Source organism: Eulemur rufifrons, chromosome 29, assembly GCF_041146395.1.
Source record: "Eulemur rufifrons isolate Redbay chromosome 29, OSU_ERuf_1, whole genome shotgun sequence".
In the NCBI taxonomy this organism is placed as follows: domain Eukaryota; kingdom Metazoa; phylum Chordata; class Mammalia; order Primates; family Lemuridae; genus Eulemur; species Eulemur rufifrons.
The window spans coordinates 87964788-88253145 of record NC_091011.1 but is presented as its reverse complement, the minus strand read 5'-3'; the positions used below and the strand labels follow the sequence as shown (position 1 = coordinate 88253145).

Genomic DNA, 288358 nt, shown 5'->3' with positions numbered 1-288358 from the left:
GTTCTTCATGACTAAGTCTGTTGGTGTTGTAATATAAACTTACTAGCTGAACATGTATCTTTCCATAAGAAAACAAAAAACTTTTTCTTGAACTTCTTCAATTTTTTTGATGCAATGGCATATCATAGAATATGAGTATTTGTGTGTTTTACTTATAAAAGTTTTATACATTGATACTCAGTTTTGGCTATTGAACAAAATATGTTGTGATATAGGAGGCTTATCTCAGGCTGCTTGGAGTTGTGGGGCATAGTTTTCTCATCAAGCTTTTTTTAAACCATGAGTTTGGGGCAGATTTCTACTCTCATATCCTTTATTTTTAGGTATGAAATTGAGTTTTCTGATCATCCAAGGGGAGGAATGCTTTTATTTTTGAAGACTTGAAGTGGAAGCTCATGAGTAATAATAAAACAGGCATAGAAGCATTTTATTATAAAGCAAGCCTTGGTTGATTTGAACAACTTAAATTCCAAGATAATTTGCACAGTTTTTGAACAGCTGGCCGGTGCTGATCTTACAGCTGCTACTAAGTTTTTGGTTCTTTTGGAAGTTACATTTTATTACCGTAGTGATAATTTCCCATTCATAAAAATACTACATTTTCCTGTTAATTATAATGTGAATTAAGGGAAACTTGTATGATTTTCATGTATATTTGTGTGAGTCCTGGTTCCTTTTTATTGGTTTAGAAACCAAGATCTGCAGCCAGGCGCAGTGTGTCACCGATCATAGTACTTTGGGAGGCCTAGGTGGGAGGATTGCTTGAGGCCACGAGTTTGAGACCAGCCTGAGCAAGAGCGATACCCCATCTTTACAAAAAATAGAAAAATTAGCTGGATGCAGTGGTGTGCGCCTGTAGTCATAGCCACTCTGGAGCCTAAGGCAGGAGGATTGCTTGAGCCCAGGAGTTTAAGGTTGCAGTGAGCATGATGGAGTGAGACCCTGTCTCAAAAAACAAAAACAAGAAAACCCCAAGGTCTGGCATTAGGTGGGCTCATTGTTTCTAGGCCTTCTTGGTAGACAGAGACACACACTAATGGCACACAAGCATGCACATCTGTATTTGTTTTTGTATCTATCTATGTTAAAAGCAGTGTGTTTTCATAATGATACCTTTGATTCTAATCCAACACCTCAGGGTTCATTTTAGCCTTCTTCTTTACTTACTTGTAACTTTTTTTCCCCCCCAACAGTGAGAAACCTAGCTTTCATTATCTACAACGTACTTATTTATTTGTTCAATTCTAGCTTATACATAAAGTAGTCCTAGAATTGCTAATCTATACCCTTATGAGAAACAAATTTGCTAGGTAGCTTACAGTATTTGTGTATACAGTAGTCCTCTTTTGTCCTTAGCCTTATAATATCTAGTCATTAACTTTGCTTTCCACAGTTACTTAGGTCAATTCTTTTCTCCCCTGCTTCAGTGTAAGTCATTTATTAGTAATATAGTCAGGTTCATTTGTTACTATTTGTATTGCATTTTGGATTCTTCCCCTATTCTGGTTGGTTTTAACTGTTAGTTTATTTTTTGGATGTGTAAAACATTACTATGTTTCTAAGAAGTCAGAGTTAGATGAAAAGATAATACTTAGAAATGTCACTCCTTCTATCCCTCCCATGATGTTCCCATTTCTACCTTCTTTCCACCTCTTTCCCACCCACCTTCTGTAAGTAATCAGTCTTAGTTTCTGGTTTATCTTTTCTGTGTGTGGGGGAGGGGAGCTGGTTTGAGCAGCTGCATGTGTATTTTCTTTTACCTACTTTCTTTATGTAAAAGGTAGTGTATTATAAATACTCTTTTGCACTTTGCTTTTTTCACTTAACAGTATATACTGGAAATCACTCCATGTCAGTTCATAGAGATCTTTCTTACTCTTTTTTTAACTGCTGTATAGTATTCTTTTGTGTGGATGTAGTTTTATTTCGCTACTCTCTTGTATATGGGCACTTGGGTTGTTTACAGTATTTTGCAAGTACAAACAATGCTGCAATGAATAACCTTGTTCATGTTTATTCTCATATTGATGGAGGTATATCTTCAGGTTCGATTGCTAAAAGTGGTATTACTTGTTTAAAAGGTAAATGCATAAGTTGCTGTATTAGGATTACTAGATTTCCCTCTAGAATGGTTGGGCGAATTGGCATTCCCACCAGCAGTCTATGAGCGTGCCTCTTTTTCCACATTCTTGCCATCAGGGTTTGTAGTCATGTTTTTAATCTTTGTCAGTTGTACAAATGAAAATGGTATCTATGTTTTAATCTGCATTGCTCTAATTACAAATGAGTTTGAACAACTTTTTGTTTTAGGACCATTTTCTTTCTTTCTTTTGAGATTACTTTTTTTTTCTGATTCTATCAAGCTTTTGGTCCTTTGTCCCACAATTTTTAAGAGCTCTTTACATTTTAGGGATATCAGCACTTTGTAGCATATGTATAAATAGTCTCTCTCACAGTTTTTAGTTGTCTTTTGGTTTTGTTTATGGTGATTTTTTTTGCTGTGCAAAAAAATTTTAGACAAATATTTATGCAGTCACCCTTTTCTTTTTTTGGCTCTGGATTTTGAGTCATAGTTGGAAATTTTTTCTCTGCCCCAAGATAAAAAGGATTTTACCTGTGTTTTTATTTTTAAAATTTAGATCCGTAATCCATTTGGATTTTATTCTTGTATACAGTATGAAGTAGGAATATACTTTTTAAAAAAATTGCTAACAATTCCCAGCACTATTTATTAAAATGTGCATATTTTCCCAGAGACTTGAGATGCCAAAACACACACACACCTGCGTGTGTGTGTGTGTGTGTGTGTGTATACATGCTGAAAATTCCATATATACTTGGGTCTGTTTCTATACTTTCTATTCTGTTCTACTGATTTGTTTGTCCATTCACGTACCAGCACCACATTGTTGTAATTATAGAGGATTTTATAGTATGTTTTTAAGTCTAGTAAGGCTAATCTTGTTCTTGTAGTTAAGTGAATTAAGTGTTTTCAGTGTTTTTCTGGCTATTCTTGCAGATTGACTTTTCAATATGAACTTTAGTATCAACTTGACTAATATTAAAAAGCTTGTTAACATTTTTATTGGGATTATATTAAATTTTTGAGAACTGACATTTCTATAATGTTGAGTCATTCTCCCCAAGAACAGTGATACCTCATTATTTACATCTACTTTTTTGTCTTTCATGTATTTCTTCTTGTATAGTTTTTTGTTTTTTATTTTATTAAAAAAATATTTTTAAACTTGGAAGAAGTAAGGTAGATGTTTGTGTTTTAGAGACATGGTCTCTCTATGCTGCCCAGGCTGGTCTCAAACTCCTGGGCTCAAGGGATCCTCCCACCTCAGCCTCCCTAGTAGCTGGGACTGCAGGTGTGCACCACCATGCCCAGCTTTGGGTATTATTGTAAATGGGATTTTCTCTACCATTTGTTTGCTATTGGTTATTATTTGTGTATATGAAGACTATTGATTTTTTAATGTTGCTTTTATATACTGCTACCTTGCTGAAAAAATTTTTTGAGTTATGTCATCAGCTCCCTAGAGGTTCATATCATATGCACGTAGAGATAGTTTTACTACTTCTTTCACCATTCTTATACCTCTGATTGATTTCTATTATATAATTATACAGGCTTATACCACTACTACGGTGTTGAATAGTGGCAAATAGTGGGTATGCTTTCTTTGTTTCTGATCTTGGTGGAAATGCCTCTAATGTTTCCTCATTAAAGAAGATACTAGCTTTAGGACTAATTTATCATTTTAAGAAAGTACTCCTCAATCCCCCACCTTTTTTTTTAGTATTTTTATCATGAATGAATGTTGAATTTTGTCTGAGACTTCTTTAGTGTCTGTGGAGAGAACCATATGGTTTTTTCCTTAGATCTATTAATATGCGTATATAGTAGAAACATATCTGCATTCTAAGACACCCAATGGGTGCCAGAAACCACAGATAGTACCAAACCCTATATGTACTATGTTTTTTCCTATATACGTATACCTGTCATAAAGTTTAATTTATAAATGAGGTACAGAGATTAATAACAATAACTAATAATAGAACAGTTATAACAGACTGTACTAAGTTGTCAAACACTGTAGCTATAACTTGCAGTTTGATGTACAACAGCAAAACTAGTACAGATTTGTTTTTCTTTCTTCACAATTTTACAGTCAGGAGAGTTGTTCTTATCGTAGATCTTATCAACCTCAACTTACTATTTTTTTCCCTTAAGTTGAGAACTTTTACCTTTTCATGTAAAGGAAGCACTTTATGGCTTCTCTTTGGTATATCCAGATTGCTAGCATCATGCCAGCATCACTGCTCTTGTTCTTTGGGGCCATTATTAAGTAAAATGAGGGTTATTTGAACACAGGCGCTGTGATCCCATGACAGTTGATCTGATAGCCGGCTACTAAGGGACTACAGGATAGGTAGTGCAGACAGTGTAGATACACTGACAAAGGGATGATTCACATCTGGGGCATCCAAGGCAGGACGGAGCAGACAGTGCGAGATTTTATCACCCTACTCAGAATGGCATGCAATTTAAAACTTAAGAATTGTTTATTTTTGGAATTTTCTATTTAATATTTTTGGACCTTGCCTGACCGCTATAACTGAAACCCTGGAAAATGAAACCATCGATAAGGGGAGACTACCATAACATCTTTTTAAGTGTAGCTTATCATTAGCTTCTGTGAACAGCCTCAGGGGAAGATAGCCTTAACTACTTGGTTCACTGTTGGATATTTAAGTTATATCTTGATGATGCTTTGTACCTAAATTTAAAAATATTATTGTGTATCTAAATTAAAAAAAATACCACTGCCTCTGGTAGTTTTTTGAATAAAACAAAATTGACAAATATAAGTGACATAGAGGAACAAAGAAACACTCAGAAAGTAAATGAATATAATAGGAGTTTCTAAAGCATTGAGGACCCAGGAACTTCCCTCAAGCAGCATTTGCTGACCTGTGTTTTGTGAGCTCCAGGGGTTTAAGGTTTCCTGGGAGTTCACTTTTCAAAATCTGTCTTTTAAATTAAAAGACAGTGATTATTTTCCTCTTAAAATGGATTAGTCTGAGTGCCTTTGAATGTATATGAGCAAAAGCGTACAGGGGGTGGTTGGTGGAAACCAGTCGAATGTTCTCAAGATTCAGTCTCCTGGTTGGTTTATCGTTCATCTGAATGCTAGCCACCTTGGTCTTCTTGACTTTAATTTTTTTTTTTTTTAAAGAGAGAGTATCAAATATGCAAAAGTAGATAGTATAATGTGCTTCTAGGTATCCATCGCTTTGCTTCAGTAATTACCAATTCCTTGCCAGTTTTGTTTCATTTGCTCCTCCAACACCTAGTATTTTTTTGGAGCAAATTCCTAACGTCATATCATTATATCCATGAATATTTCAGCATGTATACCTGAATGATAAAGCCTCTATTAAAAAAAACCCGTACCTTTATTAGGTTTAACTAAAAATAGTTCACAATTCCTTAATATCATCAAATATCCAACATTCAAATTTCCAATTTGTCTCATAAATTTTTTTCACTATATGTTTGAATCAAGATCCCAATAAGGTCCACACATTGTGATTAGTTCCTACATCTTGTAAGTTTCTTAATGTATAGCAGTAGGTTCTCAACTAGATGGGATTTTGCATCCCAGGGGACACTTGGCAATGTCTAGTGACACTTTTGATTTGGGGCAGGAAGGTGGTTGCTACTGGCATCTAGTATGTAGAGGGCAGGGATGCTGCAAACATCCTGCCCTGGATAGCCCCCACCAGAAAGAATGATCTGTTCCAAAATGTCAGTAGTGCTTCTGTTAAGAAACTCTGATCCTTTTCCTTTTAGGTCTCCTTTTTTCCCCCTTGCAAGCTCTTTGTTGCAGGAAGTGGCTGTTTATCCCATAAAATTTTCCACATTCTGGATTTTGCAGATTACATCCCTACAGTGTATTTTAACATGTTCCTCTCTTTCGGGTAACATGTTCCTGTCTTTCCTGTAAATTGGTTGGGTCTAGAGAAGCTTGATCAGATTCAGACTTTTCCCTCCAAGAATATTTCATCACAGTGGGTGATATGGTCTTCTATCAGGAAGCTAATCAGGAGGCGTAAAATATCTAATTGTTTCTCTTTTGTCAAGTTTGCAGCCATTGATCAATGTCAATATCAACTCGTTAGCAGTTGCCAAATGATATTTTAATTATAAAACTCCTTCTTCTTTTATTAGCTGAAGTACTTCTGTAAAGAGAAAATTTTCCTTCTACTCTTTTGTTTCCTAGTTGTACAGTTTGTATAGGAGAGGCAAAATTCAATGCTTGATTCTTTCCCATTATCACTTTTTTAAAATCAACAGACTCATTAGCAACCTCTATTGATTATTATTTAAAGGATAACTATTACTAGAGAAATATAATTTAATATATAATATTAAGCAATACAGAGAAGTAAAAAGACGAGTACAAAAAAGGATCCAGGTCTCCTTTGACCACATAACCTGTCATTATAAAACAAAACAAACCAAAACAAAAAAGATCTGGTAAGAAATTAAAGCAATACAGAGAGGTAAAAAAAGAAAAGTGAAAATCTCTTTTCTCTTTCCTATAATCCCCTTCCACCAACAGTGAACACCATTAACAGTTTTGAGTTTCCATGCAGAAGGAAGGGATCATATTATTATATATGGCTCCATACCTTACTCTTTTTTGTTTATTAAAATATTCTGGAGATGTAGGGTAGCTTTTCATATCAGCAGGTACAGATATTTCATTCTTTTTAATGGTTTCATAGATTTCCATTCTGTGGATTTACCATAATTTATCTGGTCCTCTGCTGGTGGATTCTTAAGCTGGTTTCTCTCTCTATTTTTTCTTACTATTTAACTATGATGCAGGAGATATATTGTATATATGTATATATTGTGTGTATGTTTATCTTTATTCTTGGCGAGCATTTGGGTATCCTTAAGGTAAGTTTCTAGCATTGTAAATTTCCAGAAATTTCCTAAATCTGAAAATAGATCTTTCCATATTAGAGCAAACTTTTTTTCCTTTTTTTTCTTTTTCTTTTCCTATTTTCTGGTCAGTGGCATGGATGGAATAGAGAAAACTTTGGCAACTGTAGCTCACATATAAATGTTTAACGCTGACAGTTCAAGAACAATTACTAGAACAAAAAATTCTAAAGGGAAAAAATTGTCATTTATTTCAAGAATATATGTTACTTTGAGTCATTTAAGAACCCCTTTTCTTTACAGTGGGTATATACAAAAACTTCTTAGTAACTTTTCATTGATCTAATTCAAGGTCTACCGAAGTGTAGAGTTATGCATATCTAAGACACCTGAGAGGCCAGGCATGGTGGCTCACGCCTGTAATCCTGGCACTCTGGGAGGCTGAGGTGGGAGGATCACTCAAGGTCAGGAGTTCAAGACCACCCTGAGTAAGAGCAAGACCCCGTCTCTACTAAACAAAAAAATAGAAAGAAATTATCTGGACAGCTAAAAATACATATAGAAAAAATTAGGCAGGCATGGTGGCGCATGCCTGGAGTCCCAGCTACTTGGGAGGCTAAGGCAGGAGGATTGCTTGAGCCCAGGAGTTTGAGGTTGCTGTGAGCTAGGCTGATGCCACAGCACTCTAGTCCGGGGAACAGAATGAGACTCTGTCTCAAAAATAAATAAATAAATAAATAAAAGACACCTGAGAAGCTGAAGTTCAATTCACGCAATCTTGCCATAAATATGAGGAATGTCCTAAAGTTGTGAGCGGTTATTCACACCTGTTGGGTAGACAAGGTCACCATTAGAATAAGGAGGAATCAACAGGACCCCAGCACCTTCATCACCATGAGAACAGCTGGACCTCATGGGATCCTGATCCCAGTCAGCATTATCATTGACAACAGGGCATCTTTATGGCAAGGAAGCTTATCCTGCCAATGGGACAAATTCTGCTGGGACTCCTGCTTTGTATGGCCATTCTCAATTGGTTAAGTTCCTCAATCCTTTACTTCCAAAAAAAAAAAAAAAAAAAAAAACCTGTACCCTTCCCCTGTGTCTGTTGTTATTCTTCTATCAATCATCATTACCCTTCTGACAATCTTACAGGAAAATGTTTTAGTTAATAAAGATTCCTTATTTCAATAATATATCTTATACATATTAAAATGCATCATGAGCATCACAGACATGATTTAACAGATACCTCTGTTTAGGACAAAACTAAATTTTGAAAACTAAATCCATCTAAAGTTGTTTTAAAGAAAAAATGTTAAAAAATATGAAGAGCATTACATGATATGGCAGAAACAGTGATGGTGGCCAAGGAAAGCTTGCAATATGATAGTGGTAAATGAAATAAAAAGTCATTGATCTGGTGGAGAAAAAGGGATGGAAAGGGAAGAAAAGTTACCTATACTCTAACATCACTTGATCTTAAAGTACTAGGAAGCTTGTATTATACCACAGTCTTCCTTCATTCTGTCCTTGAAAGAACCTCTCGGAGTGTTAGAACTAGTGAATGTATCAGCAGTACTGCTGGGGCCAGGGTTGAAGCTGAAAAATAAAATATTCTGCAGACTGGCAAGAAATAAGTACAGTACAGTCCCCAATTTATGGATTTAGGATTTTTCAAATTTACAATAGGCTTGTCAGGAGGCAATCCCATTATAAGTCGAGAAGCATCTGTATATAGATTCCTGGGGCTGAGGTGCTTATACTCGTGAAGAGATGGGCAGCCCCAACAAGTGATCCTGAGGGAAAGAGGTGTGAGACTCTGGAGCTTTAAGGGGATGATCAATTCCAATAAGGGGTTCAAAGAATGAGAAAACCGAGAAAGCAAGTTCAGATCAAGAGATCTGACCTCTCCTACCAGAGGCTGGATGCAAACAAAGGTAGAGGAAACAACAGAAAATTAGGAGAATGGAGTCCAATGCTGCCTACTTTACTACCATAGTTCAGCCTAGAGCTGAGACTCCCCTCAGTGGTTGGACAAAATTTGCCTTTAAAACCCATCAATTTTATGTGTGTCTTTGGAACTGACATATATTAAGTTGCTAGGAATGATTATTTTTCCCTCCAGAGAATTCCTGAGATCCACATATGGTTCTTTTCCTCCTACACAAATCAATTGTGGACTTCCTTATCAAGTTGGACAATTTTGTCTTTAAACTGTGTACAGGAATTAAGTATCATATATTGCTTAAGTGTTATTTACTTAATCTATACCTATTTACCTATAAATAAATATAAAATAAGTATAACAAATAGCCGTTATACTTTTTAATGTATATTCTTATTAAGTATTTATCCCAGAGAGAATGCTGGGATAACACAAGGGTAGAGAAGACAGTGAGTAGGAAGATGAGCCTATCTGTACAAGGAATGGGCAAGTTCAGTGTGTGTGCATAGAAGTTTGGCTAGACTAGAATTTTACATATGTAGCAAGCCCTGTAGGAGCCCCACCCATTTCCTGGGTTTCTTTGTCGTCATCTCTGTCTCTATCTCTGTCTCAGTCTCTATCTCTATCTCTATCTGTGGAATACTTCTTGCTGAAAGCATCTGATACCTGGCCTGAGGGCTTTCTCTTGCTACAGGAGCTCAGCAGCTTTGTAAGCAGACTGGAAATGCTGGGGAGTTAATGCCTCTGGGATAGCCCTCAACCATTGTCAGAGATAATAGGTAAATACCTAGCTTCCTCTTCCCTTGGGTGGGACCATTCTGAAGCCCCTTCTACATGGTCCTCCAGATGTCCCCAAAGGGGTATTCAGGTACCTGCCATGGAGACCTATCCTTCTTGTCTTACTTTTCCATTCCCCTTCCAGGGATCACCTCTCATATGAATGCCTGCATTCAGATCCATGTCTCAGGATCTGCTTCTAGGGGACTCCAACCTAAACCAGTAGATAAACTATTAATGAGAAAAAAAGTCATAAGGAAGAGATGTTGGGTTTGAAAATAGAGTTTAGGTTTCATTGATAACAGATTTTTGACATGATAGTCATATTTGTGTATTAATAATGCCTGCGCAATGTGATTTCATTTACTTATACCTATGTGCATATGCATTGTGAACATGGCTCTCAAAGTAGAAAATGAAAGCTGCTTTCTTACCTCATTGAATAGTTTTCTGGTCCTGCTACCTTGAAAAGATATCCTGCCTTGAAGTTTACATGGGATATGATTTTAATCTGAAGCTGTTTGTTGCTGTTGTAATTTTTTTCTCCCTTCTTTTGGAATCCCTTCATTTTCAAAAGGCTAGAAACATACCATAGTGGCAAGTAACCTTTAGCATGGGAACAGTTGCAATAAAGTGTTAACATTTCACAGAGTAATTAGCATATAGGAAAACTAGCAACCACTTTACCATCTTTGAGGAAGGCTATGGTTTATTTAAATAGGATTTTCCTATTTATTAACTGAAGGTGCTACTTGTGAAATTGTACCTGAGTGTCCTCAGAAAAGTTACTCAGGAGATAAGCTTCTTAATGTGTCAGCTGTTTTTAGGAGGATTTTGACAGATATGTTGTACTCTTCTTAGTAGAATAGAATTTAATTTTCATGACAGAGTATCATGGACCTTAGTTATTTTCTGTACCTTCTGGGCTGTTGGGCCGTTTGTGCACTAAATTGCCCCCAGACCAGTGGGCATTTATTGATAGTGTTTTATCTCCTTCCTTGTGATTTCTTTTTCCTGCTGCCTCTTAGTCTGCTGTGAGCAGCCCTCACTGCCTGCTTCTTATTTTCTATTTTCTTAACTAGAGCAAAACTTAACATTTCCATGTGGAAACAGACAACAGGTCTTCTTAAATTGCGCACTTGTATTCCGATACATTGGTGACAAGAGGATGGGCCTAGCCAGGAATGGAGTCAAGCTATGCCAAAAGGATTTGGCAGATATTGAAATACATCTGGCAGGCAAGGTTGGAATTTTTGAAGTCAGAGTGCTTGTGGTGCTAGGTTGTAGCTTTGAATTCTCACCCTAGGACAGAAGCTCTGCCTTGTAGATAAGGGTAGTCCTGACTCCTAGGTAATTTACCCAGAAAAAAAAAATCAGATGACTTGCTTAGAAATATGATATATCTTGCTTCTTATATAGATAATGTCTTTTGAACAAAATTGGCAGCTCCTTAAGGTAAGGATACTCTGTCTTTATACTGCAGCCTAGAAAGTGCCCTATAAATTCTTAATTACATTGTAGTAAGGGTAATTGGAAACAAATATCTTCAATAAGTATCTTTTAAGATTAAAAAGCTAGGGCCCGGCGTGGTGGCTCACGCCTGTAATCCTAGCACTCTGGGAGGCCGAGGCGGGTGGATTGTTTGAGCTCAGGAGTTCGAGACCAGCCTGAGCAAGAGCGAGACCTCCCCCCCATCTCTACTAAAAATAGAAAGAAATTATATGAGCAGCTAAAAATATATATAGAAAAAATTAGCCAGGCATGGTGGCACATGCCTGTAGTTCAGCTACTCAGGAGGCTGAGGCAGGAGGATCGCTTGAGCCCAGGAGTCTGAGGTTGCTGTGAGCTAGGCTGACGCCACGACACTCACTCTAGCCTGGGCAGCAGAGTAAGACTCTGTCTCAAAAAAAAAAAAAGATTAAAAAGATAGTTTTAAAAAGTTTTAGTATGCGATCACTTGTTGACTTCTTTGGTTTGTATACATTGCATTAACATGTACTTTGCTGGTATTCAGTAAATGCTTGCTAATGCTGCAGCTAGTTTGGTCCCCTATGTTTAGGGGGTGGTTTTACCATACATTTGATTTATTGATTTATTTTATAATAAATGTTTTTACATACATTTGACTTATTACTTTGTACCAATTGTAAGATTCTGAAACATTAAAATAATGTTTTAATTTTGTAAATTTAAATTATAAAATTGTAACAATTGTAATTATAAAAACATTAAATTTATAATGAACCTTTCACAGCTGGTGAATTTGAAAATTAATTTCTAAAGCAATTTCCCAAGGTGGAAAATAATAGCCTGTGAAGTGTTTCATGTCAAAAGAGAAAGACTTGAGGTCTAGTGCAGTATTTTTCACTTATGCTAGATCCTCATCGTAGAAATTCAAAGTGCTCATTAACTTGTTGAATTTTCTGAGAAGTCCTGCTAGTAGATAAAGGTGATTTGATCTCAGCTCAGTGTCTCCCAGTCTTATGAACTATGGAATTTTTGTGAATAACCTTGACTCCTATGGGACACAGTTTAAAAAGTGCTCTTTTAGTGAATGCTATATAGGCCGTCCTTGCTTTATGTGGTTTTGATGTGCGCTGATTTCAGTTAACATGGTTTAGTTGAATAACACTAGTCCCCAGGATTCAAATTTCAGTCACTATAATATATTACCATGAGTGCATGCAGTACAAATATTGCTGCCAGCTCTTCAGTATACAGATCAGAAATCACTGCATAAATAACAGATATGCATCTGTTCTTCAGTGCACACGTAGACAGGAAAGTGTGTCGTCGTGCTGCCTCCCTCCCCCCCCCGCCCCCGTAATAAACCCGCATGACCTATTACCAAAATGGATAATAAAGAGGGAACTGGCCAGTAAAGACAAAAATGTAGCAAAGAAACAAAAAGTGATAACTCTGAAAGTGAAATCCAATTGAGCATAAATGGAGTAATAAAATAAGTAATCAACAGTGGGAATGTTGCTGCTGCCGCTATTTGAGAGACTCTAGACATGCAGCCAGAGGCACTTAGTGAAGGCACACTAAATGGCATAATGTTTTAAATTACAGTGTACTAAAGAAATATTGGTTTTACTATTTTTTATTTCTCTATACGTTATAACCAACAGTAAGAGAGTTTTTAATGCTTTGACAAACATTTTTAAAGGTCACAGAACAATTGTAATTTCCCCCATTGATTATTAAGATTGCTTTGCATGATTTAAGCTTATATAGTTATACTTTTATGGTCCTGCACAACCATGCAAAGCAAGGACTGCCTGTATTTTTCTTACATTTGCCAGTCATCCATCATCTGACCTCTAGTGAAAATCAAGAATTACAAAATGGAGTTTGAGGAAACTATAATGACAAATTATCTTTTGAAAGGATCCAACGGGTGAATAGGTAAAAAGTCTTTCTTACATATTATATACTTTACATATTGCCCTGACCTATATGTTTTGAAACAGGATGGTCCAGTGCTTGCCGTTGGCCTTTTCTGGACAACTCAGTACTACCTATTTTGCTTTTGATGGATACTTCTGATTTGTAACTATATTGAAATTCTTTGAGATTTCTGGGTCATATATAAAATTCCATGTAGGAATATTTGTTATGGGTTATGTCAAGATTTCTATGGTTCAGACTCCTAATGTAGTAGCTCATTCTTCATCAAGAGTGGAGAAGCATACTAAGGATATTAATTCCCCCTTAGAATGCTACCTTAGTCTCTGTCCCAACAGAAAGGTCCTTAATATGAATCCTTTCTCTTGGCTTGGCTTGGCATGTGGCCTTTCCCCTTAGATGTGGACTCTGAAGACCATTTATGAGATGAGAACAGTTAGTGGGAAAACTGGATCTGCTTGATCTGCTTTAGTTGACTGTCCTTTGTAGTTGACTCATCCCTAAGTGTCCTTGATGTATAAGTTGCTATTATCTCTTATTCCTGTATAAAATCATCTGTAGGTGTCATTAAGCCCTAGAAAATACAGCTTTCCTTCCTGCACTCACAATGGGAAATAAAACTGTCAAATAGATTGGAAAGTTTCTTTTTTTTTTTTTTTTTTCCAACATACTATTGCTGGCTTGAATGGATTGTAAAGTTTCTGATGGCTATTGGTTCATCTTTGGAAAATCTGTTTATTTCTATTTATAGTCTATCTATCTATTCTTTTATTAGATATCTTGTTTGGAAAATCAGGTTAAGATAGGGACACTTAGGAGCTACATGAGAGGAAAACCAAGTAAATGGGCATAATATATACATTTGTACAACAGAATTGTACTTATAACTGAATGTAAATAGTCAAGAAATACTGCATCCTTTTTTGTTGACAAAAGATACAGACATTTCAGAACAAGATCTTGGGAAAAAATTTCATCAGTTTTATGTTTTTTCCCCTCATGTTCATTTTCTACCCCTTTATATCTGCAAAATTTGCACTTATTTATTTATTTTTCTTTCTCAGACCCTGGTAAGAAGAGGAAACAAAATTTACCTTTAAACAGGCTCCAGGATAGTAGCCCAAACTAATGCCTTCCTGATATGCTTGGTATTCCTGCTTTGTGTCAATCAGTAAATATTTTATGAGAATCTGTGTAATCAGCTTTAGGTAGATCTGCGGGGAATAGGAAATTCTGAATTATTAAATATTACCCATGTCTTTAAGGAGCTTAAAGTCTAATTGGAGTAACAGAGTTTTCATAGGAAATGCCTGTGAGTTAGGCGTTATGCCAGCATTTATGCCAGGGTTTTAGATCAGTAGTTCCCCAATACCATTTCTCTGCTCAGCTTGCAGCAAAAGAATCACCTGGGGAGCTTGTTAAGAATACAGATTATTGGGCCACACCCATTAACTTTTCCCAGTAGATGGAAGGTGGGGCTCAGAATGTGTTTTTCTTTTTTAAAATAATGCATAGTGCAAATTTCAGAGGATATAGAGAAGGTTATATGATGAAAAGCAGTTCTCCCTCTTGTCCATTCTGCATCCACTCAATTTTCTTTCTCAGAGGCAACCACTGCTACCAATTTCTTCCAGACATATACCTTGCGTTTGTTTATAAAGCGGGGTGCGGGGGGGGGGGGCATATTATGCAAACTGTTCTTCACCTGGCTTCTGTTGCTTTATAGTGTATCTTGGAGATCTTTTCATATCCCTTCTTATAGAGGTACTTCATTCTTTTGAAAGGCCGTGTAGTAGCAGCTTGTAAAATCTCTACAGGGAATTCTAGTGCACAGCCAAGTCTGGGAGCTACAGGTAGACTGAGGGCTAAAGGGGTTTTAGAAAGTTTTCTTGCAATGTTAATTCCTGAAATCCTGCATTTCACAGGGAACTGGACTCAGTAAACATTTCATGTACTTCTAGATAGTAACTTTTGTATAATGTTCCTTCCTTGCTACAGTTATTAGGTGGAATTCATCAGTCAAAAACATAAGAAGGCAACAGGGTATAATTATTTATTTATTGAGGGGACACTGTGTGATGGTTGAATCAGGTAGAAACAGAAAGATTTTTCCATTTTCCACCTTTGGCTAGAGGTGCTCACTGCTGTTTCACCTTTCCCTAAGTAAAGGGTGGTGGAAATGGCCAGAGAAGCAAGTAGTAAATTATACCATAAAACTTGCTCTACAAAAGGAATCACTTTCTTCTACATGTCTTTCACTCTAATACCTATGTGTAAGAGATGCATGTAAATATTCACATCTATTGTAGATCCTCATACTGATATGTATATACTTCAGATAGACAATACTGATAATATGCTTTTTAATTCTGTCCTTTGTTAACTTAAAAACATTGCCAAGCAAACCTTTACGAAATTGATACTGTTTATCCTTTATTACGATGGCAAGTTTTTTCTCCCCCAAGGTGATTTACAAAGTTCTTAAATTCTCACATAATATTTGGGATAGCATTTATTTGCTGTATTACTCATTATAAATAAAAGAATGGTCATTTTATTATTATTTTCTTTCAGAGACGGCTAGTTTTGAATTCCTGGGCTCAAGTGATCCTCCCACCTGAACCTCCCTCGTAGCTACGATTATAGGCGCATGCCATCACGCCTGGCAGAGTAGTCTTAGGCAAAAAGTAGATGGGTGAATGACTGGTGGAATGACCACAGGATACTGAAAAAAGCAAATATATTTAGCTTTTTGGATATTTCAGAAATGTTAAATACCTATTCCTTCTTTAGAACATTCTAATAGAAATCATTACTTTCATGGGAGAATGGTTTATTTGTGCTTATTCATAAGAATCCATTTACTATTTGCATTGCCCACTTTGTATGCTAGGTGTCAGTGACAAACAAAATAACAAGCATGTTTTCTGTACTCAAGCACCATGTAAATCGTATTTGATGTATATGTTTCTCATATTTATCAGGGAAAAATTTCACTAGAAACTTGTCAACTGGATTTTCAGCTTTTAAAAAAATGTTTATTTTCAAAGACTAGTCAAGTGCAGTAGTGAGAAGAGGGGAAAGAGTAGCACACAGAGTTCCAGTCTGTAACCGATTTGAACAATCAATTGAGATAACTCACTACCTTTGGACCAGCTGGATTTTCAGCTTTTTAGGGGATATATTTTGTGCCACTGAGTTTACCTCTTGGTTCTTCAACCCCCTTATTTTCCTCTCATGTTCTTTGTTCAATTCCTTTTTCTATTGTCTTCCTCCCTTCACACTTACTAACACAGATGCTCTTAGTCAGCTGGTTGGAAATAACTCGGGGGGCCTTGGGACAATTGGAAGCATGAGCCCAAGCTGTCAGAGGTAGGCAAAGTGTCTAATCTTCTGAAATTATTGTGAACCAAAGGAATTTGGTTCAGAGTATGCACTTAATTCAGACCGCTTGTTAAATGTATAATAGTTGAGCACGTAATATGTCAATAAATAGCTTTAATGTGTCAAAAATATAATCTTCACAAAAGTCGAAATATGGCATACTCAATTTATAAAGAAAAGCATTAAATTTTGTGAAAATAGTTTTATATGTCAGCAAGAAAATAACAGAAATTGGGTTTTTCTGAATTTAATCATAAATTACCAGTTTGATTTTTCACTGAAAATATTTCATATGTACAAATTATAAATTTTTACCTTAGGCAATACCTGGTAATAAAGTGATATATTTTAGGATTAAAACATTGTATAAAACTGTTAACAATTTATAAGTGAAAGTACCCTTTGGCATCCTAGTACTTGTAGTAAGAATGTCAACTTATTAAGTCAATTATTAAGCCTTATTCTTACTGGCTAGCTAATAAGGCTTTCGAACCAACAAAACCATTGGTCTATAGTTTTCATTCTAAGCATTTAATGTATATTAATTAATTTTCTTAACAATCCTTTGAAAGAGGTACTGTTACCATCTTCTATCTTTACAGATGAGGAGACTGAAAAACAGGTAAAGTAAGTCACCCAAAGTCACACAGCTACTAAGTGGGTGAGCCAGGATTCTGACATAGACAGACTGACTCAACCATCAAAATTCAATTAAAAATTGAATACTCTCTCTTTTTTTATTGAAGCATAGCCATTTGAGTGCCTATTATGTGCTATGAAGAGACATCATTAAAGAAAAAAATATTAAACCCAATCATAAAAGCCCAGTTTCCTACTTAGACTCAAGCCTCATAGCTAATAAGCTGTTGATGAGGGGAATGTGGATTGACTGGTACCTAACAGAACCATAATAATAATAATAACTGCCACTTATTACTTAATATATTCACTATGCCATTGCTTACTATATACTTAATCCTATGCTTTACATATTTGCATGCACTGTCCTATTTAATCCTAGGGGAACTTCTGCTTAGGGGGATTATAAAACTTGCTGAAAGTCAGAACAAGAAGAGCTAGAAATCAAACCAGGTCTTTCTAATTCCATAATCTATGCTTCCCATTAAAGCCAATTGATACTTGTTTATCTGGTAGCATGGAACTAGACTGGATAGGCCTTGCCTCACCTAAACTGACCTCAGAGTTAAGATATGAAAGGAAATAGGAAGAGCAAGTTATAAACTATCCTCTATTTTCCTGGAGTTGATTCACCTCAAAGGCTATTCCCCATCCCCCGAGGTTGATATTAGTGTGGGACTTCAGTGGCACACAATGACTCGGCCCTCTGATTATGTCAGATGCCATAGTGAAGAAGAAGTTGAGTAGTTTAGGTGGTTTGGATGAGAAAGTGAATTTCTGATACACATGTGAAACTAGTACTGAAGCAGAATTTCCTATGTCTAAATTTCATCACCATAGCCTTGTACCGTCTAAGGAAAGATGAAAAATCTAATTTGTATGTTGAAACATCTTTCCCTTTTTACCAACTGTTACCTTTAGTTTGTGTACCAAAGTTTTAAAAAATTCAAGCCAAACAGACTTTTAAAAACCTTTACTACAACAATGGTTGTCAAGTGAGTTTGCAGCACAGTTAATAATCAACAGAAATTACTGTGATTGTCTACTTGGTACTGAGACAGAAGTCTTCAAGAGCTCAATTCATAAAATAGGGTATATAAAATAGCTCAGTATTTGGCCATAAATAAGTGGAAGTATGGGTTTTTTCTTCTGCCTTTCTCTTTTAGTAGGAAATGTATTATCAATAAAATGTTGAAGGGTTTCTGTGGCATGATCAATTGAAGTTTCACCAAGGAGGAAGAATTTGGGTTGGACTTTGAAGACTAGGTAGTGTAAAATTGCTCGGTGAATAATGGGGAGAGCATTTGAAGCAAGAGGAATATCTAATGAAGTCCACTGACTGTAAGATCTTAAAGAATTTGACCACCCACTCTTCTAACATCAAGAGCAGAGACTATAAATGGGAGCATTATCTGAGAGGAAAAAAGAATGTTTGGCAGAGCCTAGGGAATTCTGGTTAGTCATTAATTCAATTCAGTTCTCATCAAGTGTCAAAAAAAATGCCAGCTAAGCAACAATTTCAGAAGATTAAGACAATAGAAAGTGCTAAAGTTGTCACTGCCCTGCTCACCAAATGGCAGTGAGGCTGTTCTTCTATAGATGGAAGGTATTTAGCAAAGGTCAGATTGTCACTCCATAGGAAACACCCCCCCCCATACACACAATGGTTAATAAACATTGAATGTTTTGCTGTTAGGAAAAAGTGTGATGATTTGTATATGAAAGGAAATTTTATAAGAAAAATAAATGGAACAGGAGAGACTAAAGAAGGTTATATGCCAGATTTGAAAGTGATTTTTACAAAATTTGCTTTCCGAGTTGGGCATTTTGTGTGTCGTACTGCGGTTGCTTGTAACATACCTATTAAAGCTGTAGTAATTCTATGATTTTTTTAATGGGATTGAATGAAGGGTGGAGTGGGTGGGCTTGATAAAGAGTAGGGAGAAGTTATCCCTCCCATTGAAAGAGAAACTGAAGCATATGTTCCTTTTAGTGCTCTTCAAAGATCTGATTAGGAACATTAACTTTTTATGTTTAATTTGATTTTTTAAAATTATTTTGTATGATTAAATGGATTGTTTTTTCAGATTTACTAATTTCTCAAATTTACTGTTTTTGCTGATATACCAAATTTACTATTAAGTGTTGAAAATTAAAAAGAAACGTGGCTATATAAGTGTTTTACCAGTTAATTAGAAGTGGCCAAAAGCTGAAGCCATCCCTGACATCTTAGTAAAACAGATTATGTGGGCGAGGGTGAGAGTGAAGAGTAGAAGCTGAAGTGAGAAACTCACGGATCTTTGAGGATTAATAGCCAAGTTTTGCCCAAAGTGTTCTTAAATAATTGGAATGTCCCTGTCTGTTTTTTCTTCCTTAAGCCTCGTGAGAGTCACCTTATTTATGCATCTTAGATGTTAATAGATGAGTTTATGACATATGCTGGTTTAGTTTTTTCAGGATACGTCTAACCTTTTTCTTCTCACAATTCTTTTGGTGTCACCATCATTTCCTAAGAATGAGGAATGTGGCCATAGTCAAGGTAGGGTAGGGCAAGATATGACAGGACAAACCATGGTTTTTCTAGAAGTGTCAAATTGGCATCTGTAGCCTTGAGTTTCTGTTTTGGTGGGAGTGTGACACCTATTACTGGCACCTAATGAACCTCACTTTCAAAATCAATTTGATTTTGAACTTTGTTTCATTGAATGCAGAGATAGCTCTTACAAATCTTCGCCTTTATCTGCAGTGATCTTTTTCTTTGCCCCATCTTAGCCACGCAGTGTTATCACACTTCGACTGTATCACTGTTACAGACTATACTTCCTCAGAAATGTCAAAATTCTAAACATTTCTACTCTGTGAGCATAATCTCTACTCCTTACAGATCACCTGCTCAGGGCTTTCCACGGACTCAATGCTGGGAGCACATGCAGGCCCCTCAGATCATCTCACCATTTTCTCACTACCTTCTGTCTCTACACTTCTTTTGTCCAGCTTAAATTTCATGGGCCATCATTATATTAATTCCCTTGTAAATATCTGAGATTCCCTTTCTGGTCTTTACCTACAAAAACCCCAACTCTGGATGGACCCAACATCCTACTCTGGGCCTGTACCATATGGCTGAACATTGCTGAAAAAAAAAATCATATAACTGTGCAGAAAGTTTTGGAATTCATTATTACTAACCTTAGGTGGGTTCTCAACATTACCTGGCAATGTTACTGAGTTTCTTGGTCTTTCATTCTCCATATCAACCATTTTATACTTTCTTTCCTCACACGTTTCTACTTCTTTCCATACTTAGCTGATTTTCTCACACCAAACTAAGCTGAGAAACAAAAGCCTTCAGACTGTAGTGTGAAGTCTAGTTTACTTATTTTTTCTTTTATCCTGTGTGTATTTGGTATCAGAACTAAGAAACCATATCCTGATTAAAGGCCTTGAAGATTTTCTCTTAATGCTTTGTTTCAGGAATTTTATAGTTTTAGCTCTTAAATTTAGGTCTGTGATTCATCTGAGCTAATTTTCATATACAGTGTATGGTAGAGGTCCAGGTGCATTCTTTTGCATGTGAGTTGTCTCAGTACCATTTGTTGAACAAACTGTTCTTTCTCCATTAATGATCTTGGCACTGTTGTCAGAAATCAGTTGGCACAAATGTAAGGGTTTAATTCTGGACTTTCCATTCTGTTCCATTGATCTGTATGTCTGTCCATATCCCAGTACCACACTGTCTTGATTACTGTAGCTTTGTTAAGTGAGTTTTAAATAGGGAAGTGAGAATCCTCCATCTAGTGATTCTTAAGGTTTTTCTTTGGGTTACAGAAACCTTTTTGAGTCTCTTATAAGAAACTATGGACCAAGGGAATGAATGGTATATAAATATGTATAAGATTTTGCATAAGGCTTATTTTGTTGGATTGGAAATTTGTAGTCTTTCAGTTAAAAAAAAACTTTTTAAACAATTAGCATATTTACCTTTTGCTTTCTGTGGGAAAAAAATGAAGTAAACCCAAATTGGACAAATAAAGCAAATTTCAGTTCTACTCAAAAGCAAATTGTAATTACTTGATTTAGTTACATGAGTTCAATATTCAAACAGCAATGTCATGTTATTTTTTGACATCTAGTTGGTTTTGACTTTTTGGGATTGCAGCGCCTTCAAAGGTTGTTAAGTGAATAAGTATATTGGAGTTCTTCTGGGTGAGAAATAGACTTGTTTTGGGGTACCCGGAGATCTCTGATTCATTGTTTTTGATATTTTGTTATAGTTATCAGATTAATACATTTCAAGATTTTTGTTTGTTTAATTTTTTACACGGTTGTAGGTAGAATTTATCCTTAAAGGTATTTTAATTGTGAAATAACAATAAAGTGTCTAAAACATAAATGGTACAGTTTAATGAATAATTAGCAAATATGCACACATGTAATAACAAGCACTCAGGACTTCAGGACACCTTTCCCATCCTCTCCAAATCACAACTCCCTAGAGGAAACTACTGTCCTACTGTTAAGAAAGTTCTTTGCTTTTCATTATAGCTTTATTATCCCTAAACTCTGTACTTCAGCTTTCCATGGTTTTGAACTTCATGCATAAATAAAATATACTGTATATATTCTTTTATATCTTTTTTAAACTCAATGTTGATTAATTTGTAAAATTTGCTGATTTATTGCATGGGGCTATACTCCTTTCATTTTCATTGCCATATATAATTCTGTTATGAGAATATACTGTAATTTATTCATTTTACATGTGCATGTTTCTTTAAGGTATATTTACCTAAAAGAGGAATTGCTTGGTCATAGAATATATGATTCTTTAGTTTTGATGAAAAATTGTTTTCCAAAATGGCTGTATAGATTATACTGCAGCCAGTAGTATATTAAAGTTCCTGTTACTCCACATCATCTTCAGTGTTTGGTATCATCAGACATTTTAGTTTTAGCCGGTCTGGTGGGTATGTTGAAGTAGTTTATTGTGCTTTTAATTTATGTTTCCTCCAGTTATTTATAAGGTTGCTGCATACCTTTTCATGTGTGTATCAGCCACTAGATTTTCTTGTATGAGGTGCCTATTCAAGTCTTTTGTTCATTTTTGTATTTGTTCTCTTTTTTTCTTATTGATTTGTAGGAGTTGATTATATTCTGGGTATAATTCCATTGGTGGTTATCTGTATTGTAATGTCTTCTACTACTCTGGCTTATTATTTCGCTCTCTATAGTTTAACGAACAGAAGTTATTTTAATGTCTCTGAAGTTACCAGTTTTTCCCCTTATGGAAAGTGCTTTTTGTGTTTTGATTAAGCAACTCTTCCTGCCACTGAGTCATAAAGGTATTTTCTGTATTACGTTATACACCTTTATACTTTGTCCTTTTGTATGTGTTTGGTTTTAAAATCTATTTTGGAATCTTTTATGTTGCAAGATAGGTGTCTAATTTCGTTTTGTTTCCCTTACAGATATATAAAAAGTGTCCAACCTCATTGAAAAGTCTATTCTTGCCGTGTGCTCTTCAGTGCTCATATGTTATACATAAGTGTCCACATACACGTGTATCCGTTTTGGGACATTGGCATCTGTTCCATATTGCCTTGATATTTGTAGCTTTAAAATAAGTCTTGAAACCTGGTGGAGTTTTGGGAGATTTTTGTTTGTGTTTCTTTTTTTTTTCCCCTAAGAATGCCTTGCGTATTCATGGCCCTTTTACATTTCCATATTAATTTTAGAATTGGCTTGTCAGGTTCCACAGATCTTGATTGGAATTAAATTGAATCTATAAATCACTTTGAGGAGAATTAATATCTTTACATTATTGAACTTCAAATCCATGATCATGATGTATATCTTGATCTTTATTTAGGTCTTCTTTTCAAGTGTCTCAATAATGTTTTATAATTTTCCTTAAAAGATCTTGCATAGTTTTTGTTAAATTTACTCCAGTGTACTTAGCAACTTTATACAGTTGTACATGGTGTTTTATCTTGCTTTTTAGCTTTATTTCACTTTTTTTGGTATATGGAAATGTGATTACTTTTTATGTACTAATACTATATCTAGCAGTCTTTTTATTGATTCTTATAACTTATAGATTATTTTGCATTTTCTGCAAATGTAACCATAGCATTTGCAAATGATAGCTCTGTTTTTCTTTTCCAATCCCTATACCTTTTAATTATTTTTCTTATTTTACTATACCAGCTAAATCCTTCAGCACAGTGTTCACCAGAAGTGGTAATATCAGCCGTTCTTGTCTTGTTCTTAAAGTGACTGCTTTCATGTTATTTGCAGATTATGGAAGTGTCCTCTAAGTTTGCTAAGAGGTTTTGTTTGTTTTTTTATTATAAAGTAAATGTTGAATTTTGTCAAATACTTGTTCTACATCTTTTTAAATGGTTGTATGATTTTTTTCTTTTAATCTATGAATGTGATGAGTTTCACTGATTAAGATTTTTAGTGTTAAAAACCAACTTGCATTCCTGGGATAGACCCAACTTGACATTTGCATCTTTGCTCATAAGTGAGAGCGACCTATAGTGATCCTTTCCAAGTTGTGATACCACGGTTATGCTGTTATAAAATGAGTTAGTAATTCCTTTTGTCCTGCTCTCTGGAACAAATTTGATATGATATCAGAATTATTTATTCCTTGAATATTTGATAGAACTTGCTTGTGAGGTCATCTGGGCCTGGAGTTTTCTTTGTGGGGTCAATTTAAAAATTACTAATTGATAGCTACAGGACTATGCACGTAGTCTACTTCTTCATGATTCAGGTTTGCCCATATCTAAAATTTTAAATCTCTTAGCATAAAATTGTTCATAATATCCTCTTTTGTAATAGCTCTCTTTCATTCCTAATGTTGATTATTTATGTCTTCTCTCTTTTACCTTGATCTTGCTTGAGGTTTGCCGATTTTGTAAATCTTTTCAAAGAATCCATTTTTGGCTTTAATGCCCTATTACATGTTTGTTTTCTTTGTTATCAATTTCTCCTCTTACCTTTATTTTTCCTTCTGTCTCTGTTTTTAAGGTTTATTTTGCTATTCTTTTTGTAACTTCTTGAGGTGGATGTTTGGCTCATTAATTTCAGCCTCTTTTTTCTAACACATGCATTTAAAGCTATACATTTCTGTTTATAAGCTCTTCATCTCACAAATTTTGTGATGTAGTATTTTCATTGTTCAGCTCAAAATAATTTTCGGATTTTTATTATGATTTATCTTTTGACTCATATCTTACTGACATTCATTCTATAACAGGTGGCATTTACATAATGGTTGAGGATTTTATGGCATGCAATTAGTTATTTCTGATGTCTCTGCTGCTGCTAAGAGTGAATCACTTCGCATATATTTGGGTACATTCTTCCCCACAATCATTTAGCAAGCTTGTAAAGAAGAGAATAAAATTTCTCCTTATATATGTTTCTGTGCTCTACAAAATGTGTTGGTGAGGTTGTTGTACATTTCTCAGCTAAATTCTAACCACTGTATTATAGTTAATATTTTCAACTTACTGACATATTGACTTTATTTTTCTTTGTCTTAGCTGTGTCGGAGTAGAGGAACATCATGCTGTTGACATTGACCTGTATCACTGTCCCAACTGTGCAGTTTTACACGGTTCCTCCTTGAGTAAGTACTAGATGCTTAAATAAAAATTGATGTTTTGAACTTAATATGTACCTGATATCACATCCACCAAGAACTATAGGGGAAGATTTTACTGAAGATATTTAGAATGTAGTTTTTGTCTGAATTATTAAATAAGTCAAAAGATTAAGGGGAAAAAATACTATCTGAATTGACAGCACAGAGTCCCCAAGCTTAAGTACATATTTTCAAAGCTTTCAATTTGAGAAATGTGGTAAAGTAAAATTTTTCTTATTCTGGAAACTGATTTCAACTGTTTTTTATCTCTTCACAAATAAAAGATATTTCAGTGGTATTTTGGACAGCATACAGAGTAAGACTTTATTCTAATGTACATATATGCCTTATATCTTAAGGAGAAAATTAAAGCATTGAGAAGCTAAAATATTACTTATATTTTCTGAATTTGGTTGTCATATTGAATATGGCCTGGAGTCCTGCCCAGCCATTCTCTCTGCTTGAAACCCCTCTCCTGAGGTCTGAGGAAGTAAGGTACAAAGGACAAGGCCAGACCAAGTCTCTGACCACAATGTTTTTCCTAAGAAGGCAGGGCAAAAGAAAGGAAGCCGCCTCATATATCCTGTGGAGTGTATATGATACATAAAATGATACTTATTTTTCAGTCTTTTAGAGATACTTCAGAACCTTTTACAGATGTTTCAGAAGAATAAATTGAAATATTGTTATTGTGCAAATGTGAGAAAATACTTAAAAGGCTTTGGATGATAACCATTTCTTTTAAAACTTTAAACTGTGAACGAGCATTTTTGTGTTTACGAAATTAAAGGGAAAACTATAGACTTTGTCATTTTAAAACTGGAAGAAACCTTTGCCTGAACACACCTTGGGTTGGATGTAGGTAACCTATATAACCTCTTTATTTTTTTAAGAGATGAGATCTCACTCTGTTGCCCAGGCTGGAATGCAATGGCTCGATTATAGCTCACTGTAACCTTGAACTACTGGGCTCAAGCGATCCTCCTGCCTCAGCCTCCCTAGTCGCTGAGTCTATAGGTAGCATACCACCATGCCCAGCTAATTTATTTTTATATTTGTGTAGAGATAGGGTCTTGCTGTGTTGCTCAGGCTGGTTTCAAATTCCTGGCCTCAAGTGATCCTCCCACCTCAGCTTCCTAAAATGCTGGGATTACAGGTGTGAGCCACCATGTCTGGCTCTCTTTATTTTGAATGCAGCTTTTTTCCTAGCACTTTTTTAAAATAGAATAGAAATTTTGTTCTGATGTTGTAAGCAAATAATTTTTGAAAAGAGACTTACTAACAACTGACTGCTCATCTGTTTTATTAGAAATATTAATGATTTTCCTAATTTCTTTGTAGGAGACTTAGAAATTTAAGCCATATGAATGCATTAAGGTATTTCCTTATAAAATACAGGTTATCTATTTTGTTATATGGTATAAAACTTGAGGTTAGCAAATTGGTAGAATTATTTCATGTGTAATTGACTACTTTATTGTCATAAATGTTTCTAAAGGATGTTACTCTGGGTAGCACTGAAGTATGTGGTATATAACTTGACATAATTGTTGACCGAGAGTAATTCTTGGAAGAAGTAAATAATACAATGTTATCTCAAAAGAAATGAAACTAACTAAAGTTTATAACAGTTTTAGTTTAGAATTGAAGTATATAGTCCCCAAATGAAATAATTTTAATTTAACTTCTATGAAATATTAAGTGAGGTACTATGAGGCAGAATACTATACTACTACATGTGATGCACTCTATTTTTCCTGTATGATTTAATTTTTTAATAAACTTGTCATACTCACTAAATTGATTACATAGTCTGTAATAGGTCACAACCTGCACTTTGAGTAATGATGCTTCAGAGAGAAGATTATCTGCTACGGGGCCCTTTGTATGCTTCTCATCCTTGAAGAGCAGGAGGTCAGGCACTGGCGATCCTCTGGGCAAAGGCCCAACCCTGACTACTCCTAGGGAAAATGCCTGAGATCCAATAATCTGTTTTATCTTGATGTAAGGCTCACCTTCCCCACCTCTCACTCTCCACCCCCAATTTGGGTAATCTCTTTTGATCCCTTTTCCTCTACTATTAAGCCTCTCTTGCTTGCTACCCAAGGTTTCCTGTTCCTTTCAGAATTCTCCCAGGAGTCCTTATTATAGATACCACAGTATGATAATATCCACTTAATATGGTGAATTTAGACTTTACCCTCTTAATGGGAATTAAGAACTCTGTTTGAGGGCAGGTGTCAAAAACAGGTCAACACTTAAATATATATTCTCTGACTTCTTCAGGCACGTGCAAGCCAAGTATAAAATTTTCTCTCCTTTCCCTATGACCATTACTAAAATATTCCTCCACTGGCCTCTTTCCTTTAAGAAGTTCAATCAGCTGTTGCAGTGGCTGATTTTATATTTTAAACATGTTGGCCCAACAGGACAATTGTATCCTTCTGTTAACTTCCTACAAGTCAGCATATTTAAAAGGAAATGATAGTAATCGGCAGCTTATTACATGCCAGGCACTATAGTAGGTAAGTAAGTACTTGACCTATGTTATCTCCTTTGATATTTTTAACAACTGGGTGTGAGAAATGAGAAAAATTATCTAACTAGCTTTTTTATGTAGCTGTTTGACAGAACTGGAGCTTGAACCCTTAGCTGTTTAATTCCAAAGACAATGCGCTTCACTGATTAATCTGCTCTGCAAAAATTAAAACAGTACGATATCATAATTCACCTATCAAATGGGAAGCTTTTTTTTATTTTTAATGATGATGCTCATTGTTAACCCAGTGCCTTGAAATAGGCTGCTTATATAATAATGGTAGGAATGTAAATTACTAGTACCACTTTTCTGGAGACAATTTTGCAACATGTAGCAAGTATCTTAAAGATGTTGATCTTTCTTCTAGCATTTCTAGGAATTTATCCTGAGGAAGTAATCAGGGAAACAGATTAATATATATGAATATTAATCTCAACTTTGAAGAAAAAATCAGAATGAACTAAATGCTTAAGAATAAAAAATGATTATAATATGGTACATGTACATCCTAAAATTCTAGGCTGCCTTTAAATTGCTTTTGAATATTTAATAAGGAGAAAATGCTCATGATATAATAAGAAAGGTAAGCAGGATAAACATGTGATCCTAGTTGAAAATAAAATGGAGTTACATAGAAATGCTGAAAAAAGGATTAGGAAAAAAATGGAGTTACATATCTATATATAGTAGGAAAAAATCTGGAATGGAATACCCTTGAATTTTAGGAGTGATTTTAAATGAGAAAAAAATAAACACACAAAGGATGATTTAATGGAATTTCCTAGGAAGGTTGCTTTGTGAGTCTAAATTTTTCTCATGAAATTTTTAAAAATGGGACTTACTCTCTTCCATATTGAAGATTTGGCTTCCATAAGTTACTTGGGAATCTTGTTTTAGACTCTTAGATACGAATAAGCCTGATTTCCATCTCTGTTAATTATTTAATGTGACTTCTCCTTATCCATATGAGGACCCAATATTATCATATTATTGTGATCTTTGTAAGGTGAACGTTTAAAATAATTTGGAATCATAAAGTTGTTCCCCCCCCATAACGTTTTGTTATGAAAATGTTCAAATGTATAGGAAAAGTTGAAAGAATTTTACAGCAAGTACCTATAAACCTTTACCATCCAGATTCTACTGTTAATCATTTTACGTCATTTGCTTTCCCACATATCTATCCATGTAACTATTCCACTGTCTTATTTTTGTGGATGTATTTCTAAATAAGTTGCAGACTTCAGTACATTTTCAAGAATCATGGAGGTTTTAGGCTTAAGAGTGATATTCAGGCTAAAAAAAAAAAAAAGATTTATAATTGAAATCTTACCTTGCTCTCACATAAAAGGTGCCACTCTGGTGGAAAGAGGAATGAGGGCCAGAGATTCTCCCTTGGGTTTTTCTTGGTATCCCTTTTTGTTCAGGGTTCCTCCACACAATTTGAAAATCAGTACTGTAACCCACCCCTTCATTCCCAAGTTGAAGAATCTGATCGGAATCCAGAGGTGTTAAGTGACTTGCTCAAGGTTGCAAAGGAAGTTAATGGCTGAACTAGGAATCAAATCCAAGTTTCCTGATTTCGATTGCTGTGACTACCGAAGATTGTAGCTTCCCAAAGTTGTAGAATCACAGGATCTTAGCATTAGAACCAACGATGAAGTTATTTATTTTATTATCCCATCTGTCTTCCTTTAATTACAACTCAGTCACCTGCCCTTCTTTGTGTCAGTGTCATGCTTACTTTGGAAGTAAATCTTTACATAAAAGGGAAGGGAATTATGCTGTTAAAATAGATTACTGATGTGAGATAAAAGGCCCTATCCTGAGAGAGTGATTTGGATGATCTGACTAATCATACTATGACCAAATGTTCTAGTGAGTATCATAATTTTTTTTTTAAAAAAATCATAATTTTAAATAATTTGGAAATTTTATAGTACGTGTAAATGAGGATATTATAAAAGGCTCCATCTGCTGATTTGGATTCCTTAATTTAATTTTTAAATATTTTGAAATAAAAAGTAGATTTAAAAATCCACAGTTAATTGCTAGTAGTTGTACCATTACATTAAGCAAAATTTACTTTTGTGGCCTGGAAATGCATTAAAAACTTGAGTGTTTTTGTACTTAGAATTGTTATTTCTGATTATGTAGATTATAATGATTAGAAAAGTACATACTATTACCAGTTACCAAGAACTTTTTTTTTTTTTAATTTTCTAAAAATCCAGTGAAAAAGAGAAGAAACTGGCACAGGCACGACTACACAGAAATTGATGATGGTTCCAAACCAGTGCAAGCTGGAACTAGAACTTTTGTTAAGGAATTACGTTCTCGAGTCTTCCCAAGGTATGGAAACTTGTTCAAAGAAAATGTAAGAATGTTGGCTGATAGAGTGACATTATCTAAAGCAATGTTTTCAAACTTCAGGCTGCAACCCATTGTTGTTGTCAACGAGCTTTTCACTTTTTTTTTTCTTAATGAGGAAGAATAGAAAAATATCAAGTAATAGAAGTAAGCAAGCGTAATTTCATGGAACTTTTGTTACAGTATGTGCACATTGGGTCACTGTGTTCAAATATATTTCTTAGCTGTGGGTCACAGTCTAAAAAGTTCAAAATGCACTGGTCTGAGACAGTTGTCTCAGTACTTGGTTCCTTATCATATGCAGTTGCTGCTTCTCTTTTCCTTTTACCTCACCACCTTCTGTTTTCCAACTGTGTTTTTCTCTCTTGATGCTTTCCTCTCTGTCTATACCCTAGGTCCACCAGAAGTGCACACAACCATTGCTTAGCCTCTAGTGGCAGCAGGACTGGGCTTTTTGATTTTTTTTTTTTAATAATGGAGTATATTTGAGTTGTCTGTGGCTCAAAGAGAGTCAAAAGCATTATAAAGCATTTAATCATGCTAATTTAGACCATTTCCTTCTCACTGCCTGACATCTATTTAAAGTGGTAACGCTTAATAGGCTTTTACACAAGATTATATCCAGGCTTGTTAAAGGGGGAAGCACAATTTAAATTTAAATCACAGTATCACATGCAACCTATTAGGGAATTATTTCAGATCCTGGAATGATAAAACCTGTGCTATTTCTCCTCAGTCTTTGGGATTCCTCTCTATCCCCCTGCTCCTTAATTCTTAAACAGAAACATATAATAATAAGCATCTACTGTTGGTTCCCTCAGGTCTATCAAGAGACAGAAAGAAAACATATATGAAATATAGTGTTTCTGCATATTTTTTATGGTGTTAAAGGCCCTATTCTCAAATATTCTCCTTTTATCAGTTTCAAAATTGTAGGAGAAATATTTGCTTGTTTCCCTTTGTATTAGATAATGCTTGTTTGATTTGGAGCCTAGGCCCAGCGTTTTCAGTCTGGGTCTATTCGTGGGCTTAGGGAGGTTTGTGAGCTCCCTAAAACTGTATATACAATTTAGTGTCAATGTGTGAGTGTGCATTTTTCAGGGAGAGGAGCCATAGCTTTCATTTTTTTCTAATAGGTTCCTGACCCAAAAAAGTAGTGTTAAAAACGCTGGCCTAGTAGTTCATGTGGCTTTTCTGCCAAAGTGAACATAAATGAGAACAGATTGTAGGGATGATCACAAATGTCCAAACTATCATTACCATTGATTAAGGGTTTTTTTTGGTTTTGTTTTGTTTTGTTTTGTTTAACTCCATAAACCTTTACATCATTTACAGCCATAGTAGAGTAACAGTAATTACTAAATGACATACACTTGATGTGATTACACTGACTTGCGTAAGATTAAGTAAATGGGTTATCTTCCCTCTCCCCTATGTTAAGACTTAGTGTAAGTTTTTTGAGACGCTTTTCTACATAAATAATAACATTTAAAACATTGATGTATATACATGTATAGATGCATAAAATTTTTAAAAAATAAAATGGAGTTATGTTATGCACAGTGTTGTGCAGCTTGCCTTTTTTACTCTATTATATGTCATAGATGTCCTTCCGTACTGCCGTGTAGTATGCAAGAGTATATAAATACCATCCCCGTATGATATATGTTTAGTTTGTCTCCAATTTTTTCCTCTTGCAAATAATGTATCTGTATTTTAAGTGCTTGTATTTATATATTTTTGATCAATGGGGAAGTGAAACACCAAATATTTGAGATCAGGGTGTACAACTGATTTAAAATTCCCTGTTATTAATAGTTTGAAGTTTAAGGCATTATCTAATCCTCAGAAGTTAGGGGAAGAGGGAACAATTGTGGATGCTTATTGGGGAAACTAAAAAGTAATAACAGAACTCAAGTTCAGTAGATGAGGCAGATGAAGAACTAAGCCATCCACTTAAGACTGTCTAAGAAAAGTCTGTCTCAATTTTCTTAGGCCTCTCTCAATGGATGTAGAAAAAGCATTTGACAAAATTCAACACCCTTTTATAAGAACACTTAACAAAATAGGCATAGATGGGGCCTATCCAAAAGTGACACAAGCCATATACGACAAACCCACAGCCAACATCATATTGAGTGGGGAAAAATTGAAAGCATTTCCACTTAGAACTGGAACCAGACAAGGTTGCCTACTGTCCGCATTGCTATTCAACATAGTGCTGGAAGTCCTTGCGAGAGCAGTCAGGCAAGAGAGCAGAATCAAGGGTGTCCAAATAGGGACAGAAGAGATCAAACTCTCACTCTTTACTGATGACATGATATTATATCTAGAAAACCCCAAGGATTCAACCAAGAGACTTCTGGAATTGATAAATGAATTCAGTAAAGTCTCAGGATACAAAATCAATACACACAAATCGGAGGCATTCATATATGCCAATTAACAGTCAAACTGAGAACCAAATTAAGAACTCAATACCCTTCACCACAGCAACAAATAAAATAAAGTACCTAGGAATATATTTAACTAAAGAGGTAAAAGACCCTCTACAGGGAGAACTATGAAACACTGAGGAAGGAAATTGCAGAGGACGTAAACAGGTGGAAAACCATACCATGCTCGTGGATTGGAAGAATCAACATTGCTAAAATGTCTATACTACCCAAAGTGATCTACAGATTCAATGTAATCCCTATTAAATTACCAACATCATTTTTCACAGATATAGAAAAAATAATTTTACGCTTTGTATGGAACTAGAGAAGACCCCGTTTAGCAAAAGCAATTAGGCAATAAGAACAAAATGGGAGGTATTAATTTAGCAAACTTCAAACTATACCACAAGGCTGTGGTTATTAAAACAGCTTGGTATTGGCACAAGAACAGGGACACAGACCAGTGGAACAGAACTGAGAATCCAGATATAAAACCATCCTTATGTAGCCCCTAATCTTTGACAAAGCAGACAAAAGCATACTCTGGGGAAAAGAATCCTTATTCAATAAATGGTGCTGGGAAAACTGGATAGCCACATGTAGAAGACTGAAACAGGATCCACACCTTTCACCTCACACAAAAATCAAATCACAGTGGATAACAGACTTAAACCTAAGGTGTGAAACTATTAGAATTCTAGAAGAAAATGTGGGAAAAACTCTTATAGACATTGTTGTAGGCAAAGAATTTATGAAGAAGACCCCAAAGGCAATCACAGTAACAACAAAAATAAATAAATGGGACCTGATTAAATTAAAAAGCTTCTGCACAGCCAAAGAAACAGTCACAAGAGCAAACAGACAACCTACAGAATGGGAAAAAATTTTCACATGCCACACATCCGATAAAGGACTGATAACTAGAATCTATTTAGAACTTAGGAAAATCAGCAAGAAAAAAATCAAACAACCCTATCAAAAAATGGGCAAAGGACATGAATAGAAATTTTTCAAAAGAAGACAGAAGAATGGCCAACAAACATATGAAAAAATGCTCAACATCTCTAATCATCGGGGAAATGCAAATCAAAACCACAATGAGATATCACTTAACTCCAGTAAGAATGGCTTTTATCCAGAAGTCCCATAACAATAAGTGTTGGCGTGGATGTGGAGAGACAGGAACACTCATACACTGTTGGTGAGACTGCAAACTAGTGCAACCTCTGTGGAAAGCAATATGGAGATACCTTAAACAGATACAAGTAGACGTACCATTTGATCCAGCAGTCCCATTATCGGGCATCTACCCAAAAGAACAAAAGACATTCTATTAAAAAGACATCTGCACTCGAATGTTTATAGCAGAACAATTCACAATTGCAAAGATGTGGAAACAACCCAGTGCCCATCAATACATAAGTGGATTAATAAAATGTGATATATGTATACCATGGAGTACTTCTCAGCTATAAGAAACAATGGTGATACAGCACCTCTTGTATTTTTTTGGATAGAGCTGGAACCCATTCTACTAAGTGAAGTATCCCAAGGATGGAAAAATAAGCACCACATGTACTCACCATCAAATTGGTTTCACTGATCATCACCTAAGAGCACATTTAGGAATAACATTAATTGGTGTTGGGCACATGTGGGGTTGGGGAGGGGATGGGTGTATACATACATAATGAGTGCGATGCGCACCCTCTAGGGGATGGACACGCTTGAAGCTCTGATTCGGGGGTGGGAGGGAGTGGGGGCAAGGGCAATATACGTAACCTAAACTTTTTTTTTAAGTTTCTGTATGTTTATTTCTGACACATAGCAATCCTACAGCTGGTTTTGCTTCTGTTTAGATTTTAGATCATCAATGGGACAAGAATTCAAGGGGCAAGTTTCTAATGCAACATCTCTGTAACCTAAACTTTTGTAGCCCCATAATATGCTGAAATTTAAAAAAATGGTTATATTAATAAAAAAAATTTTTTCTTAGGCCTCAAACAGCTCTTGCCTTACTGAGAGGGTGGGAAGATCGGAGTCCAATAATTCAGAGAACTAGCATTTCCTTTTTCTCCTGTCTTTTCCTTGCCATCTAGGCTGCTGATGACATCAAACAGTTCAGATCTGATTGTATAAATGGAACTGTTCTGTTTTAATCTTTAAGGCAAGTGTTGCACTTAATTTTGACTGTACAACAGCTGTGTCCTGTGAGCAATTGGAGATAAAATCTAGAATACCCAATTGAAAGAGATCTGGAGGACAGTGACAAAGGGACAAATCATACTTAAGTGTAATGCCTAGAGAGGGCAGCTGGAGGTCCAAACCTTCTTAGTAGCTTGAAGTTGCTACCAAGTATTAAAACTTACCGAATACTGGTTATAACAGATTATTTAAATTGGTAACTGTCAATGGGAGTGTTTTGGACACTTGTGTCAATGGGTAGAGACCAGGGATGGTAGTCATCCTCCAATATGCAGAACAACACTTAATTGGTTTGTGTCCTGTTAGACTCTGAAATGTCTAGCAAATATTTGTGGTTTTTGTTTTTTTTTTTACTTTTTCAAATTATTATTTTTTAATTTCAGAATATTATGGAGGTACAAACATTTCAGTTACATAAATTGCTTTTGTACCCTTTGAGTCAGAATTAAAAGTGTGCCCATCTTCCAGGTAGTGTGAATTTCTAGCAAATATTTGTGTGAAATTTTATAGTCAGATAAAATCTGGTGTGTTTTTACTTATCCTAACTTGTGTTTTTATTTTAGTGTACATCCCACCTTTTGTTCTCATGATGTCCTACACGGCTTATGTTGAGTGGCTGCTGATCTTTTTTACTTCTGTTAAATCTAACCATTCATTAGAACTAGTTTTAAGCATTCTATTATTTTATGATGTCTTCTAGTAAGTTTATATGAACATTTACGTATTGAAATACAGGTTGAGTATCCCTTATCCAAAATGCTTGAGACCACAAGTGTTTCAGATTTCAGATTATTTTTTATTTTGCAATATTTGCATTATGCTTTCCAGTTGAACATTTCTTATCTGAAAATCTGAAATACTCCAGTGAGCATTTCCTTTGAGCATTATGTCAACACTCAAAACGTTTTGGATTTTGGAGCATTTAGGATTTTGGATTTTTAGATTAAGGCTACTTAATCTGTACATATTTTGCTATAAATTAGTTTGATTTTTTTCTTTTTACAGTTAGAGCATTTTATGTATTTTTCTGATTATATGTATTGAATTAAGTAGATTATTAAATTAAGTAGATTATTTATTATACTACCTACAAATTTTACTTTAGGATAACAAAAGGGGCTTTACAAAACATTTCTTATTAAAAGGAGAATTAGGTATGATAGAGTAACAACCATGGATAGAAGTAATTATACAGTATATGAATTAACCCATTATCACAATATTATTTTTCAATTGAACTTAATGACATTTTATTCTTATATTTTCCTGTAGTGCCGATGAAATCATTGTAAAGATGCATGGCAGCCAGCTGACACAAAGATATCTAGAGAAACATGGATTTGATGTCCCTATTATGGTCCCTAAATTAGATGATCTGGGGCTCAGGCTCCCTTCACCTACTTTTTCTGTGACAGATGTGGAACACTATGTAGGTACGAACTTGATTCCTTTAAGTACCTGGGAAGACACGGTAAAAGTAAAAATGATGGTCCTAGTAATCAAACTTAAATGAAGAAATGTTAATTTAGTTCAGTTTCCTGGGTCAGGAAAAATGAAACTTAGTGTCACCTATGTTGGAAACTATTTTTTTCTCAGCAGACTTACAACTGTCAGAAAACCAGAATGACACATTTTGCCTATTTTTACTCAGCCTCATCTTGCTGCTTTCTTTGGTGTCATTAAATTTTCTGATACATGCTTCGGGAAAACCATTCCTGAGGGCAGCTACAGATACCAAGAAGAAGACATGGGAAATTGGATTGGTTGTAGGCATCTGGAGAATACAGCTGCAAAATTTCCGGAGCCCAGTACACCAGCTGCGTGATTAGTCCCCTGGAATTAGCCTTGTGACCTCTTGCTGTTTAGAGGAGGGACCGTAAAAAGAGGAGATTATTTTCAAACCTGTTTTTACAGTAATGATTTGGTGAATGTTGCCGTGTAAGGATAGCTGGACTTAATTTGTGATTTTGAAGCCCAGGAAGGGATAAGAAACAAGGGGGAAAACTCTTTATTGCTGTGTTGTTGAGGTTTGCAGTTATTCCATTCATTCTCGTCTCGATAGTTACAGTAAAGCTGACTGTAGACGTCATTCCTTGTCAGAGATAGATACAGTTTACTGGAGGATTAGATCCCAAATCCACCTTGACTTAAAATTGTATATTCACTACAATATGTAATCTCTTCAGCATGGAATATCTGAGAACTTGTCCCTTTATTGAACAGCTCTTATTGATAATTGTTTCCCTGAGGAAATCCAATTAAATGTCATGAATTCACATTCAGCCAAATTTGAATATTTGATAAACTAGGGGATGAAGATGAGGTTTAATGTAAACCTATTTGCATAGATAGCAACTATAAAATAAATATTAATAGCTAGTGTAAATATAAGTATAGGAAAAAATGTTTAAACTGCTTTATAGCTAACTTTTTAATACTGCAGAGCACTTTAGTTAAATATTAGTAACAGAACTGTGTTACCCCCTAAAGATAAAATAAAGAACTCTGTGAGACAATGGTTTCTTAAACTATATGAAATTAAAATAAGAAAATGGCATTTATTGGGCACGGTGGCTCACACCTATAATCCTAGCACTCTGGGAGGCCAAGGCGGGCGGATAGTTTGAGCTCAGGAATTCGAGACCAGCCTGAGCAAGAGCAAGACCCCGTCTCTACTAAAGAAATAGAAAGAAATTAGCTGGACAACTAAAAATATATATAAGAAAAAAAATTAGCTGGGCATGGTGGTGTATGCCTGTAGTTCCAGCTACTAGGGAGGCTGAGGCAGGAGGATTGCTTAAGCCCAGGAGTTTGAGGTTGCTGTGAGCTAGGCTGATGCCACCGCACTCTAGCCTGGGCAACAGAGTGAGACTCTGTCTCAAAAAAAAAAAAAAAAAGAAAATGGCATTTATTTGTTTTCTATTTCAGATTGGTTAAGTATTGTCATATTTTGAATTCCACTGTATTCTATAGTCCCTTGTAAAACTGATTGTGCTTCGTAGGGTGGCAGTGCAGTGGTCTATAAGCATCACTTCATGGTTTTATAAGAAAACTGTAAATTAATCATAATTCAGAACTTATTCAGACACTGACGCTAATCTGAACTGATTTTTGCTTCCTAACCACTAATTTTTTTCTTGAAAGAGAATATTAAAAAAGAAAACATTATCAGGAGAGCAGAAATTGTTTGTCCTGGTCAACTTGCTCACTAATTCCCCAATGACTGATCTGCTTTTTAAAATGATAGAATCTTAGGTATTATGGAAGCGAAAGGGAAAAGTCAATCTTCTCATTTTACATGTCTCAGAAAATTGAAATCCAGAAAATGTTGCACAATTTCCACATACAATATGAGCTGCACATAAGATATCATTGGTATATGGAAAGCTTTGTAAGCCATATAAATTTTTATGCTCAGTGTTATGCATCTCTTATTGCTTTATTCTTTTACTCAAAAACTGTCCCTTTTTTTCTAAAGGTCCAGTTGAAGTTTAAAAAGTAAGAATATAGGAAGCATCTTTGTCTAGGCTATATAGTTTTATAGGTGGTTTAATTATCATACCGAGTAAATATAGTCTTTAAAATATTTTTGTTTAGGGCATCTATTTGATGTAAATCTTAAGCCCAATAATAAGACTATACTTTTTTTCTGCAGGTGGTGACAAAGTGATAGATGTCATTGATGTGGCGAGGCAGGCAGACAGCAAAATGACACTTCACAATTATGTTAAATACTTCATGAATCCTAACAGACCAAAAGTGTTAAATGTGATCAGCCTTGAATTTTCAGATACAAAGTGAGTAGTTCTGGACATTTTGGCTTAGCATTCTGAGTGTTAGCTAAATGTAGTTGAATGACATATTTATTTCAGTAAGAAACATAATTGTGGCCGGGCGCGGTGGCTCACGCCTGTAATCCTAGCACTCTGGGAGGCCGAGGTGGGCGGATCGTTTGAGCTCAGGAGTTCGAGACCAGCCTGAGCAAGAGCGAGACCCCATCTCTACTAAAAATAGAAAGAAATTATATGGACAGCTAAAAATATATATAGAAAAAATTAGCCGGGCATGGTGGCGCATGCCTGTAGTCCCAGCTACTCGGGAGGCTGAGACAGGAGGATCGCTTGAGTTCAGGAGTTTGAGGTTGCTGTGAGCTAGGCTGACGCCACGGCACTCACTCTAGCCTGGGCAACAGAGTGAGACTCTGTCTCAAAAAAAAAAAAAAAAAAAAAAGAAACATAATTGTGACTTCTGAAGTCATCCAGTGGTAACAATGTTGTAAATTTTGCAGTGGCACGCTCAGAGAATATTTAGAAATAAGATGTGTTTTAAACTTTAAGTATTGTTGTTAACCTTAAGTTCCAGTTAATTACTTGGTTTGGGTTGAGATGGGAGAAGCAATTTGAAAAAGTTTTAATTTGCATGGTGTGGGTGTCTGTGTATGTGTATGTTTGTTTTTTTTTAAAGGATGTCTGAATTGGTGGAGGTCCCTGATATAGCCAAAAAACTTTCTTGGGTGGAAAATTATTGGCCAGACGATTCAGTCTTTCCCAAGCCGTTTGTCCAGAAATACTGCTTAATGGGAGTTCAAGACAGCTATACAGATTTCCACATTGACTTCGGTGGAACTTCAGTCTGGTACCATGTTCTCTGGGTAAGATTAGGGTAGTTCTTTGTTCTCTCGTTGACAAAAACGTATAGCCATATTTTTTTAGTGGTATATTCATTTGCTGTAAATGACGTTTATAAAGGGGAAGGTTTTTCTACTTTTTAAGTAGGAATTATCACTTTGCTTTTAAACATTGTGATTTTTATTTTATACCAAGTAATGGAAGAGCCATGATGTTTTTATTTAGATTTAGATTCCATTTTTGCCCTCATCTTTTAAATTGGTTTCTTTTAGCCTTTTTGTCTCTTTGTTTCCTCTTCCCCCTAGTTAATTATCCATTCATCCTTGACTCAAATACCTAAGAAGGAGCAAAATTATAGTAATAATTGCTTCTGGCTTTAAGGTAGGGCAAGGACAGCTAGTTGGATCTAGGAATGCCCATAAAAATACCAATTCTTTACAGTTTATATTCACCTTGCTTTATCTAGAACTGTACTGTTCAAAACAGTAGCTGCTAGCCATGTGGGGCTAAATTTAATTAAAATTGAATGTAATTAAAAATTCAGTCCTCATCTTTACTCATCACATTTCAAGTGCTCAGTCGCCACACATGGCTAGTGACTGCTGTATTGGATAGCACAGATATTAAAAAATTTTCATCATTACAGAAAGTTCTATGGAGAGTACTGATCTAGAACTAAATCTTCATCTATGTCAAATGTCTATGCCGTGGCAATGGTCTGGACTATATTTGATACTGTGTCCTTGGACTCTTGTTCCTTTTCTTCATGAAGAAGCAAAGAGTTAGTTTATTAAAGGAAGTTTATTTACAGGTCTTTAAAAATAATCTTTATGTTAGAGATCATAGGAGAAAGGGCAAAGTTTGCAGAAAGGACTCTCTAACCTAGAGGCCTGTCAACACATACTTACTTCTATACCTTGAAAATGAGAGGAGGTCAGTGAGGTGTTTATGGTTCTCTACCCTCCTTTCTCACAGCTGTTTCTTCAACACTACTTTATTGACTCCTTGTCAGTTGGGGAGGGCAAGCTTTAGCTCCTGTGAAAATGTTTCTTAAGTCAATAGCTAGCTACTGATCAGGTGTGTGAAATGTCTTTGAACCTAAAAATTCTGATAATTATCTAACTTAATTTAGATCATTATATTGGGAAATTGCATCAATGTAGGCCATCCTAAGAATGGCTTTTGCTTTTTCAAAAATAGTTCGATTACTTCGTTCTAGGGTGAGAAGATTTTTTATTTGATAAAGCCAACAGATGAAAATTTGGCACTCTATGAATCTTGGAGTTCATCTGTGACCCAGAGTGAGGTGTTCTTTGGAGATAAGGTGGATAAATGCTACAAATGTGTGGTAAAGCAGGGACATACCTTATTTGTTCCTACAGGTAAGGTTTTCATCCTACTTCCTACTCCCCAGTTGATACTCAGTCACGTAGAGTCAGCTTTTAGTTAGAACCTCCAGCTTCAACATGTTTGGAAAGTAGTTTTTAGGTATTACGTAAGAAATAATTCTGATCTTCGACTTTTTACTTTTCATCCGTTAGAGGGCTTGTCTTATAGTTAGGACTTCTTTTGGCATTATGTTATATCATTTGCCTTCAGTTTTATTTTTATGGAGGTAAAATTCATGTACCATTATATTCACCCTTTTGAAGTATACAATTTAGTGACGTTTAGTAGAGATTGACAAGCTTGTACAACCATCACCACTGTCTAAATTTCAGAACATTTTCATCATCTCAAAAGGAAACCCATATACCCTTTAGTAGTCATGCCCCATTCCTCCCTCCCCTGAGCTCCTGGCAACCACTAATGTACTTCCTGTTTCTATGGATTTACCTGTTCTGGACACTTTATATAAGTGGAATCATACACCGTGGCCTTTTTTGTCTAGCTTCTTTCACTTAGCATAATATTTTCTAGGTTCATTCATGTTGTAGCACATAACAGTACTTCATCTTTTTATGGCCCAATAATATTCCCACGTAGGGAAATACAGGTTAAGCATCCCTAATCTAGAAATCCAAACTCTGAAATATTCTAAAATCCAAGACTTTTTGAGCACTGACATAACACTCAAAGGAAATGCTGCTTATTGGAGTATTTTGGATTTTGGGTTTTCAGATTAGGCATGCACAACTGGTGAGTGTATAGTGCTATATCTTCTTTGGAGAAATGTCTATTCAAACCTTTTGCCCATTTTTAAATTAGGTTGTCTGTTTTTATTTTTGAGTTTGTAAATGTTCTTTATGTATTCTGTATATTAGACCCATATCAGATATATGATTTGCAAATATTTTCTCTCATTCTGTGGGTCAGTTTTTCACTTTCTTGATAATGTCCTTTGATGCACAAAAGTTTTAAATTTTTAATAACGTTGCTTTCAGTTTTAACTTTGGTCACTCTCCATTGCTGTTAAAGGGCAAACCTGGGCTACTGTCTTGGGACAGTTAGGAGACAAAGGGTATGTCTTCAGAGACCCTAGCAAGGGACTGAGTGTCAGTCTTAGCTGCAGCCTCAAGAGCAGGTATCAGGTCTGTCATTTTGAGATGTGAAGGGATACAACGTATAGACTATCCAGACCAGTGGTTTTGAGAATTGTGTTCTTGTGGCTTGGGCAGCCTTAATGGCTGCAGAGTTCACAGGGATCTGTTACCACAGGCTTTGCTTTCTTGCCTTGCCTCTGGCATATATAATAATAAATGCGTGTTGAATAAATGCATAGAACTACCAGAATATTTGCCTGGATAAGTATCAATATTTTCGGCCGGGCGCGGTGGCTCACGCCTGTAATCCTAGCACTCTGGGAGGCCGAGGTGGGCGGATCGTTTGAGCTCAGGAGTTCAAGACCAGCCTGAGCAAGAGCGAGACCCCATCTCTACTAAAAATAGAAAGAAATTATATGGACAGCTAAAAATATATATAGAAAAAATTAGCTGGGCATGGTGGCGCATGCCTGTAGTCCCAGCTGCTCGGGAGGCTGAGACAGGAGGATCGCTTGAGCTCAAGAGTTTGAGGTTGCTGTGAGCTAGGCTGACGCCACGGCACTCACTCTAGCCTGGGCAACAGAGTGAGACTCTGTCTCAAAAAAAAAAAAAAAAAAAAAATATTTTCATTGTGAATGGGCTAAGCTTCCCCCTTTGGTCTTCTTTCTAGTTCTCCCTTTTATAATAAATATTTTGTTGTGCCTTCTTCAAAATCTTACATTGAAATTCATAGTTCATAGTTCATGCACAACTAATTTTTTTAAAAAATAAATTTAGTGACCTAACAAATATAAAGAAGAAAGAAAAAGGTAATTTATAATGAAATACTATTTCAATTTGTGCCTGTTTAGGCACAGCAACATCAGAGAACTGAATGAAATGGTTAGCTGCATAAGCCAGCAAACCAATGTAAGTGTGTGTTAGTGACAGCACAAATTCTGTCAGTGTCATTGGTGTAGGCTAATGGTTCTCAGACCTCCTGGAGTATCAGAATCACCTAGAGGGCTTGTTACAACACAGATTGCTGGCCTCATTCCCAGGATTCTGATTCTGTAGATCTGGAGTGGGCCTGAGAATTTGCATTTCTGACAAGTTCTTGACTGATGTAGGTGTTGCTGGTCTGGGGACCACACTTGGAGAACCGCTGCTATAGGCAATGTAAATTTTTTTCCAAGGTAGTTGACAACTATAAACTTCCAAATAAACTGCAGTTCTCTTCATTTACAGAGTTGTCATGTTCTTGGAAATTGTGCCAAAACCATGCAAAAATACTTTGTTTAGGTAAATAATGGGGTACTATTTCTAGGCTCAGATAGTTGATAGACAGGCTTTGTACCTGTGCGAATGCCCAGCAGAGGTTGACAATCCTGAGTGATGTGAGACAGTTTCTTATTGTGTAGAACTATCTTGCATGTTGCACTTCTGGCTCTCATTCACAAAATGCCAGTAGTGCTCTCTGATCATTGTGACAATCAACAAAGCCTCCAACCTTTCCAAAACACCCCGTATAGGCAGTACTGCCACTACTGAGAACCACTGATGTATAGAATTTGTAACTGGCACTAACTTCTGATTTGTGGTTTTAGGGTCAAACTCAAGTCTTTGTGTCTTTGAATACACAAATGGTCACACTTGGAAGTGAGTCCTTTGGTTTTTGATATTGTGTTACAGCACAGTGAGAGGTCAAAGATGAAAAATATCAAGAAAATGGGATTTGTGTATTTTAAAAGCTAATTTTCATACAAATGTGTGTATATATTTATTTACGTGAAGTCTTTATGTTAAGTCTACCAACATTTCTTGCAAAGGTTGTGTCATCTCTTAGAAATGATTCTCATTTTGAAAACATTTTTATGGGAAAACAAAGCATCATTTTGATTGCCCATGTTTATATCTTCAGGACAATAACCCTTCATAATTAAATGTGAGCGATTTGCCATTTCCTTCTTACAGAGTTGGGTCTCAGATTGAGTCCGCTGATCCTCCCCTGCTTACCTTTCAGGCACTCAGTTTAGGATGGCCCTGGGGAGGCAGAGTGCTCAGCCAGTCCCAGTGCTCTTTAGTGGAAATTGTGCTTTCCTAATTCAAACCAGATTTAACTTGTCTTGGAGAAAAATCTTTTATGTGAAGTTGGGTTGTATTTTAAAACTAAACAACGAAAACAGCAACAACCAGAAAAAAACCTTCACCTTATTTCTCAAACTCTGCACACAGTCTGGCATATAAAATAAGCATTTTATAAATATTTAATTAAATGAATCTATGGGTTGTAGTAGACATTAACTTCTCTAGCACTGGAGTATGAAGTGAACTGATATTGGTGTTTCGAGTTACTTCACAGGTAGATATCACATTTGTTTGGTTTAAATATTGAAAAATTACTGACTTATATACTTTTAACCATTTCAGGGTGGATTCATGCTGTGCTCACTTCTCAGGACTGTATGGCTTTTGGGGGGAACTTTCTTCACAACCTTAACATTGGCATGCAGCTCAGGTTTGTGTCATCAGTATTTAAAGGATCTTTTGTCCTTTCTTAAATAGGACAGTCTTTTTTTTTTAAGTTAAAAAAAAATTCACAGCATTTTATTTGAGATCCCGTGGAGATAGGCCCTGAGAAATGATTGGGAATAAGAACTTTTAACAAAAGTCGTATTTTTAAAACTTTGTCAGGAGGATAGTTGATGCATTTCAAATCTAAAACAAAAAAAGTAACTTACTCAGTTTGATAATATCTCCCTAGATTTCAAAATTTTATAAAAATATATGTGTTCTCCTGTAACTTACTCAGTTTGATAATATCTCCCTAGATTTCAAAATTTTATAAAAATATATGTGTTCTCCTTTGGCTATTCTTGCAATGAGGGAAACAAATGAAATCCAGTCAGACTCAGGTGTGACATATGCTGCTGGAAAAAAGCAACCTTAAGTCATAATTGCTGTCAAAACATCTGCTTTAATTTTGCTGCAGGTAAAGTATTAACAGCTATTTCCCCTCTGTATGAGAATTTGATCTTTGCCTGACTCTGTTCCCCTGGTAGTCTAATGAAGGGAGAATATTACTAGGCAACACTGCTTATGGTAAAAATGATTCCTAATTGATAAACTGTATCAGGACTGGGAGAACTAGAAATACCTGGCAGGAAGCCGTATCTTTGGGCTTTCCTGAGTGCTGTTATCACGTGGCATGGGCATGAGAATCCCTGGAAGCTGCGCATCTGTGTGTGGAGTTATTACAATAGACAGTGAGGCTGGGTGCAGTGGCTCACACCCATAATCCCACTTTTTAGGGAGGCTGAGGCAGGAGGATTGCTTGAAGCCAAGAGTTTTTGACACCAGCCTGGGCAACATAGCAAGACCCTCTTTCTACAAAAAAAATGAAATAGCCAGGCATGGTGGCATGCACCTGTAATGTCAGCTACTCAGGAGTCTGAGGTGTGAGAATCACCTGAGCTAAGGAATTGGAGTTTGCAGTGAGCTATGATCATGGCACTGCAATCCAGCCTGGGTAACAGTGAGATCCTCTCTCTAAAGAAAAATAAATAAAATAAGATAAAATACTGTTTAAAAAGGAGAGAGTGAGGCTCCTATAGGACGTGAGACTGTAAGCCAGGGCAGCTTCCACAACTACCAAATGTGGATCTCCTCTTTTTGTACCTGAGCTGTCCCTGAGGGAAAGATGGCTCCTGCTGTATGAGCTGCTACAAGGACTCTGACAGAAGACTAACGCTGTGGCAAGCTAGTTCCTGTCTTCTCACCTTGGTTAGCCCCAAGTAAGGTCTTAAGATTGAATGCTTAGTTGAGGCTAAAGAAAACTTTCTGGGTGGATATCGCAGTGTTGTGGAATACAGGGAGCTGTTTTCTAAATACATTGTTTCACTTATAGTGGAACCCTTGTAAAATTCCTTTGTGTTAAAACTAGGATGCAGATCGCAAGGTGTGACCTTTTGTGAAGCTCAGTATAATTCTAAGGCATGCTATCACATTTGTTAAAGTCAGAACCTGGGTAAGATAATCCAGTCTTGTCCAAATGTGGTGTTGTTGCTAAGTAATGTACAGTACTTGATTTGTCTTATGTTTTATTTTCAAGTTGGTTACCTTCATTTAATTTTGAAATACTGATGTTAACATTAAATATTTTTTCAAATTTTATTCATTTAGGTGTTATGAGATGGAGAAAAGGCTGAAAACACCAGATCTTTTCAAATTCCCTTTCTTTGAAGCCATATGTTGGTTTGTAGCCAAAAACTTGCTGGAAACCCTGAAAGGTAATTAATAATTTATACTTTTTTATATGATGTGATATATAATATTTGTAAGTCCACTGAAAGCCACCTGACAGAGTCCCTTTTCTAGTAGCGTATAGATGTCACACTATTTTGTTTTTTCAATACATGATTTCTTCTCTCCAGGAACCTTTTTAGTGAATTAGTCACTAGTCCATAACCTAACAACCTACGTTCTTAAAAAATCAGGTATGTGAAGGACTATGTCAGAACAACATAAATAATGTTGGAAAGTGTTCATTTCATCTAGTACTGTAGTAGCCTGTACACATTATCAAGCATGTAAAAGTACCTCCCACACCCTCTGAAAATTGTAGTTTATATCAAGTGATTGTTATTCTAATATATGTTCCAAACATTTGCTTTAAAAAATCGAAGAAATAATTTTCATGTCCTGAGAGAATCAGGTAATGTGTATGCCATCACCTTTATGACCATTATGCTGGCTAGAATAATTCACTTGTTAGGATGCAAACCAACTTTTCAATTGCCAGGTTATGTATTCTGTAGTTGAAGAAAAATATTTTCTTTGAATATCCCTTTATTTAAATACTTTTTAAAATGTGGAATTTCAGATTTTGATATTTTTATATTTTGGCTTAATAATCCTTGAGCAGTCAAGTTGGAGACTGAGTATCACTTCTACCTCTATCCATTTTCTGCTTTTCTGTACTTGAGCCAGTGAGAATATAGTTTGGTTTTTGTGCTGTCTAAATTTTCTAGTCAGTTTGCAAATAGTACTATTATTATAATTTATAACTCTCAGAAGAGCAGATATAAACAGATTAAACAGTAAAGTTTATTCTGAACATTTGTTTCTTTTTCCATTTAAAAGTTACATAAGAAGAAAAGGTAAAATGAAACAACCAAAAATTTACTTCCTAAGATAGCATGTACAGAATTAAAGTGATAAAACTTGTGTATGGTTTTTTTCTCAAAAGAGAAAAAAAAACCCTCTCTCTTTGAGGAGAAGGAAATAACAGTGGCACCCTAAACCCCACGCCCCACAGCAAAATGTAGAGGGAGATGTCTTGACGGTGCTGCAGGTGTGTGTGATGAAGGCCATAGACAGCGAGAAATAGGTACTTTCTTTCCAAGACCAGTCTCTGCTCCAGAAATGAATCATTATCATGAATCCCTGACTCGTTTAGTGTTTTCAGGTATTTTTCCTGGCTCTAATAGGAATGTCACAATGGACTGTAGAGTTGAGTTTTCAGTAAAATACTGGACAGTAGAGTTCATGGTCTCCTGTTTAAGTACAGTCTAGAAAAGCAGGAACACTTACACATACTTACAAAAACACTTATAAATGTCCTTGTTTTGTGAAAATAAAACTCAACTACTGAACCCTCTAGTTAAGAGATTGGCATTTCTGTTTCTCCCGTCTCTTCTGTCCTTGTGTCCTAAGATGCCAGATTCCTATTTTATGGTTAGCTAGGAGAAACTATCCTTTCATACTATGCATGCACACACCCCTGGGGTGATGCACAATGGTCTCTTTTTCCCCTAATGTCTAAGAGAGGCTCATAATTCAACTTTTTAGAGCAAATTAAGAGCTTATCTGAAAGACAAAATTTTTCTGTTACTCTTGAAGCCACATCAGCAATTTGCTTGGTCTTAGAAATAACTATTTTGTCTTTGTATTAGGCCATCAAAAGCAAGCAAGCAAATAAAAATGTGAGGATTTTAACTTAGAGCATGTTAAATCTACAGATCAATTTTGGTAAAATTGTTATTAAATATTGAGTTTTCTAAAAATAATCATGGAACATCTCTATTTAGGTTTTCTTTAATGTTTTTCAGCATTTCATAATTTTTTTTGGTAAAAATCTGGCACATATATTCACTATATCTAGAATATATAAAATATACTCTATAAAACATATAAAATATATTTTAATAGATATATAAGGTATATATTTACATGTTACGTATAAATATGTGCATATGTGTGTATTTTTTTTTTTTTTCATTTTGGCACAAGAGTGATATTGGACCATATTTTGTTTTCTCATACTGTCCTTGTTAGGTTTTGGTATGAAAGTTATGCTAACCTCATATAAAAGGTTGGGATTGTTCCTTCTTTTTCAGATCTCTGGAGAAGTTTGTATATTATTGGAATGATTTCTTTCTTGAATGATTGCTAGAACTCACAGAGCAAACCTTCTGGTCTATAATTTTAGTTGTAGGAAGATTTTTGACTGCTGAGTCAGTATCTTTAGTAATTAAAAGACTATTAAGGTTTTCTAGTTAATTACTGAGTCCATTTTGATGAATTAGTTTCTAGAAATTTTATCTAAATGTTCACATTTGTTGGCATAAAGTTCATGTTATCCCTCTTAAATACTTAATATCTGTAGCATTTGTAATGATGTCTCATTTCTCATTCTTGATACTGCATATTTGTGCCTATTTTATCTTTATGAATTTTAATACCTTTTTAAAGAACCAGTTTGAGACTTAACAGTCCTCTCCATTTTCTGTTTTAATTTTTGCTCATTTTTTTTTTAAATTAAAATGATATTAATTTTCCACCCAGTGTCCCAATCTTTTTTTTTTTTTTTTCCCCAGAATATTACAGGGGTATAAATGTTTAATTTACATATATTGCCTTTGCCCTGCCTGAGTTTTTCGTGGGGTCCTCAGCTCGTTAATTTTCAGCTGCCTTTTCTAATACAAGCATTTAAACCTATACATTTCCTTGTACGTATAATATACCACATTTTGATATAATGTTTTCATTATTGTTTAACCAACACATTATGATTTCTAATGTATTGTTTTATTGTTTGTTTGTTTGTTTGTAGACAGAGTCTCGCTCTGTTGCTCGGGCATGAGTGCAATGACATCATTATAGCTCACTGCAACCTCAAACTCCTGGGCTCAAGGGGTCTTCCTACCTCAGCCTCCCAAGTAGCTGGGACTACAGGCACATGCCACCATGCCCAGCTAATTTTTCTGTTTTTTGTAGTGACAGAGTCTTGCTATATTGCTCAGGCTGGTCTCATACTCCTGGCCTCAAGCAATCCTCCCACCTCAGCCTCCCAAAGTACTAGGATTATAGGTGTGAGTGACCATGCCTGGCCTAATATATATTTTTTGATCCAAATGTTAGTTAGCAGTCTATTTCTTACTATTTGTGTTTCTTAATTTCTAAACATATGGACTTTCTCCAGTTATCTTGTTACTGATTTCTGTGTTACTGATTTCTAGCTTAATTGCATGGTGAACACGTCTGTGATTTAAATCCTTGGACATTTGATAAGACTTGTTTATGGCCCTGGGATATGGATGATTTTTTGTAAATGTTCTGTGTATGTTGAAAAGAATGTGTGTTTTGCAATTCTGGGTATAATATTCTATTTATGGCCATTGAATCAAGTTTTATATTGTTCAAATTACATATATATTTGCCGACTGATTTTTTTTATTTTTAATTTTTTTTGAGACAGAGTCTCGCTCTGTTCGCTGGGCTAGAGTGCCGTGGTGTCAGCCTAGCTCACAGCAACCTCAAACTCCCGGGCTCAAGCGATCTTTCTGCCTCAGCCTCCCGAGTAGCTGGGACTACAGGCATGCGCCACCATGCCCAGCTAATTTTTTTTCTTATATATATTTTTAGTTGTCCAGCTAATTTCTTTCTATTTTTTTAGTAGAGACGGGGTCTCACTCTTGCTCAGGCTGGTCTCAGAACTCCTGACCTTGAGCGATCCTCCCACCTCGGCCTCCCAGAGTGCTAGGATTAAAGGCGTGAGCCACCGTGCCCAGCCTGATTTTTTTTTTTTTTTTTAGTTCACTTACTTTATTGTTTATCAAGAGAAACGTCTTAAAATTTCCCACTGTGATTATGGATTTCTCCTTATAGCTCTGTCTAGTTACTGCTTTCTATATTTTCAGAATATGTTATTGAGTGCAAAATTTAAATGGTTATTTATGTCTCTCTGGTGAACTAAATCTTTTGTCATTATGAAATGACCCTTTATTAATGACAGTCTATTAATATAGCTACACCAGCTTTTTTTTTCAAAGCTTGCTATCTTTTCCCCATCTTTTTATTTTAAACATTTCTGTATTTTTTACATGTTATTTGTGTACTTTTAGTTGATTTTTAAACCCAGTGGAATGGTCTTTCTTTTTTCTTCTTCTTTTTTTAATTTATTTATTTTTCCCTTATCTACTCTGAAGGAACAGTCTTTCTCTTAAATAGAACATTTAGTACAATTACATTGAATATAATTCTATTTCTTTTTCCTTCTTTTTGGATTTTATATTCCACTTTTTTGTCTTTCTATTAATTTAGAAGTTATACAGTTTTACACGTGGTGGTTACTCAAAATCTAAAGTTAATCCCTTTATTTTTAGAACACTCTAACTTCTTTGTCCACCCCACTTTTGTTCCTACAGAACTGAGAGAAGATGGTTTCCAGCCTCAAACTTACCTAGTCCAGGGAGTGAAAGCACTGCATACTGCTTTAAAATTATGGATGAAAAAAGAAGTAAGTTATTTTCTTTGGTAAAATTGTTGTTTTTTATGTGGCAAGATCAAGAAAATAGAGTCCTTATGCTGTTTTGGCAGCACCTGTGAGTGCCAGTAGTAGAGGGAATAGAGATTATGTTTTAAGTGAAACCTGTATTTTATTATACAGTATATACAGATTACTGGTTTCTGTTCATATTTACGAGAATTAAGTACTTAGTTATGTCTTTATAATTTGGAAAAGAAAGTAATTCAAGTATATTTAGGATGTTGACTGAGAAATGAACATGTAGATACAGAATAATAATAAATAACATTGAGCTCTTACAGTGTGCTTAGTCTTTACATGCATGACCTCATTTAATCCTTGCAGCAACCATATGAGGTCAGGGTGCTATTGGTATCCCTGTTCTACATATGGGAAAGCTGAGGTTCAAGAGTTTTTTAAGTAACTTGCCCAAAAGAACTGGTAGAGCTAGAACTTAAAGCTTAGATCTCTGGGATTGCAACGCCTATGCTCTTTACCATGCTGCTAGACTTATATAAAAATGAAGGGCAGGAGAGGTCAAGGTTTAAGCATGAGCTTTCCATTTTCACTAAAATGTGGTCCAATTTGCATTGATTCCCACCACCCAAAAATCATCCCAGATTTCCATTTGGAATTAGTGTTAACTTCCCTTATGACTCCATAGCATATTTCTTGTGCCAGTGGTATTACACCTAATGTATATAAAGTAATGTATCCATTTCTCCTTCACCAGGTTTATGAGCTTTTGAAGAATAGGGACTGTCTTTCTTATCTTCATTTTAGCTACATGGAGCTTTGCACATAATACTTTAGTAAATGATAAATGTGTGAGGTAATGAAAATACATGTCCAAATTAATTTCTTGATTGTCACCTTGAAATAAAAATCCTGCTTTTAGGAGATATTGGGAAACAGTAATTAATAGTTTACCATCCCAATAATTTTATACTCCCTGTCACTTTATTATCATTGCTATATATCTACTAGAACAAGCCAGTGTGGAAGCATTCAGGAAAATAAAAACCATGTCTTCCACTGTAAAAGACTATCATTTAGATAACAAGGAAAGGCATAAGCAAATTTAAAACTATGTAACAAAAACAGGCATATGTTGCAAAAACTATATAATTTAATTCCTACTGAAGGCTTTAGACAAGTGGTTCTCAAATTTGTGAGATTATCAGAATTGCCTTTAGTGCTTTTTATAAAAATAAAACCCCTGGATCCTCCTCTAGAGATTCTGATTTAATAGATGTAGGGTAGGATCTGAACCTCTGTTCTTAGAAACTTCATAAGTGATTTTGATGCATAGTAAATTCATTGTCAATAATGAATACTGTTAATACAATATAGTTACAGTGCATTTTAACAAGCATGATGTGCTGGGTGTGGTGGCTCACACCCGTAATCCTAGCACTTTGGGAGGCCAAGGCAGATCTCTTAAGACCATGAGTTTGAGACCAGCCTGAGCAACATATCGAGATCCCGTCTCTACAAAAAATAGAAAAATTAGCCTGGCATGGTGGTGCACATCTGTAGTCCCAGCTACTTGGGAGGCTGAGGCAGGAGGATCGCTTGACCGCAGGAGTTTGAGATTGCAGTGAACTATGATGACGCCACTGCATTCATGCCCGGGCTACAGAGCAAGGCCCTGTCTCAAAAATAAATAAGTAAAAAGCGTGATGTTTACATTAATATCTGTTAAATTTGACGTAAGATGAGAGGCAGCTCAGCATAATGGTTAAGAGCGTGGATCCTGGAGTCAAATGTTGATAATCAAATCTCGGCTTTGCTACTAATAAACCAGCTGAGTGACTTTGGGCCAGTTACCTAACTTCTATGCCTCACTTCCCTCACCTGTAAAATGGGAATAACAGTAGGAATTATGTCATAATGTTGTTGGAAGGATTAAATGAGTTAACGCTTGTAAATATTAGTATTTACAGTTTTAGAGCACAGAGTTAGCACTTAATATTACTGTCGTTATTACCTGTTTTAACAAATGATGCTAAAACCAAGTAAACAGCAAAAGTAGAAACTAGTATGTTGAGTGTGTCTAAAAAACCAAAATATTCTTATAGAGATTAATATTTGAAATACACATAATAATGACAATAGTTTTCAGTTCAATAAATATGATAACTTACCAATTAACTCCTCTTCACTATTGTTGGGATCTTTTTTCTATTTTGCTTTTGATTATTAAAAGAAAAAAAAAGTTGACAAATTTATTCAAATTAGACTTCCCAAGAGAAACTAGGATTATGTAGTGCCTGTGTTCCCCTTAAAAATCTTTATGCATTATGAATTAAATGTTAGGCTTAATGAGTTACTTTAGTAGTAGTAGTAAGAATTACAGTAGGCTTTGAGGTGTAGAGTACAAGGTTACTTACTCAATATAAAGCAAAACTCACTGTGGAACAAGTCCACCTAAGAGGATTTTTAATGTGTTAATGAGGATCTTTTTTGAAGGTGTTATACCAACTTCATGAACTCTGAGACATGACTTACTAGTATTTAGCTATGTCTATAAAGTCTAGAGAACCCCAAAATTGGTTTAGTAAATTAGTTTTCACATATAAAAATGTCAGTAACTTTGGTTTTCTTATCTTTGTTAATCCAAAAACAGCTTGTATCTGAACATGCCTTTGAAATTCCAGACAATGTTAGACCTGGACATCTCATTAAAGAACTTTCTAAAGTAATTCGAGCAATAGAGGTAAGAGTAAAAACTATCGTGTAAATGCTTCGTTACTATCTGCTTTGAGAAGCAAATGCATCTACCAGCACACTACAAACATTTGAAAACTCTTACACACTTAGAAGTAATAGAATGAGATGAGTCTTGGATGGATTCTTAGGTTTTCAGGCTTCTAAAGACTTAGAGAGAAATTTAGAATGTTATATTGAAATGAAATAATAAACAGTTACCAGATTACTTCAGGTTACTTTAAAAACAAAAAATACAGAGTAAACAATACAACTTTCAGAGCCAGTTAATTTCAGCTACCCAGAGATAAATATGTGTTAAGTAATTACAGCAAGAGAAAAAATGTAGGGGGGATGAGTCATGCTAGGGAAGCTGGGTTGGAGAAAGGGATGAGGTTGGTGGGGTGGGACAAAAATAGAGCAACTTGCTCAGGTAAATACCCTTTGATAAAAACTCAAAATCTGTGATTAGGTGTTTTAATTAACTAATTAGGGCTCTTCCAGGTGTTTAAGCAAGGGTGTTTTAATTAAAGTAATTCTTCAGGAAGGTGGTTCCGTTAGTGTTTAGCTTGAATTGAGAGGAAATTAGTGGCAGAATGGAGGCCAACTGATAATTTCACAACTTACGTTAGGGTCGTGTTTGGGGAATGGAAAGAGGTATACATCTAAGAAATATTAAAATGCTGGGTTTAATATCCATGGAGAGAATAGTTCGTGTAATTCTCAATGTGTTCAGCTATAGTAGAAAAATATTTCTGTTTTTAAAGAGTGATGATAATCATATAAATGAATTTAGTATCAAAAGTCATATATCTGATCTTAAATATATATGTAAATGTATACATATATAAATCTCATGCACGATAACAGCCAAAACTAAGGATAAACTTAGTAAGAAAGGGATGAGTCTACATGAAAAAAACTGTAAATCTTTATTAAGGGAAGTAAAACAATACTTAAATAAATGGGAGTGTCATTTCTGAGAATATGTCAACTCCAAATTAATATTACAATTTAAAGTGGTAAAATACACCTAGAAGAATAAGTCTGGCCCAGAGAGCAGCCAGTCCAGTATGAATCAGGAGACCAAAAAGCTGCATATTTGTTGTTACCTGAAATCTAAGTTTAATTGGGTGTCTTGCACTTTATCTGGCAATCCTATCCAGGAGGGATGTCTCCAAAGAAAAGTATAAAATTGATAGATTACTTAATGCATTTGAATGTTTGCATTCTTCTAGTAGAGAATTTGGGGATCAATTAGTGATAAATATTAATACGTAGAAAACAAAGCAGATGGGAAGTGAGGCAATTATAACTCAAGGGATTATGGAAGGATGTAAAAGAAAGGAATGTAATAGTAGTATGTTATGTGGCATTGGGTTATTGATAATTTTTACTGAGCATAATTTAAACACAGAATATTAAAGGAAATGGAAGTAAATGTATGTTTAGGAGAGGTATGGGTTAAGATTAAGACTTCATCTTGCATAGTAGGAATCCTGTAATAACTGAAGCCGAAAACAGTATAAACATGTTATTTAGAAATTCAGAGGCAAAAAACTGGGGGCAAAACCCACAATTAGTAGAGTTGTGAGTCATGGCTACCCAATAGCCAAAAGAATTAAAACCAGGGACTCGAATAGATGTATGTAAACCCAGGTTTACAGCAGCATTATGCACTATGGCCAAAAGGTGGGCCGAGCAACCCAGGTGTCCATCAGTGGATGCACAGACAGACAAAATGTGGTACATACATACAATGGAATGTTATTCAGCCTTATATTAAATAGAAGAAGGAAATTTTGACACATGCTATAATGTAGATGAACCTTGAAGATAACTTTGCTGAGTGAAATAAGCCAGTCACCAAAGGACAAATATTATATAATTCCACTTATATGAAGTTCCTAGTGTTGTCAGATTCATAGAGTACAGGTAGAATGGTAGTTGCTAGGGGTTGCGGGGAGGGGAGAATGGGAAGTTATTGTTTAGTGGGTACAGTTTTAGTTTGTGCAGATGAGAAAGTTCTGGAGACAGATGGTGGTGATAGTTGTACAACAGTGTGAATGTACTTAATAGCACTGAACTGTATACTTAAAAATGGTTAAAATAGAAAATTTTATGTTACATGTATGTTACCACAGTAAAAAAAAAAAATAGTTGCAGGTGGTTGCCTCTGGAGAACGGGAATCAGGGATGGGAAAGAGTAGACCACTACTTTTCATGATATGCTTATAGCATATTTAATTTTAAAAACTATATAGATGTGTGATTTTGGTTTAAAAAGTAAATACTGGCCAGCACAGTGGCTCATGCCTATAATCGCAACACTTTGGGAGCCTGAGGCAAGAGGATCGCTGGAGGCCAGGAGTTCAAGACCAGCCTGGGCAACATAGTGAGACCCCACCTCTACAAAAAAACTTAAAAATTAGCCAGGTGTGGTGGCACATGCCTATAGTCCCAGCTACTTGGGAGGCTAAATTGGGAGCATTGCTTGAGCCCAGGAGTTCAAGACTGCAGTGAGCTGTGATCATGCCATTGCACTCCAGCCTGGAAAACAGAGTGAGACATTGTCTCTAAAAAGAAAAAATTTAAAAAAGCATTTTAAAAAGTAAGCATTGATTTATGCAAATAGGTATGTGAAAAGAATGCTCATTGTGGGAAAGAACTGGAAGCAGCCTAAATGGCTACCAGTGAGTATTATGTAAATAAATTATGCTGTATCTATACAGTGGAATACAACACAGCCTTTAATATGATATTAAAAATCAAGGAAATATGTTCACAGTGTCTTATTTGGGGAAGAGAAGGGAATAAATGTCTCAGCAAAGCTCTTTGAGGCTTACGATTTAGTCTTTTTTGTTTATATGATTAAACTGAATGGTTTTTGTTTTCTAAAATATCTTTATGGATGATTAGTCAGGTGTGTATATAGTAGTCTTGTCATAAAAATACTCTAATTTTAATTCTTAAAGGAGGAAAATGGCAAACCAGTTAAATCTCAGGGAATTCCTACTGTGTGTCCAATTTCACGATCCTCAAATGAAGCAACTTCCCCCTACCATTCCCGACGAAAGATGAGGAAACTTCGAGATCATAATGTCCGAACTCCTTCTAACCTAGACATCCTAGAGCTCCACACCAGGGAGGTCCTCAAAAGATTAGAGATGTGTCCATGGGAAGAGGCAAGTATTGTTTCATAATAACAGAAAGAGACTTGATTATTCCTTAAAGTTCTTTAAAGGGGTAATTAAAAGTAAACATTCTGACTATTCTTGTTCACTAATTTTTACTGTAAAGTTATAGGGGTCATCCAGTAGTTCTGCCTGTTTCAAAGAGTGGTGCTTTATGTTTCTAGGTATCAGTATAGAATTAGGATGAATAGACCTCATTGGTTTCCTGACTTGTTTATTTAATGTTTACCACATACCATATGCTTTTCTAGGCTCTGGAGAAGATGCCAGAGTGAGCAAAACTTAAGTTCTTGCCATCATGAAGCTTCAGTCCTAGTTCAAGTTGGAAGGATGGGGAGGCAGAGACATACACTTAAATAATATAATTTCAGATTATAAGTGTTTATGAAAGAACCCAAACAACAGAGCAGTAGAATAAAGGGGTATGGTGTGGCTGGGTACTTTAGCTAAGGTGGTCAGAGAGCCTCTCAGGTTTGAACTGACACTTAAATCATGCAAAGTCAAATGAACACACAAACATTTGAGGAATAATGTTATAGGCAGAGAGAAGAGCAAATGCAGAAGGCCTATACTTGAGCCAGTAGCATCAGCCTAGATGACTGTTAGACTGGGAGACTGTTAGAATAAACCCATTAAAGTTTGAAAAGTGCTGGCCTACTGGACAAAGGGGAGAGTGGGAGGCAGTAATAAGATTTTTGATGTAGTGCCTTTGTAAAACATGGTTACAAGTTTGTGGTGAGATCTGTATCATCTATAATTTTATATCTTAAGTAGAGGATAGGCATTTATTTAAAATGAATGAGATAGAACAGTTGGATGTGGTGGTGTACACCTACAGTCCCAGCTACTCGAGAGGTTGGTTGAAGCAGGAGGATTGTTTGATCCTAGGAGTTTGAGATCAGCCTGGGCAATATAGCAAGACTCCCGACTCTGAAAATATAAGAATAAATAGATAAATAAAATGAATGAGATAGGGGTATCTCTGAATTAAAATATTTAAAGAAGTTATATGGAAACTTTAACTTTCTTAAATATTTTAAATTTTATATAATTGTTTTAAGATTACATTGTTCTAAACCTACTTAATCCATAGTCACTAGGGAAGATTTAGCTTATTAGGAAAGGTTCTATTTATTCTTAAGGGAAAAATTACCATGAAAAAGAAATCTTTTTTATGCATTAAAACCCAGCTACTATTATACCTTTATGTCACACAGTGTCTTTTGTTCCTAGTGGTAGCAGTGTGGTGACCTGTTCATTGCTAGGTTATAGTAAGTGAAGGACAGGGTGAATGGAAAGGCCCAGGAGCTAGCACTTCAGCAGGAAGAAGCAAGGAGAAGAGAGTTAAAATACCTTAAGGCAGTGCTGCTCCAGTTTTTCAGCTTTCTACAAGAGTGAAATTTCTTTGAATTCACTTTATGCGCATTTTACGTTCTACTTCATAAGATGTATTTTATTCTTAATGGTCCCCCAGAAAGATGAGCCATACTCTTGCTTTGGCTTTGGGAACTCTGGAGTGTCATACTGCTACATGTCCCCATGCCCTGGCAGCTGCGTGTCACCCTGAGATGCAGGGCCACGGGGGAGAGGGTGGTATACTGTGTTCTTCAGTCAGGCAGGGCTGTCTGAGGGTGAAGGTTAAGTAACTTCTGCTTTTATACTTTAAGGACATCTTGAGCTCTAAACTGAATGGAAAATTCAACAAACATCTCCAGCCATCTTCCACAGTACCTGAATGGAGAGCAAAAGATAATGATCTACGATTACTGCTGACAAATGGAAGAATAATCAAGTATGTAAAGTAGATCAAAGTATCAAGTAGATTAATTTTCAGTGGATTCCCTTTGTTCATTCTATCCCTAGTCCATACCGTTGCATAGCTGACTGAAATACGGGGACAGGGTCTCAATTCTCTATTCTCTGTAAATTAAGGGGGTGGGGAATACCATTTGGCTACATAGTCTTGGACTATTTTCTGACTTGATTATTTTTCCTTCATGATACAGAGATGAGAGACAGCCCTTCACAGATCAGAGTCTTTATACAGCAGATAGTGAAAATGAAGAGGATAAAAGAAGGACAAAAAAGACAAAAATGAAGATAGAAGAGAGTTCAGGAATAGAGGGAGTGGAAAATGAGACATCTCAAAAACCACTTAACAGTATGTTTGTTTTAATGGTCATTTTGAAGATCTGTTCATTACTAATGTGGTAATATGTTAAGTAACTTGCTAATTTTAAAGTTCTTAAGTTTATAGTGGGATTGAAAATTTTTGTTTCCCTAATACTGTTTTGAAAAGTCAGAAGTATGTCTGAGTAGGTCACCCATCAGGGAGGTGCTGAATGTGAATGCCAAGTGAGGTATAGTGGCCAGGGAAGGTGTTATCAGTGAGGGGGTTTGTGTGGATCACATACCTTCGTCTAGTCAGTTTTTAAAGAGTCACATGAAGGTTCATACATTCTATGGGCCTCTAATTTCCAAAATAAAAATTCCAAGTGTAATGAAATTTTATATATTAGCTAGCATGTATATAATTTTCAGGTGATATGTAACTGGCTGATCTGAAGCTGTTAGGTATCCATGTATTGTGGTTTTATTTGATTGCCTATTGGCAAGAAGGCCTCTACTAGGTTATTAATTGGTTATCATCAATATGACAAAATGTTAACGCTGTCTTCTCCTTGAGGTCTTTCTTCTTTGAATAGAGTCTTAATTTCTCAACATTTTTCAGGACCTCCATATACCCTTCTATTTTAAAAAGTAGTTAAAATAAAAATTTTGATATTTGACAAATAAATGTTTCAGATAACTAACATTATTTAATCCATATTGAACATCTTAGTTCCTGCTAATTCCAGATAAATTTGGCACTGCTGTATTGGTGACTCTGGCTTTGTGTGCATGCCAGGAAAAAGGCCCCAATCAACAGGCATTCATCAAACAAGTGCTATATGACAGCGCCTCATGAAAGAGAAAGCCCAGTTTATAAGCTTGTTGAATTCACCAACTACGTGAATGCTTTTTAGGTTTAGGAAAGTTGTCTTTTTTTTTTTCCTAATGATAGAACTAATGCAAAAGGGGAAGTGAAAATCATCTTGTAAATAGCTAGTTTTAGTTTTGGAAGCTGTTTCTGGAAAGAAATATAAGATGGTCATCTCACCCAAATATATAATATATAATCATGTTTAGTAAATACCACACTTATATTTACGTATATACTTCAGTTTGTATCTTGGTCAATTAGGGAGAAAGAAATGGCGAAAACAAAAGTGTAAAAGGAGGATAGAGGACAAGAGATTGGGAGACAGGTGGACTTTAGAGATCACCTTGTACCTTGTTCATCAAATTCTAATGAGTTTCTCTTTTTTTTCTCATCCATTCCTTTCTTTCTCAGGGTTTTTTACACATGTGAAATCAGAACTCAGGAATAAATCATCAGGATATTCCGATATTTCTGAGTCAGAAGACTCTGGACCTGAGTGCACTGCACTGGTACGCCTGAGATCCTATGACTTGTACGTTATTTGATGGAAAGATGAGCACCACATGTCGTCACCTGGGAGGAAGGCAAATGGCAGCTTTCCCCAAAGCTTGTCTCTAAGCTGTGTAGCACAGAATCTTCCTGTAGTGGTCATTGTACGCACCCACTGTCACATGACTGTTCACATTTGATAAACGTAGCTTTTGTCTGATTTTTGAAAGGGTCGAGAGAGAGAGATTCTTCTGCTTATACTGTTCTTAATGTTTCTCATATCTCTCATAGGTTATATTTCATTGTACCTTAAAGAAAGCCTATGTGTTTTTTATGAAGGTAGTATGTTCCTATAGTTAATAGAGATTTTCACATGAAATACAGAATAATTTCATGATAACTAAGATTTTGACTTTCCACAGATATATAAAATCTTTTGGATTAGTTTGTACAAACTTGATCAGTTTCTTATATGGCTTTATTTCCATTTAATTATTGATTATTTCAGAAAAATAATTTTACCACTGAAGAGTCTGAAAGTTCAGGTGATGAAAAGAAACAAGAAATAACGTCAAACTTTAAGGAAGAATCTAATGTGATGAGACACTTCCTTCAAAAGAGCCAGAAGCCATCTAGAAGTGAAATTCCAATTAAAAGGTAGGTTTGATGATGGTAGTAGTCTTATTACATATAAAAAAATGAAAACATTTTTTAGTTTTAAATTTTGCCAAAAATTTCATCAGAAAAAATACACTCTTGTTTTTGTGGATCATCTGCTTTTTAGGGAATGTCCTACCTCGACGAGCACAGAGGAAGAAGCTATTCAGGGCATGCTGTCCATGGCAGGGTTGCACTATTCCACATGTTTACAAAGGCAAATACAAAGCACAGACTGCAGCAGTGACTCTCACCAGGATCACAGCAGCTGCCACAGCAGTAACCATGAGCTTAGGCAGTTGTATCGCTATGATAAACCAGTGGAATGTGGTAAGAAAAAAATTTTATCAGTCTCTAAGAAGTAATATATGATGCCCAACTTAATAGCTGAATAATCCTAGTTTAAGTTGGAGATTTTGAATAAGGACTATTCATTGCACACCTTTAGCTGGAAATGGTATCAAGAATGCTGAGGAAAAACTGTACAATGCTGACAAGTCATGTAACATGGAAGCATAAGAACTCAAAATGTAAATTAAATTACCTGGAATTGAGAATTGTGTTCAGTAGCATAATTCCATTGCTATTGCAAGAGAGTTAGTATTATTGTCGGAGTGGAAAGGAATGTTTTGGTGTCTTAAATGGTCTGCTAAACTTGAACAGTCAATCCTATTTTCCTTTTAGGAAAGGGAAAACAAGTTTTGAACTGTTTCTCCTACTGGAAAAAAGGAGAAAAAAAGAGTATTGAGAAAAGAGGGCAGACTGGATGGCAGTGTCAGACATGCCCCATAGTGTTTTCTGCTCTGTGCCCTCAGGGCAAATTTTTGTTTCCCAAAAAGCCTGAGGAAGATTTGGGAAAAGATGGACTACATTAAAATTGAATGCCTAGGTAATAATTATATTGGGTCCCATATAATTGTCAACTATGGACCAGGAACTTGGCATTCATTTCACTTAATTCTTGAAACAACATTTACGATATAGGTAAAAATCACTCCCTTTTACAGGTAAAGGAAACAAGACTTAGTGAAATTAATTTAATTTGCCGACACTTTACGTAACTATTATTCAGTGGTGTTGGAATTTAAACCCAAGGCCATCTGATCTCAAAGTCTGTGCTTATTGTATAAGAGGAAACTGAAGTTTGGAGAGGATAAGTAACTTGCCTAAAGTTGAATTAGTAATGGAAGAACTCAAATTCAAATCTGAATTTCTCTGTCTTTCCACTGCATCATTTTGTTTTTCTAAGATCTCTTTGGTCCCTTGAAAAGAAAGTTTTCATGGAAATACTACAAAATTCAGGCAAACACCTGCTTTATTCTATATGGAAAAGTATTCTACGTGGAAAATACCATTTTTAGAGAGAATATATTGCATTTGGTTTTACATATACAACAGATGGCCGTAGAATTAGATTATAGATCTTCCAGCATCAGGCCCAAAACCTGTGAAATTAAGAAAATCTTTGAGGTTGGTCTGAGTACAGTGGTATTTACAACTAATTGGTCACAGTGTTACAGATTTCTTTGTTCCTTCTCCAAGCCTACTACTGCTTCATTAGCTAGCCAAAAAAAAAAAAAAAGAATAAATATAGTATTTGAGAAAATGGAAAGAATTAACATGATAAGTTGTGAGCTGGTGATTGTTTTTTGCTTTTGAGAGGAAACGGAGTATAGTGAAGGTGAAAGTGTGTGAATAAATATCTAAAGAGTTAATGTATTTATTTTTAAATAAAATGTCAATATAAATTTGCTTTTAATTTTAAGCGTTAGGTTAATTTTGTTCTTTCAGATCAAGTTTGTACAAAGATAATTTAATTAAAACTTCTCTTTAGGATGCCATGTCAAGACTGAAGATCAAGACTTTAGGACTTCTTCCTGGATTAAACAATTTGATACTTCCAGATTTAATCCTCAGGTATATTCAAAGTTTGGAACACAGAAGGACATTTAAAATTGTCTGTTTTTGCTTTCTTTTTTAAACTGTAACAATTGGTTATCGACTACTAGATCTAGAAAGCCAAAAAATTACAATTAAATGCACATTTGAACAACTGTCCATTTTTAGAGATTCTGATGTGATGACTAATGTAATGTCATGGATAGAATGTGATCTGGAAAAGAATAATTTATTCAAGGAAGTAGTTTTCAAAACTAATGACTACCAACACTTGTAGGTATGTCTGGTTAGAATGAAACATGAAGGGTAAAGAAGAATACCATGAAGATCTCTTTTTTCGAGTCCAACGTCTTAACCACTCGGCCATCACAGCCACCTGAAGATCGCTTTTTTAACCTCTGATATTATTTATTTATTTATTTTTTTCTTAAGAGACAGGGTCTTGCTCTGTTTTGTAAGCTGGAGTAGGGTAGTGTGATCATAGCTCATTGCAGCTTCAAACTCCTGGGCTCAAGCAAACCTCCCAACTTAGCCTCCTGAGTCACTGGGACTACAGGCACACATCATAATGCCCAGCTAGTTTGTAGAGATGAGGTCTCACTATCTTGCCCAGGCTGGTCTTGAACTCTTGGCCTCAAGCAATCCTCCCACCTCAGCCTCCCAAAGTGTTGGGATTACAGGTGTGAACCAGTTCACCCAGCCTGATGTTATTTCTTTTTTTTTTTTTTTTTTTTTTTTGTTGAGACAGAGTCTCACTTTGTTGCCCAGGCTAGAGTGAGTGCCGTGGCGTCAGCTTAGCTCACAGCAACCTCAGACTCCTCGGCTTAAGCGATCCTACTGCCTCAGCCTCCCGAGTAGCTGGGACTACAGGCATGCACCACTATGCCCGGCTAATTTTTTCTATATAGATTTTTAGTTGTCCATATAATGTCTTTCTATTTTTAGTAGAGACGGGGTCTCGCTCAGGCTGGTCTCGAACTCCTGACCTTGAGCAATCCACCCGCCTCGGCCTCCCAGAGTGCTAGGATTACAGGCGTGAGCCACCGCGCCCGGCCTGATGTTATTTCTTGAACATTTTTAGATACTAAATTCCTTTGAGAATTTGGTGAAAGTTACAGAGTCTCTTTCCAGAAAAATGTTCACTATAAACATTGACTTTTGCTTATGTTTTGTCATGGTTTGTGCTGCTACCCACACCCGAATGCCCGCCTCAGACTATCCATTAACTTCAGATTAAGAACCTCCGCTGTAAGAGAAGAAACTAGATGTTTTAGGATCCCAGCATATTAATGCTTACACCAAACAAAATGAAACAAAAATAGCATTTTTTAGAAACCAACACTTTACCAGCAGCACCCAACAAGGAGAGTGATGTGATCTTTTGCTGTAAACCTTGGAAAATGGCAGCCAAAGAAAGAATCAAAATTCTTATGTGGAAGAGTAGGGCCTCTAAACCTCCCCAACCCCCATGATACTTAAAAAAGTAAGTAAATCAGCAAAAGCAGAAATACTGCCCCTAGTTTTCTCTAGTGTAAAGAAACATTTTGGGGGAGAAGGGGAACAGAGGGAAACTTGAGTAGGCAGTTAAGAAGTGGTTGAAGGGAAAATCTCTTGTGAATAAAGCTTTCTCGTAGCACTGAAAGACCTCAGCAGACGTGGAAAGGGCCTTTAGATTTTGCCATCTTCGAGAGCCCTAGGTTGAATTGGAGGTATAGACTGAAACCCCTGGAGGAGGAGATGTGTATATATATGGCCAGAAAATAAAATTAGACTCTACACTAAATATGTAAGATCATTAATCTCTGAGTAATAGAATTATGGATGGTTTTTATTTCCTTTATTTGGCTTATCTGTATTACTACACTTGATCTTAGCCAAAAGGCCAAGAAGTGATATATTTAGCTATCATTTATACAAAAAGAAAAACAGCCAAGTTATCTTTTTAAAGCAAGGCTTTGTGAGTGTAAGTTCTTTATTGAATAGAAGGATATACTCCAGGATATACTCCAGGTCAAGTACGAAGTCTCTTAATTGTTATAATTCGCTTTTTCAGTATGTTATTTTATAGTGCCTCACTGTAGCTGGTCATAAAGTTTATCACTTATTAGCATTATAGGATTCAGTATTAAACATAAGCTATTATTTAAATCTGGCTGTTTTTATAATTCTCTTTGAAAATAAATGAAGAAGTGATAATTAGTAAGATCATATCAGAGAAAATTAAATTTCTTTTGCCTTTACTCTAAATAGGTATTGTAATGGCATGTCAAATCATAGCAGTTGCTTCTTCATGCTCAAGAATATTTCTAACACTAATTTAAAGCAAGTCTATGTTTAATACTGTTTTTGAAACTTATTTGATCATGACAGCATCAGAGATATATTTTATATCTCTCTCATACACACACCTGCATAATTAAAACTGGTTTCATGAAAAATCATGCCACAGTGTATTCTTTTCATGTCCAGTCTTTCTCTTTTTAATGCTGGTCATGACCTCTCAGTTGATTTCAAGACTCTCCAATCAGTAGCATTTTTTTTCCTGAAAGTTTACTCAGTAGTCTTAAGAGACTGAAAAAGAAGTTGTATTTAAAGAAGAATACCAAGCTTGGGGCTCTGGATCTAAGGATTTTCTTTTTTTTTTTTTTTTTTTTTTTTGTTGAGACAGAGTCTCACTTTGTTGCCCAGGCTAGAGTGAGTGCCGTGGCGTCAGCTTAGCTCACAGCAACCTCAAACTCCTGGGCTTAAGCGATCCTACTGCCTCAGCCTCCCGAGTAGCTGGGACTACAGGCATGCGCCACTATGCCCGGCTAATTTTTTCTATATAGATTTTTAGGTGTCCATATAATGTCTTTCTATTTTTAGTAGAGACGGGGTCTCGCTCAGGCTGGTCTCGAACTCCTGACCTTGAGCAATCCACCCGCCTCGGCCTCCCAGAGTGCTAGGATTACAGGCGTGAGCCACCGCGCCCGGCCTGGATCTAAGGATTTTCTAGAAAACAAATTCAGTGGGGATGAAACTTAAAGAAGTTAGGTTCTAGAAAAGAATAGTACATTACACCAGGAGAGGTATAAGGGAGCTGTGGCATGCTGAGGAAGCCTAAGTCCATTCCTCCTGTCTCGGGTCCTCCATGGCATGTGCTCACTGAGTGGAATGGCAGGCAGGGCGTTTCTGCTTGTTTAAATTATTTTCTCTCCTTTTTCTTACTTAAGTTATGAAGCAACTTCAAGACTCAAATCCTTCAAACCTATTAGGTTTATGAACTGAGATGACCATCATGAAATGGTAGTCGTCTCTGGCTGATGGAAGTTAAGAAAACCAAAATTCATTAGTTTATTTCTTCTCTCTTGACTTTCCTAATGCATAGAGCGCTTAAATACCTCACTTTTCTTAAACCCTAAAAGTTCAGCCTCATTTCCTTCCTTCCTTCCAGGATCTAAGTAGAAGCCAGAAATGCATCAAAAAGGAAGGTTCATCAGAAACCAGTCAGAAGGTACAAAGTAGGAATTACGTGGACAGCGGTGGCTCAGGCCTTCAGAATGGAAAGTACATACAGAATTCAAGCTTGATTTCAGGGGCGTGCCAGATAAGCAATGGCAGTCTAAGTCCAGAAAGGCCAGTTGGTGAAACTTCCTTTTCAGTGCCCCTTCACCCCACCAAGAGACCTGCATCAAATCCACCACCTATCAGCAACCAGGCAACAAAAGGTAACTTTTACACAGTTGTAGATTAGGTATATTTCTGAGTGTGTGGGATGGTAATAGTGGCAGTTTAGATATAGTCTCTGCACTCAAGTTGCTCACCATCTAGTGCATTATGGACAGCACAGCGATGGCGGTGTGCACAGGCTGCTATGGGAACAAAGGAGGAGGATACCTAAGTCAGCCCTGAGCATCAGGAGGCAGACCCTAAAAAAGGATGCTAAGGGGTTAGCCAGGCTGAGTTGGGGGAAGTGACAGAATAGACAGCTCTGAAGGCAAAAGGAGAGCCTTAGCCAGGGCACAAAAGGCAGAAACAGGATGTGGTATGTTTGTAAAACTGCGGGTGAGTTTTGTTGCCAAAGCACAGTGTGAGGCACAGTAGGTAAGAGTTGAGGCTGAAGAACTAGGCAGAGATCAAACTGCAGGAGAGCCTAGCAAGTCTAGCGAAGGAGGTTGGCCTGTAACCCTAATGTGAGCAGGTGGAAGAGTTTTAAACAGCGGAAGTCCAGAAGTATGACTTTGTCCATTGAGAACACTTACAGGGCTTACTTTCCATAAAGTTCTCCCTTTAAGTCTTCCAGGTGCTGTCTGCCAAGTGTGCTTTTCATCATTATTTACACTGTTGTTGGTGTTTTATAGGTAAACGCCCAAAAAAAGGAATGGCAACAGCTAAACAACGTCTTGGGAAGATCCTTAAGTTGAACAGAAATGGCCATGCACGTTTCTTTGTGTGACAGAGCTGCTGTTGCAGCCACTTTTCCCTTTGGGGACCAGTCTCGGGGGTGCAGGAGCCTGGAGCTTCCGCCACCCCCCTGCCTGGAGCAATTTGCGTGTACAGTAAGAACACTGCCCGAAGAACAGAACGAACCTGATGCTGCATTTTCACTGTGCCACACCCACTCAGCAATAACCATTTTGGACCTGGTGGGGGAGAGGAAGGAGGAGGGTAGAACCTTAAAAAGAGACCTTGAACTGGAAAGGGTCTCTTGTCAGGGCTTGAATTTCATTTTGTTGTTGGTAGTGTCTTGATTTATTTTCAGTGGTAGGATAAAGAATTATCAGTAATTTATTTAACAGATTTTTTTTAAAGTTAACAGCTTATAAATTCTTTCTTTTTTAAAGCTATTTATTTGGAAGATTTCTGGAGAAATATCTCACTAATTTAGATTTAAGAATGTGAAGGTTTTTAAATTATTTTTGATAGTGTGTGTGTTATATGTGGGGAAGAGCCACAGTAACAGTAACTAGTCTGGACTCTTAAATTTGATATTCAGGTTAAAGTCTTAAACAGGGATTTGATGCATTAATTATTTTAAATTAAGATGTATATGAAAATCATTTTATTTTATATATTTCATGTGTTTTTTATAAGCTATTAGCTTCGCTTTTGCTAACATCCAAGGTGCATACTGTTATCCAGGTTAATTACCTTATATCCCACCTTCCCTCTGCACTCCCCATCGTTTTGTGATGACCCAACAAGACTCTTCTCTTTGCAGGGAAACACTTTCATAGCCAATGTGTAAGAACTCCATAAAAGATCCCTCATTTCTCATTTTGTTTGACATTGTGATTTTCTTCTAAATATAAAAAATAGGCTTCTTGCATTTTCATTTCTGCTGATGATATCTGGGTCCCAAAGAGAACAGCTTTAATATCTTTTTCCTACTTGTGGGAAAAGTATTATAAGTTTGGTTAAATTGTCATGTTTGTAGTTTTTCCAAATATGTTTTAACTATAGCAGGCCTTCTTCATAATGCTAGTGTTGGTGAACAGGACCAACACCTGCTGCAAAGGTTGTATCTTACAATGCTTTTATTCTCTATACCTAATTTGTTGGAAAATATGGTTTGACTGAGGATATTCAAATCTGCATAATAAGTCGTAGTATAATAGAATTATATTAAGTTGTATAGAAGCAAGCATGTTGGAGATTTCTCTGTGTGTGTGTGTGTGTGTGAGTGTGTGTTTACTTTTTTATTTTTTAACCTTCTAAAGAATTATTTAAGATACGGATTTGGAGTAAAATGGGTGCTTTTTGCAGTTTCTTCCATCTATCCTAACTTGACTAGTTCATGTTGAGGTTAAGTATCTGGTTGAACTTTAATCATTTATCTCCTTTATGTACAATTTTTACTAAATGCCAGTTTTCAGTTGCTTGTAATAGCTTCTATTTTCCCTTCCCCCTCCCCCATAGCATAAAAATAAATGATTTCTGGGAGTGGGCTGGAAATGTTCCCAGGTCTGACAATAGAGCATTTTACAAATTCCTACAAAGAAAATATAGGCAAATAGGATAAATTTTATTTTTATGGAGAAGAAATATGGCCATATTATAGATTTGTCTTTTTTTTTTTTTACTCAGCAAGGTAGCAGGACTTTCTCCTCTGTACTAAGTGTCACTTGAATTGCTACAAAAAAAAAAAAAAAAAAAACTATACCATCATCTTTCATGGTTGCATTCAAATGTATATTTTCAATGAGAAATATTTCTTACTCTGTCTCCATTCCAAAATTTTATGGCATAAATGTGAAATAGCTTATAAATTAGCCTTTTTGGTCCAGAGTGAGTGGACCAAAGTTTGAATCTCATCTGGGTGTCAGGAAGAATGTTACAGAAATCCTCAGTGTCTATAAACAGCCTGATTAAACTCTGTCTACACTATGCCAAAACTAGTGAAGAGGTGGGTAGAGTCCGTCATTCACTGGTAGTTTTATCTCAAGATGTCACAAATTAGAATTTGATTCTTCTACCTTCCCACACAGTATATTATTGTGATGTCTTGGTTTTCTATAGACCCTGTTCTGGTGTTACAGTACATGTTTTTATTTTGGATTAGGAAATAAGAGCTATAATTCCTTTTTCCAGTTACATCATGATCTAGGGTGGGGGTTTTTTTTTACATTTTTTCATAACTCTAAATATTTTTAACTACCTTTTATTTCTTTAGCCATAAAAATTAAGACAAAACTTAATTTATTTTTATGATTTAAAATTGTGGCCAGTGTTCATTCACCCTATGTACTTGGGCCAATAAATACTAATTTTGAGTAGCTAGTATGTGGAATTTTTAAGTGAAGTTACTGTGGATTCATTTTTTGGCAGTTTTAGCCCATTAACTGATTAAGTTAGATAGCTCAAAACACACTGTAACAGAATATATGTATTTTCCAAATTGGTGAAAATTCAGCCACTGATCCAGTCAAACTTTCCTTTACCTCTTGTAGAGTTACTGGCTGTGACGCATGCCTTTGTCTCATGCAAGTGGCTGAACTTTGAGGTAACTGCTGCTGGTATCTGGGCTTGACAGTAATAGACAACTTTTTGTTTTTCCTTTAGTCTCATTTATGAACAGTACTACCACACAGACACCACAACTTAGGAAGACAGCAGTGATAGCATTTAGCTAGTTGTAAGCAAATACAAATATGTAAAATTGAGAATTATGATTTAACATATGCAAGTTTAATAGTAATAGTAGATGATAATTTTCCTATATTATTAAATAAGTGACACTTAACCTGGGATCCACTGTACTGTAATTCACAACATCACATAATATTATACTCTTCAATACTGACGGATGATGTAAACAATGTAAAGCTGGCAGTTTAGAGTAGTTCAGTATCCTAGAAGTACATCGAACTTCATAAGTATCAGTTCTTTTTAAAGCATACAAAATTGAAGATTCTGACTGAAATCTTGAACTCCAAGAGGAATAAGCTCATCCTTATCACTAATACTTAGCTTAAATACTTTTCTATTTTTTAATAATCCTAATTATTGCCTTTTCAATGTACTCTACTGTATTTATTCATAGGAGATCAACAGGTACTTCTCAGACATCTACTGTGTGCTCAGCACTACTTGGTACTGCGGGGGGGATATAAAGTTGCAGTTTTGGTCTCTGCCCTTGACGATATCTTCTCCAGGAAATTAGCAGTATTATTTTCATTTCTAAGCAAACTTTAGCAAAAGAGGGTCCATTCGTAAAAAACATCATAACTTTATTAGTTTCAACCAAGATATGCCACTGTAGAAGTGAAAGTAAAACAAAGACCTGAGTTCTTTTCCAAAATTTAAGAAACATTTCAAAAGTTAGTAAATTAATGCTGTATACAGGGGCATGGTACAGTATGGAAAGAAGCAGAAGAGCCGGGTTTTTGTCCGTGTTCTACCATTTAGGTGTCAGCGGTGTGACCTTGAATAAGCCACTTATTCTTTCTATTAGTTTTCTCATTTGTTAAGTTTAGATGATAATGCTTGTTATGATAACCAGCTAAGAAAAACCTACAGAAAAGCATTCCATGGTCTATTAGCATATCATACTTATAGCAAATTTATTATTATTTAAGTTACAACTGATAATGAATGCACCTTTATATCCATTTTAAAGTGAAAAATGCTATTATTGATAAAATTTATTTCATATCAAATATATGCCCAGGGCCTGCTACTTTAAAAATCTGAAATCTCTAACAAGGTGCTGAATTAAAATCAGATTCCATGCTGAAAGTGAAGGAAAAAGAAATGAGATGGTTTATGGATAGGAAAGTGAGACTATTTATGCTCAAGTACATTAAGGTGATGTGAAGTAATTGAAAGATAACTTTAGGTTTCTCTCAAAGAGGAATTAGGAAATTCCTGATTTCCTGAGTCTGACCCACCAATTGAGCATACTCTTCATTACTAGAAAAAGGTGAAATAAGTGTGGAATGAAAATGATTTAGCAACTACCCAGTGAACTAGGGAAGACAGTAAGGTGGTTAGAAAGATGGGAATCCACAAAGACAGCTGTTGGGTGGGTAAAGAGAGGAAGCACTGCAGTAGTGTAGGAAAGGAGACTCCACTGCACATCTTCAACAGAAAAGATTCTTTTAGCTATTTTCAAAAGATGCTCTCTATAGTGGTAGGACTAGACTTGATTGGAATAATTGTATGACCCGGTGTGCTACTGCTAGAAGTAACTGTCAGAAGTTCATTTTTCTCATTAAATATTAAGCTAATTCCTCACCAGTCCTTTCCTAATGTCCCTAGACCTTCATCTAAAGTAATCTTGAGAAGGTTGAGCATCAGATCATTATCCTAGAAAAAGAGTATCACTCGTAAATAAAGGAGACAAATGAAACCCAGAAAGGGCAGTGTTTGCCTGGGGACACACAATCTGGGACCTCTGATACCTTGCTTCCTAAAACAGCCCCTGTTCCATGGTGCTGTGCAGCCTCTGCTTGTTCTCTGGTGGTTGATGCTCATGTGCTTACTGGAAGCCAGGTGGAAAGAAAGGGGAAGAATTGATTTACTCACTATATTGCTGATGTAATGTAGTCTTAATACTGTAGCCTTACTAGACACTGTAGCCTTCCTTCCCTTATTTTAATTTTCCAGGGAACGTCATGCCATAGTCAAGTATTTGACATCCCCTACATAAATTTTTAAAAATTAAGGTCATTAGGAAGCAAACGCCTGTTTCCAAAGCAATTAGCTTATTGTGACTGACTGTGATTTTATTATTCCCTAGTATTTTTTTCCTCTTTATGGAAAGGAGAATATAATACTCATTTGAAATACCCTTCGATTTCTCCCTCTCACCCTTGGTGCCCTTTCTAGTGTCCTAAGGCTTTGTCTTAACAAGTACAACATTACACTTTTTTGTTAAAGCCTTTTTGAAACTATTCAGTGATTCTTCCGACATGTTTATCTACTCTGCACTGTTTCACTGATAATAAACCCTGGCTACCGCGTAGCCCTAGACCTCCAAGTCGCTTACCTATGCAAGACCTGTGACGTTCCGAATTCACTTTTCTTCATTTCAGAAAGCAGTCATCAATGGAACTTAATTATCAAGGTAAAACTTATCTCCAATCAGTTTTATTTGGGCCATTTTCTTTTTAAAATGTCAGCTATTTTTTCCCAAGATTTTTCACCAAAACAATGATCTTAAATGCTGGAATACATAATATTTTGCAGGAATAAAATAACCCAGACATACTCTTATGTTTCTTTGGTGGATTTGGGTTGGTAAAAATTACCAGCATTAAATGTAATATATAATAAGGAGTTGACTCCTTGCCTAGAATCATTTCTTCCCTCCGAGATTCATAAGTAACCTTTTATTTTTACAAAGCACGCATACAATTTCCACATTATAGTCAGGGACCTGAGGTGTAACTTGCTAAGTGAACCCCAAGGTTATTTTATCTTGCAAAAGAAACCTAAACCAAACTAAGGGCCTTACAGTTTATGGTTAGACTGAATCAAAATCTATAACCTCAATTTTCCAAAAACAGCTTGTGACTGCAAAAGCAAGTCATGCAGTTGTTAGGTATGAAATAGCACTGATCAGGAAATGCGCATGCATCTCCGCAGACTGTATTTCCTTCAGAAGAGACTTTTCTACTTTTAATATAAATTAAGCCATAACAGTTTCATGCTGTGGAAAGAGGGTGAAAAGGTTCATTTTAAGAGATAATATAATATGAACTTTCACATTTACTGTGAAATGTCTAACTTTGCCAGTGCTTCAGCAAGTTGTTTCCTTGTTTTTGGTTTTGTTTTGTTTTGTTTTTTTGGAGGGGGTTGTTGATGGGGAGGGATAGTATTGGTTTTAGGGGTTTTAAATCTGTGAAATTTGAAAAGAGGACAGTTGTTGGCTATGTATTTACTAGTTTTGTAGTAATGTTTTGCTAGCCTGACTGACTTTCCTTACTGACTTTTATGCCCACAGTCCAAGGTGACTGTTTCTCCTTCTTGTTTGGGGGTCTGCGGGGTAGTGTTGTCTGTTTGTATAGGCAGTCAGTGTGTGTGCACACGTGTGTTCTTTCAGCACAGAAGCCCACCGTGTGACAGTGGAGCGGGGTGTGGCTGGGAAGTGGGATGCTGGAGCTTGAAGAGCAATTTTTTTCGATTCATAACAGTATTTCCCATCTTTTGCCTGCAGGCAGGGAAAGTGTACAGTATTTATTTTGTTTCTGTTTTATTTTAAATTTGTAAGTCTTTAAGTAGCTTACATTGAATATTATAGAGGAGGACAAGTGACTTGTTTAAAGTTGTATTTGGTATTCTTTCCAATTTCTGTATTTTAAAATATTGAAATTAAAAATGTATTACTTCTGTTTTGATTTTTTTGCACTCGGTGTATTTTTTGCTCATTTTGTTTGAAAGTATAAATGTTGGAAGTTGTATAAAATGTGTCTTTGAAAGAAAAAGAATCTGAAATCTATATCCAATCCTGAGTTTGTTCCCTTTTTCTGCTTATTGAATCACGGGAAATTATTTGAGAATGTGAAAAGCCGTGTTATGCTTTTGCTCCTTACTCTTCTGCTTTGCTCTTACCACTTCTGAAGACTTACATGGGAAAAGTAATATGTCATCTTATTTTATGAGCCATATTCCTGGAGAAGAGCAATTGCTGACAGAGAGGGAAGAGTGCAGAAAGGTATTTGGCAAGATGAGGCTGAGATGTAGAAATGAGTGTGGTGCTTAGTGATGAACCCTCTAGAGCACTCACTGTCCCCCACCTGGCATCCCAGAAGTATTTACTAGCCACCTGCAGTACACCAGGCACTGTTCTAGTGCTAGTGCCACAGGAGTGAGCAGAACTAAGTCCCATGCCTTGAGGAGCTTGTGACATGGACAAGGGAAGGGGGGGCAGGGCCAGGTGGCCTGGCTGGCTGGCACAGGTAAGAGCGTCCGTGCAAGTTCCATGAGCTCAGTTTTAGACCAGGGTCTGAGAGAACGGTCAGGGATGACACGGGTGAGGAAAAGATCTGGCCTTGGAGGGATGAGAGAGGAGCCGTGGACCAAGAAGGAAGGAGCCCTGTGGGCACCACTTCCAGGGCAGAAGAGAAGCCCGGGAAGGAGACTGGGAGTGGGCGGAGAGTCCACGCTTGAGGAGGACCTGAGTGCGGAGTCATGGAAACCAGGCGACCCGCCATGAAGGACCAAAGGCCACGCTCTGCCTTCCCCTAGTATCTGCAAGAGAATAGGGGTGCCAGGGCACACATGCCTAAACACACCACAACAGCTGCTACGGCGGCTACATTGGTATCCCCAAAATCTGTTTGCACCTCCTCTGTCTTCTGACTGGCCTGCTTTCGTACAGCTGATTGAAACCTAAACCTGAGCAAATCTTTGGTAAAAATCCGTATACTATTTGTAAATCCGTGGGATGTTTACCTTTCCTAAAGCTCATCTGTTACAGTGAAATAATGATCAGGACCTACTCTCCTTAGACTTTTAGCCTGATTTCTGTTTCCACCAAGCAGTGAGACAGTATGAAATACATCTTGTGGGATATTGATGATAAACACCAATTACTTTAGGAAGAATCAAGTGCTATGCTAGAGACAGGGTTTGAAACAGAAGCCCTCATTATCTTTATTTCATAACATTTGAGTACTTACTGTGTACAAGGAATATTTTTATTTCTTCCTCACAATAACCCAGTGAGGCAGGTACTATATTCCCTCTTCTACAGATGAAATCAAGGCTCAGAGAACGTAAATAATGTTTCTCGGTTCACACTAATAAAAATTGAGATTTTAATCAAGAGTCTGTGAAATACCCCTAAAGGCTATTTCTTCTGCATTGTTTTTTTCCAGTTATTCTTAATTATATACTTTTAATTATTAAGAAGGCGTAGATGGTCCTTACAAATGGTTTGTGTTCTAAAAGTCTCTTTGTAGGCACCACCCATTTGGGATTTAAAATACAATTTCTTAAAGAAGTTTTCGGTCACTCAGCTAACTTTTGAGTCTGTACTTTCCCAGGAGCTGGGCACACTGAAAAAACCCTGGTCATCTTCTAGAATTGAGCTCACCACCTTCTAGCGAAGAACATGGGCTGTAAATAAGTGACATTTGATAAGTGCCATTACAATATTAATACATGAACCAAATATGGATTCCCAAAGCCTCAGAACTGGTGTGTGAGTAGAGGCCATGCCGGGGGCTCCGCCTCCACTGGACCTGGCTGTGGCCCTCATGGGCCAGCACAGCGGCCTCCCTTGCTGCCTCGCCACGGCCGGGGTGCTCCCTCCTTTCCTGCCCTCCCACATGGAAGCCATATTCTGCCACCGTCTTCTGCCCCTCTGCTCTGTTGGTGGGTCGGCCAAGATAAGGAAGGAGAGAGAAAAGTTCTGCTTTGCCTGCCATCTCTGATGCTGAGGCACCACCTTCCGGAGCCTTACAAAAACACTACCATCCACATCCTCATCTTCATCCACTTTTGGGCTCCCCATTCTCCCCTTTCCTTGTCCAGGTTCCTCCCAGCCTCTGTACCCAAAACACCTTTGCACTTTTTTAAGTGCTAGTTCTGAAATTTTGTAAATTCATATTCCTTCTTTTTTTTTAATTTTTAAAATTTGTTTTAAGAGACAGGGTCTTGCTATGTTGCCCAGGTTGGTCTCAACCTCCTGGCATCAGGAGATCCTTCTGCTCAGCCTCCTGAGTAGCTGGGATTACAGGTGTGAGCCACCATGGCCTGGTGTAAATTCATGGTCCTTCTATACCAGAGTGGGGGGGGAAGAAAAGAAAATTAAGGCTCTACAAGTGGAAAGTAGTTTGTGTAAATTCTATGTTTTTGTTTTGGTTTTTTAAGACAAATATGACCTGGGACAAAAAAATTTGCAATAACAGTAAGAAATAGTATCTGGCCCTCTCCTACACACTTATTCTAGAAACTATCCTGCCATTTCTGGGTGCCCTGGAGGAGTCTTGCACACTACATATCACACCACCGTCACATGGGACACACCGCTTGACTCCACTGACCCGCTTACTAAGACCTCCAATTTCAGTTTTCCCATCCATCCCCCAATCTTTGCAAATCCTTTTGGACCAGCCCAGCCTTATTCTCTTCTCTGCATCCCTTCCACATCCCCCAAGTCACTAGACCTGCTTCTGCCAAGGGAGGGAGGCAGGGTGTGGTTGGCCAAGTTCATCCACATCTCTGGAGTCTGAGGCCAGGAACTGTACCCTGACACTGTACTTAGAGTTATCCTGAGCCTCTTAGGTATTGCATGCAAGTTACTGTTCGATTCCTCTTTCCTCATTCTCTGCTGCACATTGAGGGTGAGGAGAGGGCAAGCAGGACTTGTATTTGTGGTTGCTTTTTTTTTTTTTTTTTTGAGACAGAGTCTCGCTCTGTTGCCCGGGCTAGAGTGAGTGCCGTGGCGTCAGTCTAGCTCACAGCAACCTCAAACTCCTGGGCTTAAGTGATCCTCCTGTCTCAGCCTCCCGAGTACCTGGGACTACAGGCATGCGCCACCATGCCCGGCTAATTTTTTGTATATATATATTTTAGTTGTCCATATAATTTCTTTCTATTTTTAGTAGAGACGGGGTCTCGCTCTTGCTCAGGCTGGTCTCGAACTCCTGACCTCGAGCGATCCACCCGCCTCGGCCTCCCAGAGTGCTAGGATTACAGGCGTGAGCCACCGCGCCCGGCCGGTTATTGCTTTTGATCTTGAAAGAGTCTTAATTCTAGCCTGTTAGACTCCATAGTGTACAAGAGCTAAGAGCACAGACTGAAACTAGAGTTAAATGGGTTAAATCTTGGCGCTGCCATTTACTAACTGGTCTTGGGCAAGTTACATAACCGTGCTTACCTACCTCACTAGGTTGTTGAGGGATCAAATAAATGAAAACATACGGAGCACTTAGGACAGCACCTGGCACAAGGAGACACTGTTAGCTGTCAGAACAATCTCTGATTCTAAGTCTGTGATGCCGAATAGAATGCCATCTAAGTTTGCCAGCTAATGTACTTATCCAAGTTACTGCCACAAGTGCGAACAAGATTAGGGTAAAGGCAGGGCATACACGAGAGAGAAAAGGAGGCAGCTTTTTAAGGGGACAGAATCCTACCAGAGGACGAAGCCAGAGCCCAAACATAAGCCCTGGGAATGTGCAGAGATCCTGAGATGTGGGCTGGGGAACTTGAGATATATGTAAGTTTCCGGAATAACGCATGCCAGGTTGTTAACAGTGGCTGGTTATCCTGGGATGGGCGACAGATGGGAATAGGATAGGGGGAGATCACTGAGGTTTGGGGACTTTGACACTTGAGGTTTTTGTTTTTGTGTAATAAAAAAGACAAGCATGTTCTCCCATGGGTATGTGTTAGCTAATACACCATCACACCTGTTCACAGCCCGTGAGAGGTCACCCTCCCGCTCCTGGTGTGCTGCGCTGGCGGCCTAGCAGGGGCCTAGCAGGATGGGGTCACTCGGGGCTGCTGGGTGGGCCACAGTAAACTGGGGGAGCTTCGCTCTGCAGCGCTCCCTCCTCCCCCGCCCTCCGCTTTGTTTGTGCTTCTGTTCCTATACTTCCCACTCCGTTGTTCACTTTTCCACGTTTTGTCTGTCTTTCCTACCAGCCTGGCGTCAAGGCTAGGACCCTGTGGTATTCTATCATCACCTTCCACAGAGTTTAGTGCAAATCTCACTGAAAGTAACATTGAATAAGCAGGAGAACAAACGTGGATGTGCCGCACCTTGATCTCTCCCTCCGTCTCCCTCCCTGTCCCCTCCCCGTCTGTATGTGGCAGCGAGAGGGGATGGGAGGTGGGTGGAAGAGGGTGAAACAGAAACACAGGACAGTGGGAAAAGAACCCTTCACAATTTTAGGATTCTGTTTCTGTCGAGTACTAAGAACCGTGGAAACTCACCAATCTGGTGTTAGAAAGAATGGATGTTTCAAGTTTCTTTACAATAAGAAAAAGAAATAGATTTTCCTTTAGTGAGATAAACTGTGTGAATGGACTGGATTAAATATTAATATATATACATACACCCCCCCACACACTTAGAACCTAAAACTTAAAATTTGAATTGCTTTGTAAACTTTGGTGTGTATATAGGTGTGCCTCACTTTGAAAATATAAAATAATGGTTAATGTATAAAACTATAAAACAGATTAAGTGGTACCTAATTATGAAAGGGTTTTTCTCCACCTGAAGATGACGCAGAACAGCGTTTAAGAGCGTATGAGGCAGGACCCCTCGTGGTTGCTGTTGCTCTGCTGTGACTTCTGGGCAGTGTGGGGTTTGGGGAAGGAATCACTCAGGGATTCAGCAGGGCTCGCCCTGGAAGACAAACCACACAGGTGGCCCCAGGAGTGGATGGCGAAATCAGAAGAGTCTGGGCTGTCGAGATTCCTGGTCGGGGAGAGAAGCCTGGCAGAAAGCGGGGTGAGCAGAACGTGAGTTCCAGTCTCGCTTCCTCACCTCCACTGAATGCAGACACCTTGCACTTCCACGTCAGAGTCCAAATCCCCACCTTCTGCCCCAAATGAGCTTCTCGGTGAATGGCCTCAACAATCTTCAGTTGCCCAAGCCGGAATCCTGGGTGATGTTCTCAAATCTTCTCTCTCCCTGCTGCACCCAGTGATTCACAAGGGCCTGTCGCTTCATCCTAATGTGCCTCGGTCCACTGAGGCCATCACCAACCACTGCTTCGCGTCAGCTCCTATGGGAGCTCTTAGGATCAAGACCAAAATCCTCAACCTGGTGCATCAGTCAGAGGTAGATTCACCTGCAAGGGAGAGAAAACCCAAAACACCACTGTCTTGAAAGCTGGAGATAGGCATTCTAGGACTGAGACCACTTCGTGAAGCTGTCAAGGCCCCAGATCGTTGGCACATGGCTTCCACCTCACGGTCCAAGATGACAGCTTGCACCTTCCTGCCAGCAGCAAGGAGGAAGGGTGAACCTGTAATTTTATTGTGTGATTTCTCTATTCTTGAGAGGTTTAAAAGCCTGTACTTTGGAGGTCAGAGGATTTGAGCAACCTAATGTCTGGGTGACCTTAGCAAGTTACTTAATTTCTCTCAATTGAGTATTTTATCAGCTCTGATATGGGTGTAATAGTAATCTCTACTAAATATGTTTTTTTATAAAAAGTAGATGAGATCTGTGTAAAGCATTTTCATGCGTGCATTTGCATGTGTGCAATACATGTAGACATGATTATTGCAATTTTCCTTGTTCCCCAAGTCCGTTAATCTCTTCTTAATTTCATCAGAATAACCATGAGGATGAGGGCAAGGGTACCCGTGCTTACGATATTTGTCACTACAGTGTCAGCTTCCTTCCCTTGAAGCTCCCGGGGCTGTGGCTTGTCTGGGGTAAGGATGATTGCCTCATGTCCGCTGAGTCACCCCCAGGCAGCTGCTTCCTGTCACCTCTCTGGGGCGCCACACGCTACCACAGAGTCTGGGCAGCTGAAAGGAATTGTGAGAAAATGTTTAACTTGTCCACTCTGTATGATTATTCCTTCCAGTCTGTGAAAATAAACCTTTTTCAGGATCACCCCATTTGCTGGCCTTGCTTCTGTCTCGGGGCCCTCTCGCTCTGCTTTCAGTGTGTTGTCTGGCAGGACCCCCTGGAAGAGGCAGGTGGCACCCTCAGACTGTGTAACTGGCAAAGCAGGAAAGACTATTTACAACGGAGTGAGCCGGATTGGGGAAAGCAGAGGGCGAGGGTGAGGCATCCTGCGACTAGCAGCAAAGAGGGGGACCCTCACCACCACTGAAGGTGGGGAAGGAAGTTACCAGAATGCAGAGGAAGGACTGTATGGGGCAGGCCTGTGGCCCAGGGATACGACCAGCTGCCTAAGGAAAGAGCAAGGTCAGTAAGTGCCCGTCCTCCACTCTCCTCTCTGATCGCAGGCCTCGCGTCGGTGGATGCCACTGGAGGCTGGTCAGCTAGGGAATGCTCTTGAGCCCGCCATGGAGGTCAGCCTCCAGGAGCACAGCAGGGTGGAGGAGGCTGGAAAGTAGACCTAGAAGGACAAATGGGAACTACCCAGCACAAAACCCCTCAACTCTTCAAAATCACCACACCCACCTCCCAGGAACACCAGCTGCTTCTACTAAGACGGCCTGATACTGATTTCACCCTGGGTACAGCCTTCTGCAATAACCGGCGATTCCCCCAAAGCCCGAGTTATTCAGTCAAGAACAATAATACTGGGGGTAGAGGACGTGACGGTAGACTTTGACCAATCTGTGGGGTAAAGTCTTTGACAGCCCACAGACTTTTGCCAATGGGAGGTGAGGATGTGCCTATTGTCTTCTTTGGCTGGAGGGGTAACTACCTGTGTTGGTTTGCTCAGGCTGCCGTAACAGATTTCCACAGCCTGGGAGACTTCAACGGCAGAAATCTGTTCTCCCAGTTCTGGAAGCCAGAAGTCTAAGGCCACGGTGTCGGCAGGGTTGGCTCCTTCTAAGGGCCGTGAGGGAAAGATCTGCTCCAGGCCTCTCTCCTTGGCTTGTCGATGCCGTCTTCTCCACGTCTTCAAATTGTTTTCCTTCTATACGTGTTTGTGTCCAAATCTCTTCTTACAAGGATATCTGTCATATTGGATTAGGGCCCCCTCTAATCCCCTCATTTTGCCTTAATGACCTCTTTAAAGATCCTATCTTCAAATATAGTCACAGTCTGAGGTACTGGGGGTTAGGACTTCAACATATGAATTTTGGGGGCAGGGGACACAATTCAGTCTAGGACACTACTGGATCAAGTATATACTTACACATTTCCCTGAGACAGACAACTCTCAGTACAGTTTATAAATCCATGTTTTTAGAAAACCATTTTTCTTTACTGCCAAATTATCTGTATAGATTCCTCTGACCGTAATGACATCCAGTGCGTAAGAGCTGGGGCTCCTTACAGAGCCATCAGCCTGCCCACGGGCCTTAAAATGACCACCTTGCCTTAGGCCAGATGACGGGGGCAGGGCTTCTGGCCCCACCATGTCCAGGGCAAATCCCCAGGGATTAAGGTGGGATCTACCTGGGTTCTGGGACTAGGGGTGATGTTTGTTATCTTCATGCCTTCCCCAAGTATTTACTGAATATCAGGTACTGAACTAGGTAGACCTGGGGTAGGTCCATGGGAACAAGGTCTGGGTCTCTTCTGTCAGAGGGGGGATTATAGCCATGGAAATAAGCAATGTGCTAGAGTAATTGCAACAGCACCGAAGCCTGGACCCAGGGGTCACACATTGTCCCAGGCCTGGTGTCGAGCCCTATCAGCTGCGCAGACTTCCCTTTCTCTCTGTGGGGATTTTCTCCACCCATCAGTGATGTTCCTGTGACTTGAACCACAGAGCATGCCATGGACGCTATCTGCACTGCCTGCATGCCTTTGGATTCCTTTTGCCCTGTCACTGTGCCCGTGTATAAACTTTGCTTCTCAGCCTTGCATTGAAACTCTCTTTAGAGGGCTGCCCTTGGGCTACCGGAGCCGCTTGGTCCAGATGCAGGTGCAGAGAGCCAGAAAGGCCTGGGACTTTACTCCTGCCCCCACGTGCACTGCCCTGCAGGCCTTCACCAGTGTGGCTGGATGACTGGCACAGGGGCATGATAGCCTAGAGGAGGGGCAAACTCACAGGAGCAGTTACAGTCGATCCCCATTACTCACAGGTTCTGTATTTGCAAATTCACCTAAGCACTACAATTTATTTGTAACCCTAAAATCAATATGCATGATATTTTCACTCTCATTTTTGCACATGCCCAGAGCAAGGGGAAAAAAATTGAGTATAGAACCACAGCTGAGGTTGAACAAGATAACCTTCTTGCTTTCTTGTTTCAGCTCTCATATTATAAACAAGTGCCCCTTTTGAGGTCTATTTAGTGCTGCATTTTTTGCATTGTTGTGCTATTTGTTGATTTTGCAGTTTAAAGTGGCCCCCAAGAGTAGTGCTGACATGCTGTGTAGTGTTGCTAAGTATGAGAAGGCTATGATGTGCCTCAAGGAGAAAATACGTGTGTTAGGTGAGCTTTGTTCAGGCATGGGTTACAGTGCTGTCATCCATGAGTTCAATGTTAATGAATCAATGATATCTGTTAAATAAGGTGTCTGTAAACAGAGACACACATAAAACAAGGTTGTATATTGAACAGCTGACAAAAATGTGACCAGAAACTTGAAGGAACCTGTATTTCCCCTAGGAACAGTGGATCAGTTTCACTAATTCAGTGTCCACAGCCACTTTATGGAACACAACTACGATAAATAACAGGAGTCCACTGTACATTCCAGAGCTCCGCTGTGTGTTCAGGCTGAGGCTGGGCCTTTGCTTGGTTTCTCCCCATTTTCCCTCTGGCTTCTCCTGCTCTTTTACCAGTTTCTCCTGGGAGCACTTCCTTAATAAATAACTCACGTAAGAATCAACATCTCAAAGCCTGTTTCTAGGAGCCAGGACTGAAACAGAAGGGAGACACTCTTGTCTTTTTGCTCCAGGAGCAAAAAGTTCCTTAGCCCCTGTTAAAACTGATCTCCCCTCTTCCCTAGACACCAGCCCTGTATAATGCAAGGCACTGGAAGGGCAGTCATGGTCAAGCCACAACATAACAAGGCCTTGTCACGTGGCTGTTCAGACAATGGACTCCCACATTTACTACGGCAGCCCTAGAAAACTAATTCAGCCTTGTATTAGTATTTTCCCAGCGAGATGTAAAGGAAGATGACCAGCTAAAGGTGGGAGTAAAGTACGGGCAAGGGAGGGAGGAGACGATATGATCTAGTTGTCTCAGAGACTGGAAGAACATAATACACACTAATTATACATAGTACACATAATCTATAGTAAATAGGGGTCACCCAGTGATTCTTCCCGGAATAAATGAGGTCTGCCCCAAGGTGATTGCTATCTTTCCATAAACAGCACAGGGAAATTTTTGAAATAAAAGTTTCACTCCTTAAATAAGGATTTAATTTTCTCATAAGCCCCTACTACACTTCAAGTAACCACTCTCTGCTCACCATCTTTTGTCCTCTCAGCTCTTCTACTTTATATATTTTCATTGTGTTTGTGTAATTTCTTTGTTTATCGCCTGTCTTTATTGCATACTTACTTATTATGTAGCATGTATTTATTTCTCTTTCCCAGCCTTTTTGCATCACTGCAACAATTTTTTGATCTAATTCAGATTTCCAATCCCTGACCTTTCACACTCTCTCTTACGCTGCTTTCACCTTCTCTTTCCTTTCACGCCCAAATTGGCTCCATAATCTGTTAAAACAATTGCTCCTTTGCAAAAGCCCTCAAAACATGCCTTGATCTCCCTCCACTGAACTCAAAAGCCAAAACCCCAATGCAAGTTGAACCCAACTTCTTTGCAACTCGGAAGCAACTGACCTCTGTTGGAAAAAAAACCATCACATAATTGGCTGACTGGTTTAACTTTAAATTTATGATCCTCAAACTTATATGGGACTTAACATCGTCTGGCAATCCTATGTTTTGCTGGTCAACTTGGTCTTTCAATCTCTGAGACAACTGGAGCATATCCTCTCCTCCCTCCCAGCACCCTCTGCCGCCCCACCTTCCGCTGCTCATCTCCCTTCACATCCCACAGAGAAAAGAGAAGGCCGAATTAGTTAGCTAAGGCTGCTGTAAAAGATTAACACAAACGGGGCTTGAAACAACAGAAGTTTATTCTCTCACAGTTCTGGAGGCTAGAAGTCCAAAGTCAAGGTGCCAGCAGGATCATGCTTCCTGTGAAGGTGCCAGGGAAGGATCCTTCCTTGTCCCTTCCGGCTTCTGATGACTGCCGTCAATCATCAGCGTCCTTGACTTAGAATCGTCATTCCAGTCTCTGCCTCTGTTGTCACATGGCTTTCTTCCCATGTGTATCTCTGTGTCCAAATTTGCCTCTTATGAGACACCTTCATTGGATTAAGGTCCACCCTAATACAGGATGTCCTTACCTTAACTTGATTATATCTGTAAAGACTCAGTACAAATAAGGTCACCTTTATAGATTCTGGCTGAACATGAATTTTGGGGTGACACTATTTAACCAAATATAAAGGCCCTCCCACCTCTTCCCACAAGGCCAGATACAAACCCACTCAGTCCTGCTATACCCTTCCTTTCTGTCTTACCTCTTATGAAAAAAGTGTCCTTGTCCCCACCAACCATGAATCCCCCAATTTATGGGCATTGTATTCCTTCTTTATTACTACCCACTCACCTGACATCAGCAATCTCTGCACTGGATTGTTTCCATCAGAATAAAACTATGCCTCTTAAAACAAAAGGTAAACAAACAAATCCTTGACCCCACATCCCCCTCTGGTCAGTTATTCTCACTACTTTCTCCTGCTTCCCTTTGCAGCAAAACTTCCTACTAACTGAAACAGAAGTTAGCATCTGGAGGTGGGGAGGTGATATAACAAAAACGTACACATATGGCACCAGTTTTAGGGCTGGGTTGGAGGCAAAAGCCTGAAGGGTAACCAGGGGACTGCCAGTGGAGACTGGAATTGCAGTGAAGAATTTTTTATTGCAAGCTGGAGAAAGGGGACCTTTGTTATAGACACTGTCATATTCATTAACTTGGAAGATAGAAAATGTTGCTAAGAAACTTGTGGATCTGGCTAACAGATTTCTAGACAGAAAGCAGAAAGAGAAAATTGGCTTCTTTTAGCAGCACATAATAAGGTATTGCAAGAAAGAGATAATTTACAGAGAGAATTATTCAGTTTTTAAGCAGAATTTAGAAGAAATCTCCCCAACCCAGGACTTGCTATGTTGGAAAATAAAACTGTTTTTTATTCCAGCCTCTTTGGCTGGCAAAAAAATGTAAGAAGTGACCTCAAGGGAAAGATCAAATCTAGGACATGCCAGTAAAATGTGGCCTCACATTCGAGATCAAATGAAAGGTGCAAGTCTTACACCCTTTAAGACATCAGAAAGATTTAAGGTGGTATTTTATAGACCCTTAAGCAAAAGGACTTCTAGGTATCTCAAGGGCATTTTCCCACAGTACCCTGACATGCAGATGAAAGTAGAGAAGGACCTGTCTCAAAGGGGGTTGGGGTGTGGCTTTTGTCTAGTAAAGTGGATTATAGTTTGGTACACAGAGAACCTACAAAATTGTACCAGTTTGGAAAGAAAGGATAGAGAAAGTTTCAGAATAAAGAGTTTCCTTGTCTCCCAATTTTCTATGAGTAGCAAGCAGGATGAGAAAGCTACTCAACTGTCAATATGAGCCATTTCTTGTAGGAAAAAAAGGATCACTCTGAGGACAGAGTCAAGAGCCAGCATGAAAAATGGAGAATCTTGATAAATACTTGCACCGTGGGGCTTGTTCTCTTGGAAGCCACATATCATACTGTAAAGAAGCTCAGGATAGAATACTAAATAATGAGAGCCACATAGAGAGCGACTCTGTAGGATGAGGGGCCATCTTGGATATTCTGACTGCAGCTGAGCCCCAGCTGAATACGGCCACAGGAGTGACTTTAGCTATCCCATTTGGAACAGAAAAACCACCCAGCCGAGCTTAGTCAACTTATAGAATCATGAAAAATAAATCATTGCTATTTTTAGCCACTAAATTTTGGGGTGGTGGTTGTGCAGCAACATATAAAACATTTCTCTGCCCTCTTTCACTCAATCTCTTCATAGCATTCAATGTAGCTGATCATCCCTTTCTGAAATATTTAAATATTGGCTCTCATGACTCCATATTTTCCTGGTTTTCCTCCTACGCCACTGAATTTTCTTTTTCATCCATCTTGGCTCTATCACTCTCCTTCTTTATCAGAGGGGCAGGTCCTTGGAATTCTTCTCTTTTCAATTTATACTCTGTTCTAGGGTGATCCCATCTAGTCCAGTGGGTTTAAATAGCATCTATATGTTCACAACTCTAGTACTGAACTCTTCTATTAAAATATAAATACCAGACTCACAGATCCAACTGTCTGCTGGGCATAGGTATCCTCTAACTACTATTCTTCGGTGTTAAAAGCCTTCATAACCTGTGTTTTAAAAAGGCACCCAGGATTTGTTTTAATTGAATATGCCAGGGCATGCAGATGCAGACGTGACTGTGATGAAAGAAAAAGTTTTCATACCCACAGATTTCTAGAAGCAGGAAGCACAGCATGCCACACGGGGAGACACCAGTGTAGGTCAGGAGGCAGAGGGAGTGAGGAGAAAACATGGACAGAAGCTTTTACTGTGATTTCTGTGGTAAGGAATGAGGGAGCCTGGGTAAACTAGCTTAGGATAGGCTAGTTTTAATCATTTCAGCAGACTCTTGGGTATAGTGGCTGTTCCTAGTTCTCTGGTTCCGGCACCTGGGATGATTAGGGAAGGAGAATATTGGCCTAGAGTGTGAGGCATCTGAGAACCAATAAGGAGGTGGTTGAGGTGAGTTGTTAGCTACCTCTAGGAATTAGTTAGCCGTAGCAGGGGCAGTCCCTCCAGTGTCAGTAAGGCCTCAAGATGTCAAAAGCATCAAATATAGACTCCAGAAAATGTGATTATTACATCTTATAATCCTTTTTATTTCTGTAAGTCAGTAGCAATGACCTTTTTCATTCCTGATATTAGTAATTTTAGTCTTCCATTATATTTTTTTTTGGTAAGTCTAGGTAAAGATTTGTTGATTTTTTAAATCTTTTTTTTTTTTTTTTTTTTGAGACAGAGTCTCACTCTGTTGCCCGGGCTAGAGTGAGTGCCGTGGCGTCAGCCTAGCTCACAGCAACCTCAAACTCCTGAGCTCAAGCGATCCTCCTGTCTCAGCCTCCCGAGTAGCTGGGACTACAGGCATGCGCCACCATGCCCGGCTAATTTTTTCTGTATATATTTTTAGCTGTCCATATAATTTCTTTCTATTTTTAGTAGAGATGGGGTCTCACTCTTGCTCAGGCTGGTCTCGAACTCCTGAGCTCAAACGATCCGCCCACCTCGGCCTCCCAGAGAGCTAGGATTACAGGCGTGAGCCACCGCGCCCGGCCTGATTTTTTAAATCTTGTTAAAGAATCAACTTTGGGTTTATTGATCCTTTGTATTCTTTTTCTATTCTCTATTATATTTATTTCTACTCTAATATTTATTATTTCCTTCATTCTGGGCTTAGTTTGTTCTTATTTTTCTAGTTTCTATGGTGGAATGTTAGGTTATGGATTTGAGATCTTTCTTCTTTGTTAACATAGGCATTCATAGCTGTAAATTTCCCTCTAAACACCTATTTCAATGTTTTTTGTAATTTCCCTTGTGATTTCTTCTTTGACTTAGTTATTTAGAAGTCTGTTGTTTGACTTCTACATATTTGCGAATTTCCCAAATTTCCTTGTTATTGATTTCTAATTTTATTCTAGTACGGTCAGAGAACATACTTCATATAATTTCTTTTACAATTCTTGAGACTTGTTTTATGGCATAACATTTGTTCTAACCTGGAGAATTTTTTATGTACACTTGAGAAGAATGTTTATTCTGCTGTTGTTGAAGTGTTCTATAGATGTCTTTTAGTTCTATTTGGTTTATAGTATTGCCCTTCTATTTCCTTCCTGATCTTTTGTTTAGTTGTTTTATCCATTATTGAAAGTAGGTTATTAAAGCCTTCATTATTGTTGAATTGTCTATTTCTTCCTTCAGTTCTGTTTTTGCTTCATGTATTTTGAAACTCTGTTGTTAGTGCATGTATGTTTATAATTACTATATATTTTGAAATATTCACTCTTTGATCATTATGAAATGTTCTTCATCTGTAGTAAGAATTTTTGTCTTTAATCTATTTTGTCTGATATTAGTATAGCCACTTTAACTCTCTTTTGGTTACCAATTTTATGGCATATTTTTTCCATCCTTTTACTTTGAATCTATTTATGTCTTTGAATCTAAAATATGTCTATTGGCCAGGCTCGGTGGCTCACACCTGTAATCCTAGCACTCTGGGAGGCCGAGGCGGGTGGATCATTTGAGATCAGGAGTTCGACCAGCCTGAGCAAGAGCGAGACCCTGTCTCTACTAAAATAGAAAGAAATTATATGGACATCTAAAAATATATATATATATAAAAATTAGCCGGGCATGTGGTGCATGCCTAGAGTCCCAGCTACCCAGGAGGCTGAGGCAGGAGGATTGCTTAAGCCCAGGAGTTTGAGGTTGCTGTGAACTAGGCTGATGCCATGGCACTCTAGCCTGGGCAACAGAGTGAGACTCTGTCTCAAAAAAATAAAACGTATCTATTGTGTGCAGCAGATAGATGGGTCATAATTTTTGTTTTTGTTTGTTTGTTTTGGTCCATTATGCTCATCTCCATTTTTAAATTGGGAGTTTAATCTATTTACATTTAATGTAATTACTGATCAAGTAGAATTTATGTCTGCCATTTTGCTTTTTTTTTCCTAAATGCCTTTTGTCTTGTTTCTCAACTCTTCTATCATTGCTTTCTTTTATGTTAAATATATATTTGTTAGTGTGCCATTTAAATTCTCTTGTCATTTCTTTTATTATATAGTTTTGAGCTTTTGGTTGCACTGCAAATTATAAACATCATAATTTATAAAAATCTATTTTGGATTAATATCAATTTAACTCCAACAGTTTATCAAAACAACTTCTCTATAGCCTCATTTTCCTTCCCCATTTCCTTCTGCTGTTATTGTCACAAATTACATTTTCACACATTGTTTGCCCATCAACTTAGATTTGTAAGTATTGCATTATGGCAGTTGTTTTTTAAATTAGATGGGTGAGGGGAGTTACAAACAAAAAATACATTTACACTTTTTCATTTGCCTATGTATTTACCTTTACTGGTGCTTTTTATTTCTTCATGAGAATTCAAGTCACTGTTCAGCATCCTTTCCTTTCAGCCCAAAAGACTCCCTTTAGTGTTTTTCTAAGTGCTCGCAACTAACTCTCTCAGCTTTTATCTAGGAATATCTTAATTTCTCCTTCATTTTTTAAAGATACCTTTGCTGGATATAGAATTCTTGGTTGGTTCTCTTAGCATTTTTGCATATATCATCCCACTACTTTCCAGTATGCATGGTTACTGATTAGAAATCAGCTGTTAATTTTCTTAAGGATTCCTGGTACACGATGAGTTGCCTCTCTCTTGCTGCTTTTAAGATTGTCTTTCAAAAGTTTGATTATGATGTGCTAGGTGTGGATCTTCTTGAGTTTTCCTATTTGGAGTTCACTGAGCTTCTTGGATGTGTAGATTAATGTTTTTCATCAAATTTGGTAAGTTTTAGCCATAATTTCTTCAAATATTCTTTCTTCCCTTTCTCTCTCTCTCCTACCCTAGGACTTCCATGATGTGTCTTTGGTATAATTGATGGTGTCTCACAGGTCTCTGAGGCTCTGCTCATTTTTCTTCATTCTTTCTTCTTTTTGTTCCACAGACTAGATAATCTTAATTGATCTATCTTCAAGTTTGCTGACTTTTTTTTTTTTTTTTTTGCCTACTCAAATATGCCGCTGAACCCCTCCAGTGAATTTTTCATTTCAATTATTATACTTTTTGGCTCCAGAATTTCTATTTGTTTCCTTTTTATAATTTTTATTTCCTTGATATTCTGTTTTGTGAGGCATCACCTCATTCTTCCCTTTAATTTTTAGAGTTAGTTTTTTTTTTTTTTTCCTCTTTGAACGTATCTAAAATAGCTGATTTAAAGTCTTTGTCTACAAAATTCAACATCTGGGCTTTCTCAGGAACAGTTTTTATTGATTGCTCTTATTTGCTTTCTTTATACATCTCATAATTTTTGGTTGAAAAGTGGACATTTCAAATAACGGGAACTCTCAAAATCAGATTCTTCCCCTCCTCAGGGTTTGTTGTTGCTGCTTATTGTAATAGTTGCTATTTGTTTAGTGACTTTTTTGAACTAATTTTGTAAAGTTTGTATCTTCATTGTGTGTGACTATTAAAGTCTCTACTTGATTAGCTTAGCAGTCAGCTAACAATCGGATGGAGATTTCCTTAAACACCTGGAACCAGTATGTCTCCTCATCTTTGCTGAGGGGCTCTGTGTGCATTTTAGGGCATGCCTTCAACATTCATTAGACAATTTACAACTCTGCATAGCTTTTACCGCCTGCTCAACACAGAGACTCAGTGTTAACTAATGGTGAGTGGATATCTCATTCTTTAGCTTTTCCTTTTGTGATGTTTGGTTATTCTATTGTTTGCCCCAGCTGTTTTCCATTGTCTCAGCCAATCATGATGTTAAAACATTGACAAACATCCCTCCCATCCCATCCTTCCTAAAGGGCAGAAACATTTAGGACTGGGCTAATCCTAATGAGATTGAATAAAGACAAAGCTTTTCAGGGGTCTTCCAAGGAATCACTAGATAGATCAAATAATGACTCCTCTTTGGGAATGAGGCTTTGAAAGACCTACAGCCTGTCTGCTCCCTCTGGTACAGGTATTGGGAATGTGGGCTGCAATGGAGCTGGAGAGGGGGGAGATAGGACTAGGGTAAATTAAAATGCTACAAAGATTGCTGTACTCAGTGAGATTCAGCTGTTTTTCTTGACTGACTGTTAGATGGGTTGATGCAAGCCTTTGGTTAATTTCCAGAGCTCTGAAAAAGTTTATTCTGACAATTTTTGCCAGTTTTTTCATTGCTTTTATGGAAGGGCAAACTTTCTGGGGTCCTTAATCCACCATTTTCACTGACATCATCCTTCCTTTCTTTTTAAGAAATGTTATTTTATTGCAAAAGAACCACAACTAAAATTAAAAATCAAAATTTTAAATTAAAAATATTTTACACAATCAAAAAATTAAAATCACAATTAAAATCCAAGAGAACAATCCCTCGTCCCGTTTCTTAATTAAATCAATTCATTTCATTTGCCCATGTTACTATCTAGTCTTCATCCATGCACTTAGTAATTTCTTACATTTTTGTAGTAATAGTTAGAATTTTAATTCATTTTAAGTTAATGTTATACCATAAGATTCCTTTCCCCGCCATCTTCCTGCTCCTCATCTTCCCATTTCCACTTTCCTGGTACCTCCTACCTCCCACTCCCTACCACCAGTGTGGTGTGTGTCCTTCCTCATCTTTCCCCATGCTCATCAAAAAATATCCTGTTCCTCACTCCCACAAATAGGGTTCTCTTTTTTGTGAAAAACAAACAAACAAACAAACAAAAAACAGCGCTCTTTTCTCACTTAACACCACATCATGGCTGTCCTTGTCGGTCAACACGCCGATTTAATGCATGTTTGTTAAAGCCGTATAATAATCTGCATGAACCATACCTCCACCCATAATACATTTCTACCTAACTTCTTTACTGTTCCTTTTACTTCTGGAATATTCTCAGAAGAAAGACTGCTGGGTCAAAGGTCATACACATTTTTCATAGCTATTTCCGGGTTACTTTCCCAAAGGGGCTCTACCAATTCACGTTTCCATCATTACCGTGTGAGGGAGTCGTTGCTCTGAGGGTCTTTAAAAATATTTGTTCAATCTTTATTTAGGGAGGGGCTGAGAGAAACGGATTTGCTTTTTAAAAGGACATAAGCTTTTATGTTTAAGGAATTCAGGGCATGCACTGAAGCTGAAGTAACATTTAAGCACGACGAGCAATACGGAACGATCGTTTTTTTTCGTATGTACCGAGGGGTGGGACCCACATCCGCTGCCCAGGTTTCTGTGAGCGGTCCCCAAAGCCCCCGCTTGGCCCCGGCGACGTGTGAGCCCTTTAACGGGCGGCGTCCCAGCCTGCACCGCCAACGGGCCGGCCCGCTCTGTCCGGGCTCTGGCGGAGGGCGCTACTTTGAAAGCTCGGGGCTGCCCCGAGGTGACCGAGTGAGCTCCGTCCGTCTCAGCCAGCGCCCTTCGGCTGAAGGCGCTGCCCCGAAGGAAGCCGCCCTAACCCCCTCAGACGCCCACGGAAGCCCTTTTCGGGCCTACTGAGGAGCCCACGCGGCGTCGGCCCAAGCGCCTGAGCGCCCGTCGGGCCGGCAGCCGCGCAGCTGGGGCCCCTGAGCCGGGAGGCGCCGGCGGTTCAGCTGCGGCCGTGGGCGTGGCGAGGCCGCACAGGTTCTGTTTTTCCTGGCCCGGGTCGCTTTCGGTTTCGTTTCCCGCCGACGTCTCCACCCCTCGGGAGCCGACCGCCGGCCAGTGTCCGCCGTCCCGGCGTCGCGCCAGCCCGCGGTTCGACGGGTGCAGGCCTCCGCAGCGCACCCCCGCCGCTCGGCCATGGCCCAGGCTACCGTCATCGGCGAGGTGACCCAGGTGCTGTGCGCGGCCGGGGGCGCCTTGGAGGTGCCGGAGCTGCGGCGTCGCTTGTGGGCGGACGTGGGCCCCGACGCGCTGGAGCGGCTGCTGCGGGAGCGCGGGCGCTTCGTGGTGGTGCGGCGGGCGGACGCGGGCGGCGCGGCGGCGGCCCCCGAGCGCTTGGTGCTGGCCGCCTCGTCGCTGCGCCTGTGCCGCGCGCACCAGGGCCCCAAGCCCGGCTGTGTGGGTCTCTGCGCGCAGCTGCACCTCTGCAAGTTCATGATCTACGGCGCCTGCAAATTCCTGAGGGCCGGGTAAGGCGCCGCGCCAGGCCCGACGGTGGGCGGGGGGCGGAAGGGGCGGCGTGCTGGGGACCCGGTCCTACCCACCCACTCCCAGCCCGTTTGGGGCCCTTCTTGAAGTTTGAGGAGACAATTAGGTGCCCTTCCTTGGCCTTATCCCCTTCATTTACGTTAGCGAACACTTATTGAGCACCTACTGAGTACCTGGCGCTGTGCCAGGGGCTTGGGGTCACATGGTGTTTTCTAGATTCCTGAGGACGCTCTCGGAGGAGAGAGCGCCATTGATAAACGCGGGTGCTGGGTAGGACACCCTGGCTGTGGCAATACTGGGGCAGCGGGAGGTGGTGACCTGGAGCTCCACGACCCCTCCGGTCTCCCGAGCTAGCTTTGAGGGGCGGACAGTGAGGGCTTTCTCTGCCCAGCAGCCGAAAGGGATCTTTTAAACCTCACTCAACGTTATTTACCTGCCCACAAGGCAGAAAGTGCAAGCTCCCTCCCGTCACCCACAAGGACCTTCGGGCGCTGGTCCCCGGCCCAACCTCCAGCTGCAGCCCCTGCTGGGTGCCCTCTCTTCCTGGAACACCCCCAGCTTTGGCTTTCGTGGTGGCCTCCCTGGAATGCCCTTCCTGGTTTGTTTGCGCCGTTAATCCTTCAGGCCTCAACTTCAACATTTCTTCTGAGCGCCTTTCCTCCTCTTACTCTTCCCCACGCGCCACGCGGAGCTCTTTATTTTCCTCCCATCTCCCGACAGAATGTCAGCTCCCTGAGGGCAGGGGCCCAGCTTAGCACCCTTGGTCTGCGCACAGCAGGTGGTCAGTAAGGTTTGTGGAAGGGATTGCTGAGGTTTATGCTGAAGAGTCTGGACCTCACCCTGAAGGTGATGGGGCCCTGCAAATGGCAGGAGAGAGCAACCCTCAGGTTTGCATTTTAGGAGATCTTAGGTAGTGGTGTGGATGCTGATTTACAGGAGGACGTCATGGGGAACCACTCAGGTGCCAGCCCGGTTAGTTATCTGGGAGAATTAGTTCTTTCCTTCTCTCCACACCTCTATTCCTCCCTCCCTCCTTTCTTTCCTTTTTTTCCCCACTCTCTCTTTTTTCCTTCTTTTGTACTCTTAGTAGACATTATTGCTAGCGCTTGTCAGGTCCAACAGGGAGCATGGGGTAGGGACCTAATCCCTGCAGTCATTCAGGGATCCAGGCTGACTGACCCACGCTCTGCTCTCCAGCTCATGGCTCTTGAGGCCATTGTAGGTGTCGTGTTCCAGGGGGCAGAAGGAAAAGATGGACAGTAAGGGATTGTGTGGGAGGTTTCTAGGGGCCAAGTCTAGAAGTGGTGGACATCCTTCCACCTACATTCCATTGACCAGAAGCTGTCTCATGACCCTATCTAGATGCAAGAGGGCTGGGAAATGGAGTCTCTAGGGAAGCAGCTATCCAGAAATATCTAGATTAGAATTTTCCAAGAGCTGTGTGTGAGAAATTTGGGAGAGTTGGGGCACTGAGGACAGTGTGGTGAGAAGACAGTAGAGGGGTGATGACTCTTGGGTTTCGGCTCCTACTGTGGCCTGAGTGTTGTTTACTGAGGGAGCAGGAGAGGATTTTCGTTTTGAAGCATGCCCAGGAGGCAGCTTTCCAGGTGTGATGCTCGAGAGGAAGGCTGGGGCCCTGGGGTGCTGGTCTGGGAGATGTTGGGTGGTGTATGCCCTGGCCACAGCCCCCGGTGGAGTCTGAGGCCTGAAAAGGGGCTGAGGGCAGAACTCGGGAAATCAGCCCTTCGGGGATGAGGTAGCTCAGGGGAGAACAAGCAAGGAAGAGGGCACGTGGTAAATAAATGGTGGCTGGATTGACCCAGCGATGGGGATAACTGGCGGATCTTTTTAATGTCTGTATTTGGTAAAATAAAGAGGACAGTTCTATTCTTAATGCTAGTTTCCAAAATTTGGGGTCAGATTTTACCTGTCTTTGAAATCTGGACATCTGATATTTCCTGGCCTAGATGACTCTTGAGTTTTCGTCTTCATTTTTCTCTTTTCCTTATGCTTTACACAGGTGAGTTTCTTGAACCTTCCTTCTTTGACTCACCTGAGGGAGTGGGTATGGTTGGCTGCACTTTCTCTGCTTTCCCTGTGACTCGACTTATCTCTGAACCGTAGGGTTGGTTCTTTTAGAAATAGGTAATCAGTCTTGCAGCAGAGCTGGTGAGGAGCCCTGGGTCCCTGACTCCCAGTCCTGTGCTTAGGAGGCAGTGAACACAGTGGCCAGAGCATAGTCCTGAGTCAGCCCACCTTGTTTCAGCCTGGGCTCTGCTCCTTGCCTAGCTGGGGACCTTGGGCAAGTGAGTTTACATTTGAGCCTCGGTGCCGTCATCTGCGAAATGGGGATGATATTACTCACTTCACAGTCTTGTTGAAGTCTGAATGAGTTAACTCATAAAACATTTAGGCAATCCCTTGTACATGGCAAATGCTCAATAAATGTTGTCATTGTCATCATCATTCATCATCTTTATAATTATTAGTTATATTTGGCTCTGGCAGCACCAAATTATTTGCCCCTCTGCCCAGAAGGTTATTCCTTTCTTTCCTTGCCTGGTTCCTCCACACCCTTTAAGTATTTGGCTCAGGCTTTATACTTTCCAGCACGCTCCCCTGATTTCTTCCCCAGTTCACTCCCCAGCCCAGACTGGTACAGGTACCCTTCCTCTCTGTTCTGACCACAGCTGACCTTGCATTTTCCACTCCATGTTAGAGTCATCTCTATGTCTGTCACCTCTACTAGTTGAGAGAAAGAGCAGTCAAGGATGGCTTCAAGGTTTTTGGTCTGTGCAGTAGAAGAGGGAAGTTGCCTTTTACTAAGATAGGGGAGACTGTGGGAGGTGCAGGTCTGAGGGAGGATCAGGGGTTTGGTGTTCTCTTGAGACGCTTATGATGAGCATGGCATATGAGATATGACAGTGTCTGAGTCAAGCAAATGGTATTTGCTTGACTTTTCTGGGTTCTTGTGACCCAGGCAGTCATTTGAAGGTTTGTCTTTGGGTCTGCAGGGCGTGGTGCCAGTGCCTGGCTCACAGTTGGTGCTTACCAGATGCTTGTGGATTGAAAGAATGGAGGAAGGGAGCAGAAAAAAGGGTTGGGGTGGGGGGTGTGTATGTGTATGTATGCACCTACAACCGGAAGACACCACGATTATTTATTTAGCACATGATTAAGTACTTGCTAACTTGTATGCCATGACTTCTCTTTGGATGATGGCCTTGTCATTCTCATCAAATACCTGCTGAGGGGTGCTGTCCTGGGCCCTAGACCTTGCAAGACCCCATCTCATCCTCGGTAACTAAGCATTACATTTTTTATTGTTGCATAGACATGCTGGTTTTTCTCTGGTGCTTGTAAACAATATCAGGAAGTGTTCCTCAAAAATTGTCATGAAGACTAATTTTTACCAGCTATTAAGTTTCCCAGGGCTGCTATAACATAGTACCACAGACTGGGTGGCTTAAACAACTGAAATGGATTGTCTCATAGTTCTGGAGGCTAGAAGTCCGAGTTCAAGGTATTGGTAGGGTTGCTTTCTTGTGAGGCCTCTCTCCTTGCCTTATAGATGTCCACCTTCTTTCGTTGTCCTTACATGGTCTTTCCTCTCTGAGTATCTGTGTCCTAATCTCTTCTTCTAAGGACAGCAGTCATGTTGGATTGGGGCCCACCCTAATGACTTCGTTTTAACTTATCTCTTTAAAGACCTTATCTCTAAATATAGTCACATCCTGAGGTTTTGGGAGGTAGGACTCCAACATCGGAATTTTTGGGAGACACAATTTAACCCATAACACCAGCTCTGCTTCTTTGTAGGAAGAACTGTAGAAATAGTCACAGCTTGACGACCGATCACAACTTGAGTGTGCTAAGAACTCATGGCATTGACCACCTCAACTATAATGAGCTGTGCCAACTCTTGTTTCAGAACGACCCCTGGCTTTTGCCAGAAGTAAGTGCCAGGGGAAGTCTGGGTTCTGCAGCCCTCTGGGGCATTCCTGCATCTTGGGAAGTGTAATGCTTTTGAATCAAGTGGGTGGGCCCTTGGTGGTCTCTGGCCTTTTTCCCACCTCTAGGAATTTGGAGTGTAGAAAGAAGAGCCGTTGATTAAAGTTCAAGTCCCAGCTTTGCCAACAGTGCAATTCAACAAACATTGTATATGCCAGATGCTATAGAGAGCTGTGTGACTGGAACTGGCCGTGTAACTTCTCTGAGCCTCCTTGTGCTCCCTTGGGAAATGAAAGGCAGTATTTGGCCTTCTCCAAGATGCTTTAACCCCTCAGAGCCTCTTTGACTCTGAATTGTAGAAAAGAGAGTTGGGAGTAACTGGGGCCTTGGAAGGGGAGAGCTGGTGAGTTTATGGGGAAAGAGTATGGTAGATTGTAGCAATCTGTAGGATGTTGCCATTTGATTCACGTTAAAACACTGTCCATATGAAGGGAGCAGAGCTGGTCAATTTGAAGTGCTTTGGATTTTCCCAGTACAGGGGTTTGTTCTGAGCAATCTACTTTCTACCCAGTTCCCATTTTAGCCAAGGGCATATGTTAGCAGCCATCATCTAGAGCGAGGGATGATCTCATAGCTTTGTTCCGTGTGGATGAAGGAATCACAGCTTTGGCTATGAGGGCCTCTTCTAACCAGTGGGGAGGTGGTGCCATGTGAGACCTTCCTGAACTGATGTCTTTTTTTTCCTCTTTATCAACAGATCTGCCAACATTACAACAAAGGAGATGGACCCCACGGCTCTTGTTCCTTTCAAAAGCAATGTATCAAACTCCATATCTGCCAGTATTTTTTACAGGGGGAATGCAAGTTTGGCAGTAGCTGTAAGAGATCCCATGATTTCTCTAATTCAGAGAATCTGGAAAAATTGGAGAAGTTGGGCATGAGCCCAGACCTGGTGAGCAGGCTGCCTTCCATTTATAGAAATGCACATGACATCAAGAATAAGAGCTCCACCCCCAGCAGAGTGCCCCCTCCTTCTTCTCCAGGCCCACAGGGGACTTCTGGTAAGGCTGATGGAAAGTGAGGTATGCTTTGGGCTGGGGGTTCCTGGATCCCAGTTGGCAAGTAAATAGAATGTGTGACTTTGGGCAAACCTGGTCATTTAGTTGTAGTGGGAGCTACGATTTTAATAGCTTCCTAAAATGACAGGTGTGTGACAGGACTACCCACAAATAAACTCACCACTGTAATCTTGCCTGACTTTTATATTTAAAGATTGTCCTCACCATATGTTTTTTATTTACATTCTTTTCAATTTTTTTTTTTTTGTTAATTTCTTTCAATTGTAGGAAGCCTAGAAATAGACAGGTTTTGCTTTAAATAGATCTTTAAGAGTGTCAGTTGGGTTATGGCTTTATTAGAAACTGAGGGGGAGGATTCACTGTCCAGTGATGTCAGGTCCAAAGAGCAGTCACCTGCCCTTGGCGGGGAGAGGGAGATGGCCTTCAGAGTCCCACAGGCCTGGGTTTTGAGGCCCAGTGTGTGAAGTATCTCAGGGACTTATAAAAAGAAAAGGGAAGATGAATAACAGAATGACAGGGACACTCACTGGGGAGATATTATGAACGAGTTTTATGTGCTCCTTGGGGGTAGATGGATAGGGAAAGATGTTGCAGGTAAAGACTCGTTGGAATGTTACTCTAAAGGGAAACTTGGGCCAGCGTGGCTCACGCCTGTAATCCTAGCACTCTGGGAGGATGAGGTCGGAGGATCACTTGAGGTCAGAAGTTTGAGACCAGCCTGAGCAAGAGTGAGACCCCCGTCTGTACTAAAAATAGAAAAAAAAAATTCGCTGGACATGGTGGCACATGCCTGTAGTCCCAGCTACTTGGGAGGCCGAGGCAGGAGAATCGCTTGAGCCCAGGAGTTTGAGGCTGCTGTGAGCTAGGCTGACACCATGGCACTCTAGCCCAGGCAACAGAGTGAGACTCTGTCTCAAAAAAAAAAAGGAAAACTTGGCATTTACATCCCCATTTTATGTTAACATCCTTGTAATTAACCTAAAATAATTAAGGAGGTTTTATTTTGAGATATAGACTTTCGATCTATTGTCCTCTTCTTGGTATTTGTACCCAATTCTTTTTCTTTTCTTTTTTTTTTTTTTGAAACAGCGTCTTGCTCTGTTGCCTACCAGGCTGGAGTGCAGTGAAACCATCATAGCTCACTGTTGCCTCAAACTCCTGGGCTCAAGCAATCCTCCCACATCAGCCTCCTGAGTAGCTAGGACTAAAGGCATTCACCACCATGCCAGGCTAATTTTGAAAAATTTATTTGTAGAGACGGGGTCTTGAACTTCTTGGCCTCAAACCATCCTCCCACCTTGGCCTCCCAAAGTGCTGGGATTATAGGTGTGAGTCACCGCACCTGGCCAGTACCCAATTCTGATACTTCATTAACAAATATTTGCTATGTATAAACCTAGTTTATGAAAAGTAGCCCGCTGTTTGCCCTTTGGGGTCATCACCACCTTAAGAATCCTAAGCTGCCTCAATATGTAGAACAGTGGCTTTCCCCTTACTAAAAAGGTATCCCAGGCTCTACCCTGGAGGTTGAGATTCAGTAAGTCTGAGGTGATGTTGGGCACTTGTATATTTAAATGGGTCTACTAGTGAATTGGGTGGACAGCCAAAGTTGAGGAGAGAGCCCCTTCATGGCGTCCTGGATTTGGCAAGCAGCCAAGTGGCCTGGGGCTCCTAGCTCATCCCTAAAAAGTGGAAAGCCCACCTGTGTGAGAGTACCTTCACCCCTAACACAATAGGGCTTTGTGAGTTTGCCTTGTCTACTTTTGTCTCATGCTGAGAGACGAATGAATCCTCTTTACTCTCCTTTGTACCTTGAACTACTCTAATCCCATATCAGAAGCTGACACATCTCTGGTGTTTCTTTGCAGAAAGAAAAAACAGTTCAGGTCCTATGTCCCCAAATACTCTTAGCCAGGAGGAAAGTGATCAGATCTGCTTGTACCATATCCGGAAAAGTTGCAGCTTTCAAGGTAAGTTGGAGGAGGTCCCTTCATCCCGCTTGTGGGAGGGGTAACTCTTGTTCCTAGAGCTCTGCTCTGAGGTCAGCTCCCAACCCCCACCCAGAGAGGATCAGGGCCTGGCACTTTGGTCAAACCAGTTCTGAAGCTACTTTGCTGAGGAGTTGAGGATAGTAGCAATTCTTTGAATTTCTAAAAATCAAACTGTGGGTCATTTTTGGGCACATATCTGTCTGGTTCATGTATCAAATGAGTGTCAAGTGTTGACCCTTGGTTAGCTTAGCATGAGGTTACAGACCTGCATGGAACAGATCTAGTGGGAACAAAGATAAGGTGATAATAGGCTTAGAAATGCCTTCGAAACTGGGAAAGACCTCACAGAGGAGGAAATACTTGTGTTCTTGCAGGATAAGTAATTATTTAAGTTGGGGGTTTCTTCTGTATTGATCCAGTGAACTCCACGGTCCCTCTTTTATCAGAAGTAGCAATTCTTGTATGTATGTATTTTCAGTAAACCTTTGTTTTCTTCTTAAATGCTATCCTGGGCTTTGACTGAAGAAAGATTCGTTCTCAAATTCGGTGACTCCCCTTAAAAAACAACCACCAAAACTTCTTGTTTCGTTTTCAGTCCTTAAACATTTCCCAAGCAATTCGTGAATACTCTTACTTTGTAAAAGAGTCCAATAATACAGAGTAAAGCATGAAGTCCTCCTTCATCCCTTCCCCAAAGGTAAACACTTGCTGTGTGGTTGTGATATTTGTTTTGCATATTTTTAAACAGGTGGGAACATGTGACAATGTGTTATTCAACTGCATCTTTTATTTAACAATGTGTCTTGGAGATTTTTTTTCCATGTTATATGTATAAGTCTACCTCATTTTTAAAACAACTATGTAGTATTTGATTATAGTGATGTTCCACTAAGCATCCAAGTACACGTGTGTGAGTATTTCCATAGATAGATTCCTGGAAATGGAGTGCTAGGTCAAAGAATATGTGCTATATATATATTTAAAGTCAATGTTATTAGGTATAATTTACACATGATAAAGTGCACCCATTTAAGATGTATAGTTCTGAGTTTTGATGAGTGTACATGCCCATGTCACCATCACTACAATCAAAATACAGTACAGTTCCCTCGCTCCAAAAAAGTTCCCTTATCCCTCTCTACAGTTAATCCTCCTCCACTAATTTGTCAATGCTAGGAAATCCCTGATCTACTTTTTGTCACTATAGATTAGGTTTGTCTTTTCTAGAATTTCTCATAAATGGAATCATACAGTATGTATTCTCCTGTGCTTGGCTTCTCTCAGCATGTTTTTGAGATTCATGATTGGCATATCAATTGTTTGTTCCTTTTCATTGCTGAGTATTCCATTGCATGGATTGACTGTAATTTGTCTACCCATTCATATGATGATGAACATTTGGGTTGTTTCCAAATGTTTTTACAAATAAAACTTCTATAAATATTCATGCACTGGTTTTCATGTCAATATATGTTTCCATTTCTCTTGGGTAAAAACCTAGATGTGGAGTTATTCGGTTATGTGATGTATGCTTGACTTTATTAGAAACTGCCAAATTGTCTTCCAAAATGGGTATGTTATTTTACATTCCCACCAGCAAGGTATGAGAGTTCCAGTTGCTCTACATCCTTCCTAACACTTAGTATTGTCTTTCAAATTTTAGCCATTCTAATAAGTGAGTAGTGATGTCTCATTATGGTTTTAATTTGCATTTCTCTGATGATTAATTATGTTAGAATTTATTTTCATGTGTTTATTAGGCATTTGTATATTTTCTGTGAAGAATCTGTTCAAATTTTTTGCTTATTTTTTATATAACCTACGCACATGAGGGATCTTCAAAAAGTTCGTGGAAAATGCGTGTTATGAAAAAACTATGCATGGAGTTCAAAATTTTTTTGCACCAAAATAAACTCATACTAACTTGTTATAGTATATCTGAACATGATCAAGTTTGAGGCACTAAGAAGGATAATACATCAGTTTGAAAAGAGCTTCTATCAGAAAAACATGAATTCTGCTAAAATTGAAGCAAAAACAAACATTAAATTTATGGTGAAGCTTGGATGGAAGAATGGTGAAATCACTGATGCTTTACAAAAAGTTTATGGGGACAGTGCGCCCCCAAATCAGCAGTTTACAAATGGGTAACTTGTTTTACGAAAGGGTGAGATGATGTTGAAGATGAAGCCCTCGGTGGTAGGCCATCCACATCAATTTGTGAGGAAAAAATTAATCTTGCTCATGCCTTAATTTAAGATTAACAGCACAAACAACCAACATCACAGACATCTCCATTGTTCAACTTACACAATTCTGACTGAAAAATTAACTTTTCACTCAATGGGTGCCACTCGATGGGTGCCAAAACCATTGTACCCAGATCAGATGCAGACAAGAGCAGAGTTTGAATGAAAATTTTAAACAAATGTGATCAAGATCCTGAAGTATTTCTTTGAAGAATTATAATAGGAGATGAAACTTGGCTTTACCAGAACAATCCTGGAGACAAAGCACAATCAAAGCAATGGCTACCGCCAGCTGGGAGTGGTCCAGTCAAACCTAAAGCAAATCAGTCAGGAGCTAAGGTTGTGGCAACAATTTTGGGGGATGCTCAGGCACTTTGCTTGTTGTGTGGAGGGCCAAAGTGTTTTGAGATAGTTAGCCAAAGTTTTAGCATAAAAATGCCCAGGAAAGCTTCAACAGAGAGTCCTTCACCATGACGGTGATCCTGTTCATTCCTCTCATCAAACAAGGGTAATTTTGTGAGAGTTTCCTTGGGAAATCATTAGGTATCTGCTACGCAGTCTTGATCTGGCTCCTTCTGATTTCTTTTTGATTCCTAATCTTAAAAAAAAAATCTTCAAAGGGTGCTCATTTTTCTTCAGTTCATAATGTAAAAAAGACTGCATCGACACATTTTTTTTTTTTTTTGGCTTTTTTTTTTTTTTTTTTTTGAGACAGAGTCTCACTCTGTTGCCTAGGCTAGAGTGCCATGGTGTCAGCCTAGCTCACAGCAACCTCAAACTCCTGGGCTCAAGCAATCCTACTGCCTCAGCCTCCCAAGTAGCTGGGACTACAGACATGTGCCACTATGCCCAGCTAATTTTCTTTATATATATTTTTAGTTGTCCATATAATTTCTTTCTATTTTTAGTGGAGACAGGGTCTCGCTCTTGCTCAGGCTGGTCTCGATCTCCTGAGCTCAAACGATCCTCTCGCCTCGGCCTCCCAAAGTGCTAGGATTATAGGCGTGAGCCACTGCGCCCAGTCTGACACATGGTTAAATTCCCAGGATCATCAGTTCTTTAGGGATGGACTAAACGGCTGCTATCATCACTTAAAAAAGTGTCTTGAATTTGACAGAGCTTATATTGAGAAATAAAGTTTACATTTTTCATTTTTATCTTTTAATTCCATTTTTCCACAAACTTTTGGAAGTCCCCTCGTATGTATATTAGTACAGAGTTGTGCAGCCATCACAGTCAATATGAGAACATTTTCATCAACCCCAAAGTAACCCCATACCCATTAGCAGTCATTCCCCATTCTTCCTCCTCCACCAGCTCCTGGCAAGGACAGATTTAGGTTCTGTCTCTTTGGCTTTGCTTGGATATTTCCTGTAAATGGGATCATACAATATTGGTCTTTTGTGACCATTTTGCCCATTTTTATTTGGTTATTTGATCTCTCGTTACTGAGTTGTAACAGTTTTGTATATTATTTATATTGAACATATATTCTCCCAGTCTCTTTCATGTTCATTTTCTTAATGGTGTCTTTTAAAGAGATGTTTTAATATAGATGCCCGGTTTAATATTTTTTTCTTTTTTGGCTTGTGTTTTTTGTAGCCTAAAAATGTTTGCCTATTCTAAGCCCACAAAATGTTTTCTCCTGTGGTTTTTTCTGAGAAGTTTTGAAGGTTTAGCTTTTAGGTTTAGGTCTAGCTGTTTATGCTTGTTCTCTTAACTCTGATCATTCCTTCCTTAGGCATGGCTACTTCTGTGTGAGTTTGCTATCTCTCTTTGTGTTATTTTCCCTCGTGTTTTGGGTGATTCTTGGTTGTCTGTCAGGTTGGTGCTTGAGAATCCCATGTGCCTGTTGGTTGATTCCAGGAGAATGATTCTGATTCCAGGCCTGTGTTTCAGTGATGATCGGAAGAGGCAGTATGCCCTGCCTGGTGTGTAGCCTAGGACTGGGGTGGGGCGTTGGCAGCTGTCTTACCTGCTTTCATCTCTCTCCAGCCCTTATATCCACCCTTATAGGTTCAGCTGGGAAGCATGTAGCAAGGTTGCTCACACAAGCAAGTCAGAGCGAGGGGGTGCCTGTGCCAGGGGTTCCCATTGTTCTCATTGTGGTTGGCCTCAGTATCTTTCTTGTTCCTCATTTCATCTGAGTCTGAATCTGTAGCACCCCTAGATCTTTTCTACTTCTGTGATGTCTTCTGTGTATTTTGCCTGCATTTTTTCCTCTTTTATATTGTTTGATTCTATTTCATAGTTGTAGGAATTCTTGAATAATTCTGGTCCTTTGATGGTGCTTTTTATCATTTTCCAGTGCTTTTGAATTTATTCTTCTTTCTGGTCTGTCATTTTAAGGAATGTAGGGAGAAATGAGAGGTGGACGTGGTGCTTTGCCTGCCAAATTGATTGTATGGACGTAGCAGAACCTCACATACGCTATTGAAAGGTGGTGAGAGGGTGTGGGTGGCATTCCAGGTGGTGGCCAGCATGAGCAAAGGTGAGGCAGGCAGCAAGTGCTTGGAGTAATAAGGAAAGTGAGGACCTGACTGCCCAGGAGGAACATGGGGAAGGTACAGGGGAACAGCTGGCTGGAAGGCATAGGTCTGGGTCATTGTGTGGATGTCAGCGAGGGCACAGCAGTGTGTATGAAGACCTGCAGGGGGATGGGGGCATGTCAAGGATGGGGTGAATAAGTTGGCGGCCAGAAAAGATCCAAGTGGGTCGGAACCATGTTGCTGCACCTTTGTTTGGTTGTGTTGGGGTTGGGATGCATTTCTGGTGGAGATGAATCTGGCTCCATCTTAGATGTGATCTCTGACCATCCACATGCCACATATAAAGCTATGTGAGCACTCAGACTGCCCACTGCAGGGATGGCGCCTTTGACCTTCTCGTGATCAGCTTATTTACTGTTATAAAATGAAATTCATAGATGATATAACCCACCAACATACATATTTTTAAAAATCAATGTAAGGTCCTGTTGAATGAGACGAAAGAAAAATGTATGTCTCAGTTCGTTTTCTGTTGCTTATAACAGAAAACCTGAAACTAGATAATTTGTAAAGAAAAGGTATTTATTTTTGCAATTTTGGAGGCTGAGAAGTCCAAAGTTGAGGGCCCACATCTGGTGAGAGCCTTCTCGCTGGTGGGCACTCTCTGTAGAGTCCTGAGGTTTTGGTGGGCATCACACGGTGAGGGGCCTGAGTGTGCTAGTTCAGGTCTCTCTTCCTCTTATAAAGCCACCAGTCCCACTCCTGTGATAACCCATTAACTCATTAATCCATGAATGGATTAATCCTTGTAACCCAATCACCTCCTCACCTCTCAGTAGTGCCACATTGGAGATTAAGTTTCAACATGAGTTTCAGAAAGGACATTCAAACCGTAGCAAAGTATATAATAAAATACATAGTATTTCAATATGTAAATGCTCAGGTATGGCTGCACTGAAAAAAACAAAGACTCTCACAAATTTCCACAATGTTCCCAAGTCAGTGGGCAGCACCACATCCAGTGACAACCACAAGGCTAAACCATGCTGTATATTGCAAAGCTGTCTTATACTTACTATGTTTTTATTTTAGAGAAGTGCAATAGAGTTCATTTCCATTTGCCGTATCGATGGCAATTCTTGGATGAAGGCAAATGGAAGGATTTGGACAAAATGGAGCTCATTGAAGAGGCATATAGCAATCCCAGGAAAGAGAGGTAGGAAGTGTGTCACTTGTCTTTGCTTTGTGCCTGGGCTTTTGTGTGCAGAGTAGGACATTTAGTTTAAACAGCAGTGTTTAGGTTTGATGACCTTCACACACACACACACACACACACACACACACTAGCCAAGTCTGGAGGTGCAAGCTCTGGACTGGAAACTGGAAGTTAGTTTTCATACCAGCAGTTTGGTGGCTGTGTTTTCCCACCTTCCTCTTCTTTCAGGAAGGAGCTATGAGGAAAGGAAAAAATGGTACCAACACCAATTAAGTTCCTAATCATTTGCTGCTGGGATTGATCATGTACATGTATACTTATTATTGTAGAAGAGTAAGAGGTGATCATTTGTGAAATTTTAGCCTTGGGTCTATAAAGTCATATAGCTGAACTGCTGTTTATTGTTTAACCTTTAACTCTTACTTTTCTGAGTATATCCCAGTGTTTTCACTTAGTCAATTCAGATTGAATATGGAAGTTCTAGATAGCCTTATTTTCAAATAGTCATCATATCTTGGATTGAACCTGCTAAAATATGTTTCCAGGAAGAGAATTTGAGCCTACTTTTTGAGTGTAGAAAATACATTTTCACTTAGAGTGCAGTTATGTGCAAATTGCTATTGGTAAAGTATGTGAAACAAATTATTCCCTTTACAAAGATTAAACTACTCACATACCACCCCTAAATTGAGACAAAATTTACACTTGGTCAAGTACGCAGATAATAAGTGTACAGTTTAGTGAGTTTTGACAAATACATATACTTGGGTAGCCAACATTCTGATTAAGATATAGATCATTTGCATCACCCCAGAAAGCCTTCTCATGTGCCCTGCTAGTGAGTCTCTACCCCAGAGGTCACTAATCTGCTCTGACTTCTGTTGCCATAGATTAGTCTTGCTGGTTCTCAAACTTCCGTATAAATGGAACCATGTGGTATGTATTGTGTCTATTGTCTTTCACTCAAATCCCCCAGCCCCAAAATGGGCAAACTACAAGGACAGACATTTCCCTGCAGAGGAAGCACAAATGGCCAATAAACATATGGATCTGAACTTACTTCCGTTGTCCATCTTAGTTTTTACTATGTGATCCACTTTGTCTGTATTTCTTTTCTTCTTTTGATCTTAAGTTTTTGCCCCTCATTTGGTTTTTTTTTTTCCTCCCTAATGTACTAGTTTGGAAGTTATATACTGAATTTCTGTTTTTTTAGTGGTTATTCCAGAAATCTAAGAAGGCACTTTACTTTAAAAAACTTTAGCTTAACAACTTAAGCTAATCAATATGTTTTATCATTCTCTCAAACAATAAGAGAACTTTGAACACTTGGATTCGGATTACTTTCATTCAAACTTGTTTACTGCTTGTATAAATTTGGACAGATTACTTAACCTTACACTGTCTCAGTTTTACTGTATGCTAGGTAGACATAATAGTTCCTACATCATTGGGTTATTTTGGAATTAAATGAGTTAATGTACATAAAACACTCAGAACACTGCCAGCATGTAAGATGTGCTATATAATGGTGCTGCTATTATTTTTTTAATCCCAACAGTTAGAAATTAGCATTGTTTTATGCAGTCAATATTTGTTCAAACTTACACAATTACCATTTTGTTTTTTGCTCACCGTTCCTTTGCTCACACTTCTCCTTTTGGATCATTTTGCTTCTTTAAGTTCATTTACTGGAAGTTGCTTTAGTGAGAGTCTGATGGTAAATGTTTTTTTTGTTTGTCTGAAAGAGTATTTCCTCCTCATTCTTGAAAGATAGTTTTGGGTATTTTCTCTCAACTCTTCTAAGATTATTCACTGTTTTCTAGATTCCGTTGCTTCTATTTAGAAGTTAGCTTTCAGTCTCGATGTAGGGGTATTAGTTTTTTAGAGCTGCCGTAACAAATTACTGAGAACTTGGTGGCTTAAACAACAGAAATTTATTGTCTCACAGAGAGACGATACCCTCTCTGGAGGGTAGAAGTCCAAACTTAAGATGTCAGCAGGGTCATGCTGTCTGAAGGCTCTAGGGGAGGGTCTTTCCTTGCCTCCTCCTAGCTCTGATGGTTGTTGACCATCCTTGCTGTTCCTTGGCTTGTAGATGCATCACTCCAATTTCTACCCCCATTGTCACATGGTGTTTTCTGCCATGTGTCTCTGTCTAAATTTCCCTTTTCTTAAAAGGATACCAGTAATTGGATTAGGCCCACTCTAATCCAGCAAGCCTCATCTTAACTTGATTACATTTGCTAAGACCCTATTTCTAAATAAGATCACATTCACAGGTACCAGGGGTTAGGACTTCAACATATCTCTTGGGGGACATAATTCAACCCAGTGCAGTAGGTTTCTATTTTTTCTCTCTGGCTGCTTTTAATATCTTGTCATTCTTTGGTATTGTGCAGTTTCATTAAGATCTGTGTATGGATTTATTTTATTTATTTTACTTACAATTTGTTGTGCTTTCTGAGCTCCTTAGCCATGATCTCTTCAAGTATCAATACTACTTCTCTAGAATTCCGATCAGACATATGTTGAGATCTTCTCACTTTATCTTTTATGTCTCCTGACTTCTCTTTCATTCTTTCTTTCTCTCTGTCTGCTGTATTCAGGGGAATTTCTTCCCCTCAGTCTCCCAGTTCACTAATTCAGCCTTGTCTGAGATGCAATGTGTCCCGCCTAACTGTGATTTTAAAATGCCAATTGTTATATATTATTTACTTCTAAAAGTTCTATTTTTTTCCTTCAAACTTACCTGGTCCATTTTTGTAGTTTCTTGATTGTTATTGATACTTTTGATACTCAATTCAATTTTAAAAAATACTTTGTACATATTATATATTTGCATCTGAGCATGCTAATGCTTGTAGCCTTTGGTGGTCTGATTCGATTTGTTTTTGCCAACTTTTGTTCGTGGTGTATTTGTTTAAACATGTTTCTTGTGATTTATTTGATTTTGAGGTCATGTTTCATGAAACTTTATCTGTGGAAATTCTTTTGAGGCCTAAGTTGAAGGTGAATTCCTCCAGAGAGGATTTGCGTTTGCTTCTCAGGGAATTGCTACCTTGGGTGGAAGTTTATTTGCACACAGAAAATGTGATCAACCTAAAACTTTTGTGAGGCTTGAGTGGTTTATGAGTTCTCAGGGGAATTTTTTCCTCTTCTATCCAGAGCCAACATTAATGCAGGCAAATTTCCTTTCTGACTGCCACTGCAAGGCAGGTCTCCTCCCCACTACCCCCTCCCCTTTACTGAGGGTGTGTGGTCTTTCAGGGTCCTGGTTTTATGCAGAAGTATCTTTTTTGCACTTTAACCTCCTACCTTACTCAGACCCTACATTTGTTTCCTGTTTCCCCTTTTCTGCTAAAAACCAGGCTCTTTGTCATTGCTTACTGACACTGCCCTTGGACAGCCACGGGCTTTAGTCCTCATTTGCCTCTCCAGTTTTATATCTTCCCCTTTGGTCTTTAGGCAGTACCACATTTAGTAAGGGAGCGTATCCTGGTGGCTAAGTGTCAGGCTGTGCAGCTGAACTGCTTACCTGAAACCCCAGCTCTACCATCTACTAACTGTTTGACCTTGGACAGGTTTCTTAACCTTCCTGGGCTTCTGTTTTCCCATCTGTGATGTGGAGATGATAGCTTTAACCTCATGGGGTTGTGATGACTTAATATTCTAATGCATATACAATACTTAATACAGGGCCTGGCTCACACAATAAACAGTGTATGTTAATTGTTATTTTTGGCTTCTAAGAATTTCCGTTTGTTGTCAGCTCAGCAGTGCATTTTAAAAAAGAATATTTTAACCAGCATTTTCTGCTTTTTGTAGTGAGAGGAATTTTCATGATAGTCTTCCATATTACCCTGATTTTATTATTTTTGCACAGCAAAACTGATCTTAAAAAGCATTTTCCTCCACCTCTGAAAACATGTTTTAAAATATGCACGTCACATTTAATAGTTACATCTACCAGCCGCGTGTTCTCATGGGTGGAAGCTGAGGGACCTGTGTTCGTTTGGCTGGTGGAATTTTTAATCTACTTCTCATTTTCTTTTGCAGTATCCTGTTCACCGAGTTGGCCAGTAGTTTTCACTTTTTTCAATATGAAAAATGTCTGAACTTTGTCTCCATGACGTTTGGTGCTGCCCGGGCTCGCCGCCTCTCCACGGCCTCTTCCGTCACCAAACCCCCACACTTCCTTTTCACCACTGACTGGGTTTGGTACTGGGCCGATGAGTTTGGTTCTTGGCAGGAATATGGAAGACCAGTAAGTGTGATGGGAAGAGGGTAAGTGTTTTGTCCTGAGGATCCACAGTGGAGGAGCCATTCCACACAGGAGCACAAGGATCGTTACTGGGGGCATCCTTGATGGAACCAAAGATCCCCAGGTCCCTGTATGACTCACTTGCTTTGGGGGAATTATGGCAACACTGGATAACTTGGAGTTCATTTGTGTGAGCTTCCATGTTTGAACAGTTAGGTATCTGTTGGCTTATGAGAGCTGAATGACAAAAACTTGTAGTGAGATCAGCTTCTTCATTGGCTTTGTTAAATTTGCTAGAAAGATGGTTCTCTGACTTGTTGAACAGGTAACTCCAGAGCTAGTGCCTGTGTGTTTGTGTAGCTGTGGCAGTGTTAAAAGCTTTTCAGATTGGCTTTCTGCCATTTCTGCAGCTTTATGGAAGGTAGGCAAATATAAGAAAATTGATTTATATCAGATATTAAGTTGGAATCCAGATCAAATATAATAATTGCTGTTGTTAATCATTTGCAGGTATTCATGGATGGGTCAGATTAAAGGGAGTCCCTTGGTCACCTGTAAAAGTACAAGTATAGCGAGGGTGCCATTTATATAGGCCCCCCTCTCTAAAATGCAAATTGAGATACGTGGTCTGATAGATATTTGTACTCTTCTGGGTTGTAAGAGGTTATATTGGAGCCTTAGTTTCTTGTTCTTACCTGCGCTTTAGAATTCCCTTTTCTCTGGCCATACTCTAACGTAAGCTCTGTGATGGCAGGGAGTTTTGTCCCTTTTGCCCCTTGTGCCTGGAACAATGATGCACAGTGGGTCCTCAGGAAATAGACATTGGCCAGTGGAAGGAGGAAGGTGTTGCTGACCACATGGGTCAGTGGAGATGGTCACTCTCAGTGGTGGCCTCCCCAATTCCCACCCTGATCCTTTACTCTCTCCCTCACCTCATCACTTCTTCCTGGCAGCAGCCTTTCCTCACCTGCTCTACCCTGCCTGCCTTTCCTGCCTAGTCCCCTCCCCTTTCGAGCATCCTGGGATTATGTCTTACCTGCCTTGAGGGTGGCCTCATTTGAACAGCTGCTGTGGGTTTGGTCAGGAGTGTGAGGGGAAGAGGCTATGGCCTGACATTGAGGAGGGGAGAGGACGACTGGCCAATCATACTGCATAAATTGGCTTCCCTGGTGACAAGGTGCAGGGACAAATGGCAGCCCCAACACACATAGCAAATGCAACCGTCACTTACGTTTTGTTTGGGCATCTGTCTGGAGTCTGGCTTCTGAGGGGAGCCAGGGGCAACCCCTGGTTGCCAAGTGGGATGACATGGGGTCCTGGGGCAACCCATGCAGAAGTAAGGTTCCCTGGGTGGCTTCTCAAACTGCATTGTCAACTCTGGGGGGCAGGCCCTTTCTCTTCCAAACAGCCTACACTTGGGGTTTCCCCTTTTTTGTGCTCTTCCTCCTCTGTTGCAGTGGAGAAACTTGTTGAAAGCAGTTTGAGGATCTCTGAGGATGAACTGTATGTGGATATTATTGATGTGCCCTTGTGCTGGGGGAGTGTAGTGACTCGTGTGTGGACTCATGACTTTGGCTGCACGTTCTCATTCTCATTCTGTACCAGTAGCTGGGCAGCCTTATAGGATGATCTATCCATTCCTCCCTTTCCCACACATTTCTGGTGTAGCTGCATATTTGAATTTCTTTCTTAGTTTTCTGCTAATTGCCACTTCAAAACAGTTTTCTCTTGATTCATAGAAAAGCTAGGTTCTTTTCTGTCTGAGCTTAGGATGTACTCCAAAATGTCCTGTAAAAATCAGATACCTGTTGGTCTTGCCACAGGATGTGTGGGAACATGTGATTCCTTCTTCACCTTAGCTGTGCCCCAAGGTGCTAAACTCAGCCCTTCTTCAGCTTAACATAATGTGGCTGCCATTTTTGGTTTTTCCTTCCACACCTCCTGTTGGGGACAAAAAACCCTATGCTTTTGCTTTCTGCTCAGCCACATGCATCTTCCCTCTCCTGTGACAACACGTCTTAAGGAATTTTGACTTTAGGCTTGGGGCAGGGGCAGGATGCCTGTGTCTGACTGCTATTTTCTCCTCCTCTGTTGCTCTCGACTCCTGGCTTCACTTCTTCAGGCCCAGAGGGGAGGGATTGTTTTCTTTCCTTTCTTCTTGCTGTCTCGAAGGGATTTTTATGGCACCCACACCCCACTTCCAAGCTAATGGTCTTGTTTTGAAGGAAGACAGAGTTTAGAAGGAGAAACTTAGGCATCAATATAAGACCATAAATTAGGAGGCTACTTTGAAAACTGCATACCTATTCCAGCTTCCCCTCGTGGGGCCAATTCATTCTTGTCCCTTGGGCTCAGGCCTAGGCCCACATATCTTTTTCCTCCAGGAAACCTTTGCTGGGTTCCACCCCTCCTTGATCATTCTCAGTAACTCTTCTTAGCTTCTAGAGCACTCTGTGAAGACCTGTGTGGGACCTTGAGTGTGATGCTCTGAATTGTCTACTTGCTTTTTTCTCCCTGCTTGATTGCTGGACTGAGTTGTTCAGCGACATGAGCAGATCCTTTTGACTTACTGCTCTGTCCATAACACCTAGAACTTGTGACCTAGGAGAGCTAGGATGGTAGCAATAGGGGGAGTGGAAAATTTACAGGGACAGAGGGAATTAGTTATAGGTTCAATAACTTTAATTTTAGTTAGTGCAATGTCAAGTATAATAAGGATGATGATGATAGTAACATTTATTGAATATGTTTTGTTCCAGGCACTGTGTTAAATGCTCTGCATGCCTTATTTTAATTATTTTTCCAACCCTGTGAGGTTGGTATAATGGGATGAGTATGGCCTGAGTACTATTATTTTTCCTGTTACACACTTGAGATAACTGAGGCTCGTAGAGCTTAAAATAACTTGCCAATGTTACAGAGATAACACATTGGGAGCTAGAATTCAAACTCAGTCCCACTCTATCTATTAGATATCCCATAGGTAACTGTGGAGAGGATGAGGTAGTGAAATAGATAATTGAAAAAGTAGAAGAGCTCTCTAGGGGGCCAGAAAAAGTAAACCACAAAGAGGAGGACTGAACTCTGTTTAAAGGATGGTGGCAACATGAGCAGAGGTAGTGTTGCTCGGGCTATTGGCCAAGCAGTGTGGAGGACTCACTGTTGCTGTTCCACTGCCATTTGAATGCCTATTGTATCGTCCATTCTGAGTAACTCAGATGTCCTCCCTGCCTTGCTCCCATCTTTGTTATCCTACTCACCAGGGTTCGTATTTACTGTCTTCCATTTGTTAGGGCAGCTTTCGGGAGAGAGTCACGTCGATTCTGTTCTGTGCCTCCCTCTCCTGCAGCACCTGCTCCCTATCTCTCTCCTCCATGACAGAATTGTCCATAGAGCATGTCTGAAATGGGGTGTGGACGCCACCAAGGTCTTTGCTCATCACCATAGGTTCTTGCCTTCATGAAGTATCTGGCTTTCCCCTTGCAGGGCACAACACACCCTGTGACCACCATCAGCAGTAGCGATGTGGAGAAGGCTTACCTGGCATACTGCGCACCAGGGTCTGATGCCCAGGCAGCCACCCTGAAGTTCCAGGCTGGGAAGCACAACTACGAATTAGACTTCAAAGGTATCCCCTGACCCACTGTCCTCGCCCAGCAGAGCCCAGCCCTGGGTTGGCTCTGCCTTTCCACATTGGCCGTGGGGGAGCTGCGTGCTCGCACTGAGGAAGGGAAGGGGAGGCATGTCCATCTGGAAGGGGAGGCAGACCTGTAAACAAGTGATGCTGGCACTGTGGGGTCGAGGAGAAGCTGCATCGGGGGTGTGAGGAACAAGGAGCCCAGGAGGGGACAGGAGCCCCAAGTGCAGAGAGACCAGCAGGGTCAGCACATGTGCAGTATGGTTGTTCCCCTGTGTCTGAGAACCAACCTCATGCCTGGAAAAGTGTCTGAGTGGCTGTCTTATGCAGTGTCTGCCTTGTCACTCCTGGTGTGGCAGTCTGTTGTCATTTTTCTGTAGGCACCTTCGGCACCAGCCAGGTGAAACGTTGGTAGAACACACTGTAATTAAAGCCCCTTGGGAAGCAGATTTTCATATACTCGTGGCGCCCTGAAACTGGGGCTAAAGTGATTGATTCTTCATCCCAGTTGCCTTAATAGACAGAAGTAGGCCGCATGCCCTTTGGCCAGTTCCTCCGGTGCCTGATTTGTGAGAATTTTTTTAAGTTTTAGTTTTGCTGTAGTTTCTCTTAAGCCGTTTCCACATGAGAATCAGTCCAGCTTTGTTCAGTTTAATTTTGCCTATATCTCATTTTAAACTTTGGGTCCTTCTGAATGTTCAGAATGTTTATAAGGGAATAAATGGGGCTTTCTTTAAACACAGTTTTTGGTTTTCTTTATTTTTGTGGACCTTTATTCTATGTGGAGAGCCACAAAGTGTCTCTGGTGAATTATCCTAAAACCACTTTGGCTGCCTGCTTTTGACCAATTGCTTTTGCTTGTGGTTTTGCAGCACTTGTGGTTTTGCTTAAGGTAGACATGCACACCAGTGCACAGAGGGCACAGTGAGAGCGAGGGCAGTAATCAAAGCAAGGCAGGATGGCACTGGAGATCAGGGCTGTGCAGCTAGAGCTCGTCTGACTGCTGTTGACAATAGTCTGAAATACTTATTTTAAATATCTGGAAAATATCAAAACAAATACACCAAAACAAATGTCAAATGCCACCTTTATCATTCTCAACCTAGGCCATACCTCCCGGGACATAACAGACTCTCAGGATGAGGATGGGGAAGAGCCCACACATGCTGTTTGAAAAAAGAGCATGTTCACTGCAGGCTGGCCTAAGCTCATTGGGGTGGGCACAGTTCTTTTTGTTTTTTGTTTCTGGTAGAAAACATTAGCTACAGAAGAAGTTTGAGATGAGCTGGCGTCTCCCCTCACAACCTCACTGCTAGGTACAATAAAAGCAAGCCTCAGACCAAACTCTGCCACACATATTTATTAACTATTTATTAGGAAGCAAGTACACACACACACACACACACACACACACAGCAGTCCAGATGACTTGTTCTGTAGGTTCATGGAAGACTCAGCTCTGTCCTTTTAGGGACTCTTGTCACAAAAGATTCACACAAGGCAAATGCCAAGATTCCAGAGGCAGAGTTCTGGCATTCTGTTAGCTGGTATCAGATGGGGCAGAATCCCCCAAAGTCAGGGCTCATTTAGGGACATAGTCTAGTGTGTCCTCTGTAAGGGTAAATTAGGGGAAAAGTCTCCCTTTACTCTGTCCATGGAAGGGTAGAGAATGTGTCCAACACATATTTAGCTGGTCCATATATCTTGAATAACTTTTAATTTCATCAGTGAAAGCTGTTTTAAGATTCATCACAGATGGTCAATGAGCCAATAAAAATCCATTTAAGTATGCTAATGAGCAAAGCCTTAATGGCCGCGTGAGTGCTGTGTAACAAAAGGGATCATGGTTGCTTCGTCTGGATTATGGGCTCCAGATGAATATGGGTGGACCCCCCCCCCCGCCAGGAATGGTGACCATCTGGGCTGCAGCATAAGGGATATACATTCAGGTTATCATACCGTTTATGCTCAAGTACAGTAAGGCAAATTCCAGACATCTGCAACTTTTAATATTAAAATGTTTTTTAAATGAACTAACATTAGCTATTAGTCCCAGCAACTCAGGTGGCTGGGGCAGGAGGATCGCTTGAGCCCAGGAGTTTGAGGCCAGCCTGGGCAACATAGCGAGACCCCCATCTCTTAAAAAAAAAAGACTTTACAGGGTTTTCCTGGTGGGTGAGGACAATGATAAATATGCCGGCCCCAGATCCCCAATCTTCAGGATGAATATGAGGTTCTTGAGAATTGGGAAGCAAGAATTTTGTTTATTAAAGATACTGTGAGTTTAGAAAAGAGTATAAATACCACCATAGAGTCAGTTTAATGAAACTCAAAAAAGTCATAAGAGTAAAATTATTATATTAACACTTAAATCCCACTAACTCAAGATGTATAAAAGTAATTTGGTCTCAGGCTGGGCGGAAGCTTTTTTATATCCAAGCTGGGAAAAATTGCTAAGCAAAATAATAGTTTAAACAAGATTGGAAGGAACAATTTAAAAGCACTCATGTATAATTGATACGTCAATTACTAATCATTCCTCTATTCATTAAACCCAGTCTCCTAAGGATACCTATTTTCTTTATGAATATTTGAAATGTGTGAAACTGCCTTTTAACAAACTGATTCTGGGCTTTACACATTTGGATTAGCTTTCAAACCCATTTAATTTGTATTTATAAAACATTGCCATTATGTGTGTGTGTGTGTACGTACATATGTATGTTTTTTTATTGGTTATGTTTTTTTCAGCCTTCATTCAGAAAAACCTGGTCTATGGCACAACTAGAAAGGTTTGCCGTAGACCCAAATACGTGTCTCCCCAGGATGTGAAGACCATGCAAACCTGGTAGGTTGCATTTGGGGGACTTGGGCCTTAGTGTGTGTTATCAGCTGGGGTATGCTCTGCTGCAGGTAACAGAAGACCTGCCTCAGTACCCAGGGGCATTCATTGGCCTGTGCAACTGAATGCTCCAGCACTGTCTTTCACATTCTGATAGCTGGACCAGAGTAAGAGTTATCCTTGTGGGTAGAGCTTTGTAATACATAATTATAAGGCTGCCTATTCTGATCTGCAAGCAAGTCTAGACTTGAAGACAGCTCGTCAATTTGTCTTTTCAGTGGAACAATTGAGTCATAGACCTGAATTTTTTTAATGTTGAAATAGTGATGGAATTACACCAATGAAAATCTGTGTATTTCAGTACTTGAATATCATGAAATACCAAAATTCCAAAAACTGGTATTGCAATCACTAATGGGCCAACCTCATCCTCAGGGTGGGTTTCCTTATGTCACAAGATGGCTTCCAGGAGCCATTAGGTTAGCCCCTAGCCCTGTAAGCATACAGGAGGAGAGAGACCTCGTATAGCTGATGGGGTAAATTCTTGGGCTTTGCATTGATCAGACAGTGTCTGAACCTATAGTGTTGTTTTACGATTGGGCAAGTGTGATGGGATTGGAGCCAGGGGGTGGGGTCAGTGTTCTCCAAACCATATAGCCACATAATGGGAGAAGGTGGCCTGTGTGGTGGAGAAGGGACCACAGTGCCCTTTACAGTTTGGGTTTGCCATAGCCAATGCTGGGACTTTAGCCAGTGTTGCTGTTAGCTGGGTATACCTTCCATGACCCAGAGAAGTCTGGCTCATTTCTGTTTCATGTAGAACCAACAGTTCTTTTAAGATTTCAAAGGTGGACTTCAGTGGTTGTGTTTGTAAAGCACAGAGAGGTCATTTAAAAGAGAGTTTGGTATAAGCTAAAGGGAAATGGTATTATCAGTATAAGAAATAGTGCCTTGTGAGTCAAGTCTAGCAAAGTAACTTCCTGGGAATGTGCCTTACTTTTTCCTTTTTTTATTAAAATTTATTTTTGACTATGTGTAAAACATTTACATGATTAAAAGTCAAAACTATATAAAAAGGCATTCCCATTCTCATTCTTTCTTTTTCCCTGTTATTATTTTATTCCCACTGTGGGTAACCATTTGCATTAGTTTCTGGTTTCTCTTTGCAAAATAAGCAAATGAATATACATATATACACATAAAGATATTTTCTTCCCTTCTGTTCTTGTACAAAAGGTAACATGCTATATATACTGTTGTGTACCTTTTTTTGTGTGTTTGCTTAAAAATAGATCATGATAATCACTCTGTTTCAATTCATCGAAGTCTTCCTCAGTCTGTTTCTGCTTTCATGGTTCTCTATCATGTGTATGTCCTATAGTTTATATAATCTGTCCTCTTTTGATAGATGTTGGTGTTGTTTTCAGTCTTTTGTTATTACAAGATATAATGCCACAATGAACAATTTGGTGTATGTGCTGTTTCAAATTTTGGAGGTAGATCATCAGGTCAGTGTCCTAGGAGGTAAGCCAACTTCTTTTCGTGGGCTTGAATCATTACGTACTCCCACTTGGGTGTCTGAGATGCCCATTTCCCTTGGCCTTGCTGACAGTGAGTTGCCCAGCTCTTGGGCTTTTGCCATTCTTAGAGGTGGGAAAAGGTATATAGATGTACTTAAGTTTGCTTTCTCTCGTGAGTAAGGTTGAATATTTTTTTCTAACATGTAAGGGCTATTTCCCTTTTTCTGTGGACTCTTTGTTTTTTGTCTACATTTCTATCAACTTTGGTATTTTTCTTAAATATCAAGAGCCTTTTATCTATTATGGAGATTAGCCCTTGATATGTTATGTAAATTGCAGATATTTCCTATTGGTTTGTTTTTGCCTTTTGACTTGCTTATGAAGTATTTTATCGTACAGAAGTGTTTATTTTTTATGCTTTTCATTAAGTGTATCAGTCTCTTCTTTATTGCTTCTGGATTTAGAGTTTTGGTTGATTATGACCCTCCTACTTCTAGAAGTCATTTTTTGATTCTTTCCCTATCCAGAGCCTACCCTAGGCAGAGTTTGGGAAAGTCTGTCTTGTTTCTGTATCTGGATTTCTTTTGTTGTTGTTCTTGTTGTTGTTGTTGTGTTTTTTTGGTTTTCTTTTTTTCTTTTTTTTGAGACAAAGTCTCATCTGTCGCCTGGGCTAGAGTCCTGTGATGTCAGCCTATCTCACAGCAACCTCAAACTCCTGGGCTCCAGTGATCCTCCTGCCTCAGCCTCCTAAATAGCTGGAACTACAGGTGTGTGCCACCATGCCTGGCTAATTTTTTCTATTTTTAGTAGAGATGAGGTCTCGCTCTTGCTCAGGCTGGTCTCCAACTCCTGACCTCAAGTGATCCTCTTATGTTGGCCTCTCATAGTGCTAGGATTACAGGCATGAGCCTCCGCACTTGGCCTTGTTGTTACTCTAATTTAGTTTTCAAGGGGACCATAAGCAGACACCAAAAATGTCAGAAATAAAAGTGATTCAAGACTAAGATATGGGTGATTCAGGATCCCCCGCCCCCCGCCATCCCAAGCTGAGTATTGCACACTGTTAGTACAGGCGAAATGCTCAGTTCTTCCCTCTAACCTGTGTGACAGTAGCTGGTTGTCACTAAGTCTAGCAAGCACATCTGCTTGGTCCTCCATGGCCAACTGAGACTCTGAGCGTGGGTCACTTTCAGAAACAATTTCTCCGTTTACACAATTAATGGGGTCCTAAAGTATGATATTCACATTCGGAAGTTTAATACAGGAGTGTCATTTAGTGTAAAATTTAAAACATTTATACACATAAGTTATCTGAGTTAGCTACCTTACTGTCCTTTCATCCTCCATGAAAATATTTTATTCATGTGATTTGGTCTTATTTTTTCTTTTCTTAGCTTCTTTTGGATAGTTTTTAAAAGGCTATAGGAGAAACTACAATATGTGTTCTTTACTTATTTTTGCCCTCATATCAGCTAATATAAGAGCCTTCATATACTTTTTAAAATTTACCTTCCTCTCAAATTTTTTTTAACCTCAAGAAGCACTGCTATTTTGTACTGTGAATGTTTCATTAAATTTACTCACATTTTTATCACTTTCTCTGTCCTTTCAGTTGCCTTAGACGAAGGTCTTGTTGGAAGGATCTGTGTTTTTGATTTTTCCGAATATGTCTTTATTTTGCCCTCAATCTTGAAAGATATTTTCACTGGGTATAGAATCTTAGCTTGTAGTTATTTTCTCTTGGAACATTGAAGATAATCACTCCACTGTCTTCTGGTTTCCATTGTTGCTTTGAGAAATCAGCTATTGGTCTAACTGGCACTTCTTTGATGATAATCACTCTTTCTTCTTCTGGCTACTTTGAAGAGCTTCTCTTTATGTTGGAGTTATATACTCTTACTATGGTGTGTGTAGGTATGTGTTTTTATTTATCCTGCTTGAGATTCTTTGGACTTCCTAAAAGTATGGGTTGTGTGTCTCATCAGTTCTCTTGGAAAATTGCCTCCGCTCTGTTCTCCCTGCTCTCCTCCTGGAGCTTCACTTAGGTTCTGGTCAGATTCCGGTGAGGCCTTCTCACTCTGCACTCCGCGTCTCAACTTCCTTCCCATAGTTCCCATCTCCTTATTGGTCTGGGCCACATTCTGGATAATTTCATTTCGCATATCTTTCGTCCCTCTAATTTTCTCTTTAGGTGGTCTAATCTATTAAGCCTTTCCATTGAACTTTTACTATCAAGGATTGTACTTTTCATTTCTAGTTATTCTGTTTGGTTCTTTTTCAGATCTTCCAGGTCTTTTTATAGTTTCCTGTTCCTTGCATGTGTTTTTAAAGTTTGTCTTATAAAAGACAACATGTTAAAAGATGTTAAAAGAAATAATTCTCTAAACATAGGAAGAATAATTGTTGTTTTCTAACGTGTCAGATAATTTCAACATCTTACGTCTTAGTGGGTCTGTTTCTGGCTGATTCTTGCTGGCGGGACCTTGCTTAGTTATTTTTAAACTGTGCCATTTTCCTAGGGAAGTTATCTGTGGGAGTTCTTTGAGGCTTAGGATGAAGGTACATGTCTCATGCCAGCAGAAACAGAAGGTAGATCTATTTAGGAAGAACAGTGCATTCTGAAACTTAATAGGAATGATTTGAAACTACAGTTTCACAGTCCTTCTTCCTAAACCCTTTGGGCCATATGTCTTTTAGAATTCTTTCTATTTATTTTTATTTTTAGAAAGGTAATGTGGTGCCTATATTACATGACACCCTGTATTTTAGCACATTAATATCTCTGCGGTAAAGAATATGCATAGTCACTTCAAGAAGGATAAATTTGACCATAAGTAGCCTTTTACCTATTCAAGTTAAATTTCTACTGCCAAATGAATTTTGATATCAATTTTAAATTTTTTAAAAATGTTTTTATGTCAGTTATACCTTATTGAGGCTTTTTTAAAAAATATCTTTAGAGTTCTTAGGATTTTAAAATTGTGGTAAAGGTTTGTTGGCCCTGTGTGTGCAGCTTTCATCGTGTGCTCTATCCCTTCTTTGTAGTCATTGGGACACAGGCGAGAAATGGACGTCTCATGAGTAATTGTTTGAGGTTGGCCACATCGGCAAAGCTAGTGCTCTCACATGGTGAATATTGTGTTTATGTGCTTCCTCACCTCCTGCCTGCTTTTAAAATATGATATGCTGAGACTCAAGACTGGTGATGTCGGCTGCGTACGGTGGATTTGCTATATCTATGAATAAAATGTCTCTGTGTTTTTGTTTACTTTTTGTAGCAATGTCAAGTTTCAAGGCCCAAAGAGCATCCCAGACTATTGGGACCCCTCGGCTGTGCCAGACCCTGGCTTTAAGGTAGGGGACTCATGTTGCCTGGGGCTGGAAGGGAGGGTGTTCTATAGAGGTGGATGTGTGAGCAGATCGTGCTGTTTATACTGAAGAAGCTGTAAGGCTGGGGCTTGGGGGCACGAGGGCAGTGGTAGATGCGGTTTTTTTTTTTTAGGTCTTGGGGGTTTTCAATTAAGGTAACCACCCAGGGGATGGCTGTGGCTCTGCAGGGAGAGGATGTCTTATGGAAGGAGGAAGATGAGCTGTGAAATTGGCTAGAAAGGGCAGAAATAAGGAGCTTATGAACTGGGCTTAGCAGATAAGTATCAGTTTTACTAAGCCAGAAAAGAAAGAGAAACCAGGGGAGGGAGCTTGATCTGACACTGCCTGTCTATGTAGGGTACCTGGACTGACGTCTGACAGCTGGCCTTCTGCCAAGCAGTGTGCAGACAGACTTGTACAACATGACAATGTCTGTCCTGGGAGGAGTTATGTCATTGAGCCTGTTCAAAGCACAGACACTAACAGTGCAGGCAGGATGTGCTAAGAGCTAGAGGAATTGAGACATGTTTCTTGACATTAACTGCGTGGTCCTGTAGACCATGTAGTCTAACTTGTGTCTTTGGCCTTTCTGGGACACACAAGAAGAGCAAGAACATCCTGATGACACCCAGGACACCTGGTTTAAGCATCTTGTGTCTGTCTTTAGCACTGGTTTACAGCAATCAAGAGGACAGTGACTACAGTTTGCAAATGTAGTTGAGTCCTCACTTAATGTCGTCATCAGTTTCCTGGAAACTGACTTTAAGCAGAAGGAAGTACCATATAACGAAACCAATTTTACCATATGCTAATTGATGTAAACAAGAGTTAAGTTCCTGCAGTATGCAGTATGTTGTTTTGCTTAAAGTTGAAATTTCCAAGAACCTCTTGATGACGTTAAGTGAGGACTTACTGTCCCTTGTGCCTGGAGAGACCACATATCAGAGGAGAGGGAAATACGGTCATCACATTCTGGGCTTTTGTCCTTCTGCAGTTCTAGAATTTATAAGCAGCCTTGGGAATGGATTGATCTATATTCTGCACTTTCACAATAACATATTAAAAACATTTGCCCCTTGCAGAAGATCACCCTCAGTTCTTCCTCAGAAGAGTATCGGAAGATCTGGAACCTCTTTAACCGCACGCTGCCTTTCTACTTTGTTCAGAAGATTGAGCGAGTCCAGAACCTGGCCCTCTGGGAGGTCTACCAGTGGTGCGTGGGGGCTCACTCTTGGTGGGCTGGTGGCTCTGTCCCCTTATGCCGCTAGCTGTTTAACCAGGGAGAGTCAGAGCAGCAGCCACTCTCACCCAGGGTGCTATATGTCTGCACTTCTTCGCCCGCTCATCCTCAGGGCTGTGGGGCACACATCCATTGTAGAGATGAGAGCACTGAGGCTTCCCAGAGCTTAGCTCCCATTCCTGTTCATGACTTGTGGCAGAGCCAGCACTCTCCTTGCCCATTCTGCCTCCGAGAACACCGATGGGATGGGGCAGCACAGGCCCACCTACACCCTCAGCCGTGGCTGGAGAGCAGGGGCCTCCATTTTGTGCATGAGGACTGGTGTGTCCTGGGGGCATCCAGGCACTTGTCTGTGTGGGGAGCCCACAGCAGGTCACCATGGCAGGTTGAGTCTTGCTCACCTGTCCCATGTGGGGTGGGAACGGTGTCATCTGCACTCTGTACACAGTGATGAAGTCAGGGCAGCGGCAGAGGGGAGGAGGATGGCCCCACCCACCAGCAGCCTTGCCATGCTTCTCTGTCTTCCCAGGCTCTGCTCCCCGCAGGAGCGAGGTTGGGGGACGAGTTGTGCCTACTTTCCAATAGGTGCTCTGCTTTTGGAGTCCACAGAGCCACTGGAGGCCCAGAGCTGTGGAGGCAGGGTTTTCACCTGTGTACCATGCTCCACCTTTTTCCCATTCCCTGGCCCATGGCTAGAGCCTCATGGGCCTGGCCCGGGCAGCCTGTGACCCATAGACCCTGGTCTTAGGACACTTTGGGCACTTTGGCAAAATGTGTTTTCTTGGGTCGGGTCTGTTGCATTTGGTGGCTGGTGCCCTCTGCCCCCGACACCTGTTCTTCTGTGATTTTAGGCAAAAAGGGCAGATGCAGAAGCAAAATGGAGGGAAGGTGGTGGACGAGAGGCAGCTGTTCCATGGCACCAGTGCCAGCTTCGTGGACGCCATCTGCCAGCAGAATTTTGACTGGCGGGTCTGTGGCCTTCATGGCACTTCCTACGGCAAGGGTAAGGCGAGACTGGCCTCCACTAGCAGAACCCCGTGTTGCCTCTCCCCTGGGCCCGGGAAACCATTTAGAGCAGACTGGTAGAGGACAGGGGGGCCTGCCTGAGCTGCTGAGCAGGGTCAGACTTGGTGAGCGGCAGCGCCGGCCCCTCTGGGGATTCTTGCCTGCCACACCCTCACCCTGGCTGCTCCGTGTGTGTGGCCAGGAGCTTGGCTCTAGGTGTGGGCAGGGCGGCCCTGCCTGGGCTTGGGTGTTGCTTCCCCATGGAGCAGAGGCCCTGGAAGATGGTAGCAGAGCTGGGAGAAGAGGCGGGACGCCTTCCCTGCCCTGATTAGGTCCCTGGGTTGTGTCTTCACTATTTCCGTAGAATAGAAACCTGAAGGCCTCTGAGACACTCACATATACATGTATTCTAGTTGTCATGAGTATCTGACCATTTTCCTCTTGGTTACCTTTAAACTTTATTTGGAAATAATTTCAAACTCACAGAAAAGTTGCAAGAGTAATATAAAAAAGCTCTTATATAAATTTTACCTAGATTCATCCATTTTAACATTTTGCCACTCGTTCTCTTTTTTTCTCTGAACCATTTGTAAGTAGGTGGCATATATTGTCCCCCTTCACCCTTTAACACAACTTAAGAACAAGGATATCATCATCTTCTGTAAGCACAGTATGGTTACCAAGTTTAGAAAGTGTGCTAGCCTGTGGTCCGTGTCCAGCTCCATCACTTCCGCATCAGTTTCAGTCTGATGCAGTGAGGGCCTGGGGTCAGGTGGACAACAGCTGGGGTAGCTTTGTGAACTTGAATGTGTGGGAGGCAGCTTCCCACTTAGGTTCCCATTGATAAGACTCATGATTCTATACATTGGGCTGCCGGTGTCTACAGGGTGGTCCCACATGTGGGGGCTCATTCACTTTCCTCACCAACCCTCGGAGATTGGGTGGAATAGCCCCGTTTTATGGTTGAGGAAACTGAGGTTCAGGGGGTTCAGTGTACTCGGAGCCTGTAGGTTTTGTGTGATGGATTCGGAACTTGAAAGTAGTTTTCTCTCTGGTGACTCCTTCGTGAGGAAGGGCGGAGAAGGGAGACAGAGGAAGGCTAGGAGATATGATGAAGTAAGAGCAGAGGCCGCTGGTGTGTGCCTTGCCCAGACGTTGTCCACCAGTGGGCTGCTGCTTCTCCTCTTCTCGGCTACAGCCTGCTCCCGCCTCGTCCCACCCCCCCGCCCCACGGCAGGTGCCCAGCTGAGCCTGTGTGTGTCATTTCAGGGAGCTACTTCGCCCGAGATGCTGCGTATTCCCACCACTACAGCAAATCTGACACGCAGTCCCACATGATGTTCCTGGCACGGGTGCTGGTGGGTGAATTTGTCAGGGGCAATGCTTCCTTTGTCCGCCCCCCAGTCAAGGAAGGCCAGAGCAACGTCTTCTATGACAGCTGCGTGAACAGCGTGTCCGACCCCTCCATCTTTGTGGTCTTTGAGAAGCACCAGGTCTACCCAGAGTACCTCATCCAGTATACCACCTCTGCCAAGCCTTCGGTTGGGCCCTCTGTCCTGCTCGCCTTGGGCTCCTTGTTTGGCACCCGCCAGTGAGGGGTGCACAGGGTGATCTGCGGCCTTCCAGGCTGATCCTCCCTGAAATAGCTGTTTGGGATTGGATTTTTTTTTTTTTTTTTTACAAAAAAACTTTTAATGAACTGTTTGTTTAATGTTGACTTCTCAATGAAGTTACATCTTAATCTCTGATAATGGTTTTCACTTTTAAGTCACTTTTGGGCTCGCTGGTGGACTAACCGGTAGTGATTGTTAGGTGAGTCCATTTTTGCTTTTTAATAATGTGTTAAAGTTTTATTTTTTACTCTCTTTGTTGACTTTGCTCCTCATTGGCACCAAGCACAGGGTTTCTAGACACAATTTTATGGATTCGTTTTAATTTTTAAGAGTTTCTATCTCTGTAAGGACTCAATTTTTCAGGGTCTCATGGCATCTGTTTTAGTTTTTGTCAGGATGACACAGTAGCCGTTGGGGAGGACAGCCCAGGTGGGCCTAGGGCAGCACAGTTACTTCTTTCCATTGCTCTGGCACAATCCAGGCAGCTCTTCAGCTGCTCCTCCAGGTTGGCCTCTGTCACACTGTCTGAACAGTACTGTGTTGTGCCATTGAGTCCCTGCTGGTTCCCCTGGTCCTGGTGGGGGTCACTCATCACTCAGAGGAAGCTCATCTACCTTGGCAGGTGACGTGGATGAGTAGCTTCCCTCAAGGACCCCCAGGCTTAGCCTGTGAGTGCCCATAGCTGCTTCTCCTAAAGTTTAGGACCTAAACACACTGGACACCCTCCTAGTGTGGGTTTTAACATCCCCGTGAGATTGAATACCTGTGCCGCAAATGTCACAAAGAGTATGGAAATAAAATAATATTTATCTGAATGAAGACTGAAGCTCATTCTTTAGCGTCTATTTTATTAAGTAGCTTCTGGGTACCAGGAATTTCTGAGTATCAGGGATTGACTTAGTTTGGGCTGCTGTAACAAAATACCATGGACTGGGTGGCTTATAAACAGCACGTGTTTATTTCTTACAGTTCCGGAGGCTGGGAAGTCCAAGATCCTGCTTCCTCATAGATTCAGTGTCTTCGCACTTATAACCTCAATGGTGGAAGGGGTGAGGAGTCTCTCTCAGGCCTCTTTTTTTTAAGGGCACTAATCCCATCCATGAGGGCTCTGCCTTTGTTACCCAATCACTTCTCAAAGGTGCTATCTTTTTTTTTTTTTTATGTTCAGAAATATACTTTTATTTTTTTTTATTTGGTAAAATGTTTTTATTTGATTTCTTGATCTTTTATTTTTTTTATTTTTTTATTTTTTTTTTATTTCATCTTATTGTTATGGGGGATACAGAATTGCAGGTTACATACGTTGCCCATGTACCGCCTTTCCCCCCAAGTCAGAGCTCCAGGCGTGTCCGTTCCCCAGGTAGTGCGCGTGGCACCCATCATGTAGGTATATATCCCTCCCTTCCCCACCCCCCCTTCCCAAGTCAGCACCTTCAAGTTTTACCATTCCCCAAATGGTGTGCAATGCACTCATTGTGTAGGCATACCCCCATCCCCTCCCCCACCCCCCACCTCAGTCTGATATCCGATTGGTGTCGTTCCTAGATGTGTATTTAGGTGATGTTCAGGGAAACCAATTTTCTGGTGAGTACAAGTGATGCTTGTTTTTCCATTCTTGGGATACTTCACTTAATATAATGGGTTCCAACTCTCTCCAGGAGAACCATAGAGATGTCGTATCTTCATTATTCCTTATAGCTGAGTAATATTCCATGGTATACATATACCACAGTTTACTAATCCAATCATGTATTAATGGGCATTTGGGTTGTTTCCACATCTTTGCTATTGTGAATTGTGCTGCTATAAACATTCGGGTACATGTGTCTTTGTTAAAGAATGACCTTTTTTCCTTTGGGTATATGCCCAGTAATGGGATTGCTGGGTCAAATGGCAGGTCTACTTGAATCTGTTTAAGATACCTCCATAATGCTTTCCACAGGGGTTGCACTAGTTTGCAATCCCACCAGCAGTGTATTAGTGTTCCTGTCTCTCCACACCCACGCCAACATGTGTTGTTTTGGGTTTTTTTGATAAAGGCCATTCTCATTGGGGTTAAGTGATATCTCATTGTGGTTTTGATTTGCATTTCTCTGATTAGGGATGTTGAGCATTTTTTCATATGTTTGTTAGCCATTCTTATATCTTCTTTCGAGAAGTTTCTATTCATGTCATTTGCCCACTTTTTCATAGGGTTGCTTGATTTTTTCTTGCTGATTTTCCCGAGTTCTAAATAGATTCTTGTTATCAGTCCTTTATCTGATGTGTAGTATGCAAAAATTTTTTCCCATTCTGTAGGTGGTCTGTTTATTCTCGTGACTGTTTCTTTGGCTGTGCAGAAGCTTTTTAATTTAATCAGGTCCCATTCATTTATTTTTGTTGCTGCTGTGATGGCCTTAGGGGTCTTCTTCATAAATTCTTTGCCTAGGCCAATGTCTGTAAGAGTCTTTCCTACATTTTCTTCTAGAATTCTGATTGTATCACGCCTAAGGTTTAAGTCTGTTATCCACCGTGATTTGATTTTTGTGAGAGGTGAAAGCTGTGGGTCCTGTTTCAGTCTTCTACAAGTGGCTAACCAGTTCTCCCAGCACCATTTGTTGAATAGGGATTCTTGTCCCCAGAGTATATTCTTTCCCGCTTTGTCAAAAATTAGGTGACTATATGAGGATGGTTCTATATTTGGATTTTGTGTTGTGTTCCACTGGTCTGTGTCCCTGAACTTGTGTCAAAGGCGCTATCTTTAAATGCCATTACTTGGAGGTAAGGATTTCAGCATACGAATTTTGGGGAACATAAACATTCAGACCATAGCAGGGGTATAACAGAGCTGATGCCACTGGCCTCAGTAGGGCTTTGTGTGCATTTATCATCAAGCCGATGAAGTTGAAGGTTCAGGGCCCCTCACTTGCTGGGGCCCCTACCAAGGCCCCAGAAGAGGCTCTAACAGTATGGTTACGTGGTTATACATTTTGGTAAAATTTGCAAAAGTTACATGTTTGTATTCTTTTTCTTTCTCCCAACTCAATAAGTTTCAGGCCCCACAGAACCCAGGTTCACCATTGAGAAAAGTGTGTTGTGTCCATGGTGAGTATGGTGTATGCAGTGTGTGCCTCCCTCCTGGGCACCGGCTGGTTCTTGTCCAGCTGGCAGAGGGCTGGCAGGGTGGCTCTGTGTCACCAGGAGTCTGCCTGTGAGGTCCAGTGATCGCAGTGTGCTGCCCGTCTCATCAGTGCCCGCTTGCCCCTCCTTCACTTTCCTGGGGGGATGTATCTGCTGGTGACTTGCTGCCTCCACTTTAGTTGGTTTGTCCTGTAGTTACCAGATCCAAGGCTGCTTAACTAGTTTTTCCATCTTTGCACAGGCAAGTGCGATCAGGCCAGAAGAGAGCTGAGTTAAATGACCAGAAAAATGAAGCCGCCACAGCACAACCTTACCCATCAGCAGGGCCAGCCTCATAGTTGCATGTGGTATGATTTTCAGAACCCCCTCAAATTTCCCCCACAGCCTAACTAATCCTGCCATTTCATTCATTGCTTTTTCTTGTTTTGTTTTTTTAGAGACAGGGTCTTGCTCTGTCGCCCAGACTGAAGTGCAGAGGGCTCAAGCAATCCTCCTACCTCAGCCTCCCCAGTAGCTGGGACTGCAGGCACACACCACCATGTCCACCTAATTTTTGTATTTTTTTGTAGCAATGGGGTCTCCTTATGTTGCCCAGGCTGGTCTCAAACTCCTGGCCTCAAGCCATCTTCCCACCTTGGCCTCCCAAAGTGCTGGGATTACAGGCCTGAGCCACCCTGCCTGGCCTCATTCATTGCTTTTGATTAAGCCATTGGTCCTGCTGTAGCATGGAGCGGGGGCCAGGGGGTGTCAGAGAGATGCATTAGATTAGATATGTGCCTATTATTAAAGGCTTAACTGTAGGTTAACTGACCCTGAGCTTTTAACCATCTGGCTGCTGGGAGCTGGGGAGTCACGGGATGCAGGAAGAGTTCATTTGGGAGCATGGGCGGGAAGAGTGACCAGAAAACCAGGTGGGAGGTGAAAAAATGCCCCAGAAAAGTTCACTGAGCTATGAAGACTGCAGAAGCCATTGGATTCAGTGACCATTGAGAAAACAGGAAGAGCAGCTACTTGGATGGGCAGTGCTAGAGAGGGATGGGATCCACGTGGCCAGGTTGCCTGGTAGTGGTGGAGTGGGAGCTGTTCCTGTGGGCACAGGAGACGGAGGGCATTGTGAGGGGAAGGAGTCAAAGTGACTGTAACTCTCAAGATGTTTGGTGGAAAGAGGTGGAGGGTCCAGGGCAGGTGTGTGTAGGCAATTGACTGGAAGTATTTGTGAGGACCCAGTTGGGATCCAGGCAGTGCAGTTCCCCGCCATTTCCCGCCCTGTGATGGCTGGTGTTGGGTGTGAACAGTGGGATTTACACAGAGGTGGGGATTGGTGGGTTAGGACAGGCAAAGGGCTGGGAGTCCAGTGACTGCAGCTCATTAGGAAGCCTCTGCCATAGTCTGAAGGTGGTGAGCACCTGGGTGGAGAAGGTGAGAGGAGCTGGGGCTGTCCTCCCAGCAGGGACCTGAGTGCTCAGGTGGGCCCATCTGCAGGCTGTGGCTCTGCAGTGGCCACAGGGAGGTCAGGATTGGGGGACAGGCAGGGCAGTCAGGGAGGCAGATGGGTCCCCAGGAACATGGTTTTCTGCAGTAAGCTGCAGGGCCAAGCATCGCAGAGGGACCGGGTTGTGGAGAACAGGTGGTGGCAACCAGGGTGTGGAGAGGGCTGGGTGACGGGCCGGACCTCCCAGAGGATGGGTGGTGGAGACGTAGTAGCTCCTGGGCCTGGCACAGTGCTGGGGAGTGAGGCTGCCCTCTTCCTCGCGAGAGCGAGAGGAGGGGGCCCTGCAGGGGCAGCTGTGGGTGCTCTGGGCTGAAGGGGATGGGGAAGGACCAGACGGGGAAGGCAGCAGCCACAGCAGTGACTGGAAAACCATTCTACCAACTCTCCCGAAACAGCCCACGTTTTCTAAAGGTGCGATGTCTGCATCTGGTGTCACAGAAAGGGCTCACGCATTCCTACTGAGATTTTCTCCATGTAACATTCAGCCCCTTAGAGCTGCTCAGATGTGGAACAGAGGAGGAAGGGGTCTTTGATGTAGGTCTGCCCGTTTCACCGAGGGGAAAGCGAGGCACACAGAGGTGAGAAGCCCAGCAGCCTCAGCCACACGGCCGCTGGTGGCAGGGCCAGATTCAGTTTGCAAGTGCTTTGTTGATGTGAACTTCTTGGCCTACAACAATTCCTTTTACTGGTATTCATCTCTCCTTGATCAAAATTAAGAAAAGATACAATGTTCTTTAAAAGAAAAAGTACTTTTCGGCCTATATAATTTCAGCTATTGAAACTTACCGTAAACGTGGTACTACCCTACCTAGGAAAATGAAATATAATAAAGCTTCGGAACCACTTCTGAGTTTGAACTTCAGATGAATGTCATTCTCTAAGACGCACAATGCACAAGAAACTGAAAAAGCCGTGAACCGGTGCCATCAGGACAGCCTTACTTGAGTGTCCTCATGTGCCCTGCCTTATAGATCATCCCGAGGCCAGGACTCCTTTAAAACTCTGTTCCTAGTCATTTTGTCAAAACTACATTTTTACTTATTTATCAGAAATCCTTCATTTAGAGAGTTAGATCAGTGGTTCATCCCCCGTTGGCAATGTCAAAACTAACTGCAACAAACGTTTATTAAGCATTTAGGAAATGTTACATACATAACCTCTTTCATACTCGCATGTACTCTTTTAATCACTTCAGTGATTTTTGTTTCCCCCCAAATCTGAATTTCCGTGTCAGGCGTTCTCTTTAACTTACAAGTTGTGTCACACCCAGGCCTTCTGAGTCAGCGGGACACAATCTTGATATAGACGCCGTTTTTTGGACCTAGGGCAGATTTGGATTCTAACAGCAGCGGTACCTAAAATAGAGGAAATTAAAATATTTGTCAAAGTTAAGCATATCTATGGGAAAACTGCCTCGGAACCGGGCCTGAAGCAGGCTTGTGGAAATTTGGCTGTGGGCTGAGGGATGGCTGGGCTAGCAGTGAGCAAGGAACCACCCCCAACTGCACCACAGTTCCTGGAAGAGCCAATGAAGCTGCCCTCCTGGACTGACACCCCCACCCCCAGCACACTGTGAGTAACACTGACACCCCCTTTCCCATGTTACTGAAATGCACAGGCAAAGAGTGTGTTTGGTCCTGCATTTATCCACCCAGGGGCCTGGGTAAGAGGCGGTGGCTTCTCACCCTGTAGGTGAGGAATGGAGGTTCAAGAAGGCCAAGTGACTTGGCCAAGGTCACCGCTGGCATGGAGAGCAAAGCCCCCAGGCCTGACTTTGAACAATTCTAACCCTCCCTGCTGGTCCCTCCTCATCCCACTTGCCGGTGCCAGGGCAGTAACTGAGCAGTCCCCTCTCTTTCCCAGGGGCTTTGGGGAGACGGGGATTGGAGCAGTTTTCTGCTCGTGCATGTTGTGGTCTGGCCTCACTGACAACCAGAAAGATTTTCTATGTCCAACATAAAAGGCAGAGTCAATGGCAGGCTGGGGGCTTCGAAGAAAAGCCAAAGAATTCCTCAAGTAGCTGGATTTCCCCTGGAGCCATGTGTAAAATGATGATTTCACAGCTAATGAAATCATCCCCTGACAGGGACGGGCTGTGGTCATGGGGACTTGAGAGTGTCTGAGCTCGGGGGCGGGGGGGGGGGGGCGAGGCTGTGGCAGCTGGGAGCACCCTCCAAGGAGCTGAAGCCCCCTGCCTCCCCTCCAAGCAGAGAGGGCCTTAGGGGGTGAGGAGGAGCCAGAGGGAGTGTCCCCGGCTTCTGTGGGACAAGCCATGCACCCCAAAACCCCTTCAAAAGCAGGCGCCCTACATAACAGGAAACACTGTAGTCTGAGTGCTCTTTGCGGAAGGCAGAGCTGTGGCAACGTGAGGCTCAGCCCTGCACACGGAGAGCAGTAGTGAAGACGACGCGGACACACGCGGTGGTGTGTCGCCTGCCTGGCACTCACCTGAGCACTTGCACAAGCTCTTTTAATCCTCACACGGCATTAAGAGGTAGAGGGTGTTACTATTACGGATTATGTTACTTTTATGGATCAAGAAACTGAGGCCAAGGGAGGTTAAGGAGCTCACCCAAACTCACCGCGGAGCCCAGTGCCACCCCAGGCTGGCCAGCTGCAGCGCAGGGAGCTGGGGTGACCAGCCCTGCCCCGTGTCAGGCCTTACCTGAGTCTCAGCACAGGCCTGGAAGCGGAACTTGCACAGGATGTGGAGCAGCGTCAACTTGACCTCCAGCAGCCCCAGCCGCACCCCGAGGCAGCTGCGGGGGCCCGCCCCGAAGGGCAGGTACGTGAAGGGCTTCTGCTGCTGCCGGGCCTCGGACGTGAACCTGAAGTTGTGTGTGGTCAGGACTGGCCCCGGACACCTCCCTTCCCTCTGCACTGTCTGGGCCAGCCCTTCATCTGGCACCTTCCCCCAGGAGAGGGTAGCCCCGCCTGCAGTCACAGCCCTGGAGGCACTGCTGAGTTCAAAGAGTCACCCGGACTGTCAACAGTGCCCTCCCTCCCTCTCCTTAGGATTTCAGGGTGTTTTTATTGAGGCCACAGGCTCGCCAACAGCCAGAATCACAGTCTAACAGAACCCCAGGGGCACCCCCGAGCCCAGGGCATGACTATCACAGCCCTCACCTGGCCCCTGGCTGCACCTCCCCTTGGCCAGAGGATGACCCAGCCAGCACCCGGGTCTTTCCTAAGCAGAGTCCCAGGCACCTGGCCCCTACCAGCCCTCCCTGGGGGCCGTGTCCTGCCAGTTTGCCCCCGGTCTCTGGAAACACACTGGCAGCTGCCTCCCCTGCCCACGATGGCTTTGCTGGCCCGAGCCCCCGAGGCACACTGGGAGCTGCAGCATCTGCAGGGCTGGGTGCCCTTCCTCGGGACCGCTGAGTCTGCTACCAAATAGCAGCATTTGCCGCTGTGTGTTCTGTGGCAGTGAAGCCTGGTGACACGCACTCTTTTGTAACAGCCAGCTCCCTTCTTACTACCTCTGCACTTCACTGAGGTGCTGGGAGCCCTGGGGCTGCCATGTTTTCAGGAGCCGCCGGCCAGTGGAATGTTGTTTCTCTAGATCCCACTGCCCGTGTTTTCCCAGTGACCGGCTTGGGCCCAGTTCAGTTGGAGCCATTGAAAGGGCAAACACAACTGCCGCCTGGCCAGCCCGTGCCCTGCCATATCACACAGGGGAGGGACATCGATTTATGCTTGTGAGGACCGGGCGTGGATGCTGGCTCACACATTTCCGGTCCCAAAGCCTAGAGATGAAACTAGACAATGGGCCAAATCCACGGGCGTGAAAGGAGGGTCTACTACCGGATCTCAGGAATTCAGATTTGTGGAGAAATTTAGCTGACACTGTTGTTTTGGCAAAGCTGCCAGTTTTTAAAAAAGGAAGTGATGTTTTGTTACTTTCCCGTGCACACCCAAAATGCAGTCCTGTCTCCTGTGTCCTGGCTTGAACAAGCAGAAGACAACCATTCGAAATTGCCTTGTTTCTTGGGTGCAGTGCTGCTGAGATGCTAAATCTCTGGATTCAGTTTGGAGCTTTTTAAAATGGTACAATTATTTCCTTTGGAAATAAACCTTGCAGATATCTATCTGAATTGCCATGACTTTTGACTGTTTGGGGCCTGTGCCTCCCGGCTGCTGCCTCCAACTGCTATTAATAAATCTCCCCCCACACACTCACATCCCTCGGGGACCATTGAACGGGAGCAGGGCTCACCTCTCAGGGTTGAAGATCTCGGGGCTTGGCCAGTGCTCGGGGTCGTGGTGCAGGGCGCCCACCGCCATCTCCAGCACGGTGCCCGCAGGGATGCGCTGCCCCAGCACCTCGCAGTCCTGAGCCGCCTTCCGCGTGAACCTGCAGGGACAGGGGGATGCAGAGCGAGACCCGGAGGAGAGGTTGGGGCATGCTGGGCAGGCAGGGTCCGAGTCTGCAGCTGCGCAGGCAGGCACGGTGTGTGGAGCAAGGATGGGGGCTGGGGCCCAGCCCTCCTCCCACGTGATGCAGATGGTGGCCGAGCCCTCTCACACTGGCCCTCACTGCCCCAGGAGCCTGCAGTGCCTGGGCTCTGCAGACACACTTGGCCCTTGGAGAGAACGCACTCCTCCCTGCGCCTGGTGTCAAGATGCAAACGTGCCTTGGAGGGGCTTATTCTGGAGGGATCTTGGAGGGTTATTTCCTGGCTACTACCTTTCGTATCTTCCCATTCGCCGTCAGGCTGCTTTAAATTGCCCCCCACACCCTCTCGCTGCCTCTTCCCCATGTCCCTGTCCAGCCCAGCCGTCTGGCTGCTGCCCTCGGTGTTTGCCTGGTCAAGTTGCGCACAATGGTCCTAGGGCCAGCATTCATGGCTCCAGTGCTGACAAAACCACACCCCAGTCTGACCGCTGAAGCCGCTGTGGTTTTGGAACCACCGTCCAACTCCCCAGCTCAGGTCTCCACCGGGAGGCCTGTCGGTGATGGCCGCTCATGGTTCCTGGGAGAGTTCTAGCTTCCTTATCTCACCACAATTTCTTATAACAGACACCTGATACTCAAGAAAACGTGAGCGAGTGGCCGGGCGCGGTGGCTCACGCCTGTAATCCTAGCACTCTGGGAGGCTGAGGCGGGTGGATCGCTCGAGGTCAGGAGTTCGAGACCAGCCTGAGCAAGAGCGAGACCCCCGTCTCTACTAAAAATAGAAAGAAATTATATGGACAACTAAAATATATATATACAAAAAATTAGCCGGGCATAGTGGCGCATGCCTGTAGTCCCAGCTACTCGGGAGGCTGAGACAGTAGGATCGCTTAAGCCCAGGAGTTTGAGGTTGCTGTGAGCTGGGCTGACGCCACGGCACTCACTCTAGCCCGGGCAACAAAGCGAGACTCTGTCTCAAAAAAAAAAAAAAAAAAAAAAAAAAAAGAAAACGTGAGCGAGTCTCTGTTCCTTGCAGCCTGAAAACCCAGCACAACTCTCCTAAGCTTCACCTTGGTGGCTGTGGCCCACCAGTCTCGGCTGAGAACCAAGTCTACCTGTAGCAATGTAATCCAACACTTGGAACTGAAAATTGAGACCACCTGTGTCAATGTGAGTTCCTGTCTGTTCCAGAAAATTCTTGCCCAGGAAGATAAGACTCTAAATCAAGAAATAATGTCACTGTTTGCTTCAGGAAATTAATAACAAACTAATTCATCTCGGCTAATAGCTTTCCTATCGGAACAATGGGTTGTTCGCTTGAGCAAAGGATTTGCCTACCAGGCAACAGCTGTACCTGCAAGTCGCCCTTCACCTTGCCCACCTGTATCCACTAATCCCTAAACTGTTATGCCAGCAATTTTGCCCAATTTCAATCAATTCCTTGCCACGAAAGGCCCACCTTAAACCTCTGAAGCCCCGACTCCAAACCCTATACACGCCCTGCCCTGACCGCCCAGGGTGCGTTTCCGCTGAGCACATGTGCTGTCGCTCTGCAGACCTATGAGCAACCTCCTAATACACAAAATAGAGGTGAGAGCTGAAGAACCCCTCTTTTCCTCAGTTTGGGCTACAAAAGTATAGGCTTTTGGACTTCGGTGTTTAGCACAAGCTCTCAAGTGTTCTGGTCATAGTTTATTCGGAATTTTAAAGGATGAGATAGAGCCCTTTAGGACAAGGGTGAAGTGACAACAAATGGTTGCTCCTCATCACCCTCCCCTCGCACTGCTCCCCGACCCCCGCCTGCCGCCGCAGTGTTAGGTTGAGAAGCTCCTTTCCGATTCAGCGTCACCCCACTTCTCACAGATCCCGCCCACAGGAAGAAAGCACAGCCTGCCTCCCCTCCACTCACCTGCCAGACTTCAGGCCACTTCCTGCCCCCGGCCACATGAGCATTGGGTGGCAATGCCACTCATGGCCTATGCCAAGGCTCGGCCTTGAGATACCTTCCCTGAGTAGAAAAGGCCTGTGTCCCCAACACCCTGGGACACTGAGGGGTGTGCGTGCACCCCTCACACGGGCTCGCACCCCTGCCCACGTCTGCACCACCCCCAAGTGCCTGGAGTCAACGGAAGAGCCTCCGAGCGGTACCTCTTTAACGCAGGACGTGAGGGCACGTGACCAGGACAGCAGCTGTGGTAACTCTGGCATGTTTTAATGCCAGAATGGTCCTGGTGAGGTTGGATTGATTGATTGGTTTGTTTGCTTGTTTGTTTCTTACTTTATTGAGGTAAAATAAACATAACATTTACCATTGTAAGCGGACGGCTCTGTGGCATTAAGTATCTCCACTGTTGTGTGGCCGTCACCACCATCCACCTCCAGAACCCTTCCGTGTCCTCAGCTGAAATTCTGTGCCCGTTAAACACTAATTCCCAGCTGTCCCCTCCCCTGAGGTCCTGGAAACCACCATCCTACTTTATGTCTCTGTAATTTGACTGCTCTGGGTGAGTCCTGGTAAGGTTTTACCAAGAGGAAATTTGGGTTTGAAAATCTGTTCCCCGCTGTGTAATCACTGCGGACAGCCTCTTCTATGAGAGGGGGAAACGTCTGACCAAGATTGTTTATTTCACCCAGTGGCATAATCTCATTTATGTTTTATTTTTAAAGGGTAGACTATATATGTCTGCATGTGAACATAACATTTCTGGAAGATTCCTGAGCTTGCACCACTATCTCCTCCAGGGAACGGCTCGGGGGGGGGGGGGGCGGCAGGGGGCTGGGGGCCCTTTCTCTTTGTGTCCTTCTGTATTGTTTGGGGTTTTTAAATTATTCATTTATTTATTTTTGAGACGGTGTCTTGCTCTGTTACTCAGGCTAGAATGTTTAGAGGTTTTTTTTTTAAGTATAAATATGTTATTTTGGTAATATAAAAATTAAAAATAATTCTATTCTGGCTTTTACTTCAAGTTGTAGGATTGGGCTTCTCTAAATATCTTAGAGAAATACAATTATTACACTAATTATTGCTATACCCTGCTCTTGGTCCTAAAGGAAATTAAGAGCAACCCGTGGCTCCTGACCACATTCACCTGTCTGTCACGAGCCTTGCACGTGACAGAACGGGGCGGTGGGACCCCATCCAGACCCTAAGCGACTAACACAATTACTGCGTGCTCAGAGCTGGTAGCCAACACCAGCCGGACGCCCGGGCGGGCAGACGGGGTTGTCCTGCACCCCAGTCGCCAAGGGGTCAGGCAGGCCTGTTCCCTGGCACTTCCTTTTTCATCTTTACTGGAAACAACTTGGCCTTGGACCCCCGGAAGCTGGAAAATGGGGCCTTCCCTCCTCAGTGTCGCTGGGCCTCCTGTCCTGCTAGACCAGGCCCCACAAGAGGCCAGCGACATCTGCTGCTGTGCAGCACAGAAGCCCAGTCACATTGGTGACACTTAAGACTTGTTATGTTTTCCACAAGGGCCATTCTGCGCTTCTTTTATGAGTAAGTCAAGTTGTGTCACTGCTTGGAAAAGGCAACATGCTTTTCTGAGGGAAAATAATGAGATAAATAAAAGGACATAAAGTGCTCACTCTGCCCACCCTCACTCTCAGATCCTGTCTGGGCTGAAGTGGACTGTCCTGTCGTCTGAGTGACTCCTTGCCTCTCTCTCGTCGCTGCTGTTTGCGAAGAGAAGCCGGCCGAGCCCACGTGACGGCAGTGCCCGCGGAGCGGGCGTGGGGACCTTGGTGGGACGCACCGTGCGGCCGGCTCCTCACTGCACACCTGGCGCCACACGCGGCCCGGAGGGCGCTGGGTCTTGCCCTGCGCTCCCTGCTGGGCCTCGCGCAGCTTCTGGGGGCAAGTGGAGCAGGAGTGTGTCCCCACCTGGCCCGTGGGGCGGAGACGCAGCAGCAGTGCAGGGCTCCGTCAGGACCGCACACAAAGCCAGGGCGAGACCGTCTTTGGACCCTCCTTGAGACCCGTTCGGGGTCATATGGGCACGGGCACTGCCCATGAACCTTTATGAAGGAATCTGAGCCCAGCTACCCACATTCTCTATTTCCGGCCTGAGATCACCAGCACCTGGGTCCCCGGAGCAACGCCTGCCCCAATTTCCTTTTACACTTTGCTGTTTCTGACGGGCCAGGGGGAGAATCGGCCAGGGCACTTGCTGAAGAGCCTGTCGCTGTTTTTTAGAGCCTGTCCACTTTGTGTGCCTCAACATGTCATCTATTCTGTGTCTCACGTGATGAATTCTTGATTGAGTTTAGATCCAGGCAATAATGTGTCCTTTGATCAGTTTATAGACTTTCCTCCCCCTGGAGAACACAGCTGTTCAGCTCAGCTGGTTCCCCGTCTGCCAGGAGCCTTGGCCACCAAGCCCAGGCTGACCCCAGCGATCAGCCATCTCTGGGGCCCAGTAAAGGCTTCTTTCCTGCAACCAGCCTTTGTTCCGTGTGATCACTGAGTGCTTTATTCTGCACTTCATGTGAACATGTACACCAGCTGCCCACAGTCCCGTGGAAGAAAGCTGGGTATAAATCATGACAGTTTGCTCAAGGCTCCCAAGGAAATCAGGGAGAGGCTGCAGCACTAGGTCTTTTTAAAAAATTTTTACTTTTAAGATTTTTTTTTTTTTTTTTTTTGAGACAGAGTCTTGCTCTGTCACCCAGGTTAGAGTGCTGTGGCATCAGCCTGGCTCACAGCAACCTCAAACTCCTGGGCTCAAGCAATCCTCCTGCCTCAGCCTCCTGAGTAGCTGGGACTACAGGCATGTGCCACCATGCCTGGCTAAGTTTTTCTATTTTTAGTTGTCTGGCTAATTTCTTTCTATTTTTAGTAGAGAGAGGGTTTTGCTCTTGCTGAGGCTGGTCTTGGATTCCTGAGCTCAAACAATCCTCCCACCTCGGCCTCCCAGAGTGCTAGGACTACAGGCGTGAGCCACTGTGCCTGGCTTTAAGATTGTTTTAGAGACAGGGTCTTGCTTTGTCACCCAGGCTAGAGAGCAGTGGTGTGATCATAGCTCACTGCAGCCTCGAACTCCTGGGCTCAAGCGATCCTCCTGCCTTAGCCTCACGAGTAGGTGGGATTACAGGCATTTACCACCACACCTGGCTAATTTTTAAATTTTTTGTAATCTTACTATGTTGCCCAGGCTGGTCTCGCACTCCTGGGCTTAAGCCATCTTCCCAGCTTGGCCTCTCAAAACACTGGGACTACAGGTGTGAACCACTGCGTCCAGACAAGCATCGGGTCTTAATGCTGGCCTCAGGGGAGGGTGCGGAGAGCCCCCCGAGTTACTGGCCTGCTCCCCCACCAAGAGACCACAACCCTGGGTGCTTGAGGACGATGCTATTCAAATCACACCACTGGAATTTTCTATCTTTGCTTCTGGACTTGAACATTTGGACAATATCTACAATCACTCTATTTGTAATGTTTTTGGTTTGAAATATCATTTTGAGATACCCTCAAGTCTTCTACATTTTCTCTTTAAAAATGGTAAAAGGTTATCTCCATATGGTTTATGTGGTATATTAATTTATAGAAGTGCTGAGTGGAATTTGTAATCTGTAGGAATGTTTTGTGCTGCTTCCACTTGTAGAACCTGAAATCTGGCCACCGTTTCGCTCCCTCTAAGGGTCTGGGGATGGGAATTAAAACGCCCTTCTCCATGGGGTGCCTTGTTTGGGGGAGTCTGAAGCACAAGACTTGATTTCTACTCTCAAGGCACTTAGAAGTTGGTGTGACCAGCAGCACCTTAGTGAAATGTCATGGAGTGGCAGAAATGGGTCCAAGAATATAATATGAAGTAGAGCTACAGCTCAAAGTGCCAGGGAGGAGGGCAGGGAGGCCCAGGGGAGGCGTGCCCGAGGCAGATGTCCTTGGGTGGTGAGTCGTGTTGGAGCTCCAGGACGTGACAGGTGGGGGTGCTGGATAGCAGGGAGACCTCAGACGGTCCCTGACTGTAATGTCAGCTTCAAGGGCAGGGGCTTCTATCGCTTTTGTACACAGCTGATTTACAGAGTGTGGCACAAAGTAGATGCTCAATAAGTAACTGCGAATGAGTACATGCGTGGACAGGCAGAGTGAATGGCAAAAGCCACAAAAGGATAGGAGGCCAAGGAGATGGGCTTGGGTTGGGGAGGAAGCCCATGCTAAGAAAAGGCCAGGGATGCTTTGAGACGGTCACTAACCTATAGGAAAAGGGCCAGACATTCGAGGTGCTCCAAGGGAAGCAAAGGACTCAGACCCTGGCTCAAAGGAGCATGTGATAATGCAGGTGGAAATGGAGGGAGGCCCAGCCAGGGCCCTGGGGTGCAGGGCGGGTGGGGCTGCGGCGTACCTGAAAGCGGGCGGGTACATCCTCAGAGTCTCCGCGATCACCATGTCCAGGTAGGGCAGGCCTTCCTGCAGGCTGCAGTACTCAGGGGCCACCTAGGGAGGGGCCGTGACAAAGGAAGAAGGTCGGGTCAGCTGGAATCTGACAGCATTTTGTCTTTTCTGTGAACTTCAGCGTCCTGCTCCAACTTTGGCAAACAATTACGTGAAAACCCCACAGAATGAAAAGTAGAAACAACCTGAATGGCGTCTGATTAGCCCTCTACGTGTTCTGTGGTGCTTCCACTTCATGGTGCTGTCCCTTATTGGAGACCAGCAGGTGTGGCCTGGGACTTGGGGGTCTTCGAGTGTCACACAGAGAAGTTTGGTTATGGAACTGCAGCGGCAGCCTCAGCTGCTAGTGTTTGTTAGGAGCTGACAATGTGGCCAACTAAGTACTGCGCAGGAATTACCTGTTTGAGCCTCCAGCAAGCCAGCGTGGCAGCTGTTCCCATCTCCTAGATGTGAAAACAGGCTCAGAGAGGCTGTCACATGGGGAGTAACTGGTACATTGTGCAGATTTTTTTTGAGAGAGGGTCTCACTCAGTCGCCCAGGCTGGAGCGCAGTGGCGTCATCACAGCTCACTGCAGCCTCCAACTCCTGGGCTCAGGCGATCCTCCTGCCTCAGCCTCCCGAGTAGCTGGGACTACAGGTGTGCGCCACCACGCCTGGCTAAACATCACACGGTTAAAAGACAAACAGAGAAATAGCAAATAAAAAGTTTGCCACATCTATAAAATATGAGCAGTAACAAAAAACCAAAGAGCTACTATAAATCAGTAAGAAAAGACAACTCACTAGAAAAATGTTGAAAGGATTCAAACGGGTAAAACACAGAAGAAATACAAGTTGCCAGGAGAAAAATGCCAACTACAATAATGAGATTCCATTTCACACACATAAGATTAGAGAAAGTTGCAAAGCGTGGATTAGATTTCAGGGTGTGCAGGTGTGGAGAGCACAGCTCCAGCACCCCGTGTTGGGGAATCCTCACATCCCCTGGTGACTCCCCTGGGGCGACACTCTGTCACTCGGCGGCTCTCCCTCCACGGCCTGAGGAGGGGCTTATTTGTCGGTGCGTTGCCAGCAGGGAGTGGGCACACCTGTGGATGGGGTGGCTCAGGGTGGGTTGTGGGATGCTTATTGCTGCCCTGCCGGTTTCCTGCAGAGGTGGGATGAGTTATCTGGTTGGAAGGTGACAGCCTCACTTTCTTCATTAAGGTGATGCTAATCCAGCAGGAGTCCCCGACTTGGGGAATTGCTTTCCTCTGTCCCCACCCCTCCCCAGAGCAGAGGAGGCGGCCCTCCTGGGCAAGTCCATTCTGCAGCCGCCAACTTTCCAAGGATGGCTTCCGCAGGGCCTTGCCCTACCTGCAGGGGGAGCCCTTCCAAGCCCTGGAGCCGCCACATGGCCACCCTGCCTGGGATCCAAGCCAGTGTTCTCAAAGTGAGCCAGCAGTGTCCCCTGGGAACTTGTTAGATGTACAGAGTGGACCAGAAGGGAAGGGTGGGGGGTGATAGGGCCAGGGCCAGGACACATGGAGTCTTGAAGTCCATGGTCAATATTTTAGCTAGTCTGTTACGGTATAGCCATTCAATATGATGCAGCCATTTAGTGATGTCCCTAAGTCAAGTTGCAGAAAATATGTGTAGTTTAACTCCAGGTCTGTGCCTGGTTGTGAATGTGGAGGGCCAGGGAGTTATTTCCACTTTGCAATAAAAAATAACCTCTGGTTGGTTTCCCCAAAGCCCTCACATCTGCATCTCTGGGAATTGTTCCTTCCAAAGGTTATCACTTGACCACACACTTCCCACCCCAATGGCAGGCCATCAGGCAGCTGGACAAGCATATGACCCATGAGAAGGGCCCATGCCTGGGGGTTTGCTCTGTTGTTGCTGTCTTGAGAGCCTTAATAACTTTATCTTTGCATTTGTGCTTTGGAAGCAGAGTCTGAAGGGACAAGGGAGCATGTGCCAAGGGTTTGGGGCCGTGCTCCTGCTGAAGCAGCCCGCTCCCTGGAGCCCTCACCCAGCCTGGCCTCCCTCTCCCTGTCCTATGACCAGTGTTGCTCCGCACCCCTGGCAGCATCCTAGGCACAGGCACAGAGAGAGCCGGGAAGGGACACATACACCCTGCAGCATCTCGGGGTGGGCATGGTGGCAGCCGTCCCTGCCCCAGGATGGCAGTACACAGTGTCTGTTGTGGGACTGGCTGGAGGCTGTGTCATGGTGGGGACACACCCACCCCTGGCCCAGGCACTGAGTGTCATAGCACAGAGGTCTGAAGATCTTTGGAGGTCAGTCTGCTGTGGATGGGGGTGGCGGTGGGGGTGGGAAGGGGAGACTCCTGGACCAACTTCCCTAGACCCTGCCCCCCGTTGGGTCTCGGTGCGTGGGTCTGGTGGCTGGCGGGGCCCTTGGGGTGCCTGTGAGGGTCTTGACTCCCCCAGCCCATCCAGCATGTCCAGGCCGGAAGACGCACCCCCTTGGGAGAGACTGGGGACCCCCTCTCTTCCTCCTTTCAATCTTCATGAGTTTCCTTTGGGTTTGGTTTTTCTGGCCAACAAGTCACAAGATTAAAAATTAAAAATTGGTGGTCCAGATGGGTTCACACCTGAATTTTACCATACATACAAAGAACTGGTGCCCATCCTACATAAACTATTCTCCAATATTGAGAAGGATGGAATTCTCCCCAACACGTTCTACCAAGCCAATATAACATTGATACCAAAACCTGGAAAGGACGCAACAAAAATAGAGAACTACAGACCAATTTCCCTCATGAATATAGATGCCAAAATTTTCAATAAAATACTAGCAAATCGAATCCAAGTACTTATCAAAAAAGTAATCCACCACGACCAAGTGGGCTTCATCCCAGAGATGCAGGGGTGGTTCAACATACGTAAATCTATAAATGTAATTCACCACATAAATAGAAGCAAAAACAAAAACCATATGATACTCTCATTAGATGCAGAAAAAGCATTTGACAAAATTCAACACCCTTTTATGATGAAAACGCTTAACAAAATAGGCATTGATGGAACCTACCTAAAAATGATACAAGCCATATATGACAAACCCACAGCCAACATCATACTGAATGGGGAAAAACTGAAAGCACTCCCACTTAGAACTGGAACCAGACAGGGCTGCCCATTGTCCCCATTACTTTTCAACATAGTATTGGAAGTCCTTGCGAGAGCTATCAGGCAAGAGAGCAGAATCAAGGGAGTCCAAATAGGGAAGGAAGAGATCAAACTCTCACTTTTTGCTGATGATATGATGTTATATCTGGAAAACCCCCAGGATTCAACCATGAGACTCCTGGAATTGATTAACGAATATAGCAAAGTCTCAGGCTACAAAATTAATATACACAAATCAGAGGCATTTATATATGCCAATAACAGTCAATCGGAAAACCAAATTAAAGACTCAATACCCTTCAAAATAGCAACAAAGAAAATAAAATATCTAGGTATATATCTAACTAAAGAGGTAAAGGACCTCTATAAGGAAAACTATGAAACACTGAGAAAAGAAATAGCAGAACTTGCAAATAGATGGAAAAATATACCATGCTCGTGGATCGGAAGAATCAACATTGTTAAAATGTCTATACTACCCAAAGTGATCTACAGATTCAATGCAATCCCTATTAAATTACCAACATCATTCTTTACAGACATAGAGAAAATAATTATACACTTTGTATGGAATCAAAGAAGACCCCGTATAGCAAAAGCAATTTTAAGCAACAAAAACAAAATGGGAGGTATTAATTTGCCAGACCTCAAACTATACTAAAAGGCCGTGGTTCTTAAAACAGCCTGGTACTGGCACAAGTGCAGGGACACAGACCAGTGGAACACAACAGAAAATCCAAATATAGAACCATCCTCATATAGTCACCTAATTTTTGACAAAGAGGGAAAGAATATACTCTGGGGACAAGAATCCCTATTCAATAAATGGTGCTGGGAGAATTGGTTAGCCACTTGTAGAAGACTGAAACAGGACCCACAGCTTTCACCTCTCACAAAAATCAAATCACGGTGGATAACAGACTTAAACCTTAGGCGTGATACAATCAGAATTCTAGAAGAAAATGTAGGAAAGACTCTTACAGACATTGGCCTAGGCAAAGAATTTATGAAGAAGACCCCCAAGGCAATCACAGCAGCAACAAAAATAAATGAATGGGACATGATTAAATTAAAAAGCTTCTGCACAGCCAAAGAAACAGTCACGAGAATAAACAGACCACCTACAGAATGGGAAAAAATTTTTGCATACTACACATCAGATAAAGGACTGATAACAAGAATCTATTTAGAACTCAGGAAAATCAGCAAGAAAAAATCAAGCAACCCTATCAAAAAGTGGGCAAATGACATGAATAGAAACTTCTCGAAAGAAGATATAAGAATGGCTAACAAACATATGAAAAAATGCTCAACATCCCTAATCATCAGAGAAATGCAAATCAAAACCACAATGAGATATCACTTAACCCCAATGAGAATGGCCTTTATCAAAAAAACCCAAAACAACACATGTTGGCGTGGGTGTGGAGAGACAGGAACACTAATACACTGCTGGTGGGACTGCAAACTAGTGCAACCCCTGTGGAAAGCATTATGGAGGTATCTTAAACAGATTCAAGTAGACCTGCCATTTGACCCAGCAATCCCATTACTGGGCATATACCCAAAGGAGAAAAGGTCATTCTGTAACAAAGACACATGTACCCGAATGTTTATAGCAGCACAATTCACAATAGCAAAGATGTGGAAACAACCCAAGGGCCCATCAATACATGATTGGATTAGTAAGCTGTGGTATATGTATACCATGGAATATTACTCAGCTATAAGGAATGATGAAGATACGACATCTCTATGGTTCTCCTGGAGAGAGTTGGAACCCATTATATTAAGTGAAGTATCCCAAGAATGGAAAAACAAGCATCACATGTACTCACCAGAAAATTGGTTTCCCTGATCATCACCTAAATACAAATCTGGGAACGACACCAATTGGATATCAGACTGAGGTGGGGGGTGGGGGAGGGGATGGGGGTATGCCTACACAATGAGTGCATTGCGCACCGTTTGGGGAGTGGTAACACTTGAAGGTGCTGACTCGGGAAGGGGGGGTGGGGAAGGGAGGGATATATACCTCATGATGGGTGCAACGCGCACTACCTGGGGAACAGACACGCCTGGAGCTCTGACCTGGGGGGAAAGGCGGTACAGGGGCAACATATGTAACCTGCAATTCTGTATCCCCCATAACAAGATAAAATAAAAAAAAAAAAAAAATTAAAAATTGGGTAAATATAGTGATTGTGCAAGCGAGTTAAAAGTCCTGAAATTTACATTTAAAACTGGCATTGTGTGATAGAAAGATGAATGGTAAAATGTATGTTAATAATTTAAAATTTAGATTTTTCTTTACTTTCAATGACATTAAATGGAAAATAAAACCAACCATGACAAGTGGAAGAAGAGAAGTAAGATGCTTTATATGCGCCGTTTCCTGCACTTTCTCTGCCTTCGAATAAAGGGTCCCATGTTATCATCTCCAACTGGGCCTTGCCAATCACCTACTCAGTCCTGCGGGCCACAGTTGACTGTCCCAAGGGGACCAGTCTGGAGATTTGGATCTGGGGCAAAGGAAAAGCTTTTCTCCAGCTGGCGGGAGTTGAACACAGGTAAGTCAAGACTCATTGGCGGCCACGTTTTGCCTCGTGGATTAATGAGCGGGAAACACCAGTTGGCCTCGAGAAAGAAGCAGCAAATCAGACATGCTGAGAGAAGCAGAGGCCAAGGACAGAGAGAGACCATTTCTTGGTGCCCCTGGAGTTCCAGTTCCCGTGTGCCATCTGCTCCTGGCAAGTGGCCCTCTGGGTGGCATCTCAGTGCCCTTCCAGCAAGTTCTCACTTGTGGCCAAAGTTAGCAACATTCTGAATTCCATTATCTGCAACCAAAGGAGTTGCAGGAATAGATAGATAGATAGATAGATAGATAAAATCAAATAGAATCAGAGGTGCAGTGCACCAAAATAGAGAACTATATCCCCCAAAGAAAAAGAAACCAGATCTGGGAGGAGCCTCCCTAACAGATAAATGGTGTTGGTTCCCCAAATAAAATTGCATGGGTTATAAGCTGTCAGGGTTTGTCAAAGAAAGAAAACTCTTAAGGTCGGCCAAGGGGATTTCTATAAAATCAAAGCCTTCATTTATTCTTTCTTGGAATGGGCTTTTTACTGTGCTTCTAAGCTTTTAGCTCAAGGGGCACGTGTAAAGATCCTCTTGCCCACGTAGCTGCACGTTAGAACCAGCTGGGATTTTATATATTTTTAATGTATGCGGATGCTCGGCCCCACCCCCAGGGAACCGAGCGTTGACCTGAGGTGGGGCCGGGCCCTGGTTCTCCTTTCAAAGCCCCCTCGCTGTCCGAATGTGCGGCCGGGGGGGAGAACCACTGTGTCGGTCTGTCCGTCCGTCTGAGACCCGCCCTGACGCTTCTCCACGCGGAGGGAGCCACACCCCCACCTCTTCGTCTAGCACAGCGAGCCGACGACATTCGTCCCTATCCCACTTAGACCCGCGGTTCTTTCAGGAACGTCGGGGACAAAGGCGGCCTGAGCGACTGCTGCCAGCAGAGGGCAGCAAGCACACGGCGGATGAGGACGCCCGCTTCCCGAAAGGGACCTCAGCAATCGTTGCGTCCGATTTCTTCACGACAGAGGTGAGAAGAATGGGACCCAGAGAGCAAGGATTGCAAACCCAAATCCTCACACACAGAGCTTGTTCTAAGTGTCCTCACTCATCCAGCGAGCGGGCCCGCCGTGAGCACCTGCCGGAGTCAGGGGCTGGGCTGGCTGCCGGGGTCTCTGCCGGCCCGGGATTCTCATTCCCAAGCAAATCACCACACTGCTGTGCAAAGTGTTACAGGACAGGCTTACGAGGGACGGGAGACTAGCTCTGGGTGGGAGACCATTCACCCACTGGCTCAGGGAATAGAGGCGGTGAGGAGTGCTGACCAGCCACCGTGCCGGGCCCAGGAGGGGGGACTCCAAAACACACTGATCCGTCACACCCTCTCGGAGCTTCTAGTCCACCAGGACACAAACAAGGATGAGGGTGGGAAGGAAGAACAGGCCAGGGAAGCGCGTCCCAGACATCTGGGATTGGGGAAGCTGCCAGGAGGAAGCAAGGTCTAAACTGAGATCTTCATGATGAGTAAGAAGAGGGCCATGAATAGTGGGTGGGCTTGTCTGGATGTTGGTTCAAACAAACCAATCCAAAAAAAAAACAAAAAACCATGGGGCAGGTGTGGTGGCTCACATCTGTAATCCCAGCACTTTGGGAAGCTGAGGTGGGAGGATCGCTTGAGGCCAGGAGTTCGAGGCTGCAGTGAACTGTGATTATGCCACTGCACTCCAGCCTGGGTGACAGAGCGAGACCTTGTCTCTTAAAAAAAATTATGGATCAATCAGGAAACTTTGAACCCAACTGGATATTTGATGCTCTTAAGGAATTATGGTTCATTTTGTTTTTAGTGTGATGTACTGTGTCATGTTTTAGAAAGGAGTTCTTATCGTTCAGAGATGTGTACTGAAATATTCACAGATGACATGATATGATGTCTGGGATTTTCAAAAAAAAAAATCAAAAGTGGGGGAAGAGTGGGGAAAAAAATGAAACTGCAGTGGCCACACATTGATCCTTAGTCAAGCTGGTTGATGGGTAGCTACATAGGGGTGCACACAGCTACCCTTCCGAAGTGTGTATTTTATAGTTTTCCATAATAAAAAGTCAAAATACTACAGAGAAATTTGAGTAACACTGGCAGATAGAGCGGCCTATGCAAGGACTCTGATGTGTTTAAAGAATTCAGAATAGTTCTGTCCGGCTGACCGCATGGGAGAGGGGCCACTGGAGCCGGACCTGGGCCCGTGGTATTTAGCAGGCACAGAGGGCGGAAAGGCCCCCTCGGGGCTTTGGCATATAGAAGACACTAACACATAAAATTTTGTTTTGGGGGAAGAAGATGAAATTGATTTGAGGGAAGAAGGAAGAAGAAGTCAAGCTTAGTCAAGAAAGCGCTTTTGCCGGGAAGGAAAGTCTGGTCAGCTCACCCCACCTGTTTAAAATAGAAGCAGCATCTACACAGTCAGACAGGCAGGAGGGTGGGAGATCTGGGCTGGGTTTTCGGCCTTGTCTGTCCCGGGCCAAGGCCCTCGGCACTCCCCGGCCGTGCGTCAGCGCCTGCAGGCACCCGTGTTACTAACACCTGGAAGGGCCGCAGAGGATCTGCTTGGCCCGGAGTGTCAGGAAAACTTGGGGGGGCTGAGCTGAATAGCCTCTTACATCAAGCCAGGAAGCACTTCAGGCTTCTACGTTTCCGAAAGACAACATTAAAGAGTGATCCCCGGGGGTTCTCTCTGACTCTTGTTGGAAAGGCCAAATCACTCAGAAGTAGAATTGGAGGGAATCTTAAAACCAATCTGTCCTGCCTCACACCCAACGGGGAGGCCCCTGAAGCCTCTCACCCTGACCTTGCCCTTGCCCCTGGGATTCCCCAGGTCCTGCCCGTGGGGGAGAAAGGGCGGGGACCAGTTCTGGGTCCATTGCCTTCAGCTGGGTGCATTGCCTTCAGCTGTGGCCAGTCACCAAGACAACACCTACAGGTCACCTGGTCTGTAAATTGGGATTATGATGTTGTCCCACCCATCTTGCAGGGTACGGTGAAAAAGGTGACGAAGGTGAAAGTCTTTGGAGACTGTACTTGCCCGCAAGCCGGTAACACTTGTGTTTGAACACACTCAGGGCCAGGGAGCTCCTGTCCACATGAGGCCTTCTATTCTCTGGATTAAACTATTCTATAAGGATGTGTTAAGGAAGAAAGAAAATTCTACAATCCTCTAGAATTCATTTCAGCTGGGACTTGTTTTATAAACTAAATAACTGTGTTCTTAGAAGATTGAAAATGAAATATTGGGGAAAACAGAAATTTAAAAAATAAAGTGGAATCTTTGTCTCATGGTTTCCATTCCCAAAGCAGAGTCTCTCAATTTTCAGGGAGATTTTTTTCATATCTATTGATTTTCAATGGGTAGCGACTTCTAATCTATTTCTAAGGTTCTTGGTCTCTTAGTCTTTCTATCATATAGTTTAAGATCTGCAAACCAGTATTTAAATACGGTAGATAAACCTGGTGGTTAGGGAACTCTATGGAAAATCTACTGATAAATCCTTTTAAGTAGGAGATAATACCACCCTCTCCTATTAATCTTGCTTTTCTATATTTATATTTTTGTGTTTTATTTTATCTGAAAGCTAGACACACACATACACACACAGAGTCACTCACACACCTACACACACAGCACACACTGGATATGTGTGCAGATATGATCTGGACTATAAATGAGAAAAATAAAATAAAAATGTCATTGCTTTCATAAAGATTTTTCCTGGAGATTCAGAGGCCTAATAGACAAATTAGCATTTTCCTATTTTGAGAAAGGATATAGAAGTGGGTGGCTTCAGTTTTGTTTCTCCAAAGCAGTTGCAACAGCAGCATCCAACAGTATTTGTAGCCGCTCACCTCCAGCCACCAGACTTGGTGCTATACAAAGTGGGCCAAATGATGCCAGCCCTTGCTCTCTAGAAGCAGGGAGCTGGAAATCCCTTAAGCAAAGGGACAGCTGGGGGCAATGCAGCCACATGAAAAATAAAGATTTCCATTTGCACTGATTCTTCAGGAAACAGAAGACAAGAATATGAAACCGAACTGTGGGAAATACGGCGACCTCAGCTTTGCCCTTTTGACCACAAACCTACCAGCAGAGCCCCTCCACTTGCAGCCAGCGTCCCAGATGAGCGAGTTATTACTACGGCGAGGCCTGAGGGAGGGCCTGCCTTCCCCACTGGCCAATTCTCTAACTTGGGGCCCCCGGGGTCCTCTCAGCTCTGACATTTCATCGTTGCGATTCCACAGATCTGTTGTCTGGGTTCCGCCGGGTCCGGCAAGCGACTTCGGGCTTGGAGCGAGAAGCAGTGGAAGCTTCCATTACAGGAGGGGGTGGTGAGAAATCTTTCCGTCAGCGTCACTGGTTTATCTGGGCAGTGCTCAGAAAGTTCTACGCGCTCGTTTGATGAATTTGGCAGATTTAGTTGTAGAAATGCAGCCATACCTTAGAAAACTTGAGAGCGTACATCACATCTGCTTATATCTACCCACTTCGTCTCACACGAACACCTAGACTATTCCAGGTGCCCTGTACCCTCAGCCCCAGACCGTTAAGGGATTGGGGGCGGGATGTAATGGGAAGAACAGGGACCAGGCTGTGTTCACGTGTTCACCCCCGGGGCGCCAGTCCTGTCTGCAGAGGGCACAGGCTTGGCGTTATCGGTAGTGCCGGCCCCTACAGGACGTCCTGTTGTCGGAGATCTGTCCTCATAATAGTACTTCGCCTTGCGAGGCACTTGACTGCTTACCAGAGGGTTGTACATCCGTTACAACATTTGGTTCTCACAACCGCACTGTGAGGTGGGCAGGGAAGCTTTTGTTGTCTGTTTTGTAAATGAAACAAACAGAAATTCCGAGAGGTTAAGTGGCTTGTCCAAAGTCACATGGCAGAATCAGAACTGAATCCAGAGTGTCAAATTCCAAGTCTTTCCCATCATTCCAGGCCTCCCCAGTTGGCCTTCCCTCCCTTCCCTTCCTCTTGCACAATTTGTGGAGAAATAACATGCTTACAGGAAGATAGAACACAAACAGAAACGTAGAGCTCAACGAATTCCCACAAGGTAAGCTCCCCTGTAGAACCAGCATCCAGATCAAGACAGAACATTCTAGCATCCGGAGTACCTCCACAGCCCCGTCCAGCCACAGACCCTCAAGAGTCACCACTGTCCTGACTTCCAACAGAAGAGATTACTTTTCCCTTTTTTTCTTGAACTTTATATTAATGGAATATTTACATGTAGGCTGTCGCGCCCACCTCCTTTTGCTCAACATTGCGTCTGTGAGATCCAGCATGTCGTGTGGTTTCGGCGTGTGCGTCCTTGTTGTGCGGGGCTCCGTGGGGTGACGCTACCAAGATTTATTCATCTTTTCAATTGTCGATGGACATCTGAGTTGTTCCCGGTTTGGGGGCCATTATGAATAAAGCTGTTATGAGCATTCTTTTTTATGGCTTTCGGTGAGCTTGTGTACAAGTTTCTGCTGGGTATATATCTCGGAGTGGAATTGCTGGGCCATGAGGGATGTGTATGTTCAGCTTTAGTAGATATTGTGAACAGTTTGACAAATTGGTTGTTCACGCTGCCTAAAATTTTAACAATGAATCAGTGGAGAAGCAGCTTGTTGACATCCAGTTCCTTCTAATCGTGGGTTCCTCCGCCCTTCTCTCCCTCCCCAGCCAATATTCCGAAATCGAACCACTGTCTCTTTTCCAGGAAAGGGTTGAGAGAAAGAATTAGGGTATTATTTATTATTTTGGGAGCTGAGTTATTTATTCCTTTCGTCTGTGTGTAGCGGAGGGGGAAATTAGGAACAAATAAGACACATCTAATTACCTAATTTAAAAAAATTGTCCCAATTAACAGACACAAGCACTCATAAGCAAAAATGCATTCCAACATCAACCAGATTCTAGTCTTGGAATTATCAGCTGTTTTGTAATATTTAGGATTCTGTTCTCTCCATTAGCATGGAACATTCACAGTTGATTGTGTACGATGTTGAAAGAAATAACCCCCGGCACAAATGATAGTTAAATCACCTGGCCCCCTTCCTCTGTCCTGGGGAGAGAGTGGACTGCGCTGAATTTGCAGAGGAAATGTTTTGCACACTCCACAGATCCGGTTCCCTCTATTTACTCTGCTTAACAGAGTGTGGGGGTGGGGAGGGAAGGAGAGATAAGATAGAGCGCCCCACCACACAGAACTTATTCTGTATTCAGGGAACCATTTATTTGTTCATTCAAAGAGTTATTATTATGGTAATAGGGAGCCACTGAGGGTTTCTGATGAGCAGAGGTAACGCACTGACAATGGTATTGTGCAGTCTGACAATGGCTTGTAGGATGGCTGGAGCAGAAAGAGTTAGGAATTGGGTCAATAAGACAGGAGGTTATTGCAGTAGCCCCGGCACAAGGAATGAGCTCCAATTACTACGTCAGGTGTCAGAACGGGAAACGGGGCCGAAAGAGGGAAGGCATATAAACAGCGATTCTCCATCCTGGCTGTTTCCTATGGTGCTGGCGCCTGACCCCAAACATTCTGATTGAACTGGTCTGCGTTGGGCACAGGAATTGGTGTTGTTCTCAAAGCTCCCCAAGGGGGTATGACGTGCAGCTGGGACATCAGCTCAGTGTTATAAAGAGAGCCTCAGTGAGGAAGGTGAGTCTGGGGCTACAAGAGGTCAGGAACAGAGAGAGATGAAAGCGATTCTCAGGTTTTATTCCTGGGTGGCTGAGAGAAAGATGGAAACAGTGTTATAATGTGGAAGCGCGCAAGCAGATCACAAGAGAATTTAATGTCAGTTTAGGAGTCTTTATTAGCCGGCCGGCGACCACCTCTGTCCACCAAACAATAACAGAGAGTGGCCCCGACTTGAAGCTGTATAGGGATTTTATACCCTTTTTGAGGAGGGCTACGTGCCTACACACATGTACAAGAAGAACAAAGAGAACAAAAACAGGACAATCATTAACAATTTAAGGTTATACCGCCCGGAGGTCTGGTGATTTCATAGACCCCTTGGCGCCACAAAACAGGTTGCAATCACTGACGTAAAAGGTCATCTATTCTACTGATCAAGCATACCACATTTATCTTGATTATCTTTTAGGCCTATGTTGAACCCATGACAGGGCAATCATCCTCCCCACCTCCCTGGTTCCCAGACCAGCAAGCTTAGTACAGAAGCAGATAGCATTCATTAGAGTTTCTCAACAAGTTAACCCTACAGGGGTGTCTTTCTTCCCTTAACCCATTACAACAGGACCCACGGTGTGTAGGGGCTGCATCGTCCAGGGGAAGGAGCTTGGAGTTTGCAGGTCAGGTTGGAGGCCGCACGGGAGACAGGCAGTGGCTTGGCCTGGAAGTGGGAAGGTGGGGCCCAGCTCAGCTGCACAGAGGGGATGAGTCTCTGGGACGGGGGTAAGAAAGAAAAGCACAGAGCCAAGGTCTGCACCTTAAGTACTGTCCAGGCGAAGGTGGTGAAGCGGCTGGGAAGAAAGGGACCGTGGACAACATCTCGGCTCTCCCGGACAAGGCCTGGGAGGTTCAGGACTAGGAAAGGCCATTGCAGTCATCAACTGGGGGAGGGGAAGGCCAAAGGCACACCAGTGGGGTTACAGGATGTGTAGGGGGAGAGGGGATGGAGCAAGAGGGCGTGCAGGGAGCCGGACAGACCACGGCTACCAGGCACACTGGGAGAATCTGGAGAATAGAGCATCGTCACGTGTCTGCAGGGCAAGTGTGGGACCCAGGAAAAGGTTGTGCAGATGCTAAGAGTGGGACCACACCCGATGGCATCAGTCCCAGAAGCAAAGCTTTAGACTCGACATAGGGAAGGATTTTCACGTGACTTCAGCTTGACGGTGGAACAGGCAAGCCCATGCCCACCAGAGACGTTCAGAAGTGGTCACGGGCCGGGCGCGGTGGCTCACGCCTGTACTCCTAGCTCTCTGGGAGGCCGAGGCGGGTGGATCGCTTGAGGTCAGGAGTTCGAGACCAGCCTGAGCAAGAGCGAGACCCCGTCTCTACTAAAAATAGAAAGAAATTATATGGACAACTAAAAATCTATATAGAAAAAAAATTAGCCGGGCATAGTGGCGCATGCCTGTAGTCCCAGCTACTCGGGAGGCTGAGGCAGTAGGATCGCTTAAGCCGAGGAGTCTGAGGTTGCTGTGAGCTAAGCTGACGCCACGGCACTCACTCTAGCCTGGGCAACAAAGTGAGACTCTGTCTCAACAAAAAAAAAAAAAAAAAAAAGAAGTGGTCACAGAACATCTGCAACGGTTGCTGTAGGATATTACCAGACCCCGCTTCAGTAGGAGGTTGACCTGAGTGACCCCAAGGTGCCTTCCACCCCTGGGCTGGTCTCATGCGTCACGACCGTGCCCCCATCCGCACAGTGACAGCCGATGACCGTAGCAGATCCTGGTCACCCCGCCAGGCCAAGTAAATGTCACGTGAAGGCAGAGAGTGATCTCTTGCCCTCCCCGGCATTTCCCACCCTGTGTCTGCCCGTATCTCGTTGATAATTCGGTCGCAGAGAGTGCAGGTCACTACTGTTTGGGGAAATGGTAAACAAAGATAAGAGCTTTAAGCACTGGAATTTATTTTCTATCCACTTGGCCTAAAAGCAACTGCGTGTTAAATTTAGAAAGCCGGTCCAGACCCCTCCCGCCCCTCCTGTTTCCTGCCTCCTCTTTCCCGCCTGTGCCTGGAGCCCAGTCTCGGCTGACTATGGAATACGAAATGTGTTTGTGAAGCCCAGGAGTCTTTAGAGCCTGCCTGCCTGGATGTTTATAAAAATGTATCATCCGAGGGCCTGGGAGAAAGGGGCCATTTGCTCTGCCGCCCGCTCTGCTCAGCATCTCAGCAGCAGCCGCCTCCACCCAAACATTTACCCAAACGTCCTCCCCAGGCAGGACGGTGCCTCTGTCTCACACTGTCAGTAGAAGGGACCCCCAGGGAGGGAGCAGCGTTTCCAGCAGACCACCTCGGGATTCGCTAATAAGGTCTCCCCCACACTCGGGAATCTGTAATTGAACAGCTCTCTTTTCTACGTGGGTTAAATCCCTTTGCAACCAACTCCGAGAACCTGTAAAAATCCTTTTGTTGACCTGGATTTCTGTTGTATTGAATATTGTTTGAAATAAATGAGCCATTGTCTGGGCTCAGAATTTTCTGGGTAGAAAGAGATCTCCACTGTGATGTGATTTATTGTAGCAGGATTTTTTTCAGCTCATCTTAAATTCCCTATCGCCTGCTTGGTCCGTTTTCACAGCTCAGGATGTAAGTGGGGAGGGCTAGGCCTGCGCTACGAAAAAACAAGCCTCCTTTGCCCAAGGATGGTGCCCAGAGGCCTAAGTGGTGTCTGATTCTAACGATTGCTGAGAAGTGAGGTCCGTCTGTGTGGCCAGCTTAGGGAAAAAGAGAGTCGGCCCAACGCTCTCAGCTGGTACCGGGAGGTTGGTCACGGGACAGTAAAAAGAAATGAGCAAAGGAGACTTGGAGATTAGAGGAGTTCAACCCTCCCACCTTATGGATGAGGGAACACAGCCCAGAGAGGTGAAGTGATTTGCCCAAGCTGCACAGCAAAGGAAAGGCAGAGGCTGTGTTTTAGATCTCAGGCCTTGCGACACTGGTCCAGAGCTGTCCCCTCTGCCCACATTGCACTGGAGACGGAAGGACTTAACCACAAAAACCAGGATAAGAAATCTAGGTATATCATAGCCAGATGGTATTTTTAGTGTTCAACTTTTTAAGAAATTGTGGAGCATGTTTCTTGGGTCACCTTATGAAATCTCAAGGAAGATGAGGACTTATGGGAAAAGTGGGTCCATTGTAGCCCAAGGCAGCAGACCACAGGATCAGCGGGACGTGAACTTGAGCGTGTGCTTTCACATTTCCTAATCCCCTGTATTCATGGGCGCTTTGATTTCCCCAGCCTTGGGGGCTTTGCCTACAATCAGGTGGTGTAGGCTTGTCAAATAAAATACAGGACGCTCCATTAAATTTGAATTTTAGATACACTATGCCATGGACTGAATGTTTGTGTCCACCTCTCCCAAATTCATATGTTGAAGTTCTAACCCCCAATGTCTGGTATTTGGTGATGGGGCCTTTGGAGGTTATTAGGATTAGATGGAGTCATGAGGGTGGGGCCCTCAGGATGGGATTAGTGCCCTTACAAAAAGAGGCAGAGACGCAAGATATTTCTCTCTCTCTCTCTCTCTCTCTCTCTCTCAGAGAGCCCCAAGGAAAGGCCATGTGAGTCCAGAGAGAAGGTGGCCATCTGCAACCCGGGAAGCAGCCCCTCACCAGGAACCGAATCTGCCAGTACCTTGATCTTGGACTTCCCAGCCTCTAGAACTGTGAGAAATAAATGTCTGTTGTTTAAGCCACCCAGGCTATGGTATTTTGTTACAGCAGCATGAAATAACTAAGACAAACTATAAATATTAATACTTTTTTGGTTTTTTTTAAAGCAAATATTGCATGGGACATACACCAAAAAAAAAAAAAAAATCATTGTGTATGTGAAATTCAATTTTCCTGGATGTCCTATATTTTGACTTGCTAAATCTGGCAACTCTAGGGTGGTGGTGCTGTTTATGCCAAAGTCGAAAGGATGCAGTTGGACCAGCGCTGTCAGCAGGCACAGAGCACAAGGGGACCTGTCAGGACAAGGACAAGGAAAGAGCAGAGCAGAGGACACTGGAGGCCACAGGAGTTCCGCCCTCTCATGGTGTGGAAGAGAAGCCACAGCCCGGGGGATGAAGTGACTTGCCTTGACGTCTGCCCACACAGAAATCCTCACTTGTTACTTTTCTTCTGTAAATAAAAAATTCCACTAAATCAGCTAAGCTTTAAAATATATCCAGCCCTACTTAGGAGGTGAAGGTGGGTTTTTATTTGTTTGTTTGTTAATTTTGGAGACAAGCTCTGGCTCTGTTCCCCAGGCTGGGGTGCAGTGATGCAATCATAGCTCACTGCAGCCTCGAACTCCTGGCCTCAAGCCATCCTCACGTCTCAGCCTCCCGAGCAGCTGAGACTACAGGTGCTTCGCACCACTGTTCCCAGCTGATTAAAAAAAGTGTTTGGTTTTTTTTTTTGTAGAGATGGAGGCAGGGGGGTGGGGGTTTACTTCACTATGTTGCCAGGCTAGTCCTTTTTTTTTTTTTCTGAGACAGAGTCTCACTCTGTTGCCCAGGCTAGAGTGCCGTGGCATCAGCCTAGCTCACAGCAACCTCAAACTCCTGGGCTCAAGCAATCCTCCTGCCTCAGCCTCCCGAGTAGCTGGGACTACAGGCATGCACCACCATGCCCGGCTAATTATTCTATATATATTTTTAGCTGTCCAGATAATTTCTTTCTATTTTTAGTAGAGACAGGGTCTCGCTCTTGCTCAGGCTGGTCTCAAACTCCTGAGCTCAAACAATCCGCCCGCCTCAGCCTCCCAGAGTGCTAGGATTACAGGCGTGAACCCGGCCAGGCTAGTCTTGAACCCCTGACCTCAAGTGATCTTCCCACTTTCAGCCTCCCAAAATGCTGGGATGGCAGATGTGAACCACAACATCCAGCCTCTGTTTCCTTTTGACTCTCAGGGAGATGCCTTTAGCGACCTCTGTACTTTACAGTGCTCCTTGTGATCCTCTGGGCTTGTTCAGAGCTAATCACGTCCCTGTGCCGAGCCTGGAGCCCAGCACTTCCTGGGGGCTTCTCACTTTGCACCAGAGGAAACGGAGGGAGAGCTGGGAGGGCAACCAGGCCTGTCTCCAGGGCCGCCTCTGACACGCCACTTCCACCTTTAGCCCTTTCCTCTTTCTGCAGCTGGTGGCTTTCAGTGAAAAGAAATTGCCAAGAATGGCCTCTACGGTGGCAAAGCTAAGTAAGAACAGGCCCTGGAGAAGCGGCTCCCGTGCACTGCCCCCTCGCGTGGTCCTCCCTTCTCCTGGGAGCTGGAGGAGTAGGTTTGGATAAATAGCAATGAGATCTTGGGAAGGAAGAGTTTTCTTTTTTCTTAATTAAACTTGGGAGTGGGAGGGGACTTACTAGGTTGAGGACAGCACGTGCCTCACAGTCTTGATGGCCAATGTCTTGTCTTCTGTAGACCTGGAGTTTGCAGCGTTGCTCAGTAGCTGCCACGGGAACTCCTGCCTCACCTGGTCTGCTGGCGTGGGCTGGGCCATGGGCAAAGGGCGCTGCCCGCTGGCCTGCAGGGCCCCACCCCCGCAGCCTGTCACCAGAGCAGGCGTGGAGGGCTCGCCTCCCTGGCTGGGCGTCGGGGGAGGGGGAGGCTACCGAGTCCTCTCCTTCCCTCCCAGAGGGTCCCGGCAGGGGGGCCCCTGCAGCTGAGACCCACACTCCATCTCCCATGGGTGGGAAGGGTCTCCCCTCTCCCTCTGGGGCCGGGGCTGGGGGCTGAGTGCTCCTAGCTAACCCCGTCCCGCACCCCACTGTGCCCCTCTGCTTGCAAGCTGGGCCTGTGAGACCCCAAAGTGTCCACCAAGGGCTTCACATGGGGCGTGTCCCCCTGACAGAAAGCCTCGCATCTGGACAAGCTGCATGAGCTCTTGGGGGCTTCAGCCCAGTCCTGACTCTGGGCCTAACTTTTGCTAACTGTTTTTGGTTTTCTTATCTCTGTTATGGGGCCATTCTTCAACCCGGCAACAAAATATCAAAAGGTGACTCTGGCCACATGAGGGCCCGTCACCACTCCCCACCTCTTATGGAAAAAGATTCTCTGTTTATGTGTTCCTATGTCTTTATGCTTGTATTTTATTGATTGATTGATTTTTTTGAGAAATCAACACTGATTCTAATAAGAATTTCATCTATCCTGCAAGGGTGCCCTTAGCAGCCTTTGTGACTCCCTTGATGTTTACAGTGGCCTCTCCCGTATGACAGTCTTTCCATCGGGCCATAGTCAGCTGGCGCCTGCTGTGTACGCAGCTCGCTCCAGGGCTGGGCAGGGATGGGCCGTGCCCAGTCCCTGGGGGCAGAGAGCCCCAGTGGACGCTCCAGTGGGCACCGTGGCATCATGGAGGGGACATCGTGGGGGCCTCGTGGGGCCACAGCCCTGCCCGCTGGGGTAGGGATGGGGGATAGGATAGACTTCCCAGAGAAGGTGAGGCTGATGCCGAAGCAATTTTCAGAAAGTATTTGTGTTCTTTCACACAGAAACAATAAAAGCACTTAAACAAGGTTTTGGAACAAAATTGAAACAAGTTCCATCACAGCCGCGCCATTTATTGCCGTTTTATTGGAGTGCGAGCTCTGTGGGCTCTGCCTCTCCGCCGGCTGCAGCCACGTCGCAGCCCATAGATCGTGGCAGTGGCACGTGTTAATTACGGCAATTCGTTTTGGCCGTGGATGTAAGGAATCGCCTGTTTCTTTTGTCTTCCTCTCTGCTGCTCTCTTGATGGGCCACGTGCCCCCTGCCCAGGAGTGAGGCTTCTCAGAGGGGCCTCACCTGAAGGTGGGGGCAGGCTGGGGTCCCTCCAGGTGTCAGAGGTGACTCTGAAAACACCAGGGAGGTCCTGTGGGTGGGGCCAGGATTTTTGCAGGATCACAGGTCCGGGCAGCCAGGGGTAGAGGTCAAGCCCATAGCCACACCCCTGGCAGGGCAGGTGGGGGGAGGAAGGGAGGGAAGCACAGTGCCCAGGGGTGGGGCAGAGGGTCCAGGACAGGAGGTCCCAGGATCAGGATCAGAGGGGTGGGATGACCTCCCAGCAGACATAGGAGGCCTGGCTCCCCGCAGGACAGGAGGGTCCAGTGCCCCCGGACAAGAGTCAGGTCTGGGAGACTGGCTGCCGGGCGTGGCCATGCCAGAGCGAGAGCTTCGAATGCCACACTCTGGAGGATGCCGCTGCCACCAAGAGGCTAAGGAGCTGTTGTCTCCTGCTCATAACTACTGGACCTGTGTGTGGTTTAGGATAGGGGAGTGTCATGCTGGGACACCAGCTGCTGCCTGCCAGCTGTGCTCACCCTTGCAGGTGGTCCTTGGGTACCCCTGGGAGCCACAGCCCTGAGCGATGGGCGGGGGATGTGGGTGCCAGTCGGGGACCTGGCCCGGGGGAGGGGCACAGAGCAGGGCCAACGTCGACATTTATAAGAAGGTAAAGTTCCACGACTATATTGAGTATCTACTGGCCGTGTCATGTGGGGCAGGCACAGGACGAGTCCCCTTGCACCATTTCACTGATTTTTATGTTGCAGAGGAGAAAACTGAGGCTCGGAGGGGTTTGCACCTAAGATCTGTGGGCCGAGATGGTGGGGTTTGTGAAGAGGGCTCATCATATTCAGTGAATGAAAACCCAGGCCTGGCCAACCCTAAAGCCCATGACAATGACAAGCAAAGATGAACGAGACAGGAATCACTTTCTCTTCCTTATCAAGCAGGACAGGCAAGGACGTGCTCAGGTCATGCTGTGTGACCACGGCAGGCGAGTGGCTGAGGGAACAGTCAGGTAGGGCCTTCACTCGGCAGGACATAAACCAAGCTAGGAACATACCAGTGGGCCCCAACTGGGACCACAGAACTCAGCAACGGGAAGGAGCTGGGAGGGCAGAGAGGAGGGACTGGTGTCTTTCGTGTTCCTAAACCCGGCCCAACTGCGAAAAGCTTTGCAGGGACCTCATGGGTCCTCCCCTGTACCTGGCAAAGTGTCCACTGCAGGCTGCCCTGTGAGGACCAGTCTCATCCAAGACGGCCGAAGGGTGGGACAGCTCCTCAGGAAGGAAGGGAAGCCACCCGGGAATTCCACAGCCCTTGCTTGCGACGTGGTCAGATATGGTATCATTTTCCTCAGCCTTGGACCTCCGGACTCCCTGGGTGTCTGTGGTGCTCTCTGGCCCTGGGCCCTGGGACTCGGCGACTCCCCCACCCCGGTGTCTCTATGGTGTGACTCACCCTTTCACTCTCTGCCCCCAGCTGGTGCTGGCTCCTGCCTAGACAAAGAGCAATCGCCCAGAGACTGTCCGAGGGCCAGTGGGGGCAACCCCTCGGGGTCTTGGCCAGACTCATGAGTCTATTTGGAAAGTTCCCTGAAAGCAGCACTGTGCCCGGCTGTTCTCATGTCTGCTAAGGGAAGGGCAGGAGGAAGTGGGCCTGCACCAGAGCAGGAAGAGGACACCTCTGGATCTTCTAAAGGTTCACTAGCCCCCCCGAGGGCCGTCTCCTTCCTCAGAGATCGCTGCGAGTGCTCCCTCGGGCTGGCTTTAGGGACTGCCCTACCCAGACACAGACCAGCAGGGACTCCCCGCCAAGCGCCCACCTCATACCACGCTGGGCAAGAACACTTTTGCCCCCGCCACTTGGAATGCCTGTTCCATTTCCTTGACTGCACCTTTTGCCCTCTGGCCTGGACTCCAGGTTGGGGGCTGGGGTTGAATGGCGGGTGTGGTGGGCCCACGGGGGTGGATGCTTTGTGCTTCATGGACAAGCAAGCACCAGGCATATCCTGGGAGTTAACGCTCCCTGCGTGAGGGCCAACCCAGGCGTCCATGCGGCCGGCAGCCAAGGCACGCAGAGGTCCCCATCCCGCAGCAGCCTGGTGGCTGGAGGGAGACGCCCATGGGGAGGAGTGAAGAGGAACAGCCCCAGGTGTGTGGGCAGGAGCAGGCACCAGTGGACAAGCAGAAGCAGGGAGCCTGGGGCTGTCGGGGTCAGGGTGAACAGAGGGCAGTGAGGCAGGTGACAGCTGCGTGGCTTTGACGGATACAGAAGTCAGGAGCCGCGGGTGGCCCTGTGAGCCAGTGGTCAGAATGGCACAAGTGTGATGTGGAAGGGCCACCGCGTCTGGGCCGTGACAAGGGGGTGGAGGCACTCAGGGTAAGAGGGGGCCGTACTTGGCTGGTGGCTGCCAGTGGAGATGCGCTCAGGGTGGCCTGAGCTTCCGTTGTCTTCAAGAGAAGCTGGAATCTAGATTTTTGCAGAATGCCCCTGATTTTTAAATTTTGGCAATTCATTCAAATTTAAAAAGCCAAACAAAACCTCTGCAGCTGTGCTCAGCGTGTGGGCTGCCTCTTTCTGAGCCCTGTCCCCTGGCATCCCGCTGGGACAGGCCTGTGTGGGCTGGACCATCCTCCTGAGACATTATTTTGTTGTCCACTCACTTTGGCCCAACCCGCGGGATGTTGTGATTCTTTCCCGATGAGCTAAGAAAAGAGATTCTTTCCCAAACCTATACCAATGGGCGGTGGGGCTGGAGTTCCAGTGTAAGAGTTGAATTTTGCAAAACTGATCATCTGATGGGAAAACACCATTTCCCTGAGGCAGTGCCACTGCCCTCCAAGGCTTGGGAGGTCCTGTGGCCCCCAGAGTCTTTTAGACCAAGCCAAGGGTGGCCTGTTCACCTGCCATAATCTTCAGGCCCCCAGATGACTCGGTGTCCCAGTGTATTTTTTTAAGAAGTCAATTAAAATTAGGACAACACTCATACAGGTTTAAGGCAGAGATGTCTGGAACTAATTTTAGAAAGTTCTTAATATCCCAGTGAATTACCTTTCTTTCTGATGAGCAGTCTTGGTGGGAGGATTCCATTATAATCAAACGTGTGTTTTGTAATTAGGTGAGTGTTTTAGGCTCAGGGCCCTGACAGCTGATTGATGGCGAGTGAGACTGGGAGTCGCAGGGTGCAGCTGAGTGTCCTGAGCACGCCCCGCGAGAATGACAGCCAGGGGAGTTGACAAGAGTGAAAAGCACTCAAACCCAAAGGCCATTCTCTGCCCTGGGCTGGCGGAACTGCCGGCCAGTCCTAGCCCGAGCACTGGCTCTGGCGGGACCCAGCCCAGCCCCCAGGCAGCACGTGCGGATTTGGAACTCCAGCCTTGGCTGGGAGAGAAGAAATGAGACCCCAGTTCCTGGATCCCCTGGACCCCTGGGCTCTGGTTGGGGTGGCAGGCGCGAGCAGCCCCCTCTTGCCTTTTGATCCCCGGGTGTTCTCAACCTCGGCCGCACCCCAAGTCGACAGGGGGCTTGTGAACGTCCGGAGTGCCCAGGCCAACAGCACCGGAGTCCGTGGGGAGCCCCGGGCATCAAGGTCACTCCAGGGTGCGGCCTAGGATCGGAAACCCTGGGAGACCCTGAGTGTTGACTCGTGGCTATAAGCTTTCAGGCCATCGCCCAAGCTCATGGCTTCTGGGACAGTAAACTGAGTCCTGCTCTTCCAGACAGCCTGAGGAATTCTCCCAGGGCCTGCCTGCCTCCTGCTCTCCATGTCAGACTTTCACGGTGGGAGCCACACGTTGTGTAGTGGTTGAAAGAATGCGGGAGTCAGGCTGCCCAGGTTTGACCTTGCGTTTCACCACTCACCAGTGGTGTGGCCTTGGCCAGCTTAACTCTGGCAGCCTCAGTTTCTCACCCAGGAAAATGGGCTAACACTCGTCCTACTCCACCGAGTTGCAGTCAGCAAAAAGCAGGGCTCCTGGACAGCGTTTAGAACCCTGTTGGGCGCACAGAGAGAACTCAGTGAACACTCACTGCCTCCGCCATCACAGACCTTCTGTGGCCCATGTCCATTCTGGTGGTTTCCTCCCCTCTGGCCAGCGCATTTACATGGACTAGTGCCCTGGGAGGCCCCAACAACTCTTTGATTTGGTTTCTCCTTGAAGATGCTCATGAAATGCTCACTTAGCATCTCACGCCAAGCCTGGACACAAGGGCCACCATGAAGCCACGCTGGGAACAGCATTCTGGATGCTGTTCATCCGGGACCTCCGTTCTAGGACCCCTCATTATCCGGCACAGGACGGGGAAGGGTGTGGGGTTGGACAAGAGGAAGTGGGCTCATCGTCTGCAAGAGCAGCGTCTCCACTCGTCCCTCAGGGTCCCCGTGATGCCCCAGGTCCGTCCGGGCACTGGGGATGCTAGGATGGGCCCCTCCCCACAGGGGAGACAGGGTCATCCCATGAATAAATGGAAAATCACACGTGCCAAGTGTTTCAAAGAAAAGATTTGAGAAGGGTAAAATAGGAAATTGTTGACCAAATGCCAGAATACTTGACAGAGTTAAATTTTTGGAACAAATGAAAGGAAATACCCTTTTCATCCAGTGTGTTTTAAACACATAGGGCCTATCACTCTACAGGGTTATAATTATTGAGATAAATTTAGATAAATTCAGGGATGACAAGTCCATGACGAGTTATAAATGAGGCCACCCTGTCCTGTACTCTACACAGCCAGCCCACTGCCGGGTCTGCTGCCACTCGGGGTGTGTCACCCTCTAGGAGGACTCAGACAGTCACATAGGAGGGGGACGCGGATGGGCAGGGGACTGGAAAACCCTGCCACACAGGAAAAGTTGCAGAAGCCAGAGGGGTAGAGTCCTCAACTTTTTAAAGGGTTACAGTTCTATGCGGCCCAGAGTCTGAAGCTGTGGGCAGAAGCTGCAGGCAAATCAGTTAAAGGAAGGATTCTGGTCTGGTCCCACCACGTGAACTGGAAGGCCCAGCCTTGGGAAGATGGGGGCCCTTTGTGGGCGGGACGGGCAGCAGAAGCCTGGGGAGGGCATTCGGGCCTTGGTGGCTGGGATCCAAGGACAATCTCTGAAATCCTCCCAGGTGCTCAGATCCTGATAATCTGATCATTACCTTACTGGTCCCCAGGAGAAATGGTGTGCTGGGGAAATGGGATGGCAAAAAAGTGAGTTTGGTTGGAGGGGCAGAAAGGTAGACAAACCTCTGTGCTCAAAAAGGAGGGAGCGATCCAGGAGTGGCAGGGAAGGGACCCTGCTGCTGGGGGCCTGGGAGGGGGTGCAGGGGGCGGAGCACCCGGCTGAGCCCCTGGTGGAGCAGAGGCACCCTGGCAGGGCAGGGAGCAAGTGACGCATGGAAGGGACACGTGGCTGACGTGTCTGAGACGGCTCTGTAAAACGGGACTACTAGGAAGATTTGAAAGATTAGAAACAACAGTAGCAAAATAGAAAATAATGAACAGGTGCCGGCTGTGTGCTAAGTACTTTACGTATGTTTCCCCACTTAATCGGCCCTCAACCTAACGAGCAGATACTCTCATTAATCCCCTTACTGATGGGGCCTAGGGAGGATGCGCATCGTGCCCAGGGTCACCCGCTGGGCAAGGGGCCAGCCTGGCTTTGCAGCAGGTACCTGGGCCCCAGAGCCTGTCTCTTCGCTATCAGCCCCTCATCCCAGGTGGGGCAGGTGCGGTCGATGAGAGGGCTCGTGGCGCCTGCAAGATGCCGCTTGCCAGCCTCGATGTGAGCGAGGTTGCTTGGCCCCTCCCCGAGGAGCAGTCACCGGCTCCTCCGCGCTGCAGTCCCCGTGGTGGGGCCGAGAGAACCCTCTTCTCCACTGGCAGCTGCTGAGGCCAAGAGGGACCGAGTAGAATGTGCCTTACCCAGGACGGAAGGAGAGCACCAAACCTGCTTCTCTGTGTAAATCGATCAACTACTGAGTTAATAAAAATGGTAACAGGAGCCCTTGGGTTGGGATTCTGCAAGTCGGGATGAACTGTGGCGGCCTGGGCCCGGGGCTCCGGGCACAATGGGTTTCTCTGGAATTTGTCTATCACAACTGGAATAAAAAATGTATGTGGAGTGAGTGGCCTATGGGGAGGATCCAGAGGATAGTACACTGAATGATGATACGATTCCAGAAAGTTCTGTATGTGGTTTGAAAATCTAGACTGATTATGTGAGAAAAATATACAACATACACAGAGCTCTCTTGGGTTGTCACAGTGGCCCCTGTGTCCCAGGGACAGATGTAAGAGACAGAGCAAGAGGAATGGAGTTCCGTATTTGCTGTGTGACCCTGAGAAAAACACTTAATCTCTCTGGGCCTGTTTTCTCAACTCTCAAAAGAAATATTTATATTAGATACCCTATTTACTTCGTAGATTAGGGAGAACAAATGGTAATAAGTCACAGTTGTACTACTGTGTTTCTCTTAGTCACTGACTGAGCACACATGGAAGATTCACTGCAGAGATCTCCTGAGGCACCAAAGTAGTGAGATGAGGTTGGGGGCAGGGGCGAGGCAGGCAGCAAGCTGCTAATGGTCAGAGGGTGCGGACCGAGAGGAATTAAATGTTGATCTAAGCGAAGGGGATGCCATAAGCAATGACCAAACCAGTTCAGATCAGAAATGATATAAAGCTTGGAAATTTGAGAAGAATATGAAGTGATAAGAAAATGGCATACAAGCAATATACCTATGCTATGCAAAATAAAACAAATAAATGTGGATCCCAGAACGTGTATTGTCACTTGGAGACCAGGAAAACGGATACTAGAAAGAGTGGTGGAATGAAACCAAAAACACAGGCTTGGGAGTTGGGGGGCCTCCGTTTTAGTCCCAGTTTGGTCACAAATGAGCAAAAATGGACCTGGGAAGGCTCTTAGCCAATCTGTATGTTTCCTCATTTATAAAGTGGTTTTTAAAAAGAATTCATTCACTTTCCTGAACTATAACCTTCTAACCCAGTGTTAGAAGGGCTGTGATCCTTTAGCGGGGCATGAATTCAATTTAGGGGGTTAAGAGCAGCATTTAAAGAAATGAAATAGACTGAACAGGACAGAGGGCAGATTGCTATAGGTCACATGTTGTTTCGTAAAACTTTCATTTCAGTTACAGAGGGCTGTGTGTACAGGGTTGAGTTGTAAATTATATTTCTTTTTTTTTTTTTTTTTTTTTTTTTGAGACAGAGTCTCACTTTGTTGCCCAGGCTAGAGTGAGTGCCGTGGCGTCAGCTTAGCTCACAGCAACCTCAGACTCCTCGGCTTAAGCGATCCTACTGCCTCAGCCTCCCGAGTAGCTGGGACTACAGGCATGCGCCACTATGCCCGGCTAATTTTTTCTATATAGATTTTTAGTTGTCCATATAATGTCTTTCCATTTTTAGTAGAGACGGGGTCTCGCTCAGGCTGGTCTCGAACTCCTGACCTTGAGCAGTCCACCCGCCTCGGCCTCCCAGAGTGCTAGGATTACAGGCGTGAGCCACCACGCCCGGCTATAAATTATATTTCTTATGATGGGTTTGTAGTCCAAAAAGTCTGAAAAACAGAGCTATAATACCCCCGGTGCTGCCAAGAAAGTGCAGGCGTGCCTCCTGCCTCAGTTTCCCCCGTTACACTGGCACCTCTATTGTTGATCCCTTTCACTCTGTGAGTGTTCCTGGGAAAGCCAGCCTCCCTGACAGCATAAAGATGCCGATGTCCCAGCGGTTGGTGCCACTCTCTGTAGAAGAAGCCCCCCGCCCTACCGGCAAGGGTTTTAAGCTGCTTATGAAGTTAAGTATAGAGTTGCCCCGTTTATCAAATAAAATGTAAGCACCCAGTTAGATGTGAATTTCAGATATACAATGATTAATCTTTTAGTATAAGTATGTCCCAAACATTCCATGAGTTATACCAAAAAATTAGTCATTGTTTATCTGAAATTCAAATTTAACCAGACGCCTGTATTTTATCTGGCAACCCTAAGTAGGTAATAAACAAACAGCAAACAGGAGGGAAAGTTTCAGAAGATTAAGACTTTTAAATGCCTCAAACTACAAAACTTTGTGTTTTAATATGATCATAAATTAACAGCTGTATTGTATTATGTAAATTTATGTTAAGTTATTCACTATCTGTCATCACGCTCCAATAAAAATTGTATATATGGCATTTAGGAAAAAAAATGACATCTTCTGATAAGAGTTTTGCTCTGCATGTTGGTGGCACTGATTACCTTTGGCTCGCCTGAATGCTGCAGCCGCAAACTCACAGAGCCAGGTCCTTTGTGAGTGACTCATTGAATTACTTATGGTCTGGAATCCTCGAGAACAATCCCAGTGAGTGGCCAGTGACCGCTTTCTCTCCATTTTAATGGCTTTCAGGAGAAGCACAGCTTGGCGTGAAAATCACAGGAGAGCGTATCCCTGCCTGTCAGCTGGAGGTTGGCTGGCTCCGGCCCGTAAGCCCTGCAGCGTGAAGGTGGGCTTAACTGGACAAGCCACGGGGAAATAATTTGACTCGGAACCTCTGTGCTGTCCCGTTTCTTGGTGATCGCACACAAAGGGAAAAAAGCCGTTTCTGCTTTACCTCCCTACAGCACAGCTAACGTGCACCGTGGGCCGGTTTCATATTCAAGGCACTGATGGCTGTGCTCTGCCAGCCTAGCTTCAGGCCGATTTGCTTAGTTTCCTCACTGATGACCGTCAGCCTCTTGAAGGCTCCTGATATACCACCAGCATTTTTATTTCAGCTTCTACAGTTTCTTTTGTAATTGTAGCATACTGCTTGTGGAAGAAATGCCCATGTCTGTGCTATAAGATGGGTGGAGGGTAAAATCTTGCCCAGGGCACCTGACATCCCCCAACCTGGTACAGAGTGAAGCTCAGCAGGGGACGGGAAGCCAGGGGGCCGTAAGGACCCTTTGAAGACCAGGCCAGGCTTGGAAACAAGCCCTTTGCAGACGTTACGGGGGGAGGCAGGTGAGGCCTATTCAGGTAAGATGGACTCTTTGCTCATCTAGAACAGAAAATAGAGATACTGAGGAAGGCGTCTGGCTGGTGTGTCAGGGGTGGCACTGGGCTTGCTCCCCACTGCAAATGCAGACTCCCCTGCTCCAGAAAAGGGGAAGGGGCACGATTAGAGAGCGTGACAGGTTCTTGAGACACACGGGGACATGAGCATGGGCCGGGGAGTCAGGAAGCCAACCCAAACACACGGTCCTAATGTCCTTTGCCCCAGTTCCCTAATGTACAAAATAAAGGGGTTAGGTTAAATAATTGTCAGTTTCTTTCGACTTTAACTTTCATTCATTCAACTAACATTGAGCACTTGCTACGTGGATGTGATGACAAAGAGGACCCTGTGCTCACGGCGCCAACAGCTGGGCTTGCCTGGGGCTCAGCAGCAGTATGCCATCTGCCTCTGCGAGGGACAGGCGGAGGACACGAGGGCCCTTCTGAGGTTGCCGGCTCCCAACTTTCTGAAAATGACTAAGGAAGATAATTCCGAGCAGGGAAACCTGGTTCTTCCTTGGTCACTGGTTCTCCCAGCTGAGGAGAGAGAGGCCGCTGATGGCCAGATGTGGACAACAGGCAGGTGCTGGTTTCTGGAAATGTGTGTCCAAGACGGAGCAGCAGCAGGGGCGGGTTAACCCACGGACCACCTCCCGCGTCGGCGGATTCCCATGGAAATGAACTGATCTCAAGAAACCTGCCCCGCATCTCCAAAGGCTTTGCAATTTCACACAGGAAATAGGATTCGGAGGCATGGGTGATGTTTCTGCCCTTCTTTCAGTTGCAGGCCATAAGTTTAGAAAAGCAAGGATGGAAATTTATCAGGATGCCGTTTAGATGGATGCCAGCAACGGGCAGGATTTGTTTTGCTAAATTATAGCCTTTACCACCAGAAATCTCATGAGCCCAAGAAGGACACCCACAGGCCTTACTAAGTGGGCTTCAAGCTAAATTTTGAGGGACAGGGAGAAAAACGCTACCAGATATGGTGGAAATTGACAGGTTTGACACATGAATTATTCCCAAGGGGAAGAAACTGTCTGTCTGAAACCCAAGGGACAGAATGAATAAAGAATTCCTGATAGGGTGGATTTTACGTGGTAAAAAAAAAAAGAACCAATGTTTTTTGGAAACATGGAAATAGCGATAGAATTTTATTTTAAGGCACATAAAGGCAGACAAGGAAAATGCAAATTTGTCAAATGTTAAGCAAGTAAGAACAATATAGTTCTTGGCTTAGGGTTTTTTCTTTCTTTTGCTATTGATTTTTATGTTGTTTGATCTGTTTATTGGTTATTGATGTAAAATTTTTTGTGTCTTTCATGGCAAAAACGGACCATCTTGACTTCCTTAGATTTTTGTTTTAAGTCAAAGATCCAAGTAAAAAATGCCATTTATTCTGCTAATGTCCTTAGGGACTTGGTGACACCCAAGAAGGAAGAAAAAGGGAGTTTGGGGACTTCCCAACACCCTGCCAGAAGGCTGGCTGACCACGTGGTTACGGTGCACCTGGATGTGTGCCATTCCACTGCGGACGGGCACCTGCTCCATAGAACAAGCCACCACAGACCGAGCGGTCATTCCTGAGATAACACCAAGGAACCTTGGATCTGGATTCAAACATAGCCTCTGCCTCTACTTTGAGCTAGTCACTTACTCTCTGAGTTTTGATTCCATCTTAATCTTTAAAATGGAGGAAAACATAGAATTGGTTATTAAAATTGCCCAGCACCAAGCACAGAGCGTGTGTTCAATGAATAATTCTTCTTATTTCTATCATGATTATCAGTATTACTCGATATTGAATACTTTATCCCAAAGGATCGCTGTTTGATGAAAACAAGTTGGAAGCAAGACATCCCTGTAGCCTGAACACAGCCAGCACGGGCACCAGAGAATCACACGTGGCCACTGAGAAGACGGATGACAACCCCTGAAATCGCCAAGTGACCCACAGTGAATCAAGCCCAGACACAAACCCACCAAATGGCACGTGTGTTATGGAATGTGAGATATTTCCATTAGACACTTCTAGGAGATTTTAATTTACCCAACATTCTTGATTAGTAAGGCCTATTTCTTTATAGAGTTGGGTCAGATTTATTTAACACATAAAAATTATTATGGATAATTATAGTGCTCCATAAATGTTTACTGTTACTATGGTGGTAGTGGTGATAACCATCATTAGCATCTTTCAGGTCTACAAATTTCTAATTTGCAGCCAGGCTGGGGAATATCAAATGTGAATTTCAGAGGAAGGTGAAAGGAGAGAGAGAGAGACAGAGAGAGAGACAGAGAGCCTCCGTCCTGGCAGCCAGAAACCCTCTGTCCTGATTCTGAGAGGAGGCAGGGGTCTGTGATGGAACCCCCCAGGCTTCAGCTGCCTTGTCTGTAAGAGGGATAAGTAGCCCGTCACACTTCCAGAGTTGGGGTACAGACCAGACGACCTCTTGGGTTTGGGTTTATTATAATTCTATGAGATGCTTTCAAACAGGCTCATCTACTGACTGTTACTGGAGCAATCATCTCGTGGATCTTGCCAGGGATTTGTTTTTGTTTATTGTTTTTGGCTGTCTGGATGGGCTGGATCTGACCACAGAATGATCACAGAAAACCCACTACTTCCTGATAATTTGACTTTTCTAAAAAGCAGACAGCAGCTAGAGCAATGATGCAGTGTACTGACAAAGTCAGTCCTGCCATTGACAATGCAACCCAAGCTCACTATTAAAGTTAGGTTTGCATCTACACCTCACGGGACCATGGCCACGTGTCTTCACCTTGCTTGCATCTAGGCTCCCTGGGGGGCTTTTAAGCAGCCCCGGCCTTGCTCCAGACCAACTAAATCAGCATCTCCAGGGGTGGGTCCCAAGAATCTACATGAACTTTTTAGAAGTTCTTGAGCACATGGAAATACCCCAGGCTGCACTTGGGCCTTGATTTGCATGTGGCTGTTGGTGAGAATGGGCATGGGCAGGAGAAGGTAGACAATGAATGTGATGCTGTTCTAGAGTTCCCAGTTGTCTGATTCTGCCTAGGGGTAGGCTGGGGTCTCCATCATCATCCTGACTTGATTCTCCATTCGAAGCAAGAAGGGAACTTGGTGAGGGTGGGAGGTCCTGTCTCCTTCTGGGTGGGGGGCAGGGAGCCCGCCACAGCCTCAGGACACAGGACTGTTCTCCTGCTTCCAACCATTCCCCAAGGACTTTTCTCAGCTGAGATGAACATGGCACTGAGCAGCAGGGAAGGGCTGTCTGGCAAGAGCATCAAGCCTGGCCTCCAACAGAGACCCGGGAGCGGGGAGAGTGACAGCTCTCTGCGGGGACAGCACCAGTGACCAGCAAAGGCAGGGGCCTGAGGGCAACTAGGCTGCAAGACAGACATCTCAGATGCACACTTAATGTTCCACAACAATGAACACAGCAAAAATGAGCCACAAGGAAACACAACTAGTAAAACATTCAGAGGGATTGGAACCCAAAGAGTAAGCCTAGAATGACTAAAGAAGTTTCTACAAGGAACAAGACAAGATCATTCACAAATGACAGTGAGAACAGGCCAGGTGCGGTGGCTCACGCCTGTAATCCCAGCACTTTGGGATGTTCAGGCAGGCAGATCACATGAGGCCAGGAGTTTGAGACCAGCCTGGGCAACATAGTGAGACTCTGTTTCTACAAAAAATAAGAAAAATTAGCTGAGCATGGTGGCCTATGGTCCTAGCTACTCAGGAGGCTGAGGCTCCTAAGTTCGAGGTTTGCACCACTGCGCTCCAGCCCGGATGACAGAAAAACCCTATCTCTTCTCTAAAAAAAAAAAAGAAAAGCAAAGAAAGTGAGAAAAGCACCAAGAAGGGTGTCTGCTGAGGTACGAAGCAGTCCTGGGGCATGAGGTTTCTATTTCAGGAAGGTTCTTGCCCTGGTGGGCTAAGTGTCCAGTGACGTAGGGGCATCAGGGGAGGAGCTGCCCGGGCGCTGCTCATCTCGTGCTGTGTGGACCGCGAAGAAAGAGAATTCGTACTCTCAGAGGACGGACTGTGAAAAAGACACGGAAGAAGGGAAAAAAGCCACAGCAAACCCAGGACCTTCCAGGAAAACATATCATCCTCAATCCAAGAGCCAGGATGACAAGTCACACCCAGGGCCAGCAGAGGTGACCAACAAGGGTGCGCACTGTGGCGAGTGCTGGGCTGCCCCCATCCTCCTGGATGCCTGGCATTTCTCAATGCTGTGAAGGTGCGGTGCAGACACAGCTTCAAGCCCCCAACCCCACAGGTGGCCCCAAAGCCCCCTTTATAGAAGTGCTGGGGCCAGCCGGCCAGGCAGGGACACCGCAGCGCTGAGGAACAGCTTCAGAATCTCGGAATATTAGAAACACACAGACTCAGGAGTCAGAGGTGTGGGTGCCAAGCCACGCCAGGCCCCAGCCTAGCTGCTACCTTATCGTCCCAAGTTGTTTATCTTCTCAACGCCTCTGTATTGGTTAGTCTTTGTGTCACCTTGGTTAGGCCGTAGTATCCAGTTGTTTAATCAAACACTAATCTCGGCATTGCTATGAACGAAGGTCTGCAGATTTGGTTATCACCCACAAGCAGCTGATGTAAGGAAGGGAGATGACCCTTGATAAGATGGGGGAGCCTCATGCAGTCAGGTGGAGGCCTTAAAAGGTTTCCTGGAGCAGAAATGGTTCTGCCTCCAGACTTCACATCAACTCCTGCCTGAGTTTCCAAACCACCAACCTGCCCTACAGATTTCAGACACGCCAGGCCCCACAAACACGTGGGCTAATTCCTTGAAACAAATCTCTCTCTCCCCTATTGGTTCCCTTCCTCTGGAGGTCCCTGACTAATACAACCTCTCCTTCCTCACCAATGAAATGGGGATAGCTCCTGCTTTATAAGGTTATCGTAAGGATCAAGCTGGCTTTTGTGTGTAACAGACTTAGTTTAGGGTCCATAAATAAACATAGCTACGTGACGTGGCCTCCGTCAGTCCCTGTGTTTGAGGTCCCTCTCCGTAAAGGTGGCTCTCACCCCCGTCAGGGCAAGCACTGCGTCTCTCTGGGACACTGGGCGGGTACCAGGGCGAGGAAGCTCATGCTGAGAGAGGGCGCCCAGCCACACTGGGACCCCACCTAGCTCCCTCTCTGACCATGGGGCACGTCGCCCAAGCGGGAAGGCTCGAGCGAGCCCGGGAGGGAGCCCTCGGACCTGGGTGCTCCTTCTACCGGGGCCAGTAGAGCACACTGGGCCCGAGCTGCCACTCACTGGCAGTGTGGCGTGAATCACTGACATAATCTCTTTGCTCCTTAGCTTTTCTGTCTGAAAAATGGGTATGGTATCATCAGGGAGCTCATAGAGTTGTCAAAGAGATTAAGTGACCCCAAACACAGGAACTGATGGAGGCCACAATACGTAGCTATGCCATTTTCATAGAAAATTCTGGTTTTTTGAAGAAGAACCCCCCCACCCCACCCCACCCCGCCGTCACCCTGGTCAACACCAGGAACTCACTCCTTCTCAGCCACCGGAACCAGTTCCTCCCCAAGTTGAAGCTCTCACCTACAGCTAAGGGGGTGAGGATTTTATCCTCTCCCTTCCAGTTTTAAATTACTAATTAAAATGTCTTGGAGACGAAGCCCATTGCAGAAAGAGCCTGGGTGGCTTTCTAAAACTTCCTGTTCATACCCAGAGGGCAGTTGATTCTCTTCTCCTCTTTGTAATAAGGGCCCCTTTGCAGGTATCTGCTTTGTGCTCCCCACGGCTCTGGCCCCTGTCTGGTCCCAGCGGGGGGAGGCCGGTGGAGTTTAATTACATTCCTCCTATAGGGAGCATTCAAGGAATGAGGCTTTGAAAAACAACTTGCGCTATCAAAAGGGGGGGAAAAATCAAATTAAGCGAGTGAGAAACAGGCATTGCCTTTTGTGTCCTAGGGACCCAATCTAAATATTTAAATTTTAAAGACAGATTTCTAAATGCTCAACTTTATAAACCTTACACATTGCAATTCATGGGGGAGTCAAACATCCCTTCTGATCTGCAATATTTATATGTTTGGACTAACGGGCTTTTGTAGTGGATATTTTCACATGTGCCATATTCGGTTTTAAACATGATCTAAAAGAGAAAAAAACCCACAAAACAAAGCATAATGCTGCCCACAGTCCTGGGGCAAAACAGGCTTACCAGAAAACAGGGTGAATTGATTGTGTCTGGGCCACAGCAAACATTTTGGAAAGGTCCCTTATTCTCTACTGATTTCCCAATTTCCTCCCTCTCAGCTCTGAGGTGTCCAGCGACTGGCTCTTGTGAGCACAGAGGTAGCCCCCAGGCAGAAGCTAGTAATGTGCTGGCTTCGGGGGACACTCGAATGCCATGAGCTGGAAGGGGAGTGAGACACAGGTTAGGGGTGGACGTCAGCAGAGTCGGGATGGTAGGTAGGAAGTTCCTCGTTCCTGGCAGCAATCAAGCTTAGCCACATGACCTTCATCCAGATATCTGTCCCAGGTGAGAGACTGGCCCCTAGGGTCCCCTTGGTGCCCAAGGGCCCAGGTTCCCCCTTCCCCTGGCATGACATGTTCTGGGCATCAGCTCATGGGTCTCTGCAGTGTCCTACCGTTGTGGGGCTGTAGCATGGCCTTCAACCTGCCCCCATCTCCCTGGGCAGTGGCTTCTGCTCTGACTCTACCGGGCCCCTTGTGCGGCAGATGCAGTGACCCACGTGCTTTCCGCAGCATGGCTCCCTGCCCTTCCCCACCTCACACCTGCGCTCAGTCAGTCTCCAGTTAGAAAAGAAGGGTGAGCCCACATCCATCCTCTCACCCCCTCAACACCCATTTCTCATGTGCCAGGCACTGTTCTAGGCCCCGAGATCTACCGGTGTATTCAACGGGTCCCTGCTCTGTGCGGCTTACATCCTAGTGGGGACTCGATGCTAGCCGCCTCCCAAGAGTAGTGGCGTGTTAATAACGGATAAAGGAAGGCCCTTCTAATGGTGAAGTTTTAAGTGATGGGCTGATGGGAAGGTTTTTTTTGAAGTGCCTACCTCACTGGTGTTATAGTGGCTTTGGTCAATAAAGTCCCATGGAAATTTTTTTTAAAAAGTGGGGGCCAGGCGCACTGACTCATGCCTGTAATCCCAGCACGTTGGGAGGCCAAGGCAGGAGGATTTCTTGAGGCCAGGAGTTCAAGGTTGCAGTGAGCTATGATTGTGCCACTGCACTCCAGCCTGGGCAAGGGAGCGAGACCCTGTCTCAAAAAAAGAAAAAGAAAGAAAGTGTATATGCTTATTCTTTTACTTCAAAAGCTAATTGTTGGGAATAAAACCCATTCTTTTGATGTTTTAAGAGCCCATAATATGAACAGTAGTTAAATAAACGAGCCATTCAGTTGTGAATCTAGCTCAATGCCAAGTGCACCACAGAACGCTCAGCTTCACCTGTGGAGTCAACTTTCCCAAGTTTATTTTTAATTCTTGCTTTTCTGGATTGATGTGAACTGACCCCGCCAGCTTATTTGCTTAGCAAAGCTTAGCCCCTCTGGAGGCCCAGCTATTGAATATGAAATACTCTGATTTGCGACATGAAAGGCACCACATGTATGCTGATTGGTGCGGCTGCTCCCGGGAGGGACAGCTCTTCGCAGGTCCCCCTCCCTGTGCTCTGCAGGGACTCGGGGAGGGGGGACTTGGAGCATTAATTGCTAAAAATTCAAAGTGCTGAGATGCCACACTTGATTACGCCAGGCAGCCCAGGAAAACACACTTGCAAGTCCTTCCTGCTCTTCAGCCTGCCTCCCCGCCACCCCCGCTGCACGCACGCGGGACCGGCTGCTGTGTCCAACTGCAGGCTTCTGGGATGGCTGGGGGCTCCCAAGTGGGCATTGGGGCAGGAAGCAGGGCAGGGAAGATTCTGGGGCTCTCTGGACCTGGGGAATAGAGCCAGAACAAGAATAGAGGAAAGAGAGAGGGGAAGACTAAATAGTGCCGTGAACATTGCAGGGAGAAGAGAGGAAAGAAGACAGAGAGATGGGCAGGGTGGAGGCAGAGGGAGGAGCGGGGAGGCAGGGAGAGTCGCATGGGTCCCTAAGCTCCCGGATGGCACAAGGCCTGGGATGTGGCTGCCATTGCTGGGGCCCCTGGGAGCAGTTTCCCTGGGGGTCACTGTGGGCATGGGCTTTGGGTGTCTCTAGGAATGTGGAAGAGGCTGGGGCTCTGGGTGGTGGCAGAGGAAGGTCTTGGCACTCACTCACAGCCCAGATGACTACCTTCCCACAGGTGTCCCCAAGAAGAAAACGGGCAGACGACCTGGATCACTAAGACCATTCTGTGTATATAATAATATATGGGTAGTTAAAACCCAAGCGCTGCCACCTGATCCAGATCCATTGGTCACCCTGCTTTGGGGACTCCTGAGTTGTCCACTGGTGGGGTACTGAAGAGCCTGCCTAATATCCTGCCCTCTTTCTGGAGCTGGGGCTTTGGCAGCAGCAGCCACAAACCCTAACTTCAAGATACTGTTCCAGGTACACAGCCAGAGATCCCTTCTCCATAGGCTGGGAAAACTGCCCTACCCTGGTATTTGTGGCTGGGCTGCTACTTCCCTGGGTCAGACACTTCCAGAAAGAAGGCCAGGGGGTGGGCAAGTTGGATACATTTTCAAGGTCCCTCCACTTAGGCTCCTACTCCTTAGTATGAAAACAGTAGATCCTGTTCTAGGTCACCAGAGAAATGGCACGAGGGCAAGTTCCCTTTGGCCACATCACTTCGGCATGGCCTCTCACATGGCACCCGGAGCTAGTGTGCACCCCAGGGGCTCCTCACGGGAGCTTCAGGGCCAGGCGGGGCTCCCTGCCCAAGAGGGCCAGCCTGGTGGGTCCCGTTGGATGTGGTGGTCTTCAGTCCACACACGTGTCCGGAGAGAAGGCTCTGCTTGCCATCTTCCTCTGCTTTGAAGATGACTTTAAATCAACTCGAAAGTTCCCCATAGCTTCCCACCATGGAGAAAATTACTTAAGGAAACAAGATGATTTTCGGATTAATTTAGAAGGATAAAAACACCTCTAACGTGTATTAGGATTGGGTAATTCCTGCATCACTGTGTCCCTCACTCACTAGAGTGGCATCACTGTTATTGGCATAATCTTGAAACCATCGAGATTTATTAACAAAAGGTGAATCAGTGCAGAACATCAGTACTTTATCATTAGGAATAAATACTTGCTCCATACATCTCACCTGACACAGATGCGGTATTTAGAGTTTAGAACCTGGCTCCTCGGAGTGTGGGCCACGGACGGGCAACATTGGCATCACTTGGGACCTTGTTAGAAATGCAGACCCCCCAAGCCCCACCCGAGACCTGCAGCGTGGAATCTGCAGGTGTAACAAGATCCCAGGTGATTCCATTGCACGTTACATTTTGAGACGCTCCAGCTGGTGGCTGTTGCCACCACCCTCACACTGCTGGTTCTTTGTTTTATATTAATAGTTCTACGTTAGGGCTGGAAGTTGTTCTTTGTTCCTACCTCTTTCCTTGTACCTTGTTGCTTTGTGCTGTCTTACCCTGCTATGGGATCTGCAGGCGAGGGAAGGATCTAGCAGAACCACTAAGCCCTGTGTGGCCCCCGCTAAACGTGGGACAGCAGGACCCCAGCAGACCTGGGCCAAGGAGAGGAAACTTCCCAATAGGGAAAAACCCATTTCCAGGTTTTCATTTGATCTCAAAGTTAACCATGCCCTTCTCCCTGTGCGAAGAATGACCCCGGGAGGGATGCAAACTGGGAGACATTTTTTTCCCATGGTGAGAATGCGTTTGTGTTAAGCTATTCACATTTGTTCACCCAACCCTCCCCCTGAAACAAAGGACATGTATTTACGAAATAGCTGGTTGGGGGTAAAATGGCTATTTTTTTGTACCACAGAATATGCTTTTTTCCTTTTGAGATCCTCTGGCTGCTTCAAGAACAAATCCCCAACCTTGCACACATTAGCAGCATGAGCTAATCAGCTGCAATAACCAGCACAGAATGTTCTTTTATCCTTAAGAGAGAAAGAAAGAGTAAGTTGTATTTTAATTAGATATTTATAATGGTTACAAAGCAGCTCTTCAAGAGAAGTTTTAAGAATTTGGCCTTCCTTCTAAGGCATAGCTGTGTTCAAATTATCCTAAAGAGAGGCTGTATATCAATCCAATCCAGTTTGTGATAAATTTACAACTGGGTCTGCACAGCAGATTTATAACAAAAATTAAGCAGAAGGAAAATAGGTCATAAATTTTGGCTGGCACAGTCTGGCACCAAAGAGAAGAAAAGAGAATTGTTTAGCCAGATCAAAAGTCAATAATTTCAACATAAAGTACTAAAGCTATAGCAAAAACAATTTATATGAAAAGAAGTTGTTTTTTTTTTTCCCCCTCTCATCCTTTTCAAAATTATATATTGGCAAACACAATGAAGCATCCACATGACAAAGGCGTTATTAAATAATTGGTATGTTTTTTTTCAATTTGATAATATTGCCAATGGTACCAACCCTTCCCTGGCCCTCCACTATTGAAATTAATGCACGTACCTCTTCCTCAATATGACTACGGCAACATGGTGACAAGGGAGAGTTCTCTAAGAGATTGGGAGACTGGAGAAAGAAGGTTTTAAACTGAATTTTCATGGTGAGACAAGAGGAGGGAAGGCCAGACAAAATTCCCAAGCCAGATGATTCGGAAGAAAACTCACATGGCCTAGAAAGTAGCCCTGGACACATGAATTTTAAAGCGGATTGTAATTGTTCTAGAAACTGAACTAAAATCTATAACCTGAAGGGACAGAGACAGACAAGACCACTCGGGTGACAGCAGGTGGTGGGAGATGGACTGTTGCCAGGCAGAACGCGTGGGCTGTAAAACGTGTGCAGAGATGATGCCCAGCATTCTTCCACGTGCCAGAAGTTTCATTCTGTTGAAAGCAGAGCATCTGAATCACTGACCTTCAGGCCTGACGTTTGTTTACACTCCTTGCATGGTAGAAGCTGCAATAAGGACCTGCCGACTTGGGTAGACAGGCCCTGCGGAAATCACAGGACACTTGGTATGAAGTGCCACGCCAATAATGAGACAGTTCTAGGCACTGTTGGACATATACTTTTGATTTTGGAAAGCTAGTTTGTAAAAGTTCAGAGGGAAGGTGAGCACGATCACATAATAAGAAATTTGAAAGTGGGAGCTTCTAGTCTAGGGACCCTGGACTCTACGTACATGGGGGGACAACTGTTTTCTGGCTACCCAGAAGCCATGTACCCCACTTTCAGGAAAAGGGATTTGGAGATCTCACCCCTACCCTATTTAAGGTCTGAGTGGTTCATGTGAGGCGCCTCCCAGGACAACAGCTCCAGGCTGGAGCGAGAGACCCGGGTCTAAGCCCCTCAGTGCATGATATTCCCCTGAGCCCACTGAGTGGTTGAGGGATGGGTGTTGTCACTAAGATGCAGTGAGACTTCTGCTGAGACTTCAGGACAGAGACTCTTGTTTCTTCATGCTGGACTTAAACTTGCTCTCCACTACCCCCATCTTCAGCTTGCATAGACTTTAGAGGGATTTAAGGAAAACTTGTCAGAGCAAGCAGTCCTTGGCCTACAGAAGTGTTTCCCAAGCCACCCCATCCTAAGCCAAGGAAGGGGGTCCCCAAAGGACCACTCATGGTGATGGGGGCAGCTGCCTCAGCCTGGCGTTTCATTCTGCTTGGTGGTCTTCTTACGCAGCAGAATTGCCAATTTGCCCTCTTTGCCTATTTGAGCAAAGGAAAAGTAATTGGAGAGAGATGGCAGGGCTGAGGGCGCAGTCACCCCTGGTGCGGCCAAGATGTGTGTTCCCCGTGGACACAGCGGAAGGCATCACAGCTTGAGCCGTCTTGCCAGTAACCTGCTCAAGACAGCTGATTCCCCACCAAGCAGCCAGGCACAGGAGCTGGTGGCCGGAGCTGGAGCCCATCTCCCTGTCAGGAAATTGTGGAGCAGGGATGTCCCTCCCCTCTGAGTATCTCCTGCGTCTGCTCCACATCCGGGGCCACCTCAGGAAAGGCGCTGAGAGCAACCGCAGGAAGGAGGGATTTGGGGATCTGTTTGCAGGCCCCAATCCCTGGAGGAGAAGGGGGGCCTCGCAGGGGAAGGGCAGGAGAGTGCGGGAACAGATCACCCCTCCCCAGGGCGGCTTCCTCAGGCCACCCGCCAGCACGAGCTAAGGGGACAGGAGAGTGTTGAATTGCATCTGAGACTGAAGTTTTCATCTGGACCAGACCAGACTGGTCTGGACTTTTTAATGCTTAAACCCGAACCTTTGAGATCTGTCTGGGTACCATCAAGGGAAGGGAAAGGAGAGCCATGATGGCTCATCGAAAGGAAATAATTGGAGAAAACACCACACTGTTTCCTATTTGTACCTCACTGAGTTCAGACTGTTTGAGCACTAGTAACACAGCTGTCGTGAGACCACTCGGGGAGATCCTGCCGGGGAACGGAGTGTGCCCGGAGCCACCAGAGCGGAGAGACGGGGAGAGAGAACAGCCTGGGTCCCAGTGACAGGCTGGAGCCCCTGCATGAGGCCACACAGGAAGGCAGCCCTGCCCGCTGCAGTTTGGAGCTACGGGGTCTTACTGACTCCGGGGTTTACTACTCCCGGAGCCCACCTGGGCTGAGACGTCCAGCACTGTCCTCAGAAGAGTCCTCACAGAGCTCACACAGCCACTCTTTCCCCTGCGGGAGGGACATAGCTGTCATCAGCCTCACAGGGCACTGCTGTAAAGGGAAATGTCTTTGGGACAAGAAACTCCAGAGCAAAAACGCAGCAGTCTCATTGACAAGTACGAGGGACGGCATCTAATGAGGCATGGGACGCTCTGTTGGGGATGTCACGGAACAGCTAGACCAGAGCATCCTTGTGCGCAGGGTCTACAGAGCCCCGCAGTCGGCATTAACTGGCACTCAAGAAATATTTGTTGAATGGAAACCAGCAGGAAAATGATAACAAGTCATACTTTACATGCAAATTTTCAGGAATATTTTTAGGAAAATATCTAATGTGTGAACATCTAATCTGCATTTCCATGTCCTGACAGATGGCCCATATTAACAGAGCTCTGATTATAGTAAAAAAAAAAAAAAAAAAAAAGAAAGGAAGAAAAAGGGAAATGAAACGAAATGAAAGAAGAAGGAAAGAGAGAAAAGAAAGAAAAGAAAGCATACAAATGTCCACTGAGTGGGCACGCTGTGTGCTGCTATTGTGATTGCCAAATGTATTTATTTCTTTATTTAAATTTGTTCTCCAGCATGGACAGTGCCAGGCCGGAGACATGAGCGCACAGGGGAAAGGGCTGTCTCCGGGGTCCCTTCGAGCAGCCCGCAGAAGCCACAGGCTGCGCACACTGTCAAGGGGGCTGTTTGCAGCGGTTGCACGTTGGGCCCGAGAGGAAAGGAGCACCGTGGGCTTAATTGGCTGCAGCTAAAAGTATTTTTTTTAAAAAGACAACTTCTAGGTATTCTCATTTCTCAGAGACTGTCCCAACCATTTCCTAGAGAACGAAAACGACCTTGGGGGCTTGCATGGCTGGGGCAGGGCTTTGGACCTTGTGTTTTCTTGGAAGAGGGGTCTAAGAGTCTAAGGCTCTCTTCTCAGAGTGGAAACAGGGGCCACCTGCATCAGAGTCCCTGGGACTGTTCACTAGAAATGTGGCTCCTGGGCCCCGGCTCCGACTTATGGAATCGTAACTCCTGGGGTCAAGGCCCTGGAATTCCATGTTATTTAGAATATAGATTTTAAACAGTCTTCCCAGATTGTTTCATATGCTCTAAAGTTTGAAAACCTTGACCTGCTATGATCTGTTTGTTTGCCCATGGGGTCTCAGTGCCTGTGACATTCTGCACAACCCCATGGAGGTGCTCGTCTGGGGAAGAAGCCCCAGTCCTACGCTGGGGGATTGAAGGAGGCCCGGGTTTGGTGAGGCAGCTTCACCCTCCTTGAGGTCATGGCCAGTGGAGGCCATGCCAAGGTGAGGACCTTCGAATGCAAACGCTGTGTCCTCCTGGCGGGTTCACGATCAGGTATGACTGGGTTGTGGCTGGTGCAACAGGCTTCTAGAGCCCGGGAGCTCTCTAAATGACACCACACGTTCTAGGCTTGATGATTTACTGTCTTCTATTTCCCTGGAGGGTTTTGTTTGGAAGGGAGCTATTGTTTCACAGGCATAACTTATTTTCTCAATTGGCGATTAAATTCCCTGAAAGTGAAGATCTTGACTTCTGCCTCTTAGAGCGTGGCGCTCATTGGATGATTCCAAGTCCTTCATTTGACCTCCCTTCTGATTTGAGACCACAGGGCTGAACTTCCCTCTAATGCCCTCCTAGGACAGTGTCCTTTGGGAAGTCACCCTCCTGAGTTCTCAGTCACATGAGTTTGATCGACCCCGCATTTGGAGTACGCCCACCGGTGCCCCCACGCCCCCGGCCACATTAATTGGTTCAAGAACGGGCCGGCATTGACCTCAGCATTCTGGTCAGAGTGACCCTCATGACTCTTGCTGAGGGTTTTAAGCCACAGACCCTCTCTTCTCCACGTTACGAGCAAGGCAGCATGTAGTCCCGGACACCCTAGGCAGGGTTCCTGGGGCTTCGAGGGGACAGCATGCCTGAGAAAGGGGCCAGGATAAGAAAGCAGGGCCAAGAACCGGAAAGAGAGCCTGGGACCTGCGCACATCTTTGAGGCCTGGATAAAGATTTGCCTGAAGCCACATCTAGTCCTGAGCTGCTCGATTACGTGTACTCATAAATACAAATTTAAGAGTTTTTTCTTTGTTTGTTTTTTATCTTGTTTTAGCTTACATCAGTTTGGGTTGGGATTCTATTACCCGTAACTAAATGCATCCTAATAGATGTGTCTTCCAGCTCCCCTTCCTTCTCCTGTAGTAAAGTGATACCCCAATCATCCTTGCCCACTCCCCTCCCCCATCCTCAATTTAAAAACAAATAAATAAACAACTACGGATAAAACAGAATAAGATGGGTGGAAGGGTTATTTGGATTCATGGCCTGTTGAGACTCCATGCCCAAAGAATATTGATTAATGGATCAATGTCAATCTTGAGGGAAGCCCTATCCTGTTCAACATTTTAATCAATGACTTGGATGAAATAGGAGGCATGCTTAGTAAGTCTCAGATGACACAAAGCTGGAGGAATTGCTAATATAACAGATGGCAGAATCAAGATTCAAAATTATTTTGACTGACTTGAACGGTAATAAAGATAAATATAAACTCTTGCTCAAAAAATCAATTGTATAAGCAGTGGGCTGGGGAGCCCCGGGTTGGCAGTTGTCATAACAACACAGAACTTGAAGTTGACCATAAGCTCATGTGGAGCCCAAAGTTGAGGAAATTAGTAACAGCGAATGCAGTTTTCAAAGATTTAAAAGCTGCTCTACCTCCCCAGCAGGATAAAGAAGTGGAATTTCTGGGAAGCGGCTTTCCCTCATTGTGTGAGAGAATGTTCTAATGGCTCTAATAACAGAACAGGCCACCTTCCAAAATTGTGACTGCAATAATAATTATATCAGAACAGAGGATTCCATTATAGCGATCTTCCTTTTAAAGCACAGATTTTTAAAATAATCTCTTTCACAACTCATAAGTCAAAGCGATACACACACAGGCACCCAGAGAAAAACGAGGTAAGAAAGTCGCCTTGCTCAGCCGCCTTGTGAAGTTCGCAGCAAGCCCACCCAAAAGCACCTCATCTACAAGGAACGCCCGGAACCTGCACTTGGCACTGACCGGTCCCAACTCACCGTACTGCATTTGAGGACCTCCCCGTCAGCTCGCCAGTCTCTGTCCCTGTATCAGCTTGGCCCGTCTTGTGTCCTCTCCTGCCTTCCAGCTGGCTCCTTTTTGGGACTCAGCACACTTCCCTCCATTTGGCAGCTACACTGGCAGAGGACCGGGCAGCCCTGCCTCCTCCCCAGCCCTGGCTCTTGAACCCTGACACCTTCCTGGGACTTTGCAGCCCCGCCACAAGCCAGGCCTGGCCTCATGGACTGGCCCAGACAGGGAAGGTATGTACACAATTTGCCTTTTGTTCTTCTGTTGTTCTCAACACTCCCTTTTACTTGCTAACCCACGGAGATGGAGAAGCTGGGGAACATTCCCATCTCATCTTAGAGACTTTGGATGCGACTTTAGCAAGTTATTAAAATAAGTTTCACTTCTACAAACACAAAATCAATTGCCCTGTGGCTATTGTGTGGGCAACGGGGCCCAATTTGTACTCACATGTTTCTCCTTAAAAAGGTCCACCTCTCTCAGAAGCTTCTCTTGGCAGTCAGGGTTGGTGGCCAGTAGGTAGGTGGCAAAAGAGAGCGTGTTGGTGACCATCTCGTAGCCGGCGATGAGGAATATGAAGGCCTGGCCCACGATCTCATCCACACTCAAAGGCTTGGACAGGGCTCTGGGCTGGCGCTGCCGGGAAGGCTCCGTCTTGCACTGGGTAGAGGAGATGACTTCTCGGACGATGTCAAAGTCCTCTACACCCACGGGGCTGGAAGACTGTCGGGCATCCAGGACCATTTGGAGGAAGTCTCTCCGCCTCTGAAGGACAAAAGAAGAAAATGCATATTTTGGCCTTCTAGTCACAGAAGTGAGGCTTCTTGGAGAGCAAAGGAAGAGGATATGTGGGTGTAGCTTTTCAAGAGCTCAGTAGGAGCCAGGATCCTGGTTTCGGGTCATCTGAGGTGGCAAGAGCCTGGACACCACCTGGGTGTCCCTCAGCGGAGCGCGGCTTGCACAGACTCGGGCGCGGCACAGAGCAGCGGGGAGAGGTGTCTTTAGGAAGGATGAGGCCGAGCTGTCTGGGCTGGTTTGGAAAGTCGAGCCACTTTGTTAAGTCAAAAAAAGCAAGTCACGGAACAGCACGCACAGTGGGCTGTCATTTCTGTGAAAACAGTAATGTGCAATGTATGTATAAAAATGCATATCTGTCTATGCATAGAAAATATTTAGCAACGTCCGTATCCAGCAGTTCATAGTGAGCTGGAGCAGGTGGGAAAACAGGGGTAGGGAGCTTTTATTTTTTACTTTATACAGGTTTGTACTGCCGGTTGGTTGGTTGGTTGGTTGGTTTGGTTTCCAACAATAAAACAATTAAAACATCAAAGTGTTAAGTAGATAGTGAGGGATTCTAGGTCTCCTAGGGACAAAAGTGGGTGCTGTTGCTTTGGTGCAATTGCCCCACCTGGGAAGAAGGACAAGGGTGGGCCCCAGGCCCCCATCTTGGTCCTGCCTGACCCTAATTCTCTCCCAAGCAACTGCCATACCTGGAGGAGGAGGGAACACCCTATTAATCGGCCAACCAGAACTTCTCGCACCAGCTGCAAAAGAATGCAGAGGACTCTCTAGCCCAAGGGCCAAGCAGCGTAAGTAGCATAGAGTCCGGAAATTGACCTAGAACAACCTGTATGTGCAATAAGACTCAGGTCACGTGACTCCCAACTGTCCAATCAAAGTGGTTCCATGGTGACCTCTGAACCCCAAGAGAGGTCCCAATCCAGACCCTACAAAACAGGCCACAGAACATAAGCAGGCCCTTTTTGCCCTTCCTTTTGCTCCCCTTTTGCTGCGACAATGGGTCCGGTTGTCATCTGTGGTATATGTTTCACACTCTGTAAACCTATATCTGGCTCTTGCTCTATAATCCTATCTCCTTCTCAGTAAACCTCAATTTCATGCTTGCCTTACTATGGTGTGTCTGCCTTACTATTCTTTGACCATGAGCAAGAACTGACATTTTCACACTGAAATCTGACAAAAGCAAGGCCTCCACTGTCCACTTACGCACACTTTAGGGCTCATGTGGGCAGCTGGAGGTGCTGCTCACAAGGCAGAAAGTTAACGGAACTGGGGCGTGGGGAGGAAACTGGCTTTGGTGAAGCTTGTCTTCAAAGTCTGCAGACTGTGCCTTCTGTGTCCCCGGGCCTAGTCTCTTCCTATCTGTTCACTTTTTCCCCTCGGTAATCCCCGGCCCGTGTAAGTGGTTAGAGCTTCCTTACCATTTCCCCTACCTTTTTTTAATGAGTAATTTGCATATTCTTTACATTTTTACCACCACTAATTGTAACAATAGAAGCATTTCTATATCACTTTAGTGTTAACAAAGTGTATTCCTGGCACACCCCTTCTTTGAAATGCTCTTTAATATGTTGCTCTTTTCTGAAGTTTATGGGACTAAAATGGCAAAGGAAGAGTATCAGAACCACCAACAGAAAACTATTATAATTTCAAAGTACTTTACTAGTTGTAGCATTTTCTCAACTCGCTGGCTTCTGAATTTCTTTTGCATTAATAATCTATGCCACACACATTAGCCCCGAATTCCATCTTTTAAGATTGTCGTCATTTTATGTGTCGTTGCGTTTTTCCTCCATAAGATTTTAATCATCTCCAGGGCAGGATCCCCACTCTCACCCCCTACGCTGTGCCTACTATTGTGCTGAGTGTGTGTTAAGTGTGCAATCCATAATTCCACAAATAAAAACACGATGCAACAAATGCATTTTAAGGAAGGAGGTGTTGGGTTTGACTACAACTGCCTGTTATTTAGAGCAGGAACCTTGCATCATGAGACCTTTGCAGCTCTACTCTTCACAGCTTGGTGACTTTGGCAGGGGTCTGCTGAGGTCCCAGCAGTGCTGAAGGAGAAGACTGTGGGTGTCACAAACCTTGAGGCTGAGGAGGCAGGGCCTCAACCACCCACCAGCCTGCTCGGGTTGTGACGGCTGAGAAAATGGCAAAGGGCGGGGATGGATGGCCGCCTCATGCCGCCCTGGCTCATTCTGATTTCCAAACAGCACCCTCCAAGGCTGCCTTTCTCTGGCTTCCCTCCTGCTGCTGGGTCAGCATCTGGGTGGCTGGTGTGGTCCCACTGCTAGCCCTGCTCCCTGGGGGCAGCACTGGGCAAAATGCCACTCGGTGGGAGTGAGCACCCTCTGCTCCCTCAGCCCCTGGCCACCGGCCTGGGACCCCAGGAAACCCCCAGACCTCTCAATCCATCCCTCTGAAACTCCTTGGGGTGCCATACAGTTGTGGTCCCTGAGGCCTGGCTGTGGCTTTGCAGGGCTGGGGGAGGGGAAATGATGGGAGGGAGGGCGCAGCCGCGTCCACACTGTGTATTTTTCCAGGGGCAGAACTGCGGCTGGCATCCTTTCCTCTTACCCCGGCTCAGACAAACTGCTAATGGGCCACTGGAGTCTTGTAGAAATCTGCCTTGACCTCCAGATACAAAGGCCAGAGGAAAAAGCCGCTCTCTAGGGCCCGCCCCGCAATTGGAGAGGAACATTAGTGTAGACGGGTTTCTTTTATTCACACTGCGTCTTGGAGGCTATCTGAACACTGCCCATTTAGGACCGAAACAGTGCTGGTTTATGGTTATATCCAAGCAAAATACGCACCCTGATAGATGTAGGTGTCTAATCCACCCATCGGCTAGAGCTTAGAAAAATATTTACCTTTTAACATCTGTGCTGCATTTTCACTGTGCAAACACACATCTGCTTGATGGAATGTATACAGAGTGTAGATGGTTTTAAAGCAAGTTTTCTTAGTAACCGTATAGCTCTGTCTTGACACAGGCAGTCCTGGATTTGTGGTTGGGAGGTTTTTCTCAGATCAACTCATTGTTTGAAACAAATAGCACTAGAGTTTATAAAAGGAAAAGCTCTAGGCAATCCCAGTAATTGGATCTTTAATAACCTCTCACCTCTTAGTAAGTCATTCGGTGCAACAGTTTTAAAAATTTCAGCCTGATTCCACAGCCAAGCTAGGGGTGTATGTGTGTGTCTGTGTACGTATGTGACAAAGCTCTCAAAGGACAGCCCTTTGTATTATAGTAATGTAGAGGTTTGGAAATGGTTTTTTCTTCATCCTTGCTCCCCTAGGCTCCATCCTCGCACTCTGCTGAGCAGCAGGAGCCTGGATAAGAATATTCTGTACTTTCAGGCCTCAGAGCCAGGCCAAGGATGCCAGTGGCCAACTTCTCCCCCACCTCCAAGGGCATTCAAGTGGAGTTCACGGTGGTGTGGACCAAGGTGCCATGAGCTTGTCTATACCTTCCCACACCTTCCAGATCCAGCACGTGTGCTGCATGTACGCAGTGTCAGGCTGGGCAGGATGAGGTTGCTGCCCCAGGCTTCTCCGTGTATCAAGCCACTAACTAACCCCGATTTCATTCTAGGCCACTGCCTTAGCAATCGGACCTCATGAAGTCCTCTGAGCTACCCAGTGGAGAACCCCCTGTTAAAGTGCCATCTTGTACAAGTCAGTTAAGGAAAAGCCATTTGGGCCATTGTTCCTTTTCAGAAACTCTAATGCAACAAGGCCCTTATACATGCACAAGCGTATGCAGGATTGAAATTATCTTTCATCACACTGAAAACTCTTCTTTCTATTTATAGCCAAGTTCAATCAACAAACATTTACTTGCTTCCTACTGGGTGCCAAGCGTAGTGCAAGTCTGTAAGGAGGAAAGCAAACTCCGGGTCTCCCGTGAAGCATGCTAAGGAGACCAGAGGGCCCTCACCACGACTTCTGCAGCAGCACCCTCCGTGCGGTCAGGGACTGCGGGAGGGAGTGACAGTTGCCTGAACCCCTCTCTCATATTTATGCCATTCGTGCTGTAAAACTCCATCTTGCTATTTGTGATATAAAGAATATGCTCATGAAAATTACATGTGGGCACATGTATCTAGAAAATTTTTGGGGGCTGCTATAACCTGCATTCGAGGTGATGCTTAAACTACAGAGACAGTTTGGGGACAGCTTTAATTCTGCTCGCCCATGTCAGAGGACGGACAAATTGCTCTGGGCCTCTCCTCGCTGCTGTCCCACCTGCTCTTTCTTGTGTGACCATCCTCAACCTTTCTCTGTTCTTTCTCCTGTCCCTGGAAAGCGCTGCTGAGCGGTGGATTGCTAACGGACGGCATGGCGTGGCGCGCAGCGTTGGGAGGGAAGAGAAAGAAAAGAGGCAGCGGTGCCAAATTCGGTTCCATTCCATTTCAAGGCGGTGTCCTATTAAAATACGTTACCTCTTCCGCGGCCTGCTGGTCCCGCAAGGCAATCACAGTCCTAATGAGTTTGTTAAAAAAGCCATTCAGTTCATCTCGGTTCTTATTGGGCAAAATCCGGGCCAGTGGGACCATTATGGATGGAAATGATACTTGAAAGAGAAAAACAAAAGTGGCATTGAGAGGGGGCGGTAATAAACCGGGACCATTAGACAGACGCCTGTTACCAGGAAGCGCGAGGCCCGGAATCAGAGTCATTTCGGAGCCTGCCCTCCCCGCGGTTCTGGGAGCAGCCGCCGCATCTTCCTCCATCTCCGAGCTTCGCGTTCCTTGCACATAGTAAGCACTCAATAAACACCTGGACAGTTAGTTGAGTCCTCACTTCCATCTGGCCCTCAAGAGGCCAATCTTATAAATTAATGTTTCGGGTCCTAGACAGGAGGGGGCAAGGCCTTGGAATTTCACCAGGAGGGAACAGATTACAGGCTGTTTCAAGTCTTAGCAAGTGGTAGAAGCTGATTTATTTTTTAAACTTTCTGGTCATTTGCTTGTTTTCCCTCTGGATAATTGTCCCCAGAGCGACCCTCTGAATTGTTGCTAAGAGCTGCTGATGAGGATGCTGGCCACATCCGTGGTGCCTGCCTTGGAGGGCCACAGGCAGCTTGGGCCCTTGCTGCCAGGTGCCAGGCTGGGGCTGCCCAGGTCAGGGACACTTAATCTGTCCTGGGCAGAGGCTCTGACCCAGGGCTGGGCCCTGTGTAGGGGAGCTTGGCTCAGCTCAGTCTCACTGTTTCCACGGTGGGCCTACTGTGTGCTAGGCTCTGCACGGGAGCTGGGCTGGAGAGAAAGTTCCAGACACACAGGCTCTCAGAATGCCCAGCCCATTCTCCAGAGCAGGAGCCTGAACCAACACGACACAGCAGGGAGGAGGGCTCAGCAGTGGGTGGGGGATGGGGAAGAGATACCCAGCCCGGATGGGAGAACAGGGCACAAGGGAGCAGCCGGAGCAGCCGGCAAGGGAAGAGACTGCTGGACCCCACAGCAACCCCACCTGCAGCTTCAGGGCGGAGCTGAAGGAGGTGACAAGGGCTCCCCCTGAAATTGGCTCAGAAATGGGGATGAACTGACCAAGGAGTCAATAGGGTTTACCAGCCCAACAGAATGGTTAGAAATCATGGCAGTAATCAATAATAGCAACACTTCAATGCGTTCATAAAAGCAAGAAGATACTGGAATTGGCCAGAGGGCAAAAACTCACTTCTACAATAAAAGTAAAATCAGTAGGATAAATAAAATCAGTGGGCTAGTCTCCACAGCATTAGATGACTTACTAGGCTCCCACCGCACATGATCCCTAGTTTGCTATGCATTGGGCTTCAAGTGAAGGAAGAGGATTTTGCTGGTAGGGAGAAAAATGCCCTAGAAAACGAAAGGTTTTGGGCTCCAGTCTCGGCCCTGCCTTTCTAGGTCTCAGTTTTCTCATCTGAAAAATGGGGACAAGAATATCTTTCTCACAGGGTGAAGACCAGGACTAAGTGAAGCGATGCACAAAGAGCGCTTAGCACCATGTGTCGCTGCTATTCTCACTGTGGCAGTGGTGAGCGAGGCCGGGGCTCCTGCATTGGTAATACATGGTCCTACGCTGGTGACTAGAGGAGCTTGGTGGCTCCAGGAGGAGAAAGCTCCTGCAGAGAACTCTCAGAGACACCCCGGGCACCCTTTCCTTGTAGCAGGGGCAGAGCCCGGAGAACTGCCACAGGTGTCACTGGGTCTGCCCGATTTGCCCTCGTCCAGATGTGGCACCCCTGGCTGGAGCTGCACTTACAGATCAAAACCAAGAGCGGTCTGGGGATGCTGAATTGGAAGAAACGCCTGCAGTGTTTCACAAAGGGGTGCTCGGGAGCCGTCCGGGAGTCCACCTCGGTGCCGAAGGCGACACTGGCAACCACATCTGTGGCGTAACAGCAGTAGCACCTGCGGAGATGGGAACATTGGGATTAGAAAGGGGTCTGGCACTGGCCTTTCCACAAAGCCCCCTCCTGAGGAAGCTGCTGCACCCGCACTCCCAGCCCTGCAGAAGTGCTGGCAAGACAGCTTGCTGTGGGTCTGCAGTGAGGTGGAGGGAGGGGCTGCCCGGATGAGGCCCTCTGAGAGCAACAGCAGAACGTGGGAGGAGACAAGCCGGCAGCTGGCTTATCTAAACAAAGACCAGGGGAGGGGAGGAGGAGGACACCACTTACTCAGCCCTCAGGCTTCAGGCAGCTGCAATGGACCAGAACACAGCCAAACACTGAGAAGGACACTTTACAGTCTCCTCCCTGTGCGGAAGGGCAGATAGGTGACCCAAAGCTCTGCATGGCCCATCTCAGGCCAGAATCTAATGATTAATTGATATACATCAAATTGTCAATGATGAGTTAACAACCTCATTATCTAGTTTTATTAACTTTGTCCCCCTCTTCTTCCTAATGATTTTACAGTTTTCTTTAAAGCAACAAACAAAAAATAAGGGCTCTTCACACTTAAATAAATAGAAGACAAACTTTGGGACAGGCTTCGTGAACATATGTATATTATTACAGAAAACATACAGTGCACTTTAGAAACAAACAGAAGGGAAAGTGTCTGGCAGTAGCTTCAGAAAATTTAACCTCTTAGGCTACAGGAAACCTGTCCCCCGAAAGACCATTTTAAACTAGAATTATTCTTTTTTTTTGTTATTTTATAGGAGTAGTCAGATCAAGTTCATTTTAAAAAGGCTAACGATTGGGTTATTAATATCCGTTTATAATTAAAGAGTCTATTTTTGTTCCTTGATGTAGGCACGTACTTAGTTCCTTTTCTGCTTAAGTTATATAACCACTAACTTATCGTGAAGGAATAAATGACATTTCCAGATGACTTTTAAAATTTTGACTGCTTTTATTGGAAGACTTGCTACAATTGATCACACGTTTCCCTGCTATAGTAAAAAGGAAAAGGAGACTATTGCATGTGATTTCATCTGACCCTAACGGTTGAAGATTTAAGGGTTTTTTTTAGGAGTTATTTACTTTGCTTTTATAGCTGACAAGGCCACCTAATCTTTAGCCAACTCCTGCATCCTATAATCAAGGAGCATGTGGAAGAGAAGGCTTTGTAAACAATATGGTACAACATAAATGCTGGCGATGATGATGTTATTTTATTAGCAATGATAATGACTTGGCTTCTGGCTGACTCACATCCTTACTATATCTCTAATCTGTGGTAAGCCATGATTTGGTGTAAAACAACTAAAGATTTCTAGGAGACCAGCCAGATAATTTAGATTTGGTGTCCACCCAAGTCCCGGCATCTAGGCTGAGGTGCTCCATGATCCTTCTTGATGTGAAAGTGCCTGGACTTTTTCCCAGGTCCCTGCCCTTGCCTGAGTCTGTGAAGGTCCAGGCTCCCCCTCCACAGGCCGCACATCCCTGGGCTTTGTTCATATTCATTGCACATTTGAAGTGGATTTCATTTCTCCTTATAAGTCAGTTCATCCATGCTTTTATGAGTGCCTAGCATTTCCACAGTTTGCTAGTCCCAAGGTAATTGTCCAGCAATCACGCACCGGTACAAGAAGCGGCAATTCAGAACTGCGATTTCTCATCGGGAAAGCAGCCCCCTTACCTCTGCACGTCGAATGCGGCCCCAGATTCTGCACAGCGTTTTAAATGAGCCAGGAGAAGGTCGCAGGCTTGGCTGATGAGGGGAGTCAACTGACAATGGATAACAAAGGTGTAATTAGGGCACCATGCAGGGAGCACACCGAAATCGGCTGCACACGAAGAGGGCATATGCGTGGCTTTCTGGGGAAATGGACATTGTTTTGAAGGCAACGTTCACACAGCTAAGATTCAAGAGCAAGCTCTAAAATTCACAAATATTAGTAAAATACAATAGCTGTAAGCATCTATTTTAACTTAAACAATCTTTTTTATTTTTGGAAGCAAAAAAGAAAGAAGAATTTAAAGTAAATCTGGTGAAATAATTACGAAAATGATCATTAAACGCTTAGACAAAACTGAGAATCAGCGCTCAATTTCATGACATTTGGTTAGCAGTAGAGAGTAAATAGACCCCAATCCATATGTACTATCTCTGGAAGCAATCCAAGTCCATGCTTGTTTGTTCCAATTATATTTTAGATCTTCCACTAGAATATAGACTCTTAGTATCTAAAGGAACCTAAGGTCATCCATTTCAATTTCTTATTTAACACAGAAATTATTTTTAGAGCATTTCTGATGGATGGTTATTCATTTATGCTTAAGCTGCTTAAGCCTTCGAGTATAATGGAACCCTTGACTTCAAGAGGCCTCCTATGCCCACATAGGGCAATTGTTGGATTTCTTTTTTTAATATTAAAATGTTTTTATTATGGAAAATTCCTAACCTACACAGAAAGGTAGAGAGAATGGTGTCGTGCACATTCATGCAGCTACCACTCAGCTTCAGCAAATCGAGATCTCGGTGCTTGCGGCACCACTGCGACCTCAACAGGCCCGCTTGGGCGGGTGGGATTCTTTGCAGAGCCTCATGGGCACTCACGTGACGTTGTATTCTCTCCTGTATGTTTGAAAGGCCAAGCTGGAAATGTCAAGGGGACTCACGTTAACCAGTGCACATTCTCGAATAGCATCATGGCTAAAGCCACCTGCTGTGACACATCGTTCTGAGCATTTCTTATGGAAAACATGTTATGAAATGTTACCTATGTTTAGATGTTACTATTTTGACACTAGAATATTAAATTCTTGAGGGCAGGGGAGAATTTTGTCTGTTTGTTCATTTTCATATCCCCAGCACCTAGAACAGTACCTTGCACATAGCAATTATTTGTTGAATGAATGGATTTTGCTATGTAATACCCACTCTTTGCTTTTAAAGTCTTGAGACATTAGGAGAAGTTATAAAATGTTAATCTACTTATCAGAAGGTATGTTGTACTGAGGCAAAATCTGACTTCTTCAACCAGCCTTTTGATGGTTTCATTTCTGTCCTCTCCCACGTGACAGTGTGCCCAACACTCAGACAGCGAGGATCCGTCTGCTCCTCACCTGTGAGACAGCCATTCCCCAGCCCTTCATTTACTCCGCCTACCACATGCTTTGCACACACCTCTCCAGTCTTATTGCTCTCTTCTTTACCAAGGTCACTCCCAAAAGGTGGCCCCATAAGTGGAACGCAGTGTTTCAGGTGTGAACCGGTAAATGGTAAGCAGATCCCTTCCCGCAATCCATACCCTGTGCATCGTCGCAAAGCCAGGTTTATGTTGACTTTTTGGAAGACATATCACACAGGCAAATATTGAGGTTCAAGTCAATGAAAACCACAAGGTCTTTTTCTGTGAGTCATACCATGCACAATTGATATTTTGACCTTTAGGGTCTGTTTCTTAGAAAGGCTTAATATTTATGTTGCATTTTATTCTGTAAAAAGTTGTCCTGCCACGTGTTCTGAGCAGAATAATCTCTTAACTTCCCTGGAACATTCGGGTGGTTGGAGATGTCTAGCAGAGTAGGACAGCCTGGGTGCTGTTGGAGGGATGTTGGGGGGATGCGTGGCTTTGTTGAACGCCTCCCCTCCACAGCCCCATGTACTCTAAGGTAGAAGGAAAGAATTGTGTCACCAGGGGCCCTGGCGGGAGCCCTCTGCAGTGGGAGCTCTCTCTGAAGGAGTTGGTCCTGAGAAGCAAAAGGGGGAGTTCTTGCAGATGGAGAAGGAGTGAGCCACGGTCCAAGCTCTGAGCTGCTTTGGCTCCATGGAGGCTGGCACCTGGAGGAGGTCCCCAAGGCAGGGACAGTGGCCTGGGCAGCACGTACAGGTAGCCGAACAACAGCTCAAGGAACAGAACGTTCAGAGCAGAATGCACCCAAGCATCTGGTCCCTGCCTTGCTGGCGAGACCATGGAGGGAGGGCAGTCTTGGGAAAAAGGATCTGCTGCTCATCAAGCTGCAAGGGCTTAGAGCGCTGGGGGTTTGTGCACGGGGGCAAATCCCATCACCTGTAACGTTGACTATTCCCTCTTTGTTCCACCTGAACGTTGGTAAGCGTGCCTTCTAAGTCTTCATTCAGCTCCTCGCTGTGCAGCGGGATCACGTGCATAGCCCTGCGGCCCCCCCGCTAAGTGGCGATTGTAGGTAGCCACAGACTTGTCCATCACTGTGTCCGGCTCTTCAGCCAGCTGTGCTGAACCTCAGTAAATACGCAGCCGGCACCGTTACCGATCAGTCAGCCGGGGAAGACTTGGCCCAGTGATTTGCTGAAACAGAAATGTGATTTGCCTCATCTGCCTGCCCTGAAGTCCACTCAAAAAAGAATGAGTATGACTATCCGGGTTTGTTCTTAGTAACCCTGTGTCGACTCTCCTTGGCTCCTGCCTGCTTTTCTAAATTCTCACCATCAGCTTAATAATCCACCCGCACAAAAGTGCATGTAAATGGGTCATTTAAAATGGCCTCTGGGCCATGACTCCCAAGAAATCTCAGACCGTGTTAATGTTTGGAGAGCTCAGCACAGTCTAAGCCACACTTCTAGTTTTTTTTTTTTTTTTTTTTTTAGAGACAGGCTCTTGCTCTGTCACGCAGGCTGGAGTGCAGCTCACTATAACCTGGAACTCCTCGGCTCAAGTGATCCTCCTGCCTCAGCCTCCCGAGTAGCTGGGACTACAGATGTGCACCACCATGCCCGGCTAATTTTTAAATTTTTTTTGTAAAGATGGGGTCTTGCTATGTTGCTTAGGTTGGTCTTGAACTCCTGGCCTCAAGCAGTTCTCCTGCCTTGGCCTCCTGAAGTGTTGGGATCATAGGCATGAGCCACTCTGTGCCAGCCTTAAGCCATATTTCTATGACTAGCTTCACTGGCTATGTTTCTTCAATGCTTTTAATAAGCTTAGTGGTACAAGTGTTACTATTTTAATAAAATTCCACACACTGAAATATCTTTTAGATTTATTTCAGAGAAATAGTAACATGGTAAAAAAATATATATATTGTTTGAAAGGAAGTCTCTTTAGCTATCAAGATTGATGCTTCCTTAACATAACAAAAGAGATGCGACATAAAATCTGATTTACATGCCACTCTTCAGAGCCATGCCCCTGTATAAAGAAGGGTCCCGTCACACGAATCCAAACACAGGCCTGGAGAGCGCAAATGGCCGGCATCGCCGCCGCTACATGCTTTCAGCCAGCCTGCTTTGTTGCCGGCTGACGTAACTGTAATTTTCTGCTATACTCTGCCTGCTGTCCGTCGAACTGAATGGATAATGACATTTTTATTTGGGTTAATGTGATATGAGATGGGGCATGTAATATGAAAAATGTTTTAAAAAGCAATGCAGAGAAAATATAAGACAGTGGGGCATGATCCGTATGTTGGCCAATAGTCATGATTTCAGGTTTTCTTCCTTGCATCGTACACGGCGGTTACAGCATATTCACTTTTACACGAGTTGCATACAAACAAAAGCTCTCTTTGATGGGCCTGCATAGTCTTTATACGATCCACAAACCCTGCAGTTCTTCTAGATTTTTGGACAAGCAGGCAAGTGTGGCGTGTGCACACACACAGGCTCAGATGAACACGCAATGCTATTATCGCTCGGATCTTAATCAAAGATTCTCATTGGGTTGTTACATTTCATCTTCTTCATGCGCTAATGAGTGATTTTTTATTTTCGTTTTATTCCAAATTTTCATAATGCACATATATCACACTTATAAGCAAATACAATATTAATGTTATTATAAATTTAAGTGCCCAGTTTTAAAAGGAAGAATTCTCTACCAATCGTGTCTGAGGAATTCTGAGTCAAGGTGCAGACAGAGGGCAATAGAGTAAGTTCCAAAACGTGGGAGGGTCTTGCAAGTGGTGAAGAGAGACGACTTACGGAATAATGACCAAGAAGGGCTGAGAAAGTCCCCTGCTCAAAGCCTTTCTTCTCCTCTCCTTTTAGGTGATCCCCAGAATTTCCCCACTGAGTTCCTTCCCCGAGTGAAAGATTCCGACCTTGCTAAAGAATCCTTGCCCCAAGGAGGGAAACACTGGAAGACATGGCCAATTATTGGGTTTCCTCTCCCTGGCACTTTAGAGCTATGTAATCTTGTGGGCAAGTTGTGTAACCTCACTGAGTCTATTTCCTCATCTGCAAAATGGGAATAACAATACCTGCCATGAAGGGCTGTGACAAAGATTAAAACAAAATACGTAAAACACCTGAGTTGTCCAAACATGGTAGTTGTCCACAGGCAGGCTCCCATCCTCCCCGATGGGTCTGGACATCTGGAACATCCCCTTTCCTGTTGCTCTCACAGACAGCCCCCACTGGAGCCACCTGTTCTCGACTCACCATATTAACATCACTTCCTTTCCTGAATCTGTCCCTTCATCTTTATTTCCCCAGTCACCCTCTAATGCCCGCTTTGCCACCTGCCATCAGGAATGTGGCCACCACCCTGCTTCTAGAGAACAAAGACCACAGCTTAAGCATCTTTGTAGACTCAGTACTTTGACAGTCCCTGACACATAGGTGTACTAAAAAAATTTTTTTTTAAAAGAGATTCCTGGCCTTTTGTCTTTTAACTTTCCTACCCATCCTGTGCTCAGTCACCAGACTGGCCTCCTAAAAATACTCATAATCTGAGCAGGGCTTTGCTGACCCTTTGGAGATCCCCACTGACTGAAGGACGTAGTGCAAGCATCTTATCTTATCTTCCAAAGCCCATTAAGAACTGAATCCTGCCAATAAGCTTTGAAGCAGATCTTCCCCCAGTCAAGCCTTCAGATGGGACCACAAACCAGGCCAGCAGTTTGACTATACCTCCAAGAGACCCTGAGCCAGGGGCTAAAAAAGATTTGTTTTAAGCTGCTAGGTTTTAGGGGTAATCTTTTTTTTTTTTTTTCTGAGACACTCTGTCATCCAGGCTAGAGTGCAGTGGTGTGGTCATAGCTTATTGCAACTTTGTATTGCTGGGCTCAAGTGATCCTCCTACCCCAGCCTCCCAAGTAGCTGGGACTACAAGGCACATGCCACCATGTCCTGATAATTTTTAAATTTTTTTATTTTTTGTAAAGACAGGGTCTCACTATGTTGCTCAGGTTGGTCTTGAACTCCTGGCCTCAAGTGATCCTCCTGCCTTGGTCTCTCAGAGTGCTAGGATTACAGGTGTGAGCCACCGTCCCTGGGGTAATCTTGTTACACAGCAACAACTAATATACTCTCAGTGCCATTCTTTTGTGGTAACTCTTGTATGTTGCCATGCATTATTGGAGTTTTTGGTATTTGTTATAATATATTAGGAATGAACATGGTGCACTTCATTCAGCTGATTCTCTAGAAACATCTGTGTGATGACTCATTCACTGAATGCTCCTTGAGAGCCTTGGCATAGAAGGTACCCAAGAAACACGAATAGATTGAGACGTGCCCTCTGTCTTGGCGTGAATACAGCGTAGCTTGCTGAAAACTGGCTCTGGATGAGAGCCCTGAGACCCGCGCTGATCCCACGTCTTACTCTGGTCATGGCATTTTGGCATTTGAATCTCTCTGCACACAGATCCTCACCCCCAAATGCAGGGCTGACCGTCACGAGCTGTGACGTCCCTCTCCACTGACGTTCTAGCATTCCAGGCAGGTCACTGAGCATCAGGTTGAGACCTTTGCTTGGGATTATGGAAAGAGTAGCCCAATTCCTTGTTTGGGGCAGAAACATGTCAGATCCTTGGGCCCGTCTACTCGATGAAGCACGTCCCACTCCTAAGAAAGCCTCTTGCCATCTCTCTGATGTGTTGACTTCAGAAGCACGCGAAGACCTAAAGAGCAGAATCTGGTTATTATTGTGCTCAGCTAGTTTGGTGAAAGTGGGAATTAGTGCTCCAGACCGTCCGACTCGGCCATTGCTTTCCCACCAACATCAGGGTCCACGTTTCATTTGCTCCTCAGCTTGTTCACTTCTGGGTTATAATTTCACTCTATGCAGATCTGATATCATGAACTTGAGAAGAAAAGAAAAAAACCCCACCATCTTAAAGCTTTTGGAGCTCCTGGAAGTCTGGACTACTCCGAGTGCTGGAGAAAACCTATTTTCTACACAGGGAGAGGGAATGAGAGATGCTTTTGCATCACCTTACACGTCTAACCTGAGACGATCCCCACACACGGATGGTGTGTAGCCTGGGAGATTACATTCACTTGTTCACGCAGGAAGAGGGACGCAGGAAAAGAGCCAGAGTAGAGACGGCCACGCTGATGTCAAAACTGGCCCCTGGGGGCCTGTCCCACCTTGGGGCTACCGCAGAGAGGAGACTCCAGGGGTACGATTTGTGGTTCCCCTCATCTGCGCCAGAAGGATCTGCCCCATGGGGCTGGAGGATGTCTGGCATCTTGGAGGCTAAACAGCTGAAATGGAACCCTTTTTCCTAAGGTAGAGTTCTGAGCAGGTCACTCCCCCACTTTCAAGTATTAAATAGCTCCTTGTGCTCCAGTGAAGTGTGCAGGAAACACTCCCCCGGCACAGAACGGAGAACTAGACGTGCCCCAACCTACTTTTCCAGTTTTCTCTCTCACTAATCCCCTACATGTACTCTGTGTTCCAGCCAATTTGTACTCCCTGTTCCCCGAACACACCCTGTGCTTTTCCGTCCAGATGCCTTTGTTCCTGCCGCTCCTTCCACCTGCGACGCACCTTCTCCCTGCCGAAACTCAGCGGAATCTTCAGGGCTCAGTTCCAGCGCCACTGCCTGCCCACCAAAGGGCTTTCTGATGCTCAAAACAGGACATGAGTTCTGTCACCGTCTTCTGCTACTTGACAATATAGCAGTAATTTATGGACCTTGTTGCCCTTCTACATCATAAACCCTTTAAAAATAAGAACTGATAAATATTTGTTGACCTTTATGAATTTAACATTTCATCCTATTTGGTGCTTGGTAGACCTGTGGCAACGTTGCTTCGGAACTGATGTCAGAGGGGGATTTTCTGAATAAATAAGGGGCAGCTAATAGGGGCGGGGGAAGGTATTTAAATATATTGCTGGTGTAAAAAAAAATGGAAAAATTAATACCTTAAAGTACTCTAAACTAGTGACTAACAAATGAAAAATTAATTCCTGCTAATGAAACTTATCACCTCCTTCTTTCACGACACCATCACTAAAAGCCACCCTGATATTAAAAACATCCAGGACTCATTTCTATGCAAAATTTCCTGCTGATAGATATCAGTGCTAGCCATCTAGGTGAATAATCAAGTGTCATTTCTAATAAGTCAGTGGCTCCTGTCAAGAGTTGTGACCAATTAGAACTCACCCGAATGAGGAGGTGTCTGCTGGGGTTGCCAAGCAACAGCCAAGCTGCGAGGCACATTTAGATGCTCTTATAGATTTAACCAGCGGCAAGTCGGAGTGACATTATAATTCTGGCAAAGGAAAACCAAATTATAACCCAGGATGGGGTACCCATGATGAGGAGTGTGTTTGCTTTTAAATGCAAATGGAAAAGGAACATTTTAACCAGAATTTAAACAGTCCATCATTATACTGATTTTAATTAGGAGATTAGGTGTCAGCGGAATACAACTGTGTTGCAAGATAATGGTCTCTTGCTGCTAGATAAATACCCAGACATTCTGGAGAATGGGCAACTGGTCAGGCAGGGACAATGTATTTTTGGACTCTGAAGTATTTATTACCACAGCCACACTTGGTTGTAATGACTTTCATTTTTATTGTTCAGTAGGATTAAGAAATAAAAGCAAATATTAAAAATAGACTGCTGGAAGCTGATGCTGCCTCGAGAAAGCTTCTTGCTCCAATGTTATGGGGAAGACGTGATTGTCTGCAGAGCTTCCAGGGAAAATTTAAAGGCCAGACTCAACTGTGATCATGACTGTAATTCTTTCTGCACAGACTTTTGCACTGAAATGGTCGGAGCTATGCGTTTACTCATAAGCTGGCTGTATCAACGTAAATTTTTAAAAATTGTAGTCATTCTTGAGTAACATGTCTTCTCCAAGGCAGGAGAGGCCCACGGGGAATAATAACCACATCTGCCTCTGCCTTTAAGATTCATACATTATTGACTATGCCTCCCTGACAGGAAACATCTGGATGAAAAGTGAAAAATTAGGCAGGGAGCTGGATGCTCAGCGCAGTGCGAGATACCAGCCTCCCCCGTTGGACTTTTCTTTATTGGCTTCCCGAGCATAGTGACACGATTGGCTCATTTACTCTTGAGTGACACGTACATCCTCGGGCTCTCATCCATTAAGTCTCCTGGTCTCTTCTATCTGCTCAGTGGGTTACCATCAGCTGTGAGTTATCTGGGTGAATGAGGAAATGCCCACCATTATTTATATTGGGCTTTGAGGACTGAGAACATACGAGGCGCCATATTGGGTTGGGCCCATGGACCATCCAATTTGGAGTGTAGCCTCTGCTGGGGACTCCCAAAACCAGAGACCCCTATGGAAGCTACCCGCAGAGGCACAGTGCCCGAGAGCCTCATTGCTCACGATAGCCGACTATGAAGTTAACCACCCATGTTTTTACCTTTTGAAAACTTCTCTGAGCCCAGAATAAACAAAGTTAAACAGATTTATTTACTGCAGGTCTTTCCTAAGACTTTAATATGCTAAGGTACATGGTGAATCTCGAAGAAGAGGGTTTGCAATATTTCACCACATCATTTGACCACAGGGCCTTTTCGGTCCTCAATGATTTTAAATACTTTTCCTTGGTAGCAGTTCATAGCTTGAGGTTTAATCATCATATAAGCACAGTTTAGATGGTTTTCGCCTAAATGTATTCTTTTATTCTTGCTTACACTGAAGGTTATCTGACACATTTGTGCTGACTTCTACAATCTTAGAAGAGTCTCAGAAAGTTATTCCTATTGATTTAATATTTTTCAAATCAGAAGAGCTTAGAGGAATATACAAATATATAGATTTCGCTGCGTTCTCCCTCTTTCAGATGAGTTATGAAATGTAAAAATAAATCTTGTGCTAACCTGGTTCCCCAGGGGACCACATTATTTATATTTTTCCCTCAGAGAACTACTAATTTAGTCCCAATTTTGTTTCCTGATATGAAATCTATTTACTTCTTGATCCATAATAAAGTTTTACATGATCCCAGGGTTACTCACTAATGGTCTAAAGAATCTAACAAAAGGCTATAAAAATCTAAATAAATCTACTGGTTGCCCTTTTAAAGACATTAATCCTCTGAGGGAGGGGGTGGAAAGGCTGGCAAGTTAATCAGGCAAAGTTTTCCCTCAGAAATAAAGCAATTGTTTTCCCAGTGATGCTCAGAATCCTTTAATATAAATCCCAGTGACTTGTCTGTCATCGGCTCTGATTCCGATGGCCTGTGCTTCCCGAATCAATGGGATGCATCAATCCCATTTTCACTGGTTCTCTGTCTCTATATATTATCCCTGGTAAGACTTGAGCCAAAACCAATTTTATTTTAAATAAAAATATGACTTTATGATATAATGCTGATTTTAAAGTAATTTCCAACCATTGTTGACAGAGGCAGCCTAATATCCACATAAATAAAGACAGTGCCATCCAGAGCTTTTGAATATTAATGACACTTAAAGATGCAGGTAGCAAGGAGACTTAGGCTGCCAAGGTTCTAAACGAAAAAGCCTCAGAATTTCAAAGGAAAACAAACCTTTATTTCAAGAATAAACCCTGACGTTTGATAACAAAAGTCCAAAAGCTACACAAATTCAGCAAGAACCGGAGATGTTGATATTTCAAAGCTAATAATATTTCTGGGAAAACTGACTCAGGGGCCCACAGCTGAGGATCTGGGGCTCAGAGTCTCTGAGCTGTCGCCCGTCTCTGTGTGTCTCATTTTCCTCTTTGTGTCTCTGTGACCTGCTGTGACTCTCTAAAGAAAAAGCCAACAATTTGCCACATCCTCTTAATTTTTTCTTGATAAAATTATTTCCTTTTTACTTTTTTAAAAAATCTTAGTCTTATCATACATCCTCAGGGAGAAGAGGTAGAAGGCTTCTTGGGTTTTTGTTTCTTCATCCATCCATTCATCATCACTAAGTGCCTGTTGTGGACCTAGTGTGTGCAGTTAACATAACAGAAAAAAAGAAAAAGAAAAACCCTTTGTCCTGAAGCATGCATCTAGCAGACTGAGACACATGGTAAACACAATACAAGTAAACTAAAGGGAGCGTTAGCTGGAGATGGTGCCACAGAGAAAAGTCAAGCAGGGAAGAAGGCAGGGAGTTCTGGGGCTACGTCCCACCAGCCTAGGGGGCGGCCAGTCTGAGCTGGTCAGAGAGGGACAAAGAGGAAGAACACTCGAAACACCAGGGCCTTCCACGCCAGCTCTTAGCAGAACCATTCCAGAGACCTTGTAAAACACACAGATTCTCAGTCACACTTAGGATTTCTGATTCCGCAGAAATACGTATTTTTGACAAGGGTGATTCTGATGCAGCCCTTGGCCCCACAGGGTTTGAGAACCAGTGACCTAGAGAACAAAGTGGCTGGAAGGCTAAAGTCCAAGGAAGCATCCAGAAATCAGGAGGATATGGGGAAAGAGGAAGTCAGGACATGCCTGTGGGACAGCCTGCACTTCTCTTTTTGTCCCATCTACCCATCTCCCCTGGGCTAGAAACCACCCCCTTGTCATATCCTGCGTCCTGTCCACACCATGGCTTAGAGACATCTCTATGCTCAGAGCCTCAAACCCCTGCTCTTCGTACGCGAAGGGAAGCTAACTTTGGAATTGCAAAAACTCTTTTCTCTTCTCACGAAGCTTGGCCTCCAAAACTATTGTCTCACCATGGTTCAGGAAAGCCCGAAGCACAGTTCAAAACTGAGCAAGAACTTCCTCATTCTGGACAGCACCCACCCTCCTTCGGAGGCACCTTTGGAAGCAGCAGGTGCCGTGGATTCAGTGGGTGGGAGAAAGTCACGGGGAACGTGATCTATGGAGCATGGAACATGTGTACGTTGGTCTCACCTTTCAGAATATAATCTGTGTCATGCACTTTTCTGTCCTCGTGTTTCTTTTTATTTAACTAGCATTTAACACCTTCAGCTGTTCCTTCCTCTTTGAAATAATTTCCCCTTCCACATTCTCCTGTGTCCATTTCAGGCTGTTCTTCCTGAGCCTTCTTCGTAGGTTTCTCCTCTGTGCCACCCTTAAATAAGGTTCTCCCCAGAACCGTATTTACACTTACGCTGCACACACTCCCTGGGCGACCACATCCGTGTCTGTTTCCAATGAGCATCTTTCCTGCCCTTCTCAGCTGAGCTCCAGATCTGCACAGCCAACTTCTGCCTGGTGGATCTCCTTAGATGCCTCCCAGGAGACCTCAGCTCGCAGGTCTAAACTCTCCAGGGTGGGGGAAAAGGCCGACTACCCTGTCCTCTGGAATAAGATCCTTCCAGATGAAAACCCAAGAACCTAAATTGAACTTTGTAGAGTAGAAAAGTGACTTTCAATGAACTTTTTAAAAAATTAACCATTTGGCATCCCATCAACGAACGTGGAATCACGGGATGGAACAGAAGCAATAGCTGGGGAATTTCTATCTGAGATCTCTCTCTCTCTCAGCATCTTAGTGTGGTGAACATCCTGGAGGAACTCTATTTTCTGCAACTGATTCAGGTACTGAAGGTTTTGATTTGTGGACCAGAGGAGAAGATTGCCCCACCCCCCACCCCACCCCCACACGCCCGACCACTGGATTTGCTTGGGAAATGACATTGCATCACTTTCTGGTATTCCGTGTAAGGTGCTAAAGAAATCTAGACCCTGATAAGAGTCCTTTTATCAAAGAACCACAGCTCAAGACTGCTAGAACTTGTTTTCCTTGACTTTTCTTCCTTGTTTTTTTCCTCAGATACCATTCATCAATTTCTTTTTCACAAGGTAAGGTTCTTCTACATCTGTAATGCTCTGAAAGTCATTGCTTACTCAAGGAATAAAGACATACAGCGCGTTGGAGCCAGTGACGTCAGCCATAGGTTCACCTACCTCACCTCCCTCCCTGTCTCCTCTCAGCTAACTCCACCTTTTAGCCCCTGGGTGTGACAAAGGCAGACACGCTTATGCAGCCTGTCTAGGTGGTACAGGACAGCAGTGTACAACTTTTTAAAGAAGCAGGCCCTTCCTTCAAACAAATTCTCTCATGAAACCTCAAAGGACTCACAGCTACGTGTGAGCAGGGCCACCTGCTCCATGTTTCCTTGTGGAGACCGTCTGCTAGTGGTGGTTCGCAGCACTGGCTTGACATTACAACCACCTGGGAAGCTTGAAAAAAATCCTCAAACCCAGGCTGCACCCCAGACAAAATCAACTGAATCAGAATTGCTAGGTGTGGGACCCAGGCAGCAATCATTTTCAAAGCTCCCCCCCCCCCCCAAGGTGATCCAGTGGGCACCTCCGGCCCAGCCGGGGACGGCTGCACCTGGGTCCCACTCTGGTTGGCCCCGCCGTTCTGGATTCTCCCGTATCTCTGGAGCCTGGGAAGAAGGAACTGAGCATGCGTGGGCCGCGGGCCGGCCCGACGGCATCTGCCACCCTCCTGCTGGCAGAGGCTACAGCTGTCCCGTTCTGGGTGAAGCATTCAAAAGTCCACGTGATCAGATAAGGGGCTCTATTTCTCAAACAGCTTTACTAGTAAGAAAGGAGAAAATTGTGTTTTCTCTTCCTAAAACCTGTTTTCATACCTCACTTGGTTCCAAACTTGGGCAGAAAACAGAGAAGTGTTGCTTCTGACACTCTGGAGCTTTCCGCAGAGGCCCCATCTGCTCCACTTCCTTCCTTCTCCCTCAGACAGCCCCGGGGACAGTCCTAGGGGGCCTCAGAGCACCGTTTGGAAACATGTGGGTGAGAGAAGCAGTCAGCAGTGTGACCAGTAATCGAGAGCTGGATTCTAGGCTTGCGTCTTACTAGCTGTGTGACTTGGAGCACACTGCTTAATCTCTCTGTGCCTCAGTTTCCTCCTCTGTAAAATGGGGGTGATGACGGTAATAATAGTATTTATCTCACAGGTATGTGGTGAAGGTGAAGTGTGTCAATATAAACAGGAAGCTTTTGGGGGGTGGGGGGGGCCTGATACACACAGCTGCTGTGTGAGTGTGAGTTGGTGCCATAAACTGCCCCCAAATCCTGAAGGTTACCTACGGAAACGCAAACCAAAACCGCATTGAAAGCAGGCAGGATCACTAGTTTCTGCCTGAGTTTAATTGGATGTTATGAGGTGTGGAACCCTCTCCTCTTCTGCAGAACTTCAAAAGATTTATAGGAATTCAATCATGACCATATGTGTGAGCATCTTGAGCTTAAGCTAAAAGGAGCTTTCATTTATTGAACTGAAGACAGGCGTTCTGGACCAGCCAGACCTGGTGGGTGTCTGAGGCCCAGGGCCCTCCGGTCAAGCTTTGGAAGGCCACTTGCTCTGGAGTTGCCCGTGTACCTGGGACTCAAACAGTGGAAGCCCCTTAACCACTTGACACCAGAAGGGCTCAGGGTCACACTTCTGAGTTGTTGCAGAATTCAGAGCAGCAAGGCTAGCTCAGCAATCGAGGGGGGCTGTCGAGGGGGGCTGTTGGGCTCAGACACAAACCCAGCAGTTAGGATTGGTGAGCAAGAGATTGGCCGGAGGCGGTGCAAACACCAGGTGTTACTCGCACAGCTGATTCGGAAGGGCAGGCCAGTGGGCAGGGAAAGGAGAGAGCCCAGGGCCTCAGAGAGCCGGCAGCGTCTTGTGGAGCCGGCCCTGGCCTTGGACTTGGCCTCAAAGTTAACCCGGGCGTGCCTGCCCTCCTAGAGTTCTGCTAGCGCATCTCCCCTGCTCCTCCTCAATAATTCAAGGCCATCACTTCCTTATTTAAGACTTGGTTCAGTGCTCACCCTTGTTTCAAGCTGTTCTTTAGCTCCTTGCTACGTAAAGTGTGGTTCACTGTTCAGAAACGGCGTCATTACCTGGGAGGGCATTAGACATGCAGACTATCAGACCCACCGGCACCTACTGGATCAGAATCTGCGTTTTAACAAGCTCCCCAGGTGACCTGTTATCCACGAAAGTATTTGAGGCTCACATTGTTGCAGTTTTCCCCTGCGAGCCTCCAAAGTTCCTCCAGCAGTGACTCTGGACGTAGCTGGACCCCATGTGTACTTGTTGACTCACAATTGATTTATGGCAACTGGGCGTGGGGGAGGCTGGAGAAACAGAAGACACGCAATACAGTGTCCTGTGCTTTCTGCGTGATAGAGAGGGCTGAAGGCCCCAGCAGGCACAGCATTTTGATGTTCCACCCAGGTGTGCAATGCAACACAGGTGTGCAATGCAACACAAACTCGCTCCCCGTCACAGTACGGGGAGAAGAAACATACTCCTTAAGGGAAGAGCGTCTGTGTTTCCTGTGTCTTACCTCGTTCAGCTTTTCAGGACTGAATACAGCGGTCAGGACTCCTCTGACCTCTTCCCATCTTTTGTCACGTAGAAACAGAACGCTGTTGGCTACCGGCTCGAACTCCAGACCTGAGGCCTGACGGAAGTAAGGAGCAGAGGGTTAGGACACAGGGAATCAGAGCCATCTCAGTGGCAATACAGGTTCATGATGGACACTCCGATTAAAATCCATCCATGCCCAACAAACTAGGAGATTTCTCTTGCAAGGATGCAGAGGAGCATGAAGGCTCACGGACAGTGATCTAAAGATTTGTGCTCAAGGCCCTGAGGGAGCAAACGGTAGCTCTGGTGGCTCAGTTCGACCTGGTGTGGCATGGTCATCCTCGTGGAGATGATGTGGCAGCTTCTGTGTGCTCCGCAGTCCCCACCGAGCAAGAGCTCCTTGAGGACGAAGCAGGCTTCCTGGAGGTGGGGTAGGCTTTCCTGGGACTGGGTTCCATGTCTGAACTTTGTGGAAAGGAGTTTTGTGTGGCTGGGTTGGTTAGGATGACAGACTCGTGTGTCTGGGTCCTTGGTGTGTGGGTGGGGAGAGGGGAGAAGGACAAAGGAGAGCTCTTCAGCAGCGTGTCTCAGAGCTGCTTCCAAGAGCACGCCTGTCATGATGTTTCTGTGTGCTATCCGTCATTCATTTCTTTCTCAATGGACAAGGATTTGTTGAATGCCTAATACGTGTGCCATGGCCAAATCATGTCCCCCCTACAAACTTCATGTGTTTAGGTCCTGACACAACGGCACAGTCGGCCCCTGTATCAGTGAGTTCTGCATCTATGGATTCACCCAATCATGGGTCAAAAATTATTAAGATAAAAAATTCCACAAAGTTCTAAAAAGCAAAACTTGAATTTGGCCTGTGCCAAGTACTACACTGAATCCACGTGAAGGAAGTGATGTGTAGGCTTTGTGTTAGTATTATAGGTAACCTAGAGGTGATTTAAAGTGTCGGGGAGGACGTACATAGGTTATATGCAAACACATTTTAAATCAGGGACTTGGGCATCCTTGGATTTTGGTATCCACAGGAGGTCCTGGAACCAATGCCCCTCTTCTCCCCTGCACCACCATCCCCATACCAAGGATGACTGTATTTGGAGACAGGGCCTTTAAAGAGGTAATTAGGGTAAAATAAGGTCATTAGGGTGCGCCCTAGTCCAACACGTCTGGTGTCCTTATTAGAAGAGACTAGAACAGACACACAGCAGGAGAGGCCTTGTGCAGGCACAGGGGAAGGCCTGCAAGCTAAGGGGAGAGGCCTCAGGAGAAACCAACCCTGCTGACACCTTGATCTTGGACTGGCCTCCAAAATTGTAAGAATAAATTTCTGTTTAAGCTCTCTGGTCTGTGGCACTTAGTTACAGAAGCCCTAGAAAACTAACACAAGGTTCAAGAAGTTGTCTCTCCAGTATTGAATAAAAAGGACTTTGCTTTGGCCTTCATGGAGTTGGCAGTCTGGGGGGAGCAGCGTTTGCCCACACACACAAGACTGCAGTGCAGGAGAAAGTGAACATCGTGAAGGAAAAAGCAGAGCAAGGTGGGAGGACATGGGGATATGGGAGACATGGGCAGGAGGCCTCTCTGAAAATGGGGCATTGAAGCTGGGCCTGGAAACAGGCAAAGGCATCTTTGGTCTCCTCACCCCTCCTTCCCAGGCCATTCTGTCCCTTTTTAAAACCAGCTATCCCACCAAGTGGTGCAAAATGGGGCCCCCATTGTTGGTCAGAGTGGCCCCCCCCAGCCTCGGGCCTGCAGGGTGTGGGGAGACAGGGGGGCTGGGGAACCAAGCGCTCTTCAGAACCACGTGTGATACACAGCGATGCTGTTTCTTTTCACTGTTTTAATTATAGTTGAAACATGAAGCCAGCTATCATAATTCAAAAGCCTTGTAAAAACTCCTATTTAGAGGAAAATTATAATTTTCTGATAAAATATGAACACTCAAAATAAGCCATAAAATATAACTGCAAAGTATCTAGAAGGGATTTAATTATATATTAGCACCAAGTTGCTGGGATATTTTTCTGCAGAGGAATACCTCTCTATATTTAGAATGAAATTCTTTAGGAGTGCCATGGCCACTAAGCAGAATTACGGCTTTATGGAATTTTTGGAACATAATCCATTTGTTTAGGTTCCAGAGTCAAAGGAGGAATCATACATTATGTATATTTATATAGTGGCGAAACGCAGTGCTACGCTACACTACATGTAATAAAGCATTTCACTCCAAGGAAAGTGGGGTGATGGTTTATGTGGCTCTGGTGAGACAGAATAAATCAGAGATAAGAGTCAAGAGTGATTGGATTTTGTACCTGTCATTAAGACCTAAGGATTCAGTCCACAACATTTTTTATCTCGCACCTGAAGGACAAATCTAGCTGCCATGCGATATGTCAGCATGGCCCTCAGATATCTCCCTCACCAACCGGCCATGACACTGCACTCCCATCAGCCTAGAAGTTCCATTAGAATCCTCCATTTTTTGATGGAAAAGTTTAGGGGCATTGGTTAGAGTAATGTTTTCATTTCTAGATGTCATACAATAAGAAGGAGAGCAGCAAATTGGTCATTTCAAAAGGGCAGTCAGAGGGTGAAGGGACATTAAATCATGTCATATATGAAATAGTTGTCAGATTATGGAATTTTTAACTGCAAAAGAGAGTATTTGGGAGGTCAGATAGTGGTACTTAAGCATGTGCCTAATAAATATTTATTGAATGCATATTACATAGAAGAGGGAATTCAAGTTGTTTTTGTGACCCTGGGGAATGGAAGTGGGTTTGATAGTGGAAGCTATGGGGAAAATTCCAGCTCCTCTAAAGGAGAACTATCCCAATAGTCAAAAGTCAGAATTATTCAAAGATAAAACAATTTGCCTTGAGCAATGAGCTCTTCTTCCCTGGAGACCGCACACCACCTCTTGGAAATACTATACAGGGAGCTTGAGCGTCCAGAGGGGTTTGGTCTAAATGACCTTCAAAGAACTCTTCCAACCCTGAGACCTCATTTCCAGAAGACCACCCCAGACATTTTTTCCTATTAGTTTATCTACATACAGTTTTTAAAAATTGTGGCAAAATACACATAACATAAAATTTATGGTCTTGACCATTTTTAAGTGTAGGGTTCAGTAGTATTGAATACATTCACATTGCTGTGCTGCCGTCACCATTATCCATACACAGAACTCTTTCACCTTGAAAATCTAAAACTCTGAGCCGACTAAACAGCCCCCTGCACCCCCAAGCCTTGTCTCCATGTGTTCGTGGGTCAGGTTTACTGAGCGATGCCTGGAGAGGTGCAAAGGGTCCCCCCAAAGGAATGAGGAACAAGACATAAGTTTGATGGGGGCAGGGCTGTTAGGCAAGAAGGGATTCTAGGTCTCGGGAAGGAGGCCCAGGAAACAGAGCTTTTCAGACTCCCGTCTGTCAGCCCAGCCACGTGTCCCTGCAAGTCTCAGGAAAGGCCCCTCCAGTCACTCTTGGGCCAGGGGTTTCCAGACTTCCCACCATAACCAGTCGTGAAATCAGTGCAGTGAGTGACAACCAGCATTTAAAGAAAGAAAAGAAACAGAGAGAATAAGGAATAGAACAGGCTAGAAAATATAGAGGAGTCAAAGTCAGGGTAAGTATTTCATTGTTGAACTTGCTCAAGATGGGTGTGTGTGTGTATGTGTGTGTGTGTGTGTGTTTGTGTTCTGTGTCAAAATGTGAAATGTGTTTCTTACTGTAGGTCTTAGTTGAAAAAGTTCAAAAAACCTATTCTAACCCAAACCCCAGACCTGGGAGTTGTCCTCTCTCTCAGCTACAATCCTGTCAGTCACAACTATTAAATCTTTCTTTGATCTGCCAACTCTCCCATCCCCACAGCCACCACCCTGGCTGAGGTCACTATTATCTCAGCCCCTGACTGATTTCCCTGCCTTCCAGCCTGTCACACCCATCCGTCCTCCACCCTGCAGTCAGCGGGATCTTTCTGAAGCAAAAATCTAGCCCTGTCCTTGTGCAAACTCCCTAACTTGATTTATAAGGCCCAGCGTGCTCTGGCCAATTCCCCACCCCCTTCTGAACACCACACAAAGCCTGGAGGAATTCTCTAACTTCCCGACCCCTTGCAGTAGTAGTCTGAAGACATAGGGAGAGGGGTTTTCTAGAAGCTCCGGCTGTATTTTCTACCCTGGGCTTGGGCAGGATAATGCAGTGCTAAGAGTATTGCCTCTAGAGCCAGCCCCCTGGGCCCAAATCTTGGCTGTCCACCATTTTCAATTTGTAAAATGGGGATAACATAATGCCACCTACCTCTCAGGGTAATTGTGAGGCTTCACTCACTCAACACACATTTACCGAGTGCCTGCTATGTGTGCGGCCCTGATTTAAGTGCTTGGGATACATCCGTGAACAAAACAAAGCTCCTGTCCTCTCAGAGCTTACACACTAGTGGGAGAAGGCAGGCAGTGAACGTAAGAAATCCACCGTGTGGTACAGTGGCGTGCGGCGAGGTGCAGTATCAAATGGGGCAGTCTGCACTGGCCTCCTGGAGCAGGTGAGGTCTGAGCAAAGCCTTGCAGGAGCCGGGCAGTGAAGTCCCAGGCCTGCGCCATGGCAGCAAGGACGCTGTGTGCATCAGGAGCCCCCTGGAGGTCAGTGTGGCTGGAGTGGACGGATGGAGGGAGGCCAGAGAGCAGAGGGGTCATGCGGACCTATGTGCGGAGGGCCTTCAGGGCCTTGGAGGGATTTTTACTCGATGTGACACGGGAAGACATAACAGAGTTTTTTGAACAGAGGCGTGTCTTGAGCTGACTTCTGTTTTACAGAACACACTGCCTCAGTGCTAAGAATAGCCCGTGAGGGGCCAGGACGGAGGCAGGGGCAGCCATTAGGAGGAAGCAAAATGACCAAGAGAGAGAGAGGTGGGGGCTCAGGCCATGTTGGGGGCCACAGACACGGCGAGAAACCGTCAGATTTGGGATGATTTTGAAGGAAGAGTCAACAGGATTTCCTGACAGATTACGTAACAGGTGGGAGAGAGAAAGACAGGAGTCAAGGATGGCTCCCAGAGTTTTGGACTGAACAACTGGAATGATTAATCGAGCTAATACATTTAAAGCATTTAGGACAGTCCCTGGCACAGAGTGTTGAGATTACGTCTTATTCTGTTAGTACCTTGACGAAGCCATCTTCTCCCTAAGGTCTGGTCCTTCTTGTGAGCCATTTTTCTCTTTACCTGAAACTCTAGGTCCCACTCCAGTCCCCTTTCTCCATTGTCTGCTACCTCCTGTTCACCTACTGGGACAAAGCTTAGAGAACATCTCCTGAAGGAAGCCCTGTTGACTGGACCTCACCCCAGTGGCCCCATACAAATAATATCTTACTCCCATTTGAAAAAGATTTTTTAAAAAGTGATCTTTAGAAGTCAGTGCAAATTCACTAACAAGTAATGCCAAAGTAACCTCATTCTTGTTTTTTTTTTCCATAGAGAGACAGATGTATAGATGTGGGAAACAAAACATTTAATGATTTCCAAGAACATTTTTTATGGAAAAAGACGAGAAATAATGGGTTGGTAAATAATTCTGTTTGGTGGTTTCATGGCTGGTGGAACAGTTAAACATAAATAAAACTCTGTTAATCTGGAATCGAGTGGAGAACCACAGGCTTCTACACTTAGCCCAGTCTAATTGAACATTTTATTTGTTATTTTCATAATGAACAACTGATTTGCATAAATCAGAGCTGAGAAGATTAATATTCACAGAATCACAATCTAACATTAATCTGGACCATCTCCTGAGCAGCGTAAAGTGATCCCAAAACCTGACAAAGACTTATAAGAAAGAAAAATTATAGGTTAATATCTCTCATAACATAGATGCAAAAACCCTAAATAAAATATTAGCTAATATAATCCAGGGATATAGTAAAAGAATAATTCATCAAGAATTACACAATCTTTGAAAAATCAATGTAACTTGATGCATTAATAGAACAAAAAAGAAAAACATATATAATCTCAACAGATGCAGAAGAAAATATTTGATAAAATTTGACACCCATTCATGATAACAACTCTCAGTGGACTATAAATGTAAGGGAACTTCCTCAACCTGATAAAAGACATTTACAAAAAACATCTTCAGCTAACATCATACAAAATAGTGAACTATTTAACACTTTCTGAGGTTGGAAAAAAGATGAGAATATCCACTATCACACATCTATTTGACAATAGAGAGCATGCAATAAAGCAAGAAAAAAAGTAAAATATGTAAACATTGGAATGGAAGAAGTAAAACTATATTTATTTATAGATGGCATGGTTGTATAACAGGAAATTCAAGAAATATCTATAAATAAACTATTAGAATATTGAGCTTAATAAAATTGTTGAATATAAGTTAAAAATAAAAAAAATTATTTCTTCATATGGGCAACAAACAACTAGAAAGTGGAATTTTAAAAATACAATTTACATTAACAGTAAAACTGTCAAATACCTAGGGCTACATTTAACAAAGGATGTATAAGACTTCTACTCTGAGACTATAAGATATTGCTAAGGTAAATTAAAGAAGACCTAAATAAATAGAGATCCCACATTCATGGTTTGGAAGACTCAATAGTGTTATGATGTCAATCCTTCAAAAACTGACAAGCCAATTCTTGCCAAAATATATACAGAATCAAAGGAACTGCAATCACAAGGAGAATCCATACTGCCATCTTTCAGGATTGATTATAAAGCTATAATATTTAAGAGAGTGTGATACTGGTGTAAGGGTAAAGAAGTAGACCAATGAAATAGAACAGAGTCTAGAAATAGAGTCACACATATGATCTCTTGATTTATGACAGACATGCTATTCAATTCAGTGGGGAATGAGTGGTCTTTTCAACAATGGCAGCAGGCAATTAGCAATTGGATATCAACATAGAAAAAAATGAACCTTGACCCATTAGGAAGTTATTTCATTTTTCAATGGGTCAAAGTTAATTGGAGATGGATCATAGTCCCAATAGTGAAAGGTAAAACAATAAAATTTCTAGAAGACTATCTTTATGTGGTTGGATGTAAGGCAAGATTTCTTAAACAAAATACCAAAAGCAATACCGTAGATTTTGATAAGTTGTATTTCATTATCAAAGGACATCATTGAGAAAGTGAGCAATGAAACCACAAACTGGGAGAAGATATTCACAATTCATCTGACAAAAGCCCCATAACACAATATATAAAGAATGGCAACAAATCAATCAGAAAAAGTCAAATACATTTAAAAAAAATGGGCAAAGATTTAATGATACATCACAAAGAATGATATCCAGTGGCCAAAGAGCATATGAAAAGGTGCTCAACATCATTACTCATCAGATAAATGCAAATTAAAACCACAATAAAATATCACGACAACCCAGCCACCAGAATAGCTACAATTAAAAACAATGACAAGACAAAGTATTGGCTAAGATATGGAATAACTAGGACTTTATACTAATTTATACTCCTCAGTATTGGTAGGAGTATAAATTAGCTCAACCACTCTGGAAAACCACTGGGCACTATGTGCAAAAGCCAAACATACACCTACCCCTGTGAACTAGCAACTCCACTCCTTGATACATGCCACTCATACCAACTGAATCCGTAATACTAAAAAGCTGGAAAAAACCTAAATTTCTATCAATAGAAAAATAAGTTGTGGTATTTTTATACATTGGAATACTATACAGCAATAAAAAGAGATGAGGCACATTCATCTTAATACATGACATGGATGAATGTCAGAGACATTATATTGAGCAGAAGCAGCCAGAACAAAAGGACACAAACTGTGTGTTCCCATTTCCATGAAGTTCAAAAGCAGCACAAGTGAATCTATGCCAATAGATGTCAGAGGAGTGGTTTCCTCCAGATGGTTGAGAGGGGTTGATTGAGAAGAGGCATAAGGGAGCCCTCTGGAGTGCCGGAAGTGTTCTGGACCGTGACAGTGACAGTCATGTGGGTACATACAGGTACAGTAATGCATGGAGCGTTACACTGAAGATTTATATATGGAAATTATCTCAATTTTAAAAAACAATTAACATTTAATTTCGACAGATTTGAATGCTGGATGAACACCAACAAGATGAAAATCAACAGATGTAACTATAAGTCTTCATATTTAGATTAAAAATTTAGTTGTTTAGAGCATGGGAATGGAAGAAACCTGATCTGAAATAATTCACTTGAAAAAGATCTGGGAACCTTAATTGACCATAAGCCTGCCGGGCTGTGTTGGGGTTTCACTGCCAGGAACAGAGGAAGCCTGTCCTGCTGCACTGTTAGGAGCAGTGTCTGGTCTCAGGAAGGAGTGTCCTCCTGCCATGTGTGAGAAAATTAGACCTCATTATCTAGACAAGGGTTTTCAGACATGGACCACATTTTAAGAGGGATGTTAAGGGCTGCGAGGGTGCGCTCTCTGCTCAGGAAGCCGCTGACCAGTTTTGATTCGGATTCTCCATCTTCTGCATGTGACTGAAGGTGGAGGTCATCCGCCCTTCGGTGACCGCATTACCTCTGACGTGCTGTCAGCGGATTGCAGTTTCTCTCTCACTGGCTCACGTATGTCTCCCTGGCTTTGGGTGATCACCCTAACTTCCTTGGCATCCCTTGTATGTCTCCTCTGAGGCCAGGTGACTAACTTCCTTTATTTAACGTGGACTGTCATTAGGATGTCACAGGGTGAAATTTTGCAATCCTGTCTCCTCCTTCAAGGGGTGGCCCCTGTTTGGAGCCCACAGGCCCCTTGGTTCCCACCTCCTAAAAGCGGCAGAAAGGGGCAGGAGACCCGAGTGGGTAGAAGTCACTGCAGAGGGGCGAGGACAGGTAAGGGAGGCCCGTGTGGTTGGAGAGTTTGTCCCTCTGCTGAAGGGCGGGGTGTTGGCGCTGGCAGCGGGAGGGGGTGCAAATCACAGCAGAGAGGCCCTGTCTTTGCTTGCTGTGTTCCAAACAGCCAGGCTTGGGCAGGAAGATGCGGATGAAACTCCACACTGACTCCTTGGAGTCTACAGTTTCCTGCACTCCATGGCAGGAGCTGAGTGGCTGCTCTTTTCAACAGGGACCGAGCAACGCCTTGGACACATGTGACTTCGCTGCGGCAGCCAAGGCCTTGAGCTGGGTTTGCTGCATTTTATGTTTAGTGTTTTGTAAGTTTGGCTCTGAATGGTGTCTGTCTGCGATCAAGTTGTGAACACTTCGGGATCGCGCACTGTGTGCCGGGGCTGTGCTCGCACCGCAACTACCGAGACAGAGAACGGAGGGTAGGAGAGGGCTGGTTTATGACCAATACTTGTCGATCGCACAACTAACACGGTGCTTTTCACAATATTTCATCAACTGTTGGCTCATCCTCCAGTAATTAGGAAACTGCCCTGATAAGCAGCAGTGGCTTAGTTGTGGCCTCCTGGCTCAACTGCCAAGATTCCCTTGACTTTGAACATGTTTGTCTTCTCAATTAAGCTCTCTTAAAATAGAGTCTAACTTCCTATTAGGTCTGCTAAGCAGAAACTTTAAACTTTGAGGAATCACATAGTCCCGAGGGGCAGGTTATTAAAGAAAACCAACACCTCGGCATTCTGTGGTCACGGGAAGAGAGTGACCAGTGAGTGTTTACCGTGGGCTGCACCCGGATTCTCAGTTGGCCTCCAGCCACGTAAGGACCACCAACTTCTCCCAGAGTGTCACAAAATGCACGCAATGCACTTTTGCTATACCTGAGTGTGTGTGTTATTGGGAGAAAGGACTCACAGGCCTAATAGAATATGAAGCTATAGTAAAAAAAATGTTCCTTGTGTTCTGGAACATGCAAGAACATTGACTCAAAATCTAGATGACCCCTATGATGCCTTGACAGAGCAGCCGACAGTCCTCCAACAGCCACACAGAGCCGAAGGCGCCAGGTAGACAGAGAAAGGTGCTTTTAAAGACTCCAGGAGCTTTTGTTCTACTTCGGCGGTTGTGTCGCGAGTGTGGCCAACGTGTCTAGTAAGGGTGCCGGGTGGGCTGCAGAAACACTGACATTAGAAAGCAGGCCATGATCACAAAAAGGCGGCGCTCTCCTGTTACAAGTGTTGTTTCTAATTCTCACACAACCTTGCACGGATGAGGACGCTCCCTGTACAACCTCTCTCTTCCTCTCCTGGAGACATGAAACGTCTCCTCATTGTATTATAATCAGCTAAAATTTGAGAATTCTATCACTCGGATGACCCCAAATTCTATACTTGAAGCTCTTTTCAATATATGACTATTCCTATTGGGCTGAAGGAAGATTTGAACCAAGTATAGGGCTTATATTTTGGTGCTTTGAAATAGGAAAGAGGTTCTCTTTACTAAAAGTAAAATATAAACATGAACATAAAAAGTACTAAAACATGAAAATGGTAAAGGTTTTCATTTATAATTACACCGGACAATTTTCATTCATTCTGCCAGTAGCGGATGGGCATAAAGATTACGTCACCTTCTCTCTCTCTACTTTAGATGATTGCTGGCCTGAGAGAACAGTCTCCGAGTAAGGTTGTAAGGTGTGTCCACAGCTCAAGGGGGTCGGCGCAGGGGGCGTGTGGCTGCTAAAAGCAAGCTTGGGCTCCATCTGCCAAGCCGGCTCCAGCCAGTGAAAGGAGGGCTCTTCTAGTTTGGACAAAGGCATGGTATGGGCTATGGCGGCCCTTCTTGAGGGAGTTCTTGGCATTTTATCCACCGAGGAGGAGGAAACCGTGTGCTGGGAACTGTGCTCCTGTCAGCCCCTCACCCGACAGCGAGGGCCCTTCCTGAGGGGGACGGGAGTCACGGGGCTTGTTAAACCTTCTCAGGAAACTCTGACAGATCTCAGTGGAGCTTCTCGCCAAAAGAAGTGTTAGAGAGGGACAAGGGTGTCCCTGATATAGGCCCTGTCACACTTGGCTGGGAGAAGAAATTTTCCTGAGGGATCCTAAGAGGGAGTCCCCAGTATCCGAAGCTCAAAATGGCTCCGTGAGGTGCTGGTGGGACTCTAAGGTTCACCTGCCGGCACCAACGACAACACAAACTGGGAACCAGACAGACCTTAGGGATTGGCCAGTCTGACACTCGTATTCTACACAGGAGGAAACAGAGGCTCGGGTAGGGTAAAGAAGGCCTGGCTGCAAGTCACACAGCTAACATGAGGTAGCAAATCTGGAATCTGATTTATCTCTTTAAATGTATACCACAGACCTTTCACCATACTGCTAGGCTATGGCTTAGAAGAGGGGGAAATGGGAAAAAGGATGTGTTATTAGAAGGAGATTGGGGCAGAGAAGGAGAGTGTGGGCCAGGACCCCCTGGCACAGTGACCTGACTTCCATGGAACGTTGAGGAACACAGCCATTGAGAGACCAGAATTTGCTTCTATGGCTTATTTACAATTTTCATCCCAAAATTCTAGGTATGAATCTCCTGGTTTACACACTTATTTCTACTTCTGCTACCACAAAAATTAGGGTGAGAAGGCCTAAATATCAGAACAAGATTTGACTTGTTTCTTTTAAAAATATATAAAGATGGTTTCCTGCCGAGCCAAGAGTCTACTAAGACACAAAAATAGGACATCATTTCCAACAAGATTTTGAAATTAAAAAAAAAAAAGTTCTGCAAGGCTGAGAGAAAAATATCTGAGCATTCAGAATCAATACCACTCAACACAAAATGCTAAGAACTCTCCTATAGTCCCAAGGCTTCACAAGGCTCTGGGTATCATTAAAGATGTTGGAGTTTAAACTTCGCTACCAAATTGGAAACTAGAAGCTAAGTGTGTTTTGCAGATCCAGTGCAATTCCACGGATCTGTCTTTTCCAGGACTAGCCATATCCAGACATTAGGCAAGCAAGTGAAAGGGGACAGGCGTCCCATTGTGGCTGTCACCCGGGACTGCCAATGGGCAACTCATCCTGGGATGAGAGGCTTCCAGCTCAGGCTGGAGGGTTTCCTGTGCACAGCAAAATGTGTCACATAAAACAAAGATAACAGCCTCAAAATAGGTGGGCAGGCAAATGAGGTTGCACATCTGTGTTTCTGTTTTCGCTGCTCTTTGCAGTCTGGGCTTGCAGAAGAACTTCCGCCTCAGAGCTGTGGACCTGCAGTTTAAGTTGATCCTTCTCAAGAAATGCACAGCTAAAAAAAAAGTTTGCAAGGTTTGTAGCAATGCAAGCTTCCCCAGGCCATGCTTGACAACCACTCTCACACCTTAAATCTTGCTGCACACGTTTGAACATCTGAACGTCTTCATTTACTCAGTGTTTTCTTTAAAGGAAAGGGGTGAGGAACTCCAGATAAACAGGTTTTCAAAAGCTGTCAATGGACAGGTACCAGCTGCAGGTGTAGGGACAAGTTCAAGGGGGCAGTTTCATGGCAAGCCTGCCGAGGCCCCCGCCCCTTGGGGGATGCCACCAGGCAGGTCCCTGTGGTCCCAGCTCAGGTGAGTCTGATCCACCTGTAGCTTTGAATTGAGCTTTCTTTGCTGATTAGCTCTGTGATGAGCCGACACACTCCTGCTCTTCCCTAGAGGAGCATGCTGCTGCAGCTGCAGGGGGCATGAGGTTTCCAGTGACTATTTACCTCCCCACGTTAGTCGCCTTTGCCAGTGCCAAGGAGTTGGTGGTTTCACAGTGACTCAGCCTAGGATTCTGACAGCCACGTGGGGAGTGGATGAAGCAGCCCTTTCTTTGAGAGGCTGCACCTGGGGCAGCCACGCCCCTGGGTTTCGATGGTTCTGAACGAAACCACTCACCAAATCAATCACATGGCTTTAGATGTGACTCTTGTGTGTCAGTGGTGTGGCTTGACCTGTGCCTGGGGAGGTGACCTCTGTGTTGCTCACAAGGACCTGAGGGTACCCTCTAAAACACACACACACACACACACACACACACACACGCATCTACCATCACCTCCCACCTCCGCTCCACATCCAAGCAGTAGAACCAAGAACGATCACGTGTGCAGCCTGACTCACTCTCCACGCTGCCATTTTTGGACCGGAACCCGTATCTGTGTGATTCCACACATCTGCTCCAAGCCCCCGTCCCGCCAGACCAACCTCACATGGGCCAAAGACCAGCCTACCTCTTGCCGCCTTCCCACAGCACCCCTACCCCAGCTCCAGGCCCTGACAGGAGGCCAAAAGAAGTTGTTCTACCACTGGTAACGGCCATTCCTGCTGAGACACATGGCCCTAGCTCCAGTTCCCACAGATATTTAAGAAAAGAGCTGCTCCCATGGCTTCACTGAGGACAGTACCTGATAGCAAAGAAGAGCTAATTGAAAATACCTAAATAAAAATATCCAAGTCCCTAGGTATGGGGATAACTAAGTTTCTACAAATGCTAAGAAGACTGATTAGGGTTTAACGGTAAACTGTGGTTGCTCCAGCACTGGGCAATTTCAGGAAGTCCTGCGGGCACTGCTACAGACCCTCAAGTCCATTCGGAAAATGGGCAGGACAGGGCAGGGGCATCGCACAGACTCGGTGGGGAAGCGCCTAGTGTTCTGGATTTGAAAAAGAAAATTCCATTCAATGATTTTTGAGTTCCAGTATTCGCTCGATGTTTATGCATGTCAGGGAGGTCCCGGTAGCGGCCCCCGCCCCAGTCAGCACACTCCATGGCTCCCTCCTGAGGTGCGTACAGCTCCCGTCCCATTTCAGAGCCGAACCCAGCACCTCGGGCAGGGCCTTCCCCAGGCCGGCCCGGGCACAGAGCTCACAGCACTCAGGCCTGGGTGTGAGAATGGAGGTGGGCTCTCACCGCTGGGAGACGAAACCATGCGTTATTTAAGTTCCTCTTCACTTAATTTATCCGACTAATGTGCCGAGGTATTTTCTGCATCACAAGGGATCGTTTGGGAGAAGCTTGCATGGAGTAAGCGTTTAATGTTTACTGAACGAATGTATAATAAAGCCGACTCTGAACGCTTAAGTAAACACGGCCGACTAGAGGAAAGGCGGGTGGTGTCAGTTAGGAGAAATCACGTCTCACTAATCTCCTTGAGTTCTTTGAGCAGATAAATAAGCATATGGATAAGAGGGAACCACAGAACTCAATTTAATTTGACTTTCAAAAACCTGGGAGAAAATCCCACTCTAATGACTGTTTTTAAAAAATTGAGTCACTAGGGTTGTTTTGCCATGAATATGGAATTGGCCTACAGACCGTAAACAAAGCTGGAGATGAGTGGGTTCGTTCCCGGATGGAAACCTACACACACTGGGGATTCCTAGCGATCTCATCTTCCATGGGTCTTCCTACCGTTTGTGAATGATCTCGATGAAGAAGCGTGTATTGAATCTCTGGGCTCAGGTAATAAATACCTCATTCTTCTGGGAAGAACGTCAAGGTGATGGAGATTCAGTTCAGTTTGAACAAGAATATACTGGATACTGAATAGTCATTACGTGTTTGCACCATGGGGTATTAAAAAAAGAACCACAAGATACAGTTCCTGGCCTTAAAGAGCTCATCAAGTTAGGGTAAAAGCCACATCTTCCTTTCCTGTACATAGTAGAAGCCACCATTGGGGACAATTGTGGAAAGGAGTACAGAGAATAGGAAAGCAAATGCGGATGACAGTAAGGAAGGCTTCATGGAGGAGGAGGAAACTGAGGCAAGCCTTGATGAATCAACAGCTAGGGTTTGGACAGGTTTAGGAATGGAGGGTTTTCTCGTTAAAAGCACTAATGTCTCACCTGGCCAGTGCTGCGCAGAGGCAGGGCTTATCTGCGTGGTCCCATTTAGCTTACAACAGCCCATGAAGGTACAGCACAACCCCCTTCCAGAGGAGGAACAAGAAGCTTAAGGAAGTTGAGAAATGTGCTCAAGCTCACATTGTGATACGCACGACACCCACGGCTGTGCTGCCCCAATGCCAGGGGCAGGCCTCTCAGAGCAGGTGGGACAGAGAGTGGAGGGCCAGCTGGGGTGACCACCTGTACTGGGGAGCAGTGAGAGACAGGCTGGAGCATATGCACCAGATCCGCATCACAGGGGCCCTTACATCGTGTCCGGGGAACTGGCGCTCACTCCTGAAGGCTTAATGGAAAGCATGGGCAACACTGAGCTCTGCTGCTTTCTGGCACCTCTCCCGTTCTTTGGGATGTCTCATCAAAGATAAAGGGTAAGACATGCACTTTGCAAAAACAACAGGGCATGTACATCCTTTGCAGGTTGGAGCCCCCTTACAGGCTCCTCCTCCTACGGGGGGACACATTTCCCTCCTAATGTTGCCTGTCTTCCCTTTCCAGCCTTAATGCTTTCGTACTCTCTGGGAAAGACGTAACACAAGAGCCTCAAAGTTTGCTTTCCCGCTGACATGTATTAACCTTGCTCAGTCTTCTGCAGTCACCTGGCCTGTGCCCTCTGGACTCCTCTAACTTTGAACACAGCTTTAGGAAACCCTCTTGGTTTTAGCATTTTTATTAGCCTCAACTTCTCTTGAGTCTTGGCTTTCTTGAAGCATTTCTTGAATGTAAATGCCACTCTTTTATACCAGTCCTGTACATCTCTTTTGAAAACCTGAGTTCATTGGGGAGCTCAATTTGGAGTGGAACTGACTTAAACCCGGTAAGAGGCCTGACCGCCTCCCTGTCCAATCCGTCATGCAGTGCTTGCGTCTTAGGATGATTCCCCATCCACCCACACACAGAAAGAAAACTACATACCATTCTGTTGGTAAAGTTACTGAAGTTCTCAACCAACACCTGCTTGATCATGTCTGGCTCAGAAATAACAATAAACATCCGCCGACCAAAATAGTACCTGAGAGGAACAAAAGAAAAATTGCTTTAAAATGTGTTGCATTTACCCATTTCTCCTTTCCTAAAAAAAATTCACAGTAGTTTAGAATGAAGGATAAAGGATACATAGGAAGTAAAGATGGAGAAGATGAGAAAACGCATGTTCCAATCCTGAGCAACCGTGTAGCTGTGATGATCTAACACCAAATGCTTTCCACCAGCATTTATGGAATGCCACCGTGTCCCAGTCCCTGGAGACTCTGGGCTGAGTAAGACACAGTCCCTGCCCCAAGGAGCTTATAGGCTGGTAGGAAAGACAGATCTATAAATGTAAACACAATAATAAGGGGTTCATCAGATCCAGTATTAAGACAAAGAAGGAAAATGACAGGGGTCAATGTTGTCTATAATTTCTTTTTTTTTATTTCAGCTTATTATGGGGGTACAAAAGTTTAGGTTATGTATATTGCCCATGCCCCACCCCATCCCCCCCGAGTCAGAGCTTCAGGCGTGTCCATTCTATAATTTCTAAAAATCGGGAGATAGGCATTCTAGCAAGAGAAGACCAATAGTCTTTAAACTGATTCTCAAAAAATGTCTAAAATGAATGAATAAACAGATGCTTGTGGGAATGTGGGAAGACTAAATCTGCTGGGGAAGGCTGAATATCTGATTGCCACACCTGTATATAAAGGAGCTCAACAGACACTTAGGACGGTAGTGATGGGCACTCAGCTGGTGGCAGTGAACGCTAACAGGAGTCAATGCATATGTACATGTTTTATTATATTTATGAAAGTACTGGGGACACGAAAGCAATCAAGTCCCAGTCACAGCCTTCAGGGGTCTCACCATCTGATGGGAGGGACAGTTAGACAATCAGCGCACAGTGTGACGTGCTGGCAGGCAGGAGTGACATTGAAAGCACACCCACCCCAGCACTTGAAGAGAGAGTGAAGACCACCCAAAGGTGGCACTTCCCAAACGGAGTTCTGTAAGATGAGCAGGAGTTCGTCCAGGAAGGTGAGTGACAAAGGAGGTGAGGGTGTGTTGGGAAGAGGGATCAGCTCGAGCAACTGGCCAAGGACAAGCCTGCCTGGGGGAACTACAAGCGTCCAACCACCAACCGTGCAAAGGAAGCCAGAGTGATGACAAGGGGCCCACCGCACAAGCACTGTTTTTAGTGTGTGAAATTATACTTTCAGGAATGCGATTTGATCACCAGTGTATCCACCTCAGAGGGGTAAGGACCAGATTTTAAAGGGGAAGGTCGCATGCAAAGGCAGCCAAGTGTACTCCAGCATTCTTAGTTACTCAGAGCTTTTCATAACTCCAACATGACGGTAATGTAAAAACTCTTCTCTTTCTCACTGACTAGGGGAAAAAATGAACAAAAATTCATTTGTCTGGCACGTATTAGGTGCTTAGAAAATATTCACATGAGTGATCAGATTTTTCAAAACTGTTGGAGAAATCTTTGGGACACAGGAATTCAACAGATGTGGTACAAGGAAAGAAAAGGATACCAACTAGTTTTTTACTGGTTTTAACCAAGAAAACCAAAAATAATCCAATAAGGCCATAAACCTATGCTTTTATAACATTTATGGCGAGTGTCATAGAGTCTCTTGAGAATCTAGTGAAAGCTGTGGACATTCTCTGAAGAAAAATAAAACACTCACAGCATTTGTATACAATCTGAGAAGTTCTTGGGCCTCTGAACCCTACTCCAGAGCAATATTTCTCAAACATAAAACATGCTTAAAAGTCACCTTGGTTTGAAGAAATAACAACCGAAAATTTCTCCAATTTGGCAAAAGACATACACCTACAGACTCAAGAAGCTGGATGAAGCTCAAATATGATAAACTCAAAGAAATCCATGCCAAGACACGTTATAATTAAATTTCTGAAAACTAAAAAAGAAAGAAAAATTCTTGAAACCACCTAGAGAGAAAGGATGTATTACCTAGAGGGAACACCAATTCAAAGAACGCAAATTTCACATCAGAAACCATGGAAGCCAGAAGGAAGTGGCACATTTCTCAAGGGCTGAAGGGAAAGAATTGTCCATCACAAGTTGTTAATTTGGTGAAACTTATCCTTCAGGAGAAAAGTGGAAACAATGGCATTCTTAGATGGAGGAAAACTAAGCTTTTGTCACTAGCAGGCCTACCCTTACAGAATGGCTAAAGGAAGTTCTCTAAACAGACGGAAAATGATAACAGAACAAAGTGTAGAACTTTAAGTGGGGCTAAAAAATAAAAAAATAAAAAAAAAAAATAAAAAAAAAAAGTGTGGAACTTTAGAAAGCAAAGAAGAACAATGGAATGGGTAAAAATAATAGACTATCATTTTTATGAATTTCTTAAGTCATACTTGATGGTTGAAACAAAAATTATAACACCATATGATGTGATGCTCAATGTATGTAGAGGAAATACTTAGAACAATTATATATTTAAAAAGTTAAGAGGGTAAAGGGACCAAAATGAAAACAAAATTTCCACACATCACTTGAAATGGTGAGGCATCCATACTTGTAAACTATAGTAAATTACATATGCACATTTATGCAACACTAAAAAAACTATACAAAGTAATATATAAAACATTTTTAATAAGCCAAAATGGAATTCTAAAAAATGTTCAAGGAACCCACAAGAAGGCAAGAAAAATGAAACAAGAAACAGAGGGTCAAAAAGAGAATAAACACATGACTATATTACAATTAAATATAATGTAAAATTTAGATAACATCAAAATTTGTGGTAGTGCTGAAAGAGACATTTGTAGCACTAAATGCTACCTTAGAAAATAGGTAAGATTTTAACTGAATCTCAAGAAACTAGAAAAAAAGAGCAAAAAACTTAGAACAAGCAAAAGGAAGAACATAATAAAGATAAGAGCAGAAATCAATGAAATTGAAAACAGAAAAACAATAGAAAAAATTAATAAAACAAAAAATGAATTCTTTGGAAAAAATCAATCAAATTAATAAACCTGTAGCAATACTAACAGAGATAAAAAGAGAGAAGACACAAATCGTCAATATCAGGAATGAAACAGGATGTCACTACAGATAATACAGCCTTTAAAAGGAAAAGGGACTATTACAGACAACTTAAGACTAATATATTTGGCCGGGCGTGGTGGCTCACGCCTGTAATCCTAGCACTCTGGGAGGCCGAGGTGGGCGGATCGTTTGAGCTCAGGAGTTCGAGATCAGCCTGAGCAAGAGCGAGACCCCATCTCTACTAAAAATAGAAAGAAATTATATGGACAGCTAAAAATATATATAGAAAAAATTAGCCGGGCATGGTGGTGCATGCCTGTAGTCCCAGCTACTCGGGAGGCTGAGACAGGAGGATCGCTTGAGCTCAGGAGTTTGAGGTTGCTGTGAGCTAGGCTGACGCCACGGCACTCACTCTAGCCTGGGCAACAGAGTGAGACTCTGTCTCAAAAAAAAAAAAAAAAAAAAAAAAAAGACTAATATATTTGACAACTAGGAAGAAATGGACCAATTTCATGAAACCCACAAACTACTAAAACTCAATGAAGATGAAGTAAACAGTCTGAATAATCCTATAACCATAAAAAATTGAATTCATCTTTTAAAATTTCCCAAAAAAGACATCTCCAGACCTAGATGGTTTCAATGAAGAATTCTACCAATCATTTAAAGAAGAATTAACAATAACTTCACAATCTCTTCCAAAATAAAAGAGGAGGGAACACCATCCTAACTCAATTTATGAGGTCAGTATTACCCTGACACCAAAATCAGACAAAGACAGTACAAGAAAAGAAAATTTTAGACAAGTATCCGTCACGAACTTAGAAACAAAAATATTCAACAAATCAAATCTAGCAGTGTGTAATTAGAATTACACAGAACAACCAAGTGGTATTTATTCTAGGTATACAAGGCTGGTTTAAAATTTTTAAATCAATCTATATAATCCACCATATTCATTGCCTAAAAAAGAAAATTTATGTGATCATATCAGTTGATGAAAAGAAAGAATTTGACAACATTCAGCACTTGTTCATGATAAAAACTCTCAGGAATAGAGGGAAACTTTCTCAACTCAATAAAGAATATCTACAAAAAACCTACAGCTAATATCATACTTAATGGTGAAAGATTGAATGCTTTTCCCCAAGGTGGGGAGCCAAGTAAGGATGTCCACTCTCACTGCATTTGTTTTACATAGTACAGGAAGTTCTAGCCAGTGCAATAAGGCAAGACAAATAAATAAGAAGCATATAGATCGAAAAGGCATAAATAAAATTGTCCCTATTTGAGATGACATAACAGTCCACAGAAAAAATACTAGGGAATAAAAAAATATAAAAGGAATATAAGGAATATATAATAATATATATAAATATAAGGAATAAAATAATTCTGAAATTGAGTTCAGCAGGTTTCAGTATTCAAGATCAATATACATGAATCTTAAAGTCACCTAATAAAAAAAGATCAACATACAAAACTATCAATAGCATTTCTACATACTAACAATGAACATGTGGAAACCAAAATGAAAACACAATACCATTTACAACACTGATGAAAGAAATCAAAGAAGACCTAAGTAAATGGAGAGACATATCATGTTCATGGATTGGAAGACTCCACACTGTAAGGATACCAATTGTCCCAAAACTGGCCTATAAGGTTAATGCAATTCCAATCAATGTCCCAGCAAGAATATTCATAGGCATAAACAAACTTATTCTAAAACTTACATGGAAAGGCAAAGGCCTTAGAATAACTAAATTAATTTTGAAAAAGTAGAATGAAGTGGGAGGAATCAGTCTACCAGATCCCAAGACTTGGCTAGAGTAGTCCAGACTGTGTGGTACTGTCAGAGAGATAGACACATAAATCAATGGGACAAAATAGAGAAACCAGAAATAGACCCACACATACGTACTCAACTGGTAATTTTGATAAAGATACAAAATCAATTCTTTAGAGGAAGGATAGACTTCTCAACAAATGGTGCTGGAGCAACTGGACATACATAGGCAAAAATATGAATTTCATACCTTTATACAAAAATTAATGCAAAATGGACCACAGGCTTAAATATAAAATATAAAACTAAAATTTTTAGAATAAAAAGGAAGAAAATCTTTGAAATTTAGAGCTAAGCAAAGAGTTCTTAGACTTGACACCAAAACATAATCCATAAAAGACAAAAGTCAATAAATTGGACTTCATCAAAATAAAACCTTTTTCTCTTTAAAGATCCTGTTAAGAAGATGACAAGCTACAGGATGGGAGACAATATTTGCAAACCACATACCTGACAAAGGACATGTGTCTAGAATATTTGAAGAACTCTAAAAACTCAACAGTTAGAAAACAAATAATCTGACTAGAAAATGGGCAAAAGACATGTACAGACATTTTGCTAAAGAGGATATATAGATACCAAGTAAACACAAGAAAAGGTGTTCAACATCATTAGCCATTAGGGAAATGCAAATTAAAACCATAATTAGATAACACTACACATCTATCAGAACAGCTAAAATAAAACAAAAATAGTGATAACGTCCAATGCTGATGAACATGGGGAGAAAGTGGATCATTCATAAGTTACTGGTGTGAATGTAAAATGATGCAGCCAGTTTGGAAAACATTTTGGCGATTTCTCATAAAACTCAATATGTTCTTACTATGTATATCACCCAGCAATTGCACTCTTGAACCTTTATCCCAGAGACATGAAAACTTATGTTTACACAAAACAGCTATATGAATATTTATAGCAGCTTTATTTGTAATAGGCAAGAACTGAAAACAACTCAAATATTCTTCAATGGATGTTTGGTTAAGCAAACTGTGGTACATCCTACAAGGGAATACTATGCAGCAATTTAAAAGAACAAACTATTGATATAGGCAATAATTTGGATGGATCTCAAGGAAATTATGTGAGTAAAAAAATTTCAAAAGGTTACCTACTGTATGATTCTGTCTATATAACATTCTTGAAATAAATCTATAGAGATGGAGAACAAATTAGTAGTTGCCAGGGGTTGAGGATGGGGGTGGTGATGGGTGGGTGTGGCCATAAAGGGATAGCATTAGACAGCCTTGTGGGGATGGAACAGTCCTGTATCTTGGCTGTGGTGGTGGTTATACAAATTTACACAGGTGATAAAATTGCATAGAACTCTACACACACATACACACACACACACACACACACACGCATATACATCTGGATAAAATCTGATAAGCTCTGTGCATTGCACCAGTGTCAATCTCCTGGTTTTTATAACGTACTATATTTATGGATGAGGGTACCACTGGAAGAAGCTAGGTTAAGGGGACACAGGACCTCCTTGTACATTTTCTGTGCAACTTGTTATGAATCTACAATTATTTCAAAGAAAAAAGTTTTTAAAAAGTCACCTGGGAACTTAATAAACTCTTGCTCCCCACCAAGACTGATCTACCAGGGCTGGTGGGGCCCAGGAATCTGCAATTCAGCAGGCTCTTGCATTCTCTTGCAAGACGACCACTCCCACACTCTGAGAACCACTGTCCTGGTTTTCGGCCTCAGGGGCTAGTCAAAACCAACTGTGGAACATTCAGAAAATACAATAGTGCCCGGCCGCACCCAGACCTACCCGGCCAGAGTCTCTGGGGTGGAACCCAGTCACCTCTTATTTTAGCAAGCTCCCAGGGGATCCTGATGTGATTGACAATAACCATATTGGGGACACACAAACCCCAAGTTAAAAACCTGCTCTATATTTAGCCAAAGTTCATACCCATTCTCATTTCCCTAAATTCTTAGATGTAAACGAAAAGCAATTACACTGCAGGGCACACACATATTTTAGTTATATATTTGTATTGTAGTTATTATCAAAATAATTTTACACACAATCTGGATTTTTTTTTTAAAGTAATACTTCTACATGCAAATGGAAGTTGTCCTTCCAAGTAGTCACCTTGGGAGTCTTTCTGCTTTCTTCTAGTAATATTGCTAATACTAAAAACAATTTTGCAACAATTCCTTTAGAATTGCTTCAGAGCTCGTTTATGAACCTTGCAAGAAAACTGGTCCCATTTTACATGTAAATTGTGCAATCTTGTGAATTTATATTTATAAAAATGCTCATCTGTAGTTTGAGGAGCTCCTGGAAAGATTTCAAACAGATAAAATTGTAAGGGAAGTGTGTCTTAAACACTCATAGCCTCCCTTTGGGGCGCCTGTTTTCATCTGCCCACCACTCCTTGGGGAGCCCCCTCCCCCAGTCGGTGCAGTTCTGAAGGTGCTGTCACTTATAGAATTCTACCTCTCTGGTCGCCGGAATGGGCTCTACCTCCAGGCATGGCCAATCCTAGTTTCTCGTCTCCTTGACAACGGCGACTAGTTCAAGGGGTGGGCACGTGACCCAAGCAGGGACAGTCATAATCCTTCATCAGGATTTCTATCATACATGTGTGCTGGGGTGAAAAGCCCTGACGTTCTCCTGGAGCTGCTAAACTGGGAATATACGAATCTAGGGCTGCTGGTGGCCATTTTTCCACACATGGAGGGAGCCTGTCTGCAGAGGGGGCTAAGAGAGACCAGCAGAGATTTCAGGTAGAGAGACTGCCTAGGAGGTCCAAAGTCGAGTCCAGGATTCTGCCTCTGAAGGATGCTTCGTTGGGTCCTCCTAGCTTATGGCAGTTAGTTTGTACTGAAGTTAGCGGGAGTCAGGTTTCTATCATTTGAAGTCGAGATGTCCTAACTAGTATGGCCCCCCTTTTCATCTCAACCTTGTGAATACCCCATGCCATTCTGCCTCTCAAAGCTCACTTCCCTAAAGGGGTCTGGTCTGTGTTGCACATCGGTACAAATGTGCAGCAGTGTCTTCCTGTTTCCCGAGTTGGTGCGGGGTCCTGGAAAGTACTACGTGCTGGTGTTCAGCAGGCAGGGTCCAGGGTCGCACAGCTCTGCCACTCGGTCAGGGAACCATTCCAGGCACGCACTCCTGAGACTCCCTGGGCCACCACTGAAGTGTGGGAGTGAAAATTAGGTAACTGCTGCAGTTTGCTATAGATTTAAATCCTACAATTCCTATGAGTTCAAAAGGCCATTGAATTATGGGGTTTTTTAATTTTAGGTCTACTTTCTACAGGGTGCGAAGAAACGTCCTGTACCAGTGCAACTGCTCCGTGAAATATTTGCACTGGTTGTAGACTCTTCTCAGAATCTCTGAGCTAACAACTGTTAGCATTTATTGAGTGCTCACTACTGGCCCAGCTCATTCTAAGTGTGTTACCTGTACTGTCTCATTTAATCCTCATAGAAAGATGGAGGAGGTAGTTATTAATCCTACTTTCCAGAATAAGAAACTGAGACTTAGAGAGGTTAAACAACTTGCCCAAGACAGGGACTTGAGCCCAGTATGGACTGCCCAAGGCCAGGTCCCTGGCCACTGAGCTTGCTGCCATCTACTCGAGTGGCTGCTTTCCCCCCAGGCCGGCCAAGCTGTGGAACAGCTCCAATGCCAAGGTGTGCGAGAGAAAACAGTCAGGCTCCCAGCTGTGCAGACTATAGCTTTAAAGGTGGAGATTTAGAGCAGATTCTTGCTCAATGGACCAGAAAACCCCCAGCCCAATTAAGGAGGTCAGGTCTTGCTTTCCTTTAATCCAAACTTGTACATAGACTGCTTTGGGGGCAAGAAATTCTTAACCAGTTATTCATTTATACTTATTTATCCACATAAGAATTTGCTCATTCAACTCCAGAGCACCTGGTGGAAGAGGAAATTTAGTATTGTGTAGACAAAAATAACACTTGTTTGACTTGTTTAATTAGTGGTTTTCTTTCCTTCTTTTTTTTTTTTTTTCAGCTGACCAGTCAGTTCAACCAAAGTAGTTCACAGAGTAGGATAGACTGTTGGTGTTAGCCTGGGGGCTGCCTGGCCCTATTCCAGAAGGCCCACCCCTCAAGGTGACAGAGCTATAAAGACTGTTCCCTGGGTGGGGTGGGAGGTCACCTATAGACACCGACATGGGAAGGTGTCCAGAAGAAAGAAAGACACTGTGAAATAATATGTATAGTTCTGCTAATAAATAATAGTCGATCTCGCTATTAACTATATTAACCATTCAGAAGCATTTATTGAGCACATACTCTGTCAGGCACCATGCTGGGTCCTGCTAACTGTGCATATGTCTGGAGCAGGAAATTGTGGGGCACTTTTACTTTTCATGTAACATCTCTTTAACGTTCAGTGTTTTACAATGAGTGTGAGTGACTTCCGTAATGAGAAAAGACAGGGGAGGGGTCTTGTTGCAGGGTTGGCTGCAGGGGGACTGTTGGAGGCAGAGTGGAGGTCAGCAGTGCTGCGGCTGCAGGTGCGGGGCCATAGGGACTCGGGTTCAAGGGCTTGTCCTGTGATTTCTCAGCTGTGTCACCTTGAGCAAATCACAACCTTCCTGAGCCTGTTTCTTTGATAAAGGAAGCTGTTATGAGGGTCAAATGAGAATAGTTTGTCAACAGTAACGTTTTATGCAAATGTTGATCAGGAAGGGCCTCTACACGCCCCAGCAGGTGGGCCACACCCTGCTGGTGCCACTTTGTAAAGGATAAAGAAGCTGACTGAGGAAGAGGAGGCTCCTGACAGGAGCCTGACACCCCCCACATCAGCAAAAGGCCTAGAAACATACATTTGGAGACTTCAGATTTCCGGGTAGAGCTCGCATGGCCCTGTGAGTTCACTGTGGCACCCTGGGGTGTCCCAGCACACAGTTTGGGAACCACAGCCTTTCCTGCTTGCTATAAGAATGGATGGGAGTTTTCAGCTCCTATGATATCTGCTAAATATCAGGCACTGGAGAAATACTTGCCTCAGTGACACTTGTATTTCCCAGCAGGTTGGGATGCTACCAGGGTAGCTGCTGTCCTGACCTCAGTCTAGCCTTTGGTGTGGAAGGTAGACACGGAGCCCCAGGAAGCTCAGCGGGAAGGCGGCACACACTACTGTAGACCAAAGCTGTGAGTGCTGAGACTCGCAACTTCCAGAAAGTTCAGAGAGAGCTAAGGAGAAGCTGGTGCTGCGAGTACCTGGGTGCTTGACTTCCAGGGCTCCTCCGGGGCTGGGCAGCCCGCCCTGTGCCGTGGAGAAAACGCCTGTCCCTGCTTGGCTCCTGGACGTCTTGCCCTTTTTGGTCAGCTATCCCACCTGTCACTCAAGCCAGGGGCTCGAGTTAGCTGAGTGGCAGAGCAGGCTCAAGCTACCAGGGAGACTTTTCTTGAGGAGCCAGTGACACAGTCACAGGCCTTGGGGTCCGCAGTTGCTTTCTCCCGGCTCCTATCTGTCACTCTGAGCAGAGGCCTGCGTCACCTGCCCCGAGAAACCCCAGGGTCCGCATGCCTGGGGCCCAACCCTAAATTCCCAGAGTGCTGTGGAGATGTGTGGACGGAATCAGCCCTTCATCAGACCTTTCCCTCCTGGGGCGCCTGGGCCTGTTCACCTGTGTTCTCCCACCCTCTTCGTGCCTGGTCCCTCCCCTCCTGCCCAGACTTTGCACCTCCCACTCAGGGCTGTATGCCTCTGTCACTCAGGTTGTCTTTCTGGCCTGTTGCTTGTCTACGTGTGGGTCCCAACTCGGTTTATCCACCTAGGAAATGTAAAATGCAAATCTGATTTTGCCACTCCTTGTTGAAAACCCTTCTATGGCTTGCCAAGATTAAGCCCTTGGGCATCTTCAGCATGTGGCACATGACATCCTTCACAGCCTGGTCCCTGCCTTGCTCCTTGGCCTCGTGCCCCCTATTTCCCACTACTCCAAGAGCCAGTCCTGATGGTCAGCCCATATGGACTGAAAACCTCCAGGATCTCTCACTCCCATGCCTTTGCACATGCTGTTCCCCCTGCTTTGCCTGGAACAGTGCTCCCCTTTCCTTGCCTGGTTAACTCCTAGTGGTTCTCTGCTAATTGTAATTTTTTTTTTTTTTTTTTTTTTACCATCTTTCCACTTGATTGTAGGTGGTTTAAACACAGGGGCCTTGTCTTATTTACTGTTGATATCTAGTATTTACTGCCATTTTAGGCATGCAGTAGGAGTTCCACAATGTTAATGTTGCCTGCTGTATTCCGGTTGCCACCTCTGATGCTGGCTGGGTTCGGGCCCCGTCCCTCTTGCCTGGATCACTGAGTAGTTCCCAATGGCTCTCTGTCTCCCACTAACCCCCCATCAAAGCCAATAGACCTTCGTAAAACAGAAGCTGGCTGTGTCGTTCCCCTCCCTGCAGACCTCTAATGGCTGTCCATTACTGAAGCAAGTCCAAGCTTCTGGAATTGTAACTGAAGGTCCTTCCACAGCTCATAACTTCTCCCCCTGCCCCATTCCTCTTACACCAAGGTCTCCAAACTTTCAGTCCACGGCACCCTCAGCGACTCAGTAATTTTTTCACAGCACCCCCTAGGCCAAAAGAACAACTTAACAGTCTCATTTTCAAATCAAAGCCAAGCAACTTAATAAATATTCATGCTCTAACAATTTAGTGGACATTTGAAAAAATAATCTACATAAATTGAAAGTAGTTCTCTTAGTGCTTGATGGATGTCTCTGTGTTTCCCATGAATATTTAAAATACTGTATACTAGGAAGTCCCTGTGAGTTCACCGTGCCTCCCGCCTCCCTGGGGTGTCTCAGCATACAGTTTGGGAGCCCCAGACTCGTGCTATTAAAAAGGTTATTTATGGTTCCCAAAATTTGCGGTATTTCTCCATGTCCTGTTCCTGTGCACATATTTTCCTTCTGAAGTCTCCCTCTTGTTAGTTCAGAAAATTCTTTCAGACATCCGGGTCACTAGTCCCCTTTCCCGTGGCGCCTTCTCAGACCCTTCACTCCTTGCAGTTTCCGTGGCACTGGGTGGCTCCCTCCACTGACCTGCATCACACGCGGCTTATTTACTGACAGGCTCCTTGCTGCCCTGTGAGTTCTCTGAGGACAAGGCCCTGTCTTACTTGTCCCTGCGTCCCTGAGGAGCCGGCAGAGCGCCTCGTCCCCAGAAGCAAATGGAGGGCTGGTGTTGAGTCTGCCTTTCCAGGACCGGGAGACCATTTTATCCTCCTGACTTCCCTGTTCCTGCCGCTGATAGACTTGAAGCCAGTCTTGAAAAGTCAGAACCTTTTTTCTCTTTATTCACATTTATCCTGCATTCCAAGAGTCACCCAGTCCCTGGTCATTCTCTAAAATCCAGGGCCTGCTCTCTCTAGTTCACGTCCATCACTGGGGAGGGGCCACCTGCAGAGCTGCCCGCTTTGTGGCCGCCGGCCAGCCTCAGGTCTGGCTGTGCACAGAATCCCCGGCTTCCACCTCCCACTTCCACCCAACCATTCTGCCAAAAGATTTCATGTGAACCAAAGTTTCCACGATGTGGTAACATCGAGATATGTTGCCCAGATCTTCCTGGGCAAGAACTTGGGGAGAACTTGCTGCCCAGCTGCCGAGACTGTGGTCAGTAGAGAGCCTCCAGCTGTCAGCTCCTTCAGGGTGGCTGAGCTGGGCAGAAGCATGGAGGGCTGGCCATTTTGTCCTGCTGGGGTGACTCTGACAGCTTCCTCCTCCTTCCCGTCACAGGCATGGATCCCTAGTAAACATCTTGTATCCCAAACCCATCTCAGTGTCAACTTCTAGAAACCAATCTGCAACACATGGCTTTAACCAGCTCAAAGGCCACTAGCAAAAGGGATAACAGCGAATATCTTCAGCCTGGCAGCCAAGGCTTTCTATCGCAGGATGGTGACCGGCCAATCCCCTTTGTCTGCTCTCCAGCTGGCAACTTCCCTTCCTCCAGCTATTCCCACCTCAAGTCTTTTCTCCAGCTTTCTTACCTGTGGAACATTCCGCCCCCTCCTCTCCCCCTTATTCATTCTCCAAGACCCGTTCTACTCCTGTAGAATTCAGCCACTTACTACCTGGCATTCTTGTGCGACTTGGCCCATGTCTGTCTCTTTTTCCAAATTAGATGCCGACTTTCTTTGGGAAAAGAGACATGAATGATACTTTTTTGGAGGGGATGGGGATCAATGCTGTACACGTAGCAAAGATGAAATATCTGTTGAGTGGACAATGTCCAGAGCGGATCCAGCAGTGAGAGCTTCCAGATGTGGGGAAAATCATCCCCTCTGTCTTTGTGCCATTGGAAGACATGGACACAGACCCCAAAGAGTGTGGGAAAGTCATGAAGAGAGAGGGGACACCCCTCCCAGAGTGAACAGAGAACTGATGGTGGAAAGAGCATTGTATTTGGAGTGACAGCTTGGTGACTTTGGGCCAATCCCTTGAGTTACTGGGTCACTGTCTCTACACCTGGTAGATTTGTCAAATATCAGGTAAAAAAAGTGGGTCTCACCACCCTTCTTTAGAGACCTTCTTGCCTACGGCTGGGAATATGCTTGGGTGGTCCCTAGGTTGGTTTCTAAGTGGTAAAAGCAGGGCGTTAATGAGAATTCAGGTCACACAAGCCAGCCTGGAAGAGGCCAGGGATCCACAGCTGCATGAAGGGGTCCATAAGAAAGAGGAGGCCCTGCTACAATTTCCCCTGCCATCCCTGCCCCCACACCATCCTCTGCACACTTTGCTAACCCCAACCCCCCACCCCAGGCACACCCATGGAAAACACGCCACATGCTTGCTCCTGGAAGGACTGGATCTGCCCAATGGCTTGGTGTACGGATGGCAGCAAGGTACCTCCAGGAGGCCTCCTGCTGCCAAGGAATGCCCCCAGGCCTGGCAGCCAGGAGAAAAAGTGTCAAGCAATGCTCTACTTCTCAAAAGTTCATTGGCTCTGGGGCATCCATTCTCCATGTTTTTCGGAAGTAGGCAGGAAGACAGCCTCTCCCCTGGCCCTCAGCTTCTTCCTCTGTAAGATGAAGTGGCCCTTCTCCCCCTGGCAAGCTATGACTCTGTCAAGCTGTAGTAAAGCCTTCTCCAAAACAGAGCTTCGGCTAAAGGAGAGAATTGGGCAGCAGGGGGAAAAATATCTGAATCAAACCTATAACGATAAACCTCCCTACTCTACTGAATGTACCCTCCCATTTAATTTATTCAGTTAATAAAACTTATTCCCCAGAGGGGGAAGGGCAGAGGTAAGCTACAAACCAATCCGCCTGTGTGAGCAGGGTGTATCTGTATCTCATAACAATAAAAAAGGAGTAATTAAGAGACGTATTGAAGTGTGTAGGAATCCTGAAGGACGCTGAAGATTCCGATTCAAGTTACTGTCCTTGGCACAAACGTAATTCAATAGGGAACAGATAAATAAAAATAAAGAAAAAACAAATTCGGAACAGATGTTAGGCAAGCAATTTTTTTCACAGTAAGAATCATAAACATGAAGAACAGCCTATAAAGCAAAGTTGTTGATGCAAACAGCATCAAGCTACTAAATAAATAGTTGGATGGCCCCGCAGGGACAGAGAAACATTAAAATAGTCATTTGGCTGTCCCTGAATATTTTTGCCCACACGTTATGCCCAGAAATGTATATTCTAGGGTATTGCAGGGAGCTGTGTGTGTGTGTGTGTGTGTATGTGTCTTATCACATAGAATACATGTGTGAGAGTATATGGCAAAATCGCGTCTCCCCAAATGACGTGTGGACTCAGAGGAGGAACAGAGCAGCTTGGCAAAAGCTAAATCAGTTCCTAAGAGACAGTGAGGACAGGGGAGAAGCCCCAGTGCCACAGGAAGAATGTGCTGTCCTGGGCTAGGTATTAGAATGCCCAGACATGTGACTCTGAAGAAAGGGAAATTTAATGACAAAAGAATTTCAGACACAGTGGGAGAGAAACAAGAATTAGGCAAAAAAAATTAAAGCCCGGATTATCACACTTCAGAGATGGAAGGCAGCTTCAAGATGATCATTCTAGCCCAGCCCCCTCATTTCACAGCTAGGAAAATGAGGTCCAAAGAGGAGGGGATGGCTGGAGGACGTGCACCATCTCTCAAGAGCCATGCCTTACCCAGCAGGGACCTGGGAGGAGGCGACAGGGCAGGGATCCCCCGGGTAGGTGAAGGTGAGAGGACCTGTGTGCAGGAGCTCCAGAAGCTCCCCCCAAGCTGGCTAGGGACAGGACTCCTGAAGTCAGCGGTCTTCCGGAGGCAGACGCCGGCTGGCTGCAAGGAGGCCACGGGGACCCAGGCCCGAAGAGCAGAGGAATCATAGCTAGGATCCCTGAGTCTTGGACAGTCCTCCCTGGGACAGCTCTGAGTGTTCCTTTGAGTCTCACATCAGACCTGAGGGTAGGCAGGGGCACGGGTATGTTTCAAAGGTGAGGAAAATTGTCCAGTGACTCATCCTAGTCCCATGGCTAGGGACAGCCGAGCTAGGACCAGAACCCAGGTGTGGCCCTAATCCAGTGCTGTCTCTGTCCCCCAAGAGTTAGGCTGTGGGAGGCGGCCGCCCCTGCGAGTGGGACATGCAGCAGCAGCCCAATAAGAACCCAATTAATGACTTGGGTGCGTGGAGCCCAGCCGGAGCGCCAGCAGAGCACGCCCCTTGTCTTATCTGTTTATCCTTGGGACCCCAAGATGGCCTTCTACGGTGTAATTCAATGTTGTACTGCCACGAGCCAACTACTGAACTGATGGAGCGTAAGTCACAGACGGGGAAAGACTATAACCCACACTCCCCTGAGCCTTGATTTTAAGATGAGATACTTCCCCTAATGCCTTTCATTTGTCCCCCAAAATAATAATAGTAATGATACCAATTAGCAAAACAACAAGACCTTTCTATTTTACATTTCCTTGGGGACAAATTTGTCATGAAAAACATATACTGAGAAGCTATTCTTTTGGTCATTCAACAAATATTTACTGAACACCTGTTAGTGTCAGGCATTGTTCTAGGCGCTGGGAGTATCAGCATGAATGAGAGACAAAGTTCCTATTTTCATGGAGTTTGCATTCTACCAAGAAAGCAAGTCACTAAACAAACAATCGTATTACGTATCGTTAGGGCAAACGTCCTACAGCAGGAGGCTTTGGAGTGTTCAAGGAACAACAAGAAGAGACAGTGGAATGGAAAAAGCTTTGGATTCATAAAGAGAATCTGTACAACCCTACTCATCTCTCCTACAAACCACATGCCCCTCTCATCTTAGTCACTCATGTTTCTGTATAAACTGGGGATAATGTGGTCAGCCAAACTCAGTGTTGTTGGGATGGTCACATGAGATACTATATTGGAAGGACATGACCCACATCAATTGCTGGAAATCTCTTGCAGATTATTAACATTTGATATGCACATGGCCCCGGGGAACAAAGATATCTGTCTCTTACAGTCATAAAGGGAGATACATGGCCCATGGAGTGCTCCCCCAGGCCCATCAAGGGCCCATAAAAGCATGTCCACTGCAGGATTGTTTGCTGGAGGCCACAGGGACAGGGGACAGGTGAGGCAGGTGCAGGCAGCTGTGGAGTGCTGGGCAGCAGTGAGAAGCGACAGATTCAATGAGAATACAGCCATGCGGCAGATCTTGAAAGCACAGTGCTAAAAGAAAAAACTGAAAGTCACAGAAATCAGGGAAAAAAAGGAATTAAAAAAAAAAAAACCTAAAACTTAGAATGCGATCTATGACATTACCACTGGCATAAGCTAAAGATAATACACACAAAATGATAACATGCATGCAGTTTGCCAGGACATATAAAAACACACACATTAAGCGTAATGGAATGGTTGACCCTCGGGGACGGAGGGCATGAGAGAAAGTGCGGGGACAGAAGGGAACAAATATACAAGCAAAACATGCACCATGGTCTTCCCACCTCTCCGCTGCACCACAGAACAAAAACATCCCCCTCCACCAGAATCGACTTGAAATGGAGGTAATTAGTAATTACTGGGTGTGATGCTGACGATTCAAAGTGGTGAACTAAACTATTCCTATCAAGGGTGGTTTTTTATGTGGAATTCTTTAGGAGTAAAATGCTGCTGTTTATTAGATCAGTGTTTTCTCTCAAAGCCTGTTCTCCATATTCTAGTCCCTAGAGATATTCTGGGGGAAAAAAAAAAAAATCCTGTGGTCAAATAAACACTGCATACTGAATTTTCCACTTGGAGATTTTCCAAGCGCGTTGTTACATGAAAAGCTCTGAGATATCCTACACTAGAGAGATCTGCGTTCCTTCGACAGCCCCAGTGTTTTCAGCATTTGACTAAGGGGGGAACGCTCCCCTTTTCTTTTCCATGTAGCAGTTATTGTTGTTAGTGGCAATGGTCCCAAGGACACACTGCAGGAAACACGTTAGCCTGTTGATGGATGGGAGGCAGGACATTCCGGGTCCCACACACACCCACCACTCACATTCCTCCCCCTCCTTCCTAGAGCAGCTTCATGGTCCTTAGAGTGCGTCACTCCTAAGTCCCTTGGACTCAATGTCTCAATAGCAGCTCTGCTATGGTCTGAATGTTTATTTCTTCCTTAAATTCATATGTTGAAATCCTAAATGCCAAGGTGACAGTACTGGAAGGTGGGGCCTTTGGGAGGTGATTAAATCACGAGAGCAGAGCCCTCTAGAGTGGGATTAGTGCCCTTAGAAAAGAGGCCCTAGGGCACCCCCTCACCTCGTCCACCATGTGAGGACGCAGCAAGAAGGCACCGTCTGTGAACCAGCAGACACATCCTCCCCAGATGCCAAACCTGCTGCTGCCTCGATCCTGGACATCTCAGCCCCCAGAACTGTGAGAAATGAACCTCTGTTGTTTGTGAGCCCCTGAGCCTATGGTACTTGTGGTAGCAGCCCAAACAGACTAAGACAAGCTCCAGCTGATTATGTCAAAGAGAAAACTCTCTCTCCCTTGGCCATGTTCAGCCTCCTCATTATGGTGGAAGCTCCATTTTGTCCCAGAACTCGAAGCCAGCGTAGCAACTGATGCTGACTCATCTCTTATTCCTTAAATCCATGACTTATTCGATTCTACTGCATTTCTCCTATGGAACATTTTCTACATAAAATCCTCCCTCTTTTCCTTCCATTTATGATGATCCAAATCACTGTTATCTCTCACCTGAGCTAATTGAATGTTTTTTGTTTATTTGTTGGGTTTTTTTTTTTTAATTTCATCCTCTCCCTGCCTCCCTCAACTTGCCCGTCCCTACTCTGTGCACCTGCACAACTTTCTTCAAATAACCCCCCTCCTTAGCACCAGTTCTGAGGTCTATGTCATCTCCTCCCACTGCAATGTTGTCCTCTCTATTAACACCCCAAACAACACATTTTCTTAGCACACCCTCAGCCTCTACTCTCCCTCTTCCTATCTCAGCCGAAACTCCTAAACTCTCTCCCCTGCATATGGGCCACAGGCCACCTGCCATCCCTCCTTTTTTGGGTAGGTATAGAGCTAGTTAATGTTTCCCAGTGAGCACACTCAGTATAGGGGCTGGGGTACAAGAGGGGAATTCAACGTGTCACAAACGGTCACAAAGCAGGAACATGTGCTCTATGAAATAGCAGAAAGACCATGTGAAACAAACCCAGAGAAACAGAATGAACGAGCCGCAAATTGCAAGGACATGATTCTGACAAATGACTTGAGAAAGGAAGCCCAGAGGCTGAAGGGCTGGTCCCAGGGAGGGGAGAAGGACAAGTGTAGGCTCAGCGAAGAAGAAAGCAGAAGTCAGCAAGAGTCCCAGACAAAGAAGACAAAATTTATGTGAAACACAAAGGCGGCCACAGTGAGCTGGTGGGAAAGAGGAAACTTGGAGGGGGCTGAAAGCAGAATCGAAAAGCAGACACATAAATTGTGAAGGGTTTGGCAGAGAAGGCTGAGATAAGAGGAGAGGGACTTCCGGATGGGAACTACTGGGAATTTATTAAAGCAAACTGGATTTATGGTGCAGTGCAAGCATTCGTTGATAATGGGGCTAGTTTGGTAAAAAAATGTGCTCACCGGCTTCGCCAACAGGAAGTTAGAGGCAAGGTCACTGGGGTCTCACATTCCAGTCAGAAATGTGTGGTTTTCATGGACCAGTTGGGTTCCAGAGCAGAAGAAGAAGTGTAAAGTTCATCTGAGTTCACTCTCAAGGGTTGAAAACAAGAAGTAATGGCCACCTAATCATGGTCAAAAGGGAACAATAAAGCATTGCTATAACATGTCCTCCAAATGTAAGATGGTATGGTCCTGATGGAAAACAGTTCCTCAAAAAATTAAAAATAGAATACCATATTACCCAGCAATTCCACTTCAGGGTATATGCCCAAAAGAACGGAAAACAGAGTCTCAAGAGATATTTGCGCTTCCGTATTCACAGCAGGATTACTCACAATAGCTAAAGAGTGGAAAGAACTCGTGTGTTCACCCACAGATGAATAGATAAACAAAAGGTAGAATATACATACAATGGAATATTATTCACCCTTGAAAGGAAGGAAATTCTAACACATGCTACAACACAGATTATTGAGGACGTAATGCTAAGTGAAACAGGCCAGTCACAAAAGGACAAATTATTGTATGATTCCACTTATATGAGATACCTAGAGTAGTAAAATTCATAAAGACAGAAAGTCACATCGTGGTTGCCAGGGGCTGTGGGGCTGGGGAATGGGGAGTTAGTGTTTAATGCAGAGAGTTTCAGTTTTGCAAGATGAAAAAAGTTCTGGATGTGAATGGTAATGACAGTTGTATAACAATATGAATGTACTTAGTGTCACTGAACTATACAATGAAAAAGTTAGGATGGTACATTTTATGTTATGTGTATTTTACCACAATAAGGAAACATGTCCTCCATGGCATCCTCAGTGCTTGGAGCTGACCAGGAAGCAGGAGACCATTGATCCCCCAACCATGCATCATAGTGTTCTCCTGCAGGCCATGTTGCAGAAGCATGAAGACCTCTTCCACCTACTCAGGTGAAACCTTTTGTCTATGGGTGTTAGTCGCAGGTTCTTGGCCCCTGAAGCCCTGGTGCTCATTAACAAGTATGGATTCGGAGGAGGGTGGACTCAGGATGCTAAATGTCATTCCAGGTTGGAGATAAAGTATCCCTGTGGGCTTCCCAGCTGAGGAGGACAAAGAACTGAAACTTCTTGCTCATGGGATGGTCTGAAAAACCCAAACTCTAGCAGGGAAGTCTAAGACTTTGGGAAAGCAGCTAAGAATATTTAGGTTGAAGTCTTTTGGAAGACTCTGGTAGCCATGTCGCTCATCGGTAACAAGCTGTGGTCTGGCAGTGAGATAGAGAAGAGAACTTGAAGAGTTACAAACCACCTTCAATGGAAAATGGAAGAGCCATTCAACAGTTGCGTCTTTGGTGGTTAATGTGCACCAGGCACCACATCAGCAATGGAAAAGATGGAGGCGGACGCAACCCAGGGAGAACCTGCATTTCCTTCCTGTAGAGGTGCTGTTGTGAAGGTCAGTAGTCTCGATTTGATACCTGCGTGCCCACTTCCCCTGTAGTATTGAGTGGTAGCAAGAGGTGCAGTGTGCATTGCAACACAGAAGACCACAGTCTCCACGTCCACCTAACATACAATGACATGCCATTCACCAGCCATAGGTTCAGGGCAAAGGTTAGTAGGTTCCTCTTTAAACAGAAGTAAAAAAAAAAAAAAAAGTATCATCTGCTTCTTAGTGGTTAATGTGGGGAGGCTGGAGAATGTGTCAGAGAGTCAGACCTTTATAAATAGGCCGATAAACTGCAAGCCTTACCCAGGGTGGAAAAACTTCATATAGTGGGTTGCAAAATTCTTGCAGCTTGAGGGTGAAATGGGGGAGAAGTTGTTAGGAGCATGATCTTGAGACACAAAGAATAATCAAAGAACTTATTTTAGTAGTTAAGTTTACATTATCTGCCCCAGGCATGTCGGCATCATAAAACTCAGTGGTGCCTTGCTAGGGAATTACTTTGTGTGCATAGTTTCAGAAATGTTACACACATACGGGTGATCAGCGATAATAGGAATGCATAGTAAACAACCCAAACTTTAAAAGATTTAAGAGTCCTGAGGAAGAAAGGAGAATATGTTCCAGTTTAAAGATGAACTTTGAATATTTAAAATTTAGTAGCATTTGAAATGTATGTGGGGTGGTGTATGACTTTTTTTGTTTAAAAGTTTACACTAATATCTGGAGTTAATTTGGTTTTAGACATTTAGATGCCTTTATATTTTTGCCCTGTGTGGGTCACAAGATGTAGAACTGATTTCTTTTTAATCATCAGGCCTTTCTGAGAACTTGCTTGGAAAAAGTTTCTTTGCTCATAAAATAATGGTCAAAGAGGAACTTCGAGCTCTATGTGAATTGAGAATTCATCGCTTCTTTGAATTTAATGATTTTTTTTAAATTATGAAATCAAAGATGGCTTGTCATTCTTCTTTTGGGATAAAATAGAAATGCTGTTTGCATTCTCAATTAATTAGAGTTAACAGCCACAAGAATTGGGTAAATGTGTGCAACTTTTGAGATTGTCTATGCAAAGGAGTTCTCAACAAAAGATACATATGTAAAGCCTGTGTTATCTGGACCTACTTCCACATGGGAGAATGTCTTGACAAATGTCACAATGATTCATGACTGCGTTACATAACTCTATTATGCATTTTGGGTTGAATAACTTGGATTTGGTGCAGGTACAATTCAATTAAATATGGAATTTATTATGTGAAAATATTAGCTAGAAATAAAGCTTTTATGCAATTTTAATTTGAGACATTCTATTGTTTGGGAACACATCTGTGCAGAGCTGTCATTTGGGGGATGAAGAAGTTATTGATGCCATATTTGATTGTCACTGATGGAGAATGAATTCCCTTCTACCCTGAGCCTGATATACCGTTCTCAGCGGTGGACTTGGGACATGAACGTCAAGGAACGCAAAACTGAAAATCTGTAGCTGAGCCCCAGCCTCTGCATTCCTCTGTTCTTCCCAGCCAGGTGCTCCATCTCCCACCTGCAGCCCCAGCCCTGGGCCCGGAAGCTGGAACAACCTCCAGCCTGGCCGCCGGGGAAAACTTCCTCAGTCTGGATCTGTTCCAGCCAGGACAGACCTTTTCTCCCCACCTGATATTGGGGATTGGGTCTGGTTTCTGAGACCCGGGCCTCACATCACACCCTGAGTCTTAGAGCCGAGTGTCTACACCTGATTCATCCCGGGGCTCCTCCCCACCATGTGTGTGCTCCCACCAGACTCCTCTCTCAAGGCCAGGTGTCCCTTAGGGTCCTGAACCACCCACGAGTTGGGCCCTGATGCCCACTGCGGGCTCCTTGATGGCTGTTTACTGGTCGCCTATCAACCAGCTGACACCCTCTGTGGGCAGCTTTCTCTTGCACTGGCCACTGTGGCCAGTGTTTGCTAGGATGAGGAACTGCCACCTTCTTACCCTTTACCTATGCGCTGGAACAAGCTGTCAGCACAGCAGCCTGGTCAGTTTCCCACCCCCAGCCCACCTCCAGTGAATGGGCTACTCCCAGTTTCTATGCCATCCCCCCTGCTGCCCCGTCCCCCCGGCAGGAAACAATCAGCTGGCCGTGCCCATCTGACATAGGTTATCCACCGAATTACTGGGATATTTACACCCAATGCAAAATCTTACACAGAGTTTTAGATGATCAATTAATATATTTTTGTAAGCTTCTTAGCTTGAAAGATTCTGGGCTAAGGCTGGGAAATAATTTCAAATAGTTGAACTTGTGATTTTAAAAAATAAGAAGGAAGGTGCCACGGGGCAGGAGGTGCCCGCCCTGGGCCCACAGTCAGGCGCAGAAGCCTCCTCTCAGGAGGAAGGTGCTTTGGCTTGAACCCTGCTTTGCCGCCATTTTGTCAGAGGTTTCTCAGAACCTTAAACCATAAAGGGGAAAGCACAGGGGCTTGTGTTATAACAATTTTCTAATGTAGACTGATAGGGTTTGTGCCAACTAGCATATAACTAGAAAGGACTTCAGATATCATCTGGCCCTTTGCTTTTCAAATTGCTGATCTTGACTCACTAGTGGTTATGAAATCAATTTAATGGGTCATGACCGACTTGTATTTGTTTTATTTTTCACAAATAGGATAGAATAGTTCAAAGTGATTCTTACATAGTAAATACAGTATTATATTGTAAAACTTTTATTTCAAGTGTATATGTGTGTAATAGATCCCAATATAGTTAACACATTATGTGCTGAGGCTCATAATTAAAGTGTCAAAGTCACTGATCTAGTCCAAGTTCCTCATTTTAGATCTAAGAAAACTGAGGCTCAAAGCGGGGAGTGATGGCCCTAAAATCCATGAAGCTAACAAGAGGTAGATAGAAAGAGAGTCAGAGTTGGGGTTTTAACCCCAGATTTCTATTGTAAGCTATCATTCTCTGTCGGATGTTTCTACCCAAACAAGAGGGAATTGATACGGGCTCTCAGTCTTTTTGAGTGTGGGTCACAAAGCTCTGGACAGGGATAGTCATTGCAATATGCAGCACCTATCAAACCTGTACATTGTTACAGAGAAAGGATGGGGGGAAGATGAAGTGGTGTAAAATAAATGGACCAAAAGAAGAAGTCAGAAGTCCAGAAAATTAGGTAAACTTCAAAAGCATCTTTGGATCAAGACCAGGAAACAAAGTGGTCTTAAATCATAAGAAAGGATGGAAGCTTTGTAGCAAGACCCCATTTGGTATAACAATAGCTCATGATAGTGGCAGGTAAGGGTGATGAATCTATTAAAAGTTCATTCAAGAAAAGTGAGGGGCCGGGCGCGGTGGCTCACGCCTGTAATCCTAGCACTCTGGGAGGCCGAGGTGGGCGGATCGTTTGAGCTCAGGAGTTCGAGACCAGCCTGAGCAAGAGCAAGACCCCGTCTCTACTAAAAATAGAAAGACATTATACGGACAACTAAAAATCTATATAGAAAAAATTAGCCGGGCATAGTGGCGCATGCCTGTAGTCCCAGCTACTCGGGAGGCTGAGGCAGTAGGATCGCTTAAGCCGAGGAGTCTGAGGTTGCTGTGAGCTAAGCTGACGCCACGGCACTCACTCTAGCCTGGGCAACAAAGTGAGACTCTGTCTCAACAAAAAAAAAAAAAAAGAAAAGTGAGGCTCGGATAGAATGTCTCTATTTCTTTTTGGTCTAAGTTGCTTATTTATCTGAAGACAATTGTCCCTTTGATAACTCTACCTATTAGGCAAAGCGCCTGGACTGGTAAGAGTCGTCCTGCTAACAACTTTATTCCTGTCCTCAAAGTCCTCCTAAAACAGCCTGTTAATGTCAGCGCATACACTTTGACAAAATGATGTCCTCCCTAAGATGCAATAACACTTTAATAAAGTCCACTCATTTAAAAATGTGCTCTTACAAGCTTAGTGTTAGTGATTAATCTGTTTTGGCGAGTGAGAATATTGATATCTAACTCACTGAATGATTCTCAGTAATTATGGTCTACAGACCATCAGGTCTCACATTAACCTTGGTTCCACCAAGGTATCCCTTGCATGGATGTATTTGTGATTTATGATTTTACCTGCAATTCCTGTCTCCCTGAAATATATAAAACTGAACTGTAATTTGACTGCCTCAGGTGTATTTTCTCAGGAACTCTTGAGACTGTGTCTCTCCAGGCCACAGTACTCATACTGGCTCAGAATAAACCTCTTTAAATATATATATATATATATATATATATATATAAAAAAAGACAGATTCCAGACTCACATTACTCAAAACTGGTGATATTCAGTTTTATTTTCAACATTTTCACAAAAGACAAATTTTACCAAACTAGAGGACCCAAATATTGCCACAGTTTGGCCTCCCGGTCAGAGATGTTAGGATAATTCAGGATTTCTGTGCTTAATTCCACTGTTTCAGGGGTACTGTATTTTCTCAATGATCATAGTATATTTTCATTTTCATCAATTCCTCTTAAAACTGTGCCATCATTTTAGGTCAAACACTTGGTAAACGAGCCTCACTCTGAGGCTTGCATTGTGTATCAGCAGCAGAAACTTAGAGCTGACTCCTAAGCATCAGTGTCTGGGAGGCTCTTCCGAAACGATGGCTTCATTCCCACCATTCTTCCACGTCCACGAGCACAGCTGCCAAGCACAATCCCACCTAAAAATGAGTGCAATCTCCAGATGTCAGTGGCCCAGTTTGAGTGTAAATACTTGTATTTTCTTGAACAAATCAGGAATGGTTTCCACCTCTCCCCATCCGCAGCCACATTTTTAAGCCCAATGTGTTCATGTGTCTCATGTGTTCTAAGTCAAAGAATAATCGTGTGACACAGCAGTGGTCCAAAGGTTGAGTCCTTCAAAGCCCTTCAATTCCCGCGGTTCTCTTGGTCTATGGCAGGAGGCCAGGAAATCTCCCACAGTTGATGACACAGCCATCCACCTGTATTCAGTAAACCATCCTATGCTGTTCTTCAGTCCCATCTAAACAGTACATAAACATCATGGTTAAGAGCTCTTACACGAAACGTTTTCACACTTCAGTCACTTCCGGAACACAGACTCTTCTAATGGATGGGGCCGTGAAATCTGAGCTTTAAAAAGTGTTGAAATGACCTTGTTATTTTCATTGCTGATGCCACATGCTTTTCCATATGTATCCCAAAGTTCTCAACTTTCTCACTGCCTGGTGACAAGGTGCTATTAGTTCATGCGTGCTAGCTAATTAAATAAAAAAACGGTGCTAAAAACTTCCAAGTTGGAGGCATATGAGACACCTCCCCCTCCTGTGGTGTGAACTTTGAAGCTGAGTGCCAGGCCTCTTATGCCAAAGCCTTATTTGTTTGCTAAACTGATTTGTTCAGTACAAGGACCAAAGATTCCCCGGGAGATAGATGCTTTGGGTTCTGACACTTGCAAAGACGTTCTTAGAACAGCCCACTGCTGCTAGATAGCGAAGCTGCACACACGCTGTCCAAATGAGAGTATTCAGAGGGACACTGGCCTGAGATCAGGCAGTGCAATGGAAGAGAGAAGTCAGAAATACATACAGGAATGAATAAGTGATAAAAGTGACATTTCAAATCAGTTGGAAAAGGATGACTTTCCAGATGGAACTCCACCACCTAGGAAAATAAAGGTGGATCTCCACCTCCATCTTTACCTTCCAATAAACTCCTAATATATCAAACATCCTCAATTTTAAAAATGAAATTAAAAACACTAGAAAAATGGAAGTTTAAAAAAAAATTCTTGGTGGAAAAAGCTTTTCTGGGTAAGATACAAAATGGAGAAACTGTTAAAATCAATTAAATTCAACAACACAAAAACAAATGTTTTCTGATTGGAAAAAATACATAATAAACAAAGTCAAAGACAAGTGATAAAAAGGAGAAAATATTTGCAACATATATGAAATATAAACAGCTACTTTATTTTTATTTTTATTGTTTTGAGACAGAGTCTCGCTCTGTTGCCCAGGCGAGAGTGCAGTGGCGTCATGATAGGTCACAGCAACCTCAGACTCCTGGGCTCAAGCGATTCTCCTGCCTCAGCCTCCCGAATAGCTGTGACTACAAGCCACTATGCCTGGCTAATTTTTCTGTTTTTTTTGTAGAGAAGGAGTCTCACTCTTGCTCAGCCTGGTTTCGAACTCCTGGCCGCAAGTAATCCTCCCACCTCAGCCTCCCAGAGTGCTGGGATTACAGGTGTGAGCCACTGTGCCCCGCCTACTTTCTTTAATATATAAAGAGCTTCTACAAATTGCAATTTGCTTCTACAAATTTCTCTTCTACAAAGGGCAAGTTTGAGCATCTTTTGATCAATAACTCAATAGAAAAGTGGCAAAGGAGTCCTCAGAAAACAAAATACAATGGATTTTAAACATATGAAAACTATAATAAAAAAATTAAACCTATGAAAAGATGCTCAAACTTGCTCATAATTAGAGAAACGAAATTAAAACTACAGCAAAATACCACCAAATGGCAAAGATTTAAAATTGTGACCACACATTTTAATGGAAAGCATGTAAGGGAACAAGGTACTCTCATACGCTTCTTTATGGGGGTGTAAATTAATATAATCCTTAGAAACAGCAATTTAGTAATAATTATCAAAATAAAAAATCTAGACAAACTTTGTCCTAATAATTCCATTTCTAGGAATTTATGGTACATATTTACACAAGAGAGCAATGATGTGTATATGACAATATTCACTGCAGGATTATTTATAAATATAAAAGATGTTCATCAATCAAGAACTTGTTTTAAAAATTAGGATAACATCCATACAATGAAATCCTTAAAAAATAGAATATCTTTTAACAAGAATGAATGTATTGGCCGGGCACGGTGGCTTACACCTGTGATCCCAGCATTTGGGAGGCCGAGGTGGGCAGATCATTTGAGCTCAGGAGTTCGAAACCAGCCTGAGCAAAAGTGAGACCCGATTTCTACTAAAAAAATAGAAAGAAATTATATGGACAACTAAAAATATATAGAAAAAAATCAGCCGGGCATGGTGGCACATGTCTGTAGTCCCAGCTACTTGGGAGGCTGAGGCAGAAGGATTGCTTGAGCCCAGGAGTTTGAGGTTGCTGTGAGCTAGGCTGACACCATGGCACTCTAGCCAGGGTGACAGAGTGGGACTCTGGTTCAAAAAAAAAAAAGGATGAATGTATTGACATGGGACAATTCCCAAAATGCCATTACTGAACAGAGCAAGGTAAAGAACTGCATATATCACATATTATCCATTTGAGTATAAAGAAATTGGTAACAGAGTGGCTAGGGGGTTTATTCTTTTGTGCAATGTTTATGTTTACCTACTTATAACTTAGTGTTCTAATAGGAGTATATGAGATTATGCAACAAAGATGACTTCATGAAGAGACTCAGGGATGCAGACGTCACTTACCAAAACGGAGTGGCCCACGTGATGGGGGCCGGGAAGCACAAAAGTCAAGTTCAACAAGTGGGAGCTAAAAACTTAGCTAAAAACTAAAATCAAAGCTAAAGTGATGTGAGGGCAGGAAGAAATGGGGATGAGGCTAAACAAAAGCAGAACTACAGAGCAAGCACTTAAAAGACAAATGAGATAAAGGGAGCTTTGAAAGGGGTCCTTTAGGAGTTTCTAATGAGCTGAACTTAGGACACTGTGCAAGTATTTGTAATTAATAGTAATAGCGTCATAAAGGCTTGTCATCTACTGGATTACAAAGTCAGTTACAAGTCAGAGGGGGCGTAATCTCTATTCTGTTTTATATTCAATCACCATTGTATGATGATTATGTTGATACTGTTCTTGTAGGGTTTGGGAAGGAATATAAATCCATCTTGGGGCTCATTCTCAGACTGAAGGGGATAACGAGTAGTCATTAATTGATGAAGGTTATCCAAAGCCACGAAGCCGTGCTTTCTGCCTGTGATGTGGCCGGTGCTGCTGCAGAATTCAGAAGAGTTCTTATCAAGGACCGTGAATAAAAGCTGCACAGGTGTACACGCCAGCCCACCTGTTTTACATTCAGGTTCAAAGAAGGCAGAGAGAGCGCGTGTGGTCTTTTATATACACAGAGGCCTGGCAAAACAGCCTACATAATTAGACACTTGATGAAGACATTTGGTTCTCATTGATAGTGGTGCTGGTGGTGGTGGGTGGTGACATGGTGACGTGGTGATAATAAACCTTGATGTTGTCAACTCCTCTTGACAGAAACCTTCTCCGGCACTCTCTTCCCCGTAGCAGTGAGTGGGAGAGGAAAAGAGTAAGGAGCTAATGCCCAGTTTCAGGCCCTGAACCCTGACTGAGTTACTAGATGACAACCAGATAAAAACTATGGTCATCATGGTTGGCTTTCAGGCCCAGAGCAGCGAGGGGACCGTCCCTGCTCGCACCTCTCTCAACATTCAGTGCAGTGCAGCCATGCAGGGGCCCGAGCATCTCTGTACAGCATCAACAGCATGTTTCATTTGACAAACGACGACTCAATCTATTATTTCAATTTTTAGGAGGACCAAGCTGGGATTGAATACATTTCCTAATAACAAAAGTCATCTAAAAATTAATGTATTAATAATTTAAACCAAATCTTTTCCTGAGAGTCTTTGTTGTGCCTGCAACAGAGTACATCTTTGACATTTGCAACCAGTGAAACTATTTTGCTAAAATGTAAGCAGTAAAAGATAACATTTAGAGTTAGAAAGGACCTTAGATTCAAACTAGTTCAGCCCTTTCATTGGTATTCCACCACGCTATTGCCTCTAAATCTAGGAGTGGACACATTTGACAAGAAGTCAGCACTTTCTGCGCATCTTTTTTTTCTAAAGGAGAAAAAGTTGATAGCTAGTTTTGTATGAAGAAATTATGCCATCACTTTTCTTTTTTTCCTTTTCACCAGGAGTGGGAACAAAGAGTGAAGATGATACTGCAATTCTGATCTCTTCAACCTCATTTGAAATCATTCTCTATGATTTAGCTTTTCTTGAAATGAAAAGGATAAATTGCATTAACTTAGTTAAAGTTGGGGGGGAAAGTTGATTGGACATCCTGTTGTCAAGGAAACCAATTCTCTCCACCTCTCTTTCTCTCTCTCTCTCTCTCTCTCTCTCTCTCTCTCTCCTCCCCTGCCCCCCCCCACCAGTTAATACGGCACCCTTTAAACTCATCTGACATTTTAAAATTATTTTAAAATACCCAAGGGTTCTACTCTGGAAATCTGTACAAGAAGTACTCAAGGGGAGTACTTCCTAGAATTCAAACTCAGGCAGGACTTCTAATTCTGGTGAAGCCACCATCATTCTGAGTCAGTGCTGTGTCTCAGAAACATAGGAGATGGTCTCCAAGGTCAGTGCCAAGTCAGCCACAGAATGAGACTACTGGAAAGAGAGAGCTGGGATGAGAACTTTTAAAAAGCAATAGAACAGCATGAGACTAAGAGAAATGTAAACAGTTCAATCCCTTGAGCCTTTATTGAGTGCCTATCATGCTTAAAGCAAGCTATGCACTAAAAAAAAAAAAAAAAAAAAGTAAGTGAAAGCCAAGTTAAAAGAGATCTTAGAGAGTGAGGTAGAGTTGCTTATTATTTGAAAATGTGCACTGCCGCCCCAGCCGTCCATCAGAGGAGACCACCTCCCTGCTCCATCAGTGTCAGGCTTGGCCAGGTGACTTGCTTGGGCCTCACAGGGGCCACAGTGTGCCTCCTGCCCTGATTTTAGATTTGGTCATGTAACTTGGTTTGACCAATAGGATGTGAGCTGAGATGATGCGGCAGAAACTCGAAATGTTCTTGCACCGTTGGGCTTGCTCTCTCGAGTCTTTGCCTTTACCACGGGAAGAACGTGCCAGGTGAGCCTGCTCTTCCAAGGAGAACGAGAGACGTGGGGTCCAGGTGCCCCAGGTAAGCCCCTCCCTCCTCAATAATAAATTGCTGTTTATGTCCCTGAGTTTGGGGGTAGTTTGTCATGCAACGATGACAAACTAATACAGAGAGCATCTAGCACAACACCTTAATTTATTACTTTTTCAGGGCCACATAGCAAACCAAAACGTAGGTAAAAGAACTTGGCCCAAACCGTGGGTCTCCTGGGTAGGGCCAGTTGCACAAAGAGAACAAGCCAATCCCTTTCAAAGATGGGCCCTGGGAGAACAGACATCAGGAATTCTTGCAAACCACCTTCAGGCTTGCAAACAACCGGAGCCCATTAACACGGACATTAGCAACACATGAGAACTTCAATGCACCTAAAAAAGTTACCACTGACCTGGAGGTCTAGAAAAAGCTACCAAAAAAATCTCCCCGTGGCTGAGAAGCAGCTGTGTGAAAACAGACTAAAATGATGAGGACTCCGTGATGAAAGACACGTGGAGAATCAACACAGTTCAGACCTGCTACACCTTGAGCAGAGTGAAAGTCTGGACATGGGTCTGTCCACCAGACTCTGGGATTTTAGAATCAGAGGAGCATACTCTGAAGCATAAAGAGGGAAAATTCAGGAAAAACAAAGGGAAGGGCTACCTTACTTTACATGGCTGAGAACTAGGGCGACCATGTGTCCCAGCACATCCGGGACAGTCTTGGTGTACACGGTCCTGGGGTAGTTATTAATAGCACTTCCTTTCACTTGCAGAAGGGAACTGGGTTGGCTGATGAATTACGTGGTCGGATTGCCGCAGCTTCTCCCAGGGGGTGGGAGCACACGGGTCCAAATACAGTTGAGATAAGTTCATGGGCAAAGATCTGGTGGGGCTGTTTGCGCTCTGAGGCACGGAGGGCCACCCTGTCCCATGGTGGCACACCCTGGGCACAGTGGTGGGAGGTGATAATGGCACCGGCTCGAGAAGGCTGTAAAGCCTGGGACACGGCGCTCTTTCAGGCCGGCATGGCGTCCCCCTGGGCAGCCCAGAGTCTTCTCTGGAAACCTCTTCTGGACTCCACGGCGCCCTCTTTGTGGGCCCTCACAACATAGAAACACACACGACAGCCCTACTCTTGTCATTACTTCCACGTCAGCTCAACACACAGGAACCGAAACACAGCGTACAGTTAGCAGAAAACTCGCGTTTGCGTCTTACCCGCACAGAGGTCCGTACAGCCTGCGGAGCTCCAGCTGGCTCTCCCAGAAGCCCTGAGGAAACACAGCACTGGGGTAAGAGGAATATTGAGCAAAATTTCCATTATTCAAACTTATTCAGAAAAAATATCTGGAACAGCAAGAACACAATTACATAAACAATAAAAAAAGAATTGAAGTGTTATTAGTTTCAAGTACTTTGGAGCATTGGAATAAACAAATGGCTTTTTGAAAACCATTACCAAGTAAAAGTCCCGGGCAGCTCTGCTTTAATGGACAGAAGATCACGGGTACCTCAGTGATTTGTGTGTAATCGCTGCTAAAATATTTGAAAACGTTTGCCTTCTCAACTATAACTTTTCCTTCTGAGATTTGGTTTACTTTATTATTATTACTTGGCCATGCCCCTTTTCACTGCCACTATGTGTATAAACTTCCACTGAATCTATTTCAAATTATCACAAGTTCTGAATTATTATGATCTGTGCAAGTTAAATTTTAATTAAAATCAATATATTTTTGGCTGGGCACGGTGGCCCATGCCTGTAGTCCTCACACTCTGGGAGGCCAAGATGGGAGGATCGCTTGAGGCCAGGAGTTCAAGACCAGCCTGAGCAAAAGCAAGATCTCGACTCTACAAAAAATAGAAAAATTAGCTGGGTGTGGTGGTGTGTGCCTGGAGTTCCAGCTACTTGGGAGGCTGAAGCAGGAGGATCGCTTGAGGCCAGGAGCTTGAGGCTGCAGTGAGCTACAATCGCACCGCTGCACTCTAGCCCAGGTGACCAAGCAAGATCCTATCTCAAAAAAAAAAAAAAATCAATATATTTGAAACATAAGAACCTTAGAGTAACTTTATAGGGGACAAATTTTATAACAGGAAAGGAGTACACCTAGAGATACATGTGGAAGAAGGAGGGTGGAGGGTTGGAAAATGCTAGACCTACGTGCTGTAGGGACAGAGTTGTGCAGGGGGATGGAGTGTGTGTGCAGGTGTATATGTGGGGGTCACGTGGGTTGGAAGATGCTAGATCCATTACTCGGTGGGAAGGGCGTATACCTGGAAATACACAGGCATGAGTCAGGATGGGGGTGGGGCGTGGAAAATGCTAGATTTGTATTGTGAGAATGGGGTGTGTGGGCAGATTCGTGAGGGGTACAGTGGGGGTGGGGAGCTGGGGGTTAGAAGAGGTCGATGTCCACATCCCATTCTCATTAAATCTATTGAACGTCACAGTGTAAGCGTGCTGTATACCAAGGAAAGCGTATATGGATACAAAAATAGTCGCTGAAATGACTGTGCTCTAGAAAGGACTTGGCAGGGTGTGTACACGCAGGATGACGCGCTGAAAAGGAGCAAATGTGGAAACTGCCCGGAGGCAGGAGCCCCGTGCTCTCCCCACAGTGACAGTTATGTTGTTTTCCTCAAAAGGTTAATACCAACTTAATTACTCACCCAAACACAACTGATCGGTTCCCCCCCTCAGAAATGTGTGAAATGTATTTTCTTTAAATTTCCTATCTGGTTTGTTGTTCTGTCCTGACACTTTCAAATTTCTTCACACTTGTTTCAAGGGGCTCACAGGAAGCCTCAGTGGGATATTAATAGTTGTTTGTGGGCTGAAAAGTTATGCACTGCCCACCCCAGAGAGCGAGGTGAGAGAAGAAGGCATTTAAAAATGTTAGGATGAGAGAAACAGCATAACAAATAGTGGGGAAAGGTGATGGACAGAGAAGGGGACAGAAAAGAGTAGAAAAGAATTGAGAAGGGAAGAAATAGCTAGCGTCGTTTTCTATCTAGTGCAAGCACCAGCCTTTCCGGGGGTAGGGATGGGGGAAATCCTAAAGAGATGTTGAAGAAATATTATCGAGATTAGCCCAAATTTAGTCCTTCCTGCCTTTGTTTGGCTTAGGGGCTCTCCGCATGCAGGATCTGTCACCTCCTTCAGTGGGTCTGTGGCAATGTCCCCGTGAGTTAGCAGAAGAAACCAAGGGGTTTCTGAGAAAACCCATGTGAGAAAAAAATAACCTTAGAAGACAGAGTCCTGGGTCTGTCCCTACAAACGCCTGCTGACCGTTCCCACCAGCATGACACTCTGGCAAACCAAAGGCAACATACTTAAAATAAAATACACCTTCTCCCTAGAACTTTTATTTCGGTCAACCCACGGCCGTTCTTCCTGTTACCCCAGCTCAAACTTAGACTCAGGTTTGATGTATTTTGCCTTGAATTCTCTACACCTGGTCAGTCCCAGGAATTCTTAATTTTGCCCCCGATGTCCATCTCTCTTCACTGTCATCACCCCTCTGGGCCAGGCCCTAGAGCTGACACCTAGACTTCAGCCACAGTTGGATTCTACGGCCTTGACATAAATTCTTCTCCTTTGCAGAGTAATCTTCCATTTCAATGTCCCTCTTCTACTCAAAAATGTCAGTACAAGAATAGTTCTTCACTCATCTTTCCAGCCTGTCGGTAACCTGGCCACGTTGATCGCACATGACGACATTCCCACTGCTCCCAAACATGTCTGTGGCTTCTGCAGGACCCCCGTCTTCGGGAAGTCCCCAGGGTGCTTCCGGCCCTGACGGATCACCCTCTCCTCTGAAGTAGGACCACAGTTACCATCTACGCCACCCAGCGTAGCGCTAGGGTACATGTCGTCTGGTGTTGTACACCATTATCAGATGGCGCACGTGAGGGCACCAGGAACTTCTACTTCTTCCACATTCTAGGGCTTAGCATATGTAGACATTCTAGCTGAATGGATGAGTGAGTGGACGACAGGAATCTTGCATCACATAAGATCGCGTGCAAGCAGAGGAAGGCCCAGCCTCAGTGTGGGCGACCGGGACGAGGGCGATGCTTCTTGAAGAAGCCTATACCCGGCTCAGCACATTTGACGACGGAAGTCGGTGGGAAGGTAGCCCTTACCTGGCGGAAAAATGTCAGGTTTCCAATAAAAGGAGAAGGCTTGGGATGTCTGATGCCCAACTTCTCCAGTCTTGAGAATGCCGACGTGGAGTACCTGGGCGGGGGGAAGCAAATTTTATAAATGGAGAAATGAACGTCTGCGCCCATCTTTTGGCTCCTAGGAATCTGAATTATTGAGTTCTCTGGAAGTAAAAGCAGAACAACATGTTTCCAGTTAACACATCTGAGGACTGAAAACGCAGAGGCCTGGAGCTGAGTGACTAGCACAGTTCAGAGAATGCCCCGTGATTGAGTGACAGGCTAGAGATCAAGGATCCTGAAACCCGAATCCGAATCCGGGAGATGCCTTAGAGATAGTGTCGCCCAACTGCCCCTCCCCCGCCTAGAATCCCTGTTCAAAACTATTTTCAAAAATGCACCAGTTCACTTCCTTTGCCTCTAATTCTATCATGAGCCATTGCTCAGAAGGCAAGGCAGAAAACAAACAATTTACCCCCTGTGCAAATCTGTGTATTTTCTTGGTTAAGACTGACCTCCCACAAACACACACATAATTTGTCCCTCGTCACATTCCATGGTCTAAATAGAGAAATATAAAAACGTAGAGATGGAGGAAACACTCCCTGTAGAGGAGACTCTATCACCTACTGCCTTTAAGTCTTTGTTTTCTCGGCCTGCAACCATACGGGAAGCATATTTTCTTAACCAAAACTCAGGAAGCGTGGTCCGACAGATTTCTACGCCACTTTCCAGGAGAAAGCCGGCCGTCTGCAAAGTGCAGTGTGGCTGTCAAAACAGTGGAATTACTAGGGTATTTCAACAGTTTATGGGAACAGAGGGATAACACAGTTAAAGTCAGAACTGGCTTCGAAAAACCCGGACATATGGCTCTGATCCCTAACCAGCAGCCAATTAGGTCAAAAGTTCAGTTAGTTTAAAAAAATTAATGAGTCAAACTGGGTGTTTAGCAACATGCAGAGATCAGCCAGATCACAATTTGGGGGCAAGGAAAAACACAGAGAACATCACTGCAATCTGGCTTCCCAGGAGCAGTGTAACTCAGACAAACACTGCTGTAAGAGGCACTCGCTTATCAGAGAGACGGAATTTTGCTATCTTCTTTAACTGTTCCCTTTCCCACCTGAAGTCCAAGAAGGAGCACTCAAAATAAAAACATTGTAGCAAATACTCAGATATTCAGGGAAAAGATGACACAGTTTAAGTACTGGTTTGCATTACTCTGAGCAATGGGTCTATTTTTAAAGGGGCCCCAAGGGAGAACCCAGAATGGGAAGGCAGGTTCTCCCCCAGCTCTCCCAAGATTTCCACTGCGTGGCTGCGCTATTAGGTTTGAATGAATTCCCAGAACATCACATTCACGTCCACGTTCAAGTGTAATTACAAACCACACTCAAGAGCCATGTGTGAATGCCACGGATTAGTCATGCCAACGTTCCTCTTCATTAGCGTGTGTCCCAAAGGTTGACGGAGCAGTTTGTAAAAGTTATTCTTTCAAGTAGACTGTGATGTTTTAAATAATTCCCCTTACACCTAAGGCGAAAGACCAAAAAAGACTCACCAGCCCACTTAACACTTTCCTTAACATCCTCAAATCGGGTGTCTATGTTCATTTCTTCATCAGTTTTTGTGAATTATTTTCTAAATGTAATCTCTAATGGGCAGAAAGAAATATGTAGATCTTGGACCACGTAATTGCATCTTAATTTTGTAATTAGATGTCTTGATTGTCTAAAGGACAAGAAGTCTGTGCCTAATTACGCATGCTAATTATTATGCAAGTCCATGCCCTAATTATGTGACTCCACTTATGAAAATACAGCTCGTGTGTCTCTGCACAAAATTCAGACATTTCCAAGCATATGGCACCAGCAGAGTGTCCTGGACACAGTCACAACTTCACTTTGCCACCTGGAGTCAAGTATAGAACTCGAGCATCTTCAGCTGGAAATTGGCCAAATATTGCCGTCAGTAACTAGAGTCACTGTGCCCAAATCTTCAGGGAGAGGTCACCACCACTAGCGTTATGGGCAAAATTGCAGAGTGGGTTCCCTTTACCTCCCTTTCATATCCTTCTCTGCACCCTTGTTTCATACTCTCTGGTCCCAGGGTCCCCATGCTGCCCTCTGACTGTCTCAATAGACTCTTAACCCAAAACCCATGGACCCCATGTGTAATGGATTGAATTGTGTCACCCAAAAAAGATAAGTTGAAGTCTTAACCTTCAGGACTTCAGAATGTGACCACATTTGGAAACAGGATCATTGCAAGTGCAATTAGTTAAGATGAGGTCACACCAAAGTAGAGTGGACCCCTGATCCAATATGAGTGGTGTCCTCATAAGAAGACGGAGGCTCGCGGGGAGAGTGCAAGTGGCTGAGAAGGCAGCGACTGGAGGGACGTGGCTGCAAGCCGGGGTACGTCCGAGATCGTCCGCAAACCACTAGGAGCTGGGCGCGGCAAGGAAGGACTCTCCCCTACAGGCTTCAGGGGGAGCGTGGCCCTGCTCACACCTCAACTTCAGGCTTCTAACTCCTAGAACTGCGAGACAATAAACTTCTGGTGTTTTAAGTCACCCAGTCTGTGGTCCTTTGATATGGCAGCTCTAGGAAAGTGATACATCAGGGATACCCATGAGTATTAGAGAGTCACTGAAAAGATTGTTTCAATTTTTTAAACTATCCTGTTACTTTAAAAATGGTCATTGTGAAAGAAATTTCTCTTTCATGTCCAATGGTGTCATTAAATCCCGTGCCATCCAATAAAGTGCAGGTGGCCTGGGCTGCTGCCGCGTCAAGCAGGTAATATTAATATGCAACCATCATACAATCACCATGCTGTGATATTTAGAACAGCTTTCCTTTGACGGGAATTAATGCAAATGTATCCCACAATTATGATTATGGACATCTGTCATTGTTTACATTAAGGATACTCAAGTTGGAAAATGACAGCGGAAAGTATATAAGCCTTCAGATAGCGTCCTTTGGTTTTATTTTCACAACTAACGCAGTCATTAGATGCTACAGGACACGAATCCTGCAGTGCCGGTGGCACAACTTCCACTGTCCATTCTCAAAATGAATTGAACCTTATGGATCATTTTCAAAATAAGGTTCAGTTTTTAAAGGCTGGAAAGTTCCCAGTATTTCGTTTTCCTCAAGACAAATGCCCTCTCTTGGTGGATTCCACATGGGTGTTTTAGCCCATTGTTTAGCCAAAGGAGCCATTCGCTATAATTTGGGGGATATTCTGTTGAAGTATGTGTTAAGGAGATGGTCAAACGGATTGAGGTTTGGAGCAAAAGAAGGAAATAGTGAAATGATAGCCTGCCCTCCGGGCTGCCCCTCGCTGCATAGCTCAGCAGCCAGCTCCATGGCTCATTCATCCGTCCTCACTGTCACTATCAAAGAACTCCTACTTGGTGAGCTGCTTTTGGAAATTTCCGGAGGCTGATAATGTCTTTGAAATGGTAAAAGATTCCTTTACTTCTCCTGGATAAAAATGGTGATGCTCCAAGAACAGGTGAAGCCCAGGGGTGCCAGGTAACCCACCTGTCCTGCTCTTTGGAGAAGAAAACCCTTTGTCATGGTTACTGCATTGCTTTCAACGCACGTGGCTCTCATCAGCTTTGCCAGCAATTTCATAAAAAGTCATGGCCATGCTGGAAGTTTTCTTAGAAACAAGGCCTTAAATTGTTGCCTTTTCAAAAGGTTTTAAGAAATGGGAGCAGAACATGATGTTTGCTGAAGACACATCTTGAAGTGCTTAGCAGAAATTTGGGCTAAGAGGCTAAAACTATGAGGGAGAAAGCCTATTCTATTTTCTTCTATTGAAAGTCTCTCTAGCTTTTCTCTCTCTCTCTCTCTCTCTCTTTTTTTTTTTTTTTTTTTTTTGTCTCCCTGTTGCCTGGGCTAAAGTGCAGTGGCATCATCATAGCTCACTGCAACCTCAAACTCCTGGGCTCAGGCGATCCTCCTGCCTCAGCCTCCTGATTAGCTGGAACTACAGGCACACGCCATCACACCTGGCTAATTTTTCTATTTTTTTAGTAGAGATGGGGTCTCGCTCTTGCTCAGGCTGGTCTTGAACTCCTAACCTCAAGTAATCCTCCTGCCTCAGCCTCCCAGACTGCTAGGATTACAGGCATGAGCCACCACGCCCAGCTCCTCTGTGTATTTTTTATATGTTTTTATATTTTTTTATATGTTGGAGATCACATTCTCTTTGTTTTTCTATTTCTTTATTTCTATTTCTCCATATTTTTGCTTTTTTCATTTAACATAAGGAAAAATATCTCCATGTTATTCTTTATGAATATTATTTTTATGGTTGTACAATATTCCTCTTGTGGACATGTCACAATTTACTAAACTATTCATATTGTCAAATATTTGGGGTATATTCAATTTTTTAGCTAATTTAAGTTATGCTACTACAATAAACATCTCTGTGCATCAAGGTTTTCCAGAACTTGTGCCTGATTTTCTAGACCTGAAATCCACAAGTCACTGGTTTTAAACATTGGTACACAATGCCAAATTGCCTTCCAGAAAATTTGTCCCAGCTAGTCCCACTGACAGTATACCCATTTCACCAAATACTCTAATAAAATTTTTCCTAGTTTGGTATACATGTCAATGTATCTTGATGTCTGCCTTTCTTTCCTTACTAGAGAGAGAGAACACTTTTTGCCATCCTTTCTTCCCCAATTTCAAAAATATTTCCCAACTTTGAAATTATTTCCTTCCTTCCTTCCTTCGTTCCTTCGTTCCTTTTTTTCTTTCTCTCTCCCTCTCGTTCCCAGCCCAGTTTATCTAGGTGGCAGGCAGAATTGCGCTACCCAAACTGATTAAACAATTAGTTGGAAAATGAGCAAGCACTGACAGGAGACTGCGAGCCGACTTAGGCACACATTTGAACATGAAGAGCAAGATAAGCAGATGAATTCTAACAGTTTTCATTCACTTAGAAAATAGCTAACCGCAACCTTGTTAGTTGACTTTAAATGCCATTCCCTTCTCCATCCCTGCCTCACACCCACAAGAGCAAGTGTAAGGACAGAGGTTGCTCCAGTCATGCCTCAAGCCGGGTATTTCTTGGAACAAATGTGAAATAGAGTTTACATGTGACATCTTCTCACTTTCCCTTTTAGCACCCCGTGTCTGTCTCGGCGCCCGCATCCTCACGGTCAGCCCTCTCAGTGCCCTCAGACCCCGCTCTCAGCTTGTCCTCAGGGCTGGAAACCGTCTGGTACACACTTATTCGTGTGTCAATGCTAGCTAGGCGATCTCCTAAGATACAACCTGCAAACAAGAATGCTCATTTACTAGTTTATAATGGTGGGTACTTTTTTCCAGGAATAAGACTCTGACATCTCCTACTCAGAGTGCCTCCTTTCCAGGCACTGGAGAAGCCAAACCAATGATCAGAGGGTATGTGGAGCCGGTTCTGCAATGAGAGGTGGCTCATCAGAATAGGTGTCTCAGTGGGACCCTGATAAAATATCCTGCCCTGCAGCCAGGTACATCCCTCCAAGGGGTTGGCAAAGAGGCAGTGCGCTTGGCCCACCCACTTCCCTGCTGGTCCAAATGACACCTCTGTCACGCACCTTAGTAGCATAGGTGCTTGGGTGTATTCTCACCCATTTGTCTAGCTTTTGCCATTGCCTCACTATTTTAATCATTATAACTCTAAAGTACTTTTTTATATCTTACTTTCTCATATTAATTTTAGAATTAATCTAGTTTGATGAAAAAATACTATTGGGATTTTTCTTGGAATTACATTAAATTTATAAATTAATTTAGAACATACCAACATTATTATACCATTAACTCTTCTCGTCTATGAATGTGTTATATCTTTTCATTGATTCCATTCTCTCTGTTCTGCAGTGACATTTTATACTTTTATGCACAGAAGAGGATCTTTTTGCCATTTACATGTATTTGTTATGGGTACTGCTCATGTATAGGAGCACCATTTTTGTTAATGCCTATCTTGTAATGAATGATCCTTCTAAACTTTCTTATTAGTTCTACTGGTTTACATATGGAATCTCTTTTATTTCCTCTGTTGACAATTATATTTTATGCAAATAGTATCAGTTGGTTCTCTTTCTTTCTAATCCTTTTGCCCCACTTTTCGTTTTCTTTTCTTATTACATTGACTGAGACCCCTAGTATGATGTCAAAAGGAAGCAGTGAGAGTGATCATCCTTTTCTTATTCCTGACTCTACAGGAATACATCTGATGTTTTAAAATTAAGTGTGAGGTTTTGCTGTACATTTTTGATAAATATTCTTTATTGGGTTAAGGACATTCCCTTCTATTCCTAGTTTGCTTGGAAAAGTTTTTCTTGATTCGCCCTGCTGTAGGTTTGTCTATTTTATTCATCTTTTCAAAACACCAGCTTTTTCTTTTGTTGAGCATTTCTAATGTTTTGTTGTTCCCTATTTCATTAATTTATGCTAATGTGTTGATAACGGTCTTCCTTCTGTTTTCTTCAGGTTTATTCTTTGTTCTTCGTTGTCTTCTTTCAGCTTGTTAAGTTAATGACTTAGCTCATTAACTTATTCATTCATTACTTATTTTAATGAATGCGTTTAAAGCTATAAATCTTCCTCTGAGTACTTCTTTAACTGTATCTCACACAATTTGAAAAGTAGTATTTTCATCGTCTGATAGTTGCATACTAATAGGAAACTTCTGAATATAAATGTGTTCCAATATGCACAAAAACAAATCTCAGAAGGACATATATTTGGGGGTGGCAAGACCTCATACACAAGATTTAATGTGTGGCCCAGAAAAGGGGACTGCTTATAATCTTTACTCCTTTGGGAAAAAAAATAGAGGGCCACTGAATAAACATGTAAATATCTGGGTGATGTGAGGTTCTTTCCCTAATAAATTAAGTACCACAAAGATACAGTCATTGTAGTCATTAGCCAGACAACAGCTTTGTCAAAACACAAGAAAAATACATTATACATTTATACAGACATACAAGAGTTATACAATCATTACTATTATTGTAATTTATAATAGTTTTTAGTGTTTCCTATATGCCAGGCACTATGCTAAGTGCTTTTTATACACTGTCTTGTATGAACCTTCCAACAATCATATGAAGGTAGAAATAAATATTATTCTCCTATTACTGATTAGGAAATTAAAGCTTAAAGAGGTTAAATAGTGTGTCCAAGGTGACAGTGCCGCTGAGTGATTTAGAGCTGAAACCAGGTCAGCCACATTGCCAACAGGCTATTCACCCACTCCTCTAACCTGCTCCTCCCTGCCCTCTAGGCCAGGACACTGTGGATAAACCACCACCTGAGAACACGCAGAGAATATCTGAGCACACAGGCAGGTTGCTTAGAAACCACAGGTATAATAACAACAGATCGTAATGAACTGATGATCATGATGAGAGAGACAGGGAAAGGGGAGGGAGCCCTTACTCATCTAAAGCCAATCCCTTGTTCACCTCTCACTCACTGTTCTCAGTTATTCTTTCTTTCCGGTGCATTGATTTCTCCCTTTCTGCCAGATGATTCCTATTGGCATAGAAATATATTCCAGTGTCTTCCATCTTAAAGGAAAAAAACAAACTCCTTTGATTCCAGCCACTGCCTTATTTGTCTTCTCTCCTTCCTGGTAAGATTCCTTGAAAGCATTATCTAGGCTTGTTCTCTCCCCTCTGCACCCATTTCAACTAAGCTTCTGCACCCACAGCTTCACTGGGACTGCCCTTGTCAGGATCCTCGATGATTTCAACCTTGTCAATCCCATTTCTTGCCAGCCTTTTTGCTTGACCTCTCAGTAGCATTTCGAGGTAAATGAATGTTCCTCCTTCCCCAAACATTCTCTTCTCTTCGTTTCCATGACATCACTCCTCCTACCTAAGGGACCACTCCTGTGTGTCTTTGCTGGTTCCTTTCCTTCTATTTGTCCCATCGCTGTAAATGCCCCATTGGAGTCAATAATTCCACATTTTTATCTCTAGCTCCATTCTCTCCACTGAGCTTCCATCCTCGTCATCCAACTTCCAAATTGGTTGCACCCTTTGAATGTCCACTAGGCATTTTAAACTTAACATACCTAAAGCTGACTTCAATTTCCCCCCTAAATCTGCTGCCCTCCCAGTCATCTCTAGGTCATCCTTGCAACCACAATACACCAGATGCTCGAGCCAGAAACCTTATAGACACAGCAGATGATACAATTGTTTAGAACATGACCGCCCCTCCCAGTGTGATGTCTGGAAGCAGAGGCTGGAGTGACACGGCCTGAAACCAAGGAGACAAGAAACAGACACTCTCCTGGAGGCTCCAGAAGGAACCAGCCCCACCGACACCTTAACTTTACATCAGTGAGATTGATACGGGGACAATTTGATCAATCAAGTGATAATTGCAATGGATTAAAACACATCAAATATATTTGAGTTCGTGAGTTCATAATGATACAACAGTTATGTGTCACCAGTGTAAGATGGTAACCTCGTGATATGTTTGATACTTCAGCCACATGAAGGCATATTCAAAAACAAATAGATTTTGAAACTCATTAATTGAATCCTTTGTCGTTAGAATTGTTTTAAACGTATAGTGAGTGCCTTACATAGAAGATCAGTATAGTGAATCTGGTCAGAAGTTGAAGGAATTTTTTCTAAGTAAACTCATCTTTCCCAACAGTATGAGTTTCCTATTGCTGCTGTAACAAATACCCACAAACTTAGTGGTTTGATTATCTCTACAGTTCTGGAAGCCAGAAGTTCAAAATCAGTCTCACTGGTCTAAAGTCAGGTGTTGGCAGGATTGGTTCCTTCTGGAGGCTCCGGGAGAGTGTCCAGTCCTTTTCTCCTTGGCTTACAGCCACAACAGTCGAACCTTCGCTTCTAGTCATCTTTTCACACTCCCACTGCTCCTGCGTTTCTTTTATAAGGACCCTCACAATTATATTTAGGGCCCACCCAAATAATCCGGAATGCTCTCCCTTTCTCAAGTTCCTTAACTCAGCCACATCTTCAAAATCGATTTTGTTCTATGAAGTGGCATTCACAGGCTCCAGGGACTAGCACGTGGGCATCTTTGGGGGCCATTATTCAGCTACCACATCAACTTCCACTGTTCATGAATCCTGATTTTATTTTGGAGCGTGCCTGGAAAGGAGAAGTGTCCGGCGCAGGGACTGTGAGTTGGCCTGGGCTCCCTGTGTGGACAGAGCTGGCTGGTGCCGCTGCTGTGGGGAGGAGGCCACAGTTGAAATGTGGTTGGTCTAGGTTGCTCAGCTGACAGTTTAACACCATGGCCAGGGAATGACGAAGGAAATCCCAGTCCTTTCTCAGAGCACAAGTGGAGAATTAGATCAAATGAATCTTACTGTCCTTTATTTAGTTTCCTAGAACTAAAGAGAGCTGGTTGGCATTTGACATTGGATTTATTCCCAACTGTGATAGTAGTTTACCTTCAGGAAGGGGACACGTCCTAGAAGTAAAGTCCTTTATCACTTTTGAGGCTAATGTTAATCAACATGATACAAATGAAGAGAATCATTGGGTGGGCAGGTGTTCACTGCACGTCTCCTGCACACCAAGCATGGCGCCAGGTGCTGGGTGCCGGGTGCCCGGATGCTGCAGAGACCACAACTGACATACCCCCACTCCACAGCACTTAACTTACAGCCTCGTGGACCACACAGACATTCACAGGCTAATTACAGTTAATTAAGCATTTACATTACGATCCTTGCAGCCAGGAAGCATCACCTGTCAGAGGCTAGTGAAATATTAATATATGCTTCCTATTTTGACCGCTCTTCTGTCCAACTGTTGGATATTTATTGAGGCTAAAAAAAAGTGGTAAATGGTCGCTATGGTTATTATTTCCAACCAAAGCTAGTTTAAAAAAAAAAACAAAACAGGGCCCTCCAAGAAGGACCAATCCCCAGAAAATCACTAAACTGAAAACAGGGATGTCACAGCTGGCACAATAAACAAGAGCCACATGATGACGAAGGAAGGGACGGCTCACCCGGGGGCCACAGGGAAGAGAGGGCATTGGGGGTTCACGTGTGGGAGGAAGCACTGCACAGAAACTGCCTTAAGACGGAGTGTGTTCTACTTTCTCAGGTGTGCTGTAAAATGCCCATCTCACTCCAAGAAAATCCAGCCCAGCCTTTCCCGGTATCCGTGGAGAGTGTCTTGCCCTTTCGTCCCAGCGAGAATTAAAGGAAAAGAATGATGACAGCAAACAGTGGTTTCACAATACGGATCCACACGCAACCTAGGTTTCCATTGTAAAAATAGAACAAAGCAATGGAATTATGTCATAAGACCACTGGAGTGGCTGACGTGTACGAAATACTTCAGTGGTGGTTTTGTTTTAAGTATTGGTTATATGACGGAATTTAACTAGGCCGAGTTCCTCCATCTTCCAGCAGAAAAGCCAATGACATATATACACGCAGCATAAAACTTTCCCCCAGAAACTCTTTTCTAGGGTTGAGAGGAAAAGAAAAGAGTAATGGCTTAGTTAAATGTCTAAATAAAAATAGATTTGACTGTAAGCTTGTATGTTCATATATTTTCAAATGTAAAAGGCTGCCTCTTGTATCTGGCCTTGAATTCCTTCTGTGTCAGGGGACAGTGAGCCCAGATGGAGTGTCCCACGGGCCACAGAAACAGCCTCTGCCTCGTCCCGCCTGCTCCAGGAGCTGGAGGATTTGGCCCTGAAGTAGGACGGTTGCTGCCAAGAACTCATCTCTCACGTTCCTCCCGAGCTGAGTTCTGTGGTCTGCCCACGAGAATGCCACGTCAACAGTCACAGGCAGGTTCTTGGAGACACAAGTCACCCCGGCTGCATTTTGTAGAGGTAGAAAAATAACTGTCACCCCAGCTCAGCAGGAGCATCACCACAAAACATTTGAAAGGACTCTTGTGCCTCGCCTTGTAGAACAAGTAAGGGTTGAAGCCACAACCCCAAGTTCATGTCTATCTCTGTCTGCCAGTTAGCAGACTGGGCCTCGCTGATAATTGTGCTCTCAGGGTAATGGTTTGTTTAAGTAATTGATGATGTTGTCCTCATTGGGGGATCTTAGCACATCAAAAGATGTTGAGAAAGCCAAAATTCACCTAGAGTCTGAATTAACCACTTTGTCAAGCACAACAAAGGCTCTCTTGCTTTGCTAATAATCCCAGATGAGGTAGCAACTCTCAGTTAAATAAGGAAACTGTGGTGCCTTTAATTAACGCTTCAAAGAACTCAGACTCCCTTTTTTACTTGCTTTATTTTTATGAAAATGGGGAGAATTGCAAACAGAGCAGGTATTTTCCAACCTTCTCAAGTTCAGGAAGGGCAAGACCTGGCTTCACTACAGTTTATAGAAAAGGATCTGGGGGCTTTAGTTGACCACAAGGTCAGCGTGCTGTTGCCTGGGTCAGAGAGGAAGTGAGTCCCAGGCTATGGTGCCAAATGTTACCCTGTGGCCTTAGCACTTCCTTCTGTTCCAGATTGTCTTCTGGGACACCCTGTGTTCCCCCCAGCACTGCTGAGTTAGCCTTTCTGGGCAGCAGCTCAGAAGCTGCCGCCCTCTGGCCTCTCCCCAGCTGACTTTCTGATCCCAAATTCTCCTTCATGAAGCCCTCCTCACTAGGCAGCTCGAGCCCCCTCTTGCCTTCCTCCTCACCCCTACCTCCGCCTCCCAGAGCCACAGGCCAGCCCGTGCCCCTAGCCTGGCACCCAGTCCCACTGCAGGCCCTGGTGCAAGACCATCTGGCCAAGTCAGAGCCTCAGCCGGGTCCTGCGTGTGCAGGTGGAAGGTTGGGCACGTTGCTGTCTTGGTCAGAGCCCGGCTGCACAGCCATCTTTAAAAGGGCATTGACACCTGTCCTCGTTCTTTTTCTGTTCTTATAACAGAATACCTGAAACTGGATAATTTATAAAGAAAAGGAATTTCTTTCTGTTACGGAGGCTGAGTTGCCCAAGGTCGAGGGGCTACATCTGGCAAGTGCCTTCCTGCGGGTGGGGACTCTCTGCAGAGGCCATTCCTGAGGGCAGAGCCTTCAGGACCCCGTCATCTCTTAAAGGCCCAACTCTCAACACAGCCACATCGGGGATTAAATTCCAACATTCAAATCATAGCAGCACCCATGGCCACTTAGGAGCTAATTAGCAGAATGGGGAGGGGTGACAGCTGCTTAATTCAGTTCAGTGACACAGAGTGTGGACACCATACAAAAGGATGCCTGAGTAAGACACGGCCCAGCCTCAGAGAGCTTATCCGATGAAAACAAATGTGGCAACCAGGCTTTCCCTTGGACTTGGGGCAGCCGAGATAACTAACTGCCTTCCACATACTTCTTATCTTGTCTAGTAACCCCATGGCTTCTAAATCCATCACCAGTTAGAAACCTCAGTGCCATCTTTGGCTCTTTCCTTTAATCTTCATCTGTAATCAATCACCAAGTATGGTCAGTGCTGCTTCCAAAACTTCTCTTGAGTGAGTTCTTCGCCTTTACCCCCGACCGACACTGCCCTGTTTCAGGCCATCATTGTCTCTCCCTTGGGTATGGACCCTTCAATAGAGTCCTGAATGGACCCCCCAGCCTCCAGTGTCTCCCCTCATCCGCCACTCAGCCCTTCACACTAGTGCCAGAAGAATCTGCTAGTGTACAAATCTGACCATGTTGTGCCCTGTTCAGAATTCATCACCGGCTCCTTGTCATTTTTAGATCAAGCACTAAACTCCTTTATTTGGCACATGGGGCCTTTGATGATCTGGCCCCAACGTGACTCCCAGGCACGCTGTAAGTGGTCTCTGCCCCGCTTTAGGCTCTGGCAATCTTGTGTGACTTGCATGTTCCTAGTTGTTTCACCCTTCCTGGCTTTTGCCCAGACCCTTCTCCAGGGCCAGGACTCAGATGAAGCAAGTGAGGCATCTAGGACACAAAATTTAAGGAAGCCCTCAGTCTTGGGACTGTCCAAGTGCCAGCCCTGCTCTTACACGACCCTGAGAACAAGGGCTTCCTTAAACATTGCACCCTGGTACCTGCTTCCCTCACCAGGTCCCAGCCCACTCTCCTCTCTTTGGCATGTCCACCTGACAGCCCTGGTCAGTCTTCGGCTCTTGCTCAAGGGCCACCTCCTCTAAGGGCCCACTCAGACTGCCCTGGGCACACAGAGACATTTTCCTCAGCCTCTCAGCAGGTCCATCAATCCCTACCGAGGAGGGCTGCCAACGGAGAGCAGGCTGCCAACGGAGAGCGGGGGAGCACAGAGCATTGTTTGCAGGCACATAATCCTGCCTAAGTTCATTATTTACTGTACCTGATTCTGTTTCCATCGTGTGGGCTTAGTCATCTGCAGTTAATCCTTTGTTTTTATGAAGTCCTTAAAGAACCCTTGAGACGTTTTTGTGAGAGAGGGACATCTGCCTCGGGTGAACCCCAACACACAATTGAATTAGAGCCCAGAGAGGGCAGCTCTGACTGCTCCTGCCTCTGCGTCCTGCGTAACAAAAGGGAACAGTTACAGAATGTTTCCCGTGGGCCAGGAGCTATTCTAAGTGCTTCCCACAGATGAACTCATTTATTCCTCCCCATGCTCTGTGTGGGACGTGCTGTTATTATCATCTGCATTTTGTGGATGGGAAAACTGAGATGCAGAGAGGTTAAGTAAGTGGCCCAGCGTCACACAGCTAGTAAGTAGCAGAGCTGAGATTCAAACTCAAGTGGGCTGCCTCTAGAGTCCATGCTCTTCACTCCCAGGCCCTACTGTATTTCATTTTGCATTTGTAGAGCAGCAAATTGGCTGGAATCCAACCTGACTGTAAGACAGAGCCATGGAAAGCCCCATTTTATTCGCTTTTATGGGTTAAGGATTCTGAGGACCCAGTGAAGAGGCAGATGACATTTTACAGGACTCCATTATCCCCAGGGTTCAAATCAATTGATCAGATTAGTCTCTAAGTCAGCAGGGATCCAAGACTCCAAATAAGATCAGATAAATGTAAAGACCTGGCCAGCGCAGAGTAGAGGGTTTCTTTGGCCAATTGAATTTAGATATCTCTGAGTAGCCAAGGCTGGTGCACGGGGGTGTTGGGTTCTTGTAGCGAAGGTGTGGAATGATTCTAAGTCCTTCTGTATCTAGCTGAGTAGGCATTCAAAGAACAGTTGCCAATTGGATTTGAAGTTATGTCTTCATAAACCCAGCCAATATTTCTGTCTTTCTATTGCACTGTGACCTGCCCAACAGCCTGGGAAAGGCCTGGGAAACCCAATTCTGATTCCCAGCTTGACAGACAGCTAAAGAGCTTGGGCAACTAAAAGTAACAAAAGAATATTGTGTTTCAAACAATATTTATAATCCATGGCATCATGTTTGTAATCCCAGATATTTGCCTTGACTTAATTCTTAGCAAGTTTACCCATTCGACTTTGATCACCTCTTAGCTACAATGATCAACTGTGGGTCCAACTGGAAATTGTATAAGACAAGGTCAAAAGGCCATAGCTCCAGTCTGAGGTCACCGAGTCTCAGTGCTCAGGACTCAGCAATGTGGTTGATTCTGGCTCTCACCCCCCTCGGCTCCAGACCAGAGCCACAGCCTCGGACCCACAGGTCCCCTTCTGGCCCCTCCCCAGGGCCCACCCTGCTGGGTTTGGCCCCTTGCCTGCCCTGCACCTTATAACCCCTTCTGTTATTACAGTCCCTCGTCCTAGTCCTGGCTCTTCACCTGTATTAATGACCCACTGCTGTGTAACAAATCACCCCCAAGCCTAAGTGACTTAAAACAACAAACATTTATCATCTCACAGTTTCTGGGGGTCAGGAATCTGGGACCAGATTAGCTGGGTGGTTTTGGCTCAGGGTCTTCCAGAAAGTTATGGTCAAGCTGGGGAGCTGCTCCCATGCTCAGTCATGTAGCTGTGGGCAGGCTCTGCCTCTCCAAAGGGCTACTCACCTGGCAGCTGACTCCCCCAAGGCAGCAGTGCAAGAGAGCGTGGGCGCCCAAGATGGAAGCCTCACTTGCTAATAACCTGATCTTGGAAGTGATACCCCATCGCCTCTCCTGTATTCTGTTGGTTATACCAACTGCCCCTGGTACAAGGGGAGAGGGAACAAGGCAGGGGTGTGAACACCAGGGCAGGGAGCATTTGGGGCCATCTTGGAGAGTGGCTATCTATGCCCCAGTGTGAACAAACTTCATGAAATCCCGTCCTTCTTCCTAAGTTTCACCTTGGGTTTTCCAAGCTGGTTACTAAGCCTCATGACATCTGTAAGCTATTTCCTCCTTTCATGAGATACTGAAACAACACATAGTTCTCCCATTCTTCATCCCATAAAGACGGAGTTAGTGCCTACTCTGTGTCAGGCACTGTCCCCCATGCCATTTGTACATCTCTGGGAGAATAAATAGGATAAAATTTGCTTTCACTGGAAAAGGAAAATCAGGAAAACTTCAAACTGGGATGGATAAAAATGGATTTAAAGACTTCAGAAAACGGTATGGTTGGTAGTAGCTAACATTTCCTAAGCACTTGCTGTGGGGCAGGCATTGTGCTGACCCATAAAACAAAATTACAAAACACGTGATAAACATCGTACCCTGTAATCTCCACCAACATCCTTGTTCTATCCATTATACAGATGGGGAAACTGAGACGTAGAGACTGGCCACAGGGACTGGCCCTGGGTCAGTGGCCAGGCCTCGGGCTTCTCTGTCCTGACCCAGCAAGACCAAAGAGGGTGAAGAAACTGGACTCGCTTCCTAGGGCTACTCTAACAAATGACCACACCTGAGGAGCTTAACACAACTAAAACTTATTCTCTCCCAATTCTGGGGGGAGGAAGTCTGAAATAAAGGTGACAGCAGGGACATGCTCCCTCTGAGGGCACTAAGGACCCTAGGGAGGATCCCCCCTTGCCTCAATCTAGCTTCTGGCAGTTGCTGGCAATCTTGGTGTTCCTGGCTTGGAGACGCATCCTCCATTCTGCTCCGTCATCACACGGTGCTCTCCCATCTGACTGTACCTTCGTGCCACCTTCCCTCCCTGCCTCTCTGTGTCCGACTTTCCCTCTTTGTCTAAGGACACCACCAGTCATCGGATTAGCAACCACCCTAATCCCGTCCAACCTCATCTTCACTTGATTACATCTCCAAAGACCCTATTTCCAAATAAGGTCACATTCTAAGGTTCTGGGGGACGTAAATTTGGGGAAGACGCCACTCAACCCCGCACAAAGACCCTGACACCTGGCAGCGCCCCTGGAAAAGACCCCAAGGGAATAACCTGCATGTGTCTGTCAGTGGAAAGGGGTCCCTGTCACCACCCTAGGGACACAGAGGATGTGAGACGGAAAGAAACCGACCCTAATAAAAGAAGATACTAATTCAAAAAACATTTTTTTTCCTGGCTCACTCTGAATGTTGTGCTGTGTTTTTCTGTTTTGTTTTTGCTATTTATTGTTGTTATACGAATCTATGTTTTAGTTCTTTCAGTTGGCACACCCTTTTAATGGGAAGAAAAGGAAGTGAAATTTTGTGGCTGACACTGGATTGCAAGAGAAACTCCCTGCTCAGATTCCTCAGCAACTTCCTAGAGGAGTGTGAGCGAGTATGACAAGGAGAGGCGTGGAAGTGAGACAAGAGTTCCTTTCATCTTTGAAAACCCAAGTTAAATTCACCATGTGTCATACCCGTGATGCTGGGATACACCCTTGCTTCTGACAGCCACTAGCCAGCCCAAGGAGTGGTTTCCGGAAGGGCAAGAGATAGACATTCTTTCCCTTACTAACCCAGAAGGGTTCTAGCACCCATGAGAATATTTAAAACCATTCTGGAGCTATTTATGTTTTCAGCCATAGCCCTTTCTTGGATAACAACATCTGTAAATTTACTGCCCAGTGCAGAACAATGAATTTGTCCTAAGCAATACAGCTCACAATCTGCAGGGGTGTCCCCTGGTTGCTGTATATCAGGGCACAGCGAACAAACAGTCCATGCTTTCTGCAGTCAGGTTTCCTATGGTCTTCTGGACGTCAGACATGCCTTCCCCAAGTCCTGCTTTTCCAGGCTGGAACTGAAATCTTAGGACCCCTCTCATCCCCTGAATCAATTATTTGCTCTTCCTAAACTGTGCTCTGGCTGCATCTTCAGCCAGCCCCTAACTCCGTTTGGCTAGAAATTCCGGGATAAGTCCGCAGGCTCAGTCCAGGTCCAACTTGAGCCTCTACACTAAGCTCCGGACTCTGCTTCAGCACTCTTGGTGCTAGGGCAGCACACCATAGCCAAGACCCATTGTGACCTGCCATGTCAGTGTCTCACCTTGCAAATTCTCCATCATTGTTTTCATTTACAATAAAAATCCAAATGTTAGCCAAGTGGGGCAGCTCATGCCTGTGATGTCAGCTACTTGGGAAGCTGCGGCAGGATTGCTTGAGTCCAGGAGTCCAGGGCTGCAGTGAGCTATGATCGTGCCACTGCACTCCAGGTGGGGCAACAGAGAAAGACCTTGTATCTTGGGAAAAAAAAAAATCCAAATGTCCATCAGCTTTAAGTTTTTTGTTCATTTGTTTGTTTTTATTTTTTGTTATGGTTTTATCTTATCTTGTTGCTCATGGCCTCTTTCTGCTTTGCCAAAGATCAGAGTCCAGATGTGTGATCTTTGAGTGTGTGGTAGATTGAATCATTGCTCCCAATTCTTCATGCCAGACCTGCATCAAAATTCTGCATCAGTGCCCTTTGCCACCTGACTTTGCAGTGCCTCCCACTGCAGTGCATGGAGTCTTCTTCCCCAGCCCGTTAACATTAGGCTTGGGCACATGGCTTACTTAGCCAATGGATTGTGGGCAGAAGTGGCCTTAAACCATTTGCAGGCTGAGGCCTCAAGAAACACTGCTGTTTCTTCTTGCATTTCTTATATCCCCATGATCCGTCAGGAGTAGTGCTTCCCCCAACTTCCTCTTCACCCTGGGCCTCATTACAAACATGTGGAGCAGAAATGAACTCCACCCTCAGCCTGAACCTACAGACCACCATGAAAAAAATATACATTGTTGTTTGCCAATGAATTTGGGGTAGTTTGTTACACAGCCTTATTGCAGCAAGATCTGACTAATACAGGTCAATTCATTTTACTTCTCCAGAGCTTTATATCTGCATCTGTAAAACAGGGCCATTGGATTATAATCAATAATACTCAATCTTTTTTCTACTCCTACACAGCTGATGGCCATGACATATACAAAACATTAACAGAGTCGAATATTGCAAAGCACCAAGTAAGAGAAGAATTGGAAACTGTTAACTTGGTTTAGGACCCAGGGACTTGCTGGGAGCCTTGGGGAGAGCTGTGTCAGTGGAGAATGAGGCAGGAGCCCATTGCAGGGCCGAGGGCAAATGGGAGATGAGAAAGTGGACACATGTGTGGTTCTCTTTCAAGCCAAGGCTGGGAAGGGAAGGATGGCGGAGTGGTGGCTGGGGCAGAATGTAAAGTCAAAGGAAAGGTGGTTAGTGACTTAACTGGTTAGTTGGTTGGCTGGTTGGTTGACTGTCTTACTTGCTTGTTTTATAATGGGAGAGAATAGAAACTGCAAAGAAACATTTGCAGTGAGGTCACTAAAGATGACGAAGGTAAGGGCTTGGACCAGAGTGAGCAGGAAACAGAATATCTGGTCTGTTGAGAGGGAGTAGAGCAAGCCTCAGCAGGAATTATTTACTGAGTTGCTATGCATCATTTACACTTCAAGTTCTCAAGCCCAAGGCCAAGGCAAGTGTCAAGCAATGAAATGAAGACCAAGTGAAAAACAGGATCGTGCTCTTACTGCTCAAATCAGAGGATAAACGTAAATTTTGTCATTGGAAAATTTGAAAAATTTCTGGAAAGCAAATTGAGTTTAAAGCCTGATTTATGGAGCACTTTTCAAGAAATAGATTTTCTTTAATTTTTAAACACCTATAACGAAGAGGTAAACAGTTGCCATCAATAGCCTAACAGCAATATATGTTGGTGTAAGGTTTACCGTTCATGAGGTGCTCATGCTCTCTTTCAAGGAGACAGGGAAAGGAAGGCCATCCCTACTTTACCAAAAAGTGGTGAGGGGGCCTTGGGAGCAATCAAATGATGTTTCCTTTTTAGGAAATAAAGGCTGGGTGTGGTGGCTCATGCCTGTAATCCTAGCACTCTGGGAGGCCAAGGCGGGCGGATCGTTTGAGCTCAGGAGTTTGAGACCAGCCTGAGCAAGAGTGAGACCCCCGTCTCTACTAAAAAGAGAAAGAAACTAGCTGGACAACTAAAAATATATAGAACAAATTAGCTGGGCATGGTGGCGCATGCCTGTAGTCCCAGCTTCTAGGGAGGCTGAGGCAGGAGGATTGCTTGAGCCCAGGAGTTTGAGGTTGCTGTGAGGTAGGCTGACACCACAGCACTCTAGCCCGGGCAACAGAGTGAGACTCTGTCACAAAAAATTAATTAATTAATTAATTAATAAGGAAATAAATACACACCAAGGTCTCTCTGCCCAGCACCTACACGATTACTGCAGTTGTCGGATAACACTAAGAGCTGACATCTGCTGAACACTGACTGTGCCTGTGCCCTGTCCTTTCTCAGGTCATCCTCCCGACACGCTGTGAGGTAGGTGCTATTGTCACCCCTGTTTTACCCACCAGGAAACTGATACATGGATACGACATTGCTTGCATAAGGTCACAAGGCCAGCCAGAATTTGAACCCAGATCTGATTCCGCAGCCCAAGCTCTGGGTCATTATAGAAAGTGTGGCGAGGCGGCCAGGAGCGGAGTGTTTTTAGTGGGCCTTCAAGGGCAGTGCTGATGAAACAGTGAGCTGCTGACGTGCTGGAGAGCAGTTTATTTCCCTAAATGGGTTGAGCTGTCACCTTTGCACTCTAGTTTTGTGTAGCAATCCTTTCCCTCATAAATAGCGCAGAGATGAACTTCAACCCGCAGCCCAGTCTAGCCTGAAGTATAAAGACAGCATCTTTAATTAAGATCCCAAGTTCAATTCAATGGAATTTTATCACATAACAAGTGGGGGTGGTAGCTGGTTGCAGCCAGAAAGGGATGGAAATTCTCTGTGATAATGTTCTTAGCAGCAAAGAACAACTGACGTGTCCCGGGTGTCTACAGACGCCAAGCACACGCCACACAGAATCCTATAGACAATCTCTTTTAATTCAATTTGGTTCGACAACTAATGGAATGGCCTATCGCCGGATGGAAGTGTACCGAGTGCCCCAGGCACGATGCTAGGATTCAGGCTGCAGCTGAGTAAGAACCAGCCCTGCTCGTGGGGAGCCAGGTAAGTGGCAAGAGCGGGAGAAGGTGCCAGGTGCAGTGGGACAAGAGCCCAGGGATGCAGAAGAGCCTCCCAGAGAAGTTCTCACCTGAATGGGGAGCAGGAAATGGGTGGTGGAGAGCCTGGCGTGCCAGGGCAGCTGAACCTGCAGAGGGGACAGGACCAGGTCTGGCAGCACCTCGGGAGACAGTCCAGGAAGACTCCTTGGGGGGGGGGAACGGAGAAGCAGGGATGGGTTTGCCCATTGGAGCAGTGAGCAGCGAGCGCCTGGTGGGTCACTGTGGCTGCAGTCGAAGGATAAATTTGAAGAGCATGAAACAGGAGGCAGCGAGACCAGTGGGGAGGCTATTTGCAGCCCAGATGCTTGTGAAGTCCTCAGCTGCAGCAGTAGCAGCGCAGAGAGAAAGGGGAAGGGACAATTCAAGGAACACCCAAGAGACAAGCCCCGCCAGACTGTGGATTGGTCGACTCCTCCGGGAGAGAGACAGGAAAGAGATTCCCAGAGAGCTGGCCTGCGTGGCTAGGTGGAAAGCGAGCCGTATGTGACCTGCCCAAGGTCACCCAGGGGAATAGTGTGTCTGTCCCTAAACTGTAAAGGCCTGGCTTCTCCTGGGAACTTCCCAATGACCTCCTCAGCAGCCCCTGCATCATGAGATGATGCTGCCAGTTTTGGTTGCTCTTCCTGTACAAACAGAGTTAAAAACCCCTAAATGTACAACTGACTACACTCCCTTCTCAATGCTCTACAGCCTGGGGTCCCCAGAAGCCTATTGATTTGTGCAGGTAGGAAGAGGGTCCATGAGACATTTTCAACGTTTTGAAGAGCCTAATGTAAATTGTGTATTTATTGACAGTAAGGTGGTGGTGTAAGTTAACTAAAATGTCAAGTTTCTTTGCTTTGGAGTAGAATTATAACTTGGTACACTAATGCTTATCTCATTGATCACTGTTCTCATTGGCAGAGCTTCCCAATCAGCGTGTCTTTGAATAATTAAAATGGGAAAATCAATCAATCATCACTTAAATATACATTGTTGTTGGAACAAGAGAACATGGGGCCTATGGGGAAAATAACATAAGCAGTAGATGTTGGGGAAGAGTTTAGATATCATTGCTTTAAACTGTGGGGATTTGTGTTCAATAGGACAGTTCAGGAGGAAGTGTCTGTTCTCTGATGCGTCTCTGCTGGGGGTTGGATGCCTCCTATTCCCCCACGCTGGTGCCAGGACACCCCTCTCATCCCCCAAGTGCTCTATGCACCCCCAATGCTCCACATCTTCTAAATGGCTGGGTCCTGCTTTCCATCGCATCCCCTTCTTCTGCAGTCTTGCTTTCAATTTCTAACGTGTGACAATTACTTTATCTATCTGAATTCACGGGAATGTTAGCCACAGCACATCAATGAGGTAGAACTAGAACATAGCTAGGAAATCTTCCACATTCGATGGGTGCATGATCCAAGAAGTAATTTATTTACTCTTTCAATAAGCCACATGCAAGGCATTCTGCCAGGTGCCAAGAACACGGTACCACTAGTGAGCAAGTCGGAAGGAGACTGATCCTGCCCTCCCCTGCACGCACACACACACACACACACACACACACATCATAACAGTGATCATTTAGAAACAGTGCTGCTATTTCAATTACCGAAGGCACACTCATGGTCATTAACATTTATTGAGCAGGTACTATGTGCAAGGCACTCACTGGCTTAAGATTCAGGCCCTGCCCTTAGGAGCTTACAGTCAGGTCAGGAAAACCTGACACATGCATAAGCAACAAAATAATGTAGTAGGTGCCAAGATAGCCACAGAGACAGGAAGAGAACCCCAGGGAGGCAGAGGCTGGCCAGGTTGAGGGAACCTTTGCGGAAGGGTGACATTTGGACAGGATTTTGAAGGATGGGTAGGATTTAGTTAAACAGAGAGAAGAGGACATTCAGGCAGCAGGGACCGTGCTGTGTGGTGTGGAGGGAACATGCATGTTGCGTGCAGGCACGAGGGGAGCACTGGGAGGATTAGGCACCTTTCTGATCAGAATTGGAGGCAGTTGCTGGTTTTGGTGCGTGGCACTGGCTCTTCCCAGGGCATTTCTGTGCAGTGCACAGAAACTAAGTGCCGTGCATAGAAACAGAGCTTTGGGGGAAACCACTATTTGTAAGGCCTGGCTTTCAGACCATCTCTGACACCATTTTTCTAGATACCTTTCACGGGGGAAAAAGAGGCTGCCCTCTTACTGGGACTGTTACGAGCAATTGACTGTCTGCTGAGGCAACACCTAAGAAGCGCACCTTTTCGAGGACAAGTGGGAGGTTTAGGACAGCCCCACAGTGGGGCCCAGCACCAGACTCTGCACTGAGAGCTGGGGCTGAGGACAACGGAGAAAGCCCAGGGCTCCAGGCAAAGTCCCCGATCAGCTAACAGTGCCCCCCACCCCATCCGCCAGGAAGCTGTGCTGCGTCACCTGTTTCTGGAAAACCACGAAGAAGGTGGCTCTTAATAATTGAAACACCAATCAACAACAGTGTTAGCATATGCCCCCGTCCCTTTCTCCCCAAAGTCTCGTCCCCATGTCCCGATGCACATTATTCCTGCAAACAGAAACAAGTCCCTATAAAGCTACTGAGGTTCCTAAAGAGGTGGTGCTGACCTTCAATGGCAAATGAAAGCCTATTAGGTTTATTGTTATTATGGCATTTAGGGGTAGGGGTGGGGCTTATTCAATAGCTTTAGTTCTGGGAGAGCCATTTCCTCCCAGGAAAAACGGCGCCAAGCCTGTGTGCAAGCAGCTCAGTCCTGCGCAAACATAAATCTGATGGTTTGCTTTGTTTAGACAACAAATGAGAGTCTTCTTTCATTCTGCCCAAAAAATAGAAACTACCAGAAGCCTGAATTCCTTACTAGATAAGAGAAGATATGACGATAAATATTAAGACTATTGCTATTGTTTTCTCTAAAAAAACAAAACAAAACCAAAACCAACTGCTATGCCCAATGAGCATGACCCTTCAACACAAAGCCCAGGCTTCCAGAACTGGTTCATACACCTCCTGAGTGAACAACAACTGCAAGTCTTATTGTTTTATAATCACATTTTGTTTCGGATTGCAAATAATATTACCCAGTTTAATCACCTATTTGGCAAAATTGGGGCTGTGTTTTAAAAAATTAATCTATCCTCAACAAAGATTTGTTGCCTTGAGGGGGCTTTCAAAAGACTGCATCTAGGCACCAGGCACCATTTCCGCAGAAAAGTGCTAAGAATGTGTTTTCTGATAGTGGCATATCTGCAATAAGGGTTCAGCCTATCAGGAAAATGCCTCTGAAGGTCATAAAATTCATTTGGCTGTATAAGTTCTGGTGTGTATGCTGAAATAATCAGTCACGTTACTTTATAGTCACACCTCGTACTCTCGTTCTGGAAAATCAATAAAGTGAGGAGAAGGATAGGGAGATTGTGTATAACTATTTAAAAGAGAGAAAACAAAAAATAATATTCTGTGGAAATGGTCCTCGAGGAAGCACAGACCTAATTTTCATAAGCAGCCTCAATTTTATCTCCAAGCTCATCACTGAGTTATTAAATCGAAGTACCCATCATACCCTAGACAAAAATACAAAAATCAAAGAAAGGGAAATAGCGTGCATCCTCCTCTAGATGCTCAGGGGCACTGGAAATGATCCACGGCTTTAAAATGTATTTCTAAACTGTGTCCATTATCCACACTTTTAATGTTTTGTTCCACCCAGTGTTGCAAACTCTAATGTTGCCTTTGATACTTCGCCACCTGAAATTTTCTCACTCCTCTCCTCTGCCAGGTCAATTCTTCCCTGCATTTCAAGACCCAGCCCAGGTCTTGCTTTCCAAAGTCAAGTCTGACCGGCTGGTGACCCTGAAACACCACGGAGCTGGGGTTGGGAGGGGAGAAACAAGAGTCATGGGTGAAACTACAATGAGGCCCCTAAAACCCACTTCCTGAGAGTATTTCCAGGCACCTAGGACACCCTCTCGGCCCTAGGAGCTGCCGCTGAGCATGGTTGGGGGGCCCAGGCAAAAGGAGGAGCAGCATGATGGGGCCACTGTGCCCATCCAGCCTGGGCAACAGAGCGAGACCCTGTCTTAAAAAAAAAAAAAAAAAAAGGCTGGTGTGGTGGTTCACACCTGTACTCCCATGTGGGAGGATCATTTGAGGCCAGGAGTTCAAGACTAGCATGGGCAATAGTGAGATCCAATCTTTACAAAAACTAAAAAATATTAGCTGGGCGTGGTGGTGTGCACCTGTAGTCACAGCTACCCAGGAGGCTGAGGCAGGAGGATCCACTTGAGCCCAGGAGCTTCAGGTTGCTGTCAGCTATGATGACACCACTGCACTCCAGCCTGGGTGACAGAGCGAGACCCAATGAGTCAGTTAGGGTCAGCACAGACCTGCCCCTGCAGGAGCATAAACAAACATAGACATCATCAAGTCCAGACCTCAAAGGCACTCAAGTGCCTTCTGCGCCAACTGCCCACACCACACAGCAAGTGCTTTTATAGCATCTCTGATGGATAGTGAGGGACACTCACAACTGCCCAAGGCAGCATCCCTGCCACCTGGCCGGACAGCTACGGTTATTCATTTTCTCTGATGTTGAACTGGAGCCAGCCCTACACATTGGCCCTACTTTTGTCCTCTAGACTCCATACCTTCTGTGCCCTGAAGTAAACCAGACATCAACCCCTGCAACCTCGGAGCTTGCCAGGGGGTGGTTTGAACGTTTTCTTTCTTTGCTTAGCAACCCCTCCACGTCCACCAGGCTGTGCCCCTGCCCGACCACCAAGGCATCCAACCACCCTCTGCAGGGGACTGTTCCAGCGGGTCTTGGTTGCCCTTCCCTCCACAGCTGTGCACAGTGGTACTGTGCCAAGCACACTTGAGAAACACTGCACTAAAAAAAGTTAAACAGGTTTCTTTACTGAAGAACCTTTCAAGGCCTTTGATGTGCTGTAGACTTATAAGTCTTCAAGAAGGGGCCCACTTAGACTTAATTTCCCAAATACCTTTAAGAATAGAACTTGGGAAATGGTGGCAAATTGATCTTCTTTCTGCAATACCCACAATACAGAGCCTGGATGCCTTTGGCAGAGCTTGACTAAATGGCTTGTTGCTCTGACAAGCTCAAGGTTTCCCATCTTGGCTCCCATATTCCATCCCAATGGTTCCTTTTAAATATGGTCTGGAGCCAGGCACAGAGGTACGCGCCTGTAGTTCCAGCTGCTTGGGAGGCTGGGGCAAGAGGATCACTTGAGGCCAGGAGTTCGAGACCAGACTGAGTAACACAGCAAGACCTCATCTCAAAAAAACCAAAAAACGGAATGAATAAATAAATAGATATGGTCTGGGAATAGATGTGGGTCTACAATTAGAATCCAGTTCTCTCACGTGTAAAGCAAGCTCCCTGAGAAAGCAAATTCCTGGTATAGTGGTGGACTTAAATCTTAACAATCTGTGATAGTCTTAAGTCTTAATAATCACCAATCACATTTTATTGAAACTGCTGTTGAAAAGAGACTTAGCACACTACTAACTCTGAATTCCTATTTTCAATGTGGAACTGATTTAGACCTGTGGGTCTTGGTACCGAGCCTTAAACGCAGCTCGACAGTAAAAGCGCGTCCACCTCCCCGAGACGTGCGGCCTTCGCCGCGCCGGCACGTGCACCCGCTCCCACCGCGGAGCCCCTTCCCCACCACGCCCTCGGCCGCGGGTGCCCGCTACGCCACTCCACTCCCCCGCGCCCGACTCCACTGGACGACACGGTGACACCACGGTCCCGAAACCTCCACGCCCAGAGCACGAAACTGCTTTCCGCTTCACTGCCGGAAAGGAGCCATTTCCCATCCTTCTTGGTAAAATTTATCTTTTTTGCTAAGTATTCACACTCATTAAAGAAATATGAAAGATGCAGAAAGACTAAAAATAGAAAACAAAATCACCCGTATCCCCACGCCAGAAAGAAACCCACTATTAATGTTTGGGCTCTTCCCTTACACTCTTAAGAAGAAAGAAACCTTCTCCTCCCACAGGAATCCATCTGCCAGTTCTCAGGTGTCGCTTCAAAGATTAAATACGCGAATGCTTACGGTTGCCTCAAGCAACATTCAACCGGTACAACTTCTTGTACGTCAAATCTCTTCCAGAAGTCAGAATTTCTAACCATTTTATATAGGAAAACGAGTTTTTTGAATGTTTTATCTGGTGTGTTAATCACCTTAGCACGGGCTTCATGTACTCCTAGCCAACACGGTGGGCGCCCAGCTCCGTCTCCCGCCGGGGAAGGGTCGGGGGAGCCCCGCTCCCTGAAGCCCCGGGCGCGCTGCTCAGCCACAGGCCCGGCGATCTGATCGTCGTCCTCGGAAAGCGGTGTCAAAAGCAGTTTCGGGAAAACTATCAAAATATACTATGTACTCCACCTAGTTTAAAACAGTCTCTTTTTAAATGAAATTAACTTTTCGGTCTTCTGTCCACATCCATGCGTACATTTAATAATCAAGAAGTGTCTATTAAGTCCGTGCCACGGCATCTGCTCTAGCAGGGGAGCTAGGACACAAGACCAGGGCCGCTGCAGCAATCCGGAAGGCGGGCGCAAGTTGGCACGACCGGAAACCACCACGGGCTTTCCGGGAAGGGGCGGGTCATGTGGGCGAGAGAACTAAGGTTTGTGCGGAACTGTGAAGGCCGAGAGAAGGACCAGAGCAAGAAAACACCAGGCGGAGACTGGAGGCTGGAATTAGCCTCCAGACGGCATTTATTAGATGCCAACTGTGTGCCAGGCATTGTGAGAAAAAAAGACGGGACGAGAGAGCTGCTGGGAAAGCGGCACTGAGAAGGGCTTGGCGGCGGCTGCAGAAACAGGGGCCGTTCCCCGAGGAGATGCGCCTGGGCGGCGATGGGGGGAGGCGGAGGCCACACGCAGGCAGCAACGTGACCATTGCAGCGCTGCGGACGGTTCAGTACGACCCCAGAGCAGGAAGCCGGGGACAGAGGGGCTGTGGGGCCACTGAAGGAGCAGGAGCCCGAGGGAGAAGCCTAGATGCCGGGCTGGCAGGTGAGGACTTCTTAACTTGACTCCCTTCGACCAAAGGCTAGTAGAGCATCTGTGCCACGGACAGAAGTTTCCGGAATTGTCACAACATAGGCAGCCTTGCCCTTGCCCTTACGGCACTCACAGGCTGGTCGAGGGGACTAGAAGCATCGCTTGTGTCCCCTGCGATTGCACCTCCTCAGATTCAGGCGCTCCACTGCCCGCGCTCCTGGCCCAACGGCAGGTGTAAGTCTTGAAGGGCGGATGTGCCCCAGTGTTTAGACCGCTCCACCCGCCACCGCGTTCCTCAGGGACAAGATGGCCGTGAGCGTCTCCACACCTCCGGCTCTCCTTGCCTGCGAGTCCTCTCGCTGGAGGAAAGGCAGCCCTCTCTCCCCAGCCCGTGTCCTCTCAGGAGAATGGAGTGGGAGGGAGGCCTCGCCTCATTCACGCCGTGTCTGCTGCTCGAGGCTGCCTAGAACCTCGTCTGGAAGAGAAGGGTCTCAAGCCCAAGGAAGCTTCCCTTGGTGCCGGAGCAAGGGCTGGACCCACAAGCACCAGAGCCCCGGCCATGGCCACAGCCACCCTCTCCTGCTGCCTCTTCCCCTCCCACATCGTCCCCTGCAGTCACTGAGCTCAACTCCAGAACCTCCGTGTCTGCCCACCTGGGGCACCCGATCCAGACCTGCTGCTCCCTGACCTTGCACCGGGACCACCCACACGTCAACAGGGCAATACATATTTTTGCAATACCAAGTGGAAGCCAGCCCTCACTTCCTATTTACCGGCTCTGCTCCATGCCTCTGCCTTAATCTCTGCGTCTTCGAACCAGGTTATTAATAAGGCTGCGAGAATAGAGGCAAACGCACAGCCACCTTGCTCAATGGTGCCACGTTGCTGCCCATTCACTCATCAAACAGTAACTGAGCCCGTACTGTGTGTCAGGCACTGAGCTGGGAGTTCAGACACAACAAAGACAGGAACAAAAGTGTACAAAAGGATATACTTTGAGAACCACAGAGCATAGCTATTGATGAGATTAATATTAATATGCATATTAGTAAGAAATTAAAAATAAACCTAAACCACTAAAGACTTATTTTCCTCTTCTTTTAGGTTACATGGATGATAGTTAATTATAGCAGCCGACATCTATTAAGCACCATCTGCATCTCTGACACTGTGCTTTGGGCTTCACTGAGCACAGAAACACGTCGAGATGGATTGTTGGGGCTGGGGGCAGGGGGCTACCATTTGCTCCTGGCTTTGCACGTGCCTAGTTTCAATGCAAGGTAAGCTACACTGAGAAAAGTCCAAAACATAATTAAACCAGTTAAAAAGCAAAACAGTACTGGGACTGAGGCTGGGTTTCAGAGCCAATTTCCAAGGAGTAATTTCATCATCACAGAACATCAAACATGAATTCCACTTTCAGCTATGCAAATTCCAAAAGAATAATACCTCACATTTGCATAATGCTTGATGCTTTTCAAAGTGCTTTCCCAGTTATTAATCTAGAGGAGGCTTTATTACCACTGAAAACATAAATTAAAATTCCGTTCCAACTCTAGTTCTGCATTATTTTTTCCACTTTGCCCTCAAAAATCGGAGCCATCAAAATCCAGGTGCTTTTGATTGAGTGAGTAACTCTAATAAGTTTGACCGACAGGGTGAATGTGCATACACGTAACACAGTGTGAGGCCTCCGTCTATAGACACCCCAGAGTTAGGCTTAGGGAAATCTGCTGTTGAATTAACAAACCCACAGGAGAGCGACTCGGAGTTCAAATCTGAGGCTCTTTCACGGTCTCGAACTTTATGGGAGCTGCAAGCACTCCATCCATCAGAATCCGTTCCCTTCTTTCAAATGTTCGAAAATTAGGAAATCAAGTCTCCCACTTTGTCCTTAAACTCACAGAAATCCCTGTCAAGGACTTCTGGCAAAGTAGCCCGCATTTGCCAAACAGTTCCTACGTCTCGTGTGGTTTTTAATGTAATATGAACCAAAAGGCTGAGTTCACTGTAAATCCAACAAAGGGAGAGGATTTTAGAAAAACGAGGTGAGAAGATATGACGGGGCATGAGGAAATACTTCTACCCAAACCTAATGCCTTTCCAATTTGTTTCTTTTTCCATCTCTTTCAAACTTAATTATGTGTAGCGTTCTCAGTCACTGAATCACCAGCCTTTCCTGACACTTCAATCTCATGCATTTTAGCAAAAGATTAACCTGGCTGTTTGCTTTTAATTCTGAAGCTGTGTTAATACTCAACTCCCTCTAGATTGGAAAAGAAGAAAAACACACACCCACATACCCCACCCTGGCACCAGCAAGGCTCCAGGGCTGCCATTGCTGACAATGTCACAGTCCCAGGGCTGGCTGCACTCACCATTTTAGGAGGGCCAAGAACATCACTGACAGGGCCACCGTCACCATGGGGACACTCATTTCCAATTTTAGAGACCCCAAGGCTTGCATTGTTCCTCTGAGACCCCAGAGCGGGGATCCTCCAGCTGAAAGAGGGAGGCTGCCCCCACCGCCGTCACGGGAACGGCGATCTGCAGGTGGAAGAAGGAACAGGCCACCAAGAAAACATCACACCAAGTGGGTCCCCCAAATGTGCTCTTTCTCAGAGTGTCTCCTTATAAAGAGGAAGGAAGAGGAGGGCAAAACAAAGGGTTTCAGGGTAAGGCAATGAATCAGCAACTTTATTTTCTTGATGACTGTACTGTCAATAAACATTTATGTTAGCTTCCCAGGGAAGCCACAGCAGACTGACCCCCGCGGCTGCTGAGAAACAAAATGGTTGCAGCCGCAGACGTCTACTCTGACGAGTAGCCCTCAGAGAAGGACTCTCCTCCAACATGTGCACCAATATC

At 43.7% G+C, this 288358-nt stretch overlaps 3 protein-coding genes and 1 non-coding gene across 6 annotated transcripts in view; 2 read left to right on the top strand and 2 right to left on the bottom strand.

Annotated features, from left to right (window-relative positions):
- Nucleotides 1–66941, top strand: part of KDM7A (lysine demethylase 7A) — a 73377-nt gene extending 6436 nt beyond the window's left edge. Inside the window, exons 2-20 of the mRNA XM_069461791.1 lie at nucleotides 24680–24765; nucleotides 29554–29671; nucleotides 35605–35765; nucleotides 37988–38129; nucleotides 38797–38983; nucleotides 40180–40342; nucleotides 43853–43940; nucleotides 45605–45711; nucleotides 50131–50222; nucleotides 52861–52950; nucleotides 55916–56125; nucleotides 57802–57926; nucleotides 58141–58295; nucleotides 59529–59626; nucleotides 60115–60263; nucleotides 60391–60593; nucleotides 62098–62180; nucleotides 65596–65869; nucleotides 66503–66941. Coding sequence (XP_069317892.1) covers nucleotides 24680–24765; nucleotides 29554–29671; nucleotides 35605–35765; nucleotides 37988–38129; nucleotides 38797–38983; nucleotides 40180–40342; nucleotides 43853–43940; nucleotides 45605–45711; nucleotides 50131–50222; nucleotides 52861–52950; nucleotides 55916–56125; nucleotides 57802–57926; nucleotides 58141–58295; nucleotides 59529–59626; nucleotides 60115–60263; nucleotides 60391–60593; nucleotides 62098–62180; nucleotides 65596–65869; nucleotides 66503–66597 — 2626 coding nt within the window. The 3' untranslated portion in view covers nucleotides 66598–66941. The remainder of the gene's footprint in view (nucleotides 1–24679; nucleotides 24766–29553; nucleotides 29672–35604; nucleotides 35766–37987; nucleotides 38130–38796; nucleotides 38984–40179; nucleotides 40343–43852; nucleotides 43941–45604; nucleotides 45712–50130; nucleotides 50223–52860; nucleotides 52951–55915; nucleotides 56126–57801; nucleotides 57927–58140; nucleotides 58296–59528; nucleotides 59627–60114; nucleotides 60264–60390; nucleotides 60594–62097; nucleotides 62181–65595; nucleotides 65870–66502) is intronic.
- A 24812-nt stretch (nucleotides 66942–91753) lies between these two features.
- Nucleotides 91754–125447, top strand: PARP12 (poly(ADP-ribose) polymerase family member 12). Its single transcript, XM_069461850.1, has 12 exons — nucleotides 91754–92177; nucleotides 96016–96151; nucleotides 96905–97208; nucleotides 99095–99196; nucleotides 105048–105171; nucleotides 109228–109435; nucleotides 112919–113060; nucleotides 115821–115917; nucleotides 120710–120785; nucleotides 121883–122013; nucleotides 122892–123043; nucleotides 124315–125447. The coding sequence occupies exons 1-12, from the start codon at nucleotides 91846–91848 to the stop codon at nucleotides 124638–124640; spliced, it is 2130 nt and encodes a 709-aa protein (XP_069317951.1). The 5' UTR covers nucleotides 91754–91845; the 3' UTR covers nucleotides 124641–125447.
- A 4914-nt stretch (nucleotides 125448–130361) lies between these two features.
- On the bottom strand, nucleotides 130362–288079 carry TBXAS1 (thromboxane A synthase 1). Of its 3 annotated transcripts, XM_069461447.1 has the most exons (13): nucleotides 287869–288079; nucleotides 258068–258161; nucleotides 255140–255192; nucleotides 223563–223659; nucleotides 207816–207932; nucleotides 193026–193114; nucleotides 191200–191348; nucleotides 189396–189526; nucleotides 184594–184908; nucleotides 140008–140099; nucleotides 133487–133624; nucleotides 131936–132098; nucleotides 130362–130625 (listed from the first exon to the last, which is right to left on the bottom strand). In XM_069461447.1, the coding sequence occupies exons 1-13, from the start codon at nucleotides 287955–287957 to the stop codon at nucleotides 130551–130553; spliced, it is 1602 nt and encodes a 533-aa protein (XP_069317548.1). In that variant the 5' UTR covers nucleotides 287958–288079; the 3' UTR covers nucleotides 130362–130550. The 3 variants fall into 3 exon arrangements, with proteins under 3 accessions (XP_069317548.1, XP_069317550.1, XP_069317549.1); XM_069461449.1 differs by lacking the exon at nucleotides 131936–132098; XM_069461448.1 differs by lacking the exon at nucleotides 223563–223659.
- On the bottom strand, nucleotides 181644–181773 carry LOC138377720 (small nucleolar RNA SNORA70). The gene has a single exon (XR_011231875.1). It is a non-coding gene; the product is annotated as a small nucleolar RNA SNORA70 (small nucleolar RNA).
- Nucleotides 288080–288358: the final 279 nt, after the last annotated feature.

Excerpts from the sequence above, each read along its gene's own strand:
- PARP12 (XM_069461850.1), top strand. The coding sequence starts at position 91,846 with ATGGCCCAGGCTACCGTCATCGGCGAGGTGACCCAGGTGCTGTGCGCG. Across the intron at positions 115,918-120,709 it reads GTGAAGACCATGCAAACCTG|CAATGTCAAGTTTCAAGGCC; the intron begins GTAGGTTGCATT and ends TACTTTTTGTAG. Across the intron at positions 122,014-122,891 it reads CTCTGGGAGGTCTACCAGTG|GCAAAAAGGGCAGATGCAGA; the intron begins GTGCGTGGGGGC and ends CTGTGATTTTAG.
- TBXAS1 (XM_069461447.1), bottom strand. The coding sequence starts at position 287,957 with ATGCAAGCCTTGGGGTCTCTAAAATTGGAAATGAGTGTCCCCATGGTG. Across the intron at positions 223,660-255,139 it reads CTGTACGGACCTCTGTGCGG|GTACTATTTTGGTCGGCGGA; the intron begins GTAAGACGCAAA and ends TGTTCCTCTCAG. Across the intron at positions 207,933-223,562 it reads GTAACTTTACCAACAGAATG|GCCTCAGGTCTGGAGTTCGA; the intron begins GTATGTAGTTTT and ends TACTTCCGTCAG.